We start from the raw sequence: 284,129 nt of genomic DNA, 5'->3' as shown, positions 1-284,129 counted from the left end.
TCATGTAGCCTCTAATAAACAAAACACATTTATAAAGTTTTTGTGGACTTCAGTTCAACTCAAGAAAATTGCCTCGTGTTTCTTTTTTGCCCGCTTCTATGCTAAAATGTCAATGTAGGTTTTTAAAAGAGGTCTTTATGCTTGTGGGCTTCCTGCTGGCATTTGGTTGGCCACTGTGAGAAGAGGATGCTGGACTATTCTGCCTTGGATGAGAGACTATTTTGCACTCTGTTCTGCCTTGGCCAGATCACATCTGGAATATGGTGTCTTGTTCTGGGCGCCACAATTTAAGAAGGGTGTTGACAAGCTGGAACGTGTGCAGAGGAGGGCAACAACATGATCAAAAGTCTGGAAACAAACTTTATGAGGAACGGTTGAAGGAGCTGGGTATGTTTAGCCTGGAAAAGAGGAGACTGAAGGAGATCTGATAGCTATCTTCAAATAACTTAACGGCTGTCATATGGAGGATGGAACAAACTTGTTTTCTCCTGCTCTGGAGGGTAGGACTCGAACCAGTGGATTCAAATTACAAGAAAGGAGATTGCAACCAAACATCAGAAAATATTTTCTGACAATGGAACGGTCTCCCTCAGGAGGTTGTGGAGTCTCCTTTCTTAGAGGTTTTTAAACAGCGGTTGGATGGCCTTCTGTCATGGATACTTTAGTTGAGATTTCTGCATTGCAGGGGGTTGGACTAGATGGCACTCAAGATCCCTTTCAACGCTACAATTCTATATATTCTATGACAAGAGTGGCCTTTGGCCTGACCCAGCAGGATTCTTCCTATGTTCTTATTATATTTCAATATATCTAAGGTTTTCATTAGATAACATTTCTTATGGTAAATATGTCTGGTTCTTTAAGTTTGTTTTGTGTGTAATTTCTTCTTTCTTTTCTAATAAAGTATTTATTTTTTAAAAACCTGAAATGTATTTGTCTCACAAGATTTATATACTATTTAATGAACAAAAACTTCCAGAATACAAAAATCATTAAAATAGCAATAAAATCAAAAGTTAAAAACCTATTGACATCATATTTATCAAAATATAAATAAAATGCATGCAAAATAATCACCATTCACAACAGCAGTGGGACATGGAACACCCATATATATGGTATTGTTTTTGTTGCAAAATCCTAATGGTCAAGCTACAAATGAGGTATGTTCACCCGGCCACTTTCATTTTAGAGAGAAAAACAGCCTGGGTGCCTAACATGGAGCCTGTTTCCAATTAGGATTGAGGGCCTGTGACATTTTTCTCTTGAAAAACCAGCCTGTCCCTGGTGCTATTTGCCCTGTGTTAATCATTGAATTGGAAGGGACCAAGAGGGTCAAATAGTTCAAACCTCGGCAAGGCAGGAACCTTTATCACAATTTGGGATGATCCTGAGATTAAGAGTCTCATGCTCTACCGACTGAGCTATCCAGTTACTATTTATGACAAGCAGTGCTTGGGGAGGGGTGGGTATGTCAAATAAAAGTCAGGGATGGGACCATTTCTGACAGAATACTGGTATGGGCCCTGAGCTTTCTCCAAAGGTTGCTTCCAAATGACCTGTTTTTTGAGCATTTATTCTGATTTGTTTGCGTGAAGGTTATATATCCTATATAGCAATGGTTGCCTCACACTTTTCCCCGCACAATTTCTTATAGAGTTCATACAGGAGAAGAGTCCTCTTTTTTTCTGGTGGGGGGGGGAGTGTGTTTGCTGCACAAGAGCACCAAATCCACTTCAGCTGCACAAGATGAATTTGCCAGGAGAGGACCGAACTGCACCCACGAAAAAGCAAAACAGCGATGATATGAGAGCCTACTTAAGAGATGCCCCTCTAGAGGTCCCAAAAAGTTGTGCCTTACCTGATTTGTGTCTTCCCAGCTCCTCTGCTTGCTTCTCTCTTTCTCAATTCCTTTTCTTTTCTGGAGGTTTTCAAAGAGGGCAGGCAAAGCAGGGGAGGAGGCAGCAAAAAGAAAAATAAAAATAAAAGAGGAACTTCAACTGCCCAATCGCATTGGTGGAGGGAAAACCTTTTGAGGGTGTGCTCACCTCTCTGGGGGCTGTTGTGAGATGAGTCATGGGTCATCTGATGTTGCTAAGGGAAAGCGAAACCTGTCCTGTAAAGTCCCTTCTGCAGCCTGTTTTATATTGTTTGCATTTGCCTGAATTGGCTCCCACCAAACTCTGGACTTTCCAGGCTTTGCTGGATACAAGAATATGTCTCCAGGCCTTATTGAAAGGTAAACAACTTGTAGCCAGGGCATAATTCTGCCATCTCTGTGTCAAAAACAGAAGTGAGGGGGTGGAATCCCAGCCTTCTAATCTTGAGATTCTGAAACAGGGATGGCTAATTTGTAGCCCTTCACCCTTGCTGGATTACAGCTCCTATTGTCCCCTGCTGGCTGGGGTGGATGGGAGTCAGATTCTGCAAGGCCACAGTGTCCCTATCTCTGTTCCATGCCAAAGAATTCTCTTACTTTCCCAATTTGTTGGGCACCTTTAGTTCTCTCGTCTACCCGCAATTCACTCCCTTTACCCAGGAAGTCGTAAGAACATGTTATAATAATTTTAAGGTCTCAAATATAGAATAAATATTCATAAATACACACAAATATTTGAACCATGTGTCTGAAATAGTATGGGAGAGCAATGCTGAAGCCATTTTTACTCTCCCAATGACTTCAAATATTCCTCTGCAGTAAGGGAGGCAAATGGGGAAAGCCTTCCCCTTGTCTTTTTGCTTGCAAATCCTGTCTTAAGGGCGTATTTGTGTATAACTGGGTGAGCCTGTGACCTGGATTCAGGAACTGAAGAATTGACCATCACAAAAGAATGGCCAGACTGCCCAGACAATGCAATCAGTAACCATGAACAGGTATCCTGGCAGGCAGGTTTTCTGCTGTAGACCGCCTCCTTCTGCGATGTATGTATGATGTTTTTTGGGGGGGTAGTCTTGGACTACAGGGTGGGCAATTTCAAAAGTCTATATATGGGCTTGTGCACCATTGTTCAGGGTTCTCCTCCCTCCTGTGTGTGGTGAGTGGGGACCCTGTTCCAACAGTTCCTTTAATAAAGATCAGGCTTACTAGCCGCTTTGTTTCTCAATATACCCTGGCTGGCCTCTGTTTTCTCCTACCGATAGGGAACCCACTTAAGGACTCTATATGGCAGGCTTCCTCAACCTCGGCCCTCCAGATGGTTTTGGCCTACAACTCCCATGATCCCTAGCTAGCAGGACCAGTGGTCAGGGATGCTGGGAATTGTAGTCTCAAAACATCTGGAGGGCCGAGGTTGAGGAAGCCTGCTATATGGGCTCTGGAATACCCCATAAGGGAAAGGGAGCAGTTTTTCTTATAACCTGCTGGATCAGGCCAATGGTCCATCTAGTCCAACATCCTGTTATCACCATGGCCAACCAGATAACGGGAAACTTGCAAACAGGACCTGAGTCCAAAAGCACCCCACCACCCCCAGCATTCGGAAACATTACTGCCTCCATCTGTGGGAAAGTCACGGTGTAAAAAGATGCGCAAAACAAGGGCAAGGATGGAGCAGATGATCTTAAAGCAGGGCTGAAATCCCCACTTCAGGGAGATGGAGGAGCTGGCCTTTTAGATTTTGCCATCGCATGAAAAGGCCATTGAAGGCTTGCCCAGAGGGGAAATAAATGCCTACAAGGACAGACGCTGCCAAGGAGATGTGTGACCAATGGAGTTGTGCTTGTGTGTGAGAGAGGTACTCAGCCTGCAAGCTGATGCACATGACAGCATTTCCTCAGTGGAAATCTGAAAGAGTCCCTCAGCGGAGCCTGGAAGCAAGCACTTAAGTGACTCATTTAGCATTTCCCTTCAGATGCAGCAATCAGCCGGCATTCTTCTGAGCAGCAGCGACAGAGCCGCTACCAACTCAGGGATTCCCAGTCCTCCCAGCTAGCTATGATTAAGTAACAAATACATGGGCAGCAGGCCTGGAGGGCCTGCCAAGCCTTTGGCCATGGTTTTCAAACTGTGTTCCAGGGAGCCCTAGAGTTCCTTGGAAGTTGATCTGGGGATCCCTGAACATCAGTCACGGTGGACTGGCTTCCCTGGGAGAGCACCTTCAGATGCTCAAATGGGGAATCTCGCTCACACCTGCCTAGCAGAGGTTATCTATATATCATCAGTGAGTGGAGCAAGGCTGATTTTGTCACATTGCTGTGTGTTAAGAGGGTATTTGCAATGCCAAGTGGGAGCTGCAACAAAAGGTTGCAGCATGGAGGGCTCCTTTTCAAGACATTCTGTTCTATCCTTCCTCCCCCCTGGTTTCTTTTGCCCCAGTAGTCAACAACAACATTTTTTTTATTGGTCAACCAAATACAGGTTATAGCCAAAAAGGAAAGAGTTAATCAAACAATCTCAGAAGCATATAAAAACATATGTGATAAAAACCTTATAATACATAGGACATGTATACGCAGGTGACACTTATCTCAGTGCACAAGGTTGGACTCAGGGGCTTTTGGGAGGCTTTTATTGCAAACTTTGCTGTATTGAGCATGACTGGTTCAACCGAGCAAGACAGCAGCTATTTAATTTTGTCAGTGTCACTGAGGGTTCAGTCATTCTCACTGAGCATGCTCTATATTAATTGGGCTGCTTTTGGGAGAGTCCCCCCCCCGTTGGTTTTTTCCCTTCCCCCCTCCATCTTGTGGACAGATGATGTAGTGTTGACTTTGAGAGGACCAGCACCCGTAGAATTAGGAACCTGGGAAGCTGCCTATTTAGCTCACTGATTGGCGGCAGCTTTCCAGGAGGGTCTCAGACAGGCAGTGATGGAGGGCAGTCTGCCCTGGGTGTCATCCTGAGGGAGGGGTGACATTCGGTGCGCCACCCGCCTGCGACTCCCAACCTTCCAAGCCTATGCCAGCTGTCAGGGCAAGGGGTGAGCTGCACCACTTTGCCGGCGGCCTTCAGCAAAGCGGCACAGCTCCCCCCTTCCCTCAAAGGCTCAGGGTAGGCTTGGGAAGTTGGGAGTCACGGGTGGGCAGTGCACCGTTGCCCCGTGCTCCCGGCTGGAGGAGGTAGGCTAGCTGGCTAGCAGGGGAGAGGACGGGAAAGAGGCAGGCGAGCAGACAATGGAGGAGGGTGGGAAGGGGAGAGGAAGGAAGCGAGATCGGTGGGTGCACCTTTCATTCTGCCTGGAAGACCAGCGCTTACAGCTGGACTATCAAGTGAATTTAAAGGGTCGGTGCTGCAAACGCAGAGGAGATCTTGGCAGGTGCTTAAAAAGGGAATAAAATGGTTACTGTCTTTCTCTCTATCTGAGCTGGCTCCCTGCCTGTTACATGATGTGTGGGGAAACGACATGAGGTTCCTCTCTGTGTAAAGTCTTCAAGCTCTGCCTGCACGTGCCTGACAAATCTGCCCCATTGCCTTTCCCTCGTCGAAATTCATATTTCTCCCCACCTCCAGTCTCCGTTGTGTGTCCTGGCTGAGGGGGAAAACAGAAGAAGGGGGGGTGGACTTGCGGTCCCATTAAAACCACTGGGGGCATGTTAGGCATGACTTGAGTTTTCGCTGAAATCAATGGAACTCCAGTGTGTTCCATTCCTTCATCTTTCCCCTGGAAACCACCAAGGGCCCACTTCCCTTTGAGCAAGAAAAAAGCCCAAGACAGTTCATTTGGAGCTTCTGCAAGCAAGCAAGCAAGCAAGCAAGCGCGCGCACACACACACACACACACAAAAACACACAATACACCACACAAAACCGGAAGCGTCATGCCGGTTGCTGCTAGACTTGGGTTTGACAGTAAGGTCTGCCTCTGCAGCTAAAGAACTTTACCACGCACCCCACCTCCTGCCAGTCCTAGACTAGATTCTCCGGTGGGTGATTGGGTGGTGTCTCTTAGGTTCTCCCCAGACAGGCTTCTCCTCCTTTCACAGTCACACCTGAATGCTGCCGGTTCAAAGTGTCTGTCGCCTTGGGTATCCCTTTGCTACTGGAAGGGAGGTCCTGGAGGGCACGGAGGGGAGGCGATGATGGCATGTGGAAGGAGGGGGCTGCGGTTTAAGGTTGGGGAGAGGGCGGATGCCATTGGACAACACCCCCCCCCCCGCCGCCGCCCTTGCCCCCTTGGCTTTTCTAGCAGCTGAGGCACTCCCTAGGGAGCTCCAGAACAAGGGGAACTCCCAAGGTCCCACCACTGCAGCTGTTGCTCGCTTGGCCGGACATTGCTGGCAAGGCACAAAGGTGCCTTCGGCGACTGGGGGAGTGAGAAAAAAAATCTGCACCAGGTACCACTTGACCTTGCTACGCCTCTGCAGACAGGGGACATTCCCAGCCCTACTCTGAGCTCCTATGGGACCATCAGCATGCAAAGCAGATGTTTTACAGCTTTTCCACTTCCCCAAACTGAGAACATTAGTAGTGTTATGACTCAGCTTGCCCATTACTACCAGTCTTTCTCTGCAAGGTGCAGCCACAGTAGAGTGGTTGTGTTTTTAAGTGCACTCTTGATTGACAGCCACCATAGCCAAAGCCCAGGGATGAAAAGTATTGTTGTTCAACATCTGGAGGGCCAGAGGTTTCCCACGCCAGACATACATAAGATAGTGTTGTGGAAGACTAGTTTTCTGCATGCTGAACTGACTAGGCACTTGGGAGTTTGCCCCCAGATTCTCCTGCAATGCCGAGGGGTTCTGAAGTGGATGAAAATAATATTTAAAATTTAAAAATTGAGTAATGATGTCTTCTTCAATCTGGTGCCTTCTGGAAGTTTTGGACTACAACTCAAATAATATTTGAGCATTAGCTGGGCTGCCTCAGGCTAGTGGGAGTTGGAGTCCAACAACATCTGGAGGAGGCTGGTGTAGCATTGCAAAGGGGACAAAGCATTTTGTGTGCATTATCTAGTAACCAAATGCAATAGATGAGGAAGTTCTTTCTCACACTAGACTTACATAATTTATGGGATTTGTTTCCACAAGATGTGGTGACTGTCCGCTGCTCAGGCAATTTTTTAAGCGGATAAAACAAATTCACATTAGAAATCTGGACAAATTGTTTTAGGGGTGCTTTGTAACGACATGGGACAGCAGTGCCTTCTGCTCATCCCTTCACCTGAGCTGCACATTTAAGCTGTCACATTCAGCCCTCATCTGTATTCTGCAAGTGTCTAATGGACTGAATTGGTGTACAGATATTCTTATGTACACCTGTGGTATAAAAGCCAATGGAAAGTCAAGGTGCAGAATCTCAGCCAGCTAAGCCCTCTGGCATTAACTTCTTACTTGGATTACAGTCCCTGCTGCTATTCCAGCCCCAGCGGCCTTATTCCGTTGAAGCAGATATCTTCTTTCCTGCACTGTGCTGTTTAATGGTGACTCAGCTTTTTATTGCTAGGCTGGAATCTGCAAACTGTGCAGTCGTTCTGCAAGTTGGAATTCTTGACAAAATGCCCTGGCACAACATTTTTGCTTGAAAGTCTAGGATCCAAATCCTGCAACTGTTCTACTTGGATTTAACACTGGGCCCATCATGGTGATCTGTATATAAATATATGTGAGTGTTCTCATGACCTCCAAAAGGGAAACTTTATAGTGCAATATTATGCATGCCTACTCATAAGTAAGCCCCACTGAGTTCAACAGTACTTAAAGGTAAAGGGGCCCTGAACATTGGGTCCAGTCATGACCGACTCTGGGGCTGCGGCGCTCATCTCACTTTATTGGCCGAGGGAGCCGGCGTACAGCTTCCAGGTCATGTGGCCAGGATGACTAAGCCACTTCAGGCGAACCAGAGCAGCGCACTGAAGCGTCGTTTATCTTCCCACCAGAGCGGTACCTATTTATCTACTTTATCTAACTGTGGGTCCCTTCCAAATCTGTGAGGTGAGAATCTATAAGATGAAACTGGATGAACTGGTCAGACCAGTTTCTTCATAAGCTAAAGTAAGGTTACCAGATTTTTTTCAATGAATCCGGGGACACTTTTCAACTTCAATGGATTTTGTATGGGGACTGATTTGTAAATCTGGGGACAGTCCCCGGGAAATGGGGATGTCTGGTAACCTTAAGCTAAAGGCCTCAGCTGACCAGTTACATACTGCCATTTACAGTACATGTTCAAAGAGGTTGCCCTAGAGACAATTGACTAAGCTTTTCCCCACCTCACCTGGCTGGATGCCGCCTCATCCTAGGATGGAGAACCACAGACCAAGGGCAGCTGTATGAATTTTTGGCTGCTGTTGGAGGCTGGAGATACAGAGGCTTGTCTTGCTCTGTGCTATACTCAAAGTTAAGGCCTGGGATCTCCCTGAAAATCTACTGGGGAGGAAGATCTGTGGAGTGTTAATGATGTGAGCTCCTCCATCCTATCCTCAGATGGCATATGTGTGTAAATAAAGCCATATAGCCTAAAGACACCACAGTCCCCAACGACCTTCATTCCATGGAAACCAGACTCTGTACCCCTGGAGTCTCTCACCCTGTGGAGCTCATGTTGTGCGCAACAGTATTTACATCAAACTGGGTTGCAAAAGGCATCCCATACGCCCTACACAGGGCAGAATTTGAGTTGGAGTCTGTGGCGGAAAACAACGTCTATAACTCAGCTTGACCTTCTCAGCATGGCATGACCGCAGACTTGGCTCCTGTCTCGTGTTCTAGCACATTATCACCGGGGGAAGGGCGAGTTGTGTGGCTGTTATATTACATTTTTAAGTGCTTCCCACAAGTCCACGAAACAATCAAACTGTTGTATGGCATCTAGCTTGTCTTTTGGAGCAGATAGGTTGTTTGGGTGAAAAATAACTCCCATGGCTTGACAGCATCTCGTTTCAGTGCTGAGCATAAGTTTTGTCTAAAGAGCCAATCTGGAAACAAATGCCTAATAGCTTGCCAGCATGGAACACAAAGGCAATTTGTTTCTGCCTTGTATAACCCATTAAAGCATTGGCTACATAAACCATGCCATTAGCCAGCTTTTTCCTACTGGAAAAATGGCATGTGTTTGGGTGTGTATATTTTCATTTTCATGTAAAGACAAGGGCAGCAACCCACCCAACCCCTTTGCGGTGTGATGCACCTTTTTGTGTATTAGATGACAACCAGTACTTGGGGTCAGCAGCACACTCTGGCAACTAGCTCAGCTGGTGCAGAATCAAATTTTATGCTCTGACCGCAGTTCCCCCTCAAGCAAGCAGAAGGCTGCATTCAACAGTAGCTGAAGCTTCCAGATCATCTCTGTCGGCAACCCCATGCAGAAGACATTACAATAGTCTAGTCTGGATGTAATTGTATCATGAATGCCTGGGGCAAGATCTGCTTTCCCCAGATGGGGCACAGCTGGTGAATCAGACAAAACAAATTTCAAAAATGCTCCTGGTCACCAATGTCACCTGCACTTTAGGCTGATAGTGCTGAGACCAGGAGAAGGTAAAGGTAAAGGACTCCTGGATGGCTAAGTCCATTCAAAGGTGACTATGGGGTGCAGTGCTCATCTCGCTTCAGGCGTTTGTCCACAGACAGCTTTCCGGGTCATGTGGCCAGCATGACTAAACTGCTTCTGGCACAACGGAACACTGTGACGGAAACCAGAGCACACGGAAACGCCATTTACCTTCCCGCCTAGCTTTCAAACTGCTAGGTTGCCAGGAGCTGGAACAGAGCAACGAGGGCTCACCCCCATTCATGCGGATTTGAACCACTGGCCTTCTAATCGGCAAGCCCAAGAGGCTTGGTGGATTAGACAACAGCGCCACCCACATCCTAAGACCAGGAGAAACCCCAGGCAGCACAACAAATCCTCCCAGAGAAGTGCAATACCATCTAGTACCAGTTTTACCTCTCCACCAGCTGTTTTCCTCATCCACAGTACCTCCATCTTATCAAAAACTACCTGTAGCCTCTCTGGGAATAGTAGTTGAGGGAGAGAGGTGTTTGAGATGTTTGGATGTTAGCTCAACCCTCTGGAATAATTCTTCCAATGACTTTATATAGATATTAAAGAGCATGGGGAGACAAAATGGAACCAGGAGGCATCTCACATAGGCCAAAGGCCATGGGTGGAACAGAAACTCCCCAGCACTACCTTCTGGGTTCATCCCTCCAGGAGGGACCAGAGCCATCATAACACTGTACCATTCCAGCCAGGCAACCCAGAAAGATACGCCAGCCAATGATACCAAAGGGACCAAGAGTCCAGGAGAACAAGGTTGCACTGCCTGCTTTTCCAATCAGTGCATGGCAAGGCTTCACTTATGGAATGAGCAGACTCTTCTGAAACTGCTTTCAGCAAGGAGACTTTGTGAAATACACTAGTCTGTGGAGGTAACGCTCCGCTTTGCGAAGGCAAACCTCGCACCAGACATGCAACAGTGTGTCAAGGAGCATTATGCTTGCTTTCCCTCACCTTTTGCCTTCTTGGCTAGAAAACAGGGTTTTCCCCCTGACCTTTTGTCCTTTCACAAATTGTTTGCTAGACATAAAGCTTGGCTGGAGCAGGGCAGGGAACGCAGATGTAATCAAGTATCGGCGGGGGGGGGGAGGGGACATTAAAGGGAAGCACCTGCTGACATGTGTATTTGCTAACGCTGGAAATGTGCTTAGATGGAAATATGCTAAAGTTCAGAGTGGTTTCACTACTGCTTTCCAGCTGTTGATTTTTGCCAATAAAAGAGGCTCTGCAAAGCTAGCCGATCAGCTTGCTCCTGCACAGCTCACTCACATCCAACCTTGTGTAGTCTCTCTACACTAGTCTCTCTCACTTTCTCCCCATCTGCACAACTGCAGCTGTATGAGTTAGATGTTCTTGCTTCGAAAGATCCAAGCCAGCAGTGTCACCAAAAGGAATACAATAACCTCAGCACATTAATGTATGAATCCTAATCGATTCCTAATCGAATCAATAACCTCAGCAGGTTAATGTATGAATCCTAATCGATGAGTTCATAGGACATCAGCAACACTTTTTAAAAAAAGTATTTTGTTGATTTTCAGTTACGAATGAATTCGATATAAAAAGGAGAAAATAAATGATATCAGCAAAAGCAACAACAGGTTGGAGTACAGAGCCCATGATGCCACTGCTCAGGTGGCTCCACAACTCTGCCCCACCACGTGCCCCAAAGGCTATAGCTACCATCTCACCTGCTGGAGGCAGTATGCCCCTGTACACCTGTTGCTGGGAACCAGGAATGGGGAGAGTGCTATTATACTCAAGTCCTCCTTCTGGGTTCCCACTAGTTGGCCGCTGTCAGAACAGGATTATGGACTAGATGGTCCTTTGACCCAGCAGGGCTCTTGTTATGTTCTCAAGCACAGCTGTCCTGGTTTCTCACCACTTCTAGTATCAATAAGATAGGGTTTAATTGAGTTCTCTTAATTCCCCTGCCCCTGAACAAAGACTTTTTTGTCTGGATTTCAGATTTATTTACAGGATAGCAAAGATAGGAAAACAAGCAAACAAAACAAATGCAGAACAGCAAATAGATGTTTTACAGCATCATCTACAGGCAGAAGTCGTGAAAAGCAAGCAACTTCTGTGTTTCCTATTCAACAAAACAGCTTTCCAGGGAATTGTTTGAGTAAAAAATCCATTGCTGCTGCCACTGTCCCTCAGGTTTGTGAAGATAAGATTCTCCTATTTTATTTGTAGCAGGTGATATCTAATGTTAGTAACAGAGCTGGTCCATTGGTTTCAATGGGTCTACTCTGGGCATGACTTTGTTGGGTGTCACCCAATGTCCTAAGTTCATGGAGGAAAGGTGTCATTCTAATGTGGTTAGCTTGTTCTTTCCTTAATTCTGTTCTAGAAGAGTATTAAATAAGCGTTGTAAATAAGGGCACGCAGGTTTGTTTCCTTCAACAATACATGAGATATCTTCCTCCCATTAGCACTTGGATTTTCTTCTTCATATTTGACTTATGCTTTTGTAGGACAGAGAATTAGAGGCGGGATCAGATGTTACAACAGCTCCAGGATCTGGAGCGCGGTAAACTAGAAATGACATCCAAAAAGCAAGTTCTTTGGGGAATCGCTCATCTCCTCGGCCCCTTCTTCTGCTGCGACCCGCGAAAGGCGGCGAGGTAACGGCAAACACTCCTTCCATTTAGCTGCGTTACAAGCCTAGACAAATCTCGCCCGATTTAGCACGGTCGCCTATGGCAAGGCGGGCTTAGGCAAATAGTAAAACGAGGACTTTCTGATTGCTTTTTCGGGATGACGACGCTCTTCCCCTTGGCATCGCAGCGTCTTCTTACCTTCTATCTTTTCCCCTCTGCTCACTGCCGTCTGTTACTATGTAAAATTCCAGCTTGGCTGGAAACCTCTAGCTTCGTAGGAACCTGCCCCCCTCACCGCATTGAGCGAAACGCACTGGGCGGGTTATGGGAAATCAAATGACGTGTTTTCGAATAGAACCGGGATCGCGCCCTGTAATCCAATAGGAACCTGCGATGCCCCAGTAACTCCCGCCCCTCTTCGACTTCCCGCTGCTTTCTGGGCGTTCTTGCCGCGAAATTTGAAACGGGGAGAAAAGGGCGCCGGCGGCTTCTTTCCCGCTCCTTGGGGTATCCACGTCCGGGGTATCCCTTTGACGTGAAAGGCACGGTCTCTCCTACACTCCCCTTGCCCGCGCGCGGTGGGTGGACTGGGAAGCTCGGGTAAGTACCAGTAAGTCCCTGCTGCTACAAGCGAGGCTTGGAGTCGCACCCCTCCCCCAACCCACTTTCTGGCCAAATCCCAGGAATCTGCTTGGATTGGGCTCAGGGCCGGATTTAGGTTTGATGAGGCCCTAAGAGCTACTGGGGCCCTTGATAAGTCCAGCTGTCCTTTGTCAACAACAAATTGTCGCTGTTTTTTGTGTTGAATATATGCTATATGGTAATTGATGGACCTAATAGGTATCTGAAGCCATTTGCACATGCAGAATGTAGGCACCTTGTATATATAGAAACGAACAAAGCAGTGATATTTTATGGAGCAGGCTAGCAGGCGGGGCCCATTACTTATATCATAGGAGCCTACACAACACAAAACACTGTTGCTGTATGTAGGTTTTATTTTATTTGTTTTTTATCTTATATTTCGGAAATGTACATCCAGTTGTTTTTTTCCTTTAATTTTTTGGGGGGGCCACTACCAAGAAGGCCCTCTGCCTGGTTCCCTGTAACCTCATTTCTCGCAGTGCAGGAACCGCCAGAAGGCCCTCGGAGCAGGACCACTGGCAGAGGAAGAGGCGGGGAGCGCACTGCCCCCCCGCAACACGATCCCAGTGGGGTGCCATCGTGTCTGCCCCCCCCCCGGGCTGGGCGCCATGCTCCCGCATGCAGCGCATCACATCCCCAGGATGCGTGACACACCCCTGTGGGTGGCGCACCACGCCCTCGGTGCACACGCCAGCCATGCCCCCGCCTGCTCTCCGCCCCCTCCCCTCAGTGCCGGAGCATGAAGCTCCACCACTGAGCCAGACCTCAGCGTCCAGGCTGAACGATGGGGGTGGAGACGCTCCTTCAGGTATACTGGGCCGAGGCCGTTTAGGGCTTTAAAGGTCAACACCAGCACTTTGAATTGTGCTTGGAAACGTATTGGGAGCCAATGTAGGTCTTTCAGAGCTGGTGTTATATGGTCTCGGCGGCCACTTGCAGTCACCAGTCTAGCTGCCACATTCTGGATTAGTTGTAGTTTCCGGGTCACGCTGCAAGTTTGTATTATATGGTAAACATCTGAGTAGTATGACCCAAACAGTTCTTTTTTTCTTGCTGCTGTTGCAGCTGTTGTTGATCATTGTTATGGTGCATGTATCATCCATTTATTTAAAAAAATTAAATAAAGTGTTAAAAAGAACAAATAACTGCCAATTCACTGATCTCTGAATCTGACAACTTCCCCCCTTAGCTGTATCTGCTTGAGTAAACATGGAGTCTCATATCAGGAAGAGTTCCGTTAAAAGAAAGAGTGATATCCGGCCTTATCTGAAGGTAAGCCTTATTCTGAAGAGGGATTACCTTACCTCAATCTTCCAAAGAACATAAGGGGTAGTTACTGAATATTTTTATTTGCTGTCTGTAGTAGTTATTGCTGGTTAAATACTGCCACTGTCTACTTCTGTTTAATAGCCTTTGTGTGCACAATTGAAATATCACCTCGCTTCCATCCAGCCCTTTTATGTTGGGTCCAGGGATTAAAGCAAAGCTACACCGTTGCACTGAGGAACAAAACCACACAGGGCCTGTTAGATGCTTACTATAAACTGGGGTATTAATATCCCAAGATTGCTCTCTTTTTGCCCTGCCCTTTTCATCCTACCCTTCCTTGTGTCCATTTGAGTGATTGCCATTTGAGTGATTGCCAGTGGCTGCTGGACTAGTAAGCAAATGTCAGCACCCACCCTATGCATTTCACCTGCATGACTCACTAACTAGCATAACAGTACTAACCAGGGCGGATCAGAACCTGCTTCTTTTACTTTTGAAGGCGGAGCAGGGCAGGGGAACATTGTTCAGCTGAAAGGCTACATGGTGGTGGTAGGCAGTTCTGGAGCCCCAAAGTAGGCAGAACATCAAATGTAAGTTTAACCTTTGCATAGCTGGCTAGTTCCTCCACAAACTCACACACCCCTCTATCCTCCATTGAGGCAAGCAAGAAACGTCAGTAATCAAGGGTGCAGATCAATCTAACCTGGACTGGAATAACATTTGTAATGTCCCCTGCTCTGGCACTGCTGAGAGTAGAGATAATCTCCACTCAGAGACTATCAAATGAAGATCTGTTAGCCTTTTTATTGACTGCTGCATGAATGGAAATTGCTAAGTGCTGGAAACTGAGGAAGGTTCTAGTATTGAATCTTGGTACTCCAGAGTTTGGTCAGTTGCATTAGCCAAAATACTGACTAATAATAATGATAGTAATAATTTATTTATTGGACTCTGACTGGGTTGCCCCAGCCACTCTGAGTGGCTTCCAACAGAATATAAACGAACACAACCAAACATTAAAAACTTCCCTAAACAGGGCTGCCTTCAGATGTCTTCTAAAAGTCAGATAGTTGTTTATTTCTTTGACATCTGATGGGAGGGCATTCCACAGGGCGGGCGCCACCACCGAAAAGGCCCTCTGCCTGGTTCCCTGTAACTTCACTTCTCGCAGTGAGGGAACTGCCAGAAGGCCCTCAGAGCTGGACCTCATTCCAGCCAGGCAAAAATACTAAAAGAAGATTTCAAAGCAGGCCTGGTGAGGGGATGTAGCCTGGTAAGGGCCAAACAGAAGGGCTTGGGGGGGCCTCATTTGATCCTTAGGCCTAAGATTCCCTATCCCTAAACTAGAGCTTAGCCATAGGTTTCCCTCCTACTGTGTGCAAGCAGAGAGGGGAAAATCCTTGTCTGACGAGTCTTGTTACCACAGAGAAACTAAAAAAAAAAAGCAGTGAAAGCTTCTGTTGGACAGCACTGATGATGAAATGAACGTTGAAAGCAACACAGAGGAATCGGGTTGTCAAACTATTTCAGACCCCCCCCCCCCAAGTGTCCCTATTTTCCAGGGACAGTCCTGGATTTACAGAAGCTGTCCCAGTTTCTGATTTGTTCCTGGAATGTCCGACTTTTCCTTAGGATGTCCCTATTTTCATCAGAGAAATGCTGGAGGGTATGGAGTTATGTGACCCCCTGAGCCAAGGAGATAAGAAACTATACAACCTTTAGAAGGCAGCCCTTTATAGGGAAGTTTTTAAAATGTTTAATGTTTTAATGTGTGTGGTAAGCTCCAGATGTTGTTGTTTTTGTTGTTGTTGTTGGTGTTAAATAGGTTGTCCCTATTTTCATGAAAGAAATGTTGGAGGGTATGCTATTTGTTTTCACAGTACCCCCTTTGTCTTTCAAAGCTGCATCGCAATAGAGTAATAAGAATAGCTTTCCTCACCACAATCCTGTGCTGATATGTTTACGCCACTTGCATTGTTTGTCTAGACGTTTTCAAAGACATGAGAGCCTTGCTCTATGGCAACCCCATACACGACCCCTTTCTGTTGGTCACGTCTGGAAAGCTTGCTGGCGTGGACCAGGAATGTAGTAACATTTGTTGCCTCTGGGCCAGATGAACTGTAGCATAACTGGCTGTGGACACAAAGGAAACATGGTGCTACTCATGAGTAGCAGCAAATGCAACAGAGTTACTGTGACTCATTAGGAATCAAGTCAGAGAAGGTGCCATGCCACAATATTTGTTGTTTCCGTATTCTGCCAGGAGCATGTCTGGCAGTAGTGCTGTGCCTATATTCTTCAGGCCTCAGCCTAGCTCCCAACTTTTCTCTTTGTGTGTGTTCACTGGTATTCCTGCTATGGTCTACATCAGGCATAGGCAAACTCGGCCCTCTAGATGTTTTGGGACTACAATTCCCATCATCCCTGACCACTGGTCCTGTTAGCTAGGGATGATGGGAGTTGTAGTCCCAAAACAACTGGAGGGCCAAGTTTTCCTATGCCTGGTCTACATGTAAGCAGCTACCATCTGCAAGCATGTTGTTTTTAAAAAAAGAAAAACACAAATAAAATATATTATTTGTTGACTTCCCCCTTTTTTTACAGTGCAAAAATGAGGCAAGCCCAAGTGTCAAAAGAGTGGGATCTACGAGTGCATCCACTCTTAAGACAGAAACTGGGAATCATCCTACAAGAAATACTCTTCCTAGCAGTGAGAAATCAACAGATGAAGAACGAGAATTCACTGTGAATTTAGCTGGTGATGGGAAGGATCACATGGTGAAAGGCAGTCTCCACGACAGTGTGCTTTCTGCCCTCAAGGCAACAAAAGATATTTGCACTCACATGGAGAAAAGCAAGGGCAAAGAGATCTACCTTATAGGGAAGAAGGGGATTGAGGGTTGCATTAATCTGGGAATGCCTCTGAAGTATATGCCGGATGGCTCCCATTGTGTAATGAAATGTTATAAGGTTCAGCAACTTGAGGACTCTGCTGGCTTAGGGTATCGCCAGCATGAGAACAGGGAGGAGGAATGTATTTTGTTCTTCATTGACCCCAAGCCAACACAAAACAGTAAGTTGATTAGATGCAGTCAGCTTCTTAAGGAATATTGCAAGCTGTGTGTCTGCGCACCAAAAGGAGAAACCATAAAAGATGCCCTGTGCAGTGATGGTCGTTTCACGCCTGAGCTAAAGGAAAAAGACTGGAGACTGATGGAGGGTAGCAAGGCCATAGCTAACACTCATTCAGTTAACAATTTATCTGACAAGACCTTTTATGTGGAAATGACGAAATCTGCTAAATCTGGTGGCGGTGCAAATAGCCGACAGATTCCCCAGGTGCCTCATGGGAGGCAGCTCCAAACCTGTCATTATTTTAAAATTGATCTCCTAAGCTTCTATCCTGGCTTAAAGGATCAAAAGGAGATCATGGATAACTTCTTTGCAAAAACCAAGGAGGCACAGGAGCATAAAAAAGAGGTCCTCAAAGTGTGCAGAGCAAACTATAGCAAGGAGATAAGCAATGCCATAACGGTTAAGATGTTAAAGAAGCAGGCAACTCTCAGTCAGTCAGTTGGGTACATAAAGTGGGGCATTTCCAGAAAGGAGGGTGAAGCTACTTGCTTTGTGTTGTGTAATAGCTACATACTAACTTGCCACCATGTGGTAAGATCGATCGTTGGAGAAGGGATTGAAGAAAAGGAGTGGGCATCCAAAATCAGCAAGGCAGCCCATGTAACATTCTCCTATGAAGGCGACCACCCCAAAGATGAAGACTTTTTTTCACTTGAGGAGTGGTTTGAAATATATGATGTTGTTCTTGATTTTGCCATCCTGAAACTGAAGGAAAATGGAAACAAAAGTAGACTTCCTGCAGGCTTGGTAAAGTTATGCTCCCCTCCACCATTTGATGGGCTTACTTACATCATTGGTCACCCAGGTGGAGAAACAAAGTCTCTGGATGCCTGTTCTGTTGTCACTGTGTGTAAGCGTCAGAAGGAATCTCTTGATCGTTGGCAGCAGGGTAATGAGGCAGAACACAGCAACACCAACTGTGGTTATGATCCCAAGAGCTGCATCCATATGTTCAATCCAGGAGTTTTCTTTCCTGTTTTCAACAACCCTGATGTACTCACCTATGATACATCTTTTTTCTGGGGGTCTTCAGGTTCCCCTGTGTTTGATAGAGATGGCCAACTTGTTGCAATGCATGCTGCTGGCTACGTTTATGGAAACAACTCCAAGCAGCGCAGCATAATTGAATTTGGCTATTTGATGACGTCAATCCTCTCAGTAATTGAAAAGAAGGATAAATCTTGGTATGACTCTGAAATTGGTCCTTTCCGACAGGCTTCTTATGCTACAGAAGAGGCCACCGTGTGTGTTGAGCCTATGGATGTGGATTAAAAGATCTATATTCTATGATGATCCTTCAGTCTGAAATTTGGAAGATATATAGGGCCTATTAATTGATTAAATTGCATTTTGCATTTTTAAAGATAGTTACGCTTCATTACATACAACGCTTTTAAAAACATGTATCATATATCATTTCAAAGCAGTGCCACCCACCGTAACTTGGACATCCAATTCAGAAGGATAACATGGTTGATGGTATTGAAAGCCTCTGAGAGATAAAAGAGGAAGAACAGAAAGTCAGTTTCTTCCAAGAGCACCTGGATCTGGTCCACAACCTAATGAAGAACCTTGCCTAAGAAGGGGAGATTGGCAACTTGCTGATAATTACTTAGATTTTCTGAATTCGGGGAGGGTTTTTTAATGAATGGCCTTGCCACTTCAAGAAGGCATTAATCACCTCCCTGACCCAGCCAGCTTTCTCTTCCCTGCTAGCTTTTATCAGCCCAGAGAGGCAAGGGTCTAGAGTGCAAGTGGTCACCCTGACAGATCCATGCACCTTGTACGCATCCTCAAGCCTTACGAACTGAAACTCATCCAACATAACAGGACTAGAGATTGCTCTGGACACCCCTTGAGATCCAACTGCTGTAACAGTGGAGTCAAGGTTCCAGCAGATTCAAGCGATTTTTATCCGCAAAATACTTCACAAACAAATCGCAGTGAGCTAGTGTCAGTTCTGCTAGCTCCTTTGTGCTAGACTGTAAAAGGCCCCATACTACCTGGAAAAGCTTTGTCAGACGGCATGATGAAGATTCAATGGAGTCAGCAAAGTATCAGTCGGCTAAATGATGAGCCTTCACCAGTGTTCAATTGCATTCAAGCCGTCTTCCCACTTGTCTCAGTGCTCCAAGCTCTGGAGAATACTAGGGAGTCAAGCGGACTCCACAAATTAATATATTTGATGTAGTAGCTATTATCTGACTGGCTTTCAACCATGCCTATATCCCACAGTTACCAGGGTTGTTGATAAGGGTGCAAAGAGTATGAGTGAGATTTAATGGTTGTGTGGATTTAGGAAAATCATTGTAGTAGAATTTGTGTTGTATTAATAAAGTAAGTAAGGAAATTACCCCATTTTCCTTGCCACAAAGTGTGTTGACAAAAGAAGTGAAATGAACTGAAATAAGGGGTGAATACCAGGCTACTACATGATTGCTTAGCCATGTATATTGGCTACACACTCATTAAAACCTCCCCTCACACTCTGCTTATATATCTCTTATCCAAAGGAAATAAAAATACCATTGAATTTCTTAACACTTGGGGAATTGGAATGTGCTGTTAATTATTTTATAATTTCTATATAGTGTTTAGAGTGCATGCATAATTAATTTGCATTTTTATGTCATAGTTTCACTTATGATTTACTGCGGTTCTTTCTGTCCTTTGCTTCAATCAATAAGACTCTGAATTCCTTGAACCAGTGTGTTCTCAATCAAGTTCAGTTGCTTTCAGTTTATTATCGGTAATAGGAACTTAAACAAGAAAACTTATTGAAGATGTACAATATGAGCAGCACAGATGCTATTAGCCCAGAGATGAAAAGAAGATAAAGTCCCTACCAGAGAAGAATGGCAAATCAAATTGTTGGACTATGTCGAAATAGCAAAATTGACCCAAAAGCTCAGGAACCAAGAAGACCAAAACTTTGACAAGGAATGGGAAAAGTTTATAATTTATCTTGGAGACCACTGTAAACAGATGTAAACATTAGCAGGATTGCAATAGCACTTGTAATGTCTTGGGTATTATGGAGAGAATGACATTTTATTTTGGTTTTTTTAAAATGGAGTATAAAAAAAGAGGCAGTAGAAAAAATTTAATAACAGAACCCAGAAATTCGATATGTTATTTCTATAATTTTATACTTGTAAAATCAAATAAAAATATGTTTAAAAAAGAAGACATACAATATGTACCCTAAGCTGTGTTCCATCTTCCTCTGGAACTAACTTTGATGTAACTAATGGTGCAGACATGGGTCTCTAGTCCAGGAAGAGTCACTGGATGCAGGACAAGTGCAGAGAAATCCTGCACAAATAGGTGTTTAAAACATGCCACTATATCCACCACACAAGCAGCACAAACAATTGGCAGTGACTGATGCCCTCCATTAATTTGTCTAATCCCATTTTGAAGTAGGTGGCCATTCCTATAACTTGTGATAACGAATTCCACTGTGTGAGGAAGTATTTCCATTAGTCTGCCCTGGATCTTCCAACATTATGTTTGTATGGTTCTCACATTACTGTGGCAGGGCTGGCGTTTATGCTACCCCATCTCTTAGGGGAAAGTCTCTCTGACTCTGGGGACGGAGAGTTATCTACATGGTCCCACACCCCATAGTGAAGTGGACTGTGCTTAGCAAAACTCCAATTCACAATAAACCAGTTCCATGGGATCCTGGCATGTGAGAAACGGGCGCCTTTGCATTTTAAAAAAAGTGCCACAGTGCTTTCTGAAGTCACCCAGTGTGTGCACCTTGGCTTTATTCTAGAAATCAAGCTCCCGAGACTAGCCATCAGCAGTCATGGCATGAAACACGTAACGTCCATTAACAGTAAATCACAGAGTTAAATGGCTGTCTTCTTTCATTAGTAGTTGCCTGAAATGACAAGTTTTTTTTCCCTTCAGTGGTTGGCCTCAAGCCTCTCAGGAGCAGAGTGTGTTTTGAATTCATCAATAGCTCACCTGGCAACATCACCACTCACAGAGCCATGCTTAGCGAAAGTAAATCAAAGAGCTTGTTTCCAGGACATTATTTCATTGCAGTGATTTTTACCGTTGGCATGTTGAATTAAAGTCCTGGCTTTGAAGTCCCCAACATGGGGTTCTGCCTTGCCTGTTTGAAGGCTCTCAGCTGTTCACATCAACTCTTGCTTTGAAGTGAACCACTGCAGTTTCTTACTGAGACCCCACCTGTGTTTTATTGACATATCCTGAGGATAATAATAGGTGGTGATATTATCTTTATAGAAAATGTTAAAGGAACTCATTCAGGGTAAAGCTGCCTTTTTATTGTAGCTTTATTCAGATTATTTATTAAATTTGTATACCACCCTTCATCCAAAGATCACAGGGAGGTTCACAACATAAAAATACAAAATGAGAACACAAAATACATAATAAAAACAAAAACCGATAATGCCCCTCCCACAAACACACATTTTATTATTTATTAAATTTTAAGCATTTCTTATACTTTAAACCTGCAGGAATTACAGAACTGGGGTTTATCAGTTGCTTATTTACTAGTACATAAGCCCTAGGCCACAGCAAACATCAAGATACAATAACACAACTTTATGTACAGTAGTTAAAAATGTTTCTAGCCGATACACTCAAAACTAAATGGCCAAATAAATCAGCGAGGTAATAAGAGAGAGAAAAAGTAATGCCAAATGATGTGATACATTTCAGGTTCATTACTATATGGATGAAGGATCTGAGGTCAGCAATCCTTAGTCAATGGGAGAATTTGTGACAATCTGCAGAGATGCACATATCTATGATGGTGAGTTTAGGGTTGGAGTAACTGTAACCTGAATGGCCTATGTTTAGAAAGAAGCATAAGAGATGTCCAAGCGTACTACAACTCTAGACTGACCTTTCTTTTAAGTTGACTGGAACAGCTGCCGCGCAGAATCTTGTATGAAACAGCTGTGGTACAGCGGGAAGGCTTTCCCCACCTCGCAGCTAAAAACAAGGGGGAAACACTTCATGGCTTTGATACTGGGGAGCCTTCGGATGCAATGCCAAGAACCATGGAAGCTCTGGTTGCCTTACCTTTCCACCCTGAAAAGGCCTCTTGTACTGTGCTTGCATGTTACATCAGCTTCAACCAAAGGAAGCTGATCCGTTAGAGCAATGGGGGAGTGTTATAAGAATTTTAAGGTCTCAAATACAGGATAAATATTCATAAATGCACACATATCTGAATATATGAACCATGTGCCTGAAATAGCAATCCTGAAGCCATTTTGACTCACCCAATGACCTCAAATATTCCTCTGCAGAGGGAGGGCAAGTGGGGAAAGCCTTCCCATTGTCTTTTTGCTTACAAATCCTGTATTAGGGGCATATTTGTGATTGAATAGGGTGAGCCTGTGATCTGGATTCAGGAACTGAAGTATTAACTGTTATGTAGTGTAGTTTCACCCTGGGCCAACAGGGGGATACTGTATATAGTTTTCACTCAGGTCTGTAGATAGTTTTCACTCAGGTCCGCGTCTGTTATTTTAGGCGGGAACTCTGGGCTGTTGTGGTTACAATGTTGACAGCCGGCTGCCTATAAATACAGGCCGGCTGAGCTGTTCGCAGTCAGTTCTATTCCAGCTTACCATAATAAAGAGCTACTTGAAGAAATCGCTGTGCCGGCTGCTATGTCAACCCACGACCTAACACTGGCGACGAGGATGGGATGGATGGACATCAGAGCACAGCCAGATGCGGCCAGCCTCTGAACTGAGCTGAATCACTGAGCTGAATCACAGAGCGAAATCACTGAGCGAAATCACTGGGCAGAACCAATTCAGAGCTGACTGTTCTGGCTAGAGCACTGTGTTCCATCCATCGCCCTTCACGCCGGCATCGGGATCATGGCTTCACTTGTGCCTCTACCGCTTTTTGCGCCAGCCTCTGAATCATGGGACTCCTACCTCGCTCGGTTCGACTGCTACCTCCAAGCCAACGAGCTGACAGAAGTATCACAGGAGCGGAAGCGGGGCCTATTCCTCAGCCTCTGTGGGCCTGAGGTGTTTGAGACGGCCCGAGCGTTGGTTGCGCCTGAAGCAGTCCAGGCAACACCATGGGACACGATCCAAGAGAAGCTCCGCAACCACTACGCACCAAAGCCGTCCAAGATTGCTGCCCGCCATGTGTTCTACCACCGGAACCAGGCAGAGGGGGAGTCAATCAACAACTACACCACCGCCCTGCGACAGGCTGCCATGCACTGTGAGTTCCGAGACTTAGACGATGCCCTGATGGATCGAATCGTCTGCGGGGTCCGGGACATCCATCTGCAACGGCGCCTCCTAGCCAAGCCAGACCTCACGCTACAGAAAGCCATTGAGGAGGCTGTGGCCTCAGAAGCTGCTGAACGCTCCGCCCAGGAGATCCGCAAGTCCAGCAGCCCGCGTCTTGCTAGGGAGCCAGTTCCGGTGCATCATGAAGAGGCCAGCAGTGAGGAGGCATCCTCCAGTGAAGACGATGACGTGCACCAGACAAAGCGGGAGCGCAGGAAGTTCCAACAGAAGTCCAAGGGCCAACCGGAATGTGCTGGCTGCGGAGGCAACCATTCCCGTGCCAAGTGTCGATTCAGAGACGCCATCTGTAGGAAGTGTTCCAGAAGGGGCCACATCGCTAAGGTCTGCCGATCGGCTCCGTCTGACACCCCCCCTTCATCGACTCGCAAGTCCAAGTCTTCACTCCAGTCTGCCAAGGAAAGTTGTTTCGCTCTCACCAACTGCCGCTGCCCGTCTGGAACCACGATTGGCCAAACCGACTCGCCTACGCGACGCAAGCTGAACGTCACGGTGCTCACTGAAGGAGCTCCATGTGACATGGAGATCGACACCGGGTCTGCCCTGTCCATCGTGTCATGGAGCACCATCAAAAGACTGGTACCCAGAGTGTCCAAAAGGCAACTCGACTCTCACCGCGTACACCTGAGAGACTACCAGGGAAACGACATTCCCGTGGTAGGCGTTGGCCGGTTCCGGATCGCCTTCAAGGATTTTTCGGGCCTGCTCCGGTTGGTGGTGGTCGAAGGTCAGCGGCCAAGCCTCCTAGGGCTAGACTGGTTTGATGCCCTCGGCCTGGAAGTCACCGGCATCAACTGCATCTCTAACGCAGAGACTGAGGGTCTGGTCAAAGACTTTGCCGAGGTTTTTGACGGCACCTTGGGCCAATATACAGGTACGCCCATCTCCTTTAGCCTTGATCCACAAGTCGCCCCCATCAAGCTAAAGCCACGCCGGGTTCCCTTTGCTCTCAAGGCTAAGGTGGACGAACAACTGGACAAACTGATCGCCCAAGGAGTTTTGGAGCCGGTTGACCACGCAAAGTGGGAAACCCCCATCGTCACGCCTGTCAAGCCAGATGGGTCGGTGAGAATCTGCGCTGACTACAAGTGCACGATCAACAAGGCACTTCAGCAGCACGCTTACCCGGTTCCTGTTGTCCAACACCTGCTGCATTCCCTGGGTGAGGGTAAGGTCTTCGCTAAGCTGGACCTTGCCCAAGCCTATCAACAACTGCCAGTCGATGATGCCACTGCTGAAGCCCAGACGATCGTCACCCACCGGGGGGCTTTCCGTTGCCGCCGGTTGCAGTTCGGGGTGAGTGTGGCTCCTGGCATCTTCCAAAGCCTTATGGAGCGTCTCCTGCAAGGGCTTCTGGGAGTGGTACCATATTTTGATGACGTCTTGGTGTCTGCAGACTCACACCAGCAGCTGTTCGAGCGCCTCCGTGCCGTGCTGACCAGGTTCCAGGAGGCCGGGCTCAAGGTAAAGAGGGACAAGTGCCAGATCGCCGTTCCACAGGTAGAGTTCCTGGGCTATCTTATCGATGCCTCCGGTCTTCATCCAACCACATCCAAGATCCGCGCTATCCAGCAGGCCCCCACCCCAAAGAACAAAACGGAGTTGCAGGCATTCCTGGGGCTGCTGAACTTTTATAACATGTTCCTGCCCCACAAAGCCACAGTGGCTGAGCCTCTTCACCGACTCCTTAGCACTAAGACGCCTTGGGCCTGGGGTCATCGGGAGACGGCGGCCTTCAACGCGGTCAAGGCTCTCCTTTCTTCAGACAGTGTGCTGGTACAGTACAGTGAATCCAGGCCGCTGGTCCTTGCCTGCGACGCCTCACCTTTTGGCATCGGTGCTGTCCTTAGTCACCGTTTTCCAGATGGAAGAGAAGCACCGCTCGCCTACTTTTCCAGGACACTATCTCCGACGGAACGGAATTACAGCCAGCTCGACAAGGAGGCATTAGCACTTGTGGCTGGAGTGAAGAGGTTCCATGAATACCTCTATGGCAGGACTTTTGACCTCATCACTGACCACAAGCCACTCCTGGGCCTCCTCGCCGGTGATCGTCCAACTCCACCGGTCCTCTCACCACGCATGCTGCGATGGACTGTTTTCCTGGCTGCCTACCACTACCGGCTCATCCATCGCCCGGGGAAATCGATGGGCCATGCCGACGCCCTCAGCCGTTGCCCTCTTCCAGCATTTGTGGAAGACCCGGCTCCAGCTTCATCGCTCCTTCTGATTGAGGATCTTCCGGCAGCGCCTGTATCGGCTGCCACTGTGGCCTCCGCATCTGCCCAGGATCGCACCATCAGCCGGGTGCTCAACTGGGTGTGGAGGGGGTGGCCACAAGGGCCTGTTGCATCGGAGTTCCAGCCCTTCGCAACCAGACAACATGAACTCTCAGCTCATCGCGGCTGCCTGCTGTGGGGAGACCGCGTCGTGATTCCCCAGGGACTCCGTCAGCGCGTCCTGGAGGCTCTGCACGTTGGCCACCCGGGAATTGTCAAAATGAAGGCGTTGGCTCGGTGTTACGTCTGGTGGCCTAATATGGACGATGCCATCACTGCCTGGGTGTCCGCCTGTCAAGCGTGCCAGGAGTCGAGGCCTGCACCACCGGCAGCTAAGGGACACACCTGGGAGACGCCAAAGACACCCTGGTCGAGGGTGCACATCGATCTGGCTGGCCCCTTTCACGGCCGGACCTTTATGGTAGTGGTGGACGCCTATTCCAAATGGCTGGAGGTCGCCCTGATGCCCTCCACCACTACCGAAGCTGTCATCCGGGTGCTGCGAGGCCTGTTTGCAACGCATGGGTGTCCTGATGTCCTTGTCTCTGACAACGGACCGCAGTTCACGTCAGGCACGTTTGAGCGGTATCTTTTGGGACTGGGCATCCGCCATGCCCTAACGGCACCCTTTCATCCATCCAGCAACGGGCAAGCGGAAAGAATGGTGCGCTCGACAAAAGAGGCACTGGCGCGCCTGGACCGGGGAGACTGGCATGAGCGGGTCGCCGAATACTTGTTCGTGCAACACATCACCCCTCATGCGGCCACAGGGAGGAGTCCTGCTGAACTGCTTATGGGCCGCCGCCTCAGGTCACCGCTCGACCGGCTACACCCAGACTTTGCCGTGGCTGAACCCCCAGGCTGTGCCAACGCACCACGGTCATTTGTCCCAGGAAACCAGGTCTTTGCCCGGAACTATGTGGGGGACATCCCTTGGGTGCCAGCCACAGTAGTGGGAGTCACTGGACCTCGCTCGTACCAGGTGGCACTCGAAGACGGACGCTTGTGGCGACGGCACATAGACCAGCTTAGGCGCAGGGTTGGGGACTTGGACACTACCGAGGTGCCCCCAACTGCGCTTGCGGCTCCAGAAGAGACACGTACAGATGGCGAGGCCCCACCTACACCTCCCTCGCAAGCTGCCAGCGTGGAGCCGAACCAAGCCGTTTCAGAACAGACTCAGACCACTCCACTTGCGGAGGCTCCACCCACAGCAGCGGATCCAGGGGAGTTGGTTCCAACGCCACCTAGGGTCGCACCACAGCCTCAGCGAGAACTGTGTGGCCCTCCGGACTTGGCTACCAGTCCCCGGCGGTCTGGCAGAGTTTCCAAGCGCCCAACTTATTTAAAGGACTATGTTGTTGGACAGGTATCACTGTTGGTCTAAGTATGGGAAATGTAACCGATATGCTTTTGTGCTTAATTGAACCATTACGCGTAGTGCTGTATATAAGGAAACCATTACGATTGTAACTAACGCCTTATCTCGGTGGGGAGGGGTGTTATGTAGTGTAGTTTCACCCTGGGCCAACAGGGGGATACTGTATATAGTTTTCACTCAGGTCTGTAGATAGTTTTCACTCAGGTCCGCGTCTGTTATTTTAGGCGGGAACTCTGGGCTGTTGTGGTTACAATGTTGACAGCCGGCTGCCTATAAATACAGGCCGGCTGAGCTGTTCGCAGTCAGTTCTATTCCAGCTTACCATAATAAAGAGCTACTTGAAGAAATCGCTGTGCCGGCTGCTATGTCAACCCACGACCTAACATTAACCATCACAAAAGAATGGCCAGACTGCCCAGGTAATGCAATCAGTGATCATTATCATTATCCTGGCAGGCAGGATTTCTGTTGTAGACCACCACCTTCTGTCATGTATGTATGATGTTTTTTGGGGGTGATCTTGAGCTATAGGGTGGACAATTTCAAAAGTCTATATAAGGGTTTGCACACCATTGTTCAGGGATCTCCCTCCAGCGTGTGGTGAGTAGGGACCCTGTTGCAACAGTTCCTTTAATAAAGATCAGGCTTACTAGCTGTTTTGCTTCTCTAACACCATCACCAGCTATCTAAATAGAGATTTTTAACCTGAAGTGCATTTGTTGAAACACCGTTAAAAATTGCATTATATAACACCAGTGTAAACTAAAATTCAGCCTTTCCCATACCTTAAGATTTCAGGGAATTAACAACTGCATCTAACAATCAGAACACCCACCCAGGAGAATTGGTGTGGAGGCCACAGATATACATATGTATGTGAAGAATCAATATGAACCTTGTTCAATATGTCTGGTTGTTAACCAGAAAGTTGGTGGTTCAAGCCTACCCAGGGATGGCTGTGGGCACAATTCCTGCATTGCAGGGGGTTAGACTAGATGACCCTTGGGGTCCCTTCCAACTCTACAATTCTACGAACAACAATAAAAGCAGGATTGCCATTCCTCCCGAAATACGTTTCTGCAATTAGATACTGTATAATGTACAGTGGTATCTCAGGTTACGAACTTAATTTGTTCGGGAAGTTCATTCTTAATCTGAAGCATTCTTAACCCGAGGTGTGCATTCCCTACATAGGCCTCCTGTGGCCCCGGAAGCGGATTGCATTCGTATCCTGGGGCAAAGTTCGCAACCCAGGACACCTACGTCCGGGTTTGTGGAGTTCATAACCTGAAGCATTTGTAAACAGAACTGTTCATAACCCGAGGTACCACTGTACATGAAACTCAGCAGTAGTAATGGCTGATTTTGTGCATTATGTGAAGAGTTGGCTCTGAACTCTCGGCATTGGAGAAGGATTCCTAATAAATAATTCTACTGTTTACGCTTTCTAGAGACATGCTATCTTTTAAAACTGTTAAGTGCTTGCAATATGTTATCCAAACATTTTCAGGTAAGATGCTGGATTATGGCTGTGATGGGAAAACACTTTCCTTCTCTTGTTTTTCCCCTCCTTTCCCTGTAGTTCGTGGTTTTGCCTACAACATGAAATCGTCAGATAATGAGTTCCCCTTCCCTCCTGCTCCATATTGACTACTGCTGGTGGGAAGCAGGGAAATATCTATAATAAAGAAACATGTGTTATAAGAATTCTAAGGTCCCAAATACAAAATAAACAAGGCGAACAGATACATAAGTACATAAACCACATGTCTGAAATAGTACAGGAGAGCAGTCTGAAGCCATTTTGACTCCCAAATTGACCTCAAATATTTCTCTGCAAGGAGGAAGGAAACAGGAAAGCCTCTCCATTGTCTTTTGCTTACCTGTCTTAAGGGCAGATAGGTAGCCGTGTTGGTCTGCCATAGTCAAAATAAAAGAAATCCTTCCAGTAGCACCTTTAAGACCAACTAAGTTAGTTCTTGGTATGAGCTCATACCAAGAACTAACTTAGTTGGTCTTAAAGGTGCTACTGGAAGGATTTCTTTTATTTTGACTGTCTTAAGGGCGTATTTGTGTTTGAATAGAGCGAGCCTGTGACCTGGTTTCAGGAATTAAAGTATTTACCCTCACAAAAGAATGGCCAGGCTGCTCAGGTAAAGCAATCAGTGACCATTAACAGATATCCTGGCCACATGTATAGATTAGATTCAGGCATGCACTGAATTCATACTTAATGATACAGTCATACCTCAGGTTAAAGTTGCTTCAGGTTGAGTACTTCCGGGTTGTGCTCCACGGTGACCTGGAAGTAACAGAACATGTTACTTCCGGGTTTCGCCACTTGCACATGCGCAGACGCTCAAAATGACGTCATGCGCATGTGCAGAAGCGGCGAATCGCGACCCGCAAACACACACAGATGCGGGTTGCGTTCTCTTCAGGATGCGAACGGGGCTCCAGAACGAATCCCATTCGCATCCAGAGGTACCACTGTACAGCCTAACTGACTTCAAACACTTGATGTGAAGTTAAAAATAGGATGTGTAAAGCACTTTGTACACGGAAAAGTGCTTTTGGCATAATTCCAAATAAAATATTTCTAGATCATACTAATATGGCCACTAGAATTTTTAGCTTCCTTGATTTGCTTTGATCCAGCCTCTAAGCAATGACCACAGGTGGTTGTTGTTTTTTTAAAAAATTGGAATTGGCTTCTACACTAGCAAGATAGATTGGAAAAAGGTAGAATTGTCATATTTAGAACGAACATTGTGGCATCCTTAAAAATTAACAAATTTATCATGGCATAAGCAAATGGACTACACTCCATTTCATCAGATGTGTGAATCCTGAGTTATAGCGTACATATGTCCCTGTAACTCAGGATAACACTTTTGAAGTATTGTCACAAGGAAGGCTTATGCCGCAATGGTCTTTAAGGTGCCACAGCTACGCCCCTGGAAAATATCAGAAAGCTGTGCTTTTTAGGAGAGAGGACTAACGTTGCATTTTAAAGTTACAAAATTATTTAACAGGGAATGACCCAAAGGAATGCTTCGTCGCCACTGCCTCCTCTGATCTCAGCTGTGAAGGAACTACTCTCACATCCAACTGCTTCACCTAATTTTCCTCTCTGCAAATGCTCGAGGGCACTAGAGGCTGCAGTGAGGAGCTGTGGCAAATCAGCGGGCCTGGCTGGAAAGCAATGGCACGGGCGATTCTGCAGACGGGCCTTTCCTCGCATGCACGTTCTCTTGCTTTTCCCTTCCTCTTCTGCTTGCTCGTGGTGGCAAGTGCCACCCCCCTGTTTTGCGTGCGATGGTTCAGTCCCTCCTGCCGCTGCTTCGTTTTCTACGGTCAGCAGATGGCGCCCTGATGCTGGCCAGAGGGGTGGGCTTAGGGGCGGGGGGCCGAGCATGAGGTAATGGTGGTGAGAGGAGGAGGAGGAGGAGGAGGAGGGAGCTCGCGCGCTCGAGACGTCGCGTTCCCGGGGAGCTCGTGCTGCGGCTCCTACTCCAAAACCTTGCTAAGGCAGGGAAGTTGTAGCGGGAGAGGCTGCGGGTTGCAATAGGCAGGAGTGAAGTGCCCGTGCCGTGCAATGGGTGATTGTTTCTCCGCTGTGGAAAGCGGGCATCGCGTCTGGTGGAGGCTTGCATTTCTCCTGCTGTGCCGAGAAAATCCCACTCACCCGGATTCCTCGTAGAAAGGAGGCAGGCAGAAAAGCAACAGGGAGGTGGAGCTGGAGCGATTGCTGCATCTAGTGCACGGGGAGGAGGAGGAGGGGGAAAACTAGAGCATGAAATTCCGAGAAGGGCTCGCTGAGAAGGATCCCCCGTGCAGCTGCAGAGAGGAAAACAGGAGGAGGAGATGCAACTGGTGTAACTGAGTCACCCTCCTTTCGCTGTAAAGATAGTGAGACATTCCCCTCGGAGCCACTTTACAGAGCAAATGACGGAACCTGCTTTTCCAGCTCGCTGAGTGGATGGATCCTTGTTATTTTTTAAATGCATGCATTTTTATAGGCAGTGAAGCAAGAGTCTTCAAGTGGGTGGGATGAGAGCTTTAGAAGCCTTTTTTAAAAAGGTGCATGAAGCGAGCAGAATCGAGGCGCTTGTGAACCCGCAAAGCCCAGCTCTTCGCTGCCAGGGAGAGAAAGGGAGAGATTTGACAAGAGCAAGATCTGGAACTGATCCAAGAAGCAGCCAGCCAGCTAGTGGCCGTGACGTTGCAGAGTTTAAAGGGGGTAGATGAGACCGATCGGACCCTGACCGGGCGAAAAGGGGCTCCTCCGGGCGCCGCTTGGGATCGGGAGAGCTTGCTTGCTTGCAGGAGACCGCCACCAATATGCTGCTGGCTTCGGCCGTGGTGGTTTGGGAATGGCTGAATGAGCACGGGCGCTGGAGACCCTACAGCCCCGCCGTGAGCCACCACATCGAGGCGGTGATCCGATCCGGGCCGAGAGTCGGGGGAAGCGTCGTCCTAGGCCAGGTGGACAACCGCCTGTCGCCTTATATCATCGACCTGCAGTCCATGCACCAGTTCCGCCAGGACACGGGTGAGTGTGCCCCGGCGTGGCCTGGAGCGCCCACCCCACCGCGTGGCCCGGTAGCCGGCCCTCGCCTTCCTTTCTCTTCCCCGGCCGGTCCCATCTCTCCCTCCCTTGCCTGACAAAAGGCCACACCGGGGATCGAACCCCTGGGATCGAGAGACGTGGTGTCCAAAGTAATCTAGGTGGAGATCCGTGGTGGGATCAGCCCCTCGATTGGCACGGGAGGGGAAGGCGGTGTAAGAGAGGAACCGATGGGGAGGCTGGAGAAGGAGTCGCCCGAGGTGGGTGCGCGCGGTACGCTGGCGTGGCACAGGTCCCTAACCCGCCTGGCGACTGCGAAGGCAGAAAATGAGACGAGGGAGCTCATCTAAGGGTTTCTCGGCCACCTGGATGTCTTCGGAGTTCCTCTTTAACCTGGGCAAACCTTGTACTTTGGATTAACGCGAGTGCAAGTTTGGGAACTGCCTGCGTAGTCCAGTCATATTCACAGCCGAAAGTGCCGTTGCTAGTTGTTCTCAGGTGCCTTGCTTAGCCTTCGTGAACTCCCAAGCGCTTGCATACCTGCAAAGGAAAAGCAAGTGTGCGACTGCGGGGTGGCAAGGGCTTTCTGGGCCACAGGCAGTATTGGGCGTTTACTTGGGAGTAAACTCCATTGGGCTCAGTGGGATTTAGTCCTGCGTAAAAATGCATAGAATTGGACTTGCGTATGCCTCAGAACAGAGAGGAAACATAGTTGGATCACCTAGGTCCAGGGAAGATTGTGTGAAGATTGGGGGAATAATATGGGATATATTGGAACTTTTTAGGTACTGGGTCAGAGCAAGACCGAGCAACAAGGAAAACCAGAATTTCATAATAGCCATTCCCCAGGAATCGTGAAGAAATATTATGTTCACTGTACTCAAAATCTTTGCACTGCATTTTAAGTGGTCTGGAGTCAGTTAACCCCCCCCCCCCTAAACTAATGCAGTTTAGAATATCCCACTTCCCCTGTAATTGTGGATTGACAGGCAGTGACAGATAGTGGTTTACTTACCCAGGATGATTAAAAGGTTGTTAAAGAGTAGCAACAAATCCGAGTGAAATGAAACTGTGTTTGCACCCTGAGGGTTCTCTACTCCTCCTTCACCCTGGAGTCTTGGAAAAAACAACAACCCATATGGCTCTGAGTGGATGGATGTTTACTACTGGTTCTGACCAAAATAAATGTTTAGGGACATTCATCAAGGATATATGCTAACCTTTAGAATTCGTGTGTGAAAAATGGAAGTTATTTCCATTTTCTGTCAGTTGTCTGCTTTCTTTCAGTTTTCTTCTGCCAGCTAGGGTTGGGGGGGGGGACCCACAAGGCTGGAATAGTAGTGTGATATTGAATAGCAAACCGAATAAAGTCCTGCTGATTGGCAGGGTTTGGAAACATTGGTTGAGATGTGGGTGGTGCTGCTGCTGCTCTTGCTCTCCGCCTCCCCCTCCCCCCCTTCATAAGCACCTTGATCAAAGGATTTACCGGAGGGGCTGAATGCCGCTAGTTAAAATGTTCTTGAAATACCTTCAGTGATGCAATTGCAGTCTCATGATTGAAGGGGGGGGAATCAATTGTAGGTGGAGAGAGAGAGAGACTGAGTGCTGTCTTTGCTGACAAGAGGAAAATACCCTGGGAAAGCCATCAGCCTCCTTGGCTGGGAATCCCGGTTTGCTACTGCCAGTGAGCTCACGTCAAGAAGAGGTAAAGCTATTGGATCAGGAGGAGAGCTGGGAGGAGATAACAGGTGAATCAGGCCACCACAGTGCATAGGAATGAGAGCCTCCCCTTCTGGTGCAGCAGACTGCATTTTGGATAGACTGAAGCTAGGTGAGGGAGGAAGAGATGTTGAAAGCAAGACAGGAATTGAACAGGAATATTTTAGGGGAGGATCCTCTAACTGAACAGAAGAAGGACGAGAGAAGGAGGCTTACAGCTCATCTGAGGGCAAGGGGGACACCGCAAGAGATCTACAGTCAGATTTCTAACTTTGGGTACTGAGAAGCTGGAAATATTTCTAAATATTCCATTCAAGAGAGCTCTGAAAATGTAATAAATCAGCAGCCGATCCTATGGCCATTTGATCTGCTCGCTCCAGGGCTGAAGTAAACCCTGTATCTGGTCTGTCATTTTGAAGGAGTGTTTCCCCCCCCCCCCCCCATCATCTCTAAGTATATTTTACCTTCAGTTTATTTTAAAATAAAAGTGAGATTTTTTTATTTAAAAAAATGACAGTATGAAGAGAATCAAAATCAGTGGAGTCCTCTAACACCTTAAAGCAACCTTTGCCAACCAGGTGCCCTCCAGATGTGTTGGACTGCCATCAGCTGCTAGGCATTGTAGTCCCAAACCTTTGGAGGGTGGCAGGTTGGTAAAGGCTGCCTTAACAAATGGCACATACTGTATATATTGTGGCCTAAGCTTTTGTAGTTCTTCGGACATACATTATTGCCTTTATCCCTCTTTCCTAGCAAAAATGGTTTCTAAAGCATCTTACAGATATAAAACATAGGAAAATACAATAAATGAATGAAAATCAGTTTAAACACAAAAACAAGTAGCTTAAGACTTAAATAACTTCACAGTCACTCTAAAGAGCAGGTACCCAAGTTATGAAAGGAGATTCTGACTAAACAGTTTCTGACGCTAAGAGTTGGTTGACACAGTGGCACAGACTCCCACAAGAGGTTGTAGACTCTCCTTCACATTGGAGGTTTTAAGTTGAGGCTGGATGACCACCTGTCTTGTATGCTTTGTACAATTCTGTGATTCTATCCTTTTGAACACAGGTAAGAAGCTGACGGCCCAGGCCTCCCTAGGACCACACAGAGGGTATCATTACAAATAGATACATATACAGTGGTGCCTCGCAAGACGAAATTAATCTGTTCCGCGAGTCTCTTCGTCTTGCAGTTTTTTCGTCTTGCGAAGCACGGCTATTAGCGGCTTAGCGGCTATTAACGGCTTAACGGCTTTAAGAAAAAGGAAAGAAACTTGTAAGAACTCGCAAGACGTTTCGTCTTGCGAAGCAAGCCCATAGGGAAATTCGTCTTGCGGAACGACTCAAAAAACGGAAAACTCTTTCGTCTAGCGAGTTTTTCGTCTTGCGAGGCATTCGTCTTGCGGGGCACCACTGTAGTCTTCATAGTAGGGACTCTCAAGCTGAGCTTTAATGCACTGTGGAGAATATACATCCCCAGTACATCCATGACTGTGATAATCATTCCTACAACAGCATCATTAGTAACTATCTGAAGGACTTCCACTCTGCCCTTTCTTTCTTGGTGTCCTGTATGCTAGGAACTGCCTTCCAGAACACTTGCATGATATCACTTCTCTTACTTCATTTAGACATGTGAATCCCAGGTGAGGAACTGGAAGCCCACATCCTCACTACAATTTGTGGGGCCTTCCTATCTAGCCCACAGACTACTCCAGCATCAGTTAGGCTTGAAAACAGTTTCCCACAGAAGGCTTTCAAGGCCAAATGCAGTGTATACGCTTGTGTGTGGGTTGGGGGACGGGTCGTAGCTGGAGAACGAAGGGTTAACACTTTCCCATCTGCAGTCTCCATGAAGATCAAAGCCCTCCCTCCTTTGCCAATTAGTCTTGGAAAAAGCTAGAATGCTTCCCCCCCCCCCCAGCCCAACTGCTGTGGGGGGTGGGGGTGAGAGCAAAAATTTGTGTATGTATGTATGCGTTTGTGTGCATATATGTATGTTCAAACAGTGTGTGTGTGCTGTGCTTGTGCCAACACTGACCTAGTGTGCTTTGGGGGCACACTGGCAATGCAAGTGTGCCCTCAAGGACCTACAAGTTTGGTCCTGAGAGAGCATAGCCTCAGGTGGAAAATGATTCCCCACCCCAGTACTAGATCAACCAATCCATTAACTTTCATGGATTAAGCTTTAGTTTATTATCCCCCATTCAGTCCACTATTAACTCCAGAGACAGTTTGAAGAATCAATTGCCTTCCTGGGCTACAAAAGAAGATTACTGGAGGTCATTAGCCTACTTCTTCCAATAGTTTGATTTTGAAAGGTGTGGCACTCCACAGGTTAATTCCCATAAGGTTAGAGCCACAATTTCCTGTCACCCCCTTCAGCTACCAGCCTATCTGTTAGAAGCAGATGCCTGTCAGGCAGTCTGGAAGGATACCATGGGAGATGGTTCTGAGAGCTGAAGAAAAGTCTGCAAGGTTCAACAGGGACACACTCCCTCCATTTGTCTCCTGCTGAAGGTTGTCAACTAGCATGACTAAAATGGTTCTAGATCTTATCTGGGCATCCTGCAAGTAACATTTCGCCTTCACACACCATCTGTATGGCTTGTTTCAGGTGCCCACGCTGCCCTGCCACAGAATTTACTGCCACAAATACTTTCCTGCCAGGGTTTGGGAGTGCTATGTAAATCATGCTCCTCCCAGCCCACCAAACAGTTGTGACACCCACCTACCTAAGCGTCCTCCCATTGCTATATGTACCCCCCACCCAGGGGCCAAAAATGCACCCATCCACCCAATAATGCTTTATTTCCCCTCTGGAATCATGAGAGTTGAGTATTCTGGGGCCTTTCCACGATAAGGCCTAGTTGCCTTGCTTCTGCTGTACCCTTTGAAGCCCGGCCTTGAAGGCAGGCTGTGAAGTGGAGGCATTCATCCCTGCAGAGCTGAAATTACCTCACAACTGTGAAATGAAATTCATCTCAGAGCCTTGATGCATGCTTTCTTCCTCTCTGCATGAAATATGGGCACCCACATAAAGAATGTTTGGTGTGTGGATAAAGTGTTAGGAGCACAGAAGACTTATGGGACTGTTTGTGTGCTGCTTGGAGCAGTGCAATAGCTGCCTGGAATGCATATGTTAGGAACCCCAGTCTGGAAATCTAGCTCTGCTATACTAGTGGTATAGCAAGTGGTAGAGCAAGTTAAGAGTGTGAACTATGGAGTGGGTATTCCTGATTCATATGTCAACGTCAGCCCAAGCTGGACAGTTTTAGTCCATCCAGGGCCTTTTTAGTTGTGGGACACTGGTTGTGGAACTCCTTCCAAAAAAGCTTTGTTCCTTCAGGCTTTTAGTATTCTTTATTTAGTCTTGCTAATTAATATGGCACGTAACAGGATTGTTAGAAGGAGTGTTAATATGGCCTGCCCAAGGATTAACAAGGTAATGAAGATGTACTGCCTTGGACACTCAGTAAAAGAGCTATTACCTGTCTTACATGCCTACTGCTTGCTGTGGCTCCCAGCACCCCTTCAGCTGCCATTTTGATGCAACATATTCACGCATATCAGCACACATATATCATGTCATAAGAAACTATCAGTGAGCAGCAGATGGATGCTGAGGCAAAGGCAGTAGCAAAGCAAGGCAACAGGCAAAGTCTTGATTGTGGCTTTCCACCTGTCGATTGTGAAACAGACTTGTAAGGTTAAACTTATTGCCTGACTTATCAGATATTCATCAACTGAAGGGATAGCTAACCTTCAGCATGCCAGATGTTTCTGAACTACAGTTCTCATCATCCCTGACTATTGGCCATGCTGGCTGGAGCTGTTGGGAGTTGGAGTCCAGCAACATCTGGAGAGCCACAGGCTAGCCACCCCTAATATCCTGGTTCAGGGGTTGCCGTGTTTGAGTGCCCAGAACCTGTAAAAACATGAGAATGGTCTGGCCTTGCAAGGCAAAAAATAATCTAGCTGAGCATTCTGTGCACTAGCCAGATGCTATGGGAAAGCTTACACTGTGAACTTGCGAGAGATTGCTATGTCTGTCAGGGGCAGTCCTACCGTTAAGCAGAGAGAGGCAGCTGCCCCAGGCAGCTGAATTTTAGTGTCATAAAAGGGACAGAAACTTGTTAAGTTATTCAATTTGAATCAACATATTTTTACTCTCAAGGAGTGGCACTTTTGGATTTTGTGTCTCTGGCACCAAAATAACATGGCAAGTATTTGATCCTAATCACGTTGACTTGAGAGAGGTGTGTGCGGTACCATTTGCCTATGGTGATCTTATCCTATCCTCCATGAATTCAACTCGCCCATTTAAAAAAGGAATTGGTGGTTGGTGACCATCCATAAACCATGTGGAAATGAACTTTGTAAGCTGAGTATGCATTGCGTGAAGAGATAGTTAGAGAGAGTTTGTCCTCCAGTTGTGACTGATCAATTTCATTGGGCACTTTAATGCCCAAGTTATAGTGTTTACACACACACACTGATAGGAATTTATAGGCAGAGCTTTTGCCATCCTGATAAAGGAAAATTGTGAAGGATGCAACAATTGCACTGATATTGATGGATCATCTGCAGAATTTGGTTGTGCATATCTGTACATTTGTATAGATGTGGATGGTGCCTCTAAAACTAGCATTCTGGCCACCCCATTCCTCAGCATGGCGGATGTGGGCCGAACATTGTGATGCAATTACTACTGAAGGAGTTAGCACTGCAGGGTGTGCTTTTGCTCCCGAGCCATTAGCATGCAGGCCACCTCTTGTCTGTGTGGTGGTGGCCTGGGCTCCCTCGCTCCCCACCCCTTCCCTGAACTCACTCCCTTCCTCTTGAATAAAAGCACTGTCCTTCTCCTCTTTGAGTGGTTGCCACGGTGATAAGAGCCATGTGTCTGCCTGTCCTTCCACCTCCCTCGCTGAATTTTGCTGAAGCAAAGTCAAACTAATTTTGAAGTCTAAGCTCGTCCCATCTTGGCGCTAGAGCCAGTGGGTCAGGAAAGAAAGTGGGCCAGGCAGGCTGCCGGCCTGTCTATAGGCCTTTGTCAGCTCTGAGACAGGCAGAGATTAATGTTTGCTTTGCTCTTGGAAAAGGAAAGGCTGAAGAAGAATACCAACAAATAAACAAAAGTTTCCTTCAAATCTAGCAGGGTCTCTGCAGTTAGGGGAGGCATTCATTTGCCTGAGGAAAGAACAGTAAAGGATTTCTGCCCATTATGTTTAGAATTTTATCTAGAGACTCATTCCTTTGTCCTTATATTTCACTTTTGATATTCAGGGTGTTTTGTAGGACTTCAACTCACTTGTGAATTTGTTATTCCTCCCATTTTACAGATGGGGGTTACAGTGGCCATGTCAACAGTGGATGGGAGGAGAATTAGTGCAGGCAGAATTTCCCACACATGACCGATTAAATGCATTGCATGAGTGAATCCAGCTGTAAGACCATGTCCTGAGGGACATATCAAAGACTTATATCTTATTAAAGGTACCTTATTTTATTCTCACAGTAGCCTTAGGTGAAGTCACCTATTACGTTTCATGACTGAGTGGGGACTTGAACCCACATCTCCTTGGTTAAGACAGACAAGTCTATCCACAGTGCCTTTCAGGTGTCCTATAAAGCCATGGTTGAGTTCATATTTGAACCCTGGTTGATTCAACACATTGCACTAGGTCTGATGAATTATATAGTACAGTTCATCATCTAGCTTGCTTTCCAGGTCTGAATAAAGAACATAACCCCTGCATCCTATACTTCAAAAAATATTTGAATTCAAAAAATATTTGAATAAGGAGGCAGCAAGAGACTTGGGTAAAACCATTAAAGAGCATGGTGGGTTTGTGTATGAGAAAGAGACTACAAGCTTTTAAGCACCAAGAGAAGTGTTTTAGCATTTCAGATACTTTTTTCTTTCTTTCTGGTTTGCTCTTTAGCTGTTTGGGTTTAATTTGTTTTTGTTTTCCAATATTTTGCTACATTTACATGTTGGATTTAAATTGTGTGTATATGTTTTGTGTGAATTATTTTTTATTCACACTCCTGTGCTCCATCGTGGCATCTTTTGATGAAGTGTGGGTAGCAAATATTTTGAATTTTTAAAGAAAGAAATATAAATCCCATAAATTCCAGTAAGCGTGGGCTCATAAGTTTGATGAGCGTCACGTGAAGACTGGTTGAAATAATTCTTACTGTGAATACTTGCCCAATAAGTTGCTGCTGTAAGGTGCAGCACTAGACATGTGAAGGCTTCTGGCGGGGTACAGAAAAATTGGAGGGGACCCCAATTTTCCACCTATTTTTCTATGCCCCCCCCCCCAGTTTGGGGGGAAATGAACAGGAGGAGAAAATTTCCCAGGCCTTCATATCTCTGTTAGCACTGCTCTCCCTTTCTCTGTTCCTCCTCATCTGACATGTCCCTGTTATAGCAGCAGTAGTACAGAATCCAGCCATGATGGGTAGTAAGTCATCATACAGAGGCCATTTCCAGCAGTCCACCTTATTCGAACTAAAGTCTTCTCAAGAGTGAGGTGGGAGCTGTAACAGCTTCATGGTCTGGTCCCCATCCCAACCACCCCAGTGCTTTTTGCTCTTTTCAGAGACTGTTCACAAGACAATACTAACATTAAGAAGAACCAAGTTGGATCAGGCCAAAGACCTCTCTAGTTCAGCTTTTTGTTCTCGCTGTTGCCAACAAGATGCCACTGCTTGAGTGGTAGGACATCTGCTTTGCATGCAGAAGGTCTTGTGTTTGATCCCTGGCATTTCCAGATAGCACAGGGCTAGATGAACCAATGAACGGATTCTGTATCAAGCAGCTTTTATGGGAAACCCAAAAAGGAGGATATGAACTCAACAGCACTGTCTTGCTCATGGTCCCCAGCACCTGAGTGTGTTACTAGAGGCAAAATTGCCACCAGGACTCATAGCCATTGATGGTTTTATCCTCCATGAATTGAATATATGTAATTACGGTACTCCAGACTTAGTCCGTTCTAAATTAATTACTGCAGAATAAATACAGTCACTAATACAAATTAGAATTCCTATTCCACACTTTAGGACTACTCTTCTCTATTTTACTAAGTGTGCATGCTGCCAGGACCTGGGGTTGGTTACCACTCCCTGCATCGTGTGCATACTGCATAGACACAGGGTGAAGAAATAAGGTTGCCTTTCACATATTTTGAGGAACACTGTGGGTATTCAGGTACAATCCCCCCCCCCCCCGTAATGTGTGAAGTCTTCATCATTTTTTGCCATGACTAATGGAAGGCACACTAAAATTTACCTGGACTGACACTTCAGGTGGGGGGGGGGAGGGAGGACATACTCTTTCAAGGACAAGGTGTAATTCTGTTCCCGGTGCTCTTTAAACTCCTCTGATTGAGAACAGATAGACACAAAAGTGCATTAAAAATCCATTAAAACTGGAGTATTTATGCATGTGAACATAGGCCAGATCCCATTAAATGTGAGTGGGGTTGTTCAGATCTTTTTTAAGGTTAGGATACCAGGCCGGTTTTTGGCAGCCAAAGATCTACTGGCTCCTTGAGAAAGGGGAATGCTGTCAATATCCTGTTGAGAAGCTGCCTCTGAGGAGGGTGGGCAGAAATCCCCTCACACCCCAGACTGAATGAGCGATTGTTCTGCCTGTCTCCCCTCCTCTCCCTCTCCAGTTGCTATGAATGTTGTTGTTTGGGGTCATTAAGGAGTTCTGATGGTAGAGGGGTTGTGACCCTGGCAAGGTCTTGAATAGCTATTGTCCCTTTTCTTCCCTTGTTGAATGGGAGGCTGAAGGCCTGATTCAGAATGACCCAGGGAGTGGCGGGAGGATTTTCCCACAAGGTTGATGGATGGAGCCAGATGCTGAAATTCCAGCAAACCCCCCCCTCCCCCCATGCTGGTTCCTTCCCCTTCTTGTGATGGATTATAATAAATTATAGGGTTTGCACTAGCGGTACTGCGGTTTAGCTTGTAACAGGCTTCTCCATTGTATTGCCTGATTATTTCTTAAGAGTCCACCTCCCCACATAATTTCTTCAGAAAATGCCCTTTCTGCCTGAAATACCTTGTTATGGTGTGTGTGGTCTTCCCTGATCCATGGTATTTACTTCGCTCAAGCCTAAGGAGGCAAGGAATTCTTAAGAGATCAAAACAGGGAGTGGGGGGAATATCCAGGTGTTAGCCATAGAAAGCTGGTTGCCTTTATTAATTCATGCCCACCTTCTTTCACCCCAGCAATAAATTCTTCAGACATTTTAATGGAACAAAATCCAATCACAGCAGCGCCTTTCTTTTGTGACGTGCTTGCTACAGTGCATTTGCTGCTAAATTATAAAGCATTTCATGTAATTCAGGCTTAAACTACAATCAACAGAATAAATGATCCAGGTTTATCCTTTCCTTTTCATTGTTTGATCACTTGCTAATCCATAGTGTTCAGCCATCTGTGCCAGGCACCTGTTCCTTGTGCAACTTTGCATGGTGCTGTTACTCTCAGAAGCAATTTCTGGAACTGCTCAGGGTGGTGGAGGCTGCTTTCCATAAATTGGAACCCCAAATCACCTTGGTGCCACACATCCACTTTTGTTTGGAGTTGCAGATTCTGGGAGTGATGTGGCACATCGTTTGATGATGAGTTATTCTCCTTTGGCATTTTAACCATTAACAAAAGGTAGCAAATCTGTTTTTTATATTTGATCCGCTTTTTTTTGAGCTGGTCTTCTTCTTCTTCTTCTTCTTCTTCTTCTTCTTCTTCTTCTTCTTCTTCTTCTTCTTCTTCTTCTTCTTCATTGGCATTTTAACCATTAACAAAAGGTAGCAAATCTGTTTTTTATATTTGATCCGCTTTTTTTTGAGCTGGTCTTCTTCTTCTTCTTCTTCTTCTTCTTCTTCTTCTTCTTCTCCTTCTCCTTCTCCTTCTCCTTCTTCTTTGGTATTCTTTTATATACCGCAGAATCAATAAACATATATCTACGTGGTATCTATACTTCAGTTAAAACCAAAACAATATGACTAATAAGATCAAAGCAAAGTACATTAAAGGAATGGAAGTGAACAAAATGGATCATCTGATATGAAGGTTATAAGAATAATAATTCATTTTCATATGAAGGCTTGCTGAGATAATGAAGCCTTAAGTTGACGCCTGAAACTCATTGTACAGACAACTGGCATTTGATTTCATTTGGTAGAGTTCGATAATCCTGGTGCCACCAAACAAGCACAGCTGCTTGTTGAGGACAGTCTTATACTGCCAGGAGCAGTCAGACTTGCCTCAGTGGCTGATCGCAAAGACAGGGCAAGGGTATAGGGGATGCGGTGATATTTTAAGTGCACTGACCTTGGGTTGTTCAGGGCTTTATTATGTACTAATAGTAAGTCCTTGAAGATAGCTTTGGTCGTTTACTGACAGTCAGTGCAAGTCCCTCATCACAGGTGTTATTGGGCGTGGGCAACTGACAATGTATAACATCCAGGCTGCAGAATCTACCTCACATAGATAGAGACAGGTATCCTCAAGGTTACCTGTGCTTTTGAACCACCATAGCTAATCTATCCCAATCCAGGAATGGTTGTGGTGGGGATACTGGCTGAAGCTGGTAAAAGGCATTCTTCACCACTGAACCTCAAGTGACTGAGCTGGAGCCAAGAGTACTGTGTACCTGCTCCTTCAAAACGAGTTCCACCCCAACTGGCTTATCTCCCTGATATGGGAACGTCTCATCCGTAGTGCTCCTGTCTTGCCAGGATTTAAATTTAGTTTATTGGCCCACATTGAGCCCAGCACTGCATCCAGGCACTGGGCCAGAACTTTCATGCACTCACTCAGCTCAGGTTCTTGCACCAATGTACCCTTACCTTTCTTTCAAGACGGCCTAGCCTCCTATTTCTGTGTGGAAGCAGGATTGGAATAAAAGAAGAAGTGAAAAGTCAGTCAACCCTGTTTTTGTGCAGGTATTTATTTGGAATCATGGGGCAAAGGTCATTTTGGCTCTGGCATTCCACCCCCCCCCCGCCACCCTTTTGAAAACATTTGGGCAGACACATTCAGTAGTCACTGTAGTTTGTCACTGCCCTAATTCAGACCTTGCAGTCTTCCTTATTCGCTTGGAGAAAGGCAATTTGCATCTGCTTCTCTCTCTCTCTCTCTCTCTCTGTGTGTGTGTGTGTGTGTGTGTCTGAAAATGTGAGCAGGATTGGGGAGCACCGCCTACATGTTAAAGTCCTCTACGAGAAAGGAATCACCAGATAAGAAGAAATGATCTCTTTGCTAACCAGCTCAACTAAGCAGTTGAGTCTCTAGAATTATCACAGCATTTGTCTCCTGGGGTTCTTCAATATTTGATCATCCTTTTCTCACTTTGCAATGCAAAGGTAATACTTGTTTAACAAGGAAGGAGGAGAAAAACACACTGATTTAGAAATATTTTGGGGTGCCAGCTAGCCCACCTTGAGCTTTTTTGTTTTGATTAGCTTACTCAAGTTTAAACTAAAATCTACACAATTGCTAAATTAAGTATACAACATTTACTTCGTTATAATAATAGTTTTTATTTTTCCCAGTTCCTTGTTCTGGGCAGAGCCCTGGTAAATATAGGTTGTAGTGGTGTATAAACTAGATCTTACTCAGTGTCCTCTTCTGAACTAGGTTTTTTTCTGGGGAAATTGCCAACTTTCCAATTTTGTACCACCCATGTATAAAACAAGTTGTTTAACTTGCTTCAGTAAATAGTCACCCTCTGTTTTGAATACTTTTTCTTTTAAAAGGAAATCCCCGGTCAGAAATATTTATTTGCCTGAGACTGTTGTTATAAACAGAGATAAGTGAGTTAAACATAATCCCTAAAAATGAATAGTTTGCATTCTTCACATAATCTCTATAGTGGCTTTATATCCTAGCCTGCAAATTACATGTATTTTAGCTAATTATCCTGTTTTCCAGTCATCTGTATCCTCAGTGTGTACAGCAGTTTTAGTGACCAATTAGCAAGCGATCCAGACCAGATCAGCACTATTGTCAATTTATGTTTCAGTTTTGTCATTCACTGTCCCATAATAAATCTTTCTGTTCTCCCCTTCCCCATACAGTAGGGTTGCCATATTTCAAGAAGTAAAAATCTGGACACCCCTAAAGTTGTTGAGTTTTTAAAAATTGTTGAGTTTAGTGTGTGTGTTTTTTAGGAAAACACACTTGCTTCTCTGCAATTGTAGGCTTAGCTTTTATACCCCTCCTTTTAGCATGTGCTGGATTAGTACAGGTGTACCTGCCAACAATTAGTTTTACCCAAATTATGTCAAAGTAGTCAGATTATGCTTCTGCTAAAAGACACCAGCTGATAAAGGGCATGAGTCAGCCAGAATTATGTGTGTTTAAACCCCATTTGTTTAAATGGGAGGGTGAAGCATTTAGGGTGAGGCTTATGCATTTAGGGTAAGTGATGAGAGAGATGCAGCCCCAAGCGCAGCCATACTGGTTTATTCTGCCCTGTTCACATTTAAATGGCGGGAGGGTCTGATTTTTACACCAGAAGGTGTGTGCTGAGAGCTGAACCTATTCCCTCCTCCACTTTAACTCTCCACACTCCATCCTTAAGGGCATTTTTCTCCTGGCCCAGTCCACTTCCAGTAATGATCTGGTTGGGAGAAAAGTTCCTGGGGTGGTGGACTGTGAGAAATTAAAGGGGAGGAGTGGGAAGTTCTTCTCACCTGTTGTTGTTTAGTCGTTCAGTCGTGTCCGACTCTTCGTGACCCCATGGACCAGAGCACACCAGGCACTCCTGTCTTCCACTGCCTCCCGCAGTTTGGTCAAACTCATGTTGGTAGCTTTGAGAACACTGTCCAACCATCTCGTCCTCTGTCGTCCCCTTCTCCTTGTGCCCTCCATCTTTCCCAACACCAGGGTCTTTTCCAGGGAGTCTTTGAAGACAAAGTGCCAATATCTGCCTGCTTCAGTGGGTGCTTGGATCTGAGAGTATCACTCGACAAGCAGATTGAACTTCTTCACCAGGCAAAAAGAAAAAGAAAAGAAACAAACCCTCTTCTGCCTAGCAAGGTGGAATGTCAGGACCATGTGTCCTGGCTTATCCACAGACCTGTTGCAGGTCAACGACTCGCAGAAAATGGCCATCATTGACCGTGAGCTGAAAATGCTCAATACTGACATTGCCTCTCTACAAAAAAAACAGAGTTACTTCAAATAGCAGCCTCCGAGATAATAACTGCACCTTTTTCTGGCATGGAGGGCATCCAGAAGAACCATGTATTGACAGCTTAGACTTTGCAGTGAGGAACTCTCTTTTGTCTGCTACAGAGGGCTCAAAACACTTGCTCTCTCTGCCTCTCAGCCACCTGCACTCCTGGTTTAAGGTGGGCAGTAGCTGACCAGTGAGATACAATTCGAAGACAACTCAGAGCGATCATACCTTAAGCCAGTCAGGTTGAGGTTAAGACTCGTAACTGCTGCCTCACCGAAGTTCTGCAACATATAATAAAAGCATTAATATGTGAGAATCCCTTAACACCTCTAACATTTCCTTCATAGAATAATCAACAACTGATTCTGTTCTTACACCCTTTGTTCTCTCATTTCTATCAATGATGTTGATTATAAGTGGAAAGTCCTCGTTTTTGTGCTAGTAAGTTTTACCAAAACTTTTGAATTAGGAAATTTTCCTATGCAAATCTGGCTAACTTGTATAGAGTAATTTGCATAAGAAAAATCTCAGTTTACACTGTAGGGCCTGCACAGTGATCTAATTTAGCATATTTAATTTACTCACATTCAAATTAACAAAACTAAACACTTTGAAACTGCCATGCTTGCCTAATACTGAATTTGCATTTGGCATCCATTCACTGTTACTAATAAGAACAGAAAAGTTTCCCTCAGAAAAATAAAGGAGTGGGAAACTTCCGCCCCACGTCACTACCTCCATTACAGTGGTCAGTGAATGTGGAGCCATATGCATTCTCTCCTGTTGTTCTACTTGCTTGCCCTGTCTTAATTCAACAGGGCTCATCATTTTTGAACCTGGTAAACTGAGTGAAAGAAGATTTGTGGTAACAGTTGGAACAGTCACAGTAATTGTGGTTGATGGGTGGCTTGCAATGATCTTTCACCTGTTCTGTCAAATAGTTTAGCAATGCATGCCTTTCCCACTGCCTTTTTAAAGGAGTAGTGAAAACAGCCTCTGAAGGAATTGCGATACCTTCTCTGTGCTCTTACGTTTGACAATCAGCTGCACAAGACCCTCTCATGATAATGTCCCTTACCTTGCAAATGAGTCCGCTCGCCAGAGTCACCTCTGATGATTGCCATTCTGTCACAGCATTTGATGACATAGCAGCTATTGACCACACAACTGCTTGCTTTCGAAGACTACACATGGGCTTGGAGGCCAGCCTCGGATGGGTGGGATTGATTGATTGATTGATTGATTATCTATCTAACTTGTGTTTCCTCTGCAAGGAAATTGAGGGCAGTGTACATAAGCTCTTCACACCATACATTTGTGAGGGGCACATGCCTCTCACCACTCAAGACTCCTGGGAACATTACCCTTTACAGAGCTACAATTCCCAGCAGCCTTAACAAACTACAATTCCCAGAAATATTTGGGCAAGGGAAAAGTCATGTGCTTTAAATGTATGGTGTATACACAACCATTGGTGGTCTCCCACCCAGGCACTGACCAGACTCAGACTTGCTTAATTTCAGTTGAATCATTTGCCTTCCAGCCTTTTGTTCCACCCCTATCCCACTGCCATTCCCTCCATATCTTGGCTTAATACCCCCACGATCCCCAGCCAGTGTGGCCATACTGGTTGGCGCTGATAGGAGTTGTAGTCCAAAACACCAGGAGGACAGTAAGGCTGCCGAAACCTGGTTATGCAGCAGAGAATTCACAAGCAGGAGAGGGGTTGAACAATACCTCCCTCTTCCTTCCTGTTCTCCCCTGCAAATGCCCCCAACACTTGCATTAGAACTATGAGGTAAAGATGGGGGTTGGTGACCCTGCGTTTTCCTCATGTACTTTGTTCAGAGTTGCACAGGAAAAACTGGTCTGTTGGTGATGTCAGGGAAGACGGGGGGGGGGCTTATATTTCCCCTCATATTTGCCTTCTGCTCCTTAGGGGGAGGCCCACCCCTCACACATGAGAACCATGGATTTAATGCTTCAGAATGTAGCTAATCAGATTATCTTTAAGCCCATTAACTCTACTGCCAAAGATGAAATAGTTCTGAAATCTTGTTAGCAAGTTCTGTGGGTGAAATAGGGCAGTATGTCAGAAATCTCCAGCTACCTCTTTGGCCTGAAATAGGGTGTGTGTTTGTTGGAGCATCCCATCAAATTGTAACCTTCCTGTTGGGATTCATACATTATCTGCAATGATAACCTGCAGTTTCATTGCTAGCAGTTCCAGCCATTATTGCAGCTCTCCCCCTCAGCATAGTTCAGAACAGAAAGAAATGGCAAGCTAGATATTTTTATATAAAGGAAACTGAAATAGTATAGAGCTAGGCCCATATATTTAGCAAAATGCCACAAGGAATAGCAACAGCCAGTGCTTTTTTTCCCCATAATTTTTTTTTAGGGATACTCTCATTTTCCTACTCAGATTGAAATACTGCCTCTCAATGAGGCCAAACTTAGATTCACAAAATGTTTAGGGGTATCCGTACCCCTGCGTCACCCCAGAAAAAAAAGCACTGGCAACAGCGATGCACATTTGTAGCTGCCTGTTTAAGTGCTGAATTGTTTTCTGCTTCCACATACAGTGGTACCTCGGGTTACAAACGCTTCGGGTTACGCGTTTTCAGGTTGCACACCGTGGGAAACCCGGAAGTACCGGAAAGGGTTACTTCCGGGTTTCGCCGCTTGCGCATGCACAGAAGTGCCAAATTGCATCACGCGCGTGCACAGACGCGGCGCTGCAGGTTACAAACGCTGTGGGTTGCAGACATGCCTCCGTCACAGATTACGTCTGCAACCCACAGTTCCACTGTATTGTGATACAGCTTTGGAGGTCTGCGGATTAATGCCAGCTGTGGAATAAGGGTGTGGTGGTTATTAACCTCTGGCGGTTGGATAAATATTCTGTCACTGGGTAAGAATCCCTTATCACCAGTCCTATAAGCTTGTGTGTCTTTTGTAGATGAAAACTCATGGGATCCTTGGTTACATCAATGGGCAGGAGTTAATGATGGTGTTATAATTAGTTAACACTAATGGCATTACAATTATTGTGAAATAATGGTTGTGTACTTGAGACCTCAGGTGATTTTACCCAGGAGGAGAAAGATGCATTTAGAAACCGGGTCAGCAGTGAAACCACAGAGATCAATTTCCTTTCCCCCACCAATGTTTATTATGTCTTATTTTTTCCAGCAGTGCTGGATTGTTATTTCAGCAGCACCTAAAATTCTGAGCTGTGGTAGCTTACACATGTGAAGAGACGGGAGCACAAAAGCAGGGCCGTAATGCAGATTGTGTACTCGAAATACTCTTGGGAATAAGCATATATTTCTTTGCTTTTGCATAATTTATTCTGCTTCCAAAGAGTCAAAGAAGTTGGAGGGTTTGGGTTTTTTAAAAAAAGAATGTGGTGATTAAGAGGAGAAGTGGAAAGAGCATGGAAGATTAAGGATTGGTAGGTCACATGTGTGCAAGGGACAGGGAACTAATAAATAACAAGTGGAATCTGCAACAAAATGTTGCAGTGTAGAGTGCTGCCATTCAGAATTCAAGGCATTCCACCTCCCACCTCTTCCCTTCTCTCCCCCTGCCATGCCCAGTCAAGCAGCATTTGATGGCCAGTGAGCATGCTTTTTTGTAATCAGCTTTTTTGTGGCAGCGGAGCTCAAGTTTTTTCTTCAAAAATGTTGCTCGCCTACAGACCTCTTCTGTATGGGTGGCAGTATTTTGGCTGTGCAAGCAATGACACCCAGAGCCTGGACATAATAAATACAGTGAATTATATGGGTGGAGTGGGTGTGGGGACAAGGAGCTGAAGACTCGCCCTCAAGGCCACTTCAGAAGTTACTAGCTGCTAAGCATATCCCAGCATTTATATCACTATGAAAACATGATGCAGGGAGAAGGGAGGCAGTTGCAGTTCTGAGTGGCTTCTTTTGCAGTGTACACATGGTTAAGTAAACACATCTAGCCGGCACATATATCAACAGGATCCCATAAAAACACACACAAATAAATGTCTTGTTTATTAATTAGTAACATGTGAAGCAGCCCACATATCAGTGGGAATCCTGTGTGGCCCCCCTTTCCTTTTGAAACTGCTCCAAGCACCACTCACGTCTTTCACCATTTTCACTGTAAGAATATGAATGTGGATCAAATAGGAATATGAATCAAAACAAAGAGTGGGGGAGGACATTAAAAAGAGGTCACATTATTTTTGCAAAACCACTAGTACTTAAATCAGGAGTAATCACTGTGTTGTGGAACTGTATGGAAAGCAGTGCCTTCAAGTTCATAATGCACAGTAATTGACAGTGTATTAGTAATGAATACTATGACTGATCTGTGCCAGTCTATTGGGTTGTATTCAGTTATGGTCCTTATGCAAATGGTAGCTCGCTCTTCCAGCATGGGCTTCCTTCAGAAGAATGAGTGAGAGGTGATTTTTGTCGTGCGTCCCTCCATGCATCCCCACTCCCAAATCTGCTCCAGGAGGTAATGGAGGAACCTTTGGGACAATGTGAGAGATCTGGGTGGGGTGTGTGTGTGTGTGTGTGTGTGTGTGTGTGTGTGTGTGTGTATACGTACACGCACGCGCGCGCGAAGGGGAGGGCAATTGGTGAAAATGGTCTCCCTCCCTCTGCTAGATCAAAGCACCTTCTGACAGCGTGAGGACCACCCCAGGGATTGCTTGGCATGACTGGGATTTGGGCAAAGTAGCAGTGACCCAGTGGATAGATCGTACAATACGATTCAGTGCATATCCTTAGAATATGAATGAGAGAATGTCAAACTTTCAATAGTGGCCTCGTAGTCTCTGAGATTCAACTGCAGTGCAGTTCTGTGGCAAAAGCCAAGCACAGAAGATGAGAGATGCCCTATAATCCACTTCGACTTTGCCTATTTAGACCGAGTTTGCTGAAAGGAAATTGAGTCAGTGAGCAAGGTGTGCATAATTTCCAGAGAAATCCATTTTGCTGATACTTGCCCCCCAAACTTACCCAGCTTCCCTCACATATCACTAACTGCAAATCAACATCCAATTACTACCCTCCTATTATGTCATGGAACTGTATAGATCCATCCCCTGCTTCCATAATGGGGGAAGATTTGGAATATATCAGACACAGCTTTCACAGACTGCCACACGCGAAGACGCTCCATTGCCCATTGGGTTTCTGTTTAATATATATAGGTGTCCAAAGTACTTAATGTACAGCAGCTTAGCAGTCCTTGCAACAACCCTGTGAGGTAGGCCAATAGTATCAACGTGACCCAGGGCCACTCAGTGAGTTGGTGATGGTTGCGAAATTTCAGCCAGAGACTTACAGGTTCGCCACTGTGCTACACCAGCTCTCTTGTCTACTAGTGCTTCTCAAAAAAAAACAAAAAACCATTTTCTGAGCATCATTCTCAAGTAGGCTTGTGTGACTTTGAGCTATAATAAACTCTTGGGGCCTTTCTGTTTACCCTCTTCCCGTTGCTCTTTCCCACAGGCACCATTCGCCCCGTGCGGCGTAGCTATTACGACCCCTCCTCAGCTCCGGGAAAGGGCGTGGTGTGGGAGTGGGAGAATGACAATGGCACCTGGACTCCCTACGACATGGAGGTGGGCATCACCATCCAGCATGCCTATGAGAAGCAGCACCCCTGGATTGACCTCACTGCCATCGGCTTCTGCTACATCATTGACTTCAGCACGATGGGGCAGATCAACCGCCAGACGCAGCGCAAGCGCCGTGTCCGCCGCCGCCTCGACATGGTCTACCCGTTGGTCACCGGCACCTTGCCCAAATCCCAGTCGTGGCCGGCGAGCCCTGGGGTGGCCAGCACGCCTCCTGCGCCAGCCTGCACTTGCCCCCAGTGCCTCCTTGTCATGAGCATCAAGGCGGCGGTGGCAGCCGGGAGCAACGGAGGGACTGGCGTTTCGGTCAGCCAGCAGCAGCTCTTGCAGCAGCAGCAGCCGCCCGCACAACCACCACCGCCTCCCCGTAAAGCTGTCTCTCTTTCTGGCAGCGCCAAGCTCCCCATGCCGGCATCTATCCACAAGCCCCAAGACGGAGCAGCTACCATGCGCAGTTCCTTGAAGACCCTGGCCTCTCAGGTGAGCCGGAGGCAGGCAGCCAGCACTCCAGCCCTCACCACAGCCAGCTCCCCCGCCAGCCCTACCAGCACCAACGGCAAGGTGACCCGCGCCAGCCTTAATACACTGAACCGTACCAACCTGCAGCGCCTAGCCATTGCGCAGTCCCGTGTGCTGATTGCCTCGGGGTAAGTACATTGCAGTTGTCTTGGACAGTGGGGTGTGTGACTGTGAGTGTTCCCAAACGGTGGTCCACGGCGCACCAGTGGTTCACGAGCCTCGTTCAGGTGTCTGTGGATTTGTGGTTGAGGATAGCAGACGGCACATCAATCACATCGAATGGTCATACTTATTTTTATTTATTGTGAGTCCTATTGATTTTTAATGGTGTTGTTATTTGCTTCTTTTATTTCTTGCATCAGACCAGATTCAACTCACTAGTGCAACAGGGGTTTCCCTTCCTCTCTTTTCCCACCCCAGATTGGCAGGGCAGGGGGCTGTCGGGAGAACCCTCAGAACAGTTCACCGGGGGGGGGGGGGGGAAGCATTCCGGCAAACTGAAATGTTTGCGCTGACAGAGCATAATTTTAAATTTTAAATTATTTTATTGTGCTACAATTTGAATTCAATGGAATACAACAAAGTGCAATAGAAAAGAACCAAAAGAAGCGATGGGAATACGGTTAAACATCATGCAGTATCTAGTGCAGCATATTACAATTGAAAAATCATTATGTGTTTCGCCAAGAGCCTTAGCAGTTTTCAACTGGTCCATGAGGAGAACAGTTTGGGAACCACTGGGGTAGGAAACCTGAGTTGTGAGTGAATCGAGCGCCTATGGACTGTACAGATTAGTGCCTCCTCCCCTTCTTTGCATATGGCGTCCACACTCTACAAGTAGATAAGGCTATATTGCAAACTCCCCTGTGATCTTCAGATGAAGGACGGTATAGAAATTTAATATTAATAATTCTGCCTCTGCTGATGGAAGGCACTATACCTCTGCTGCTAGGATTCGGAAATGGGGAGATGGCTATTGCACTCAGGGCCTGCTTGTTGATATCCTGTGGTTGGCCACTGAGAACATGATACTCAGTTGGATGCTCAGCAGGGCTCTTCTTAGAGGGTCCCTGCTGTTTTACCATGGTGCACCCTTGGGTCATTACGTGGGAGAAGCTCTTTTGAGCCCCCTCCCTCCAAATCTGTTGTCTCCGCTTGATGTGGTCTGCAGAGACAGACGCCCAACACCCATCTTAGTTAGTCGAGACAAATGATGAGTCAAACCAGATCTTGCCTCACATTGAAAATGATTACTGTTTTTCATAGCAAGCCAAGTTTCAGTGTTGTGAAAGGATTTTTCAGTAAGCAAAAAAGGCTTCCTAAAGCAAGGCTGGGCCATCTGAAGCTCCAGGCCGTATGTAGCCCTCAGCTCTCTTCTGCAGCTCAGTGGCTTTGCTAATGTAGAAGGTCTTCGGTTCAATCCCCAGCATCTCCAGGGAGGGGCTAAGAGAGAGCTCTGCCTGAAATCTGAGAGAGCCAGTCAGTGGAGACAGTTCTGAGCTAGATGGGCCAATGGTCTGACTCTGTATAAGGCAGCTCCTATGTTCCTACAAGTCCCTTGCAAACAACCAGGTGTGGTCTTTGGGAAGAGTAATCTGGGAAGGGAGAGAGAGAGAGAGAGAGAAGGGGCAGCCCCGCCCCATTTTTGGATCTGGGCCTCCCATCCCAGTGCTGACTTTGGCCCTGCCCACAGTCTGCATGTGGCCCTAAACAAATTATCCCCAAGGGAATATAGACCTGGACAGGAGAGAAAAGGTTGACATGAAGTCTAAGCTCAGAGGTTACAAACATTTTGAGTTTTTTTTTAGTTGAAAAGAATCTGACTTCTTAAGTGTTGACTTGTTCGTTAATTTCATATTTTGTTACTCTTCATTGTCATGGGCAGTGCTAGAGTAGGTTACAAAACATGGGAAACGGAACAATATGTTAAATAAACACAACAAAAATGTTGCAGTTGAGGCATCTCTAGAGATTCCAGCAGCATGAGCCAGTTGCAAGTCAGAGGGCCTGACTTGAGAATCTACAAGAACATGATGGGGCCAAGCTGTGGTGTTGCTTAATATATGCGAGCATGATAGAAAAATCCCTAATGAAGATCTAAGACTGCCTACAGCTGGCACTCCCCACCTCGGCCTCTCTCAGCTCCCGCGTTCCCCAACTTTTAGCAAATACCACAGACCCCTTTAACCATGAAAATGGGGGGGGGGGAGGCCTGCAAACCCCTTTTGAATACTAATGAGGAAGTGAAACATTCTTTTTCTCCCCCCTCCACATCTAGGGACCCTTCCTCTCAAAAGCCCTATTGAAAGCTTTTCACGCCACTGCCTGATCTGGAAGACACCCCACCCTCCCCTGACCAAAACACTCTTTCTTGGGCATCTAATTAGCGTGTTTCTCCCCTTTTGTCTGACTGCCATCGGCCTTCTGTCGCCCGGTGGCTCCCCCCCCCATCGCCCGTGACCCTTCCAAAAGACTTTCCCAAGGAAGAGAGCAAGGGAGGAAGGGGCCAAGGCGATGTTTGCTGGAACAAAAGGCCCTGTGAATAACTTGGAGACACGACCAAGGTTTCTAAAGAGCTGGAGAAAGGCGCAGTGAGAGGAGTGCTAGGGAATGGGAGAGGGGTGGTCTTTAGATTAGAGGATTCTCTGTCTCCAGTTAGGTCTTGGTCTGTCTCTACGGCAACTATTGTCCAGCTGGAAAGGTCCTTCGCTCTGTTTGTCATTCAGGCCTTGTTGCCTTCTCATGCATACTTCATCCGTCCCTGTCCCAGATGCCTCGACTTCCCGTGTGTGTGTGTGTGTGTGTGTGTAGCAATTTGAGGATTGTTCATTTCTAATGGGCATACAGTTTAGAATGGCCATCAAATGGTGATTTCTGATATGTGAAGCCACTGTTAGAATTTGGCCAGACAGCTCTCTGCGTCGTACAGACATAGGCAGGATTCGTCAGGCGAGGCTGGCTTCTTTTGGCCTTGCATGGCTGACAGGAACCAGTATAGATTGTACAATGGAACCTCGGTTGTCGAATATAATCCATTCCGGAAGACCGTTTGACTTCCAAAACGTTCGAAAACCGAGGCTCAATGGGCAGTCGGAGAATTCAATTGAAAAAATAGGGAAACGCAACTCGGAAGCCGTTCAACTTCCAAGGCGCGTTAAAAAAATGGAAGCATTCACTTCCAGGTTTTCGGCATTCAGCTTCCGAAATGTTTGGCAGCCAAGACATTAGAAAACTGAGGTTCCACTGTACTGTCCACCTGCTGGCTTCATGACTTAGGTCGAAGGGTACCCAAATATTTGTACCATAGGGGAGTGGGGTGGAGTTGCTGCTTTTGTAGGACACATCCTGCCCCACAGTGGCTAACCAGGAATGCATGAAGCAGACATGTGGACCTGTTCTAAGAAACTTGTGGGACTGCACTTTTTTTTTACTCCATAACCCTTTCACTTACACTATGTTCTCGGTGGTTTTTCCTCCATTCAGACACAGCACAATGAACTTTACCCTTCTCTTCATGAAGAAGAAGAAAAAAATCATGTTATTTTTTAAATCTTCAATAATAATAATAATAATAATAATAATAATAATAATTTTATTATTTATACCCCGCCCATCTGGCTGGGCTTCCCCAGCCACTCTGGGCGGCTTCCAAAAATATTAAAATAATGTAATACATCAAATATTAAAAGCTTCCCTAAAAAGGGCTGCCTTCAGATGTCTTCTAAAAGTCTGGTAGTTGTTGTTCTCTTTGACATCTAGTGGGAGGGCGTTCCACAGGGAGGGCGCCACTACCGAGAAGGCCCTCTGCCTGGTTCCCTGTAACTTGGCTTCTCTCAGTGAGGGAACCGCCAGAAGGCCCTCGGTGCTGGACCTCAGTGTCCAGGTAGAACGATGGGGGTGGAGACGCTCCTTCAGATATACTGGACCGAGGCCGTTTAGGGCTTTAAAGGTCAGCACCAACACTTTGAATTGTGCTCGGAAACGTACTGGGAGCCAATGTAGGTCTTTCAAGACTGGTGTTATGTGGTCTCGGCGGCCGCTCCCAGTCACCAGTCTGGCTGTCGCGTTTTGGATTAGTTGTAGTTTCCGGGTCACCTTCAAAGGTAGCCCCATGTAGAGCGCATTGCAGTAGTCCAAGCGGGAGATAACCAGAGCATGCACCACTCTGGCGAGGCAGTCCGCAGGCAGATAGGGTCTCAGCCTGCGTACCAGATGGAGCTGGTAAACAGCTGCCCTGGACACGGATTTGACCTGTGCCTCCATGGACAGCTGTGAGTCCAAAATGACTCCCAGGCTGCGCACCTGGTCCTTCAGGGGCACAATTACCCCATTCAGGACCAGGGAATCCCCCACACCTGCCCGCCTCCTGTCCCCCAAAAACAGTACTTCTGTCTTGTCAGGATTCAATCTCAATCTGTTAGCTGCCATCCATCCTCCAACCGCCTCCAGACACTCAAGTTTTCAAACTTCCCTCAATATCACTTTGCATTTTCAGACCGTCACTATTTGTGGGGTGGGAATCAGCCACATACATGTTATTTCAGTGCTTTAGGTCAAGATGGGCAAACCCATGGCTCTGCAGCGGCTGCTGGAATCTTGACTCCCACCAGCCTCCAGCCAGCATGGCCGGTGGTTAGGGATAATGGGAGCTGCAACTTCTGGAGGGCCACCGGTTCCCCACCCCTGTGAATAATAGCCTATTTCAGGGTACAAGTATTTCCAGGAAGTGGTCCTGGGAAAAGCAATAACGTTTTCTCTCTGGGGAATCCATCCCCACTGTTACTATGATCACTCACTGCCCAGTCCTATATAGTGGTACCTCGGGTTAAGAACTTAATTCGTTCTGGAGGTATGTTCTTAACCCGAAACTGTTCTTAACCTGAAGCAGCACTTTAGCTAATGGGGCCTCCTGCTGCTGCTGCTTGATTTCTGTTCTCATCCTGAAGCAAAGTTCTTAACCCGAGGTAATATTTCAGGGTTAGCGGAGTCTGGAACCTGAAGCGTATGTAACCTGAGGTACCACTGCAGTTGACCCTCTCTGCTATGCAGGAAGGCAGAAGATCATCATGGTTAGAAGACCACGGCTAGTGCACACCTGACCCTCTTCCCCAACCCCCTGCATACACACGCCTTTCAGGAGTCATGCTGATACAAAGGCTGTCACAACCACAGACCTGCCCTTCCGTCAAACCAGTCCTCCTGTCTCTGGCACACACCCTTATTTCAGATACCTATGGGTGCGCTTGCCTCTCCCAGGCCGCCTTGCTTTACTCAGCCAGGGATTGTGTTTGTGCCTCAGGCTACTAGCAGCCAAAGGCAGGCATGCAACCTGCCAGGCTAGTTTAGTGGGAACACGCTGCTTTTCGTCACTTTCAGGGTCTTAACAGAAACCAGTCTGGGGATCAGAGAAACGGCAGGGAACCTGCCACCCAGTGTAGCGTAGAGCGCCATTCCCCCCCCCCCCCCGCTCCCAGCCTCACAGAGTCTCCAGTTTCGTTCCTCAAAGGGATTCTAAAGCATCCTTTGAATTCTGTGCCTCATCTCCTTCCATGTTTGCTTGGTTCTTAAGAAAAGTAAAACATCTCGTGGCACTTTAAAGACTAATAAACTTGTTATAGCTTAAGCTTTCATGGACTACAGTCCGCTTCATCAGATGCATGAAGCGTTAGCCTGAATTTCTGCAGTCTGTGAAAGATTTTGCCGTGATAAACTTGTTAGTCTTTTAATGTGGCACAAGATTCTGCTGTTGTTTTTCCTCAAGAGACTAGTGCATCTGCCTCTCTGAGAATTGGTTATTGAGTATTCTGCTTTTCGTAATGATGCCGAATGTGTCCACAGCCACTTGTAAGCTGTGCCTCCTTTCTTTGCAGGGTCCCTACAGTTCCTGTGAAAAACCTCAATGGCTCAAGCCCAGTCAATCCAGCACTGGCAGGTAAGAGGGTTAGGGTCACTGTAGGAACAGAGCAGTCATCAGTGACTCATGGCTATTGCTTGGCCTAAATAAGGGATATCTGAGGAGCTGTAATAAGTTTGATGAGGGTTTGGCGTTAGTCTGTGCAGTATGTTTATTCAGTGAATGCAGAGGATATGCAGAGTTGACATATGGGTTAAAGACAGGAGTCACGCCTAAAGAAATATTAAAAGGGAGGTAATGGTGACATTCTTTGGTGAGGTAGAAAACCTGTGGCCCTCCAGATGTTTTTGAAATGCAACTTTAATCATTGCTGACCATTGGCCATGCTAGCTGAGTTGGGGGTCTAAACAATATTGGGGGTCCACAATGGAATAAACACTGCCATGGGCAGGAAGTGCAGCTTTAAAGAAGTGCAGCTTTGATTTCCATGATGGACTGCAGGATAGTTCAAGCTACCTTGTTGTCACTGTTGTTAGTAATTGCAGAATAATTACCACACAAGCTTTTAAGCTTTGAATTTTAATTTGCAGATAAAAAATAACAATTGCTTAGGTCTCCAAGGATTATCAGCCTTTACCTCTGACTTGCCTGCTACATTATGATATTGTAAGAGCTAGGAATGGCCGAAAGGCACCATCTTGCCACCCCACCCTCATAGATGAAGGTGAGATCCAACTCACAGGGTACCATAAGCAGAACACTTGTGGTCTCCTCTAGATAAGGGCTTGCAGAGAAAATGAATTTGGAGAGCACCATGTCCTTGCAACGTAATGCGGAGGGTGTTCCCTTTGTTAATGAATGGTTTTGGCCTAAGGAGGCAAATGGATGGAGAAATATGGAGCATTGGGGGAGCGGACAGGGATATGTTTTGGTTTTGGGGGAGCAAAGAGGAATCAACTTCTCAAATACCCCTCTGTCCCACCCAGGCATCACAGGGATCCTCATGAGTGCTGCTGGTCTGCCGGTCTGCCTCACTCGACCCCCAAAGCTGGTTTTGCATCCCCCTCCAGTCAGCAAGAGTGAAATCAAATCCATCCCTGGGATATCCAATACTTGCCGCAAGACCACCAAAAAGCAGACCAAGAAAGGTAAGAATGGATAACCTCTCTACCTTTTCTCCTCATGGGATTCTAAAACTGGAGTACCAGGGGACCACAGCAGGACCTTTACGGTGCCCAGAAGCCATCTGCCTTTCACTTGTCAATCTACACAGTTCAGACCACACAGAGCACTACAGAAAGTAACTCCATCCAGACATCACGCCAAACCATGGTTTACAGTAACTACAGTTAAAACCATGGTTTACAGTAACTACAGTTAAAAGTCAAGCCATGGTTTGAGACTCCATCTGCAACGGAAAATAAAGCCTTAGTTTTGCTGTGTAAAGCTCACACCACGTTCTTCGTTCAGCTCACTCTCCTCCTAACAGAGCCCCTAGACGCAGACCCAAGGTGTTCATGACTGATTCCCACCCCCATGTGCTGCTACATTATCACTGACTGACTCCTTCTGAAGGGTTTAGAACAGGACGGTGAGATAGCTAAGGACTTGCCCACTCAATAGCACTCATCTTTGCAGATCAGACAGTATGTTCCTGTCTTAACACTCATCAGTCTGTGGACCATTCCCCTTTCTCCGATTTCTTTCCTGGCCCTTTATAGCTGCCACCCAAACCTTGTTCCAATGCAAGGATAATTAGCGTAGTGCGCTCCAGATGTTGTAATACTGCAACTACCACCACCCTTCACTATTGCATGTGCCCCAGCAACATCTGGAGGGCACCACATTGGTTCTAAACCATCATTCTGCTTCCCTGTGCTGCTCTCGCTTCTCTGTCCCATACCAGTGTGTGGCTGCATCTGTTGATGGCCAGACAATGGCAGCTATCCAATCAGTGTTCTTCCAAAACATTATCCTGGACGGCTCCCAACTGCAGCATTACCTAACACATGTCCCCTGCTGTTGACTTGCACGCATCCTCCACCCCCTCATAATTTCCTGGCCCAGCTGTAGCAAGCATACTGTACTACACTCCCTGTCTTTCTCCAGAGTACTTCACATCTGCTTGACAGGTAGTAGTAATCCAGGAAGGGACTCCATAAGCCTAACCAGTTTCACTGGTGCCTGTTGCACATCTGTCAAGGAGGAAGGAGCAAAGAGCTGACAACAAAGGGGGCCTTGACATCGCATCCAGCACGCCTCATACAATGCTGACAAGGGCAGAAAGGCTTGCAGATAGGCTCAGAGATCCAGAGCAGAGCACTGAAATCGGTTATCAGTTCTAAGGATCAACCCTGGAGCATTTTAATTAAGAATATATTAAGATGCCCCAGAGCACGTAGACTGCATTTCCCTCATCAGGTTCCTACAGAATCCCACACATCAGGGATCAGCCTGAAGGGTTTCCTGATAAGGGGGTGGTGTTCTTGGACACTCTTTGAGTTCCAGCGTCTCTTTCTCTAGAAACAGAAAGGCTCTTGCTAACAGCACAACACTCCCTTACTGTCTTTTCCCAGATGGCCAGCTTAAGGCTGCAGTGCTATACACCCTTCCCCTCAAGTAAGATCAGTTGGTCTCAGTTGGGCTCATTTCTGAGTAGGATCCAGCTGCAATTGATCTGGCCCACAGGCAGCTGTTTAGTATTTTGCAATTAAATTCCTGTGAATGCAAACCTAGTGCACTCCACCCCCTTCCCACCTTACATTTTATAAAGTCATATGAAGACATCAAGTTCTTGGAAAGAGTTGAGTTTACATTCTTAGACGCACAAAATAGAAAGAAAAAGCTTCGCTGTGAACTCAGTAGAAAGTAGGGGAAAAAACATGGCAGATGTTTAATGATTTTTTTTTAACTCTCTGAAACAAAGAACTCTGGGAAAAAATTATCAACAGTGGATTGAACAAATGGGGCATGCAACAGAATGTTGCAGCGTGGGGTGCCCTTGTGGGGTGCTTGCAGACTGTCACTATTCTGCCAGAGGGATTGCAGCCGTCAGCAGAGAAAAGGTTCCCTATCTCTGGTCTTGAGCATGCTTGCTCCTTTGTCAATCTGCAAAGATCCCTTCAGTGTCCAATCACATCTCAGCTTGCTTACCTCTTGAGATGCTTGGGTGGAAGCAAGGGAGGCTGAAGGTTGCTGCCACAAACAAGAACCAGGTCTGCAGTGGACCTGGAGATAAGTTAGGAAAAGTTGCTTAGCCCAACACTGGACTGCAGCCGCAAACTGGGCAGAGTCTTTTTCAGGAACACTAAAGCACCCTGGGAGGGACAGACAACAGGCACATGACCCTTGCACACATGTGAGTTTGCAGGGGGCGGTAAGAGTGGAAATGTCAATTAAGGTTTCAAATTGGAGTCTTGCCATTCTTGCTCATGTTTCTTAATTTAAAAAAAATATGTACTGATGTTACTGGTCCTATTTTAATCTTGCATGGTGGAAAGATCCATCATTAGCACAAACTGGGCTAGGGGCAGATCAGAGGCAAAGAGTCATAACTGTAGTACATTGATCAGGACATTGTACCAAACTCTCCACTTCAACCCATGGCTTCTGATTCTGGTTTGCCAGCTAATTGCAGACTCTGGTTGGTCAGTTTGGATATCACGCATAAACCATGATTGAGGTACACAAACCTCAGTATAGTGGCATCTGGATTGAACGAGTATATGCAAAGTAAATAACTCCAGGTGACAGAGGAAGGGGGCAATATAGCCAAGTTGCACAAAGCCAGGGATGGCAACTTTGATTTCTCTTGTGCAGTCCTTGCCCTCCAAATTTCTCATTCCCCCTTTGTTTCCCTGCCTTTCACCTTGTTGTATGCCTTCAGCTTGCTGATCTTCTCTTGTTTCCTCCTCCTTGTCCAGGTAAAACCCCAGAGGAGGTGCTGAAGAAATACTTGCAGAAGGTGCGCCATCCCCCAGAAGAGGCAAGTCTGGTTTTTTACATACAGCATGTGTGTAGTGTAGTACAGCAGCTAACGTGTTGGACCCGGGCATAGGTTTTATTGGTGCAGGCTCCCCACCCCCCCACCCCACATGCAGAGTGTCGGTTGCTTTAACCTTACTGCAACGAACCATTTCTCTAGCACTGAGCATGTGCTGAGCATTGTTGAGAGCAGGCTTCTCCTGTAAGTATCATAATTTCTATCGCACCAATGACCTGGCTAAGGCAAGGGGACATGGACTGTCAAATAGCATGGGCTACAGGAAGCTGCTGCTGGGCCTCCTAGCTCCACCCTATCTGCACTCATTGACTGGCAGTGGCCCTCCAAGGTTTCAAGCAGGATCCTATCCCAGCCCTGCCTGGAGATACCAAAGATTGACCCTGGGGGCATCTGCATGTGATGCATGTGCTGATCCTGATGTAGATGTTTATTCCCCCTTATGTTCCTGATGTAGGTCTTCGCTCAAAACCCTTCTTCCCTGGCAGGGAGAGAGGCTCCATTTTGGGGTCCACCTCAGGTGCCAAAACATCCAGAAGTCAGGGGTGATGGGAGTTGTAGTCCCAATGACTTTGGGAGGTCACAGATTCCCCATTTGTGGCATGGAGTAATGGCAGCGGCAGGAGGTGGCAGGTGAACTTCACGCCGTTATCTCATTGCTGCCGAGAATGACATTAACGTGACACGCGTGCCAGCCATTAGCAGGCTGGGTTTCCTTCAGGCGAATGTTTCTATGTGTGCATATGTTTTGCTCTTGTGTTCAACGCCATTTCTCGCCCCTTTTCAGGACTGTACCATCTGCATGGAGCGCCTCTCCGCCCCTTCAGGGTACAAGGGCCCTCAGCCAGCCATCAAGCCAGATTTGGTGGGAAAGCTTTCCAAGTGCGGCCACATGTACCACCTCCACTGCCTCGTGGCCATGTACAACAACGGGAACAAGGTGCGTTCCTGGGGTGGGGAAGGCGGAGGCCTGCAGTCTCTCGAGTGGGTACCCATGAATTCTGCCCAGGACTGAACAGCTCTTTTGGTACTTGATAGTACTGACAGGCACCGATATTGCTGATATAGGAAAGTCACTGTGATGTGGCTTATATATTTATTATTTGGTTAGTTAATTTATATACCGCTGGGGCGGGGAAAATTTCTCAGCTTGAGGGCCACATTCCCTTCTGGGCAACCTTCCAGGGGCCACATGAGTCTGGCCAGATGGGTGGGTGGGGCTGCTCACCTATCAATCATCTGATATCACAATGATATCAGTAGATGGAACACTTTGAAGTTCAGAAGTCAGGACTTCAAAGCACCATGTGCAGCCAATCCAGGAGGCTTCAGCTAATGCTTTCCCTTGCCAGTGCATAAGCAAGAGAGCCCTTTACGGCTCCCGACTATGCGTCAGCAGTTGCATCCCTACCTGCCCCACATCTGACATCACATAGGGCATCAGGTTTGGGGCAGGTGGGCATGGTTTGGGGAACACTATCTCTTGGGGCATATTTGAACCCCTGGCAAACCAAACTTGGCCTGCGCTCTGAGGCTCCCCACCCCTATCATATAACAGACCTCTTTAATGCTTCTGTCTTTAATGAGTCAGAACCAAGGCTGCATGTTCTGCACTTCTGTGATGGCATGACACAAGCAACCTGAAAAGTGACCTTATATTAAAACAAAAAATACATTTCTGAGCCATTTGGCTATGGAGAAAAAAACATACAGAGGAACAGGGTATAGCTAGGAAATTGCTTAGAAGCTAAACAGTGATGGGACCTCAGTAATCTGCTAAACTCTTCGTCTTTCCTGCTTGGCTAGCAAAAAGCACTTTATATTGTGCAAATTAAGGGCAAGCGTGTCCCACTTATTAATGGCAAACACTGACTTTCCAAGGAATGTTGCTTTTTTTTTCTTTAAAAAGAGTGCATGCAAAGTACACTTAGTCCCAGTTGAAGCCCATGGTTTTGAGAGATTTAATTCTGGAATTCCATACTGCATTTTAAAAAGGCTGCAATAGCCCTAGTAACGTAACAGCTCTAACATGAAAACAAATTCTTCTGTGGGCAGACTTAAAACTCTTTCCTTTTGAGCTGAGCCCAAAACATTCCTGAACCCATCATCTTTCTGGAGATAACACTACTTCGCTCCCACTTTTCTTGGCTGCTTCTGCCGCAATCTGGCTTTTTTCCACTGGGGCTTAAAAATGTTTCACACATGTACATTTTTAAAAGATGACCTAAGATGTCTCAGCCGAATACCTAAAAGCACAAAAACGTGATGTGAAGGCCTTCCATTCAGTGGTGGCATGTATTTTGCACACAGATCTTTGCAGGTTCACTTGGGTAACAGTTGATGGGAAAAACTTTTCTTACCAAGACTTTGGAGATCTACTGCCAGTTGGAATAGCGACAGGCTAAATTGGGTGGGGAGCCTAGGGGCCAGTGAAGGCAAGATTCACAGGGCTTAGATGTAAGACTGGGACTTGGAACCTAACCTAACCTTGCTTTGTGTGTTTGTGTTTCTCTACTTGGGGATGGATGAGATTGCAAAGTGCTTCCTACTTTTCTGGAAGAGGAGATAATAGCCGTCCATTCTTCCACCACCACTGCTGGCTCTTTGTGGCCGTGTGATTATAATGTCAGCCTGGGGTCTTTTTATTCTGTGCTGTTCTAAAATTATTGCCCAGCATTACAGCTTCCCTACTGTGCTTTTAGGATGGGAGTTTGCAGTGTCCAACCTGCAAGACCATCTATGGAGTGAAGACTGGCACCCAACCTCCTGGGAAGATGGAATATCACCTTATTCCCCATTCCTTGCCTGGGCACCTCGACTGTAAAACCATCCGAATTATCTACAACATTCCACCAGGGGTCCAGGTGAGATTCTGGCTTGGCCCTCAGATAGATCCTACTGTCTTATCTCCCAACCAGCTTCAAGCTTAGAGACTAGTGGGGCCTTTCTCATCCTGTGAACTTCCTTCAAAGATATTTGAAAAGTCACATTCATTTTCATGTGCATCTCATTCTTTTTAGGGACCAGAGCATCCCAATCCTGGGAAGAGCTTCACTGCACGGGGCTTCCCTCGACACTGTTACCTCCCAGAGAGTGAAAGAGGCAGAAAGGTAAGTGGCATCTTCGTGCTGTAGGAATTTTAAGCACAACCATTCGTTGTGGTTATACCACTTAGCTTTACAGTAGCGTGTTGGTTCTGCTCCATGTTGGCTTTACCTTGATGCAGGGAGGACACTCTCGCCATGCAAACTCGCAAAGTGTATTTCTTACCTATAATATTAAGGGGGCTGTTAGGTTATTCTATTGTTTACCTTGGGCCACATTCTGCTACCCTGTTCTACTAGTAGAAGCCAGCACAAGGACTCCTGCTAGCACAATGATGGGGCTTCAACCCTCCTCCCCATTTATACCCTCAAATATACTCTGGAGGGTCACAAAGAACCCCTGTAACAGTTTGCAGGGGTGGTGTGAGGATCAGTGCGCACTGATGAAATTATCTCCTTAGCACTACATTGAATAGCATGCTTTGAAACCAATATTTTACCTAGGAGTTTTGGGGTTTCTGTCATCTTGTTCTTGATAGTTTCATGAGGATTGCCTAATTGGTGGGCTGTATCTTTACCCCAAATGACACATCACAGGTTTGCCCATACCAAACACGTAGACACTTGCTGCTTTCTGTACATACTTTGTTGTTTTTAACAAGAACGACAGTAACAAACTTTAATTTAAAATTTTACCGCAGCAGTTTTTGTGTGAGACTGTGTATCGAAATACCATATATTTATTTCCAGCTAGGACTTAAAAGGGATCTATTTGGCCCCAATAGCAGATTGAAACTGACAAAAGAAATGGTAGTGGAGAGTTAAAAGCAGTTTTTGAATGTTTGTGTCTTTTCAAACAAAGCATAACTTTGTTGCAGATTGACACTCAGTCCTTCAGCAGAAGCTCTCTGCCTCTGAAAACTGGGGGGTGGGGAATCTCCTGGTTTTGAAGCTGAGGTGGATAATTTTTCAAATGCCCACATATTATTGAATTGAAGCATGAAATCCTCTTTCCTGAGTTATGGTGCTGCAGAATGGCTTATTATAAATGGTATTAATGTGACATAGAAAAGATCATAGGAAGATGGGGGAAAGTTAAAACAGAGAGAATAGGAGGGGAGAGTTTGATACAGCAGGATAATAGGCTCATAATGGCTTCCTAATTCATTTTTCACAAAAGCCTGCTTCATGTTACAGATTTGGCCTGTACATGCTTACACTTCCAATGTGTGAGGCACTTCAGTTCATTAAATGAGTACTGTGGAAACACACCATGAAGAGCTACCACTGTTGCCAGCTCCCCTACATTATGGGGAGCATGCTAGAAGTACCCCAAAGGTTCACCAATGACAGTGTGAGGACAAGGTCTAGAAGATAAACCATAAAAAATGTCAATGTTCAGTGACGTTCTCCGTCTTCCCTGGTTGAAGCCCTGTTTGTTCATATATGCTAGGATGCCATCTTCTCTACTCTCACTTTTTTAAAGTGGATTAAATATCAGTGGGGAAAAGGTGACCCAGTTTGCCTGGAGAAGTTCTTCACTTTGCAAGATATTCCCCACAGTCTTTGGGGGGAAATGGTGCCTTACCTTTCTTTCTACATGCTTGAGGCTATAACAAGATTTCCCCTTTTGGAAGAAAAGGGGTCCTCTTGTCTTTCGAAGTTTAAGACATTTTGCACAAGGCCCTTGCATTGGGCACAGTCCCTTGCCTCCATTCCCTGTGCACTTGTAGTGTTAACACACCTTTGCTACAAGCATGAGATTGCGGAATCTTGTCTATACTTATTGAACGGATTCCTGCACTAATAGCATCAAGTGTTTGCAAGTGCATCAGACGCACATTGTGTGTATTTTAGGGAAGTTTTTAATGCTTGAAGTTTCATTCTGTTTCTAGTGTTCTGTTGGAAGCTGCCCAGAGTGGCTGGGGAAACCCAGCCAGGTGGGTGAGGTATTAATAATAATAATAATAATAATAATAATAATAATAGCACCTTTGTGTTGGAGGCCATATGAATACAAGTTGCCAGATATCATAAGTGGGGAAAGTGCTGTTATACGCAGGTCCTGCTTATGACCATCTGGTTGGCCACTGTGAAAACAGATGCTGGATTAGATGGGCCTTTGGGCCTGATCCAGCAAGGCTCTTCTTCTGCGAAGTACTCTGTGCTACGAGGCTCTAGGCTTTGGGAAAACCCCTCCCCATAACCCCCTTCCCCTCTTCTTCTTCCCACTGGCAGGTGCTGAAACTGCTTCTGGTAGCCTGGGACCGGCGTCTAATCTTTGCCATTGGCACCTCAAGCACCACGGGCGAGTCGGACACGGTGATCTGGAACGAGATCCACCACAAGACAGAGTTTGGCTCCAACCTCACGGGCCACGGCTACCCTGATCCCAACTACCTGGACAATGTGCTGGCTGAACTGGCTGCTCAGGGCATCACGGAGGAGAGTACGCTCCAGGAGAAGGATTGAGGGCATGGGGGGAGGGGAGGGGACAGGCTTTGCCCTGCCTGGGGCGGAGCTACGAAAAAGAGCCGGCGCCCTGTGGATCAAGCTCCCTCTCCCTTGTCCACTGTGCCTGCTCTGCCCTCTCTGCCTCTTGTTGCCACAGCCACCACCTGCCTCTTAAAAGGCCTGGTTCCACCTGCCCAGCAGTCCGCTTAGGGGCTCGCTCAGGTTGGAAGCCGCCAGTCCTACAGCATTTGGCTGCTGGGAGCAAACGAGCCTGGGAAAGTTCCCCCCACCCAGCTTGTCTTGGGCCTGGGCTGCAGTGTCCTGATGAGGCCTGAGGTTATATTAACCTCAGCACCCAAAGCTGCTTTTATAGTTAGCAGCTCAGATACCTGGCCTGGCATTTTTGTGGGGGGAGGGGCAAATAAAGACCCACTTTAAATTCTGTGAAAGCAACAGAAGGTATGCCTTGGGGGCAAGCAGGCGTCTCGGGTGGCAGCACTCGGGAGCCAAGAAAGGTGGCTGTCCGTCCCAAAGGCACTGAGGATTAAAATTGGCCCTGGTCTCTCTTTCTTGCCCAGCTAGGTGCCTGGTTCCATGTTGTCATGTCACTGCTTTCATGTCGTGGCTCAGTGTGAGTCAGAAATGTGCTGTTTGCTGGTCTGGTGCTCTCTGGCACTCTCATACGTTGTGAAGCTGCCTCTCCGTCCCTATTTTAAGATAGCTAAGAAGCAGGCCCACTTCCTGCTAGAGCCTGCCCCAGTTCCTTGAGGAAGCAGGCTGGGAATTCCTTCTCTTGGATGCATTCCAAACTGGGTCAGCTGTAGGCAAGCCCTTGCATCCGACTCAAAACTTGGATGAGCAAAATTAATGAATCACAGCCGGTATCTATACTGCATTAAGTGGATGCAGGAAACCCCTTGCTTCCCTGCAAGTTGGCATATTGGATCTGGCCCACACTTGCCTCTGGATAAAGTCGGTCCATTCCAGACTGAGGCTGGGAAAGTACACATTATATACCTTTAAAGCACATTTGCAGCCCTGTCTTTGGGGCCCTGTAGTTCACCCCTCACAGAGTGAACATTCCCAGCAACCTCTGACAAACTACAGTGCCCAGAATTCTTTGAGGGAAAGACTGTGCTTAGAATGTGCCTTGGAGGCGTGGTGTGCATGCAGCCCAAGTCTTGCTCCTGTGGCTGGATCTGCGCGATCCAGCTGGGCTCCTGGACTTAGCTAGGGTTTAGGTCAGGCCTCCCTGTCTCAATTGCATTTACTTCTCTCCAGACCAATACAGAGCCATGTGCCCCGATCTCTCTTTCTGTTTGTGAATTGCATCCCAGGGGGGTTGTTTTGTGTCCGATCTGTTTCTGTTGTGGGTTGGAGTGAGAGGCTTTACAGAAGTGGTGGAAGGCAAGACACTTTCAGGTTTTGCCTCCTCACACTCCTGAGGTGGGTTCTTTTGAACTGTTTGTATGGGGGAGTCCCCTGGATACTGATTTGAATTTATTTACCTCATGTTTGGGGGGTTTGTCGTATATATGTATATATTTATATATATATTTGTAATGTATGAGAAAGTCTTTGAGGCTAGGAAGTGTAATACAATGGTACTTAAGTTAGACCTGGAGGCTAAGCGCAGCTTGTGATAGAGTTTGCCATGGCACAGAGCAGGGGGCGTCCGTGTGGGGCCCTCCCAGAAGTTTTTTTCTGAACTACAACTCCCATCATCCCTGACTGTTGGCCATAGCAGCTGGGGTCGATGGGAGCTAGAGTCATGCGGCACCTGCAGGGCACCACATTGGCTCTCCCAGGAAGAGTGACAGCCCTTTTCAAACAGCTGTGCCATTTGGGTCCCTGCCCTTCCCTGCCCATCCCCGATAGTTGAATAAAATATTTTGACTTTTTTGTATGTGCGAAGACCTTAATAACCCGTGTGAAATCTCTGTGGGGCAGGCTCGGGTGAGAAAATAAAAGAGATGGAAAGTGTGAAAGAGAGCATGTGGGAATAGGAAGGAGCATGTCTGTAGAGATGTCTGACTGCATGCTTGTCTGGTTTGGTGGCGGCAGGGTGTGTGTGACTGTGGAGGAGCCCAGAGACATCACAAGGGTTGTTAAGTGTGCTGTGATTTTTTAAAGAGGCCCTTAATAAATCATCAGGGGCTCCTGGGTACATGTCACCTGGAGAATCTCCTCTTCCTTTCTCATCAGCACTCCTCTCAAGAACATGTTGGCATTCAGCTAGGTTTTACTTGGAATAGACGTATTGACATTAATGGTCCTAACTTAGTCATCGTCAATGGGTTTACTGTGTGTAAAACTTGGTTGAGTGCCAGTCTAAGCTTTTTAATTTTTAACTCCGTTACTACATCATCATCATCATAAAAAAAATTTAAATTTATATGCCGCTCATCTGACTGGGTTGCCATCATACATTATGTAGGGATGCCATTCTGAATAAATCTTGCCAGGCATTTCCTTCTTGGATTTCCCCCCTAATAGATTTGATTTGATTGAGTGGTTCAGTTGGCAGGGGGGAAAAACCCGTTTGGGAGTTTACCCAGCCGTGTTAAACTCTCTAAATGCAACCTCTCTGCCCCACCCTCAAATACACACACACACACCATGGCATTCCCTCAAATGTGATTTAGCCTCCAGGATAGAGGAGAGATTTTGAAGGGCAACCTTCCAGCCACGGTCATCTCCCAACTGAAGGGAGCCAGTTTGCCTTTTATTTTACTTTTGTTTTGGCTGAATTACTTCTTCCTTGAACTCTCCAGCCGTTGATAATTTTGTACTTCGTAGGAAATGACAAGCCTGATGTGACGCTGTTGTCGAGGGCGATGGGGGGAAGAGGGTCTCTCTTTTCCACTTTTTGTCCTCTTCAAGTCCCAAAGCAGGTTGTGGTGGGGATCTGGTAGTGGTATTGGGGATGGGGGGGAGGGCAGGGTGAGGGGGAAGCCATGATGTATATTGTTTGTTTGTTGTTTGTGAACGGTGCGTTTTGCCCGTCTCTAGTTTGTTGCATTGCGTCAGGATGGCACCCTTGGGGGGGCGGATACAATAAAAGGAAAACTCCACTGCCAATTTTGAAGAATGTCTCGTGTCTGTGTTTTCTGAGTCTGTGAGTCTGTCCTTTGTTCATTGTTGGTGCTTCCTGAGCAGGTGAATGTGTGCAGTTTACTTAGCTGGGAGAACATTGGCTTTCAAACAGCCACAAGGGGGAAGTTGCTTCAGGGAAAGCAAATACTTCAGCTTGAGATGAGAGTTGATGGAAAACCAACTCACTACAGTTAACACAACTTGAAGGAAAATGTTTAGATCCAGTGAAGGACTTCTAATTCTTGGATTTTGGACAGAATCAAAATCTTTCATTTGTAGGTGTCAGAAGGGAGGGAAAGAACTGAAGGAACAAAACAGGATCATCTTGCTAAACTTCTAATTTGAGTTGGATCTAATCTTGGAATCTGTTCATACTCGCTGTTCATACTTCAGATTGCCAACTTTTTTCTGAGATACTGTGCCATTAACAGCTGCATGGCCTGCAGGAATCAAACAGGTGCACCTTCTCTTTCTCCTCTCCCAATCCTTACGATGCCGTGCTGGAGAAATTTGGACATGCTGGAGAAATTGGGAATGCCTGCCTCTGATGCAGTGATGAAAGGTGCAAAGCCTGTCAGGAAGAGGGTTAGAAACCACAAGCTCATCCCTTAGGTGAGCTTGGACTGACGAGAGCTGTGGTCTAAGACATCTGGAGGCACCAGGTTGGCAAAGGCTGCCTTAAGATTACACTGGTGAAAGTAGACTGTTCTCTCATTCCAATAAAGAATGCACAGCCATTCTTGTCATATCTATTCCATGTGCTGCCCTGCCAAGCACAGAATTTGCCGTGTTGGTTACCATTTGCCATTTCAATATTTTGGTTTTAAACTTAAAAAAAAACCCAGCAGGTTTTGAGTCTCTGCCTCTGTGGTTGCCAGGAAGAACTGGAAATTTAGTGTGCGGTGTTTTATATTAAAAACTCGGAAACCAGGGTGGGGCTCGTCTAGGCCCCGAAGGTTGAGGGGGATGCCTCTTCACACCACTGCACAGCTACATGTGACTCTCCCACTGCCTTCTTGGCTAGCTAATTCCCATTCCTTATTATCACATGTTTCATTGCCAAATAATTCCACACTGTGAGATAGCTTGCCTAATTAGCCTCTATTTTCGCTATAAGTAAATATATACCAATATATTTCACACACCTCTAATGGCACAATTTCATTTTTCTGAGTGCAGAATCCAGAAATAGCACATAAAACACTGGTGAGTTCTAGCTGTACAAATTCTTTCCCACTGATCTACTACTTGTGTGTGGTTTCCTCTCTTTGTTTACATGAGATCTAAGTGCCTACATCCTTTCTTATGTCCTTTAAAACTGATTCCCTCCACCAGCTTGGAGAAATAAGCAATAAAGCAGAACCAAATGGGAGCAACTTTCTGAAAAAACAACAATATTCATTGATGGCTCCCTTAATACAAGACGTTCATTCCCTTCAGGCATGTTGCATTGCATGTTTATGAAAAAGCACTATATATATATACATATATTTTGCATTCAAGAGGGTTTTTAAAAAAATAAAATATATTGTTATATATGGATACATGCAGTTGCCTTTACTGGATCAAATAAAACCAAAAATTTAATATACTGTTAGTAACCTGCCTTGGTTTGCAGACAAATCAGTGGCTGACTCATTGACAGAGTCTGGAAGAAGCATTTCCTGCCATCCTTTTCCGGGAGGATATATGTTAATAGAGCATAAGCTGCTGATGGAGCACAGAGGAGCTGTTCTCAATAGAATAAAATCTTGCTAATGCACCAGGCCAGTGTGTTCAAAGATGCACTTGTGGGGGGGAGAAAATCCTTTTGCCGAAAGAGAAAAAGCCCTTGCAGCTCCTTTGCTGCAAGTCAGTGCTTTTTATAGCTGAACAAGGGCTGAATCTTGAAGTTACTTGCATTCTCTCTTCACATCCCCCTTTTCTATTCTGCCACTGCCCCGGGCTTTGTGTGCATGTGACAATATAAGCATGCTGCCTCTCCCATCTGAACAGCTCAAAGTGTTTCCCCAAAGTAGCTACGCAGCCCCTCTCTTCTACCTGGGAAGTAAAACTAGGACTTGCACAAGGTGTTACCCTGGTATTGTTTCTACAGCAGTGCTGGTAAAAAAAGTAAAGAAAGCAGAGTCTGCTCCGCCTGACAGTGTGTGTGGGGGGGGGGGGGAGTGTCCTTGTTAAGCTGCACCCTGTTAAACTTAAAATCCTGTTAAGCTTTTCAACTTCTTCACACTGGGGCCCGATCAGGGCGGGGAGCCTTTTTCAGCCTAAGGGTTTTCTCCTGTCCTGTCATCATCAACCCTTCATGACACCCCATGGGACCACCATCTTAACCTGTGCTTTATTTGCCGTATAAGCAGGTATCCTCAAGGAAGGTGAATTTAGGTGCTGTGTGTGGCTGTATATCCCATGGGCTGGACTCCAGCTCTGATCATCCCTGGCCATTGGCTGTGCCAGCTTGGGCTGATGGGATTGGGAGTTGGACAACATCTGGAAGGCCACACCTCTGTTGTAGTCTAACTCCCCAGGAAAAGGCATGTGCCCCTTATGCCCATAGATGAGGTTGGGGGGAAACTCCTATCAGAAATGCAACGCCACAAATGCCCACTCACACTATAAAGAGCTCACAACCCACCTACTCTCTGCAGTCAGAAACATCATAGCCAGACACTGGAGGAACCTGTCAAAAATAAACATGGGACGCTGGTATCAAGTAGTATGGGAAACGGCCTTATTAGAAAAGCTAACCAATAGACTGAAACTGACATGGGGAGAAATAGAAGAGGATGCCTTCACCCCAGTATGGCTCCCCTTTATCACAAACACAGCCCAACAAGACAACAACAAGAATGACAGCATGTGAATCAATACGGCTAACTTAACCCAACAATGCCCCCCCACGCACAAACAAATCCCACTGCAGCCAACCAAAGACAATCAGCCACACCATGCCACCCCCAACCTCTCTCACCACCAAGGAAACAACAAGCGAATAGAAAGAGAACCTATCCAAGTGACGCTGACACAAAAACCCCACACATGCACTAAGGAAAATAATATAAGATTTACCACCTCATCCCCTCTCACCCCCCTTTTCTTCCCAACCCTAAACTGCATATAACACCAATGACTCACAAAAAAATGTAACTGATCTGTAGAGAACACAGCCTGAAGAAAGAGACAATATGTGTGCTTTTGTAAACAAAGAAAATATTTAATAAAAATTATTTTAAAACAAAAAAGAATGCTGGAGAGCTGCTGCTTGTTGGAAGAGGCACTTCTGATCTAGGTGGACCAAAGGATTCAGCTAAGTATACGGCAGCTTCCCAATGCCCTGAACATAATGGAAAATGCCTATGGGAGCTGCTGTGCTTCTGCTTACTCAGAAAAGTTAGAGAAGAGGAACAAGAGACAGTAGGAGGAAGAAGCTCACAGCCATGCACTTGCAGCAAAGCACTAGCCTTCTTTGAACTACAGTTCCCACCAGCTCCTTCCAGTGTAGCCAACAGTCAGGACCATGGGTGTTCTAGTCCCAAACAGCTAGAGGGCAGCAGGTTGGGGGTGACTGACATACAGCAGCATTCAAGTGTCCCTCCAGATGTTGCTGGACTACTACTCCCATCATGCTGGCTGGAGCTGATGGGAGCTGGAGTCCAACATCATCTTCAGGGCCACAGGTCCCCATCCTGATGTAATTGATAGTAACACACACACACACACACACACACACACACACACACACTACACTGTTTGTCTTTCCTGCTCCTGCTCATCCTCTATTTCACCCATGAAATCACAGGCATTGTTGCATGAGGTCAAACTCCTCTCCTCTTCCCCGATGTTTTTGTACTCCCTTTTCTTATACCTCCTGCACCCATAGACCGACAGGCCAATCAGGATGGCCAAGCCAGTGGTGGCACCAACAGTGACCCCTGCTGTCTCTCCACCTGAGAAGCTCCCACCAGCAGCGTTCATGTTGTGCAGATTGGCAGGGCTACCTATCTTCCACATCTGGGTCTGAGTGTCCTTGATCCAAACCTGGTCACCATGGCTGTTCATCACCATGACGGTGTTGGTGGCAGTTAAGCTCATGACAGGTTTGCGAGTGAAGGGAGGGAGCCGGGCTTGGGGTAAAGCCCCTTCTGTGAAACGTCCAGCCTGGACACAGTATTGCACTTCACAGCCATCACTGATCAGAGCCAGGTGCTGGCCAAATCCTGCTGGGCACCTCTTGGAGTAGGGGTCATCATCTGTTCCACGGTGGTGTCCCGTCAGCGGGTTTCCTACCTGGCAACTGAAGAACCCCCCAAAAGGAATAGAGTTCCTCTGTGCCCGGGCATCGTTGCTGACGCAGATTATGAGCTGGTCCAAGAGCTTCAGCTGGTAATAGTTGGAGGGACAGGACTGGCTGTTGGTCATGGGGTTGGGGCTCTGGGCACTAAAGAGGCCTCCAAAAAGGAACCCTGACTGTTGAGGGACAGAGTTTCTTGCTGCACACCAATAGGAGCTGAACTGGACCATGGAAGGGGTGAAAACATCGTTGCAAACCTGTCTGCAGAATATCCACAGCGTGCAATCCTGGCGGCACTCCAAGTGGCTATAGCCTTCCTCAAGTAGCTGGGAGCGCAGTTTGATTGCGTCATAACCCTCAGGGCAAGAGAAGTCTCCAGTGAGTGGGTTCCTCTGCTCCAGGTCCTGGCAGAGCACAGCAGCATCAGGACCTTCCAGCTGAGCACACTCCTGGTAGACTCCACCAAAGGTGAAATTGGTCATTGTCCCTTCACAGCTCCCATCATCCATGTTGGCATAGAAGTTGAAGTTGGGCGAGGCAGGGTCGATGCAGCCAGGGTAGGTGTTGAATGTGTAGTAACGGGAGATGGCAGATGCCACAGTCCTGGACAATCTCTTCACGGTGGGGGTGGGCAATCCCGGCAGATTTCCTGGGGTGATGAAGAATGGCAGAGGCAAGCCTGAACGGTCAACAGCCACCAGCTGGTTGGTGGTGCTCTCCTGCCAAGTTTTCAGGGTAATGCCAGGGTAAAATGGTACCCCACCAATACTCTCCACCCTGGAGCTGGTGAGGTTGTCCTGATACTGCTGGGTGAAAGCGTTTTCTGTCGCCACTGAAGTGCTAATGTCAAAGTGGAGCATTTTGCGGAAAGAGGCCCCAGCCGCAGCTGTGACAGAAATTCTCGAGGACTTGCCATCTTTCACAAAGGAGGACTTCACTTGGTCCTCCTGGATGAGGCTGGCTCCAGCATCAACTCCTGTGATAACATGAGTGCCGTAGTTTAGGACCAAGATCTCTGCCAAGTAGTCAGCCATTCGTGTGTGGTTGTTCTCCAGATAGCTAGCAATGGTGACAAGCTGCTGCTGGAAGCCTTCATCTAACATTGCACCAGGGTTGAATTTCACAGTGTACATCAAATTCCTGACCTGAACCCTGGTGGTCACAGCCTGATCTCTCACTTGGTGGGTTTTCATCCTGCGGAAGTCAGTGGAAAACTTTCCGTTGATAGAAAGAAAGGACACCTCTGCATTGATGGAAACGGAGGTGGCACACTGGTAATCCATCCAAGACTCTATGATCTCTGAGTTCATCTCCAGGGAGCTCTGTTTACGGGCGATGGCAAAAAACTCATTGGGGATGAAATAAGCCCCATCTTCCGTAGTGCTGCACGAAGAGTAGTTTAGGCTGATCACTCTTGCCATATCCAGATTCCTCAGGTTATCCCAACCACCTCCAGGAAGAACTTCCAGTGCAGGAAGATTCAAGACCTGTTTGCATGCCTGAAATCCAGTGACAGAAGGACGGCACAAGGGTGATTCCTGTGCCCGACATACCCAAGTTATGAGCGTCAAGGAGAGAACGATCCCTGTCCAATTACTCATGGCTCGACCAGTGTAGAGGAAAAGCTAGCATCTGAATGGTCTCAATGTGCTTCTCTCTCTACTGCTTGTGGTAACCCCAGTAGAGGCTTCCTTCTTTTTATGCTAAGGTTGATCATTTAAAGAGGAAGCAAAACTATTCTGCTTTATACTTTCTCTTTCTCAGGCTGGACAAACTTTAGAGCAGCCTCTGATAGGCTTACAGCACAATAAGAAATATAACTGGGGCATATTTGCAGAAATCTGTTTCCTTATTGCTTTACTGAGTAGGTATTATGCAGGTTCAGAAATAGGCACCTAGAACCAGGCAGCAACAGTTTCAATACCTTGGTCCCCAAACAATAGCAGCTTTGCTGGAATCCAGAGGCAGATCCACTATGAAACTAATGAAATTTAAACTTCAGGGCCCCTAATCCCAGAGGGGCCCCAGAACCAACTTTAGTCCACATTGCTTAAAATGTTTGCGTCTAGCAGACCAAAGCTGAGTTGTGTGACCTGAAAACTATAAAGAATAGGATTTTTTTTTTATTCACACCAGTGACTTTGACCTGGGAGACAATCCAGTACAGAAATTTTAAACAAAATCTGAGATGTAGTACAGTAGTTGTTGTTTTTTTAATGTGATGGTTGAACAACCCCATTGAAGAAGATAACAGTGGTTACTCAGACCTTGTTGCTGGTTGCAAAGGGACTCCCATAACAGTTCAAACTACAGGGCCCCCAAAATGTCGGTCCACCACTGCTAGAACCCACCATTTCTTCTTCTCTCCAGAATTGTCTTAGCAACTTTTCTGGACAAATGGAAGTGGTTCCTTTAATAGCATAAGAAGAGCCTTGGCTGGATCAGGCCGATGGGCCACCAAGTCCACCATCCTGTTCTCTCAATAGCCTAAAGCAGGACCTGAGTGCAACAGCACTCTGCCCACTTGCAGTTCCCAGCAACTGGGAAACTTCCTTGGTGCCACGTCACATCACATGCTCATTCTCCACCAGCCACGTTCAGAACTTCCTCCCACACCAAAGCTGACCACCGATAATGGCCAAGGTGATCTGATGCGCTGATTCCTTGGCATCTGCTTTTAGTGCAACCAACACACAGCCAAGGAAGAATTTAAATAAAGGAAGAATTTAAATAAAAAGACAGAATGGCTCATAATTCTATGTGAGAGAATGGGCTTTGTGCCACGGGAAAAGAGAGAAAGAAGCTATGACTTCTTTCTTTCTTTGTAGTGACAGGAAGCAGCCATTTCTTATTTCTGCCTGGTGCCTTATAGTAAGAATTGCCAGGACAATGTTCAGAAGAATGGTTGTGGTAAGGGTTCGTTGACTGTGAATGGCTGCTTTCTGATCAGATTTCCTGACTATGCACCATGATAATACACAATACAGTATATCAGGGGTCAGCAAACTTTTTCAGCAGGGGGCCGGTCCAATGTCCCTCAGACCTAGTGGGGGGCCGGAATATATTTTGAAAATAATAACAGTGAATGAATTCCTATGCCCCACAAATAACTCAGAGATGCATTTAAAATAAAAGGACACATTCTACTCATGTAAAAACACGCTGATTCCCGGACCATCCGCGGGCCAGATTCAGAAGGTAATTGGGCTGGATCCAGCCCCAGGGCTTTAGTTTGCCTATCCATGCAGTATATTATGGCAAGAAACTTACAATGTTACATTCGTCTCTTTGGAATTACCCAACTGGGTTTTTGTTTCCTTGTTTGTTCTTTGCTGATGTGATTCGCTTCTGGGGTGGGGTTACAGTTCAGATTGCTGCACGTAACCTCTTCCCTGCAGCCATGTGAGTAAAAAAGTGGAACTGAATCTGTTGCCAGCAGAAATGAAAGTGCAAGTGTTCCATTCTCAGTTTGCAGCTGAAATATGTACAAGGTGGGGGGGGGGCAGACAACAAAAGAGGGAAAGAACAGTCTGAAGGGGAGGTGAGACTTGACATAAGTTGTTTTTATGTCATAATCTAATCATGCGATAGCCTTGATTTGAAATATTGCAACAGCACCATTCATTTAAAATCATTGTTTCCCTGTAGCAATTTGGTGCCACAAATAAAGGACAGGGGTTTTACTCGCTCCTGTATCGTTTTGTCTTATTATTTCTAACTTCCTCATTTCAGAACAGATTGGGACTGAGAAAGATTCAAAAGCAGAAACTGAAGCATGTGGTTAGTCCTCACAGCTGGCGACTTACTCATTTCTGTTACTGTGTTCTGACCTTTTCTAACAAGGTGGAAGTGAAATGATTCTTGAAATCTGAGGTAGCCAGCCTGGTGCTCTGCAGATGTTGTGGACGACACTACAATTCCCATGATCTATGCTCCTTTGTCATGCTGGCTGTGGCAGATAGGATTTCTAGTCCACCCCTGGTGGGCACCATATGGGCTGCTGCAGCTCTAGGTCAAACAGTTAGTTCATTTCATCCCTCTAAGTTTGATCTCGCTTGTGAGGTAGGCACAGGAGACTGGCACATGAGGGCAAATGGAGCACTGCCCACTAACCTCAGTCTGCCCTCCATCAGCCCCCACCTGCCTGCCTTCTTACAACTGCCTGTCAGCTTCCTCTACCAGTCTCAGTGTTACTCTTATGGAGTGCCACAGCAGAGCCGTCTTTCCCATAGGGCTTAATGGTGCATTGCGCCAGGGCGCCAACCTCTCAGGGGCGCCCCAGCAAGTGGGGGAGCTGCGCGGCTTTGCCGGCGGCCTCCCCTTTCCCTGCACGCTCGCCAGCTGTGCCCCTCCAACCATATGGCTAGCGGGCGGGCAGCTTTCCCCCAAGCCTCTGTGGGGATTGCTCTCCTCCTGAGGAACCTTGGGAGGGAAGCTGCGGTCTCCTCCCATGGAGGCTTGGGAGGGGCGCAACTTCACTCCCAAGCCTCTGCAAGGATCGCTCTCCCACAGCGCATGGGGGAGAGTTGCCCCCCCCGGATGGCTGGCAGTATGCAGCTATGGCCACCCCAACACTAGCCGTGGTAATTTGGGGCACTGGGCAGATATTTGCACCCCGGTGCTGCATCTGCTAAAGATGGCCCTGTGCCACAGCGTGTCTTCTTGGTTTCAGCAAGATCTCACAAGAGGTCCACAAGATCTCATGAGAGGTCTGTGAGATTTCACCAAAACCTAGAAGCCACAACTTCTCCTCCCTTCTCTGGCAGTGGCAGGTAGGGGGACATCCCCCAGTCTTGGGGAAAGGGAGGAGTGGCAGCTTTTGGCAAGATCTCATGAGAGCCCCACAATATCTTGCTGGCCGCAAATGTTCTCTTCAGTTTCCAGGCAGGGTGTGGGTGTGCCTACGACAGTGCTAGAGCAGCAAGGAGAAGGAGCGGCAGTTTCCCACGTGATCTCATGAGAATCCTGCGAGATATCACTTGGACCTGGAAGGGCACTGCCCCTTGGATTCTGCCACCGGGGGCAGCTGCCTCCATTTGTCTCACGGACAGGCTGGCCCTACATGGGAGAACTGATTTGGTACATTGTTGGGTCAATAGAAGTAACTCTAAAACATTTCAATGAATTATTTCTCTTCCTTCCCTGACCCCCAATTCATGGTGCAAAATCATACGAAACATCGGTTTGCACAAAACGATAAAGCAAAGCCAAAGTATGGCTTGCCAGGACCCCTTGAACATGACACTCACAGAGGGATGCTCACAGATACTTTGCTCCTCCTTAGTCCTTCTTGTTCTTGGTATATCACACATCCAAACCATACATTTAAAAGCACATTCCCCCCCAAAGAATGCTGGGAATTATAATTGTGTGAGGGGTAAACTACCCTTCACAGGGTTCTTTTGGGGAAGCTGTGTCCTTTAAATGTGCAAGGAATGTGCTTTCAATGTAGGGTGCTCACACTCAAAGCACTTTAGAGGGAATCTGTTTTTACAATGCTGATTTCACTCTTTTAGCTGCTATTGCTCCTTACTGATGCTTGAGCACTGTGCTTGGATGCGCTGCTGGACTAAATTTTATTTTTGATGAGTTGTCAAGCAGTCATGAGAAGTTTTTAAAACTGAGGGGTAGTATAGAAAGATTTCAAATAAATGAGTCAAAATCGGTTGCTGTCGTCTTCATCAGTAATCTCTTGGGGTAAGTTTTTGCTTCCTTCAGTCATGTGGTAAAACTATTTCTGGATTGCACAGGCAGAGCCACATGACTGCCGGCTTTCCCGTAAATTTATCTATGAAAAGTGTGCAGGGGAGGGGAGGGACCAACCAGGGAGTTGGAGTTGGAGTCATACAGAGACAGTTGAGCTTGGAGCTCTGAAAACACCTTTTAATTGCCGTGGGTGTATAGGGTTAGGATGCTCCCCACTGGCTTCTTCTGGTGGAGAGGAGGACCATTGATGGTGGTGGGGCTCTGCCATGAGAGAGGCCCCAGCTTCACTCTAGGGGGTGGAAAGCTATAGCAGGAGGTTCTTCTGCCAGCATTTTGGGGCAAGACACCAGGTAGACACCAAAGCCACATGGATCCTCTGAGGGGCTCAATTCTTGGGCTGCTCAGCTGTGCCAGTCTTGATCCTTGCATGTGCATATGATCCCAGCTGATCTGCCTATCTCTCTGTACATAGTTGCATTGGCCCAGCCCCAATGGAATGAGGTGGCCACCTCAAGCAGCTGGTTTGGGGGTCCAAAAAGGGCAGCAAATTGTGTTGTTGTTGCTGCTGCTGCTGCTGTTGTTACCTTCACAAGAAGTGCTTGTGGCTCAGGTGCCAAAACAATTTGGTCTGCCTTGAGTACAAAGCATTTTGACTTGTGGGGAGGTCCCCATTTTCTGCTGCATCACAGGCAACAAAATGTCTTGGGCTGGTCCTACATGGTCCTACACAGTGCCACTCTCTCTGAGATTGCTCTTTCTTCCTATGCACAAATACTACACGGGCCTCTGCTCATGTGGCAACGCTGTTCTTCGCAACCAGGTTTTCATCCAGTTTAGCTGCCATGGCTTCCTTGAAATAACCCTGGGAACTGCAGTATGGTGGGGATTCTCTGAGACGCCCTCACCCCCTCTGAGGTGGGCAGAATAAAGGAGAAAGTGCCTGGATAGCTCAGTTGGTTAGAGCGTGGCGCTGATAACACCAAGGTTGCAGGTTCGATCCCCGTTGCAGGGGTTTGGACTAGATCAGGCATAGGCAAACTCAGCCCTCCAGATGTTTTGGGACTACAATTCCCATCATCCCTGACCACTGGTCCTGCTAGCCAGGGATCATGGGAGTTGTAGGTCAAAAAATCTGGAGGGCTGAGTTTGCCTGTGCCTGGACTAGATGAACCTCAGGGTCCTTTCCAACTCTACAATTCTATGACTGGCCACACTGCTGTGCAGCACACTCACCACACGACTGCTTACACTGACCGGGGAAAAACAACTCAAATATTGCTCAAATATTGCTGCCGCCACACAGAGTCCCTGAAAGAGATGAATCAAAGGCTTGGCAGCAATTGCTGTGCAACCACAAAAAAACAGCCTTGTGAAGGAGCCCTCTGTGATTACTTCTCGCATATTTCATGGCTCAGAAAGACATCCAGAGGCTTAAACCCTGTCTCCAGTTAAACTCTACCCTCACCCCCAATGTGTGCTGGGTAAAACAAAAGCAGTGTGGAACAACAAAAAATGGCTGTTTTCCTTCTCACACCCTGCAGTCCCTCCAGCACTGAGCGTGGCATGCTGTGACCAGGTTGGATCTTCCCTCGGTCCGTTTTTGCACCCCTCCCCCAGCAGCCTTTGGACACACTCGCAGCCCCAGCTGTTCAATGGGCACACATAATTTCCATCAGCTACAGGAAACAGGTGCTCCCAGCAGGCAAAGAAGCAGTTGAGGACTGAAAATATTGTGGAAGGGAAAGGGGGCTGGCGGGACTCCCCCCGCCACAGCCCTGACCATAAAAAAGGAGGCCAGAATGAGGATATGGCAGCACACCGATTGTGCTGCTTTGCCACAGACTTCCACATATTGTTTCTGTCCCGTTCAGGTGATTGTCTGGTTTGGACTGCTTCTTTGAATCACTTCTTCTCAGGAGGATGAGAGGAGCTTTCCCCCACCCCTGGCCAGCACGGGCCCAACACCTGCCTGAAAGTTGCTGCACTTTTCTGACCGAAATGGCCGTTTTCAATTGCGGTATATGCTATGACTTATTTATAGACAGCTGGGTGGCCATAAATTAATCAAAACAGCAACATTGCAACGCACCCATCCATCATACTTGTTGTGTGCTGGGAGCATCAGTTAACCCCGTTGCAGAGAAACAGAAAAACCACCAATTAATCCAGCCACCATGCTCCTCTCCCATCTCTCCTGAGAGCAGGTTCTCTCTCTCTCTCTGCAGCAAAATAGCCAGCAGACAAAACGCTCATAAGCGCCACATTATAATAACCTCAGCATGCAACGCCAGTCCCCTTCTGCCTCTTACTCTGCGTGGGTGGGGAGCAAGGTCAACAACAGCTGGCCCTCACCCTGGAGCCGGAAACAGCTTCCCTCTCCCTTTGCTATGGCTGCACACACTCACCATACATTGAAGCAGGTTGAAGCACTGTCCCAGCCCACCCGCCTGCCCCCAAATCCAGGGGAAAATCTCACAGAACTATAATTAAAGTTATAGGGTGTACTCAGCCCATACGTAGAGAAGGCTGGTGTTTGGCGATGGCTACATACCCTCCAACATTCCTCAGGTGAAAATACGGACATTTCTCACTCCCCTCAACTGATGCTCCTTGACACCCCCATGTCCCCCCCCCACAGAGCTTTTCCACCAACGGGATACAACACATACACCCTTCACCTGAGAAAACTCCTTAATCCCTATTCTATTCATCATCGTCAAACCTTTATTGGCATCACATACAAACATTCAGAATAAACAGGCCAGTGTGATCTCGTCACCATTTCAACAGTACAGTCATTTGCCAAAGGGAAGAAGAGGCGAGCAATCTATTTCATCTCTGTGGGTCTCCAGCAAGGGCAGGATCCTGTAGCGTACTTCGGCGACAAAATATCAGTTAGAGGAACTTAGCACTGTCTTGGTGAGCTCCTGGATTCTATTCTATTCTATTCTATTCTATTCTATTCTATTCTATTCTATTCTATTCTATTCTATTCTATTCTATTTTTTGGTAGATTTACAAAAAGAAAAACACACACCCAATAAATAAATTTTAGAAAGGTGCAAGATTAGATGTGGATGTGGAAAGCATTTTTTTAAAAAATCAAGACTCCTTCCATACCCTCCAACATTTCTCCAATGAAAATAGGAACGTCTCATTCCATAATGATAATTTTACTATTTATACCCCACAATGGGTTGCCCCAGCCACTCTGGGCAGCTTCTAACATATATAAAAACATGATAAAACATTAAATTTTAAAAAAATATCACTATACAGGATTGCCTTCAGACTCAGGAGTCAAATAACTCCATACGCTCCAACATTTCTCTAATGAAAATAGGCACATCCTAAGGAAAAGTGGGACATTCCGATTCAATCAGAAACCGGGACGCCTTCTCTAAAGCAGGGGAAATAGGGACATTCTGGGGTCAAATTAGAAGCCAGCATCACTGTCATAATTCTGGGAGATATAATGCTAGGTTTACAACAGTGGAGCAACTGGGTCATGTGGGAGCGTTTCCAGAGGACCTGTATATTAATCCCAATTCGTTTGCAGGGAGATTAGATGGCACTGGCTGTTTAAGGAGCATTTATTCTGATTTGTTTGTGGGGAGGTTAGATTACAGTGGTACCTCGGGTTAAGTACTTAATTCGTTCCAGAGGTCCGTTCTTAACCTGAAACTGTTCTTAACCTGAAGCACCACTTTAGCTAATGGAGCCTTCTGCTGCCACCGCACCGCCAGAGCACGATTTCTGTTCTCATCCTGAAACAAAGTTCTTAACCCGAGGTACTATTTCTGGGTTAGCGGAGTCTGTAACCTGAAGCGTAGTTCTTAACCCGAGGTACTATTTCTGGGTTAGCGGAGTCTGTAACCTGAAGCGTAGTTCTTAACCCGAGGTACTATTTCTGGGTTAGCGGAGTCTGTAACCTGAAGCGTAGTTCTTAACCCGAGGTACTATTTCTGGGTTAGCAGAGTCTGTAACCTGAAGCGTATGTAACCTGAAGTGTATGTAACCCGAGGTACCACTGCACGTGGCAGTCAAAGCAAAATGAGGCCGTGGATATCTCCCCCAAAGTCCTATCCTGAAGGCACTGCTGCTTAGAAACTAGCCTGAAAGACCCTGAAAGTCACTGTTGGTGAATCCCACCTCCTCAGCTTCAGTTTATCATCTGCATTGTTTGTTTCATTAAACATTCATATTGATTTTTAATTGTATCTTTAATTGCTTTTTTATTTCTTATATTGCATTTTATTGTATTGCTATCTGAACCCTATGGAATCCAAATTGTAACATGATAACATACAAATTTACAAGAAAAGAAGAGGCAATAAAAATACAGTGAAAAATTATACAGCATTTAGTGCAGCACATTACAATTGCTACAACAGGTGAAAAAATCATGAAGGGGTCTGCCAAGATCCTCAGCAATTTTCAAGTGGTTTGTGTTGCTATGATGATCACTGATTTTAATTATTATTATCTGAATGTTTCAACTAGTTGTTTTAAAGCGTGTTTACTGTTTTTTATTATTTTCCTCTTTTTGTAAATCGCTTTGAAGTTTGTTTGGTTTTTTTTACAATCAAGCAGTATATAAATTGTATGAAGTAAATAAAATATGTTTGTGGCATATTTGAATCTTTTAGCTTCCTAAAACTTCTTGTACAGGGACGGTTTTTATAATTATTATTGGTGAAGGCCTTTTATTTAATTTTTAAATGCATTTTAAAAAAGACTACATACTTCTTTTTCACTCAATACACATAGACAGAACTTCAAATGTTCCGAAATAAAGTTAAAAATAATAAATATTTTTAATAATGGGTAGTATTAATTCCAAACAAAAGGAGTAACATTTACATTAATGATTTTGTTTTGTTTTTCTTACATAGGGCGTTGGCCTTCTGCTTTGACAGTCTGTTTCTCTTTAAAGAGCTTTTTAAGGAAGCAGCTAAGCATTCCAGATCCTAGCATACCATACTGGGATTGTATGGATATTGCTTTCAGAGTTTGTATTGAAAATACAGTACAGTAAAATACTGCCATGTATCAGGGGGGGGGGGAGTCCTCCTTTATTTGTTGGGGAGACGTGTTAGAAGAAAATGCAAAAACCCCTAATCCAAATGCTTCAGCTGAGGAGATTTCACCCCTCCCATACACAAGAATCTCCTGATCATCTCCTGATGGTCTCTGCTGACTCTCCAGAGAGAAGGAGGCGTGTCCTGCCTATCTACTTATTCTGCCCAGCAACATATCAGTCTGTGTGTGTGAGAGAGAGTCAGTCAGTCAGTGTATCGGAGAGAGTGAGAGTGTTGGAGATCCTAGAGATAAGATTGCTGTTAGAGCAGCTGCAGACTCTCAGTGTAGCATTGATTTATGCTTAGAATATTCAGCTCTGTATATAGCTTTGTATCATAGTTGTAGTTATAGAATAAAAGGAAGATATTCTACAGAGCTGCTCTCCGAGTGGTTTATACTCTGCAAGACTCTGCAAAACTCTGCTGCACAACGACTGTATTATTGAGACAGTGAATCCGGTGCTCTCAGCTCTGAGCTGTGAGTCCACAGCACTGTGACCGTTTCCTGTGAGAAGGAGGTCTCTGGCGGTGCTACCCAGCTCGCCTAGCCCAGTCGGGGTTGAGGTGCAAGAGTCCAGTTGGTGCACTGGCTCTAGGGCGATGCTGACATCAGCATGATGGTGTTTCCCAAGACAGCAGGATGGTAAGCTTGCAGAGTTTGTGATACTGTGCAGTTGCACCCTCTGGTGTCATTATGACAAAACCACAGATATTGTTGGGTGCAGATCCACATTTCATGACTTAACTGAGTGGATCACACTGGGACTGATGGAAGTTGCAGTCCAAAACATCTAAAGAACATCAGGTTGGCAAAAACTGATTTAACAGTAGAGTACCTATTTAGCAGATGAAATACACATTTTATTGAAATGTGTGAAGCCTACTAGAGCTTATCTACCAACAGTATCAGCAGTGACCCTTACAAGACAGTGCTAACTTGTGTCCTAGAACTTGCAACACCATTCACAGCGTCCACCGGATTTGGATAGTCTTCCCGGCATGTTTGTTTTATATTTTGAACAGACCCCTTCTTTGCAGTCTGAAGTGGTACAGCCCAGGCATAGGTGGTGGAGGATACAAAGGAAAAATGACTGGGAGGTCAAATACGCCATGTAGAAAAATTGGATGTGGGCCAGACTACCGGTACATATCTCTACAGTAGAGATCTACCTACAATTCTATGGGCAGGGGGGAGAGAACTCGGCAAACAGGTTTTCTAAATCAAGCCTTTTCTTCCTAAGCAAACACTGTGACAGGCACATTCAGGGTGAATGATAATAAGTCCCTATAAAGTTCTAAGAATTGTCATATGTTCAGATTACTTTTCACCACTCCCTGTCTCTGAACTCACTGTTGCAAGTTATATATACCCTGCAGTTCATCTTCATGTGCCCTAAGTGAATGAGAACTGCAAAAGACCTTGGGTTTTGCTTTGTTCTGTACTTGTGAAACTAATTTGTTATTGAAGACTAAGATCAAAGCCAAGGTTGTCAAAATTACAGGCATCAGCTATTACGATCAGCAGCGCAGGCTCACTTTTATAGCAGCCTTGAAACTGTCTAGACTTCAGCAAGGGGAGCCCTGAACTGAGGAGTTTATGGATTTCAGCTGTTAGGTACTATTGCCTGTGTGGTCACAAATTTTTCTCCATAATTTGGCACCAACATTTCACTCCCTCATAAGAACCTAAGAGGAATGTGCTGGATCAGGCCAAAGGTCCATTTAGTCCAGCATCTTGTTCTCAGAGTGGCCAACCAGATGTCTCCAACCTTCCTGCTGCTTTTAAACATAATTTTTCAAACAGATAATCAGCGGCCACAAGTCGGACCTATGATAAAATGTTGCAGCACAGTCTACGAGTCAGGCCACAAGTGTTGCAATCTACCCTGAGACCTGAGGATGAACGGTGGGCAATTAATAATAGTAATAATACTTTGTGGACATTTTCAGGAGGCTAGTTGATTGAGCATTTCTCCCAACTTGTTTCCAGGATGGTTGCAGGATCGCTTTCCTTACTGCAAAAAGAATTCTAAGCAGGTTTGTTGTGCAAGGACGCCAGACCCACTTTAATTGCTGTACCTGAATTTGCCAGTATGTGATCGAATCTCACCTGGAAAATGACAGTTCTCTGGAAGTACAACGTGGTTGAGGATTCCAGCCATTAAATGCCATTCCCTCTCCCAACAGGGGTCATTTGTTACATTTATCGTGTCTCTTGCAGCATCTGCTTCCCAGGTAGCCTCTCATGACATGTTGGGAACCTGAGAGCCAACCGCTTTGGCATGGATGTTGAAGTCCCCCAGAACCAGCAATCTGGAAGTCTTCAACACCACTGCTGAGACCAGCTCTGTCAGCTCAGGCAGGGAGCCTGCTGGGCAGCGAGGCGGGAGGTAAACCAGTAGAATCATTAATCTGTCCCAATTACCCCATGCCAGGGACATGCACTCTAGATCTCCCCTCAACTGGACAGAGAAAGTATTTCTTCACACAGTGCATAGTCAAACTATGAAACTCACTCACCCAGGAGACAGACCATTTCGTGGAGGAGAGGGCTACCAATCACTACTAGCCACGGTGGCTATGCTCTACCAGCAATGCTTCGGAGTACCAGTTTATGGAAACCACCGGAGGAGAGAGTTCTTTTGTGTTCATGGTCTGCTCCTTGGTTTCCCACAGGCATCTGGTTGGCCACTATGAGAACAGGATACTGGACCACTGGCCTGATCCAGCAAGCTATTCCTATGTTCCTAAAAATGCTTTAAAGGAAAAGTCCAAAAAGTCTAAAAAATAAAGGTAAGGTCCTTGCAGCATTTACTTTTTTCAGATGGCTTCCTTCTAGACCTCTTTTTGAAATGCTTTAAGGCTGCAGTCCTACATGCCAAGCCTACTGCCTATGAGCTGGCATGCAAAGGATTACAGTGTGAGAGATGGAGCCACTTTAGTTGTGAACCTTTTCTTACATAGAAAAGGTGTAGGAAAAAGCATGAAAGCCACTTTTGTGACAAACTCCTTTGTGTATGTTCTGTATTCGGGTTGTAGACGCAGTGGGAAGCCACAGGCTATGGCAGCTTCTCCGCACATTGTGACATGTAGTGTTATTACATGTGGAAATTTAGTGTAAGCTCTCCATTTTTTCTTATATAGAAGTGATTTTTGCAGGCTGGAAAATGTGTAGGAAAGCCCTCTCAGCGCCTGTATGCAGCACTGGCTGTGTTTATTTATTCATTTCACGACATTTTTATATCTCACTCGATTGTAATAAAACCTCAAAGCAGTTTGCAGTTACTCAGGAACCACAGAATGGTGTTTCTGCATATGCTTAGAAATATTATCTGCTTTACCATTACTTCACAACTTGTAGAACTGAGCTTCTTAGTTCATGGACATGCAGTAAAGTCATCACAAGTGTGTTCACTGCAGCCACGCAAGGTATCCAATTCTGGCCAGGTTGTGAACCAATGAGGTTCTGAGCAAGGTGTGAGGAGAGTCATCTTACAGGGATGCAGCAGGTAGACGTTAGTACAGTGGTATCTTGGTTCTCAAACTTACTCCATTCCAGAAGTCCTTTCCAAAACCAAGGCGTGCTTTCCCATAGAAAGTAATGCAAAATGGATTAATTCATTCCAGACTTTTAAAAACAACCCCGCAATTTAACATGACTTTTACTATCTAACGAGACCAATGATCCATAAAATGAAAGTAATAACCAATGTAATGTACTATAAAATAAAAAAGACAGTATTGTAAATGATAAAAATTAAAATTAAATTCTTTTTCTTACCTGCACTGATGATAGTCATTGTTTGAATGGGGGGCTTTTATCCATTTCCGCAGTCACACAATCAATCAATCAGTCAATCAATCAATCAATCAATCAATCAGTCAATCAATCAATCAATCAATCACTGAAGTGGGTTCCACACAGTCACAAAAACAAATTAACCGAAAAAGCCTCAAAAACAAAAACGCAAAATAAATAGCAAAAACAAAAGCGCCAAATACAGTGGTACCTTGGTTCTCGAACTTAATCCGTTCCGGAAGTCCGTTTGACTTCCAAAATGTTCAAAAACCAAGGCACGGCTTCTGATTGGTGCAGGCGCCCTGGAAACAATAGCTGACAGCTATATCAGACGTTCAGCTTCTGAAAAACGTTTGAAAACCGGAACACTTACTTTCAGTTTTCAGTGTTTGGGAACCAAGGCATTTGAGAACCAAGATACCACTGTAGATGCCAAGTAGCAAAACAAACTCAGGCACTGCAGGACTTAGGAGAGCTCCTAGGATAAATAAGGCTGGTGAGCAGGCACTACCTCTACCAGGGAAACAGAACCTGTGGCCCTCTAGATGCTGTTGGACTACAATTCCCATCATCCCCAGCGAGTTGGGTCAATAGTCAAGGATGATGGGAGTCATATTCCAACAACATCAAGGCGGGGGTGCAAAGGCTCCTCAGCCTGGATTTCTACAATGATCAGAGTCCAACTATGTGGCTGGCTTGGAGCCATGCCCTCTGGTGTCATTAGTTGGCTCCAGTGGTGTTCTCTCTTTAGAGATGTACAAGGGAGTGAAGGACCCTGAGTGAGCCAGTGATGTTGCAGAACTGCAGATTTCAGTTCTGCACTTGAGAAACTTTGCTTAAAGTCCAGCCCTCTCCCCCCGGCGTGGTCCACAGACTGTTCTCCCTTAACATTGTCCTCCGCAGTTACATTTGAGGATTGCTGAGCCCCAGAAGCTGGGTCCACATCTGTATGCAAAGTCTCCAAGGACTGGTCATGATGCCCCAGTTCTGACACCTTTCCTCCCCCACAGCCTTGATTTTTGCACTGGGAAAGAAAGCATAGTATTGGTTGTGGTCTTATATTTTACTATTCTAGGGTGAGCTGTGCCATCTCCTGTAATCTAGGGAGCTCCAAGCTGGTTTTAGTAGGTTTTGGTTGTTTCAGATGTTATCATAAATATTTTGCATTGCTTTTAATATCATTTTTATTACTATGGGGGTTTTTTGCTTCCAAATTACTGTTAATAAGCTTTTCATTCCTTGCCAGACTGGTTTACTCGCTAATGCTCCCTGTAATATGTTGGAAAGCATTTTAGTTAATTAGTGGGAATTAAGTCTGGAGGATTTTCACATAATTGATATGCACCAAGTATTCTGAGTCATAATGTGTTCTAAATCAGGATTGCTTTTGATGATCCTAATATGTAAGTAGTTCCCTTTAGCACTATAGCCTAAAGTTGTATTCTTCTGCTACTTTATTATTTGCTGCCTGGGGCTGCCTTGGGAGGAAGGGTAGGATAGAAATTTAGGAAAGGCAGACAGAAAGTTAATTGCAAGATGTAAAAATAGATTGACTATGCTATACAGCAGGGGTGGCTAATATTTATGAACCCAGGGGCCACAATCACCCTTGGCCAAATCTGGGCAGGGGTGTGTGTGTGTGTGTGTGTGTGCGCGCGTGCGCGCGCCCACAAGGGAGGCTACATGCAGGCAGTTAGAATGGCCAGGGCTTTTTCCAGGGGGAACTCCGGAACTCCGTTCCAGCACCTCTCAGATGGGCACCATTGCCATCCTAAGAGAATGAAGAAGGTGTTCATGGTGAGTTCCAGCACCACTTTTTCTAGAAAAATAGCACTGGTCTGGCTAACTCACCCTCTCACTTGCGTATTCCCTTTCTCACACAGAGAACACATGCAAGATTCACACTCATGCAGGTCTCAAACACACAGCGCCTACTATTCCCCACTCATCTCATTATATGAGTGGCAGAGTGGGAGGGTACTTTAGACATACCTAGCCCTCTCAAGGGCAGGAGGCAGTTCTGCCAGCTCATTACAATTCCCCCCCCCCCATGCATAGCATCAATTGGCTGATGGTTGCGACATCACAAACTCTGCTCGCTCTCCTACTTCTCAGAACAGTTTCGCAACTTTAGAAGAACTGGTTTCCTTTTTTAAAAAAGTTGGTGGCGCAAGAATGTTTAGATAATTTAGCAAGTATGCAGCTCTTTAAGAAATAAAAAGGTACACATTGTGCCCGAAGAATGGGGCAATATTGATGACTGTTGGAATCACTGGGGAAGTCCATTTTTTTGTGAGGACAATGAAAGATCTGTCTTGCCATGCTGGGGGGAAACACCACAGTTGTGTTCAACAAATGTTTGAATTCGGCTGTAGTATTTCGAAATGCAATTGCCAATTCCTACCTGTGCCCATCCGGCATAGTTCTTGTACCATGACTTTAAGAAAGTAGCTAAGCACTATGCGTATCTATTAAACTCCAGCTGCTTTCAGACAAGTGTGATTATGCCAATCTACAGACCAACGGGGATGATGCCAATCTACTGTTTGAGTCCTGCTAGCAACATGGGAAGCTCCTTGATTATGAGTCACACTATTGGTGCATCTAGCTCAGTACTGTCAACAATGACTGGCAGCAGCTCTCCAGGGTTTCAAGCAGGAGTCTTTTCCCCAGGCCCACCTAGAGATGTCAAGGGTTGAACCTGGGACCTTCTGCATGCAAAAGAGATGCTCTCCCTCTATCCTATGGCTCAACCCCAGACCCAGGGACTACATGTTCCAACATAAAATCTTCATGCTAGCTGGTGCCTCCTCAAACCCATAGCAAGAAACATTATGGTGGATAAAGGCTGCAAGCACGTGAGGGGAGCACCTTAAGTCAAAGAACAAGAATCTGTATCTTGAGCATAATTTAATGCCATCTTGTCAAGCCTTGTCAGGGAAATTCCCTTGGGTGTTCAAGTATGAAAGGTAAAGGTAAAGGGTAAAGGGACCCCTGACTATTAGGTCCAGTCGTGACCGACTCTGGGGTTGCGGCGCTCATCTCGCTTTACTGGCCAAGGGAGCAGGCGTACAGCCTCCAGGTCATGTGGCCAGCATGACTAAGCCACTTCTGGAGAACCAGAGCAGCACACGGAAACGCCGTTTACCTTCCTGCCAGAGCAGTAGCTATGTATCTACTTGCACTTTGACGGGCTTATGAACTGCTAGGTTGGCAGGAGCAGGGACTGAGCAATGGGAGCTCACCCCGTCACGGGGATTCGAACCACCGACCTTCTGATCAGCAAGTCCTAGGCTCTGTGGTTTAACCTACAGCGCGCCCGTGTCCTTTAGTATGAAAGTTCACACCCAATTCCCAGTCGGTCAGTTTTATTCAGCAATGCATTACAGAATAGAGTCCAAAGAGTTCATCCCAATCAACCCAATACCCAGGAGCATAATGTGGGGAGGGCCAGTGGGGCCCTGGCCCTGGGCGCAGATTTTTGAAGAGGTGCGAGGGGGCGCAAAAAGGTGCCCCAGTGACAAGATGCCTCATCAAGGCAGAGTCGTGAGGAGGCAAGTCAAGCTGCGCCCAGGCCGGGCCTTCAGGACTGGGGCACTAGAGGCGTCTCCTTCTCCTCATGGCTGGTGAAGGGACACCCTTGTTTGCCCCACCACTGGGACAGCTTGGATGGAGGGAGCCGCCAACCAAGGAGAGGTGAGAGCCTCCGGCAGCTGTCCCCTCTTTTGTGAACAGCCCTCAGGTCCACCCTCCTTGAGGGACAGCTTCAAGCCTCTTTCTCCCTCTCCTCACTTCACCTCACTCGCTGACAGCTCAGATCACCCTGGCTTGGTCAGTGGTGAGGGCTTGGGTTGGTGAGGCCACCCTCCACTCCTTGCTCCCCAGCACACGCACCCGAGGCGCCGACAACCCATGCTAGGGCACTGCCAACACCTCACCATTTCTCCTCCCACCACAGTCCTTGAAATGCAACTTACTCAACCTGTTTTTCACTGTACATATCAGGAGCTTCCTTGCACTTTCAATGGAGTTGTTTTTAATTTTTAACAGTCAACTGTTGATTTCCTCCTTCACTTGTTGCTACCAGTTTTGTGGTCAGGTTGCACTCTTGCAGCTGTGAAACTAGCCCCGCTGATAATGAGTTTAACAGAAATACCACCTCAGCCTTTAGGGGGAGATCTTTTATGGACCACACCAGAATGTCCTAAGGCTGGTTACAGCAATACCAAACACAGCATTAAAAAATAGTTTTAAACAAATTACCATCACAGTTAGAGACAACCACAACTAAAACACAAATTCTGTCTTCCAATAGCCATGATTCCCTGTTTTAGAAAAAAAAAGAGAGGGGTGAATCTGGTTTGGAACCGATTATTATTCTGCTAGTTTTGCAGAGGACAATTGGCCTTGCATAGCAGTACACAGGGCTGGCCCACCCATGAGGCAAGGTGAGGTGGCTGCCTCAGGAGGCAAGATCCACAAGGCAAGCAGATCGGCCCTCCAAGGAATACATTGCTCATTGCTGCTGCTGCCGCCGCCATGATAGCAGTGATAGCTGCAGCACACTCCTTGGAGGCCAGATCTGCCATCTTCTCTGCAGCTCTTCACCCACAATGAACTCTTGGCAAATAGGAGATGCTGCTGGTCTCCTCCCACTCTTGTTCCCAATGTAGATCTTTACCCCAATCCCTTCTTCCTGATGTAGCTCTTCACTCACCCCTTCTTCCCAGAAGCATAGGAAAGTCAGGTGGTACCCGGTGCGGAAATTTTTTTGTCAACCCCCCCCCCCATTGAAATCATTAAAAGAAGGTAAAATAAGATACTTACAGTTGCAAGTGTTATTTTCTGGTTTATTTACTTAACATTGTGAGCATAAGCACTTAAAAGCCTTGCAGACTCCGTGGCTTCAATATCAGCCAGAAACAAATTTCTTCTAACCCATCACCCCACTGCTCTGTTCACCATCTAGCCCGATGGTTGAACTTTGCACACTATTTTGCAATAGGTAGGCCAAATAATGGAATTGCCCTAATAAGGATGTGTGTTTTCCTTATCGTTCGCTGCCGCTCACTTTTCTTTTACAATGCCTTTTAAAATAGGTGGCTAATCTGTGTCCCTCCAGGTGTTTCTGGACTGCAACTCCCTTCATTCCTATTGCCCATACTAACTGGGACCAGTGGGGGACGTAGTCCAGCCACATCTGGAGGGACACAGGCTAGCCCCCCATTTTAAAGCTGACTGTGTAATGCACCATATCAGAAGCACAAATCCCTTTCAAGGGGCTATTTCCCTCTCCTCCCCCTCGTGTTTTTTCTTAGTATCTGCCCTGAACAACTCTGCAACTCAAATGCTTGCTCATTCTTTTGAGACATTTGAGTTAGTCCCAATAAAGCATTGTTCAACTATTGGGCTGTTGTTGTTTTAATTAAATGCACCATTTCAAAAAGAAACAGATGTTTTTAGGCTGCAATTCTACACCTGCTTTCCTGGGATGAATTCCTGTGGAACTCAGTGCAGCTTATTTCTAAGCAGACATGCAAAGAAGGGCACAGTTGTTTAAGCACCATCTCAGCAGCTCACTGAACAATGAGAAACAATTTTCATGCTAACGTGAATACATTCTTATATTAATTCTCTCCCGCAATGTTTATGTATGGATCTTAACTTGTGTTTCTTTGGGGTGTTAGGAGGCACTGATATATCTCTTGGCTTAATCAAACCGAGAACGCATCATCCAGCTTCTGTGTTTGAAAGACGTGTTTGTTTATTATTATTATTATTAGTAGTAGTAGTAGTAGTAGTAGTAGTTCCTGAATACCTGGCACACCTGGACTGCAATAATCATATGGATATAGAAAAGCAGGAGGAAATGTCTTGGTAGCTTTATTGTAAATATCCCTGCTACATAAGAATAGCCTTGCCTGATCAAACCAAAGGGTCCTGCTCTTCCCCCCTCTTGTCCATCTCCAGCTAAGGTAGGGTCTTCCCTGGCTGGGTGTGTGTGTACCATTTTGTGGTTTGCCTCAGTGGCAAAATGTCTTGGGCCAGCTCTGGAAGGGGTGAAGTGTACTAATTCCTGGATTACACAGACCCTCTGATGTGTTGACTCTGCTGGGATAGTGTGGTTGTGAGATTAGGTAAGGGGGGGGGGGACTGAACAAAAGACAAACATTCCCCTGATTTGCATAGATCTAAAAAACGATTAAGAACTTCCTGAATCCGGTTCACTTTTTTTAAACTGCTCTTCTTGAAATACAGCTGGCCAGCCTATAAAGCAGGTCCCATTCCTCTCCACAGTACAGAGCAACTTTGGACTTCCACGCCTTCGCTCCTTCTTGCAGAAATGGGAACTTGGACTGCTCTCTGTGCCTTCCTTCTGATTGCCTTCATCCATGGTGAGTTTAGACTGATTTAGTGTTTTGAATAGGGAAAATAAGAATTCAAGGACTTTTAATAAATTGACAAGCTTTTTTACACCATGTACAGCTATCCTTAGCAAGTGTTAAGCATACAGGCAAATTAGATTAAAACTTGAAGATGATGTCAGTAATGATTGATTGCCCAAGAAAGTAATTAGGTGTTCATTTTTCCTCTGGATCCTGTGCATGCCTATCTGAAAGGAAGCTCCACAGAGTTCAGCAGTGCAATTGATTGGGGATGCATCCTGAAAACCTCTTAACTGTTGAATGCTTCTTTCTAACAATGGCAGGCCTATTACTCCACTGGTGGGCAACCTATTTGTTTTGTATTTGCTCCAATGGGCTGGTATATTTGCTCTCACCTTTCGGGAGAAATGTTTCTGAGCCAAACAGCGGCTCATAGCCAGAACAATATACCTTGTTCTTGTTCCTTGGAGGAAATCCAACAAAGGCTGCTGTGGGATGCTCTAAAGTACAGAATATCATGTCATCAGGGAGTGAGCTGGGCTAGATGGCATATGGGATTCATTGGACTTGTGAATCAATAGCTCATAACTGACGTTTTTATACCATTTCTCTCCTGTGTGGAGCAATTCCTACAGTGCAAAGATTTTTAGCAGTTTGAGATAGCACTGACTTAGCACAGGGGCCTTCAGTCTCTCAGCATATAAGTCTCTATAACATGGGAAAGGATAATAGCAGACAGTGATCTATATTACAGCATTACCTCTAGTTCACACTCTCCCGCCCCCCCCCCCTTGTGCTCAGTTACTGTCCCATCCTGATTTGGGAAGCTTGCCCACTGTGTCCGAACTGGGGAAATTATGCTTGAAACCTCTCCAAAGCTGTGGTTTCTGATTATCCTTTGAAGGCAAATTATGATTTGTCCAAAGCAGCAAGGGAAACAACTGGAGCATGAGAGATTTGTAGGCTTAGCACATTGAAAAGGAAGAATGGGGGGGAGGGGTTGCCATGGGTATGTTTACAAACCAGGGAAAGTATGAATATTACATGCACAATGTGCACACATGCACACACACACGGCAACCAAGCACATGCAATGTAATCACACAAATGCACGCTCACCTCCTCCCCATCAGCAATGGCACATTTCAGACAGGCAAGAGCACTCAGAGGTGGTGCAGGGATGGTCAGGTAAGGGATGTGGTTTAAGGGGCAGAGATTGCCTGGAGAGTCTCTAGGACTAGAAAGACAACTGGAGGGCTGCATTTGGTCTCCAGGGCTGAAGTTTCCCATCATTTGGTTTACGGCCACCATGTTCATTAGTACCCGTGCCTCTTTGTAAACAAAGAGAATAGGATTCTAGGAGTGTGCAAGAGTTTGAAATGCAGGGTGACCAAATCATTTGACTTAACTTCTTAACTCCATCTTGGTTCCTTCTCTTTGCCTCAGGTACCTGTTCCCAAACATGCCTTTGTGCCCGTGGCTTTTGTGAGAGGGGCTGGGTGCAGTATCAGAATGCCTGCTATAAAGCTGTGACACAACCAATGACCTGGACTGATGCAGAGGCAAGTGATTGATGTGATGTCAAAGGGGACAGAAACAGACCGGTCACACATCCTTGACTAGACCAGATTTGTAGGAGAAGTGGAGGCTGCTCTGTGGAAAAACATATTGCAGAGGTCTTTGCTGTCCTTTTGGGGAAAATAAATAGTGATTACCTAGAAATACAATCGATTTGTCCACCAACCTTTTTATTTTTGGACATACTGTGGAAAACACAAAACTGAGGTCAGATTAAATGCCAACACTTATTTCCTGCCAGGCAGACACACAACTCTCTCTTTCCCCCTTGGCATATCATCTAGTGGCAATTACCTGTGTCATAATGATGCAATGTTCTGCCCCCCAGCTCTCCTTTGCCCCCCCCCCCGAAGAGGACAGCCACTGATGTTTATCAGGGAGCAGGGAAATATGTCACCACGTAGCCAAGCACTGCCACATATTAACAGAAATTAAGCAGGAGCAAAGCAGGTACCATTCTCAGCCATGGATGTGCTCTGATGCCTTCACCCAACACTTCTCAATGAGATTTTCCCCACTGCTTTCCAAACCACAAAAAGTCTGTTTCTTCTTTCAAAGTTAATATGCATTAGTGCATTTTAGTCCACTTTAATTGTGCACACCTCAATACAATGCAAATCTTTATTACGGTCATAGACCAGCATAAAAGGGTGGGATACAATCATTTAAAATCTGAAAAGTGTTTTGGAAAGCTAAAAGGTATTAAAACAGAAGGTGAATATAAAAGTCTGTAAGAATTTAAAAGAAGCTAAAAGAAGCTAAAAGAAGGGATTGGAGCACTGGGCAGGTGTGAAAGAGCATAAAAGGTTGATACATAAAAGACTTTAAGTATTAATTTACGGAGCACTCTGATATGTTCATTAAAACTGGTTTGTGGCATGGGTCATCCTCCGATGAATTTTGAGTGCTGCTGTGCAGAATCTAGCAACATTGTATGTTGTCACAGGATTGGTATCTGAGAGCAGCAGGGAGTTAGAGAATTGCCCTGTGAGCCCTGGGTACTTATGAAGTACTGGGGAAAGGCTATAGTAGGGAAATCTGGCTATATACCTCAATTTATGGCTTGCGCTTGAATCCCTCCAGCAGAAAGGTGACAGTCTCCAGAGGCAGTCCTGAACACACAAAGAGCACCTCAATGCACATATACAAAGTGCAGGATTCCCCACACACAAACACACGCAGTCACAGCACCCCTGCCTTTAAACCACCCACCCAACTACCCAACTGCTTCTGCTTTGCTGCCAGTTATTTTGCTCTGGGAGGAGCCTCCACTCGCTAAACAACCGAGTGCTGAATGATTTGCCCTTCACAAAAGCATCTGATTAAAAGGTGATAGTTGAAACCATGTGAATACATGACGGATCTGCACCAAAGCAGTGAAGGGCAAGCTTTTCTAACATCCTTAATTTTTTGGGCAAAATTAAAAATGGCAAAATGATAAATGGGAAGCATATTTTGATGAGAGCAAGAACAGTTGCAACCAGAGGAACTCTATACTTCATTACAAAACAGTTATACTAATGAAACACAGCTGTTCTACTTCATCAGATTGATCTGAAGTTTTTGTTGCTTCACCAGGTAACTTAGAGATCAGCGTGTAGTGATTTTAATATATTAAGTGGCTTATGAATGCCTATAAATAAATAACAAAAAACAACTTTCTATGTCCAGTTTCAAACTAGAAAGGAAAATCATCTTGGTTTTATAAATAATGGAATTTTTGAGCTTTCTAACGGTACTGTGTTGAGATACGCAGTTCTTATGGTTGTGGGGAAATATTTGAAAGTATTTAGACACCAATTGCATTGATTTTCAAACTCTACTTAAGAGGGAGGCATTGCACAGATATTTGGCTCTTGTGAAACAGACCTTTTTTGTAATTAAGCAGAAAGTGAATTATTTCCCTGTGTATTTTCCCCCAGATGGCTTGCCAGAGGTATGACAGGGACTCTCACCTAGCCTCCATCCACAGCCCAGAAGAGAATGACTTCATTTTTCACCTGATGGGCAAGCCACTGGATCACACCAAAGGAAAGGCCTACTGGATTGGTGCTCATGACACTTTCAAGGTACACTATGCTGACTTAGCCATTCAGAATAGCCAAAAGTTCAGCTTACTTATATATATTTATATATGCTGTTTGTGATCCACACTGGGAGGGCTTTGCCCTGAAAGGTGGCATATATCCCCCCCCCCCTATTTTTCCATGGCTTTTTATAGGCCTAGTACAACATGCAATGTGTGGGTTTTTTTCTTTTTTCTTTTTGACTTAGCAAGCCTTTCTTTCTGTGAATGTTTTAGCTCAAGATTCTGTTGATCTTTCCTTAGGAAGGAGACTTTGTCTGGACAGATGGTTCCAAATTTGATTACCGGACGTTTCCTCCTTCACAGCCTGATGGACTGGCAGGCGAACACTACTTGGGATCCTGGGTTTTGCAAAATGGTGAAAAACAAACACCTCTCCTCTACAAAGCGCTTTTTTGGGAGGGATCAGGGATTTGCTTAGGCATGTGTATGTCTCTCTGTGTGTGCTCATACACTGGGAACAAGGGTAATAAAAAAGGAAGTAGACCCTGGGGGGTGAAAGAATCCACAGAAGCTGAGCAGACAAAACATGAGAGGAGAATATTTTGTTAATGACATTGTGAAGATGCCCTATAAAAAGTGAGTGAACTGTTCTACAATAAATGTCCAGTATGGAAGCAGCCAAGATTTCTCAGTACTATCCTGTGGCTCCTTTGCTAGAAAACATGTGCTTCTTTTGGGGGGGGGGGAGCTCCTGTAAAGGAGTCTCATATTTTAACTGTTTCATGGCAGGCTAGCATGATGCAGCAGTATGGATAATCAGTTGGAACCTAATCAAGTTTCTCAGATCTTGGATCCATGCTTTGGAGTTGTTCGTGGCACTGACAACATTTGTGACTTGACCATTCCTCCTTCCCTCTGTCTCTCTCAGGATTTGTGACCTGGAATGACTATGCTGTTTCCTGGAAATTCCTATCAGTTTGCAAATACTCCTTGGAAAGTAGGTGAGAACTGGATTCAATCTCTTTGGAAGTTTTATCTACTCTTACTAGTCCAATGAACTTCTTGGGATGAGCACAGGGGAGCAAAACAGCTTCTAGCTAAAGTTCCTGCAGGGCTGTTTCTCCAGTTAGGACAAGGGTCCCCAAACTGTGCTTCATTCAGGTGGTCCATGACATGCAACCCACCCTAGAACCTTATGGTGAAGTCCATTAAATTAATCGTAACTAGCAAGAACAATAATTTTGGGGATTGTTTCTGTGTAAATATGTACAGGCTCTGGTTGCATACCAGGCTAAAGTCTGGTTGTCATGCTCTCATGTTTTGACCATCACATGTTCTTCTTCCCTAAGCCACGGATGCTGTGCATCGGAAGGATTCAGAAGGGGAGACTGATGTGAAATTGCTGGTGTGAAAAAAGGCAGAAGGTGGAATCCTGGGATGCTTCTTCTTCCTGTCACAACCTTAACTTGCTTCTTTGTTTCTTTGTCGAGCGTTGCAGCGTTATGCAAGGTCATTTCAAGATCAGAGCCCTGGCCAGTGGCTTCCATACAACAGGGAGAAATTGAGTTGTAGTAATTGGAGACCTCTAAAGAAGAAGAAAAGGTTGCGGTCCAAATGAGCTTTTCCATTTGAGCCATGATCAGGGACCTGTCAGTGTCCACATTTTGCTGGACTCAAAACTCCTATCATCCTTGATGCCTGCTGACTGAATCAGATGGGAGTTAAGAGTCCAGTAGAATTTGGGCGGCTACAGGTTGCCCATTGCTGTAGTAGCAGGAGCCTCAGTGTTAACGTAGCACAACAGGCATACCCAGTGCGTGATTTGGGCCAGTAGAAGTGTTGCACCCTGTCGACCCTGTCACATACTGTTTTGTTTCTGCCAATCCAAGAACATTTGGAAAGAACCAAATCCCCCACCTTGGAAAAAGAACCATTTATTTCACACTTCCTTGAAGAAGTGTGCATGCACACGAAAGCTCATACCAAGAACTAACTTAGTTGGTCTTTAAGGTGCTACTAGAAGGAATATTTTTTATTTTGACTATGGCAGACCAACACGGCTACCTATCTGTTTCCTTTCTCTGTTTGCTTTCCATCTTTTCCTCTTGCCATTTTGAAATGTTCATCTTTCATCCATGTGCTCCCATCAAAAATCAACACTGTATAATACCTGTTCATTAAAGACCAACTCTTTTAGCACTGCTTTCTCTGAAAAGTTGTTTTCTGTAAATATGTAAAGGGGGGGGAATGACAAAAGTGGAGTTGAGTTGAGCAACTTTGGGGGGAAGCAACTTTGGGGGGGAAGCATGGGCGTAGCCAGGGAGGTGCAGGGGGCAGCAGCCCCCCCTAAATCAAGTAAATAAATAAAAATACTTAACTGACCAACTGCATCACAGATAACTTGGTTCTGCCCCCCCCCCAATATAAAGCCTGTCCCCCCCCCAATAAATCCTGGCTACACCCATAGGGGGTCTAAAAAGCTTAAAAGGTGAAATTAGTGGATGTTGTAGCCTTTTTAAGGACAAAACTTGGCACAAGAGGGTTGATCCACATGCACACAAGATTTGGGTTTACCTGCAGGGTGTAAACATAATGTATCATATTACAGCCTTAGTCCTCTGCTATCTGTAGAGCCAATCTGCTTTTTGATTTCTTCACCTTGTATCCAAACTGATGTTCTTCACCACACAAGGCACTGAATGATTTTCTCAAAAAGGAGCAGTCCGGTGACTGATTGGGTCGGGGTGGGGAGTTGGCGAGCAATTTGAAGAGCAGCAGCAGCAGCTCCCATTGGCTTCCATAAGATCCAACATTCTCTCAGGGGACTTTAGGGAGTCGGTGCTATTTCAGGAAGAGGAGTCCACGAGTGTTCCTCAGATACGTGCGAAGGATCCTGCACGAAGGATCTACAACATCGCACATCACAGAGATGTGTAATTTTAAGTCGTTATCCACTGCCAGTGAGAATCCAGCCATGCAACGTTAATGAGAAATTTATTTTGTGGGTGTGGGTGAGCGAAACATGACGATCTCTGTAAGCATTTTCCTGGAACGAAGAATTAATATATTTTGTAAGCGCAGCGTAGTAGCACGGGGAGAAAGAAACCATTTCAGCTGCCCAAAGGAACACTCTCCGGCTTTTCGCCGGAGTAGCACAGACTCTTGCTATTTTATTTCCCCCCCCCCCCCCACGCTAAATAATCCCGCCCAGACTGCAGGCGAGGCTGTTGAGCCTATGAAACCTCCCATACTAGCAGACTGGGCGCCTAGTGTTCTGGATAGCCGAGGGGTTCGGGCGCGGGGCTGCGGAGCCGCAAGGCGCCTCTGTCGCCGAGTTCGAGGTTCGCCGATGACAGGATGCGGCCCGCGGACGCCTGGCTTGACAACAAACCTGTGCAACCGCCGCACAGCCCAAACTACGGGAGAGATGAACCGCTGCTGCAGCTTCATCACACTGTACCTTTCATAGGATCGAAGGGGGAGGGAAAGAACAAAGTGAGCTGGGAACCTCCCCCCCCCTCAAAAAAAAACCCCACAACCTTAGATCACGCGTAAAAGTGTCCGACAGGCGACTTCCTGTGCAAAGCGAGTGAATTGGCAAAAGCAGGAAAAGCTCCGGATTTAGTTCTTCCCTTCAGGGCGACTCGCTCTATTTCAGCAGGAGACACAGCAGAACGCGACGGGAAGTTCTCCAAGGGGTATTGGGATGGATCCGTGCGGGATTTGTTTTACGTCCTCAAAAGTGACTCTGGTGGGACTCGAACCCACAACCTTTGAATCGCTGCGCCACGCTAGAAGTCCAATGCGCTATCCATTGCGCCACAGAGCCGCGGGTCACGCTCTTCCCTCTGGCTCTTAAAAGGAGACTTACAGGTTATTTTAAGGCAATCCAGAACGTTTACATGGGGAGGCAGAAAGCACTTGCTTTGCGTTTGGAATTGCAGCCAAGCCTGGGGTGGCGAGTACTAGAAGAAGAAGAAAAAAAAAAAGAACCGACATGACTATTGGGGTTTTTAAAATGGACTAATAAGAGGAACAAAATCTGTGCACCAGAATTGGGGTTCGAGCCTAGGCAGGCTTATGTGTCGACTGGATCTCAAGTCCTACGCCTTAGCCATGGTTTACAGAATGGCCCAGTGGCTAACTTTTATCACTCCTCAAAATGAGGTGAATAAGTTCAGTGTTCGAAATACGGCTTACTATGAAAGCGTCTTTATTTAACAAAGTTCACCAGCTATTAGCCAATGCTGAAGTTCTGATGCCTTAGTGAACCAGAAGCAGCAGCTAACCTAAGTCAGGCAGACAGACGGGGGACTATTTCCTGCACCTGTCCATTTTTTATTTATTTTTGGATGTGTGTGCGCGTGCGTGTGTGTTCACACCGCTCAAATGTATGGATCCATTTCTTCCTATAATACGCAGCTAACTGAAAGTTTCACTTTGAGCTCCCCCGCCCCCCATGAAAACTTGGAAAGAGCTTTCCGGTGCTCCCTCGCGCGAAGCGGGGGGAACTTTCTCCGCCTCTTGCCGCGAGGAGACCTCCCTGAGTTTTCTCGCCGCTTTTGTTGCCTCCTGCCCTCCAGACCGCGGGATCAGATGCCGGGAGACTTGGAGGAGTTTCCGTCTTCCCGCCCGACCCGAGGCAGCAACAAATGCAAGTGAAAGAAAAAAAGCCTTTCCTCCTAGGAAAAAAAAATCCTTGCGCATGTATCCCCGGTAGCCGCTTTCCTGTGCTCGAGCCCGCCAGGGGGAGGCGATCATTCCCAGGTTCAGTCCCGGAAATCTCTGGGTAAAAGGATCAGAAAGAAAGCAGGGCGGAAGCCCTCTGGCCGTGACAAAGTAAAAAAGCATCCCTGCCTGGACTCCATGGCAGGCCTTAGAACAAGAGAAAAGGAAGCCCAGGGGACCTCGACTCTGAGATTCAACCAGGGCTAAGAAACCGGCCTTCCAGCTTCAGTCTGCGACCCATCGGGGAGCCACGTGGGCTCACATGCCGCAAGAAGCCACTCCAACAACATGCGGCAAGGATTTTTACGCCACCTCTCCAAGTTTTAACTGAGAACGGGCTGCCTAGGAAGGGTTTCCTCGCCCTCTTTGCCAGGACACCGCAGACCCCACGGGTCTCTAACCGCGGCCAACTTAGAGGCGCCACTCGAGCCGCGGAACTGGTCCCTCTGCTTCGGCTGCAAGGCACCACTTCCGGTGGGCGGACGACGACTGCGCGGAGGACTAGAAAGAAACACCTATAGGGATCCTGCCAGTCAGTTGCCCTCCGGCCTGGCGTTCTATTTGTAGGGTTTTTCCTCAACCTGTGGGTCCCCAGATGTTGTTGAACTACAACTCCCATCACCCCTAGCTAGCAAGGCCAAAGATCAGGGATGAGTAGTGCTCCCCTCCCCTTTAAAAATGTTTAGGGGTCCTCTCATTTTGACTCAAGAAAATCGCCATTTCAGTAGTTCTAATCGGGAAAAATAAATACAGTAAATGGACAAAAGTACAAAGATTCACAAAATGTTTGGAGGAATGCGCCCCCCCCAGGAAAAAAGCACTGAATAGAAGATAATAAATACAATCAATATGGGGAACATTCGAACATTGCTCTTCTGCAACTCTTTTAAGTGCAAAAGCAGAAGCAGCAGATCCTGCGTCCTGAGCCCAGACGGCGTCCCCCATCCCCAGAGTGTTGAAACGGGTTGCCTTCAGTCCTTTGCTCACCCCATCGCTGCTAATATATCGGAAAATGCCAGCTTCGTCCCAAAAAGGGATGCCCCCTGCCCAGCGCTAGGTTCTCCGGCGCGTGATTGATACTGTGACCCTTCCAACATTTAAACCCCTTTGCTTTGCCCCTTTTAACTGTTCGTAGGAACCCCCATTGCCAACCCCGGAGCATTTCCAGCCCTTACTGCCGCGAAGCAGCGGACTTTTAGTGCAATGCCCGCATATATAACCACCATAATGCACAAAATGTCTGGAATCAGCTCACTCGGAATATATATAATAGCACAACTTAATGCAAATTCCCCAGTGGGTATTGGGATCTTTGGCAAATTTGTTTTCATCCTCAAAAGAAACCTGTGACTCTGGTGGGACTCGAACCCACAACCTTTGAATCACTTCACTACGCTAGAAGTCCAATGCGCTATCCATTGCGCCACAGAGCCGCGCGTTAGGTTACCTCCTCTGCCTTAAAGGACACTTTTATGTTACCTAAACAGTGGCCTCCATATGCCGGAAGTTTTCTTGGGGAGGTATAAAGCAGTTGCTTTAGGTTGGAAATTGCAGCTCCATCCGGGGCGGAGAGCAAAAGAAAAAGAGTTAAAATGACTGGGGCGGGGAAGTTTAAAGCGGACTAGCAAACAAAAGCTCCCTCTCTTACCAGAAGTGGGGTTCGAACCCACGCAGACATATGTCTATTGGATCTTAAGTCCAACGCCTTAACCACTCGGCCATTCTGGTAATTATGGTCAACTTTGAAAACACCATGAAATAAGCTGAATAACTTCAGCCTTTTGACGCGCGATACATCCGCCCCCCTGCTGGACGAAGAGCGTCTCCATTCAACAAGCTGCATCGAGTAGTAGCAGAAGTTCAAAACCCATCTCCTAGCTACCCTGCCTGCCAGGATTAGTGCGTACGACAGAGTACTACTGGAAGGGGCACGTTTCACACGAACAAATGTAAGAGAATTCATTTAGCACTGACGACTATAGTTGGCTAACTAGTAATAAATCTTACACTTTCACCAGACATCAGAAGGGGCTGTTTGGTGGGGGGGAAACTCAGATATGTTCTATGGAAGCACGCCATTATTCTTGTTTGCTTTCATACTGGAACAATAGGAACAAAGTTTGATCTTTACGTGTAGATAGATGCGTGCTCTCCGTCCCCACTCGAAACATTAGTGCCATTCTCAAACGAGGCCGCAAGGTGGCAGCACAACGAGCTGCGTCAAAGGCAGCAGCGCGCTGCGGGCGATGCTTCCTGAACAGAACTTTATCAGAAGCGAAGACAAAAAACATTGGGAAGAGAGCAGGTAGGTTTTTCTTTCGCCCTCCACCTGAATTAGACTGAAATTCTAGACACACCTACCTAGGAGTAACTACCGCTGAACTCAGTGGGGCTTACTTCTCAATAGACTTGCATAGGATTGCAGTAGTTTTCTTCCAGAATCTTTTAAAACATAACTGATTGCATTGTGCTTAATCTACTTTCAGTTATGTGCTTATATTTATCATGCTTGACTCCTTCCTTTCTTCCAAAGAGCAGAAGCCAGATGATACAGAAGTAACCTTTTGTCCTGGTTGCCTACCATGCAGTCCTGGTTAATTCAGAAGCAAGCCCCATTGAGTGCAGTGGGATTTATTCCTGGGTAAATGTGCATACATAGCATTGCATCCTTGGTTAGCTTTGTTTGCAAGCAAGCATTATTCTACGGGGAGATTGCTAAGGTGCAGTGAAGGCACACCGGGAGAAATCATAAATGATTTCAATCTCATGCTCTTCAGCTTTCCTGTGCCTGATTCCGACACTCCCACCTGTATTATCACATATCAGGGCCTGAGGTGGAAAACTCAAAAGGCACCTAAGTTTCATTTGACATAAAAGGAACCACTGTGGTGTAGTGGACTAGAGCCTGGGAGACCAGGGCTATCCCCACTCGGCCACAAAGCCTCCTGGCAACCTAGCACCAGCCACTGCCTCCCAGCCTAACCTACCATACATGGTGGGAGGGTCTAGAGATAATCCATAAAAAGCAGGTCTGTAGGCACTAGTCCACAAGTCTTGTCGCCCCCATCACTAATGTTCTGTGCTCATTGCAAATGTTATTTGAGATTCCGCAAATGGCTCCTAGTCCAGGGTTAGTGTGCCTGTTTTTCTTGCAACAGAAAAGTTAGATGGAAGAGGGTGGCTGAAAGGAGGTACACGCCACTTTCACCATGTGATGCGTCAGTTTTCAATTTCCAGTGAAAACTTGCTTTGAAAGTTGTCCTTAGCATAAAATCTTCATGCTAGCTGGTGCCTCCTCAAACCCATAGCAAGAAACATTATGGTGGATAAGGGCTGCAAGCACGTGAGGGGAGCACCTTAAGTCAAAGAACAAGAATCTGTATCTTGAGCATAATTTAATGCCATCTTGTCAAGCCTTGTCAGGGAAATTCCCTTGGGTGTTCAAGTATGAAAGGTAAAAGTAAAGGGTAAAGGGACCCCTGACCATTAGGTCCAGTCATGACCGACTCTGGGGTTGCGGCGCTCATCTCACTTTATTGGCCGAAGGAGCAGGTGTACAGCTTCTGGGTCATGTGGCCAGCATGACTAAGCCGCTTCTGGCGAACCAGAGCAGCGCATGGAAATGCCCTTTACCTTCCTGCTGGAGCGGTACCTATTTATCTACTTGCACTTTGACGTGCTTTCGAACTGCTAGGTTGGCAGGAGCAGGGACCGAGCATCGGGAGCTCACCCCGTCACGGGGATTCCAACTGCCGACCTTCTGATTGGTAAGTCCTAGGCTCTGGGGTTTAACCTACAGCGCCACCTGCGTCCCTATTAAGCAGTATAAAATGTTAATGAACATATAGGTGGTACTGGCAAAGCCCTGGCTGTTCTCTATCCTTCCAAAGAGGGTAAATCTCTTCAGGTAGCAGCAGGACAGAAATAGAGTAGCCAATCTGCAACCTAGAGAAAATCTCCCATTATTAATCAGCCATCCAGTGGAAAAGGAGAAAGCAGTCTCAGCTTTCCATTTTTCAAGCCAGCCACTCTTTGCACTTGGCTGGAGCAAACAGGTCTCTGTTTTTGACCCCAAAGATGGAAGAGGCCATAGATATGGGGCCAAAGGAATAAACTGGACTCTGTCAAATATTATACACAAGGAACCCTGATCAGCTCCCCGGACAAGATGCTAGGCACTGGAAGTATATAGAGTAGGGGTGGGGAATCTCTCTTCAGTCTGGGGGCCGCAATCTCTTCTGGGCAAACTTATAGAGGCGACACTAACATAGCCTTCTCTATCCTTTATCAAGGCATCATCCAAGTTCGAGGACTGATTCCAGCCAGGCAAAAAACACTCAAGGAAGTTGTGAAGGTAAGGGAGTAGTGTGGACTGGGGAAGAGTGCTAGGGAGGGTGACTTCGAGAGTCCTGAGGCCAGTGACAAAGGCCTGACGTCCCACATCCCTGAGCTAGAAAGACACTCCATTTGTCATCCCTGTCATGCCATGGAATCAGTCACAACTGAAACAAGTGCTACAAGTTTGCTTTCTAGGTATACTCAGTTTAAAAGCCTACTTTACCCTTATCCAGTCTAGAGTCCTAGCCTAGGGAAACATAAATGGTGATCATCCCCAGTATTTTCTCCACGGTCACTGATACTGACACACAGCACTGGGACTGAAGGAATCCCAAGTCCAGGGAGATTGTTGGCAGGGTTCAACATTTAGCAGAAAGCAGGCGCTGTCTGTCTAGTAAGCAAACAAGGATTTTCTTGCCCCTGCAAAAAACAGGACACACGCCTGGTGAACCTTAGAGATTTCAGAAGAGCCTCATCAGAACAAAGGCCAAATGAAAAGGCAGACAAACACCTACTAAGGTGCCAAGACAGGAGGAGACAAAGGCTCAGAGGTATGTGTGCTCCCTTCTTAATCTTTGCCCCTTAAACCAGAATAAACTGACAAAACAGGGAAGTTGAAAAGGACAAAGAAGTCAGTTCAGGCCTGATAGTTGAAGTGATACACACAAAAAGCACTCTTGGATATTTCAGGTTTTATTATTTAATTTAGTTTTCTTGGAAAAAAGACAATAAGGCAAAAAAAAAAAAAATTTCCAAAAATAGAATTGCAGGAATATTCTTTTAACGCCTGCCAATATCCTATGCAAGGATGTGTCGGCCTCTACAAGCTGCAGAAAACAGGCTTCAGACAGGGACTGAGCAGCAAAGAGCGCAGAGACCCCACCCAAAACCCCTTTCCTTCCCACTGAGCAGCACTGTCCTTTGCTGCTGGGGATGGCAGGGTTCACGGCCTCATTTCTACCTGCCAGCAAGGTGATTCCATCCCACCCGCAAGCATCCCAGGGCAGGAACACCGCCACCTCTTACCCCTTCAGTGGCTAAAGTTTGGAAGTTGAAAGAAAAACACAGAAAAGAAAAAGAAAAAATGAGGATAGGAAACACAGAAGGAAGGCACCTCATTGTGTGATCCTTAGCCAAGGGCAGGGGCTGCCTTATAGTCCATACATACACATACACACACACGCACCCCCCCCCCCGAGCGTTGGCTTGGCTAGAGCAGCCTCTGTGCCCTTGTCCACTTCAACACAGCGGCAGCACCTCTGTCAACCTTAGGATCCAGCTTTGGCAGCTGAGAGCAGAGCTGTCCCAAGGCCAGTTTGGGGAGTTCTTGCAGCCTCCTTATTTCACAGCGGGATCCATGGACACCTGGCTTGTGCCTGCACAGTGAGGAGCCTGATGCCAGTGAGCTCCAGCTCTGCATCAGATAGTGTTTTTTAAAATTTTATTTTAAAGAAGGCAAGGCAAGCAAACCATTGTTGACTGTCACGCTTTCTGCAGAGTGTCTCCCTGGATCCGGTGGCAGTGGAGGGGGACAGCTGGGGGCAAGTGTTACAAAATGGGGTCTGCAGGATAGGAGGTATAGGAGGGGAAAAACCAGAACAAAAATTATATCTCTTTTTTTCTCACTCTCTTTCTCTCTCTACATATATATAATATACATATAAACAGGTGCGCATGAAGCCAGAGGTTGCTTTAGGCAGAGGGGAGGCTGTGTCCTGCATCGCCGCTTTCCACCCAAGTGTATGTGGGGAAAATCTGAAGCCTGCTATGGGGAAGGGAGAACAAGTAAGTTTTATTTCCTACCATCGTATGAACAGCTGGTGATGTCACAAAGGCGGGTTCCGCTGAAACCAGAGCTACCTGCACCCACCCACTGCCACCACCCTGTGCCCGCTTCTTTAGGGCACAATTAGTTGCTTTGCCACCTGTGTGAACAAAGAGACAGTGGCTCCTGGAGAGAACTGGCACCCAGCTATCATCCTCCTGCCCACCCGATGTTTCAGAAACTTCTCCTGTAGGTAGAGTGCCACACAGGGCTTGGGAAGGAGGAAAAAGAGAGCAACCCTTATGGTCAAAAGGTCCCTGTATCTTCCCCAGCTATTCTCTTGGTGCATACATTCAAGGTCTTGACTACGGGCCCCTATCTGGAAGTAGAAAGGGAGGGCAATCCATGTAAGCACGGTGTTGCTCCCCCTCTTCCTCCCCAAACGTGGGGGGCTGCGAGCAGAACAATACTCTCTTTTGGGTGGAGAAATGGAGGGCACAGTCCTCTATTTCTACTTGTCCCCAGCCATCCAGGAATCCAGACACCAACTTCAGTTTCAATCAGCTAAGGCAACCCAGCCAATCACCACTGCTGGATTCTGCTTTGGGTGATTGATTCAAAACAAGTGATTGGTTAAGACAGACAGATTCGGTGAGGAAAGCACTAGGCAGGAAGTCACATGATCAGCCGCTCCCCCTCCATCCTTCTTCCACTACCCTCTTCTTTCCCCTCCATCCTCGTTAATAGTCCTGCTGCTTCCAGCTCAGAAGATGTCAGGGCACATGCTCCAGTCCTGTTTGTCTTTGCTCTCCCAGTAGCCTCCCCTGTACACATGGGACACCTCCTTGGTGTCAGGATCCTTCTTCCGCTCAAACCACAATGCTTTGTAGGGATCATAAGGAGTTCCTGCAGGGGAGGAAGGAAGGGGCAGCAGGAGAGGGAGGGAGGAAGAGAGGGAGAATTCTCAAATTAACAACAACACTGTGTTTTTTACCCGGCTGTACACCCCCCTCCTGGGACCTTATGCAGAAGGGCTAGCAAGAATCCCAATAAATAATCCCAATCATAAATAACGGCTTTGCAATGCAAGGCCCCAGACTCAATCCCAGGCACCTCCAGCTAAAAAGGATCATAGGAAGCAGGGTCAGCAACATCCACTCTGCCCAATATGCTGGAGAGGCATTGCCAGCCAAGAACAAACAAGACTCGGCTAGGAGGACCAACCACCTCACTGTACTTAGGCTGCTTCATATGTTCCTGTTGCCTTATCAGTGCGGGGGCAAGTTGGGCAAGCGCTTACCGTCCTCTGTCGCCTTCACGGCCTCAGCTTCACGTTTTTTGCGGGAGATGCGCTGCTTCTCCTCCAGGCGCTGCTTCTCTGCGTTGGCTTCATCCCAGCGCCCGTTCTCCATGAGTCGCTGGTCAGGCCGAAGCCTGCTGTCTGTGGGAGCAGTGCCACTTTCTGGGGCATTGAGCGTCAAAGCCAGCTCAGAGAAATAGTACATGTTCTCAGCGTTCTTCCTGCACCAAGGAAGGGGGGGGGGGAGAGAGAGAACAAATTCAGATGGCAGAAAGGTGTAGAAAGCAAGCTTAATCTTCCTCTTAGGGTGGCAGGAAAGATACGCACACATTATCTAAGACCCTAGGTCACCAACTCCTTTTCAAAGGGTCAGTATACTTGCACCCAGGGCTGTGTATTTCTTGTGACCACGCCACACAAACACAGAAGTCTGCAACCTGGAGGACTGTTTCCATTTCCTCTTAAAATAGGCTTGCATGTGTGGACAATGCCTGATGGATAAGGGAGGAAAGGTGAGGCTGGATTTCCAGGCTCTTCAGTGTCCTCCATTCTTTAGCCCATGACTAGCAGAAAGCGTATTTCCCGCACCCCACAGGACCCGCACACTTGCCATAATTTATACAGGTCTCAACTCACTTTTTCTTCGGAGGAACACACACAGTACACAAAGGCATTGCTGATTACAAAGGCATGCTCTAAAAGCAACAACCATAACCATGTTCTGCCATCCACAAAAGCCAGTTGAGACGACAGTCATATTGGTTACGCAAAGGAGAGCATGGCCGTGCACCAGCTCCTCACGGGAGGAGTCAGGCTACCTCCCTTACTCACGGGAGTGGGTTCCTCTTCCACAGCATGACCCTGCTGTCCTCTGCTTCGTGCGCTCTCTGCCGGCTGTCGCCACCATTCTCCAAACTGGTTGTCACCCTGAAACAGTCCATCTTCTCGTCCCAGGTGCCCAGCAACACAAAGTGCACTCTTCCTGAGGGATCTAACACCTCTCCAGTAACCTGCCATAGAAAGGAGTTCAAGAAGGTCCAGCAAAGTTACGTACAAGCCCACCCAGGCGTCAGAATTGCATTATAGTCTCCCCATGGCTAACAAAGAAGCTGAAAAGCACCCAGAGCTGTTCTCAAGAGCTGGTCTGCTAGGACTCCAGAGTGCAGCTGCAATATTCAAAGAACATTCTCTAGAGGTACTGGCTTAGCTGCCTAGGTCACTGCTGTCCATGTGACCCTTCCTCTTATGTAAAAGGCCCCTCCTACCACTAAACAGGCCTTTCACCTCTCTCTGTTGTAGACGGCCTGACATTGTTCTTGACATCCCCACAGTAAAATGCTTTAGTACAACATCTCTTACCTTTCTGGCCACATCTCTTGAAAAGTAGCTATATGGGACAAACTTGAGAATACACTTCTCGCTAGTCTTATGGTTCAGAATTTCAATCTCACCAGACTGGAAAGAAAAAAAAGGGAGGAATAAAGTCAAGCAGGTTCAGGACCATTTATGCAGTCCACTAAAATGCTTCTGTAACAGCTGAGCAGATCATCAAGAGTAGCAACTCAATGGGAAATATGGAAAATGGACCTCTAAAGTCCTGGCTATCAGAACTACCCTCCAAGCACACTTTGGGCTGCAGTGCTGCCTTCACAGTCCCCACCACCACCACTTTTAACTCACCTGGTCTATCCATAATTTGCCGACTATGATGTTGTGCACTGTGGTGGTAACCTTCTTCCATGTGTAGTGATTGCCAGATGCATGAAAGATACAGTGGATGGTACCTAGAAATAAGAATGTGCTTAGGATGATTTCACATTGATGCAGAATCCTTGCTAGGATGAAAAATACATCGAAGTCTAGTGCACAACAGCATTTTGACTCGGCTCTGGTCGATCTAGGTACCAATCCCTGGTCAGCTAAGGATGACCTGATTGCCCCGTTCTCCACAAATGCCCATTTTATGAGCACCCAAGCTACGCATGTGTTCTTAATACCCCTAAGGGGCACACAGCAAGGGTGAATGTGCTAATGAATGCCCTAAAAGGTGCTGTGCATATGAGATGCCCATCGTAAGTGGCTCAGCTATGTCCCAGACAGCCTGACTCCAGGCTGGAGACCCTGGACTTTGGTAAAAGATGGGAAGCACAGATGGAATTCCGTCTGTCAATGGGCACCATTAGCTTTCCATGTCCCTTTAAAACAGCAGGCACCTCAAGGCAAAGACTCACCAAGGGGCATAATTGAGAGGTATTTGCCACGGAACTTGCTGGTGATTTTAATTTCCTGACGAAGGGTCCAGCCGTGCTTGGAATCAGCATGATGGGCAGCAGCTGGAGGATGGTGGCTCACCTAGAGGGCAGGACAGAGAGAAGTTAAGGAAGAAGAGTGTATTCAGCAGGCGAGTCGCCAGGAATATGTAGAAGCAGGAAGAGCTGACAGCAGACACCCCCAACAGATACATCACCTGAGCACACTGACTTGAAAGGAAGTGCTACTGAAACACAACAGAACTTAATTTGCTTAAGACTGAAATGTATCTTCCATGCATCTGGAATCAATCAAGTATTCCAGCTCAGAGTCAGACAAGGGATGTGCCCTGCTCATCACCTGCTCACAGATGGAACGGTAGCCGTTCTCCTCCAGCCGGTCTAGCTCAAATGTTTCCCCTAAGAGAGGGTTGAATGGCTTGCTAGTGCGGAAGACTGTGGTGGAGTAAGACGATACGGTAAATGCAGCCACATAGCAGAGCTGCTCCAGAGAGCTTTCACATTTGGCTGCCCGGTCCAACAGCTCGTGATATTCCAGGTCCTCTGTGAGGCGCTGCAGCATAGATAAGGGCTCGTTGAAGTTCACCTGGAAGAAGCAGCAGCAGATGTTAGGCAGGGCAGCCACTCTGGGGCAGAAGTATGCAAGGCAAGTCTGGATGCAGCAAGCACACTCCACGTTCCTACAGAGTCTCATTTCACAGAGCTTGTTGGGTTATAGAGTTGTGGCTTCCCACCCCTTTCCTCCACAGGACAGCAAGCCCCAGATCTTACTACTCAAGCTAGACTTAAGGGGACTCACTGGCATGGGAATCTTGGAGAGTTCCTTGCCAATACAGTTCTTCATGATGCTCCACAAGTTCAGGCTGTAATTTGGTTTGTGAGGAATTCGGGTTCTCTTCTCCTTCTTGGTGTCTTCCATAAACTGGTGTTTATACTTTGGGAGAGAAAGGAGGCTAGTCAAGACAGGTGGGAAGGCATAAGCTGGACAGTGAATTCTATAGAGTCTTGTAAAAGAGGTTCCCAATTTAACTATAAGCCTTGGGCAAAGTAAACAACTCTTCCATGACTTGAGCACCTTCATCTATGCAGAAAGAGGTTCTTAGCCATGCCCAGAATCACTAAGCTCAGTGCAGTAAGACCAGTCCCAAATGGACAGAAACGTGGAACAAGGCAGAGCCTGTAGCCAACATTACCCCTGCTTTTCCAAGCCTTCAATAAGCTCCATCATAAAGTATGCCTCAAAGTATATTGAGCACTTGCAGGCTTACAGGAGAAGGACTAATGAGACCCATCAACCCTCCAGGTGGTGCTCTGCATCCCATCGTCCATGCAGACTGTGGCTCATTTAGGGGATGCACTGCTGAGGTACTCCAGAAGCTTGCGAAGGACCCACTTGTTCCAGCTATCTCCCTCTGCAGGGTCCCAACAGCATCTGGTGAAAAATGTTGCTTCCCTCCCCCTCAGATCAAAGACATGGACTACCTGCTCATCGAGGCTGATTTCACTGCTAGCACCACTGATGTTGCTTCCTGTTCGTCTAAAGGAATTACAGAAAAACACACCATGAGAAAACTAGGATGTTCCAGTTGAAATAATGTGCTATCAGGAAAAAAATATGCACAGAGAACAGTGCTGCCAAACACCAAACAGAGTATGTAGTTTGTCAGAGTTTGACAGCAAGTATAACCAGGGCCACCAATCTATGGATCTATCGATCTTTATTTATTAAGTTAAAAGGCAAAATAAAATTACCGAATGGTGCCCATGGACTACTTTTAAGGAGTCAGTGTAGTGTTCTGATTTGCCAGGTCTCCTGTTCTACTTTCCTCATTACTATCCTGTCCCTTTATTAATTTAACCTGCAATTGGGGGTGGGGAATCACAGCAACTGTATGCTCTTACATCTGAATAACCTAGAAGCATGAGACTGTTGTCTGGTGACAGCTGTACATGTTGTTTGGGTATGCGACAGAAATCTATTATTTCCATTTCTCTCTCCTTTGAAGCTGTGCACCGCTTGCTTGAGCCTGAAGTCACTGGCAGCCATACCCAACTAAATTACTGCAACAATGTGTTCCAGAAACATAAGCTGGCATGGAGCACAGTTGCCTAATTGCTGACAATGTAAGGTTGTCTGATCATGTTTCACCCACTCTGGAAAACAATGTTGTCTAAGCTGTCCTTGGGTGCAATTTCAGGTGCTAGTCTGGACCTTTAAAGCACAAAGTCAGTGGCAACTAACCTGTTCCCCTCCAGATTTTGCTGGACTCCCATCAGCCCCAGCCAGCATGGTCAACGGCCAGGAATGATGTGAGCTGTAGTCCAGAAACATCTGTAGAGTCACAAGTTAAGACATCCCTGCACAAAGTAATCTGGATCCTGAATATCTCAGCGAGCTCTCAGTAAGAGTGGACAGCATTGACTTAGGTGGACTAATCACTTTTATTTTATATTCAAGGGATTTCCTCTCCACCTTTTCCTCCACCCCTCTCCATTCTCTCTTCCTTTTTCTCCTTTGAAGGCTGAGGCAGCAAGATGCCCCAGTTCTATAAAACACACTTAACAGGGGAGGAACACACAGAACCTGCTTTGGTATGTTGAATTTCACCCAGGCAGTTTGTCCCCCTCTAACCTATGGCACAGGCTATGGGAGTGGGAAAGCATCAAAGGTGAGGGAAACACCTCAGTAGTTTTACAAGTTTGCAGTGCCAAAGGCTGATGGGTGCTAAGCTGTCAGCTGAATGGGAGAGGGGCGTCACTTACTTATGGCCCATGCTTTCAGGCATGGTGATGATCTCAGGAGCATCAAAGAACTCATTATCATCGTCTTCATCACTCATATCTCCCTTTGATGGGCAACATCGATCTGTAAGAGGAACACATGCTGATGTTATCTTTCTTGGTTTCAGTTACTAGTACTTGATTCCAAATACTTTGGGACTTTGGGGCAAACATCCCACAACAGAAGCAATTTTGAGTAGGAACCCACAAAGGAAAGGGCAATGGAGACTAGCAGAAGAGCTAGAGCTTGGCTGATAGAAGAGATGGAGGCCAAAGCCCTCCATTCCTACCTTTAGAAGAATCCATGCTGCCGGGGGCATTGGCTGGTAGAACTGTCGCTCCACGGAAGGCCCTTTCCAGGTGGTTGTGCTGCTTCGCCAGCTGCTCCAGGGTCTCCTCTAAACGGATGCGCTGGTCTCGCTCATACTGAAGGGACTTCTGCCACTTCTTGCTGTGCGTCTGGGCCAACATCAGGAAGTCTCGGCAAGCCTGTGGGGAGCACCAAAGCGAGGCGGCACTCACCACTCTGGTCTGTGTGGGCCCCGGACACTCGGCTGGCCCAAATGTCACTCCAGCTGTGAGGCCAACACTTCTTGTCTTGCTGTGCTAGTCAAACGCCAACTCCTGCCTTCATATAGTTCCCCCCATGGTGCCACCGGGTGATCACTTTGCTCTGTAGCATTGTAGGGCTGGCCCCGATTCTGGCCCCGATCAAGCTGCACTGCAGCGCCTCTTGCTGCCCCTGCTCTTAAAGTGGTAAGTGGGTCCTCTTGTGGGTTAACAGGAACTGCTGGGGACAGGTGCCCTTTCAGGACACTTTGCTCTTAACTGCCCCTCCCACTCGGAGACCCAATAAGCATTCACCAGTCTCCTAGCAACTTCACCATGGACACTCACTGAACAGAGATGCTCAGAGAGACATGGGCAGGGACACTCGTCTGCCAGAAGCCCAAGCAAATATTCCATGCAAAAGGCTGCAAACACGCCCCCAGCAAATAAATCTGGGCAAATCACAAAATACTGAAAATGTGACTCCTGGACCTTCATGAATTAAACAGAAGCTGTTTAAATGTTACCCCTAGTTGATTAATTTGTCCTAAGTGCAAAATGGAGCAGTAGTTACACAATAAAAAGAAAGGAAGGAGGGGAACTTCAACAACCAGTACTCAGGGGCAGGAAAGCTGAGACTGTGGTCTGTAGAGGGGGCAAGGAAGGGTCAAAAGTGGGAAAACCTTCCCAGGCTCTGCTCTAAACTCAGAGACTTTAAGCGGACTGTTTTAGTTTGAGCATTTGGGATAAAATGCTGTAATTTAGTATCTGTCCAGAAGGTTTTGTGGAAAAGCACACACTTAAAAAGGCAAAATAAAAGAATGCTAGGAAATTTGCCTGTCTGATAAGATGCTCTGCATATCTGGCAATGGAAATGCATCAATACAAATCTTGCATCCTTGCTTAAGGCAGCAAAATGAACAGACATGTATGGAATACTGTATTTACTCGAATGTAACGAACACCTTTTTTGGCCATATTACATAGTGAAAATTAGGGTGCGCTTTAGATTTGATGGTGCATTTCTATTCGCCAGCAAATACTTTTCTCGTTTCAAGGTTTTGAAAACTGAGGTGCGCATTAGGTTCAATTGCACATTAGATGCGTGTAAATATGGTATTAATGTTGGTCAAAGAAAGGTAAGACTTTCAGACCAAGTAATCCTTTGCTCCTAAATATATACCAAAACAGGTCTTGCCTTCTTTTTGACTTCCTTTTGAACCCACCTAGAGGTTTGCTATATATCTGAGGGGCAAAGGTGGTTAACAACAGAATTTATAGAATGTAGTTCCTATTCAAATTCTTGAGTAATCCACAGTGGTAGGCTTTTGTGGTATAAAACTGTCCATGCTTAGTTAAAAACTTTCTGTTTAAAAGCTATTGTGATGTCATTCCATCTTCAAAGAAGTGTATTCCAGGTTTGTATTTAACAACTTCTGGTAGCCATAGGCAACCAGGAATTCCACACTGGCAAGGAAGTGCACAGAATTCCATGCAAACCAGTAAGTGGGCTGGTGGAAAAGGGATGGATTGTTCTGATCCTGGTATATACCCAGCAAGGAAGCATAGCCCACTAGCTTCTTAGCTGGCTAGTAAACAATTTTGCTAGTTGGTAATTCTTGTTGACATATGTCTAAGGCTGTCATATTCCCACTTTAAGGGAGGGCTTCACCTAGTGGTCAGCTTCATTGTTACAGTTCGCCAGTTGCTTCAAAAACACCAATGATAGCATCTACTTGCCTGAGCAGAACAAGCTATAGCTTTTCTAGGAATGACTTACAGAACTTTGGGACAATTTAGAGGTCTTCTCCATATTTCTGGAGTGTTTGCATAAATCTTTTGCTTTACAGTTTACAGTTGTACCATGCCCTGGTCAAAACAGAAATCCTTCCCTGACACTTGAACCATACAGTGGTTGACCTGCAAAGGTGGGAGGTGAATTAGACTGTCACCTGATTTAGGCAAGGAAGGTGCACACTTATGTAAATCCCAGGAACATGGGATGCAGAAGGAAGACATGCAATACTGGCAGCGACCAGAGTTGAGTCCAAAGATAAACCCGTCTGCAATAGTCTCTACTGCATTAAAGTCATCCCAGAGTACAGAGTTTGAGGAGCAACAGTAGACCGGAATTTACCAAGAGGACGCTCTCAGCTTTGATACTGTGAGACAGTAGACGGTACTTTGCTCAAGTGAGCTGGTAACTACTGGAAACTGGAGAGAGGAGCAAGTTTAAGGACCAAGAACAATACTACACAAAGTGCAACCGCATGTAGCTGTTTGTTCCACTGTGCCCAGTTGAGCTCTCCCCCACAGAATTGTAGCTCAGAGCCTTTCTGGGATTCTGACTGCTCAGGGATCTCTTGCCCTCTTAGAGACACTTCTGGATAGATTGCTGCCACTTGAGGCTCAGGTGGCCTCGGTGGCATGGAGTGCCTTCCATCAGCTTCAGCTGGTGGCCCAGCTATGCCTCCATAAGGAACAGCCTAACTTCTGTTGTCTATGCTGCTCCGGTAACCTCTAGGTTAGTGCAATGCACTACACATGGGGCTGTCTTTGAAGATGGTTTGGGAAATGCAGATGGTGCAGAATTCAATGGCCCAGTTGCTCACTGGGCAAGATGGTCTGAGCACATCACACCAATCCTGGCCTGACTGCACTGGCTACCAATTTAGTTTCCGACCCCAATTCAAAGTGCTGGTTTTGACTTATAAAGCCTTATGTAGCTCAGGACCTCAATGCCTCCAGGACCGCCTCTCCCTATATGAATGAACCCAGAACCTGCAATTGTCATCTGAGGAGGTTCTTCATGTGCCCAATCTGCAGGAGGTCTGGAGGGCAGCAACACAAAAATGGGCCTTTTCAGTGGTGGCTCCTTGCTTGTGGAATGCTCTCCCCTTCATTGTGTATCTTTAGGCAGTAGGCAAAAACATTCCTTTTTTGTCAGACCTATGGCTTTTTTTGCATAGGTGAGATATTTTAATTTAGTTTTTTTTAAGAATAGAATATTAAAAAGACTTTTTAAAAATGCTGGTTTAATGCGTGTATGTGTTTGCTCAAAATACTTTAAGTCACATTGAGTTGCTGTGGCAAAAAAGCAACTAATAAATAATATTTATAATATTTATAATAATAATAACCCCCTTGCAAAGTCCTCAAAGGCTGGCCTGATGGCAACCCCCAGTAGATGGGAAACAAAGCTACACCTGTGATGCCATGGGCCTGGGGATCAAGTCCGCAAAATCTCAGCATCCTACGGCCCTCAGCCCTTAATTCTTCTGAAGGCTTTCTCTTGACACTTCTCCTTTCTGGTTTGCTCCCCGATTGTAAAAATCTGATTTGATGTACTGTTTATGGATTACAATTCCCATCATGTCCTTTTCTTATACTGAGTCATGCCTTCAATGCAATTCTTTCGACTGGCCACAGTGTGGCCACACTGGGCTAAGAAAGCACAGCCAACTAACTACAGGGGATTCAGGACGAGCAGAAGCTTATATATTTTGCTAAAATGGGTGATGTCACAGACGGCTTATAAATCCAAAACCCACCAGATCATCTCTCTCTTCTCAAAAGAGGGAAATGCTGCAGTGGCTCTGAAAGTTCTACAATTAAAGCCTGCAGAGCCAATGATCTGGGAAGCACCCAGCGGCCCCCTTCCCGCCGGCCGGCTCAGAGCCAGAGCGTCTGGCAGCAGCACACTTACATTGATCATGGCATTGGACGTGATGCGGAAGAGGGTGGCGCGCTCGTTGACCTGCTTGATCTTCTCGTTGCTCTCGGCAGGCAGCTTGAGGGTCTCCAGTTCGCTGAGCGAGCGCTGCAAGGCCGTCCCGTGCTTGGCTATCAGGTCGTTGCAGGTGCTGAGATCCTCCACCTTGCTAGAGAGGGTGCGTAGGGTGTTCTGCAGTTCCGTCTTGTCTGTCTGAGACACTGATTCTTCATCACCCGACTCATCTGTAGGGAAAAGGCTGCAGCTTTTAACACCTTCAAGGCAAGGCTCACCCTAGAAGCAGATGCATTTCCAGGTCCTCCTTTATTCTCAGCACTGGCACCTAGCTTCAGGGAGCCTGTTTCCTCTCCCCACCCCCCACCATTATGTGATCCCTTTCCATAGTCCAGTGAAGATACTGGCCAATGTTGGGGCTACAGGTAGCTAACAGGGAAATCTCTCTTGCCAGTTCAATGGTTTGTTGAAGCAAAGGACAGGATTTCTAATCCCACCCCTCCATTTTAGCAAGGAACTAAGGTGTAAATTGTGGTACTACAGATATTATTGATTTCAGGGTTGGTGGTGTTTTGTTTTTAAAAATCCTTTTCTGAGTATATAGACACAAAGCAGTGGAATCAAAGCAGAAATCAAACTTGCAGTGATAAAAAACAATAATCCCAAAGCTAATTGGGAGCAATAAAGACAGTATAAATATTCAAAGGGTAAAGATCATTGGGAACCTCTGAAAAGTAGCAGCTTTAAGGTCTGATTTCACTATCTGTGCTCCTTAAAGCAGAAGTGAGAAATATATTGGCAAAACCAAGTATCCCACGCCTACTGTATGCAACACCTCCTAGTTGCAAGCCATGAGTCTATTTATAAGAGTTGTGATGTTTAAACACATTTCTCCACACTGCTAGATCATGCCATTTCTCTGGAAAGTCTTACATTGTTCGGAGCCCAATCTCTTGTGTAACTTTCCTCCCTCCAACAGTGGGTTTATAATGTTAGGAATGCTCTGGCGAGTGTGTGGGTATAGGTCTTTCTCTTGCAATACCAGAACTCAAGGTTACCCTGTGAAACCGATTGGTGGTAAGTTCAAGACAGGCAAAAGAAAAGCAGCTGTTTCTCTTGGAAGTAGTTAACATATGGAATTCAAACACCGTAAGCAACCATTAAATAAAAATGGCCCCTTGTTTTTCTTTGAAAAAGATTGGACAAAATGAATTTAGAATGTGTCTTTTAGGTATTATTAGCAATGATACTTAAATGGAACTCGCATGCTCAGTAGCAAGATGTTGGAGATAAACAACAGAAGACCCATCTCTCTCTCTCTCTTTTTTTTGGGGGGGGGGTACATTGGAGGAAGACCATCACTTTTCATGCCCTGTTTGTGAACTTTCAGAGGCATATGGCAGGCTGCTCTTTAAATGAGGAACTAGATGGACTTTTGGTCCAACTCAGCAAGACAGTCCTTACATTCTAGTGATTAAAAAACACACACAAATGGTTGGCTTACTCTTGTGCTTCGTCACTACCAACAAGTAATGAGTCCCAAAGTAGAATGATAAGGAACTTACAAAAAACTATCCGATCGGATGGGGGAATGTCTGCTGCAAGCAATCAAGAGAAATACTATTCAACAATGAGACATGAAATCGCTGAGGGGAAGAGTACATGAGAGCACAGTATCTAGAAGGCAACATTTTGAGTGTCAACATAGCAGATAAATTAGATAGACACGCAAACAGAGAGAGAGAGCAGGTATTAACATTTGGGAGTCGGAGTTTCAGTATCATGAGCTTGGAATATCATGCTGTGGATAATGACGATGCACACAAATAAATGCCTCTCTCTCCCATTATTTCTTTAGCTTTAGGTTTAAAAGGGGATGGGGGACCGGGATACTGAAAATTCAACAGAGCTAAGAAGGGCTAATATTTGAAACTCTGATGCCTAAGTCACAACACAATCTAATGTTACTGGGCAAAGGACATTTTGTTTTGAAAACACTGAAGAAATTCTTTCTGGTAAAGTTGCCAGATACCTCTTCTTTTTCTTTAGAATTCTATGAAAATAAAACAAAACCCCCATCAGTAGCTGGTGGCACATTTTCCACTTCTTTCCCCTTCTACACAGAGCAAATATGTCCTACAGAGAAGAGACAAACATGTTTGAGACACCAGGTGGGGGGACCCAGGAGTCGAGGGACCAAAACTCCTTCAATTCAATGCATGATTTATTCAATACAAAAATGGACATTGGGCACTTGCTTTTGACACTTATTTTACCTAATCAGATACATCAGCTACTGTCAGCTACTGACAGATGCTTTAGCTCAGGAGCCACCAGATTATAATGTGAGGCTCAGCTGATTGGGTAATGTGCAAAGCAGATTTGGTACTGACTGCTAAAATGCACTTTTGGTTTGGGAAACAGAAAGCTAACCATTCTGAAAAGCCTGATGCTTAAAAATATAGCCACATTTTCCAGAGGCCTCATGCTATAAACCACAATGGCCCCAAGTGGCCTGTTTCCTCGGTATGTCACACGCACAAGGCAAAGGACACCGAGCAATTTGTATGAGTAACAAACATTTGGTGTTTGGCAGAAAACCTTGCCCCAAGGAGTTGGAGCTCTAAATAGGATGGAACAGGACAAACTGGAAGAGATGCGCCCTCATGTTAACCCCATGGCCTAGAATAGACTAGGAATTGTTCTCTGCAGGTATTTTAGCCTATATGCGTTTCACAGGTGAGGCTACCTACCAAGGGTAGCCCAAAATCACAAACAAACAAGCAGGGTAGGATGAGGAGAACAGAAGACTCAGCTACTTCCTGTTTGCTCCAGTGCTATTAGCCAACACCAAATCTGCTCAGAAGATCTCATTTCTCCATTTGTCATATTGATTTTCCTGGGTGTCTCCCTCCACAATAAGCTCTCTTGAGTTTCTCAGTGCTCACCCACACCCACCTCCTGCTTCATTTGCACTGCCCTGAACACACCCTTTACCTGATTCTGCCAGCATCTTGACAGCTTTGGCCTTGGCCAGCTCTAGAGCTGTGACCCAGCGCTGCCTCTCAACCTCTGAGTTGGCCTTCAGGTGGTAGGTCTGTGCCCCTCCGTTGGAAATGATGAAGTTGCAGGAGTCCTCCACTGTGATGTTAGCCGTGGCCAGGTTGATGGTTCCACGGCAGGTGTGTCGCATCTCTGCCTTCGATCTGCCAGAAGGACAAAGTAGGAGGGCGGTCACCAGGGCATGAATAAGCACAAGCTTCAGAGGTCTAATCTCAAGACGCAGAATAATGAGACAAGGGCACCACATTTGGGAACAGGCAGCAAGTGAGAGTCCTAGGTATCTGTCATTTCCAGGGCAATAGGGAATGATGGGTCAACAGCTACAAGGAATAAACACCACTGTGTTTCCCTGACTGGTATGTAAACTGTCTGCTGCTATTCCCACATGTAGGTAGCTGTCTGAGAATGTCCACCACAGCAGATTGCTGAATGGGAGCCACCTGATGCCATGAGATTCAAATAATAAAAAAGGCAGATGTCTAGTTCTTGAAACAATGGAAGTCAGCTAGAGGGGAGGGGGCAGAAATGTGCAGGTGGGATTTTTTTCAAAATGAAAAGATTGAGAACAGGAAGGGGATTGGCTGGAAACTTAAGTGGACTGCGATAGTAGCAGAACTTCTTCTGTCTAGTGCAACTACGAATAAGAATTCTATTGCCTTGCATTTCTGATCCTTTCAACATACCTCTAGCTTACAGGCACACCCTAAACTTTAGACAACCACTAGTTATCCTTTGTGCAGCACTGTTTTGATTTGCAAACCTTTTGGATGTGCTTTAGCTCTCTTGACAACCTGGTGAGGCAGCAATTTCCAGAAGGGCAGCAAAGACAAATACTCCTTTTGGTGAGGCAGAATAATACTTTATGGATGGAAAAGAAACTAGCAACTTGGCTAATGAGTCCATGACGGAAATGGATTATGGAGACCTTAGTTTGACTCATTTAGGAGGCTTTTTAGATAAAAACAAACATGCGTGAAAACATGGCTGGATTATATACTACAGGTGATTGACATGGGAAGGATTCAGTCATATGATCTATGTATCTAGATATCTAGCCTTCCTGCTGCCATATTAGTTTTCTTTGTGTAGGACTTATTGATGGTCCATGGAGGAACATGAAAATCAAGTGCAGACCGAGGTACTAAAGTCCAGGAACAGTTTTACCAGAGGGCTATTTGTCCAGAGCTGCCTCCTGCTTTGGACCGTATTAGCTGGGCTTCCAAGTCCTACCCCGTTTCCCAAAATTATGCAGTGGTACCTTGGTTCTCAAACGCCTTGGTACTCAAACAGCTTGGAACCCAAACACTACAAACCCAGAAGTAAGTGTTCTGGTTTGTGAACTTTTTTCGGAAGTCAAACGTGCTCTGTTTTGAGTGTTACACTTCCAATTTGAGTGTTACGCTGAGGTCTGTCTGCTTTTGGTATTTATTTTGCGGTTTTGCTTCTGCGGCTCTTTTTTGTTTGTTTTTGCGACTGTGTGGAACCCAGTTCAGCTACTGACTGATTGATTGTGACTGCAGCACATTGTTTATTACTTTCATTTTATGGATCAATAGTCTTGTTAGATAGGAAAATTCATGTTAAATTGTTGTTTTAGGGTTTGTTTTCCAAAGTGTGGAATGGATTAATCCATTTTGCATTACTTTCTAAGGGAAGCGCGCCTTGGTTTTGGAATGCTTTAGTTTTGGAACGGACTTCCGAAACTGATTCAGTTTGAGAACCAAGGTACCACTGTATAACCAAACTGTCATCTGTCCAATGTATGGCAATCAGATACAGTCTGCACAAAGTTGTAGGCATCATGTCACTTGCGTTGACTAATCATTAAACTGACGTGCTGAAAGTTAGTGAGCAAGTTATTTACCACTCACTTTCTCAAATGCTTGGCAATACTGCACAACCCAAATAGAAGTTGTTTCCCCACTTTACAAAATATGTAAAGCGATTCCCTGGCTGGGATGACCCCCTTGAGTGGGGCAGAAGGGAAGGAAAAGTCTCCTCTCTGTTACTGTGATCACTAGTGGCAGGCATTTCTATTAATAGGGCAATCTCTTGAACTTTGCAGAGCGTCCTGATAATTTCAACAAGCTGGCCGTCCCAGCCACACACGCAAGAGCGGACAGGCCAGATGGTGGGGGATTTTACATTCAATATTGGGACTCGGCCAGACTTGTAGGAGTTTGGGGGCGTTAAAGCCAGAACTAGACGCAGACCAATGTGTCTAAACTCAGAGAAAATGCTGGATTCTCAAGAAGCACATTCACAAGATAAGGGTGTGCATGCATGCGTGCGTGCATTTGTGCACCACAGTCCTTCCCAAGCTACAAGACTCTTGTCTACATGCTCATTAATGCAATGCACATACACAAATATATGAATATTTATATTATGGTTTCATTCACTGATGAGTGTTTTAGATAAAGTGTAATGGTAATTCCACAACACAGGAAAATTGTCTGCGATTCCTTCAAATGTCCAGAAATTGGGCATTTTTACCCTCTCCCTCAAAACACAGGGAGAGATCTGTCTCAACACCAAACAATGAAATGAAATATTGGGCTGAAGGAATTACGGGGATAGACAGAATTTGCAGCAGCATCCAGAAAAACCAAGTTTGATATTGGGTCTACATGTAACCTATTGAACTTGAGCCACTATACAATGGAAAACAGTAATATATCTATTATAGATATTATTATAGGTACAATTATTAAAGATATCATTATCTTTTATAGATATTATTCAACAGAGCAGATGCACTGAAATTCATTTCAAGGGATCTACTCAGAGCAAAAGTTAAGTCAATTACCACCCAGCCGATTCATTTGCACATTTGTATACAGTATATGTGTATCACATATCCTCAAGACACAGGCCTACAGGGAATTCCAGAGCTTGCCAGGAAGTCTCATGGATGGGAGCCCAGTGTGGATAAGGCAGTTGGAATGCAAAAGGCCTCCAGACAGCCAGGCCACCATTCATTTCAGTCCCCAATTTTCTCAGCATTCCCTCTGCCCAAGGCTGCGCTTACAGCTTTCCCAGTTTTGCAGAAATGACTAAGTATACATTCCGCCTACCTTAAGGCTCGCCAAATCCCTCCCCACTCTCAGCCCAAGACAAGAACAAAGTTCCCTATGTATTGACCTGGTACAAGGCAGAGCCATCTCCTTTCCACTGCAAGGCTGAGTAGCACATAGGCAACAACAATGCACACACACAGCCTGCTTGGGGCTGGCACAGAGAAACTGCCAGAATGCTTCATCACAGAGGCCCCGGGTTTACTGCTTCCTCCTAAACCTTGGGCAGAGGGTAACTTGGCATTCCTTCCTTCCAGCAGGCTGAGTCCACTGGGGAAATATGAGCCTGGTTTGCCAGCTATTCTTATCCTCCAGAGTCCAGTTACTTTATGAATAATACAGACCAAACTACGGGAGAGGCGCTAACAAGTCAGCCATCTCTTCCTGAGTAAGGCATGGCTCCCTCAAAATATAGGCCTTTAAATTAAATGTTCGCTGACTAAAAACCAGGATGTCTACACAGGGGCAAATTCCCAAAGAAGTGGCACAGGGTGATTTTAATACCTTTGGCTAGATTTGGTGTGAGGAGAGCAAGGGTTTGCACTAACAATGCAGGCTTGATGTCATTCAAAGATGAGTAGACAACACACTGAGGGAGGCATTAATAAGAAGGGGCTGCAGACAGTCATCCATAGTATGTTTGTCTGGAGGCAGCAGACCCCGAATCTCAGCACCAAGAATCCCATGGCATTCCCCTGACAGTAGCCAGTACTCCTGGATACTGGCTATTTTAGTCTTCCTTGGATGTTTGTACAAAACATTCCTTCCTATAGGATCGCTAAAGCCACCCTCCTTGCCACCGTCACAAAATATGGATCAGGAGATAAGTAGAGCACAACAAATAGTCCAAGTGAACATCACTATTGCAAGTACTTTACCAAAACCTCATCAGAAGGGACTTAGTGTCTCATTAGCACATTCTTATAGTAGAGGGCAGATGAGACTCATAGGAAAAAGACAAAGGTCACCCTACTACCTGTGCCTACAGCACTGCACGGCTGATGTTGTGATACATTCAACCAATCAGTAAATATGTCATCTATCCAGGCACGTCAGAGAGAAATTGTATGTAAAGTAGGCCAGGATCTGGTGGGGTTGCAATAACTCTGGAAAAGGACATGTCTCCACTACAGATTTAAATTGGTTTAACTATCACAATTCCTAACCAAGGGTCCTGGAAGTTATAGTTGTGTCCAGAGGTGCCACCTTCCAAAGTACATTGAGGGGGCCTGACGCAACGTCCTGACATCGCTTGTGCCCAGCTCTGTGTTCAGCCTCAACAATGGGGGCCTCGGCCCCCTCAAAAAAGCTACAGTTCAAAATCCTTTGCAGGAAAACGTGAAAGCTAACTCAAATATTGCAGAGGTGCCTTGGCTCAAGTGTACCTGAAGGAGCATTTCCACCCTTATCATTCTGCCCGGACACTGAGGTCCAGCTCCAAGGGCCTTCTGGTGGTTCCCTCACTGCAAGAAGTGCGGTTACAGGGAACCAGGCAGAGGGCCTTCTCGGTAGTGGCGCCCACCCTGTGGAATGCCCTTCCACCAGATGTCAAGGAAATAAACAACTATCTGACTTTTAGAAGACATCTGAAGGCAGTCTTGTTTAGGGAAGTTTTTAATGTTTGATATTTTATTGTGTTTTTAATATCCTGTTGGAAGCTGCCCAGAGTGGCTGGGGGGGCCTGGCCGGATGGGCGTAGTATATGTAATAAATTATTATTATTATTACTAAGTTAGAGACTAACTCTCTTATGTTTCTGAGGAGCATACAATTCAAGGAAGACAAAACTGGCCATGTATTAGATATGCATAATTTACTGTTTACTATCAGTCAGAACCCAAAGCATCACCCTCATAATCCTTCTTAAACATGGAAGTGACAATAGGTTATGTATGGCCCATTAACACAGGACAACCCAAACCTGGCAAAAGCATAGGATATTAACTGCAACACCTTGATATATGTGTCACACCATCACATATATAAGCAAAAAGCACCATCTTTTCTTTTTCACCTACGGGTTTCTAAACCACCCCATGGATCTAATAAGACTAATAAGACCCCATTCCAAAGTCTATAACATCCAATTTAAATGATCAAGAATAAGAGCCTCAGTTTGGCTGTACTGATTTAAATCAGTATTGCCATTTTTAAATGTATGCATTTCCTGAACAAGCAAGTGTACTGATCTATTGGGTAGTAACTAAACAGAACCTTTGTACAACATAGGATCAACCAAAACCTTTGATCCCGAAGCCAACATGCCTTTTGCACTGCAGAATTATATCTGTTCAGAGAGAAAAAAAGATTTCTGCTTGGCTTTCTCTGTTCACATGCCAGATCACTTACCTGAAGACTAAAGGCTGCAATCTCTATGTAGATTTACTTGAGATTAAATTCCACTAAACACAATGGGCACTTACTTCTGAACAGACATACAGTGGTACCTTGGTTTAAGAACAGTCCGGTTTAAGAACAATTTGGTTTACAAACTCCGCAAAACCAGAAATAGTGTCTTGGTTTGAGAACTTTACCTCAGTCTAAGAACGGAATCTCAACGGTGGAAAGACACCGGTGGCGAGAGGCCTCATTAGGGAAAGCGCACCTTGGTTTAAGAATGGTTTTGGTTTAAGAACGGACTTCAGGAACGGATTAAGTTCGTAAACCGAGGTACCACTGTACATAGGTTTGGATATTAATGCTGTAATCCTACTCATGCTTATTTGGAAGCAGGTCCCATTGAATCAAGTGAGATTTCCTTCCAAATAAACATGCATACAGTTGAGCTATAATGGTGTCCGGAACTTTCCAGGAGCAAGAGCTGGTACTTAGCGGACAAAACAGTGTTTCTCCCTGCATTAGAAAGAAATAATATCCATGCTGCTTCCTTAGTAAAGCCCTAAACATCAACATTTAACTGAACATGTCACAGGACTCATGATGTTGGGAGGGTGCAAAACAGTACAATCCAACCAGTCAGGGTTCTGAGTATTTGTGGTGTTATACAGGATGACATTTCCTAGATCCTCATGCATTGGATAATTGGTCTCCAGTACCAACAGGAAGACACAGCAGTGTATCACATTTACTGCTTGATCTCTGATGTTGAATAATTTTATAACAGACCTTGTTTTTGCACAGAAAAGCAAGCTGCAAATCAGAGGGCTTAATAGATGGCCATGATGAAGTTTTAGAGATTATGTGTAAGCATTCACTTGCTTGTTCGTATGGGCGCCTCTCAACTTACACAGGGGTTACATTCTGGGAATAGTGCATAAAGCCAAAATCGCATATGGTCAAAACACATTGGGTTCAATGGTGGGTGGGATTGCCAAAGTATTTTTCCCAAAACACCTGCTCTTCTCTGCTATATATACACTAGCCATGTCCAACAGGTAGATCGTGATCTACCGGTAGACCACTGGATGTCTGCAGTAGATCACTGGCTCCCCCCAAAGAAGCTGAACAACTGTGGCTCCCCTTAAAAAAGCTCAACATTTTACCTCCTCCCTGAAAAAACTCAACAACTTTAACCTGAATCTCGAAAAAGGGGGTAGGTCACTGCCAGTTTTTAACTCTGTGAGTAGATCGTAGTCTCTTGGGAGTTGGCCACCCCTGATATATACAGTCATACATTAAAACATGAAGTCCGTTGGAAGTCCGTTCAACTTCCAAAACATTCAGAAACCAAAGTGTGGCTTCTGATTGGCTGCAGGAAGCACCTGCAGCCAATCAAAAGTCAAGGAATTTGCACCGGACATTCGGCTTCCAAAAATAGTTTGCAAACCGGAACAGTCACTTCTGGGTTTGCGGCGTTCAGGAGCCAAAACATTCGAGAACTAGGAAAACCAAGGTACAACTGTATATATATATGTATATATCATATAAACCTGCATGTACACAATTTAAATGTGTGTTCAGTTAAGATTTTCTTTAAAATTCAGTTGCTTTTAAAGAGAAACACTATAAATTAAATATTAAAAAGAAAAAAATGATTTGGCAATATCTAACAGTAGTCATATTTAAGAGAAGACCCATTGAAATCTTGGGTCTACTCAAAATTCAAAGCAGTTGGATTTTTCTTCTCCATTTTTAGCTGCTCTGAGCTTCAGGTTTCCAATTATGGGCTCTCTGATGTTCCTCAGCTGCCTGGTCTAAAGGCATTTATGACCTACTATGTGATACCAGAACAGATAAGCTAATGGCATCCAGAAAAGCCATAAACCCCAATGTGTGCATCAGAGCAGATCAACCAACAAGATGTCACTGGTTGAAGAGGACAATGAAATAAGTTGCAAGGTCAGAGGACAAGATTTATTGGGTGAATGAGTACACAGTCTATGAGTGAATGAGAACACAGTTCAGATGGGCCCTTAGCTAGTTATGAGTGAAAAACAAGCATTTTCCTAAACTTGGGCGAATAATCTTTCCTGTAACCCACTAGTGAAAAGGGGCTCTTTCTCTGTCAAACTGGTCACCACCATATTAGTCTGTTGTAACATACACATCAAAGTCTTGTGGCTACTTAAAGACTAATGGATTTATTACAACCTTGCATTTTGCAGCAAGGACTTCCATGCAGGTAAGTGAACAGGTTGGTGGAAGAAGGAAATGTGCTACTCCTTCTTCACTAACCTGCTGCATTTCATGCTGGCCACAAACGAAGGGATTTCTGTCCCTCTTGGTAGAAGGTTGTGTGTGTGTGTGTGTGTGTGTGTGTGTGTTTATGTACACACACACACACACACACACACTAACCTGCTAAGATGCTACTAGCCTATTTTTCCATGCTGGCCATGGAGGAAGAGCTTCTAGCCTCTTAGCAGGCATTTAACAGGCTGATTTATTATGGCAGAAGCTTTCAAGGTTGGAGTCCTGATGCATCTGACAAAGTGGACTCTGATCTACGAAACCTTATGCAACAATAAATTTGTTGCTTTTAAGGTGCCACAAGACTCCTTATTACTATTTGACCACACTCTTTATTCCCTTTACTACTGCACCTTCAAGGTCTGTTTCTGAAAATGCATACTTTTAGTTCAAAATGTTAAGTTAACAGAGGCCCCACAAAAAATGTGCAAGGGGAAAGATGTTCAAGGAGCCTCATTCGTACTCCAGACTTAACAGCAATGCAAAAGAACATCAGCAGAGAAGAAAAGATGCATATGGCATAGTAAGGCAACACCTGCTACACAGCTAATTATTACAGGACACTGGATTAGGCTCCACCCACCTGTCAACCTTGACCCACAAGAGGTGGGGAAAATAACAATCTGGCTCATTGGCCAAATCTAGCTCTCCACCCATGGATTAGGGCTGCTATCCTTGGATGCAAGTGTCATTGACTATAATGAGAGCAAACATGCGTAAGATTGGAAGCCCAGATTCCAGAAACACTTCTCATTATTCCATATCTCCATTCACCCTCCCACTACTTAGATTTCCCTTCTCTTTAGGAAATAACACAGCTGACGAGCAAAGCAGGGGCAAAAATGAGAACCTGAGCTCTCTCCCTAAAAATCTCAGAGGCATTCTGTTACGTTAGTTTCAACATACTTTTGATTAGCAAGGTAGCTGGAATAATAGTTTTTCTCCAGAAGTTCTGTTTGATATGCTGCTTGACAATCCTCCTGTTTTATGAGTGGAATACAATTAGTTGAAGTAAGCACAACAGGTGCAAGCTTGGGCAGTATGTATGGAGATCCTGGGCTGCCCAGACAACAAAACCCTCCTCTTAGCCTCACTGCTGTGGTCCAAAGGTAAGCAGAGCAGTATGTTTGGCACCAGCTGGGCTGCAATTGTTTGAAGTGATTTGTCTAATTCACAAATAAATGTTCATTTAACATGCAGAAGTAGCTGGAATAGGAATGCACATACAGTTTGGAAGAAAGTAGGTGAAAACTGCTGGGGCTTTACTATTCATCAGTGATATGGAGTAACATTTATGTGAAAACACAAGGGTGGCGCAGACATACAACACAGCACTGAAAGCTATGAAGGGTTGCTTAGAGAGACAGGCAACATATAATGCTAAGTATTTGTTTCTACATTTGCAGAAGACTCATGAAGAAACTGAATCATTTGAAGAAAGGTTTTGAAGCACGGATGGTTTGGGAACTCACAGTTTAAGTAAGTAACTCAAGGTAGGTTTTGTCATAAGTAAAAGGCCTCATTGTTTGGTTTCGTTACATTTGTAACACAGCCTTCCTTTATGGAGTACAGCAGCCCCCCCCCCAACTCGGCCCTCCATATGTTTTTTGGGACTACAACTCCCATCATCCCTAGTTAACAGGACCAGTGGTCAGGGATGATGGGAACTGTAGTCCCAAAACATATGAAGGGCCAAGTTTGGGGGTGCCTGGAGTACAGGGTTATCCTAATTTTTTTCACAATGAGGATGATTAAGTTGAGAGTTAAGTTACTTGCCCCAGGCTACTTGTTGAGCTCCACAGCCAAGCAGGAATTTGAACATAGCTCTCAATCCTAACAAGGGAAGGATGCATAGGGCAAATACAGTTTATGTGCAGCTTCTAACCTGCTGGGAAGAATTTCTCTCCTAACCAAGGAATGTTAGAAGCAGTGATTTCAGAAAAGCTATTTCTATTCCCAGCTTACATGGCCCCACAGCTAACATTGCCTGTGATAGTTACCTCTGCCAAATCCGCCACACCCAGAACACAGGTCTTTTGGAAAAATGGCTTGTGGCCATCATAGAATTATATCAACAGGCCTACATTTTTTGCATTTCTTTTTAAGTATCAAGTACTGTACACCAAAACACATCACAGAGGATGTATCTCTCAGACTATGTGTTGCCTGTGCCATTGGTTGCAACAGAGAATCAAAAAGATGTGGCCCAGTGATGCTGCCAAGGATGTGGAGGAGGAGGAGGAGGAGGAGGGTGTCTTAGAACACATTTGGCTTTTCTGCTGGCTGGCATAAAGGGAAGGAGAAAGCCGCAGAACGTCGCAGGTGTGGAGAAAGGGGAAATAATGTGGCTATCACCACCCTCATCTTCATGTCAGAATGCAGTACAGTGGTACCTCGGATTAAGAACCTAATTCGTTCTGGAGGTCCGTTCTTAACCTTGAGTACCACTTTAGCTAATGGGGCCTCCTGCTGGTGCTGCTGCCAGAGCACGATTTCTGTTCTCATCCTGAAGCAAATTTCTTAACCCGAGGTACTATTTCTAGGTTAGCGGAGTCTGTAACCCGGGGTACCACTGTACATGCCATGCATATCTGAGGTGGGGGTAGGAATGTAAGGCAGAATAGCTGAGGGGAGCCTCAGAGGTGTGGAAGCCCCCCTGATGCTTCTCAAGACGTGGCTAAGCCATGACACCCTCATGCCACGTGGCAGGGAAGTGGCTGCTCCACACAGAGGAGGCTGCTGCTGCTGCTCCTGCCACGCAGGCTTGGCCAGGGGGAGGAATGCCCAACCGGGTGCAGGCCGGCCAAAGGGAAAGAGGGTCACAGGCCTTGGGAGGCGCCCTGGGTGTGACCGGAGCAGGAAAGGGGCGTGGCCGGCCACCCTGGCAGGGCCGGCAGACGGGGCGTGGCCTCACCTGTAGTAGCTCAGGAGCCCGTTGCTCAGCACGAACCAGCGCCGCTGATACCCTTTGATGTAATTGGTCCATTTGAAAAGCCAGCCTTCGCGGGCTGACCCGGAAGTGGAGCTGGTGGACCCGGAAGCGGAAGTAGAGCTCCCCCCTGGAGTGCCTGTCACCCCCCCTGGGGCCGGTCCCCCAGGGCCCAGGGTGCCTCCTCCGCCGCCAGGCCCGGGAGAGGGTAGCGGGGGCGCTGGGCCGGGCCCACAGGTCGCTCCTGGGACGGAGGCGATGGGGCCGCCCGCTCCGCCAGGCGTCGTCGCTGGGCCGGGTCCCGCCGCTCGTAACTCCGACATGGCACCGCGCAGCACCGCCGCCGCCTTCGCGAGCCCCGAACTGCCTCGGCCAACGAGAGACCAGGAACCGCCGGAGGCTGAGCGCCTCCCTCCTTCTCGGCTTCTCCCTCCCCCCCAAACGATGCGCGTCGCGCCGTCACCCAACCCTCCCCATTAGCAGCGACGCCCACTCCAGGGGCCGGAGTCCCGCTTGGCACCGCCTCCGCGGCTGCTACTGGTCCAAATATGCCCAGGGGGCGTGGCTTGAAGCTGCATTGGCCGGTGAGGCGGCGTCGTTCGCTTCCCAATAGGCTTTCTTTCTCGCCGCTCCTATTGGTCTCTTCTCTTGTCCTTTGCAGGTAAAAACCAGTAAGCAGCTCATGGGGGGGGGGGGCGTTGCAAAGACGCTATCTCTGACGTCATCGTGGAACGGGAGCTCTGTTGGTTAGATGGCGAATGACATTTGAGAGCCAACGGTAATGGGCGCCTGTGAAGACGACGAGCCAGAGCTCCAGACCCAATGCCATTTGCACCCTAGCAGCCCAGTCCTGTGCCTGTTTACCAGGACACAGGTCTACCGAGTTCCAGGGGCGGGCATAAGATTCCAGCCTCACTTCAGGTTCCGGCCCCAAATTACCTGCCAACTCCGTTTTAAGAACTTAACTTTCAAGCAAATGTATTTAGGTCTTATTCCTCCAAAAATTGGCTTAGGTAGGAGCTCAAATATGTGGCTGCAAAAACTTATACCTTATGGGGATAATCCTGCCGTCATTGGGCTAACAGGACCAGCTCCCTTATGGATCAGTAGGAATAAAATGGTGAGTTTTTGGTAAAGGAAAGTGGGGGGCCCCAAGGATTTCTTGAGGTTGGTGCTTTTTACACAATCTAGAGTTAGGGATAACCACGATTGCTTAAGACATCAAATTATTCAGGGTGGTGGAACACAGATTGTGAAGAGTTCCAAACAGATTGCTCCAAACTCGGTGACTGGGTATTGAAATGGCCAGTGTGATGAACTCTTAAGCTGGCAGTGACAATTGTTGCGCTTTCTCCTCCTGAACAGATTGCCAAAACCTTGAGAGAGAAACTGCTGGGTTGCTCCATCTTTCCATTTTATTATTTGTTTTAAGTTATTTCAAATGGTTACCACCTCAAGTGCACACAGAAACGCAACATAAATGCAGTAATAAACAATTGTTCAAATGTATTTTTCTTACGGCCATTGTTGCCCTACCACAGTTAATAAATCCGCACCTGAATTTCTTACAAGAAAAACCATTTTAAATCCAACCTTGTTAATCTTAAATGGCAATCTCATTTGCTCTTTGCTGCAAGAGCTGGCTAACATGTTGTGGAAAAGGGCTGATTTCCCTTAAGCTTAGGTAACTGTTGCCCCTCACAGTAAAATGGCAGTATCTTAATCCTAACCTAGCAATGTAACATTTAGAAGGAGCTCAAGAAATGTTAAGATAGCTCTTTTGTTTTTTGTTAAAGGTAGCCAAGAACACAAACTGAAAAACACTAATGGGGCAATATGAAAAGCTAGCATTGTCTACATATAACTAGTCTTAGAGCAAGGCCTAATTTCATGCAGGTGGCAAAAGGAAAATCCTGAAAGCAGAAGAGGATGGTACAGGAGAAGGGGGGGGGGGAGTGTATTCTGACCACCCTGGCTCTCAGATTTCTCTCAAGGGAATGCAGCCCTCAACAGAAAAAAACCCTTTACATAGACCAGGGATAGGGAACATTTGGCTCTCCACAGTGCTACTTTTCTAGCAAAAGAGGTGCTGGAGCTCACCATGAACTTCTCCCTTGTTCTTTTAGAATGGCAGTGGCACCCACCTGAGATACTAGAGCTGAGCTCTGGCTGAAAAAAACCTCTGGTTTTCCAGATGTTAAACTACAGCTCATTGTCCCTGGCCATTGGCCATGCTTGCCAAGGCTGTTGGGAGTTGTAGTTCAGCAACATCTGGAGGGGGCAAAGGCTCCCCAGCCCTGACACAGACAGCTGTACAGTGGAACCTCGGGTTGCAAATGTGATCCATGCGGGAGGCATGTTGGCAACCCGCAGTGCCATGTCTGCACCCACACGGGTTGCAATTCAGCGCATGCGCAAAGCCCGATTTAGTGCTTCTGTGCATGTGCGAGCACCGAGACCCAGAAGTAACCTGAAGCATCTGTAACCCAAGGTACCACTGTACCTGAGTACAATTAAGCATAGTGGATAAGGCAATGGATAAAACCCTGAAGTGCAGCTCCAAGGGATATGACAAATTCCTGGGCCAAGGTGTGCTTTAATCCCTGCCAACAAGCCATTCCATGGCAGTGAGGAAAAATGAAGAGAACTGATGTGGGGTAGTACCACCTAAGCCAATGTACTTAACTGATTCATGCAAAATGTTTATTTTTTTCTTAGAGTCTTTATTCACACTTTACTACTATATTAGATTTGTCAAGCTTCAGCAGCCCATACGGAAACACCTGCTGTTTGGGTCTGAATGAGACAGCCCCCTCGTTTATAGAAAAGCAAAATCCATACACAGAACACTATGCACACTCCCCACAAGTATAGAATTTTTTTTTATTTACAATACCCTATAAAAATGTAAATTTAGAAATTTCATTAATCATAACCAAACCAAAAAGTAAAAGCACAATAATAATAATAATAATGGACCACTTGATCGTGTTTACGGAGAGGAGTAAAGAGTAGAGGAAAAGGATTAAGAAAGGTTGAAAGGCTGTAGGAAAAAGGAAGGTGTGAGAAAGTAAGTTAGAAATCTGGATTTAAGGGAGGTGTAAGGAGAATACTGTGGAGAGGCAGCCAGTTAGTAACAGGCGTTTACTGGTTGTAGAATACCTACATGTGCAAATTGTTTTTAAAAGCAAAGAAAGAATTAAAAAAAAAAACACCTCACCACATTCCAAAAAAAGGAGCAAGAAAACAGCAGGACCTAGCAGTGTATGATATTGAAACTCACTAAGATTAATCTGTTCCAGGAAAATTCATTCCTGGTACCTTATTGGTTACTCTACAAGGGCTCTTGGCCAGCTGGAGCTTGAAGCAAGGTGTAGGTCAGAGACAAAAAGCTCAGGTAGAAAGTGAGTCTCAGGAAGACTAGACAAATGTGCAAAGATGACATTGCTTCATCACAAGGTTCAGAAAAGGCGGAACAGTTTGCAGGACTGGGTGACGCCATTATGAGGCATGTGGCACTGGAAGAGGTGGGGAGACAGAGTCACCAGTGGGCCAATCAGAGGGACTTCCCGTCATTTAAAAACATTCCCAACAAAGGAGACACCAACAGGTCTCTCCATTTCCACAATAAATGTGGACTATTCTCTTCCTCCTACCCAGGCCGGTGTTCTTAGTGACAGGAGACAGGAAAGCGGAACTACTTTCCTTGCTAGTCCATCAGTAGTGCGCTGAGGAGAAAGCGGTCTGTGTAGGGAGGGAAAGCCATTGTGAAAGTGCTGAGGGAAAGGGGGGGGCTTGGGGTGATTCAATGCAGCAAGGACATGCAGAACTGCAAACTAGCAATGAGGGGCGGAGAAGGTAAGCACATCCCCAGCCAAGCTCAGAGCAAGAGAGCAATCTTCTGTGCTGGACCAGAGACACAATCCCACAAGGATTTATTCTGAGAAGGCACTGCCTCCTCTTCACCCACTAAAATACTCTGGAGGTGGCAGCAGTGATGGAGACCAGCGTGGCAGCAGTTTGAGGCCTTCTATCGTATTCCTTGAATTAACCTGAAACAGAAAAAAAGTAAGAACTGTCAAGAATGTGTACCCTTTCTAGCTACTGCAGCCAGATTCCTTTTCCCCCCAGCTCAATTTTGTTTCATATCCATATAAAAGGGGTGCAGAGCCTGTGGATCTCCAGGTACTGCTGGAATACACCTCATGATTCATGACAACTGGCTATATGCCAGCTTTTCTCAACCTTGCGTCCCCAGATGTTCTTGAACTACAATTGCTGTTATCCCTGATCACTAACCATTCTGGCTAGGAATGATGGGAGTTACAGCCCAGCAACATCCAAAGTTGAGAAAGCCTGGGCTATGCCGGCTGAAGCCGATAGGAGTTGGAATCCAGTAACATCTTAAGAACCACAGGGTCCCCACCCGTGCCAGACAGCTTCCTCAAAACTTAAATATTACAAAAAACTACTATAACAGTTGGAGAACTGACACGGAAGTCCAGCCAGTCCTTATTAGTGCACTTCCAACGATTAGCCCCTACTGTGGAACTATTGCAAGTGTGAGAATCACTGCCACAGCAATATCTTCTCCACTTTTCTCCATTTTTAAATATATTTTTATATATAATTATATATATATATTGGAGACACGATTTCTCCTTCCCGTTCTCCATTTCCACGCCTGACTTCTATTAATGTGTGGATAACATGACAATACTTACTGTAACTTTGTCTCTAGCACATTTAGTTTCTGCTGATCAACATAGCGAGAGAAGAGAGACAGGAGATTAGAGGGGGTGGACACTGGCTTGGCCAAGGCTGCCTGAGGGATCCGGAGAAGCTCTCTGGTTGCCATGAACATCAGTTCCGTCCTGCCAGAGACAAGGAAGTAATGGTCATTGTAAGAATGGCTTGCAGGGCTTGGAAGTGGAGGTTTGTCAAGAGAGGCGCTTGAGTTTACATGCCTACCACATCATAGGATTTAATCTGTAACCCACTCTAGAATTGTATTTGCAACGTAGAGCAGGTAAAATGTTTTTTACCGTAAACAGATTTACTACTGGGAGATAAGAGACAATTACCCCATGTTGACAGATATTTTAGGAAATAAGGATGGACACAGCAAGATTGACAGTACTTGACACCACATGACACTGTTCTAAAGTCAAACTTGATCAATTCAACAGGGGCACTGCTCTCAGAACAGTTGTTTTTGGCCACAACTTAAATTTGACTACCAATTGGTGAGGAAAAGGCAAACATGAGACCATTTCTGGAAAAGTTCTTTCCATTTGATATTAAAGGAGGCTGAAAGGGCAAAAAGGAATACGGTGATCCAAGTTTACGGAAGACAGCTGAGAGTCCTCTGGCGCTACAATTATAATCAGGAAGTAACCTTGACAGCTTTAGTAGACACTAAAAAAGCCATGATCAATATTCCAGCTGCTGATCTTTTGCAAGGATGAGACAGGAGGAGGAGAGAGGTCTTGAACCTACCAATGTGGGTATTTACAGTAAGTGGTTACAGTGCTAGACTTTCAGAAGAGGATGCTGCAGCTTTCTGCCTCCCCCTTCTACTCTTCCCAGCAATTTTAAGATAAAAATGTTCCTTCCCCTTGGGATCCTTCTCAAGGAAGGTTCATAAATGTAATAAACTATGGCTCTCACACGGTATATGGCCGAGATGAAGAGAACAGGTCCAAGTATACTTAGTCCTTAAGTTGTACAGTACAAGATCACCAGAGCTTCAAGCTTGCTGCCCTACTCCTAGGTGTAATTTGACAGGCTCTTAAGCACATGGTGAGCCATCTCTGTGCAAACTTCAAAGCAAGGACTACCAGCCTCAACTTATCAGCTAAAGAACCTGCTTTGAGTGTGAGTATATACAGAGTGCTTTTCCTTTACCAAGCAAACACAGCCAGCATGGTGGCAAAGACAAAATGTGCACTGAAAGAAGGCAATAAACAGATGAGCAATAAAATGTCTCCGCACTCCACCCCACATGCAGTACAGCAGTGGCAATTGTAACAGTATAGAATCAAGGGGGGAATTGTGCAAACCTCTAGAGCTAAGTAACTTGCTTCTCAGGTGCTACCAGCATGTACCAGAAACTATGCAAACTAGTCTTCACCTACTGTTGTGGATTAGCTGCATTAGTCTGAAAGTCAAACTCAAAATATTTTATTTTTGAAGAAATACATTTGAAAAGTAGACACGGCAAATGCCGGGCTGCTCAGACTCACCACTGGTTGTCTTGCAAGAGCTCTGTAGTAGAATCTGAACTCTGCAGTTCCTCCCCACGGCTCAAGACCAAGTACAGCAAAGAGAGGCCAAACTTAAGTGGAGGGGGAGAGAGAGAGAACAGAAAGGAAAATTAATGCTGCAACCCTGTGTACCCCTGCAGTAAAAAGTTATTCCCCAGTTAAGTCCATCTTACTTTAAAGAATGACTAAATTTCCATTTAGAATTAAAAGGGCCAATCTGATTTTTTTTAAAAAACGTAAAATGGTCAGCTGCACAGAAGAGACAGGGCAAAAGAAAAGTAACTGATATCAAAAATCAAGAGATGTGAGAACAGCTGCCTAGAAACAAGATAGTGACTCCAGAGCTTCATACAGGTGAGGGAGCAAGGGCACTCCTTGCATCCTAGCAAATCTTTGTAAGCAGCTGTGCCTTTAAAGCCACATCATTAACACCTCCTCTATCCTGAAGCAATGCCTAGCCATAAAAAAGTCTAGTGGTACACTAAGCACTGATAAAAGTGGAGTAAAGAGAAGAAACCTTGTTCTGGAGCACATTTGTGAGGTGCAGGTTGGCCGATGCTGTCGTCGTCGTGCTCTGAGGTAGGTTCATTAGCTGCTGCAGGATGCTGGCGACAGTTCCCAGCGGAAGATGATAGAGAACAAGGGAGAAGGGCCTCAATAGGCAGGGTAGCACCTGAGGAAAAGGTTTTTTAAAATGCCATGCTTTTGTCACAGGACAAGCATATTCCACACCAGAGACTGACATCCTAATTTCTGAGTCTACTCATTAATATATTGCAGTAAAACTCCTTTATGCTGAGTGCTGTGCATAGCATTGCTATAGCACTGACTTTGTTTTTGTTTTAAAATGCTGGTTTATTGTTCATTGTATTGTATCTGGTACTTTTTATATTTTATTATCAGGTGGAAATGGTTTTTATTGGAAACTAAGCTGCTTTCTGGAGGAAGCTCCTCAAACAGTGGGCTATAATGGATAAATAGAAGTTTAAAGTGGGAGAAACAGACTCTGCATCTTCATTTTCCTACCCTTTCAAGAAAGTCACTTTCTAACTGGTTTCTTGAACTTTTATCAGTCTTGATAAACACAGTACATTCTCAGGTTTATGCCTCTGGTACTTAAACATGTTATAAGCTTTCTTACAAATGCTAGTTAACACCTCACTTTAAAAGACTAGGAAGGAGATGGGACGACTGGAAGAAGAGATGTGCTCTATTTGTGGCTTCAGCCTCTCCAGATTATCAAGGGAGACTGCCAACAGGAGCTGGAACAGGATTTGGGCATTTTCCCCTTCAGGTTGTCTGTAAAACCATGGCTGTCATGGTTTATAGAGGATTCCTATGTTTAAGTCTGCACAGGAAGTATGCACAGGACTGTAGCTTTAGTTATTTTGTTGAAATACCCTTGTCAATTCCAAAAAAGACTAATCCTAACACACACAAACAGGACTATTGTATTTTCCTCTTACTCTAGTAAGAGAAGGCATTAGTTATGCAGGTGAACTCTTCCATTCCTGTAACACTCAAGACAACTCCTTAGTGGCCTCTCTTCAGCAGTGTTTACCTCATCCTGAGCATCCTTCTTAATTAGGAATGGCAAGTTCCTGGCTGTGGCCATAAGTATATCAGCGGCTTGCTCAGTGGACAAGAAAGGTAGGATCCGGGCAACCAGACGTTTTCCTTTCCGAATACACATGATCTGCACAAAAGCATCATCACACAGCCTGCCAGAAAAGAGCACACAAATCATTGTTAGGTGGCGCCAGAGCATGTGATTCTTCTCCCCCACCGAACTTCCTAAGTGGCATGCAGAGCTGGGGTAGCTTTGAAAGTCACAGCCTTGCTCACAGTCACAACATTCTTCATGAAGGTACAGCATCTAGCTACCTATGCAGAGTTCTTCCAAACACCAAGAAAGTCTTTGGAAAAGCAGAGACCATTTCATCGGGAGCAGTAACCTCATTAAGGTCAAATAATTATTTTGAGTCTAAACAGCTTTAAAATCATATTGGGTTGGCAACTAGGGGGCTCCCTGGGCCAGGAATGGCACTCTAAGGGGGAACATCCACTTCACAACCTAGAAGTGAGCGGTAATTATGGAGGAGGCTACAGTTGTGTCCCCACCACAGGCCAGCAGGCTGCTAAAACAAGAAGCCTAGGTGAGGAAGCGGGGAATGACAATAAGCTTATTACCAAATAGGCTGTCCTAATATCTTGGAAACAGTTTGTCAAGTATGGTTTGCCATCCCATTTCCCTCCAGAAGCAAATCTGTACCAACTAGTTTTTGAAACTTTATTCTCGCAGTGCTTATTCCATGAGCCCCAATACTGCCAATATCAGTAAGGAAACACATAATCCTGTCTATCTAGGCTTCTGCTAGTGGGGCATCCCGCTTAGCAGAGTTGTGTTCATGTGATGCTCCCCCGTCTGTGGAATCAGGGGAGAGGACAATTGTCACTAATTCCCCCCTACAGCCGCTTGTGCACCTGAGTATCTGCTCTGTCAAATTGGGAGGAACTATTTTCTTTTTGGAATTGTACAAGAATCTTACTCTTACCTTTCCTGGTTGGGCATTTTCCCCTTCAGGTTGTCATACATGTCACAGATCTTCTGCTTCCTCTCCTCCATCAAAGCCAGCCTGTCGCCCTCCAGGCTCAAAAGGTAGCGCCTCTCATAGTCTTCTACATCCAGGAGGAGGCTGTATGTCTAGTAATCAAGAAATGTGCTTTAGACATGCATCTATACTCAATGCCATATGTCACTCCTTATATGGTAAAAGGTAAAGGGACCCCTGACCATTAGGTCCAGTCGTGACCGACTCTGGGGTTGCGGCGCTCATCTCTCTGTATTGGCCGAGGGAGCCGCGTACAGCTTCCAGGTCATGTGGCCAGCATGACTAAGTCGCTTCTGGCGAACCAGAGCAGCGCATGGAAACGCCGTTTACCTTCCCGCCGGAGCGGTACCGATTTATCTACTTGCACTTGGATGTGCTTTCGAACTGCTAGGTTGGCAGGAGCAGGGACCGAGCAACGGGAGCTCACCCCGTCGTGGGGATTCGAACTGCCGACCTTCTGATCAGCAAGTTCTAGGCTTTGTGGTTTAACCCACAGCGCCACCCACGTCCCACCCATTCCTTATATGACTACAGTTCTAATGCCTGAATAACACTGCCGAATGGATAGGCTGTGCCACCCCCCCACCTTCCCCCAAAGCTTTAGACTAGACTGCCGCAGGCCAAGCCTGATAATTAGAATGATAGAATTGTAAGCTGGAAGGGACCCCGAGGGCCATCTAGTCCAACCCTCCGCAATGCAGGAATCTCAACCAAAGCATCCCAAACGGATGGCCATCCAACCTCACTTAAAAACCTCCAAGGAAGGAGAGTCCACCACCTTCTGAAGGAGTCTATTCCAGCTCAGTGTCAGAAAGTTCTCCATTAACTTCATTTAAAAGGAAACTATACTAAGTAGGGAACTGAGACAGCAAATAGAAGCAGTAATCATAGCTAAACCACCAAAAGGATGTACAAGTGATTCCAACAGTAGCCTCTCTATTCTAAATCCAAGATGGCATAACCCATCATGGTTAAACTGCACTGCCACCAGTTTAACCACTAAGGGCTGAGTTAGTAGCTCCCCTTTAACCTTGTACTGGATGATTCCCGCTTTCCAGGGAGAATGCACCAAAGTCTCACTTACCTTCTCAATAGTGAAGAGAGTCTGACGCCTTTTATCTCGAACCTGCTTCTCCTTTGTCTCCTAAGGAAGAGTGCAAGACATGCTAAGAAAAGTTCCCACTGAACAGGAAAGTTCCCCTGTGCAACCTCAGCAGGAGCAAGGTTTGACAACAGCAAGAACCCATATTTGAGAAGAAAGATGACAAACCCACAGCATTACACTATCTATGGAGGGAGCCCAAGTAATCCTAGCCAGAGAAACTTACATCTTCTTCCCCTCGTAACGTCACAACAGCATCAATCATCTTGCGGGGGTTATTCACACTGGAGACTGTGAGCTTCCCCAGTGAGCCTTCAAACTGCACTGCAAGCATAAAGAAAAGGCAATGCAGGTGAAATTGCATGAGCGAACCTACCTGCCCTAACATTTTGCTATTGCTACACAAAATTCTAATGTTCCCATCCCTTCCCGATTACATTTTTGCTCCATCAACCAAACTGTGCCTTCCTAATCAACCACCTAGGAAATGAGGCTATATTTTGGGCTCAAATACATGCAGGCCTACAAGGCAATCCGTTCCTTGTTGTGTCTAAGCTTGCCTTCCTTTACTCCCCAGCCCTGGAATGGTATATAGGGTGAAGTTTTCATATGCAGCAGAATGAGATGGTAGAATCCTGAGGGAGCAGAACAGGTTAAATCACTCCCAACAAGTAGCGGGAGGGAGGGGAGTATGTTTCTAATGCTCCTCCATATTAAAGACACCACGTGAATAGAAGCTTAGCACAAGGAACACATTTCCCCATGTGCTATTTTTCTATTTGAAGGCATTCTTTGCCCACCCCACCCCATGCAAGGCTGAAGTAGCACAGTCCACCCTTCCACATCTGGATTCTAGTTCCTCCTCCTGCTACATGCACTCAGATCAGTGCTTGGTGCACAAGGGTACTTACCTGGCTTGTAGGCATGCTCTAACTTGGCAACTTGTGGGGTGATTAGTTTGGTGCGCTCTTTTTTGGGACCATCACCATGCATTTCCTCAGCTGCAGATAGTTTTTCCAGCTTCTGAAAATAGTTCTAAAGTAAGAGAAAGCTGGTTAGAAACCTAGAGGCACAGAACCCTTCAACCCAAGACTGGAAACTTGTCCCCAACAAGGCAAGAAGCAGAGTGCTACAATGGGCCTCCATGAAGCACCAACCTGATAGTAGAAGTCATCCAGGTATGGATCAGTGCTTTGCAGTTGCATCATCTGGATCTTGGACACCCAGTCCTTTTCCCGCTGCAGCATGAGATTGGCGTAAGGGTCCTTCCTGATCTGCTCCTGGTGGCTATTCCGGTGGCTCCCTCTGTCCCCTGCTGACCCATTTAGGCTCCGGTGCTGACTGAAAGGGGTGCCACAAAAGTCAGGAAAACTACAGACCAATTACAGTGGAACCTTGCTTCCCAAACGGTTCATTTGCTGAACACATTGGCTCCCAAACACTGCAAACCTGGAAGTAAGTGTTCCAGTTTGCCAATGTTTTTTGGAAGCCGAATGTCCAACGCGGCTTCTGCTTGAGTGCAGGAAGCTCCTGCTATCAATCAGAAGCCGTGCCTTGGTTTTTGAATGGTTTCAGGAGTCGAACAGACTCCCAGAATGGATTAAGTTCGAGAACCAAGGTACCACTGTATACAGTAGGACACAGCATGCTAGTGCTCCAGGACAGCGGTCTGGGATGTATACGAAGTCTCTTGGCACAAGACAATTCTGAGAAGAACAGATGCACTCAAGCAAATTCCTTCAGCTGTATTTTTACATGTCCCAAGAAACAACCTGGGGTCAATCCAGCATGGAAGTTCATGGCGCTGAGCTTCCAAACTTAAGAGCAGGTAAAATAGAGGCTAAGTTTCTTCTGAATAAGCAAATTTCACCCCAGTCACCAGTTTGCTCTGTTTTGTGACAGGCCATGAAGTTACTTGCAGGATATTCCTTGAAGGGGTGACCAGAATAACCACAGGATGTTGAGAAATACCTCCACAGAGAGGCACAGTACTCAGGGGTATGATCACTGTGCCAAAGACCGCATCATAAAAACTGACAATAGCCCTCTTTAAAAAACAAAATTCTCATCCTGGTTACAGAGAGAAAGCCAATACACACAAGCAGATTTTGGTGAAGGCTTAAAAAAATAGAAAAGCAATAGATAGGGAGTTAGCTGCATAGGATACTGAGGCTTATCATCCTAAGAATTGTCTTGCAAAGTAAAGCTAAACATCTGTTGAGTTTGCTTCCAGTGGCTAACCAGATGTTCCCAAAGAGCTTAGTGGCGATAGGTATCCCTTTTTGGTCTCTGCACCTCCTCCCTGGAGATACACTGCCCCCAACATATGGAGGTTCAATTTCCAGCCATTTTGGCTGTATTGCTATCAATACAGACCCATGAACTGTCTAAATTCCCTTCCATCAATACTAGCAGCCATCTTCCACTTGAGGTAATTAATTTTGTTAAGATTATGAACCACCTGAATTAATCATTCCTTTTCCTACTTCTTTTTGCCACTCCAGCTCCATTCGGAAGTCCAGGATAATCTCCAAGTCCTTCACAGAATCAGAGTGGAAGGTGTGTCAGAAGGCCATCAAGCCCAACCTTCTGTTGGTGCAGGGAATCCACTTCTGTAGAATCAGTGGGAAATGAGGGCTCCAATGAACAGGAATGAGTTGGATGCCCACCAAATTATTCTTCCAAAAAAAATCTGATTTTATGTCGATTTTTTGCTGCAGACATACTGCAGAGGCACTTGATATATATTTATATACAGGTTACATCAGACGCAGAAATAGCTTTTCCTTGACACCAGGTATACACAACCTTGGTAGAACTTTGCTTCTTGTGCTGGGAAGGCATTTAAGCTTTCCCTCCCTCCACCAGCAGAAGCACACAGATGCACTCAACACTCACTTCCTGTTCTGCTGCTGCCTCTGGTGCAAGAGTCGCCGGTGCTGTGGGTGAAGGTGGGTTGTATCTGGCCGGAACATCTGCGGCTGAGGCCTAGGGAATAAAGTTCTCTCAGGAAAGGGCAATGGAGAACCCACACACAATTCAGCTTAGCTGTCTTACTGGAAGAAAGGTGGAGCAAATGGGATACCTTAAATTCTGCAGGTGGGCTCCAGGACACGGGGAATGGTGTTGCGATGAAGGGGCAGGCGGTGCCCCAAAGTAGGCACGAAATCCACTAGCTGGAGGCATCATCTGCCCAACTCGGCCCTGGAGTAGTTTGGGGTTCATGGACGCAAGAGGGTTGCTGACAAGTCCAGAGACACGTGCAAACTGGCTGGGAGACAGCCTCCCTGCCTGTAGGGAGAGGCAGGAGAAAACAGCATCATTACTGCAAGAACTTTATCTGCTAGGGTATGCAAGAGAGAGAAGCATACCAATGCAACATTGCTGATGGCTCCTCTGTTCCCTGAATATATGATCTGGCAAATGAAGCAAACACAAGAAGCAGGTATACGGAGGAAGAACTTGCATAGTAGAGCAAAAGCCCATAGGCCAGGAGTGAGGACCCTGTGGCCCTCCAGACGTTGCTGAACTCCAACTCCCATCATCCCTGAGGATTGATCATGCTGGCTAGGGCTGTTAAGAGTTTGAGTCCAGCAACATCTGGAGATTCACAGGTCCCCCACCCCCGCTGTAGAGGATGCAACCACAAAAATGCAAAGGAGAGCAAGACAGTAGTCAGATGCTTACCTGCGCTCCTCCTAGCAGCTGTGCTCTTTGAAGGTGGGTGAGAACAGGAGTAACATTGGGAGGGAATGGGTGGCCCAGGAGGGAGGAGTTCTGGAAAAAGGAAAATAGAACACACCGACTGTAGAAACAGTCTGACACAACATGAACATTCCTATGTTCCCCCTTCTGGATATTACTGAGATGACAGAAAACGGAAGGCAGGAGCAGTGCAGAAGCTAGAGTGTATGAAACAAGCAAGATGAGGCATTTAAATAACTGGTCATTCCTATCATACAGGACAAGACAAAATAATTCATTCTAGCATTAGGCAAACAGTATCATCATCACATCTCAACACTGGAGAGCCATACTGAGGATCTCTTCTGAAGTATATTACAAGCTGCAATACTGCTAAATTGCTTTATGATTAAAAGGGCACACCAGACCACTAAGGAGCAGGAGCACTAAATTTAAACTGTTGTATGTGCTGTCCTTTCAAGGGCAAAACCCAAGAATCTTAATACATGAAATTGGGTGTCATGAAAATTAAACAGAAGACAGGAGATTTGAGCTCTTTTTCCTTTTAATTAATTAATTTTATAATGAATGATTTTAGAATGTTGTTTATGCTGTACTTTTGTACTGTTTTATTGTTGTTAGCCGCCCTGAGCCCGGCTTCGGCTGGGGAGGGCGGGATATAAATAAAATTTATTATTATTATTATTATTTTAGGCTTTTTTGTTTTAGGCTTTCTTGTCTAACAATGAACAATTATACCAAAAGCCAAACTGAAGGTCAAGTAAACCTTACAAACATGCAAAAGTGCACTGGGAATCTCCTGTAGTTGACAGGCTCTGTGTTGCCCCCTAGGGATTCTGAATGTGTTCAAGGCCAGAAGGGGGTTTATTTCAGAACAAAGCAATACAGAAGAGAGACTGAAGGTTACATTGATGAGTAAAGACCTTCATGAACATTTTTAAATAGCGAGGAATGTTGGGGGAGAGTTAAGGGCAAGAACAGTTGTTAAACCACAAGCCAACACAGAGATTTGCTCAGTCAGAACTACCGTCATATTGCAGAGCTGGTTTGGAGACATTCTCTCACTGAAGGGGCTTGGGTAACGCTGCTGAATGGGGACTCTAATGTGAACAGGTTTTGGACATAGGATCTATTGAAAGAGAAGAAAAATGAAAGCAAAATAAGCAAATCAGTAGAGTTGAGATTAAACCTCACCACCAAATGCTTCCTTCAACTCCAGGTACCAGACTGCATCCTAACCATTAAGATATCATGCTTCTAGCAATCACCTTCATCGCATTTGAAAGAACGACAAAAGCAAACAAGAGCACTTCTTTCAATAGCAGATTAGACCCACATTTCACTGAACACTCAAAACGCCACTGGAGAGAAAGTCACATCCTTGAAAGGGCATCTATGTTACATTTTTATGAAAAGTTTCAGATATTTAATTAATGCTGTTTTCCCATTTTGTCAGAGACAGGCAGATGGAAGACAAGCTTCTATCATGGGAGAGTGACATCTAGAGTAGCAAAAGGGCAAGTAAGCAAGCATTCCAAGGGGACAAGGGAGCAGGTGGAAAATAGCATTAGTCTTTGCAGATGCTAAACTGAGACCTCTGTGGCAACCTCTGTGCTACACAACGCAGCAGAGTGCCTTTTGCTTTCATTCTGTTCTTCGCTGAAGCCCCCATCCCAGATCCACACACCCTCATTTCCAGAAGGAAGAAGCAATACCTGCTGGTTAAAGTTGGGCATGGTGGGCTGCTTAGGTGGCGTCCCAATAGGAACAGCACGGACAGGAGGGCTGCCAATAACTGGCGAGGATGACCGCCTGGGCAGCGCCCGCTCCGAAAGGTCCTGCTCCTCTTCTCGGGCCTGTGGAGGTCTTTGTGGTAGGGCATATTCCAGCACTGACACAGAGGGGACCTCCTGCGCAGAAGGGGAGAACACACCAGCAACTTACTTTTAATATTTATAAGTTGGGGAAGAGACACAGGCAAAACGTAGGCTATTGAACTTAAGTCTGCAAGTCTCCCATGCAAAGACAGTGTCATTATCTTCTGTACAATGCACCAGAGAAAACATTAGATAATGGAAGCCGGGGGGGGGGGGGCGAGAGGCAGGAGGAAGACAATCATCTTTATGGAAAAACCAAGATTCTCTTTAGATGAAACAAAGCACTGCACCTGATTAAGAAGTGGTCCCCTAATGCGCCTGAGAACTGAAGGCCCATCCCAGATGCTCGAGTTGAGCCCACCTTGTTGCTGGAAAGAAGGGAACACAGGGATTAAAAGTCACATGGAGGTCCCTCCAACCTATGCAACCTACCAAAGAGATGAGATTGCTCTTTCCCCACCACTATGTAACCCCACTATCATTTGCTGCACACCTGGACAGGAGGCCGAGTTTGCACAGCCTGCATGATGGCTGGATCTTCCAACTCATTATCAATCACCATCTTGCTGAGCCTCTCTGCCAGGTTCTCTTCGTGGTCCCCCAGCAGGTCCATCTCATCGGCAACTCCCGGATCCACTTGCTCTCCTCCTGGTGCAGGCTTCTCTTCCAGCTCTGCCAACCTTTCATGAGCTTCTTGCCAGTCATCATCTGCAAAGGAATGACAGGAAGGGTATTTATTATTATTACTGCTGTTGTTGTTGTTTTATTTTTATACTAAAATTTGTATACCGCCCTACACCTGCAGGTCTCAGGGCGGTTCACGGGATATATTTCTTTAAGATCCTGCCATTCTTGCCATATCACTCCCTCCTTGTTCTACAGCTGCAGCAGCATCTGCCTACAACTCCAGGGGCAAAAGATTGGAACATCAAAGGGATTTAACAAGCAGCCCAAATATCAGCAATGCAACTTTGGAAGAAATAAGGATGTTTCAGCACAGTTAGGATATTATATTAAAAGAAGTATATATAAAATAGCCTCTGGCATATGAATGAAAAGGCAGGGTACACTTGTTAGACAAACTCACCGATTGCACCAGCTCCAAATGTGTCATCATTAAACTGGTCGATATCTTCATCTTCCTCAGCCAAGTTATGAAAGCCTTCTTCATCCTCATCCAGAGGGCAGTCCTCAAGGGACTTAACAGAAAAGAAACCCACAGCATTGATTTCAGGAACTAGAAAGGCATCTCAACATCCTCTTGTAGTATTCCAAAGCATTTCCCCACAAACTCTTCCCCCTCCTCCCCAGGCATGAGTCATAATTTCAGTAGATGGGTCCCCATCTTCATCCTTCCAAGACATATGCAACCAATATCCCTTCCACCCACCACCGAAGCACCAATTCTGAATTAACTAGGCACAAAATCCCCACGAGAGAAGACAACATCCCCACACAAACCATCACAGCCTGCAGCTTTCTGAAAGCCACTTCCTATGTTACGAGGCAAAATTAAGTACTCATCCATTTGCAGCTTCAAATGCTACAGTGCAGCACTGTTATGGCAAAAAGCCTCTCAAAAAGATCAACTTGTGCCAGATCATACCAAAACTCACCACTTTTAATTTTACTACCCCCACAGCAACTTAACTCTTCAACAGTGATTTCCTCCCACTCCTTCCCGTATTGTAATATTGCTACATCAACTCCTTATTATGAATATAAAGTTCTGTAGGTGTTATGAGATTCAAAAAGGCAAAGGGGGCTGTTGACATGTGGGGGACACCTGGTCTTGAGCTGTGTGCAAAACTTAAGTGTCTTTCTATTCCTGTTTGGAACAAGCAGATAAGTAGTGTAGGCTGCAGCACACTCATAGTTCACTACCTGTATTTTCAGACAACTATGTGAATGTGAGAAGCCATTGTGCTATCCTACAAGAGGCTGCACCCACAATCATTTACTCTGCTTTAAAACTGCAGAGTTATGTGGCTCAAAGACCAAAGACTGACTATACCATGCTTTCCACATTGATCTTCCCTGTAACAAGAAGGGTAACACACCTTGTGCAAACGATTGCATAGTTTTGGTATTCTCATGCTCTCACTTCCTTTCTGGCATGCCAGAAAGAATTTCATCCAGGGAGTGGTTTTACTCATGAGTCAGTTCAAGCTAAATTTGGACCGGAGCACCTTTCAAAGCACAAACCAGACTTTGCTCTCTAGTTAGGTAAAACAATATGACCTGAATTGTGTCGGATACAGAAAGAAACTAAACAAAGTATCTGCACTGAGCAAAAAACAAAAGTAATAGGAAGAGGAACAGAAACCAGCCAAGAGTTTTTTCTGAATGAAGAATCATTTCACATGGTTTACTTTTTTACAGACAGATCCTCTGGCAAATAAGCCAATGTGTATGAAAATCCAGGATAAGAAAAGAAAATGTCTATCCAAATAAGCATTCCTCCAGGATTAAGCATTTGAAAGAGGCAAAACATATTTGGTCAACTCACCAGTCAAATATTCATTTAAATATTGTCAAGTAATGGTAAAATATCTTAAGAGTACTAAATTTATTAGAAAAGGAAATGGAACACTTTAAACAGATTTGATGCTTAATTACAAGAACAAAATAGTTAACTGTTTATGACCTGGTTCACACATCACAGCAAGCCATACATAGTCTGAAACACTCAACTGAGCTTACTGCAAATGGGCAAGTGTGCTAGTGGATGCTGCTCAGTTATGCTGCCAAGAGACAAGAACATGGAACTGACTTAGCAGGAGGTGCAAAGCAGGACTCATGATTTGTTTCTTTTCAAACAATCCATGAGACGAAGCCAAGTTTCGTTTTTGGCTTACTGCTCATAGTTTGTTAGGAAGAACAAACCACAACTGCTGGCTTGCCTGCAGCACAAAGCCATCCCCTCCCTGATCAGTTTCTCAGCTCCAAGCAGGGTAGAGCAAAGTGATCATGACTGAGCAGCATGCAGCAGCACACTGTTCATTCATGGTGAACTATTGCTTTGCTTTTATCTATGACTTAATGTTATGTGCAAACAGAGCCATGGTGAAAGGATGTAATAGCTTTTTAAAAAAACATCCACCGCCCTATTTTAACAACATTAAACAAGTTTGTAAAAATGTTAATATTCACATAATATCAGATATAGATTCTTTATACGCAGTCAAAGAACAAAATAAAGCCAACAACCGTACAAGTAAAACCTCGTAAACACATGCAATACATTAGAGAGTTTTGTAACACATAAATGATTATACATTATCAGGAATATTTAAAATATGCCCAATATTAGATAATAGATCTTCTCTGACTTTTATCCAGAACTTTAAAACCAGCACAGTTTTTTTGTTTTTGTTTTTCAAAAATGATCTTGCAAGAATGAAATTAAAACAGAAAGCGAAGTGAACTTTTAAAAAGCCATTGTAGAGGTAAGATGCCACTCAGACAGCAGCATTCCTGGTTTTAAATATCTTTACCATAGGGACCAATATTTGACTGGTCAACGGATCTGCATGGCAACCTACCAGAGCATACAAATACATTTGGGCTTAATGCACAGTAACTACAATTCTATCAGCCTTGTTCAAGCCCCTTGTTGCTCTATACCAGTCTATATCCTGTCTCCAAAGGTTACTGGGTTGGAAGAGCAATGGTCTGTTGCCAAAACAGCAGAGTCTGCTTGGAAGTGAGGGAAAACAGCAAGATAGGAAGTGCAATTTAATTTTTCTGGCCAAAAAAGAAACTATCAGTTTCACTTGCATCAGCAAAAGAGACTGAGAAACGAAAGTATGCTTTATTTTTTAAAAAATTGTTTGCAGCTTCCAGCTTAAGACTCTAGGAAAAGTCTGGAGAGCTTTTTGACAGTTATACCTTGTGTAGCCAACAGCCATTAAATCACATAAAAACTCACAGCATAACAGAGGAGGGTGGACAGTAGTGGTGTGTCCATTTAGTGGTGATAAGTTAAGAGAATATGGAAGAAATCTAATTTTCCCCATAGTCCGATTTAAAAATGAGACATCTGTCAAACAGTAGTGAAACCTCAAATGTAGATTTATGCAAATGAATAACAACTAAGCAGTTCTTCCACACACAAGAGCATGTGGAAAAGGCCTTTTCTGCACAGTAATAAAACAAGAACAGTTCCCTTGATTCCTGCATGGTGTTCAGAATGTGAAAAAGAATGCCTATCCAATGCTCCCAGTGTCCACGCAAGCTAGGAGCTTCTTTTCATTTTATTTCTAGTCACTTTCTTGTACCATACACAAGATGATACTCTTGCATTTCATGTTGACAAACTTAAAAGAATTAAACTCAGCCACCTAATTTCAAGCTTTCAATCACTTGTGTAAATTGGAATTGCTAGACCCTTGTTTTGAATCAAAAGTGAACTATTCCTGAAGCTCTGCAAACACCATCTTGGTAGTCAAGATAACCCCACAGTTAATTGATACCTGTAGTTGTTTTAGCAATGAGCTCATATGTTTATATTCACTTGTTTTGATTTAGGCTAATTGGCTGACTTTTATGTTATCCTTATCTGGGGGGGGGGGGCTTGGGGGGCTGGGCTCCAAGCCCAGAAAGGAGAACTATCTGTAAGATTTGGGTATTTGCCACCTATGCCATCATCTAGTCAGGTGGAATGATGGGGAGTCCTGGCCAGAGTGATGTATGCTGCTTTGTGTATAAAGAACATACGAATGTTTGCTTGGGTGTGGACAAGCCATCTCTTTGCTGCAGTGTCTGTCCTGTGTCTGTAAAGGCTGGAAGACCAGGCAGGCTGATTTGCTCTAAGTCTACACCTTTCTTTAATAAAGCAATAGAACTGATCACTCAAGCATTTTTTAGTCCTCCTTTGGACCTGCAGTTCACAACAACCCTGAAAAGAAAGGAGCTGTGCTTTTACCATCTTTGCCGCAAGACAAAGTACTAAAAGAAGATTAAGGGGGTAACTATCCCAAGTTTGGTACCTTGACTCTGCACTCTTAAACGACTATCCCAGGGGTGTTAAACTGCTGCTTAAGCCACTTAAATGTAACACAAGAAGAGCCTGCTGGATTAGGCCAATGGCTCATCTAACCCAGCAACCTGTTCTCACAGTGTCCAACCAGATGTTTGTGGGAAACCAGCAAGCAGGATTCAGGCACAAGGGCACTCTCCCCTCCTGTCCCACTGTACAAAGGATACAGTGGACAAAGGATACAAAGGACAACATCTGTTGTCCCGCCTGCTTTCAATTCTTGCCCTGCCCATCACTGGCATGCAGCCCCCAAAAGGTTTGCCATGAGAGAATGAGGCCCTCAGGCTGAAAAAGGTTCCTCACTCCTTGCTTAACTACTTCAGATTTTGTCATGGGAGGAGTTACACTGGTGGAAAGATGGAGAAGGAGCTCCAGTCTATTAAGTTCCCCATAGAAAAGAACGTAGCATACTTTAAAAAGGACGTGGAACAGACATGCCTGAATCACAGAACACAGTCCTCCAAATGAATGCTGCAGGCTACTGCCTCAATGCAATCCAGTATGCCTGTACACTAAATTACATGACATTTTTCACACTACTCTATCCTAAAAGTCTCACCGTGATCTGTTTCTCAGAACACAGTATTCTTCAGTTCCTATCAACAGCTCTATCACACGTTCTATCTACGAGCAGAATCCAAATGTAAACACTGCACAGAAAATATGCAAGAATTCTCTGTTTCTGCTGTTTTAGCTTCCTTTGTCAGTTTTTGCAGACAAAGGAGAACTCCTGTAACTTTGCAAGAATATCTTACTGAATAGATAATATGTGCCAGCCCAATTTGTTAAATCCCCCAAAGCACATGTCCATAAGCCAATCAGTTACATATATTATTCCTTAATACAATATAGTTTTGCACGCAGAGATGCGAACCTCCGTTGCAAGCGTCATCCTTCAACCCCGTTGCATCCCCGAATTTCCTTCTATAGTTCAAACCCCAATGTTTCACGGTGGCAAGTCATTCCACATTCACCTGGTACATTCCTCCCACATGACTTTCCTAAGGGATTCCCAGAATAGCAATGGATTTGTGGGTGCTCCATACACAAACTCCACCTATGTTGCAGATGACTGACCCCCTCCCATGTCTCTGGCATGGAAAGGGCCCTCAGGAACCGAAAACACAAATCAGCACCTCAGAGTAGACTCTTCCCCAAAGGCCACCCCACATGAAAGCAGCTAGTTATTCGCTTGTTTAGGGCATAGGCTAAAGAGTTGGGGAAAGGATGCCAGTCCCCTTCGCACATCCTAACAGGGCACCCAACTGGGAGACCCTCCCCCTTGAGCTGAGGGAACGGGAAAGGGCTGCTCCCCCCCCCAAACAGACTAGACCAGCCTCCACCGGGTTCACGGACAGGGGTCCTCCTGGGTCATTGTCCACAGACTCCTAGAGCGGTCCCTCTCTTCCAGCACGCGGCGCCGGACAGCTTGGGGGAGGGGGGAGAGAAGAGAGCCGAGAGTTCCAAATACGGGTCAAAGGTCACGGCAAGGGTGGCCCTGGGCGCTTCCGCCCGAGCGAGGGAGGGAGGCCCGGCAGCGCCCACACCCCGACAAAGCGTTTCCTCACCTGGTAGCGGAACATGGTTCGCGGGGCGCGGAGGCTCCCTGCCCCCCCACGCCCCACGCAGCGCCCGGGAGGCTCCGCGCGGATCCTTCTCCAGCTCCGGGACCCCGCCCCCTGATGCGTGCCCTGCGTCTTGACGTAGTCCCATGAAGTCCACCACACAGGTTTCCTCTTGCGTAGATCACTGAGGCGCGCATGCGTGCAGGGAGTCCCGTTCTATTCCCGGTCCCGCTATGAGGAGGAGGACGCTGCTTTTTCCCCTCCCCTGCGTAAGGAGGCGTTGCCCTCTTAAAGGGCCAGAGCGCGGTTATTCTTGCAGAGGAAGCTGGCACTGAGTTTTATTTCTTGTTTTTAATATGAAAGCAATTGGAAATGTTGCGAATCATTCCTGTCCATACCTTGTGCACATTTGAGGTTTTGCAAAATAAATAGAACCTCTGAGATGCTACGACCACAAGATTTATCAAATTTAACGATATAGGCATTTGTTTGCTTATTTTAACTGCTAACTTTTTATATTCTTTATTCAGTAAGCTGCCCCAAGAGCAGAGAAAGCTGGTGTTTGAAGTTCACTCCTCATTGATGTGCACTTAAAGTACCTTCCAGATTAAAAAAACACAAATCAGGAAGTAAACACAATAAAACACACAAACAACAGCACCACACAAGCTGTCCCAGTAAAGAGCACCTTAAAAAAAAAAATTAATTCAGAATACTGGAAGTTCAGTTTCTATTGCTCTGCAATTGCATTTAATTATTTCTTACATTTGTATCCTGCCCTTTCTCTCAAAGACATCCATGGGAGCAAAAATCAAAAAGTTAAAGCAATATAATTCAAAATTAAAACATTTAAAAACAAACTAAAAACAGCTAGAACCATTTAGAACATCTATAAGCAACAACATGATACCATCACAGTCACTAATCTCACAGTTGTGTTGGCCAGTGTCTTTCAGCCATCAAATGCCTGGGTAAACAGGAATGCTTTTAAATTTCAACTACAGTGCTACCTCGGGTTAAGTACTTAATTCGTTCCGGAGGTCCGTTCTTAACCTGAAACTGTTCTTAACCTGAAGCACCACTTTAGCTAATGGGGCATCCCGCTGCCGCCGCGCCACCAGAGCACGATTTCTGTTCTCATCCTGAAGCAAAGTTCTTAACCTGAGGTACTATTTCTGGGTTAGCGGAGTCTGTAACCTGAAGCATATGTAACCCGAGGTACCACTGTACAGTTAATGAGAGAGACTGATACACCCCAAGAGGAAGACCATTCCACGAACATTCCATGCCCCTTTCACAAGTCAAATCAGGCAGCAAATCATGCAAACTACAGATCATGTATATAAATAAGATTATAATATGATTTATGTCTATTATCTCTATTGGCTGCAGAATTTTGTTTCTCAGTGCCAAATATCTCATGGAGTTGCCACTGCCCCCTACATTACCCACAGGCCAACCATATCTATTTTACTTGACTTCAACCCTGTGAAGTCCATCATAAGTTTATAGCCAGTAACTAAAAAAGGAGCCTCTTTATGCAAAGTCTGGCCTCAGTAGGAGAGGGGAAAACATTAGTTCACCAAGAAGAACCCCCACCCCAGACAAACACTGACTTCCCAAATTTTGATTTGTGTAGTTTTTGGCGTATTAACATAAAGCCCTTAGCTAAATTTGGATGGACAATCTGACTCAATAATCTCATGTACACATTAACAATGGATAGAGTTTACATCCACTTCATTAACTGGAATGCTGACGAGAATAAAGCAAAAAGCATATGACGAGAATAAAGCTGCTATTTTTGTGCTACAATATTTGCTTGAAAGATCCACCATACTTTTCCGTGTATAAGATGAGGTTTTTTTATTCTAAAAGAATGTTTAAAATTGGGGGTCCTCTTATACATGGGTAGTGCATAGTGGGGATGTGGGATTGGTTGCTGCCGCGAGGAGATTGTCAGCGGCGATTGGGCAGTTTATTGGTGGCTGTGGCAAGGGCTTTTGTCGTTTTGCTGTTGCTGCGGCAATTGGGCGGGTGAATGATTTTCGGGAATCCCCCCAAATGCTCAACAACCCTGGGCAATTGCCTCCCATTTTCTTAATTAGGAGTCCCCCAAAATTGGGGGCGGCTTATACACGGGGGCCTGTTGGGCATGTTATACACGGAAAAATATGGTATGTCCCCTCCTTCAAAAATGGAGCACATGACAACTTACAGCAATGGCTGTGGCTCATTGGTAGGGCATCTGCTTTGCATGCACAAGGTCACAGGTTCAATCCTCAGCATCACCAGGCAAGGCTAGGAATGGCCCTTGGCTGGAAACTCTGGAGAGCTACTGCTGGTCAGTGCATACAATGCTGAGCTAGATGAACCAGCAGTCTGACTCAGCAAGGCAGCTTCCTATGTTCCTAATGATAAAAAACACAGTCATAATAATTCTTAAAGTCAACAAACAAAATTGAACGGCATCATTCAGAATAAATAGGCAACCCAGAGGAACCTATAATGGACCATTGTACCCCCCAAGAATCCTTGCACTATACAAATAAAGTTCTTCATCCATACAATAATTATGTACTTTTTACTACTTTCTGCCTACTAATCTACCAAAGACAGTTCCAGAATGGCAGGGAAGGGGGACAGTATATGTTGGAAGCATCACCAAGACCCATGTTCAGGAGTGAGGAGAAGGGCAGAAGCAGCACAGCGCATTATAGGGCTGTCAGTTACATGTTGCCAAATAAGAGGTAATGCATCAGGAAAAAAGGATGTAGAGTTGCATATGCTAAATGATATATATATAGACAAGCACATTTAGTAATAATTATGACTTAAATGGAAGCACAAATGCAGCTGCTGGTTGGGGCATGGAGAAAGAATAATTCCTTTTCAAGGCCAAGGAGAGTCCAGGGTGATATGGGAACATAGACAGGCTTGAAGAAACAGGATAGGCTCTGACTGTTGCTCTGAGATAGGATGTGTGTGGAAGAAACAGAAGAACCCTCCACTCTTAGCTCCTTGCCCCCCTTCAACAGCCATTGCCATGGTAGCAAGTTGAATGAGGTGGGACAAGGGAGTGAAGTAGGACAGTGGTGAGTAAGGGCTTGAACTTGCTATCCTTTCTTCCATCAACCTTACCAAGAGGCCTGTTGGATAACACCAGAGGCCCATCTAGCCAACATCCCATTTTCGCACAATGGCCAACTGGACATGCCTCTAGGAAGCCCCAAGAAGGAGAATCCTCTACTGCTATTGTCCTCCAGCAGCTGCTACTCAGAAGCAAATAGAGAAATAGGGTGGCCCATTATTTCCAGCTCAGTCTAGTGTCCTCTTCTTCTGCCATTTGTCCAGTATACTGAGAAGTGGACGACAGCCTTTTTTCTTCCTTTTACTGAGTGATGGCAGTTAACTGGGGTGGGGCAGCAGCATGGCCAAAGCACAGCCGAGGTCTCCCAATAACACTCTCTTTCCCAAAGCCAGCTCACCACCACTGCCTGCCCCTTCCCACTGCACAGCCAGATTTGGGTAGGCAGTAGAGAGGGACAATAAGCTGTGCTAACGAGGTTTGGGGAGGGTTTAAAGTAGCAAAATACACAGCATTTCATAAATAATTAAAAAAGAAACCCAAATTACAGCACTACTTGGAAGTCCGCTCCGCTGAACTCAGCAGTACCTACCTCTAAACAGACACAGAGAAGAGTATGCCATTGGGCATCAACCCAAATCCCCATCACTGCTGCATCTGCAGCCCTGAAACACACCCCACCCAGGGCAAAAAGCAAGCTAATGCCAGATCCCGTAGAGAAAGCTGGCCAGGCTTACAGAACCACAGACGGCTCTTGGTGAACAACTTACTCCAGTAAAGGTTAGGAGCAGACTGAGCCTATTTAAGCTCTGCACTCAATGCAACTTCTCTCAGACTCCACCCACTTGTGAGTAACTCTAGATTCTTAAAAGGGCCATGCCTCTGGCCTGAAGACGAGCACTCCTCCATCGCTCTCTCACCTCTAACTTGTATTGTGCTCCCTGTATTGCTGGACTGGTGAGGAGGTTCTGGGGGAGGCATTTGGTTCCTCAGGGGAAGGCGCCCATGAAGGTACCCTGCAGATACAGGAGATTCTTCTGGGGGCTCATATTCCTCAGTCTCAGTTGTTCCTCAGTCTCCAGCAGCTCTGTGCCTGATCTGAGCTGAACTGGAAAGTGTGCAGCCTCTTGGCTGCTGCTAGCCTGAAGCTGCCATATGACAGTGGTGGGGCCACCTTGGGATCCATCGGATTTGGGGCTGGCTCAGCCCCTTCCCACCGCTCTTCTGGAACACTCCTTTGGGACTTTCTGTGGACTGTCATTGCAAACTCAGCAGGTATAACATTGAATTCTGTGTTGGCAGAATGGCAGTGGTGTCCCATTGCAGGTAGAAGCCAGCAGGACTGGGCAGAGGGACCCTTCTACCCATTACACACACACCTGCATGCCCAGGACAAAGGGGGGTTGAACTGCAGAGTTGGACTGTTATCCAAAACATATTTACTAGGGAGTAAGCAAAGATGCTTAGGATTACATTGTAAGAAAGCACTGTGAAATTTGTGCTGAATGCACCCTATGCCTTTAAAGCACATTGAAGCACACATTACCCTTCTAAAAACCTTGGCCAGTGCAGTTTGTCAAGAGTTAATCCAAACTCTGGGAGAAGCAGGGCTAACTTTTTTTCCCCTCCATAGACCTAACTCTAGCCTCAAGTGAGGGGCAAATTAGACCAGAAAACAGCTTGAGGGAAAGGATTAAGCAATTCCTTCTTCAGCACCACTGCACAAATCAAATTTGAAGATTATTGCACTTATTTTAAAAGTTGTTTCAAAAAGTCAGGAATCCTGATCAGGGGCTGCATGCATCATGTATGGACTGGGGCTGAGAGAGAAGGAAATCAGTTTGTAAACAAAACAAGGATATTTGAAATAAGCCTTAGTGGCAAAGTGTCATGTTTGGGTAATCCTGAAGATATCATATTCATTCCCACTACATTGAAAATACAGTTTGCCTTAGGGATGAATCTGTCCTTACTTTAAACTTAGAGCAAGAGGTGGGCAGACTTTAATCACATAAATGGCTTGCAGGAAAGAAAATCTCCCTGCCATTTCTTGTATACTTGGCATCCAAATTGCAAGTGCTAGAAACTGTCATCTGGCACCAAAAATGTGTTACTGCATGCAGAACATGCCAAGTGACTGCAATGTAGGAGTTCTGTTTTTCAAGCATTTTCAAACCTGAGGGTTACCGCACTTTTGACCCTCCATCCAGCTATTCTTTTTTTTAAAAAAATACGATGACTGTCTATGTGGAAGAGAAATCAGAGGGTTGTTATTTGTTATTTGTAATACAGCCAAGCATTCTTTCTGACCAATACATTTCACAATCAAATTTCAAATGTGTCTGGAACAAGAGCAGCTTTAAGCTTCCCTTGTGTAAAAATAAATGCCGGCTTTTTATTTAATGATGTAGTACAGCAGAGCCAAAGTGCTATGACTGCCATCTGCTGGACAAGAAATACCCTTCAGAGAAATCTGCAACGCTGATGAAGACCAGACCTCTTTTTAAAACGAATCTCTGTGCTGTATTTAGCACAATCTGTAAGAGATGTATGTGATCTATCTTGTCCAGAGAGCACGAGTGGCAAAATCCAGACTCACATGATTTGAGAGCACAAAGCACACTACCCCCATGTCAGCATCCTAGGCAAGGCCAATTCATTGCCTCTGAAATGAATGGGAACTTTTTCTGCAATGCAAGTTGCTGGTATGCCTCTGCTGCACATAGATGCAGATTGGAGTCGCAGGAGGGTGAAAGAATTAAAGCCTCCAACCCCCATACTAGGGTCCTGATCTGGATCCCGCCTCCCTCCAGTATACAGTGGTACCTCGGGTTAAGTACTTAATTCGTTCCGGAGGTCCATTCTTAACCTGAAACTGTTCTTAACCTGAAGCACCACTTTAGCTAATGGGGTCTCCTGCTGCTGCCATGCCGCTGGAGCACAATTTCTGTTCTTATCCTGAAGCAAAGTTCTTAACCTGAATCACTATTTCTGGGTTAGTGGAGTCTGTAACCTGAAGTGTATGTAACCTGAAGCATATGTAACCTGAGGTACCACTGTACAGTTATTCTAGCAAAATACAGGACAGAACACAGTGGTGGGCAGGTGATGTTGTGGTGACCCCCCCTCCCCCGTGCTGAAATGACTTCAGAGAAATCCATTACAATCTATTGCTGCCTAACCAGATGACCCTTCTGGAATTTCTTTCTTTCTTTCTTTCTTTCTTTCTTTCTTTCTTTCTTTCTCACTCACACACCAAAATGCCACAAACATTTTAAGTTTTATTTTGTGTGTGCGCGTTCAATATGGGATGTTGCTATTTTAAATATAATGTAAGTCACCTTGAGCACCAGGACCCATCAAACATTTAGTTTTTATTTTCTTGATATTTTTATTATGGAATGTAACAGTTTTAAAAATGGCTATAAGTCTCCACAAGCATAGGATGTGGCTAGATGATCTATGTTAAAACACACTCTCTCTCTCTCAAATTCATAAGGGTTTTTTTCTGCCAACAATTCAAGATTGACATGGTAGCGGGATAAAAATAAAATAAACGCACCACTAGGGGGCAGTGAAGGATAAAGAAGAAAGGTGATGGATTATATCATCACAGTCGCTAGGTGCAGGGCAGGTAAAGAGACGGCTGAGCCAAAGGGAGTTTGCAGGCACTGCAGATCAGCTGATGCTCTGCAAGTCCCAGCAATCAGCTGATCACCAGGATTTGCATACTCTGCAAGCCCTAACAATGGGCTGATCATTGGTGCTTGCACAGCATTGCATCTGGCACTTTGCAATCCTGATAACCAGATAATAGTTGGGTCTTTTCAGGAGCTGCCAATCAGCTGATGGGTGGAGCCTGCAAACCCCTTTGGTTCAGCTGTATCTTCACCTGCCTCACCTCTGATGTCAGAGGGTGTGGCTTGGTCAAATGGCCCAAGTTTACAAAATGCCTGAAGCGAGGGTGTGTGAGGATATGTGCATCAAACAAAAGCTCTTCCTTCAAAGCTCTTGCAATTCGCTGGAAAAAAGGGCAAAGTGGTGTTAGTGACCAGCAGCCTATGGTCTAAAAATTGTCTCCAGCAGCTACGGTTATCAAATGACAATTTCCTGCTCAGCCCTTCACTAGAACTTAGGCCTTAGTTCTTTCTCGTTTACTCAATTATAACAATAGCCATGGCATAGGACAGGCCTTTGCTGTGTCACACTACAGTTTCCAGGATTCCTGGAGATTCATTCCTGTTTTCTGGTATTAGTTTTGTCCTTCACTTTATCCTGGAGAACTACGCCTTGAAGAAGACCAGTGGCGTAGCGTGGGTTGTCAGCACCTGGGGCAAGGCAAGTAATTTGCGCCCCCTAACCCGTGGATTTTAGCACTCGAGCAGAGAGCTGCGAGTGTGAGCGCGCCCCCCCCCAGATGTTGCGCCCAGTGCGACCGGCCCCCCTGCACCCCCCACGCTACGCCACTGAAGAAGACTCAAGTTACAGGACTAGACTTCTGGAAAGTTCAGTTCAAGAGAAGGCAGCATCTCAGAGAGAATCCTTGGCTGAGACAACGATTCCTTCTGCTACGTCCAACAGACTGACCTAGCTAGGCTCAGATGCACAAGGTCCTCAGACAAAGGGAAGGACAGGCAAATGTATTAATATTAATCAATATATTATGTTTTAATAAGTGTGTCCTGGACCTTATTCTAGACAGTGTTGTAACGCATGAGTTAGAGGCAACCAATACACAATTTTTGAGCAGCAATTTTGTGAAAATCTCCAGTAACCATGAGTAGACCATAACAGTGAATAAAATATTCAATATATTTTACAGGGATAATAGCCATTTTGTAACTGAGGGGAAATCCTAGTCACAAAAATAATTTGGAAAATGGGCTCAGCTTCATAGTTAATGCTTTGTGGGGGAATCTCGGTACCCATATGTAGGTTAAGGAAGGAAAATGATTTCTTCCCCTTGCTCTCCCATTGTTTCCAAGGCACATCCTTCTCCCTCACTGTCTATTTCATTTCCTGTGTTTCTGTATTTCTTTGTTAGTTTTTCTTCCTGTCTCTTCCTTCTTCCTCCTTTTAGGTTCAGGGGTGAGCAGTGTGCTGGCTTCTTGCACAATGTGGGGGGGGGGAGAGAATAATAGAACCGTACAGTTTGGAGGAATCCCAAGGGCCATCTAGCCCAACCCCCATTGATGCAGGAATCACAACTCAAATGTCCCTGACAAACAGCTGTCCAACCTCTGCTTTAAACCTCCATTGAAGGAGATATTGTCAGAAAGCGATTCCTAATTTTTAGTCAGAATCTCCTTTCTTGTGAAGCCTAGAATAAATCCTGATTCTTTCCATGTTTATTGTAAACTATGCTGTATGCTGTTCTTTAGCCCAGGAAATGTGGCATATGTTTGTCAATATTGTTGTAAAAGACTAGAAATTTGGGCACAAGGAGATCAGTAGAGGAGGAGGAGAAGAGGAGTTTGGATTTGATAGCCCGCTTTATCACTACCCCAAGGAGTCTCAAAGCGGCTACCAATCTCCTTTCCCCTTCCTCCCCCACAACAAACACTCTGTGAGGTGAGTGGGGCTGAGAGACTTCAGAGAAGGGTGACTGGCCCAAGGTCACCCAGCAGCTGCATGTGGAGGAGCAGGGAATCGAACCTGGTTCACCAGATTACGAGTCTACCGCTCTTAACCACTACACCACACTGGCTCTATAGGGGAGAGAATAACACACACAAAATTTTTGTATTTGTATGTGGCAAAGTTGCCAAACCCCTTTGATTACTGGCTATGTGGGTAGGACATATCTGAAGTGGGACATGCCTTACTCTTCTCACACTCGCAGCTGATTACAGAATCAAGTTTTGTGTTCATGAAAAAAATTAGAGACCACAGTTTTCAAATGGGATTGAAATAAATATGGAGCCGAGTTTGGGCTCCAATTAAGAGGATTATTGGAGCTCTGGTTGCCTCTATAGAGATCTCACGTGGGAGCAGTCAACTCTTGTAATATTTAAGTGGTCTGGCAAGATACCTATGCTCAACCTGTATATTTGTAAATATTATGAAATGCCTCCTGTGGCTTTCCCCCAAAGGTATCTAAACTCAGGTCACCACTGTATTCCCTAGAACTTCTTGCCACTCAGGAAAGTTATGTGAGTATAATAATGGTTAGAGTCTTACTTTTTTATCTCCAAGTACTTCACACTTCCTTCCATTCCTGTGTAAGAGCAGACACAAGAGAGTTCACTCTCTCATATAAATCCTAATGCCTGCACTTTAGGAAAGAAAATCTCTCTCCTCACTCTTGCTCCCTTAAGAGTCTTGGCATGCTTTCTAAAGGAAGAGCTTCAGAACCAGGAAACAAATGGATGAGCCAAAGAGCTGCTCTCTTAGCCCTTCATTCCCTGATTGTGAACTTTGCCACTATTCGTTGTGAAAGGAGCAGTTGTGAACTTTGCCACTGTTCGTGGTCCATCACCACCACTCACATTTCCCTTTCTAGTTGAAGAGCAACAGCAAATGTCTGTAGATTTCCCTTGGCAGTCCAGCAGCAGGAGTATCCAAGTAAGTCATTTCTGTGGATGTGGATTCTGTTCACTTGCCTACTTCATAAGCCTTTCATTCTCTATTCAACATGTTTTTTATTCAGCATGCATTCTCCTTTTCCCCCCTTCATCCTTGGTGTATGAGATTCCAGACTCTAGAATCAAAATGCATAGGTTGCATAGACATCATACATGTAAAAGGCATTTATAGCATGTTCCCTGCCATCCTAGAACTGCAGTTTAAGGGTGCTGGGAATTGTACCTGTGTGATGGATGGGTAAAATGTACAGTTCCAAGGATTCTTTTTTTCTGGGACATGGGGACATGGGTTGAATTGTATGGTATGTACAAAATCAGACTGTGCAGTGAAAAAGAAAAGGGAGAAGAAGTTCCAGGTTTTTTCAGATCATAGCCAAAATACTGTTGGGATTGTTCCTAATAAATGGAAAAGCAGATACTTGTTCATTCTTCAGCTAACTGCAATTTGTTTTCCAAATTTCTTTTCATTGTGAACCATGATTTAACCATAAACTCATTGAGATGGCAGTACTGAATTGGTGGCCCATGTCCTCCTGGCTTGCACACTTTATAAAGATTTGAGGAGTGAGGTTATCACCCCTCTACTATTGTCCATTCTGGGTCGTCCAACTACTGTTATAGTGTAGTTTCTTTTGGCAGATCAAGATGAGCAGATGACAGCAAAGGTTGCAAGGTTTTTAGCTGGGGCAATTAGAATAAGATCTGGTATTTGACTATTGATCCAAACCCACAAAATGTATTTTATATAATTGATTTTTTACCTTTATTCTCTGTATACCGCATTTTGTTTGTTTTATTGCTATGGCTGGTGGCTGATTCAAATAAAGATTCATTCAACCAACCAATCAATCAATCATAAACATATTAAATGGAGCAGGTGCTTTCACCCATCTGTTTCTGTTCATTAACTTTCAATGTTTTGATTGAATAAGATCCTTAACATATCCTAAACTTGACAAATGAATCCGTGTGGATTTCACATGCAGTGGTTTTCTGAATAGGGAACAGGTTTGGCTACTTTATTTTATTTTTTAAAGTGTGATCTACTTCCTCTACAATCAGATGCGTACTCCATTGGAACGGCCACATTATCAGAGCCAGAAGACTCCCCATTCCAGCTTAGATGAGCACTAGATGCCATGAACAGAATAGTCTGGAGATATTTTCTTAGAGTACATTGGTGCTTTGCTGTCACATCTAATGTGCCTCAAAATTACTTGAGCCAAGGTTCCAACCCAGTGTGCATTCCCCACTGAACTCGGTCAATTGGGCTACATGTAAAATGCCTATCTGCCTTTATCCACTAACTGGGCATTTTGCCTAAATTTTTCATCCTAGCATGAATGCTACGAACCTGAATGGTTATCTTTGTATGTTTGTATAGTTATAGTGGGATAAATAATTGCACTGTACTCCTCAGAGAAGGATAAAAAGATAGAGGGTTAAATTCAACTCCATAAATTTAGCTTGGAGTACTAACACCCACATCTATTGATAGAGCAGAGCTTCCTATGCAAAGTGTAACTTTCACAAGTGGAAACAATTAAAAAGAGTCCAGTTTGTCACATGGCATGTTGCCTTCAGTGCTGTGGATGAAGCATAGCAAGAAGCACACACAGAAGAAGCACAACACTCCAGATAGCATGTAAAGTCAGTTGCAGTTCCCCTTCTAACTTATAATGGCAAAAAATTGATTGGCTGATGCCAAGAACCATAGAAGTCTAAGTAGCTCATGTCACTGTCTTCCAATCATTATTGCACATATCTTCTCTTTTGGTCCAACTTGAATTTGTATTTCGAAATCAGCCATGATATGCACACTTAAGTAAAATACTATTTGGACATTTCATTGACAAGAGCAAATGACTCTTTTGGACAATAATGTGCATACTTATATTTCAATAATGTCTCCAAAAATTGAAGCAAATTTAATATATGAATTGTATCAGTACAGGAAGTCCAGTCCTCTGAGGAAAAATAAAATAGATTGCTGAAGGAATGCTCCCCATCTGAATGCTCTATATAACCTTGTAATAAGAACAGAAAAGAGTTGGTGCAGACACTTTATTTTAGTAAGCCAGGTTGTGCAGTATGAGCATATCCTCACTGCTGGGCTAAGGTAACTCATTGACTGAGATCTTTATTTTCCATTTAGGTCCTCTTTACCATCTTCATGGGATATGAAAACCATACTGAATTCTATTTCCGTCCCTTCTCAACCTTGCTTGAGACACAGCTGGTCATTTTCCTTCTCTTTCTGCTCCTCTACGTCCTCAGCCTCTGTGGGAACGCTGCTGTCGTGCTTATTGTCCATGTCGACCACTCTCTCCATAACCCCATGTATTTTTTCTTGGGCAACCTGGCAGGTCTGGAGATCTGCTACTCTTCTGCCATTGCTCCATTGGCTTTGGCCAACCTTCTGTCCAGGAAAAGTGCCACCAATTCCTTAAGTGGCTGTGGAACCCAAATGTTCTTCTTTGTCTTCCTGGGAGGAGCTGACTGTGTCCTACTGGCCATCATGGCATACGATAGATACGTGGCAATTTGTCATCCACTGCGCTACATGCTCATCATGAACAAAACAGTATGTACTTCCCTGGTAGCGGCATCCTGGCTTCTGGGATTTCTGTTGTCGCTACAGCTGACAATCCTTATTTTTCGCTTGCCATTCTGTGGCCAAAATGAAATCAATCACTTCTTTTGTGATATCCCAGTCATTCTGCAGTTGGCTTGTAGTGACACCCACATTCACCAAGCTGTTCTCTTCATAGTTAGTGTTGTAGTCCTCACCATACCCTTCCTTCTAATCTGTATCTCATATATCTTCATTGCAGTGGCCATTTTGCAAATCCGTTCTGCTGAAGGCCAGCAAAAAGCCTTCTCCACGTGCTCCTCCCACTTGATGGTTGTCCTCTTACAGTATGGCTGTTGCAGTTTCATATACTTACGGCCCAACTCTAGCTACTCACCACAGGAGGGTCGAGTGGTTTCTGTGTTCTACACCTTTGTCACTCCCCTACTGAACCCTCTGATCTATAGCATGAGAAACAAGGAACTGAAAGAGGCACTGAGGAGAGCCTTTCGAAGAAGAGTGTTTTCCCCCCAAAAGGTTTGACAGCTAGCAGTCTTCTTCAAAGTTAGACCATGGGGATGATAGCAACAGGCTAGGCAGCAGAGGTAGGTAATGTACAACCCCCAGGGCCAGATTTTGGTTTGATGAGGCCCCATAGCTACTGAAGGTAATGGGGCCTTTTATATGTCTAGCTGTCCTTTGTCAACAACAAATTTTTGCTGTTTTTTGTGCTGAATATATGCTAAATGGTAATTTATGGACCTACACAACACAACATAACACAACACAAAACAAAACATTGTTGCTGTATGTAGGTTTTATTTTCTTTGTTTTTTATCTTATATTTTGGAAATGTACATCCAGTTGTTTTTTCCTTTAATTTTTTTGGGGCCCCCCAAAAGAGTGGTGCCCTAAGCTATACCTTGTTTAGCTTATACATAAATCTGGCAATGGCAACCCCCATGCAGCGTCTGGCCCCATGGTCGTGCTTTTTTTTCTAAAAAAAATGTTTAGGGGTACTCTCATTTTCCTACTCATATTGAAATACTGCCCTTCAACGAGGCCAAACTTAGATTCACAAAATGTTTACTGGTATGTGTACCACTGTGTCCTCCCGGAAAAAAAGCACTGCCCATGGTAATACCTATAGGTAGGGGGTGTCACGCAAGATTGTAACAAGGGAGAGGAACTCAAAGCAATTCTACTCTCGTCATCATCATCATTCCTTTCATTTCTATATTGCTTTATATTTTCAAGCAAATAATCTCAAATGGTTTACAACACATTAAAATATCAGACAGAACAATCCAATGTTAAAGATTACCAATGAAAGCCACGTTTAAAATATACATTCAAAGCAACATAATTAACAGGAAACTAAGTCATTATCTTAAAGATTTCAAAATAGAACATTACGAAGGAGGTCAGAATGAATGTCTAATGCAGCAAAGTTAACAAAAACTGCCCTAAGCATTTCAAAATAAAATGTTACTAAAGGAAGTCAAATATAAACTGCTTAAACCAGTACAATGAACAAGAGAATAGAATATTATCTTAAGCATAGAATGTCTCTGCTGCAGTTTCTGCCAATCCTGTCCGTGCTGGGTCATGAAAGGCGGCGGCTGTGGAAGCTGAGGCTGTGTCTGCCAAGATGCCCATATCATTTAATGAACCCCACACCTTATGCAAAATGGTGAGAGAGGTATTTATACATTTTCTTACATAACTATACTAATACTGCATGCGTGGGGATCCACACACATTGAATCAGATTTATTCAAAAGCACCAAAAAATTCTAGAGATGTAACTGCCTCCAAGCAGACTGTCCAATAATTCAGTGTAAGGGGGCAGGGAATTATGGAATTTAATATTTGATTGGAAATTCAACATCACATAATCTCAAATGCCTCTTACTAGGATATTTGAAAAAACATAGCTCTGGAGGAAGATTTAGAAGTGGCACCAAACTATTCGGCCGCAAAAATATGCATTGCTGGGCAGGGGGCAGACCACAGCTCATTTAGTCTCTCACTGGTTTGAGAAAATCTGGGATGTACTGACTTCTAGATACTACAGATACTAAGAATGGTTAGTACAACCTTTAAAAGAAGTCTGTAATGAAATAATGGGTGGGAAAAGGGCACCAGAGTCGTGGAAAGAAGCGTATATTACACTTGTACCGAAAACAGAGACTGAAAAGACCCAGTTTAAGAACTACCGCCCCATATCACTGCTCAATGTGGATTACAAAATTTTTGCAGACATTTTGGCTAAAAGACTAAAAAGAGTGCTAGTGGAAGAGATACATAAAGACCAAGCAGGCTTTCTCCCGGGTAGACATCTATCTGATAATGTGAGAAATATAATCAATATTTTAGAAAAATTACAAGTGAATAAAAATACTAAGGCAGTTTTGATATTTGCGGACGCGGAGAAAGCGTTTGACAACATTTCTTGGAGTTTCATGAAGAAGAACCTACAGGGGATGGGGGTAGGCCAAGGCTTTGAAAACGGTATAAGTGCAATATATTCAGAACAAAAGGCTAAATTAATTGTAAATAATGTGTTGATGGAGGAATTCAAGATAGAAAAAGGGACACGACAAGGTTGCCCAATCTCCCCATTGCTTTTTATATCGGTCCTGGAGGTCCTGCTGAATATGATTAGAAGGGACCAATTGGTTAAAGGTATACAAGTCAGAGCAAAACAGTACAAATTGAGAGCATTTGCAGATGACTTAGTATTGACATTGCAGGAGCCAGAATCTAGTACTAAAAGGGTTTTGGAACTGATTCAAGAATTTGGTCAGGTAGCAGGATTTAAACTGAATAAGTTAAAAACAAAGGTTTTAGAGAAAAAATTAACTGTGATGGAGAGAGAGAGGTTTCAGAATGAGACAGGTTTAACTGTGGTTAAGAAAGTGAAATACCTGGGGATTAACATGACAGCTAAAAATGGGAATCTATTGAAAGACAATTATGAAAAATGTTGGGCTGAAGTGAAAAAAGATTTAGAAATTTGGTCAAATTTGAAGCTTTCACTGCTAGGCCGTATTGCTGCGATAAAAATGAATGTATTGCCTGGAATGTTGTTTTTGTTTCAAACATTGCAAATTTTGGACAAAATGGATTGCTTCAAGAAGTGGCAGAGAGATATCTCTAGATTTGTCTGGCAGGGCAAGAAGCCCAGAATAAAATTTAAAATATTAACGGATGTAAAGGAAAGAGGTGGATTTGCCCTGCCAGACCTTAAACTTTATTATGAATCAGCAGCTTTTTGCTGGCTGAAAGAATGGCTGCTTCTTGAAAACACAGACATTTTGGACTTAGAAGGTTTTAATAACATATTTGGATGGCATGCATATTTGTGGTATGACAAGGTCAAAGCACATAAAGCATTTAAGAATCATATTGTCAGGAAAGCATTGTTTAATGTCTGGATAAGATATAAGGATTTATTGGAAAATAAAACCCCAAGGTGGTTGTCACCGATGGAAGCGAAAGCACAGAAAAAGCTCAATATGGAGGCCAAATGGCCGAAATATTGGGAAATTCTGGAACAAGAGGGAGATAGATTGAAACTGCAGAGTTTTGAGAAACTAAAAAACAAAGTGCGAGATTGGCTTCATTATTATCAGATAATGGAGGCATATAACTCGGACAAGAAAATTGGCTTCCAGGTGGAAAAATCAAAATTAGAAACAGAACTGTTAGAACCCAAAACTAAGACTTTGTCAAAGATGTATAACTTGCTGTTGAAATGGAATACTCAGGATGAAACGGTGAAATCTGCTATGATTAAATGGGCACAAGATGTTGGACATAATATAATGATGGCTGACTGGGAACAGTTATGGACCATAGGTATGAAGTTTACAGCATGCAATGCCTTAAGAGAGAATATTATGAAAATGATATACAGGTGGTACATGACCCTAGTCAAGCTTGCAAAAATTTATCATTTGCCCGATAACAAATGTTGGAAATGTAAAGAAACTGAAGGTACATTCTTTCACCTTTGGTGGACGTGCCCAAGGATTAAGGCTTTCTGGGAGATGATCCATAATGAATTGAAAAATGTATTTAAATATACCTTCTTGAAGAAACCAGAGGCCTTTCTCCTGGGCATAGTCGGCCAATTGGTGTTAAAGAAGGATAGAACTTTCTTTATGTATGCCACAACAGCAGCAAGAATACTTATTGCAAAGTATTGGAAGACACAAGATCTACCCACCTTGGAAGAATGGCAGATGAAGGTGATGGACTACATGGAATTGGCGGAAATGACTGGCAGAATCCGAGACCAGGGAGAAGAGTCGGTGGAAGAAGATTGGAAGAAATTTAAAGACTATTTACAGAAATATTGTAAAATTAATGAATGTTAGAATGATGTCAGAATGAAGTTAAGTGGTTTTAGCAGCAATGTCATAAAGGTGTATGTAAAAATGGATTGTTAATAGAAAAAACAAAGAGGGAAAGGAATTGCTGAATTAACCAATTGAACTGGAATACAAAAAAGGGAGGTGAGAGGAGGTCAGGGAAGCAAGGAAATGAAATGTAAGATACGGAAGGACTAATTTGTTTTAAAGTTTTTTTTAATCTTTTTTACTGTACTTTGTATTTTGTATGTTTTTTCTCTTTTTTATATTTTCCCTTGTTTTTTTCTCTCTTTAACTATGTAATTTTTTGTTTCTGAAATTTTAATAAATATCATTTAAAAAAAAAAAAGAGAAAATCTGGGATGTAAACAATGATTAAATTGATATGTTTCAGAGTAACAAATAACAAACTATCACATAGATTTGTAGAAGGGTAGTCTCTTTTTCATTCTGGAACAATAAATTCCAGCATAATATGAATCCTTACAACCTTTTTGCTTTATTGTAAAATGTATCATATATGTAATTATTTTTGGTATTTACTTATTTTATTTTATTTACTTATTTCTGTAGTGTGTGTGTGAATAAACAATAATCTGCCTCTAAGATTCTGTATGTATGTATATATTAAATAAATTGAAATGTCTTGAAGCGCCATAATTCTCCTGTGAATTATTACCAAAGGCATCTAAACCCAGGTGAACACTGCATCTCCCAGAACTTCTCGCCACTCAGAGAAGTCATGTGAGTATACCAATAGTTAGAGTCTTACTTTTTTTATCATCAAGTACTTCACACTTCCTTCTGTTCCTTTGTAAGAGCAGCCACAAGAGAGTTCACTCTCTCATATAAAGCCTAATGTCTGCACTTCAGCAAATAAAATTTCTCTCCTGCCTTAAGGGTCTTGGCAGCGCTCTAAAGGAAGAGCTTTAGAACCAGGAAACAAGATGGATGAGCCAAAGAGCTGCTCTCTTAGCCCTTCCTTCCCTGGTTGTGAACTTTGCCACTATTCATTGTGAAAGGAGCAGTTGTGAACTTTGCCACTATTTGTGGTCCATCACCACCACTCGCATTTCCGTTTCTAGTTGAAGAGCAACAGCAAATGCCTTCAGATTTCCCTTGGCAGTCCAGCAGCAGGAGTATCCAAGTAAGTCATTTCTGTGGATGTGGATTCTGTTCACTTGCCTACTTCATAAGCCTTTCATTCTCTATTCAGCATGTTTTCTATTCAGCATGCATTCTCCTTTTTTTCATCCTTAGTGTATGAGATTCCAGACTCTAGAATCAAAATGCATAGGTTGCATAGACATCATACATGTAAATGGCATTTGTAGCATATCCCCCACCATGCTAGGAACTGCAGTTTAAGGGTGCTGGGAATTGTACCCCTGTGATGGGTAAAATGTACAGTTCCAAGGATTTTTTTTCTGGGACATGGGGAATGGGGTTGAATAGTATGGCATGTAGAAAACCAGACTATGTGCTGTGAAAAAGAAAAGGGAGAAGAAGCTTCAGATTTTTCCAGATCATAGTCAAAATAATGTTGGGATTGTTCCTAATAAATGGAAAAGCAGATACTTGTTCATTCTTCAGCTAACTGCAATTTGTTTTTTAAATTTAATTTTCCTCTGAACCATGATTTAACGATAAACTCATTAAATGGAGCAGGTGCTTTCAGCCATCAGTTCCCGTTCATTTACTTTCAGTGTTTTGATTGAATAAGATCCTTAACATTTCCTAAACTTGACAAATGAATCCATGTGGATTTCACATCCAGTGGTTTTCTGAATAGGTTTGGCTACTTTATTTTATTTTTTAAAGTGTGATCTACTTCCCCTACAATCAGATGCATACTCCATTGGAACGGCCACATTATCAGAGCCAGAAGACTCCCCATTCCAGCTTAGATGAGCACTAGATGCCATGAACAGAATAGTCTGGAGATATTTTCTTAGAGTACATTGGTGCTTTGCTGTCACATCTAATGTGCTTCAAAATTACTTGAGCCAAGGTTCCAACCCAGTGTGCATTCCCCACTGAACTCGGTCAATTGGGCTACATGTAAAATGCCTATCTGCCTTTATCCACAAACTGGGCATTTTGCCTAAATTTTTCATCCTAGCATGAATGCTACGAACCTGAATGGTTATCTTTGTATGTTTGTATAGTTATAGTGGGATAAATAATCATACTGTACTCCTCAGAGAAGGATAAAAAGATAGAGGGTTAAATTCAACTCCATAAATTTAGCTTGGAGTACTAACACCCACATCTATTGATAGAGCAGAGCTTCCTATGCAAAGTGTAACTTTCACAAGTGGAAACAATTAAAAAGAGTCCAGTTTGTCACATGGTATGTTGCCTTCAGTGCTGTGGATGAAACATAGCAAGAAGCACACACAGATGAAGCACAACACTCCAGATAGCATATAAAGTCAATTGCAGTTCCCCTTCTAACTTATAATGGCAAAAAATTGATTGGCTGATGCCAAGAACCATACAAGTATAAGTAGCTCATGTCACTGTCTTCCAGTCATTATTACACATATCTTCTGATTTGGTCCAACTTGAATTTTGAAATCAGCCATGATATGCAAACGTAAGTAAAATACTATTTTGACATTTCATTGACAAGAGCAAATGACTCTTTTGGGCAATAATGTGCAAAACATAAACCAAGCATACTTATATTTCAATAATGTCTCCAAAAAGAGAAGCAAATTTATTGTATGAATTGTACCAGTACAGGAAGTCCAGTCCTCTGAGGAAAAATAAAATAGATTGCTGAAGGAATGCTCCCCATCTGAATGCTCTATATAACCTTGTAATAAGAACAGAAAAGAGTTGGTGCAGACACTTTATTTTAGTAAGCCAGGTTGTGCAGTATGAGCATATCCTCACTGCTGGGCTAAGGTAACTCATTGACTGAGATCTTTATTTTCCGTTTAGGTCCTCTTTACCATCTTCATGGGATATGAAAACCATACTGAATTCTATTTCCGTCCCTTCTCAACCTTGCTTGAGACACAGCTGGTCATTTTCCTTCTCTTTCTGCTCCTCTACGTCCTCAGCCTCTGTGGGAACGCTGCTGTCGTGCTTATTGTCCATGTCGACCACTCTCTCCATAACCCCATGTATTTTTTCTTGGGCAACCTGGCAGCTCTGGAGATCTGCTACACTTCTGCCATTGCTCCATTGGCTTTGGCCAACCTTCTGTCCAGGAAAAGTGCCACCATTTCCTTAAGTGGCTGTGGAACCCAAATGTTCTTCTTTGTCTTCCTGGGAGGAGCTGACTGTGTCCTATTGGCCATCATGGCATACGATAGATACGTGGCAATTTGTCATCCACTGCGCTACATGCTCATCATGAACAAAACAGTATGTACTTCCCTTGTCGTGGTATCCTGGCTACTGGGCTTTCTGTTGTCTCTAAAACTGACCATCCTTATTTTCCGCTTGCCATTCTGTGGCCAAAATGAAATCAATCACTTCTTTTGTGATGTCCCAGTCATTCTGCAGTTGGGTTGTAGTGACATCCAAATCCACCAAGCTGCTATTTTCATAGTTAGTGTTGTAGTCATCACAATACCCTTCCTTCTAATCTGTATCTCATATGGCTTCATTGCGGTGGCCATTTTGCAAATCCGTTCTGCTGAAGGCCAGCAAAAAGCTTTCTCCACATGCTCCTCCCACTTGATGGTTGTCCTCTTACAGTACGGCTGTTGCAGTTTCATATACTTACGGCCCAACTCTAGCTACTCACCACAAGAGGGTCGAGTGGTTTCTGTGTTCTACACCTTTGTCACTCCCCTCCTGAACCCACTGATCTATAGCATGAGAAACAAGGAACTGAAAGAGGCACTGAGGAGAGCCTTTCGAAGAAGAGTGTTTCCCCCAAAAAAGTTTGACAGCTAGCAGTCTTCTTCAAAGTTAGACCATAGGGATGATAGCAACAGGTTGATAGCAGGAGAAGTAGTGAATGTACGACCCCCATGCAGCATCTTGCCCCATGGTAATACCTATAGGTAGAGGGTGTCATGCAAGTTTGTAACAAGGGAGAGGAACTCAATGCAATTCTACGGTCGTCATCATTATCATCATTCCTTTCATTTCTATATTGCTTTATATTTTCAAGCAAATAATCTCAAATGTTTTACAACACATTAAAATATCAGACAGAACAATCCAATATAAAAGATTACCAATGAAAGCCATGTATAAAATATACATTCAAAGCAACATAATTAACAGGAAACTAAGACATTATCTTAAAGATTTCAAAATAGAACATTACGCAGGAGGTCAGAATGAATGTCTAATGCAGCAAAGTTAACAAAAAATGCCCTAAGCATTTCAAAATAAAATGTTACTAAAGGAAGTCAAGTATAAACCGCTTAAACCAGTACAATGAACAAGAGAATAGAATATTATCTTAAGCATAGAATGTCTCTGCTGCAGTTTCTGCCAATCCTGTCCGTGGTGGGTCAAGACAGGCGGCGACTGTGGAAGCTGAGGCTGTGTCTGCCAAGATGCCCATATCATTTAATGAACCCCACACCTTATGCAAAATGGTGAGAGAGGTATTTATACATTTTCTTACATAACTATACTAATACTGCATGTGTGGGGATCCACACACATTGAATCAGATTTATTCAAAAGCACCAAAAAATTCTAGAGATGTAACTGCCTCCAAGCAGACTGTCCAATAATTCAGTGTAAGGGGGCAGGCAATTATGGAATTTAATATTTGATTGGAAATTCAACATCACATAATCTCAAATGCCTCTTACTAGGATATTTGAAAAAACATAGCTCTGGAGGAAGATTTAGAAGTGGCACCAAACTATTCGGCCGCAAAAATATGCATTGCTGGGCAGGGGGCAGACCACAGCTCATTTAGTCTCTCACTGGTTTGAGAAAATCTGGGATGTAAACAATGATTAAATTGATATGTTTCAGAGTAACAAATAACAAACTATCACATAGATTTGTAGAAGGGTAGTCTCTTTTTCATTCTGGAACAATAAATTCCAGCATAATATGAATCCTTACAACCTTTTTGTTTTATTGTAAAATGTATCATATATGTAATTATTTTTGGTATTTACTTATTTTATTTTATTTACTTATTCTGTATTTACTTATTTCTGTATTTGTGTGTGTGTGTGAATAAACAATAATCTGCCTCTAGTCTAAGATTCTGTATATGCATATATTAAATAAATAAACTGAAATGTCATGAAGCGCCATAATTCTCCTGTGAATTATTACCAAAGGCATCTAAACCCAGGTGAACACAGCACCTCCCAGAACTTCTCACCACTCAGAGAAGTCATGTGATTATACCAATAGTTAGAGTCTTACATTTTTATCTCCAAGTACTTCACACTTCCATTCCTGTGTAAGAACAAAGAGAGTTCACACTCTCACATAAATCCTAATGCCTGCACTTTAGGAAAGAAAATTTCTCTCCTCACTCTCGCTCCCTTAAGGGTCTTGGCATGCTTTCTGAAGGAAGAGCTTCAGAACCAGGAAACAAGATGGATGTGCCAAAGAGCTGCTCTCTTAGCCCTTCATTCCCTGGTTGTGAACTTTGCCACTATTTGTGGTCCATCACCACCACTCGCATTCTCATACTCTTAAGTTGTGGGTGAACATATCAGACGACACAGCGATTCTTCAAACAGCTCTTGTTTATTCACAGGCCAGAACAGAACTGAAGGGTTCAGTCAGCCTGCTTATATAGAGCTCCAGTACGACGTAACTGTAAAAAATTTATAAAACTATCCAATCACTGAAAGTCACTTTCGATCCCTTATTTGCATAACTATCTATAGTATTCCCCTGCTGGCCCAGGGTGAGAACTTCAGTGCATAACACATACAAAAGCCAGGCTCCTACACTTAGGGAAAGAAGAAATTTGTAATCCTGTCTCTCATTCCCCATAGCGATCATTAAGAGTAAAGAAGGCCAAAACTTTAAAGATCAGAGAGCAGCAAGTCTCAAGCTGCTTTCATACTGTGGTGCATGTGCTTCAGATGGTGTTTGAAACACTGGAAGGAGAAATGTTGCAAGTAAAAGCACTTAATTTTAAGGTGTTATAAAATATACTTCTATGCAATAATATTAAATGCTAACCTTCGCAAAAGACCAAGTTTCTGCTGGATTATTATTGGAAAATTTTAGAATAATGAAACCATAGCAATAACCCTTCCCTGGTTTTGTTGTGTATTCGGAACCTGATAGTTCCCATATTTTCTCTGCATTTTCAGGAGTCATAAAATTTTGCATGAAAGAGACCACATCACATATAGAACTCATACATCTCAGGCAGGGCAATCCAAACAAGAAGGTGCAGGAAGCAGAAAACCAGGTGCCCTATATAAAGGTGCCCTCAGAGGAATATGTGGTCCAGGGGGGAAAAGAGAAGACAGTATCATGTTTAACTTCCCCTGTATATTATATGATGCATGGTCTTCATATAGTATTAAGGATCTATATTGGCCAAGAGAAATAAATAATCGGAAAGGGGCAGGGTATGTGTTGAGAAACTTTGGAGCACTAGGTAAATATTTGGCAATATAGTCCAGAAATAAGAACTGTAATTGTTACTAAAACAATGATGCACTACAAACTGAGAGTCTTTAGCAGTCCCTCTTATTAGGGAATAGACAGTCATTGGTTGAAAAAGAGCTTTATATCATGAGGATATTAGGAGGAGTCCTCAGTCACAGCAAAAATAAGTTTGATAAAATTCACAGGTGGAACAATACAAAGATTATTTTACAACAGAATGATTTGAATAATTTTAATAAATTACTTTTCTAGAAAGAGCATTGTTGTGAATATGGCTATGGAATCAAAGGTTTAGAGAGTGATAGTGCTTTTGGGAGAGGCTTGGTTATAATGTAGGTTTAGAATCATGCCTGTTGAATTTTGCTCGTTTGTGCTAATGTACTTCTGACTTGTGGAAAAGAATGAAAACTTCTCAATAAACAAATCAAATAATTAAAACACCACAGTAAAACCACGCAGCAGACCAAGTGTGTGGATGACTAGGTCACTAATGTGTTGCTGACCCTCTCACAGAATTATGCTGCTTCCCAATATTTCAGTTTATTTATTTAATATATACATACATACAAAATCTTAGTCTAGAGCAGTGGTGGCGAAGCCGTCGCCCCAGCAGGGCCATGGCTTCAGTGGTGGGGGTGGGGGTGGAGGAGGAGAGGAGGGCTCTTGTGCAAGCAGGAGTGGCTGCGGGGATCCCTCAGAAGTGGAGTAGAGGCTTCACGATGAGAGATCCCTGCCTCCACTCCTGCCTGCACGCAAGTAGGAGCAGATCAGGCAGCTCAGCTGAGGAGTGCCTGGCTGCCTTCAGGTGATGCAGGGGCTCTCACATGCAGCTTCCGGGCTGCCTCCACCTTCCCCAATCCCAGCAACTATTCAGTCTGGCTGCCTTGATGGTGTTGCACAAAAAATATAAAATAAAAACCATTTAAAACGCCACAGATAAAAAATAAAAACCATTTAAAGAGGCGCCCTCTCTGCTGAGCAGCAGCCAGAGTCCTTCTGAAGCCTGTCAGGCCCCGCCCCAAGCCAGGTGGAGAGAGGCAGAGCAGGGCCCTCAGGCTTCCAGCAGGCAGTCCTCCATAACCATAATCATCAGTCCAATTCATCAGTGGAAGTTGTCTCCAGATGAATATGAGGTCCAAAATCCCCATGCAGGTCCCACCAGGCATTTCTGGCTAGTCTGGTTTGAGGTTGATGTCTGCCTCATTTGCTACCCTCCTTTGATGACATCATTCCAGCCTCTTCTTGGGGTATTTTTCTTCTGTTACCTCACAATATCTTCAGGCTTCTGAATGAAATGTATTAGTTCTCTCTGTGGCTGGAAACTTGTCCAGGTTCTCCTGCCCATCAAAACAGAACTCAATGTCACTAGTGTAGCTGTTGTTCTGCTTGCTTTCAATCGGGCATTTGATTCATTTTCTTCAAGAATACCTATACTGAATTCAGGTCAATTGGCCACACAATGCACTGGTGCAACTTCTGCTACAAGCAAAGAACATTCCTTTTGAGGCACAATTGCAGCTTAGACATAGAGCCTACCTATGCATCCTTCCTGTGGTTTCAGTTCCACCATACCATTACAACAGATGGCAGTAGACGGTGTACCATTCCCTGGCTGTGATTCAATGCTGTCATTTCTTCTGGGGCAGCACAGCTCTTTTTAAGGCTCTGATAAGTGCATCCTTTAACTCTTTGTTCCTCATGCTATAGATCAAGGGGTTCAGCACAGGAGTGACAAAGGTGTAGACCACAGACACCACTCGACCTTCCTCTGGTGAGTAGCTGGAGCTTGGGCGAAGGTATATCAAACTGCCACAGCCAAACTGCAGAAGGACGACCATTAAGTGGGAAGAACAGGTGGAGAAAGCCCTTTGCCTGCCTGCGGCAGAGCTGATCCTCAAGACGGCAGCCACAATGAAGGCATAGGAGATACAGATTAGGAGGGAAGGGATGGTGATGATGATAACACTGGTAATAAAAAGGGCAGTTTGGTGGAAATGGGTATCGCCACATGCCAGTTTCATGACAACAGGGAAATCACAGAAAAAATTGTTGATTTCCTTATTGGCACAGAAAGGCAAAGTCAATATCAAGACAGAAAGCTGAATGCCAAAGAAGCAACTCATGACCATGGTCCCAACAACAATTTTCACACACACTCTCCAGTTCATGATGACAGTGTAGCTGAGCGGGTGACAGATTGCCACATAGCGGTCATAAGCCATGATTGCTAGCAGGACACAGTCAGAGCTTCCCAGGAAGGTAAAGAAGAACATTTGGGTCCCACAGCCAGCCAAGGTGATGGAGACCTTTCTTGCAGAAGCTACGTGGGCCAGAGTGAGGGGTGCAATGGTACAAGAATAAGCAATTTCCAGACATGCCAGGTTAGCCAAGAAATAATACATTGGGGTGTGAAGAGAATGTGTGGTGTAGATGATGAGACCAATGGTAGCATTCCCAAACAGGCTGAGCAAGTAGAGAATCAGAAAAGTCCAGAAAATCAGCTGCCTCATGCCTGGGTGCGTTGTGAATGGCTGGAAGTGGAACTGTATTATTGCAGTTTGGTTTTCAGTCTCCATATAAACCTGCACATCAGCTTGCTATGGGTTAAGAGGAGAGAGGACAACATTACTGAGAAGGCTGCATTGGGCAACCAGGAAATTAGGTAACAGAAATAAATTGAATTGCAACAAACAGGGAAGATGTTGCAAACTTGGCTGATAGTGAATGTGCAGTTGATCAACATATTCTTTAATACTGAAGTTCAGAGTTCTGTAGGCAGCTATTAACAAGAATGAGACCAGGTTCTTAGAGTAGGTTGTTCATTGATGTGTCTACATCCATTAAAACTGAGCGACTATTACACTGCTTATAAATGGCTAGGTTGATATTGAAATGTTTTACCATTTTTTGTGCTCTGTAAGCCACCCAGAGTGGCTGGGGAAACCCAGCCAGATGGGCAGGATATAAATAATAAAATTATTATTATTATTATTATTATTATTATTATTATTATTATTAACATTACTTTTCTATACTATTTTCCATCTCTGGCTCCATCTTCTACAGACACCAGACAATGTTAATGCACTGGAGCTGTAGTCCTACACTATGGGCACTTTTTTGCAAGTAGGTTTCAGCCACATATCAACAAATTCAGGTTGTGCAATAAAAGTCGGTTTGGAGCTCTTACTCAACAAATCCTCCCTCCCCTGCTGAACCTTTTGTGTTAAGGGATTGACAAGAAAGTAGTAGGAAGTATGCATAGCACACATTTGCCAAGGAATAACCTATGAAGTAGCTTTAAGGAAGCCATTGGTAGCAATCCAATGCTGCAGTTTGCAATTTGTGCAGCAGCCCTTAATAGACTCAAAAGGAGATTTCTTTCACATAGGAAAGTGATACAACAAACAATAGATTATTCTATTATGTGGTGACATTTTAAAACTGCTTATTGCAAAGTGTTCCAAAATTTGGGACTGGATTGGGGGCTGAAAAGAGATGTGTTTTGTATCTAGAAGGGCATGGAAGTCAATCTGGGAGGGCAACAATCTAGGTTATTCTGATTATATATGTTGTGCTCTTTTCTGTGAACTGCCCCGAGACCCCTGGGTATAGGGCGGTATATACATACAATAAGTAACAACAACAACAATTTAACACAAACCTACCTAATCTACCCTTCCCAAAATGATACACAAACTGAAACACATCCTTCATTTGAAATTTGCACTTCTCCCAATTTTCTGATGCAATTCTCCAACCCAAAATAATGTGTACATTCGTAGAAGCATACATAAAATTGCTTATATTCGTGGAAATGACACACAGAAATGTTTTCTAAAGAACCCTGAAGCTTATTTTTTACCCCCTCTCCCTAACTCTCACTGTATAGTGTTTGTGTGCATTTGACATATCAGTACATATTTTATTAGTTTTGTTTGTACTTTCTTGGATGGATAGTCATTTATTAAAGCATTTTAAAAAATATCTGCCCACTTTCCTACCCTGGTACAGTCAAGAAAACTTGCTAAATGAAATATTTTTTCCCCTTCACCTCTCTTCTTCTGTTGGCTTAACAGCAGCCTATCCAGCAACCTGGATATGAATATTTCTTTCCTATTGTTGCTGTTAAATTCAAAATTATTCCTTCCTTCCCTTATTTCCTTTGTAAAACACTCTCATTGGGGTCAACACATGCAGCCATTTTAGAAGATCTGTGCTTCCATGTGTGTGTCTTTCTTACCTGTATTGACATCAGCAGCTGCTATCTGTTCTTCACACCTCCCGGCATTTTGAGACTTTTTAACCTATCTTCTATAGCCCCCTGGGAGTGAACTGCTGATGCAGCCTCTCACCACAGCTCCTATCAGCAAGAGGTTTAGTGAACATTCAGCCTGATTTACTTGCCCCAAAATTGGGAGCTTAGACGTTATTGACTGTTTATTGAGAATTCATTCTGATTGGTTTGCAGAGAGGTTATATGACCTTGCATCAGGTGTCATCCCATACTTTCCTTTGCATTTTCCTGACATTTTCCCTATTGCCAAACACAAAAAAAGGTTGGGGATGAGGAGACGAACCAGCTTTATTGCACAGACTTTGGCTGAATGGCCTAAATTTGCCAATATATGACTGAATCCCACTGAAAATAGCAACAGTCTGAAAGCACTGTGTATGATGTAGAATATTTTTCAAAGTTCATGGTTGCATTGAGAGCAGTGCTTGGAATGAACTAGTTGAGCTCTATGAAGTTTCCTGAACTAGTTCAAAAATCTCTGATCTACACCTGAAAGTAGATCCCATAATTGGCAGGTGAACAGCAAGAGGCCCAGACTCCTGCCTTTCATTAAAAAAGTCCACCAGACATCTACAAAGAAAGTTAGAAAGCAAACTGTGGAAGCAATGTCCGAAGTCTTATTAGGTGGATACAGAGGTGCTGCTGTTGCTAAGGATGCTTAGTTACTTAACCACATTTGCTAAGCAACCAGGATAAAGGATTGCATGGCATTTCCTGTATCTTCTCTACTGAAGAGAGTCACTCTTTTCCAACAGGAGCAGCTTGCAGCAGAAAGCACAAATTAAGCAAAGGAACAAAGCAAATGATGTTCTGTTGGCGCAATTTAAGCAGAGTAAGCCATTTCTAGTATGGAAATACAATTATGTGGCAAAGTTCATCTGTTGACATTCTCTCTGTTAGGCATCTTGTGTGTGGTCCCTGATTTCCCAGGAGCTTCTAACTTTCTGAATGCTGAAGGTTTTTGTTCTTTTGCAGAAGATGAACACTTTATGAACTAAAAAGTTTGTTTGAATGAATGTGGGCAGAACTAGTTTGTCTTATGAAAGGATGAACTTGAAATGAAATGAATTTTCCCAACTCCTCAAAGTGGCAGCTCCTCTTCAGTGGCTACCAATATTTTGTGATGGGCCAGGTGTTGGGTTGGGGGCTCGGAGGGAGAATACCTGAACATGGTAATACCCTGTCGCACCATGCAGTGACAGCTCTGTGTTGCAAAGAAGAAAAAATGTAAGATGAGAGAAGATGACAAATGCAAAGTAAAATAATAAATGTAAGGAGGAGGAGCATCTGAAAAGAAGCAAATCAAATGAAAGCAGGGTTGAGGATGGAAGGTGAGTGCAAATGAAAGGAATAAAATTTAAAATAAATGCAAGGGTTTTTGGGGAGCATCTCCTTCTGTATCATCTCCATACTATTTGGGAGCCTGGGGCTTAATGCTGACCTTAATGCTGCCTCTAATACTACTGTGTATATCAAAGGGGAAGTTCGAAGTAGGTTGGGAGGTGATTTTGAAAGCTGCTTCAATTCTTGACCTGCTTTTATCTGAACCTGACCACTTTTTGTGCTTCTGGCCGCACCTGCAGCAGTTTCCCCAGCACCAAATGCTGCCCACAGCCTGAATAGGGCTGGCAATGGCCCTCCAGCATTTGAAACAGGGATCCTTCCCAGCTGCAGAAGCCAGAGAGGGACCAAACCTGTCTGCATGCTAAGTATGTGCTCTGCCTCTGCCCCTAAGCTATGGCCTATCTGAATCGCATATATAGTGATCATTAAGCCTAAAGAGGATCAGAGAGCAGCAAGTCTCAAGCTGCTTTCATACTGCAGTGCATGTGCTTCAGATGGTGGCTGAAACACTGGAAGGAGAAAAGGTGCAAGTAAAAGCATTTGCTTTTAAGGTGTTATAAAATATTCTTCTATGCAATAATAATAATTGTCAACCTTCACAAAAGACCAGGTTTCTGCTGGATTATTATTGGAAAATGGGTTGCTGGCCCTGTGCATTGGACACCAACCTTTGTTTGGGGGAGTGCTTTTTGAGGGGCGTGACTGCTATTTATCCATCAGAATGTTTAGTATAGACTGTCCCTCTTCCTCGATTATAAGACAGTAATTAGTTCTTTCAAATTCTAATATATTACATCTCTAGAGAAAGTGATGCTAACAAATGCTGCAACAGCTACTGTTTTCTTTAAGGATGAGAAATAACCTTGAAATTAAATTGCCCCTCTCTTCGGACCTTGAGATTCTTTCTCTTATTTTGGGAAGTTCTGTAGAACTTTCTTAAATATAAATAAGTAACATCCTATTGGGATTTATGGATAAAATGATGAGAAAAGTTGTTAAGGAGGCAAAAGTTCTTTCTCCGCACCCCCCTCCCTCTGTTCAGACAAATAATTTCAAGACAGAATGCCTTAGAGGCTTGTTAAAACAAAGAGATCTCTTATGAGACATACACAAATTAACATAATTCTCTGACGGCCATAAAAGATGCTTTAGGACATTACAAGTTCATGCATCAGAGAAAGATACTTGGTTCCCCAAAGATAAAGTTGTCCCTTAAGAGGAGGCAATTGTTGATCTGGGCCAAGAGTCTTGCACATATATGCTTCAATTCTCAAGGCGTGTTCACCCTCAGAGAACTGGCTGTAAGTTTATAAAGTTTCAATTCTCCAAGGACAATTCTGGTGTAAGTAAATATTTACACTGCCACTTTCAGACTCAACTCCATATCTAAGTGTAGTTCAATGGAGAAAATGGTTGGCTTGCATATGGAACACCTAGGTTGAAAGCTCAGATTGCGTAGTATTGGAAAGTCATTGTTAACTTCAATACCTCATAAGGAAAATACATATAAATGCATATATAGCACATACCAAGTCATGCCGTTAGTCCATTTAGCTCATAAGTGACCAACTTGTAGCCTGTGGGACATGTAACTCTTGCCCTTACGGCCAACTGATTGCTCCCCCACTGCTGCTATTGTCCTTGAACTTAACTCCACTTCCAAAACTGCCACCAAATTTGCTCAGGCTATGCAGAAATTCCACCACCCAAAATCTTAATTTTCAATTGGTTTTTATCTTTCTCCACTGCAGCACCGAACTCATCAATGATTGCTTTCTCTTGCTGCTGCTTTTCTTTTTCCACCCATAGACACGCCAGGTGGACAATCTACTCATCAGCGAAACTCTACCTTGCACACTCCAGGGTCACCTCTTGCCACTACTGCTCTCAGTACTGATCTGCACTGAATTGAGAATAACAAGATTTTTCTCATAAAGGTTCTTATTTCTGGCCTACATATGAACCTAGAGCTCCAAAGTTTCTCAACACATATCCTGCCCCTTTCTTGTTATTTATTTCTCTCAGCCTCTATGGATCCCTAATACTATTTGAAGACCATTTTGCAGTGTCATACATCTTATAAAAAGATTCTTTTCGTTCATTAACATGGAACAGTACCTTTACTTTTTGCATATTTTAACTGTATTAAAATCCGGAAACTTCTTCAAAGATGGTGACAATGAGGGCAAAAATTGATTTAAAAGGATGGATTCCTCTTGGCCAATCCAGAATGAAGGTGATACACAGGAAGAGGAGATGTAGAAGTTATTACTGGATAATTAAGAGCTGTTTCGTCTTCAGGAAAGAGCCCCAACAGCAACCAATAACTAAACTATGAAAAAATACAACAAATACAACTGCTGGATTCACAGGTGGTCTATATGTGCAGCAAATCCAAACCCTTGGTAAACTTTCAACCAGTGCTTAGAAAGTTCATTTCAGTTCAAGTTCATCCTTTTATAAGACAAACTAGTTCTGCCCACATTCATTCAAACAAACTTTTTAGTTCATAAAGTGTTCATCTTCTGCAAAAGAACAAAAACCTTCAGCATTCAGAATGTTAGAAGCTCCTGGGCTGAACTACAGGGTAATCAGGGACCACACACAAGATGCCTAATAGAGAGAATGTTAAAAGATGAACCTTTCCACATAATTGTATTTCCATACTAGAAATGGCTTACTCTGATTTGTGCCAACAAAACATCATTTGCTTTGTTCCTTTCTTTATTTGTGCTTTCTGCTGCAAGCTGCTCCTGTTGGAAGAGAGTGACTCTCTTCAGCAGAGAAGATACAGGAAATGCCATGCAATCCTTTATTCTGGTTGCTTAGCAAAAGTGGTTAAGTGACCAAGCATCCTTAGCAACAGCAGCACCTCTCTATCTACCTAATAAGACTTCGGACATTGCTTCCACAGTTTGCTTTCTAACCTTCTTTGTAGATGTCTGATGGACTTTTTTAATGACAGCTAGGAGTCTGGGCCTATTCCTGGAGAAGAGGAGGGAATAGACAGGAAGATGAACTAGAAATCATTTGGAGTTGAACCCCCAAATGAACTTAATCCACCTAAGTTCACCTGCCAATTATGGGATCTACTTTCAGTTGTAGTTCAGGGATTTTTGAACTAGTTCAGTAAACTTCATAGAGCTCAACTAGTTCATTCCAAGCACTGCTCTCAGTGCAACCACGAGCTTAGAAAAATATTCTGCATCATCCCCAGCTTTCAGACTGTTGCTATTTTCATTTTTTTTATAAGATATTTATTAAGATTTTTTTAAATATTACAATAACAAATGAAAAAGAAAAAGAAATACAAAATAAAAATGATTAAAAACCACTCAATTTTTCCATTGCTTATTTTTTCTTAGCTTGTTTCCCAGACCTCCTCATACCTCCCTTTTTTGTATTCCAGTTCAGTTTGTTGGTTCAGCAAATCCTTACCCTCTTTATTTGTCCTAATCTTTGGTCTTAAAATAGTAATGTTAGATTTTTACCTCTTAACAACCCATTTTTCATATTCCCTTAAAGCATTACAGCTGGAAACCACTTAATTTCTATCCAACATCGTTCTAACATTCATTAATTTTACAATATTTCTGTAGATAATCTTTAAACTTCTTCCAATCTTCTTCCACCGACTCTTCTCCCTGGTCTCGGATTCTGCCAGTCATTTCTGCCAGCAGACTGTTGCTATTTTCAGTGGGATTCAGTCATATATTGGCAAATTTAGGCAGCTCAAAGTCTGTGCAATAAAGCTGGTTCATCTCCTCTTCCCCAACCTTTTGTGTGTGTGGCAATAGGGAAAGTGTCAAGAAAATGCAAAGAAAAGTATGGGATGATACCTGGTCATATAACCTCTCTGCAAACCAATCAGAATGAATTCTCAATAAACAGTCAATAACGTCTAACCTCCCAATTTTGGGGCAAGTAAATCAGGCTGAATGTTCACTAAACCTCTTGCTGATAGGAGCTGTGGTGAGAGGCTGCATCAGCAGTTCACTCCCAGGGGGCTATAGAAGATAGGTTAAAAAGTCTCAAAATGCCAGGAGGTGTGAAGAACAGATAGCAGCTGCTGATGTCAATACAGGTAAGAAAGACACACACATGGAAGCACAGATCTTCTAAAATGGCTGCATGTGTTGACCCCAATGAGAATGTTTTACAAAGGAAATAAGGGAAGGAAGGAATAATTTTGAATTTAACAGCAACAATAGGAAAGAAATATTCATATCCAGGTTGCTGCTCATATGTTAAGCCAACAGAAGAAGAGAGGTGAGAAAAAGATACTTCATTTAGCAAGTTTTCTTGACTGTACCAGGATAGGAAAGTAGGTAGATTTTTTTTAATGCATTAATAAATGACTATCCGTCCAAGAAAGTACAAACAAAACAAATAAAATATGTACTGATATGTCAAATGCACACAAACACCATACAGTGAGAGTTAGGGAGAGGGGGTAAAAAATAAGCTTCAAGCTTCTTTGGGGGGGGGGGGGAATGGAGACAGACTATCACGTGCCAAAAATCAAAAACAAAAACCTCACCCTAGATCCAGAATGCAGGAATTGCATAAAGAACACCCTAACTGCTGAGATAAACCATGATATGCTGTACTTTTCCATGTATAACACGTCCCTGTGTATAAGACGCCCCCTATTTTTGGGGACTCCAAATTAGGGAAATGGGGGGAAATTGTCCAGAGTTGTTGAGCTTTTTTCTTTGGTTGAGCTTTATTATTTTATTATTTATACCCTGCCCATCTATCTGGGTTTTCACAATCACTCTAGGCGGCTTACAGCACATAAAAAATGGTAAAACATTTCAGCCATTTAGAGGCAGTGTAATAGTTGCTCGGTTTTAATGGATGTAGACACCTCAGTGAACAACCTACTCTAAGAACCTGGTCTCATTCTTGTTAATAGCTGCCTACAGAAGTCTGAACTTCAGTATTAAAGAATATGTTGATCAATTGCACATTCACTATCAGCCAAGTTTGCAACATCTTCCCTGTTTGTTGCAATTCAATTTATTTGTGTTACCTAATTTCCTGGTTGCCCAATGCAGCCTTCTCAGTAATGTTGTCCTCTCTCCTCTTAACCCATAGCAAGCTGATGTGCAGGTTTATATGGAGACTGAAAACCAAACTGCAATAATACAGTTCCACTTCCAGCCATTCACAACGCACCCAGGCATGAGGCAGCTGATTTTCTGGACTTTTCTGATTCTCTACTTGCTCAGCCTGTTTGGGAATGCTACCATTGGTCTCATCATCTACACCACACATTCTCTTCACACCCCAATGTATTATTTCTTGGCTAACCTGGCATGTCTGGAAATTGCTTATTCTTGTACCATTGCACCCCTCACTCTGGCCCACGTAGCTTCTGCAAGAAAGGTCTCCATCACCTTGGCTGGCTGTGGGACCCAAATGTTCTTCTTTACCTTCCTGGGAAGCTCTGACTGTGTCCTGCTAGCAATCATGGCTTATGACCGCTATGTGGCAATCTGTCACCCGCTCAGCTACACTGTCATCATGAACTGGAGAGTGTGTGTGAAAATTGTTGTTGGGACCTTGGCCATGACTTGCTTCTTTGGCATTCAGCTTTCTATCTTGATATTGACTTTGCCTTTCTGTGTCAAGAAGGAAATCAATAATATTTTCTGCGATGTCCCTGTTGTCATGAAACTGGCATGTGGCGATACCCATTTCCACCAAACTGCCTTTTTTATTGTCAGCATTACTGTCATCACCATCCCTTTCCTCCTAATCTGTATCTCCTGTGCCTTCATTGTGGCTGCCGTCTTGAGGATCAGCTCTGCCACAGGCAGGCAAAGGGCTTTCTCCACCTGTTCTTCCCACTTAATGGTCGTCCTTCTGCAGTTTGGCTGCGGCAGTTTGATATACCTGCATCCCAGCTCCAGCTACTCACCAGAGGAAGGTCGGGCGGTCTGTGGTCTACACCTTTGTCACTCCTGTGCTGAACCCCTTGATCTATAGCATGAGGAACAAAGAGTTAAAGGATGCACTTATCAGAGCCTTAAAAAGAGCTGTGCTGCCCCAGAAGAAATGACAGTGTTGAATCGCAGGCAGGGAATGGTACACCGTCTACTGCCATCTGTTGTAATGGTATGGTGGAACTGAAACCACAGGAAGGATGCATAGGTAGGCTCTATGTCTAAGCTGCAATTGTGCCTCAAAAGGAATGTTCTTTGCTTGTAGCAGAAGTTGCACCAGTGCATTGTGTGGCCAATTGACCTGAATTCAGTATAGGTATTCTTGAAGGAAATGAATCAAATGCCCGATTGAAAGCAAGCAGAACAACAGCTACACTAGTGACACTGAGTTCTGTTTTGATGGGCAGGAGAACCTGGACAGGTTTCCAGCCACAGAGAGAACTAATACATTTCATTCAGGAGCCTGAAGATATTGTGAGGTAACAGAATAAAAAATACCCCAAGAAGAGGCTGGAATGATGTCATCAAAGGAGGGTAGCAAATGAGGCAGACATCAACCTCAAACCAGACTAGCCAGAAATGCCTGGTGGGACCTGCATGGGGATTTTGGACCTCGTATTCATCTGGAGACAACTTCCACTGATGAATTGGACTGATGATTCTGTTTTTTGTTAATAAATGCACAAACAGGCATGCACCCAAAGAGAGTCTATGATGTTGTCGTTGTTGTTTTAACCTCTGAGCAGAAAATTATTGATTGCCACAAAAATTACCACAAAAATTATTGATTGCTGTTCTAGTATACAATACACAATGTTATAGTAACACAAAATTCCCTAGTATTTTGGGCGAAAGTAGGGTGCACTTTCAGCAGAGACACGGAATACTTCACACTGCACACAATTTTCCCTACAGAAGATGTGATATGAGCACCAATTTTAATGCCATTAGACATATTCATGGATAAGGCAGCAGTGGTGGTGATGACATGTGGATGAACCAGAAACATCATTGTTGGTCCATTTAGATGTACCTCCACTGCCCTCCTGTTGAAGTGATTTTCTGCCCACCCAATATGACACTAGCAGGCTTTAGCCTCATAGAACATGATCCCATAGAACAGAGGTGGCTAAGCTGTAGCCCTCCAATGGTCTTGGACTCCAACAACCAACAAACCCATCAAGCACTGCCAACAGTCAGTGTCGAAGGATGGGAGGGGTCATCCAGCAACGACCAGATGTCCACAGGCTTCCTGGCCCTGCCGTAGGACTAGCACTGATATACTAACATTCCTTGGGTGAGTGAGGCTGGGGATCATACCTAGTAAGGTGTAAACAAGGTCCTATATATGCAGATTAAAACAAAACATGAAAGCAAACTCTCATGTATAGATCTAAGCTGTGGCTGAAAGTGCTGTGTGTTTCTAATGGGCAGACAACATTCTGCTTGAGATCTGCTGCAGAGGCCCTGCTGGTAGTTCCAGTTTTGAGCAAAACGTCAGGGTCAATTACCTATTGGCCTTTATAGTGCCATACCTACTAATTACCGATGTGATGGGATATTTTCATGGTTTTTTTATGTATATGCTTGCCGTAACCTGGTCTAGGTCCTGCAATGAATGATGGGGTGTACACTTTTAAAATAAATAAATCATGTTCATGTCAGAGAATGTTCCATGTGTACAACGTCAGTGCCCCTGGATATGCACTAGAACCATTCGACAAGGAAAATGAAGAGGGGGTCTTGGGGGGAGGGAAGGGGAACCAATGGACAAAATGTCTTTATAACTGGCCTATAAATCTAATTTAATTTTTCAAAGGCAAAAATGTAGACCTGCAAAAATGTGTAGCTTGTGTGTGTGTGTTCTGCGTCAGTTCCTCACTCACATCTTCACTCCCTCCCTCCTCATCAATTCAAATTCACACCACCATTCCCAATGCTGCTAGTGAAGTCATCCCATTGCTATCTTGCTTATAACTGTATTTATTTATACAAGAATCAATTCCCACGAGGCATCCTGACGCATATTTAAAAAAAATTAAAACACACACACATATAAAAACTGTTAAAACTGTTGCATATATTAAAAAACAACCATACTTTTCTGTGTATAACATGCCCCCATGTATAAGACTTGCATTTTTGGGGACTCAAATTTAAGAAAATGGGGGGGGGGAGATGACCCAGAGTTGTTGAGCTTTTGGGGGGGGGGGCATTGCCCAGGCTGGTTGAGCTTTCTTCAGGGGGAAATCAGAAAATCACTATCACTAACCTAAATCACACGTCGATTGGTGCAACCAATCACACGTTGTCCCCCCAATGCACTATCCGTGTATAAGATGTGCCCCCCTTTGACATTATTTTATGGTAAAAGACCCTCATCTTATACACAGAGAAGCACGGTACTTCTAAAGCCATTATATGTCAAAATCACTACAGGTACCAATTGGTACCTGCATGCACTAAGAATATGAGACACCATTTATATTCTTACTAACTTGCGATTCTGGTGTGAGGTGAAATTATTATTATTTCAATTTACATCTCACACTTCCTCTCTAAGGAGCCCAGGGTGGCAAACGCATAAATCCACAAATAATTAAAACATCTAAAAACAATTCCAGCATAGATGCAGACTAAGGCCTGAGCACACACAGCACTGTATAGTTCGCGAGGCTAGATCCCCAACACAGGCTATCAAAATCCATGCTCTCATGGCCCTAACACTCTCCCCCTCCTTGTCACTGATCTTCTGGTTTACACCTGCCTTGGGACAGGAGAGAAAATGGCTAGAGCACAAGTGGTGAAAAACCTGAGCTACACTGGGGCAAACGTGGCAGAAAGGCTCCTTGGTTGGTGGAGATGGCCACGATGAAGTATTTTTGCATGCTGAGAGAGCAATTGGTATTGAATGTCCTCCCCTCTAATGGAGCAGTGAGTTGACTCCTTGTCTCCCTCCCTCTCTGCTGGCCTTTGTCCTCAGAGAGCAGGGACCTCTACTCTTGTTGGCTGCTTGTATGTGATTTACTTTTATGGGGACTTTGATACATCACTGAGGGATTGGGATTACCTTGCTCCTCTAAGGATCTTGCAAGGTTTATAAAGCCCTCAGAGCTAGAGTTCTCTTGTGGAAAGGGCAGCGGCATCCAATATCAGCTCGGACAACAGGTTAGTAAGATTATCCCAGCCAGTCAGCCATTAAAAACTGTTCTACCCTTCTCACAATAAAAACAGTTGGGCATACAGTTGAAGTAAATCAGGGCCAGAATGGTACTGCTTGCAATTGTCAGAAGAGTTTAGACAATGTGTCGGCTGCGGACATTGAATTAGTTGTGAGCAAGAATAATGACCACAACGTTGAGCATTGTTCCAGGCAAATGCTTTCCTAGGAGTGGTGTGAGGTTCTTAATGGGAAATATTCTGGAACATTTCCTTCTACAGAAACGTTGCAGTTCCCCTTTGTGTATCAAGAGGTTAAGCCTAAATGGAAGTTGCTTTTGCCATCTCTTTGTATCACTTTCATTGCCTCTTAATGAAGCCAACACTGGAATAATAAATAATACTCAGTTATTTACATTTGACATTCCTATTTGCAGGTGATGTGGAAAGTGTTTCTAGACTACGGCTGTGCCATAGCATACAATTTCACAGGCACTAAAACAGGAATAGACAACACAATGCCCTCTAGATGTTGTGAGACTCCAGCTCCCATCTGTCCCAGCCAGCATGGCCAGTGATGAAGGGCAACAGCATCTGAAGGGCACCACGTTGGCTATGCTGTCTTTTAAGGTGACATCTAAATCTTATTTTGCAAAGAGGGAGGCTTCCACCTTCCAGTGGAAATGTAGTTTTCTTGGCCATTAAAATGAAAAATGCATGCATACTCGCCACCTGCACTCCAAAATAGTGAGTAGAAGAGGATGGTGTGGCAAATTCTGCATTGTCATACTAACAATAGCTTAAACAATAGCAGCAAACACAAAAGTAGTAAGACAGTAGGATTAAAAACAGAAACAATTAAAAACATCAAAACACATAGAGAACATCTAAAAACATAAGAAAAATATATCACATTAGTGGGCATGATTCAGCAAAAGTTAGTCAATCCTTTTCCTGATGAGAGACGGCATGAGAGATGGTGCTTACATTTCCAAAATGACACCATATCCACACAGGAAGGTGGAGGTATCAGGGACCTTGTGGGGACAGAAAGATTTTTATTTTAAAAGTAAGACTTTATTAAAGCTGCTTCATAATACAGTAAGATAAAATAAAGTAACCCAAACAAAAACAAAAACAGAGAAAGAAAGGGAAGGGGGACCACAAGATTTTGCAGAGGGGAACTAAGGGGAGAACCTTCCCCAACAGTCCAGTGAATACTGGTAGACACAGAATGCTGATTGTTGTGGGTGGCAAACAGAAAACCAGGGTGGGACTGGAACACATTATCCTAGAAGACAGCATTGCTGGCTGGCTGGAAACCGGAGGAGGACCACTCTACACTGCAACATTTTGTCATGGGTTTCACTTGTCACAACCACTTCCATTCAATAAAAAACAAAATAGGATTTGAGTACTTTTGGATGGAGTGTCTATTTAATTTTAATGGAGTAAAACCACAGAAACTCTGACATGCAATTGTTTTGCAATCCCTAGCTCAGTAAAGCAAGAGCAATGTAGGGTGCCAGTGTAACGGCTATTTATTGTTTATCTAATTTTGTACTGGAAGCAAATACAAAATACACAAGTGACACAGCTTGCAATCTAAGCATCTGATTCTAACCGCATTTCTCTGGAAATTCCATTGATTTCAATGGAACTTCCTTCTACAGAAAGTCTGCAAATAAAATTAACAAGGCAACAGCATAGGGAGAGATGGGTTTCGTAAAAGATTTAGTGAAGATAGTTCAGGGAACCATTAACTGATAGCAGAAGGAGCAGGAAAAGTGGAGCTACAGTGGTCTATGAAAGGATTGCCAAAAGATGTGCTTGCAGCATGTGAAATGCTTTACAGTCCTGAAGTTTAAACTTACTCACTATTTGCAGAAGCATGAACTGAAATGCCTTCTAGATTATGCCTGTGCTGTACAATTTCACACAAGCCAGAAAAGAGGATATTGAGAAGCTGGAATGTGTGCAGAGGAGGGCAACCAAGATGATCAGAAACCAAGTCTTATGAGGAATGGTTGAGGGAATTGGGAATGCTTAGCCTGGAAAAGAGGAGACTGAGAGGAGATATAATAGCTATCTTCAAATATCTAAAGGGCTGCCACGTGGAAGATGGAGCAAGCTTGTTTCCTCCTGCTCTGGAGACTAGGACCCAAACCAATGGTTTCAAGTTACAAGAAAAGAGATCTGGTGAAACATCAGGAAGAACTTTCTGATGGTAAGAGCTGTTCAACAGTAGAATGGATTCTGTCAGAAGGTGGTCTTTAAGCAGAGATTGGATGGCCCTTTGTCCTGGATGCTTTAGCTGAGATCACTGCATTGCAGGAAGTGGGACTAGATGACTCTTAACGTCCCTTCCAATTCTATGACTCCATGATTCTAAGACAGCTGTTGTCTTGCGAGACAGAGATCTTTATTGCAAAAGGGGGAGTCTGCCCTCCAGTGGCTGCTTGGTTTATTGTACTGTACATGTTTAGAAATGGATGTGGCCTGTTGACATCTTGGTGGTGATATCACTTTCTCCGTCATCAGTCTCTCTTTTTATCTCGTGCCAGGTCATATGTACCAATTCCTATGGAGAGTGAAAACCACACTAGCCTGCCCCGTTTCTACTTCCACCCCTTCTCAACAGTCCCAGAGATGCAGCTGTTGCTTTTCTGGACTTTTTTGGTCTTGTACCTACTCAGCCTTTTGGGAAACTCTGTGGTTGTGTTCATTGTCCGTACAGAGCGCTCCCTCCACACTCCCATGTATTTCTTCTTGGCTAACCTGGCAGCCCTGGAGATTGCTTACTCCTGCGTCATTGCCCCACTCACCCTAGCCAACCTCCTCTCTGCGCAAAAAGTCTCCATCTCTTTGGCAGGATGTGGCACACAGATGTTCTTCTTTATCTTCTTGGGAGGTGGCGACTGCGTCCTGCTATCTGTTATGGCATATGATCGCTATGTGGCAATCTGCCACCCACTGCGCTACACTACCATAATGAGCTGGAGGGTGTGTGTGAGTCTTGTAGCTGGGACGCTAGGCATGAGCGGCGTGTTTGGCATTCAGCTTTCCATCCTGATACTGCGCCTTCCGTTCTGTGGCAATAAGGAGATTGACCATTTCTTCTGCGACTTCCCTGCTGTCCTGAAGCTCGCATGCAGCGACACCCATATCCATCAGACTGCCCTCTTTATTATCAGCGCCGTAATACTGACTGCCCCTTTCCTCCTAGTTTGTGTCTCCTATGCCTTCATTGTGGCAGCCATCTTGCGCATCCGCTCTGCCTCAGGTAGGCAGCGGGCTTTCTCCACCTGCTCGTCCCATTTAATGGTTGTTCTTCTGCAGTATGGCTGTGGCAGTTTGATATATCTGCGTCCCAGCTCCAGCTACTCGCCGGAGGAAGGTCGAGTGGTGTCTGTGGTCTACACCTTTGTCACTCCTGTACTGAACCCCTTGATCTATAGCATGAGAAACAAAGAGTTAAAGAACGCACTCAGTAGGACACTAAGGAAGGAAGTGCTGTCCCAGTGAGAGCCTGGGATATTCTAATGTGTTTTGCACTGTGGTAGGAATTCACAATACAAGCAGCCAAACACACATCGGTTTTTATGTGGCTGAGGACTTATTTGCACATGCACACGAATCACTAAATGTTTTGTTTATTGAACATTCGTCCTAGTTTGTTTTCAGGGACATTAGACAACCTTAGCTGTTAAATAAGCATTTGTGGTGATTTTTTTGTGGGGAAGTTAGATGAAGTTGCATCCAAGCAAGTGTTCTCCCCACATTTCACTTCCCTTATCACAAAAAAAGGCTGATCTTTTGGGGAAGCAGGTTTGTTGTGCACGACCTCGCAATCCGTTATAATTGCATGACCTGAGTTTGCCAGTATGTGATGGAATCCCACCCCAAACTAGCAAGAGCCTGGAAATACCCTCAGTCACAGGTTGAACCACGGGCACTGGTGCAAATTAGTGCATTTGAGGTGTCATGATAGTTCTGTCTACAGAGGCTGACCTTTGATTTCTGGACTCTGTTCTTCATATTGCCGTCATCAACATGGTAAATATGAAAAAACTTTTCTATTTGTAGCAGAAAGTGGACTGCTTCTCCTCTTTGTTTGCCATCACATAATGGAACTGAAACATAAAATTGGAGAAGAAACTAAGCACATGCTTGAAAACCAGCCATCTAAGAGTGAAACAGATATTGTTGCCTAATGTTGTAAGAAGGTCCATTGCATATACTTCCTTTAACTAGCATAAAGAATGTTAATGTCTGCTGAAAGGAGTGGTCTTAATCTTACTGATTTACAAGAGAATTAGGGGTAATTCCTACCGTTGTGCAGTGATATAAACTGAGATTTCTATTTTTTTAAGTTCAAAATTCTTTCAAAACTTGACATGATCTACTTTTGACACATACATCCCCCATGGGTAAGATGGATAAAATCTGAGCCCAGAGAAAGACAACCGACTCTCTCTCAGCCCTGGACACAGCAGTGGGCCTTTCTTTCTTTCCTGCCCTAAGGGCATCCTCATGGAAAAGTGGCATTAGGTAGCTGATATTGAAAGTGACATTAAATGGAAGGAAATTATTGTCTGATTTACTGTGTTATTCATGTGCTACTATATGCCCCCCCCCCTTTCTTTTCTTTTTGCTGCTCTACATCAGGCAGTAAAATGTATTGGGCTGGCTTTGGAGTCAGATGGCAACTCTGCCCCTTCCTCTAGCACACCATACATTTAAAGCAGCACCCCCCCACACAAAAGAATAATGGGAACTTCAATTTATCCCTCACCATGCTACATCCCCCAGCACCCATAACAAACTACAGCTCCCAGGATTCTCTGGGTGAGTGGGTGTGCTTTAAATGTATGTTGTATACATTGCCTAAGTAAAATGGTTAAAGTAAAACCTACCTAAGTGTAGTGTGTATGCAGCCTTACAAAATGCATCAATACCAGAAGGAAGCTGTGAAGCCACCTGAAAGATCCTATATGGAGTCACCAGCCTTTTTGTGTCTATGGACACACTTGGAATTTTGAGAGGGTGCTGTGGGCAACATCCTCTTGTGGTTTTTTCTCTCCTCCCCCCCCCCCGTCAGTTTTCCTTTCTCTCCCCACCCCACCACACAAAGAGAAAGAGAGAGAGCGCATATGCACATACACTTTGTTTTTCCAAAGCTGAGGAAAAGTCAGCTCCGATCGAATTGCAATGGGTTATCTTGGATTTGTATGATTTTATACAGAGCCCTGCCCCCAAAACCACCATCAAACGAAAGCTCACCGTAAAAATCAGGTTTGGTGCTTGCCAGCAATGAAAAGCTTTTATGCAAGGCACAGGTCATCCAAGATGTTTCACAAAATCACCAACAAGAACACATATGTATGCAGGGGTGAGCTATGACTTGATGGCAGTTTTGAGGGAGTCCCTTGTAAAAACTATGATCCACCCCTTAGATCTATGTTTTTGTGCCATGGGGCTCTCTCTCTCCCCCTCTCTTTCTCTCTCTTGCCACCTCATGACATAAGGCGAAGTGAGGGCAGAAAGGCAGTGCTCAGCAGCTTCATGGGCCCCATGGGAAGTCCTCAGTGGCATCTTTGGGTCCACTGGCATCACATTAGCAACCAGAACTTCCTAGGCTCTGATGGATCCTGTTCTTCCTAGCTTCATGCCCATAATTGGTACACCAAACAGCAAATTTTATATTTAAGTCTGTTAAAACATTCATTTTGAGTTGATTATGCACACTCGCCCAAAACTTTCTTGTTGCCTGCTAATGTCAGGTTTGCTGTTTCTCCACATCTTAAATATTGGGATGACTGCAGATTTTTTAAACTGTACGTGTGGCATTCAATTAGGCATTGTCCAAGTTAGAATATATTGTAGATCTCAGTAGCTCAAGAGAACTGGCTCAGTTGGTACCTGGAAAGGGGTGGGGAACACCTTTCAGTACAGGAATAAGCACACATGAGGTGGGATGGAGGTTAGAATTATCCACTTTCCCCCTGGCAAGTCTATTGACCATTTTAACACCTTTCAGATAAATCCAGCAGGTGGAGCTTTTCATGATATGCAGATACAAGGATGAGGGGGAACTTCACCTGATGAATATGTCTTCATATGAATGTTCAAAAGGTGGTGTTTGATAGTGGCTATAAACATGAGCTGGGGAGACTATTGTTAAAATCTCACCTTAATAGCAAACATTAGGTAGCCCCAGGAAGCCTCCAGCCCACATGTTCATTATGAGAACTCTGGCATGCCTGACAAGATTGTCATAAAGATTACTGAGATTTAGGGCAGAAAGCATTCTGAAATCTCTAAAAAAATGCAGTATACATGTTTCCTATTAATACTCTTACAAAAAGCTACGGGGAAGATGGCAATATCGCTGCTAAAATGATCAGCAGTGAAATAGTTAGCCTCTCAGACAGCTAAAATGGCATCTTTACTCAAAAGTTATACAAAGTATTTGTCAGCCAGCGATGGAATGTTGAGCTTCTGGATTCCACGATTCTTTCTTAGCTCTGTGAAAGGAGTGCCATTCTAACACAATGGCTCTCTTCTTTATACAAACTTTATAGACTTCCAAGGATTCTATATGGCTTCTTTTCTTAAAAGCTAGGTCGGTACTCCCTCATCCTGGTTGAAAATATAAGAGATTGTGAAATACAAACCAGGAAATGTTTGTTCAGAGAATTCAGAACACAATGTGCTTCAAATAAAATTCTCTTCAAACGTAGAAAACTTTTCAACAATGTAGGCCATTATTTTAATGGTGAGATTGATAGCTTTAATCAAACAGTCCTTGAAGTGAGCACATCTTTGAATAAAAGCCCATCTGGTGATCCCACACATCGACCTCCAAAATCATAGTTTCCTTACTACTGGTGACTTTTACTCAAGGAAGAGCTAATTGTGTAAGAGAGTGAGGTAGCCCATAAAAGTTAACTATTTGTTGTCTGGCACAGGGATTGCCAGCTGAAAGTGTGTGAATCTGCCTCCCAAAGTGCATTTGCCTGTCTTCTTGACCAAATTTTAATCAAGGTGTGGTTAAAAAGAATGGCCTCATAAGAATGATTTGATCCCTGATTACACCACTGTCCATTCCTGCTGTAAGGAATAGGAATATCAGTGTGGGAAGTTCCGAGGAGGCTCTCAGCCTCAAATGGGAAGTTACCAGACAGGATGTTATGCAGAAATTCTGCACTGGGTTGCTATTTATAGCCTTATCCACATGAAGCAATTTATGTTCCCGCTTAGCCATGCAAAAGCTCCATAACGTGCATCCTTATTATCCCCATTTTACAGGAAAAGTACAGTACTGAACCTTTAGAATTTACCTTACAGACATCTGGATACCCAAGTTTCCCAAGTTTGTTGACATCTTTACACTGGCCATAGTGTGGCAACTTCTAGATGTTTCGGGAATAGAACTCGCATCAAATCCACTGGGCAAGGGATATTGGTTATAATATTGAAATGGCTGCGTGGGAAAAGTTGTGGAATGTAGATTTAAAATTCACAGCATGTTTTGCAGCAGTCATAGGCAAACTCGGCCCTCCAGATGTTTTGGGACTACAATTCTCATCATCCCTGACCACTGGTCCTGTTAGCTAGGGATCATGGGAGTTGTAGTCCCAAAACATCTGGAGGGCTGAGTTTGCCTGTGCCTGTTTTACAGCATGTTACACATAGAAAGAAAACTTTATGAGTATTTAACTCCTAGTAGACTTGCAAAAATGTGTAAATCAAAATCAAATTCATGCTGGAAATGTAAAGAAAAGGAAGGTAATTTCTATCATATGTGGTGGACCTGTAAAAGAACAAAATTTTTCTGGGAAATGATTTATAATGAACTGAAGATAATGTTTAAGTTAACCAGACAGGTAAAAAGAAACCAAGAGGGGGGATTATTAAAGAAAGGGGAAAATTTGTAGAATATCTGAAAAGTTCTGTCATGCAAGTAAGTTCATTAGTAGGACTACAGTAATTTAAATCAAGCAGTTAAAAATATTACTAAGATAAAAGCAACAATAACTTTAAAATGGAGTAAATTGGAATATGCAGTGTTAAAAATCTAAAGTAGAAAAGGAACCACAAGGGGGGGGAGAAGTAAAATATGGAATTGTATTCAAAATTTGTGTTTGCAAGGTGTGTATTTGTTATATTGTAAAAACTAGAAAATAACATTTATACATATATAAAAGAACTCTCATCAGCCCCTGCCAACCTGGCTAATTCTCATGAATGATAGGAGCTGCAGTCCAGCAACACTTGGAAGCCCTGCACTGCTTACCCCTTGTTTACAGTATCCATAAATATGCCCCCTCCCTCCCTACTGCTGGAGAGCGTTGTTCACACTGCTTGTTTTATTTCATATACAGTGGTACCTCGGGTTACAGACGCTTCAGGTTACAGACTCCGCTAACCCAGAAATATTATCTCGGGTTAAGAACTTTGCTTCAGGATGAGAACAGAAATCGTGCAGCGGCGGTGCAGCAGCAGCAGGAGGCCCCATTAGCTAAAGTGGTGCTTCAGGTTAAGAACAGACCTCCAGAACGAATTAAGTTCTTAACCCAAGGTACCACTGTACTGCCATTTACATATTCTTTTTTGCAACTTATTACACAGTATGGCTTCATCAGAGGAACAGTCTACCAGGTGCAAGCCCCATTGCCTATATTCTTTTATCTTTCTGCATTTCCCCAAGATCAATACAACTCCGTTCCATCCCACCTTTTCTGTGAATGGGGATCAGCACAAAATGCTTATGTGATTATCTCCATTTACACCTAAGCTAAAACTTAAATCTTGTCAGGTCGACCCTGTGTCTACCAAATCACATATTAAAAAATGAAAATGCTTTTCAGAGGTATCTGCAGAGGAATCTTGATGCCTGATTTCTACATAGTTATTTCGCATCATCATATAATTACAGTAATTTGCACGTTTCCTGAGACTTGTAAGCGTCCTGATTTTTTATCAAGGCCTCAAGGCAAATTATTTGCATACTATGTAATTGTTTGTCTAAGAATTTTCAGCTTTCTAACAATTTCCCCAGCTTGGCAGTCCCAACGGAGTTTAATTTGCAGTGTGGAGAATGGGTGAGTGAATAATGAATTTTGTAACAGTAGATTTGCAGCAGTGCAATAGCAACATAACACGGGATCATAGTGATCTCAGCAGAGGAATAAACTTTAAGGAACGCTGGTCTGCACCTGGACCTTGTCTGCTAGCATCTCTGTGAATTGTGATTACCACCAGGGCAAGTTTACATGATCTGTTGTATTACAATAACAAGGATTCTTCTCCCTTGCCTCTATTTTAGTTTATACACTTAAAAGGCTGAAGAAAGCCAAAATGTATTATATCTCATTTCTCTACCAAAGAGCGCCATTTCATTATTACAGCAACCCTGTAAGGTAGGGAATGCGAAAGATTAGTGTGTTGTGGAAGGCAAACCAGGGAGCCTTCTGACTTGTATTTCCAAATCCAATACTCCCTTTAACTGGGAATGGGCCTCCAACTTCCACTATCCCTGACCACTGTCCTTGCAGGCTGGGACTGATGGGAGATGGAATTGAGGATGTTTGGAGTGCCACAAGTTTGCCACTCTGCCTTCAACGACCCCATCGATTCTCCCCTGCTATTCTTTACGCCTGGACTGGAGCTCTCTTTCCAAAAGTGCCTTATACCCATCAATGCATGTGAAACAAAACAAACGTTGCTGCTGCGTTTTTGCACCCTTTTCTTCTTCTTCCTCTGGTCTCAGTCCTTTTGGACAGCTAGCTCTACAACGGGGTTTCCCAAACTTGGGTCTCCAGCTATTTTTGGACTACAGTTCCCATCATCCCTGAACACTGGTCCTGCTAGCTAGGGCTGATGGGAGCCCCAAAACAGCTGGAGACCCAAGTTTGAGAAACTCTGCTCTACCAGGAAGGGCCCTTCTTATGCTACTTTGGTAAAATAAAATAAAAACCGGAGGAAGCAAACAGCAGTCCGAGAAGACTTTTGCTGAACGATCTCCCAGCTGAAGCCATGCATTTTTTTACACTTTCCTTAGATGCAAATCACGGTTCCTGGGTGGTGGTGGGAATAGTGGGGAAACCTATAAGCTCCCTGATACAGGCTCGACTGAGAAAACCAAATCCATCGTTAGAACACAAGACTCTTAATCTCAGGGTCATGGGTTCAAGCTCTGCGTTGGACCAAAGATCCCTGCATTGCAGGGGGTAGACTAGATGACCCTCGTGGTCCCTTCCAACTACAGTTCTGTTGTTCTAAGAAAATGAGGGTGTGCTCCACAGGCACATACCTCCGCATGTGGCGGGAATGCCCCCAAATCCAACTATTCTGGACAACAATCATACAAGAAATATGCAAAATAGCTAAGTAAGTATTAGAAGTCACCCCAGAACTGGCCCTACTAAATATCTTCCAAAATAATAATGCCCACTCACATCATAAAGAGCTCATAACCCACCTACTCTCAGCAGCCAGAAACATCATAGCCAGACACTGGAGAGACCTGTCAGGAGTAAGCATGGACCAATGGTACCAAATAGTATGGGAAACAGCCTTATTAGAAAAACTAACCAATAAACTGAAACTGACATGGGGACAAATAGAAGAAGACACCTTCACCCTGGTATGGCTCCCCTTTATCACATACACAGCTCAACAAGACAACGACAAGAATCCACCAACAGCATATAAATCAATATGGTTAACCTTATTCAAAAATGCCCACCCCACCCCCCACTCACACATGAAAACAAAGATGACCACAGCCAATCACAAACAACCACACCCTAGGCCAACCCCAACCTCTCTCACCACCAAAGGAACACAAGCGAATAGTAAGATGCTGACACAAAATCCCACACATACATTAAGTAGAATAGAAGCATCACCACCCCACCCCCACTCACCATGGCCCCTCCACCTCTTTCCCCCTTTTTTTCCTAATGTAACACTAATGTCTCAACAAATAATAATAATAATAATAATAATAATAATAATAATTTAGTTATTTATACTTGCCAATCTGGCTGGATTTCCCCAGCCACTTTGGGCGGCTTCCAACAAAATATTAAAATACAATAATTCATCAAATATTAAAAGCTTTCCTAAACAGGGCTGCCTTCAGATGTCTTCTAAAAGTCAGATACTGTAGTTGTTTATTTCCTTGACATCTGGTGGGAGGGCGTTCCATGGGGCAGGCACCACTACCGAGTAGGCCCTCTGCCTGGTTCCCTGTAACTTTGCTTCTCACAGTGAGGGAACCACCAGAAGGCCCTTGGCGCTGGACCTCAGTGTCCGGGCAGAATGATGGAGGTGGAGACGCTCCTTCAGGTATACTGGGCTGAGGCCGTTTAGGGCTTTAAAGGTCAGCACCAACACTTTGAATTGTGCTCGAAAACATACTCAGAGCCAACATAGGTCTTTCAAGACCGATGTTATGTGGTCTCGGCGGCCACTCCCAGTCCCCAGTGTAGTTGCCGCATTCTGGATTAGTTGTAGTTTCCGGGTCACCTTCAAAGGTAGCCCCACGTAGAGCGCATTGCAGTAGTCCAAGCGGGAGATAACCAGAGCATGCACCACTCTGGAGAGACAATCTGCAGGCAGGTAGGGTCCATAGCTGTCAACTTTTTCCTTTTTTTAAGGGAAATCCCCTTATTCCGAATAGGATTCCTCGCAAGAAAAGGGAAAAGTTGACAGCTATGGTAGGGTCTCAGTTGCGTACCAAATGAAACTGATATGGAGAAAATGTCACTTGAAAAAAGAGACATTGCACATACTTTTGTAAACCAAGAAATCTTCAATTAAAAATATGTTTAAAAAACAAAGAAAGGAGGGTGTGCGACGATGTCTCTTTAAGAGCGATTTCTGCCCAGGTAAAAGTGGGCGGCGCCTGTGCTCCCGTCCCCTCCCCTCTTGCCTCCCCTCCGCGGATGTCGCGGCGGATTAGCAGCTGCGGCCAGCTCAGCGCCTGAGGATCAGACACACACACGGGGGGCGGGGGAGAGACAGATTTAGCTTCGCGGGAGGAAGGGATGTGAGCGTGCGTGGTGTGTGTCCCTCCCAGCCTTTGCACGGATGAAACTCGCGCGTCCCTGCTAGCGATCGGGGCGAGGAGGAGGAAGAGGAACCTTCCCTCTGGGCTGGGACTCCACTTCCTGGAGAAGCCCTCCTCCCCGTGCGGAGTTTCGGCGGGGATCCCGGCTTCACCTGGAGAGAACAGCAGAAGGAGGAGGAGCCACAGCAGCACCTGTCCAAAATGAAGGACCGGCTGGAGCAACTGAAGTCGGTGAGTGGGGAGCCTCCTTTCCTTCTCCTCCTCGCAGGGTGTAATGCTTGGGCTCCATTGAGCGCCGCCGAGCTTACTCCCGAGTAAACAGGGAGGGGATCGAGCTTCGGGAAGGTATTAGCAGCGTAAAAGGAAAGGGCGAAGCTCCACCAGGGGGGCTAAACCAACGAGGCCAGGTCTATTTTGAAGATGGGGGGGGGGCTGTATAGTGAGGGATCCTGTTAGTGGGTACAGCGTTGGACTTTGACCCAGATTCAGATCCCCATTTGCCCATGAGACTCACTGGGTGACCTTGGGCCAGTCACTGTTTTTAAGCCTAGCCTACCTCTCAGGGTTGTTGTGAGGATTAAAATGGAGAGAGGGGTTAGCCGGTTTGTGACCCTATAATAAATGGTTCGTGGAGGAGCCATATGTGCTTCCTTGAGTTCCTTGGAGGAAATGCAGGATATAAATGTAGCTCACCATGATATAATTCAGCTGCACCTGCTGTCCCACCCCTTGTTGGTTGTATTCCCCACAAGCAGAAGTAGGTTGAGTGGATCTGCTGTCCACACTGTGGGAGCAGAAGTGCTTAAACTTATTTTGAAGTAAAAATGAAGTTTTTCAAAAGTGTGTGGGGGGGTGAGGTTTGGTGGGGAGAGAGGAGGCTTACAGTCCAATAGCAGCAGCAGGTTATAAGCTTTACCTGACAGAGGGACCAGAAAGGTGAATTTGCTTCCACCTGACAGCAGAAGCAAAGGGTTGTGAGACTAGGCACTGTTGTAAATACTACACAGCAGCAAATATGTTTATTGCAGCTTGCACAGGCACAGCGGCACATTTGGGAGCTACAGCAACTGTCAAATCCTTGGCACATGTACTTGTAAGGTGGGGCAGTTGAATATGCATTTGTGTGTGCACAGTTTCGATGTGCGTGTTAAAAACAACAGAGCAATGTGAAAAGCTGGCTGGGAGGAATGGGAAAGGAGTCGTTTCCTGAGGTTTGAAGAGAATTAATGGAGGGGCAGATTTGAGAAGATGATTCTTGGAAGGAGTTGGGGGTCTCCTTTTCCTCTACTCCCCCCACATGTTGCATGAAGAAAACTGGAGTTAGTCACTTCCTCCTTTTGGTTTCCCTCCATGTGACACTCCTCTCTCTCTTTCCCCACCCATGCACACAGACTTTCCACTAAAACATGTGCCCCAGGACATGGCTGTGCAAGATGTCTTGAAAGGGATCGGCACTTTGGGCTTCGGTACTAAATTCATATAACCTGAAACATAACCCTCAGGGACTTATAGCTGCTGTGGAGGAGCCCTTATTCGAAAAAGAGTGTTCCTCCATTCATACTTTTGGGTCACTGTAGGCAGAACATAATGCACATTCTCTCAGAACGTGACTTTTTCTTAGACAAGTAAGCCAGTTTCCTAAATTAACCTTTCAGCTGTATATAAAATACACAAAGCTAGCTTGCAATGAGAGTTTCACTGCGATTCTCGCAAAGTGCACCATCCTTGCAGAGTTGCTTGTACCTGTGAAGGGGCTGCACATAGTGTGATCTTAACAAGGTGGGACCCTCACAGATTTTATTGCCAGAAGGTGTTAACTAGTTCAATGTGTGCCAGGCTAAGTAAAGGCCTAGACATGCGCCTCCTTTCACAGCTGATGGAAAGGCCTGGTTCAAAACCCGTTGGTTTCTCTTACACCATGTAAATGACAATAATGGAAAGGGGCACTTACGTTTGTGCTTGCTTTGGGTGCAGAGTTTGATTCTATTTCATCTCCCACTTTCCAGCGCAACAAAAGCTCCTTGCCTGTTGGGACTAACCAGTTGCCTAATTGTCGAGGAAGGATGCTGTGGAAATTGTAGCTGTGCCACCATGCCCCTTCTCCTTGCTCTTGCAGAGTTATGAAATGTAGAGCTTAGCCAGAAAGAAGGCTGGCAAGATGCCAAAAGTGGGCTAGTGCCACAGGCATGGCTTGACTAGGAGAGAGAGAGAGGTGCTCAGCTCTGCCTGGAGAAACACTGCCAGTGCCCCTGAATTTGAAATGTACGAAGGGCTGGCTGCTGCAACTTGGTCATGAGAAAATGGTGTTTGCCCATATTCTACAAACTCGTGTCAGATTCATTTTTTATTTTTGTTTTAAGCCAGAAAAAGAGGTTTGAGGGATTGTGACAAGTTCAGTTGAAATATTGCCAAAGCTTGTAGTGCAAAAGTCATTCGACCACGTAAATATTCTGAGGGGTATATATACTGTGTCCCCCTTGAATGAGGAATAACTCCTAGATACATCTTGCCCATTTTTCTGTAAACTAATCTGGTGGAGGGAAGTAGCAAGTGGCACCAAAAGTTACTTTGTTTATTTATTGTTTCATAAAATTTATATATTGCTAGACTGTATACAATATATTGCTAGATTGTTTCATAAAATTTATATATTGCTAGACTGTAAAAAATAAAATAAAAATACCTCAAAGTGGTTTACAAATAGGTTCTGCTTATGAGCAGGCAGTAATGATTTCACACTTCATATGACCTGGGATTGAGCTGTGGCCATGTGATTGGAGATAAGTGGCAGCAGACAGAACCGGGAAAAGAGAAACTCAGTCGGGAAGATAAGGCTGACAATCCAGTGAGGGGGGTTATGGCAAGAGTCTTCAATGGGTGGGGCTGGTCCTAGCTTGGGACCTTTGTTATGCCTCCGATAAGAGAGAATATAGAACGCTTATCTGGCTTATTTTTCCAGTTCAAGTGACACAGGTTAAATAGAAATGTCAAACAGATGAAGTCAAACTTCAGGTTTCACAGGCATACCTTGCTTTCCACACACACACACACACACACACACACACACCCAACACTGCTGAGGGGCAGTAGCACTGCTGAGCTGAAATATCTGAACGACTTTGAAACTGAACTAGAACTTGTCTAATGCTAGAAACTAATACCAGACTGCAGCATAAGGAAATGAGGGGCCTGTGGCCTTGTCATATCAGAAGAGATGTCACTACCCTTTTCTGTTGTGAATTCCAGAACAATAACTATGCGAGTCTATTGTGGCAAAAACAATGAAGGGCGGGAGTCTTGGGATATCAGAAAGGATAACATGGCTACTGTTTTTGGTGGGTGCAGGTCCATGAGGTGTTACACTCAGAGGTGCAACAGCAGGGGGCAGGAATGGGACCTTGAGAGAGATTGCAAGCCTGTGGCATCTGTATGTGAAGTTCAAACTGATACAAAATAGTCTATTACCAGTGGTAGTAATTGGTATGCTATTTCCCAGCTCTGCTGTGGTAGCGTAATGTCCATAATGGGAGAAAAACCCATGGTCTTGATGAAGACCTAAATCAGTGGAATCAAATTTGCTGATGAACCTTGGTGGATCAGTTTCATGCTGGTGCTTTCTGCTGTCTTCCTTTGTACAATGGTTTTCAAATAATGGTGACTTCTGGGTCAGCATCAAAATGTCCTGCAGTAAAATATTCCTCTATTTTTGAGTTTTTAAATATATTGAGTTGTTTAATGCCAGGGTTTTGCCCATTCATTCTTTTGTGTAAATTCGTCCTGTTCGTCCTGTGTAGACCATATAAAGACATTGTTGGCGCTTGTTCCACCCTCCAGCATATTATGCCATCACCTACTAACAAAGCCTTCTGCTGTGCCACAATAAATCTATTCCTGTATGAGGTGCCACGAGAGCCCTTGGAGGCTGCTAACTGTGATGTCCCCCTGCTTGTAAAATTGGGGAAAAAATTGTATCCAGAGGGGAGCTCTCTGGATTGTGTGTGCTCTTCGTTAATTAAAAAAAAAAAAAAAAAGTGCACTGAAGCAACCTGGATTCTGTAACTTGCGCAAATTATGCAAACTTGCACCTATTATCTCAGTTCGCATAATTTTTTATGCTTTTGCAAGTCAAGGGAGAATGCAGTGAACTCTGCAATGTACTGATGTCCCATTCCCTGGCTGCTAACAGAACCTTTTCCTGGCTTTTGAAAACTTTACTGGACATTACACACGCACATGCGCGCGCGCACACACACACACACACACACACAGTTTGTTACTTAAAGATGAAAAACATTCTTTTAAAAAAGAAAGGGGGAAAGCTGACATTGTCAGGATGCTGAATTATCTTCTTTTCTGTGTGTGAATGGAATTGGGGGAGATGACACAACCTTGACAGTAATCTCTGGATTTCCGGGAGTGTAGGTTTCTGTTCTTGGTCTGTGATTGCTCCAGGCTGGGAAGTAGCAATACTATGAACCAGAGAGAACTGAGCTTTCGTTCCTTACTTTACAACAAAGGGGAATATGTTCCATAAGTCCTCCTTGCTTTACCTTGGAGAGAAGTGGTGGTGAATGTTATGCTCTTTTTCTATTTCATTGGGAGACAGGTTTTTAAAGGTGAACTTAAGCATCAGCCAGTTTGTCAATAATACAATAGAAGAAATACTGCTATGATGACGGATCCCCCTTGAAAGGTGCCAGGTAGTCAGTAAGGAAAGGCTCTGTAATAGAAACTTCCTTTTTTATCAATGACACCATTATGGCTTTGGACTGGGGATAGCAGAATGAGCTGCAAAACTGCTTTTACTCTTTTTTCTGTGTTGTGCTATATATAAAGAGACAGAAGATGCCTTTTCCCATCTGGGCCAGTCTATTAGACTTCTTACCTGCAGAGCTAGAGCTTTGAAGTGAGATCTTTGTCAATAAGTTGTGCTCCTGGGCCTCAGTTTCCATTGCCAATACTGGATGCGTGTGTGGTTATTAGGCTGTTAGAACAAAGTCAGATTTAATACATCTCTGACTGGTTGTCTTTCCTAATCCAGATATGCTTTGCCAGAGAACCGGATATTAAGTTTTGCTTTATTTTATTATTACATTTCTATACTAAAGCTCTTTTTGCCCCCAAAACCAAGAGGGCTTCCTTAGCTCTGTGATGGTTTTCCCCGAAATGATATGTTCATTTCTGAGAGATAAGGCATTGTTTCCGATTTTCAGTTGGAATCAAATGTTGCAGCAGCTGCTTCTCGTGCCTCTTTTCCTGCCATGTGTATGTTTTTAAATAAAAATCATTGTATGCTATGGCCCAGTTCTGAAAGAATGAAGTGGGGTTTTTTTTAATAAAGATTTGAGCAATTGCTAGGGACCTCACCCCCCAAAAAAACATCTCTTGTTTGTGTCTATTGTGACCAAGTTGGGAAATGCAGAGTATAGGCCTGCATTTGCTATATTCTAGTGTAAATCTAAGGTGGGTTTTTTGGAACTGGTGGGTCACAAAGGTTATATAATGATTTCCCAGTATTTTTTTAAGGGGAGGTATTCCTTTAAGGCCCACCTCTCCTTCAAAAGACCCAATGTGACCTTGTCCCTAGGGAAGTGAGGTCTGTGAGGTGAATCACCTGCGTTTCACCTAACTAGAGCAGGGTTACTCTTCCTTGTCCCATGACTTTTGGGACAGTGTGGGCTGTCCCCTTCCCCATCTTTAAGGAAAGAGCCATGTTTCCCGCCTGTGAGAGAGACTTGGTTGTTTCTCCGCCCATGATTCAAAAGAAATGGGGGCAGGGCAAAGGGAGCAAGGGAGAGGGAGTGACAGGGATTTAGTCAGGATTATAAAGCCATCAGCCAGGGCCAGAGGAGATAAAACGCTTGGGAGAGAGAAGGGGATTAATTTTATTTTTATTCCTCAGCAGACTCAAGTCCCAAACGGACAGGGGGAGATCTTAACCGAGGGGAGGGGGAGCGTTTCCAGAGAACAGCTTGCAGATTCTTTTCCTGAAGGAAGAGCTCTTCCCAGGAGGCGGATGTGTTGAGGAGGGACTCTCAGCACGTAGGTTCTCCCTGTTAGAGACATAAGCCCCATTCAAGAGCTGTGCTCACAGGTAAAACCTACATACCCAAGTGGGGGACAAGCCTCTGAATCTCGCCCTCCCCACCATTACCTTGCTGTTCATGGAGGGCAAAGGTCTCAAGTGGGATTTTAGCTACCTTCAACACCATATCTAGCTTCCTCTCCCCACCCCCAAATCGTCAGAACTGTAGTTTACCCCTCACAGAGCTACAAATCCCCAAACCCTTAGCAAACGACAGTTTCCAGGATTTTTCATGGGAAAGCCATGCACTTTGAATGTGCGGTGTGAATGTGACAGTAGTGTGCTGTATGACCAGGTTTCTGGGAAGTAGGGAAGGGCATCAGAGCTTTCACCTTCTCAAGTTGGAAGGTGACAAGTCCGGCAACAGGGAAGCAGAGCTTGGTGGGATCAATTTTACACACAAGCAGAATGCCTGAATAGGGTCTTAGTTGCATTTCATTCTGGCTTGGTAATGGCCTAGTTCAGCTGTGGGCAACTGTAGTAGAAGCTGTCCCTTGAAAGTTCCCCATATGGCAGCTTTTGACTGTGCTCAAACTATGTGTGTGTCGGCTTGTTCTGTGATGCTCACCCAGTGCCACAAATTTTATTGCACTCCAGTGGGGCTATAGCATAGCAAAAGCAGGAGAAGAATAAACCAGAACATTTGTGGTGTTAAAAAGCCATGGAGTTTCTGCAGAAAGTTATGGGATATGCGCACTGATTTGGAATGAAGGAGTGTGAGCACCCCCAGAACTTTTGCAGGCTCAAACAGTATTGCAGTTGGAATCACATGTGACTGGTCTGATAGCAGCATGTGCACAAATGATTATAAATATGAAATATAAAGGCCATCTGAAGGGGTCTTAAGTTCCCTTCGTAAAGTGTGCTGTGCTTCTTGTCCCATTGTGAGAGCTGACAACTCTCCTCTCCTCTAATAGCAACCAAAAGGAATCAATGGGCCTGGCAGCTATCATGATATTATTGCAGATGTTGTGGTTTAGGGCTTTCCCTGGCTTTGTTAATCCTAAAATCAGGAGGATCTCGGCTTTTATTTGAAAAGAAACAAAACTCCCAAGCTTATATTTGCATGCATGGAGAAAGATTGCCACCCGGAATGTAATTGGTTCAAAAGAGCTGTGCTCAGTGTTTATCTCAATTTGCAGCTATTTAGTATAATTATTTTTACATGCTGATGTCACGGCTCATAACTTTTGAATATGTGGGGTTGGTAGTCCTTTGGATCTGTTTGTTAAAAGCATCTAGGTCCCAAAGTGGGAAGCAGTGTGTGTGTGTGTGTGTGTGTGTGTGTGTGTGTGTGATATCTTTAGGGTGACTTGGTGACCTGTGTATGCTTTCTCTCTCCCTTCTCTGTAGGCTTGCCAACTTCAACAAAAAACGGCATCAACAAATCCTAGCCTCTGGTAAACTGTTCTAACCTGCCCCACCTATCTTGGTGGTTGTTTCCTTTAAGGAAATCAGAGAAGCTCTTCACCTCTGATCATCAGTACTTGTTTGTCCTTCTTATCCTTTTGTTCTTCTAAAACTCATGTTGTCCACTGAGAACACTGTGGTCCATCTGTGACAGCAGTGGCTTCTGTTCTATTCCATGAATTTCCAACTCTATTCTGTCCCAGGTTTGCTGCATGAAGACCCTTTGACAAGTCACACCCACACCATACATTTACCCCCCTCAAAGGAATAATGGGAACTGTAATTGACCCCCCACAGATCTCCAATTCCCAGCACCCTGAACAAACTACAGTTCCCAGGATTCTTTGGGGGAAGCTGTGTGCTTGAATTGTGGATTATTTCCATTGTTGATCAAGCATATTAGTTTCACAGAAAGCTATAGAATATTTTTTTTAAAAAATGCCAGCCTGAATTAAGGAACTTGGGGACTTACAGTTCTTAAGAGATCATGGTCACATACACTGCATACATTTAAAACACTATTATACCACTGGGAACTGTAGTTTAAGAGTGCTGACCTAACACAGCCACAATTCCTAGCACCCTCAAAACAAGCCAGGCTTTCCATGACTGTTAAAGTGGTTTAAATATATGGTGTGGATCTGACCCTTTTCTCATAGAAGATACACTACTCTCTGTCTCTCAAACAAGAAGCTCTAGAGTTTTTATTATATGGAATTACAATGTTCCTTTAAGTCATAGAGTGGTCTGTGTCAGATAAAACTCTGGGAAAGCTGTGTTTCAGCTTATACAAAACTTTTAAACTTATACTTTGAAAATCATTTTTAGAACAGTTTATATGGTAATTAAAAAAAAGTTTTTAAAAGTTAACTAGTGGAAGCTGACAGCTAAAAAGCCAACTACTGAGATGTTAGCTATTTCTTTAACTTTCCAGCCAATTATGGTACCAGCTAAAGTTCTATGGCTGCTTGGAAAAAAGACTGAAGTCCTAACCTTACTCACCTGGGAGTCAGCTTCACTTAATTTAATAGGACTTACTTCTGCGTAGACATGGTTAAGATTCTGCTGCCCTTCCCTCTGAGCTAAGTTGAACTTGTTCTCTGCTAAGTGTGGCTTGGCTTGCAGCCTTAGTTGTTTTTAAATGTTGTAAGTTTTTGAACTTGTGGCTCCAGAAGCATGCCTTATGAAGTTTAAATAATAGCTCTTCTTACATGTCCAGGCAAATGACTGTTTGTATGGGCAAGTGCCCTGCCCTTTAGAACAAAGGAAAATAGTGGGATAGCCCACATGGTACCTTCCAGATGTTGTGAACTACATCCCTGACCATTGGCCATGCTGGCAGGAGCTGGTGGAAGTTGGAAGCCAACAACATCTGGATGGCCACAGGTTCTCCATTCTGGCCTTAGGCCTTACACTGAACTGAAGGGCTTCATTTCTTTGGCTAGCAAACAGAAGTGACTTTAGGGAAGGCACTACGTTAGTATTTCTTCATTTCTTTTCTCTAGAATTTCTCCTTTTTGAATTTGAATGGCAGAACAAAGGCAGCCTCAGCCAAAGGGGAAGCCCGAGTCAGAAGGATAGGCAGTCGCTTCTTAGGAAAAGACATTTTGTTTTTGTGTACATATAGCAGATGTCTGCCCTACCCTTCAGCAAGAGCTTTCAGGGCAGCTCGCGGCCAAGTGAAGCCAATTAAAAGAGTAAAGCAGCATGGCAGCCAAACCTACAAACTGAAACAGTAGCAGAAGAAAAATGTGTAAGCTGACATTTAAAAAGGTCTGGGAGGATAAAAAGGTCTCTGCCTAACACTGAGAAGACCTAAGAGTAAATGCCAGGCAATGCTTGTGTTCCAAAGCTGGGGTACTACAGCCAGCTGCCTCACCTCGGAAGGCAAGGGCTCCAAAGGTGGTTAACAAACAGGCAGATTCTTGTGGTCAAAGGTAGGGCTTTACATTGTGCACTTTGAATTGTGCTTGGAAATGGGCTGGCAGTCAGGGAAGTTGTTTCAAAACTGGCAAGAGGGGCTTTCCAAGGCTACTCTTAGTTAATAGTCAAGCAGCTGTGTTCTGAGGTTTTTAGTAAGTCTTCAAAGGCAGCTCCACATATAATGTGTTGCAATTATGTGCTTCTGGTAGCATGCTAAGATCTATTAGGGCACTTGAAGAGAAACTAAAGGTTCCTGTTTCAGTGGCTGGTGAAGTCATGGCATGCCGAGGGGTACCTCGGGTTAAGAACTTAATTCGTTCCAGAGGTCCGTTCTTAACCTGAAACTGTTCTTAACCTGAAGCACCACTTTAGCTAATGGGGCCTTGCGCTGCCGGAGCACGATTTCTGTTTTCATCCTGAAGCAAAGTTCTTAACCTGAAGCACTATTTCTGGGTTAGCGGAGTCTGTAACCTGAAGCGTCTGTAACCCGAGGTACGACTGTACTTCACCAGTGGTGAAAGGTAGGCATGAAGTCTCAGCATATTGTTGTGGAGTGGTAATAGTCACTGTAAGCTTCTGCTTTTTAATTTGAGGTGTGTGGGGACCAGCACTCTGCCCCCACCCCCAGGGTAAAGTACTCTACATTCTTGGAGGTACTTTTCTTGATATAACATCATTTGACATCAATTTCTTTTAAGGGATTGTGGTGGCGAATGGGTGTGATTAAAGCAGGTCGGGTTAGCACAAAGCAAGCAGTACATGCAATATCTCTCCACAATACTTCTGCAGTTCATAAATGGTGCTGTGTGCTGACAAGCATCATCCACACATAAACACATCAGAGGGCTGTGTAGTAATGCACGGCTGTGAATCTACTCTAAGGAACAATCTAATCCTAGGCAGTGTTCATTGGACAATCCTGCAGTGTACAGAATTTTCTGTGCAGTTATGGCGGCTGGTAGTCAGCAGAATATATGGAAATCCTGTAAGTCTAAGGTTAGAATGTAACATAAGAAAACAAGGCTATTTTTGCCTTGTGTGAGTGTGTATGTTGGGCCATTTTGTTTTTTCCAGGGCCAGGCTGCCAATATGTACAACAAATGGTAGACTTGTTTTGCATCCTGGTTCTGCAGGAGGTGCTACATGATGCTTTGAGGAGATTTCAGAACCAATTGTGGCATGCTATCTGTACTTTGGGCTGGTTTCTGTGCAAGGAAATCGGACTCTTAGGATTAGTTGACACACTTACCTAAAATTTATTTTCCTGAACGTGATGGAGCAATTTCTTTGCAAGTCAGGTGTAAGTGTGTATATCACACAATGCATATATAACAAGGAAAATAGAGGTGGTGGCCTATTATTTTTATAGTGGTTTTGTATGCAAAGTGCATTATAATTATCTCTATATAACAACTCTTTGAGATAGCCGTTTGTTCTAGACCACCCAGCAGTCTTCAGTGACTTGAGCAGGACTTTGAAGTTTGGACACCCACTGTCAAGTTGTGTGCTCAAATGACAAAAATGCAGATGACTACTGTTGGTAAAGCAGCTGAATCTGCTATCAGTTCTGAAATCAAAACTCTGGCTGATATGTGATTATTTGCTTGGCTTACAAATCCCTAACAGATGACCAACATGCATCCTGTTCTCAGCGGTTTCCTGAGTAGAAACTTCAAATTTAGTTCTTTGTAAAAAGGGTGGGCTGGCTCTCTGAGCATGTGACGGTCAGAGTTGGAATGAAACTTATTGCTCCATGAACTGGATGATGAAATCGGCAGCCAGCCTTCTTCTGCTCTTCTCCCCTGCAAGGAGAGGAAGAAGGAGGGCAGCTGCATCAGCACTTGTGCTTAGCTGAGTGTAGTGAGAGTAAAGTTCAGCAGAATTGTTTGTGAGGACAGAATGCAGCTGTGAAAAATGTGCTCAGAGCCTACATACCTTGACCTTGGATCCTTTGAGGAGTAGAAGTAGCCAGTGCCATGGGAGTCATACCTCATGAGAACATCAGGTGATAAGTTGTTCCAGTTTTCTAGTCTTTTGCCACTGGTCATGTATTACCTTTCCACCTAGTTTCCTGTTGACATTGGTTTTAGCAAAAGCAGTTATTGCTTTGGGCTTGTTTGGATGTTATCCCTTTGAGGTATAAACTTCCTTGAAGATGCGGTTGTAACAGGTGTCTCCATTGCTTTTCAGACAGAAAAAAGGCCATTCCCTGGTCTCAAATCAGCTTTCTGCTATCCTGTCTGAGGTCTCATACATACTTCTGCTTGTTCTGTGCCTAGAAAGAACAGGTCTGAGTGGTTTTGCCTTTGCCCTGCCACGTTCCCCCAGATATCCTACTCTTTAGAGCTAAACTGGAGCAACCATCAATCCGGAGAGACCCAATAGACCTTTTTCTCTGATTCAGTGGTTTTCCCAGGTGAAAGCAGTGAAGCAAGTGGAAGCTATATCTCCTTGAAAAATAAGGATACAAATCACATGATATGTTAGTTGTACCATGTTTGGTCCTTCCTGAAAGTGTGGCCTAGAACCTCAGCATAGACTAGTGGTTTGGGTTAACCACTTGAATCATAGAATTGTAGAGTTGGAAGCGACCCTTGAGCTCCATGTATGTGCAGCACAAAGCTAATTGGGCCACCATACACAGTTACCTGGGGATAAGCACCATTAAACTTCAGGGCTGTAATGCCTTAATATACCCCTTCTCTCATCTGCAAGGGATATGTAAGTTGCATCAAGGCTTCATATTTCCAGGATCAAGCTCCTCTGCACAATACATTAATGTGATATTTCCTATAACACTTACATCATACAGTGGTACCTCGGGTTACAGACGCTTCAGGTTACAGAACCCAGAAATAGTACCTCTGGTTAAGAACTTTGCTTCAGGATGAGAACAGAAATTGTGGCGGCGGCAGGAGGCCCCATTAGCTAAAGTGGTATCTCAGGTTAAGAACAGACCTCCAGAACTAATTAAGTTCTTAACCTGAGATACCACTGTATTATGGAGCACTTCTGTGTAAGCCTGAAAACTGATTTCTGTTGGTGGACTTGACTGCTTTTGACAAAATGTTCTCAGTTCTTAATAGTATGATGGAACAACTGATGTGGTGCAGCTATTTCTGCTGAGACTGGACATGAGACACAGGAAAGGAATCCCAGCAGCACATCAGTGTGCAGTTTTTGAATTGTGCACTTTTATTTTAATTCCATGCCATTTAGCTTAGTTTTATTTAAAAGACTTTTAACCCACCTTTCAAGGTGCAGTGGCCTCATGAGGTGGTGTGCAAGACTCTAAAACACCTTAAAATAGAATAGCTACAATTTCAACATTTAAACCACAAACTAAGATGAGAGAGCAAGAGAGAGAGCGCACACACACTGGCAGCATTTGCCGCCCCATATGCAGCACAATTCAATCCAACATAGAAAATAATTAAAATGCATTTATAGTTCTTCTTTTTTTAAGCAACAAAGCCCTATGGCCTATGTATTTCTCCAGGGAGGGAGTTCCAAAGCTGTGCAGCCACCACTGAGAGAGCCTCATTATCACTAATAGTAGCTCTCTCTGGCGTGGACTCGTTATATTAAACAAAATCATTACAGCTGTATGGCAAGTGTGGCTAACCTGTGGCTTTCCAGAGGTTGCTAGACTCCAGTGCCCATAATCCCTGACCATTGGCCATACTGTCTGAGGCTGGTGGGAGTTAGAGTCCAGCAACTTCTGGAGGGCCTCAGATGTTTGCTGGGATAGCAGTGGATTGGAGGAAGAATTGGCCTACTGTGAAAATTGGGATTTAATGTTTACATTAGCTGCTTCAAGCTGTGGAGAGGCAGGTAAAATGGGTTAAATGAATTCTAGGAAGTTGGGACCGACATATAGCTGTGTGTAAGGTATCTGCCAAGGCAACATGGCTTAGCTTGAAGGTTTGAGAACTACTCCCATAGTGGAGTACCCAGTCAGAATACTGCCGAAAGGCTTCTCCGGCAGATTGCGTGGCATCTCCTTTCCGCTTTGAAGGAGATCGTTTTTAGGCAGCACTGTATTATTTCTCCCTGCCTGCTGTAGGTTCTGCTGCTCAAGCAAAGGAATGTGTTGAGTTCAAGCTCCTGTATACACAGCAATGGAGTTGGGTATTCCTTAGAGGTTCTGTGACAAGGGAGAAGACCAAGCAGAGGAAGATGATGTCGCATGAGAACGTTGCGTGTGAGGAGGCAGAGATAAAAAGAGCAGATGTCGCCAGAGCCCATGTCTATCTCTAATTTCCATAACTCTGTAAATAGAGCAGAGAATACTGTTAAAGGCTGGGGAAAGGAACACTGTGCGCGTTAAATGAATGATTCCCGCCAGTTGCGCAATAGGGCTTCTCCTCCCCCTGCACACACCCCAAAATTGACTTTAGGGGAGTTGGGAGAAGCCCTGGTACAGCTCACAGGGGGGCGGGGAGGAGAGGTGGAATCATTCCATCTGGCAAGCAGAAATGGTTGCTTGGCTGGGGGGGGGGGGATTACCTTAACGCGATGTTGAATTCTTCCCACTGAGTAGTACAGAATTCAAACTGAGCTGTGACTAGAGTTCCTGGGCCTCCCCCCCCCCCTTTGGCTTTTTGCATATTTATGACCCATAAGGAGCCCATCACCACACCTTTCAACGAGTTCTGTGAAGCACTACATCCCCAAATGAATCCAAGCCAAGGCAGCATACATAAATAAAAAGCATGGACTCAAATTCACCCACTGCCATTTTGAGGAATTCCTCATTTTCACCAATGGTAGCAAATGTGATCTGTTCATATCTTTAAATTGCCTGTGGACATGTGAATGCCTGCCAGAACATTCTGGGAGGTGTTTTCTGCTTCTTGGAATGTTACAATTCTGCAAGTAGCTTTGTAATTCTTTTCCTACACCCCTAACTTTCTCCTTGTTCAGTCCATTGTGTTGCCAGTGGGAATGGTTATGTTTCTAAGGCAGCTCCCTTTGAGTCCATCCTAATTACTGGCAACATAAACTAAGAGCACTGTTTTCTGACATCTCCTTTTAGTCATTTTTCTCCTTCCATTCCGTTGACTCTTCCAGATTCAAATGTATTTTATTTGCTAATTATCCCAAAGTGTGCTGACAATATTCTTCACTTCAGACGCTAAAATATGAGAAACAGTAATTTTAAAACCCATCAGCCACAACCCTAAGTAGGCCTACTGAAATGGGCCTGGGGAAAATGTGGAGAAGTACTGTTTAAGTATTTAGAAGTTCCTGTCTAGACTAGGTCTATGCGGTTCCCCCCACAAAGGCAGAAACATTACTTCACCTGCAAATGGAGCTTAAGGTTTAAACAACAAACTTTCAGGAACTCCCATTTTGTGAGTTGCCTTGCTAGATACTTTACAGAGCAAACAAGGGGAAAGTGCTCGCTTCCCCCTTGCTGTTTGCGCTTGGTGTGACCCAAAGATGCAATTTAATCTAAGCAGCAAGCATAGCTGCTGAGTCTGTGCATCAATAAAAGTAAACTCTGTAATTTCCCTCAGAGGACTGCTTAATAAATAGTTAGAAAAAATGATTTATGAGAAACGTGAAGGGCTTTTGAAGGGCTTGCCACTGCTTTTCTTCACAGGGGTTTAGGAAGGGGGGCAGATGCCCCGGGTCCCCTCACAGAGGGGGGTGACATATGACGCACCGCCTGCCCGCGACTCCCAAGCCTACCCCGAGCCACTGGGGGAAGGGGGGAGCTGCGCCACTTTGCCAGTGGCATTCCCCCCTTATCTCTTCATTTTGACAGCTTGGGGGAGGCTTGGGAGTTGTGGGCAGGCCACACACCGAATGTCCGCCATGGGTGGCTCGCTCCGCCCCCAGATGTAGGGCGTGCATGCCGCTCCGGGCACCTAAGCGGCTATCTCGCACCTGGGAGGGCACCCTCCGCACCACACACCCCTTAGGAGTGCACCCGCACTGAGCAGCGCGGACATATGCTCCGCCACTGTTTTTTCATTACCCCATTTTTAAAAAGTCAAATAACCCAGTATATGTCCTGGATGCCAATGTAAGGAGTGGACTAGCCCTATGAATGCATCCTTTCCAAAAGCCTTATTGCCTTCAATTCATATTCTGCCGTCCAGCCTGTTGAAGTTCCTTGTTCCAGCATTGTGCATGAATCCTAAATATGACTGCTGCTGAATTCTCCTTTGACTCCCATGTGTTCCTAGCCAGTGGCAGGGCTGTGTAGTCTGTGCCATGGAGACTAACTTATATAACTGAAATATACAGTTTTTATATAGATAAGCTTCTCTAAAAATCAGGTGCTGATGACTTACAATTTCTCAGACTCTTCTTTTTCCTTCCCTACATTTAGCTCAGAGGTGGGGAAATTTCTGACTTTGTGGGCTAGATCTTTCTCCCCATTGGTCAACTTCAACATGTGGGCAGGACCACTCACCTGTCAATCATCTGATGTCCCAATGATGTGAGTTATCCTGTCCACCTGTCAAAGGTGGCCTGCTGGGGTGGCAGGAGTTAGCAACCAAGCAGGTATGAACTCCTTGTTTCAGCTGATGTGCAGGGAATCCTACCTGCCCCACACCTGGCATCACTTATGCTGTCAGGCATGGGGCAGGTGGGCATGGTTTGGGGAAAACAGCCTCACAGGCCAGATTTAGCCCACAAGCTGGAGGTTCATCGACACTGATTTAGCTGATGCCAAGGAAGTGAACGCGGGTGGCGCTGTGGGTTAGACCACAGAGCCTAGGGACAGAGTCATGGGATGCGGGTGGCACTGTGGGTTAGACCACAGAGCCTAGGGCTTGCTGATCAGAAGGTTGGCGGCTCGAATCCCCGCAATGGGGTGAGCTCCCGTTGCTCGGTCCCTGCTCCTGCCAACCTAGCAGTTCGAAAGCACATCAAAGTGCAAGTAGATAAATAGGTACCGCTCTGGCGGGAAGGTAAACGGCGTTTCTGTGCACTGCTCTGGTTCGCCAGAAGCGGCTTAGTCATGCTGGCCACATGACCCAGAAGCTGTATGCCGGCTCCCTCAGCCAATAAAGCGAGATGAGCGCCACAACCCCAGAGTCGGCCATGACTGGACCTAATTGTCAGGGGTCCCTTTACCTTTACCTAAGGAAGTGAAACCCTCTTTTTGCTCCGAAATTAGTTGATGTCTTTGTGCAGTTTCTTTTAGAAAATTGGTATAAACATTTTTAAAGAAAATAAAATAGATATTGCATATTGCAATTGCATGCTTGTCTTCGCAGAATTCTTCTTCTAAGATCAAACTGTCCAAATAATGTGGTGTGTGTGCTGGAACTGTTATGGCTGTTGGGGAGGTTTGAAAGAAAGCAGGTGAAGAATAAGAGATAAGGGATTGGTGAGCTATAAAGATATGGGATAAAAATGAGATGAAAATTCATTTTTGTAAATTCTAATAATTTAATAGACTGTCTTATTTAGGACAACTCATTGTTCTATTTTGCTAATTATCCTGTGGAGTTGTGATACACTTGGGTGTGGTTGCACTTTGTTCTTTTAAGGCTTATTGTCCCCCAAACCATAACATTATTTGATTTAAAAAATTCTTTCCTGTAGCACCTTAAAGACCAACTAAGTTAGTTCTTGGTATAAGCTTTCGTGTGCATGCACACTTCTTCAGATACACAGATATTATTTGATTTGATCAGTTTGATCAAGTGATTGCTGGATATTATAGTTACTGTTGCAGTTCACTCACTCTTTGTGGACCATGGTAGATTATGATCACTGTGTGGAAGCCTGCCCAAAAGTATTCTGGGTTAAAAAAAAATCTTGCCTTGTGCTGTGGTAACACTGAATGAACGAGGAAGGTAGCAGATAAGTATTGCTAGGTTTGTTCATGCTTTGTGGCGTTAAAGGCATCTGTCCATTCATGATGGTGCTGTTTAGGGCTCCTGAACATGAGAGTATTTAGTAATGCTTTTCCTTCAACTTGCAGATTCAGTACAATAACACTGAAGTATAGTTTAACCTGAATTCAGTATCCACAATAGTTTGCTCTGAGATAGGCCTTCACTGTCTTCCTCTATTTATTTAGTTGTAATCTTACAGACTGCTCTTTTAGGGAATCATTGATCCTAGCCTGAAGAAGCATATATTTATTCGGTGTGAGCTCTGCTGAATTAATTGGCAATTACTTCCTGGAAAGTATGTTTAAGATAGCAAGTGAAATATCAAAGTAGTATGAAAATGGATCAGTTCTCCTCACCACACAAATTGGCAAAGTTAGGTTTGAATAAGGGCACTTAATGTGCTTGTGTTTCCTTCCTTATTGTTGAGTCTTAACATTGCATGGCACAAGGGTAGCCAACATGGTGCCCTTGTGGAATACAAAGTCCATCGGCCGCAGCCAGCATGGCTAGTGTCAGAGATGAGAGGAGTTGTAATCCAAACTACATCTTGAGGGTCACAGGCTCCCCATTTCTGAGATAAGCCAGTGTCATTGTCCCCCTTATGGCTGATGAGGAACTGAGGTTGAGAGAGCATGGCTGCCACGTAGTGGGTCCATGGTAGAGGTAAGATTTGAACCAGGGTCTTCCTTATTCACAGCTCACAGATTAATTCTAACTATGTCTACTCAGAAGTAAATCCTATTTAGTTAAATAGGGCTTACTCTCAGGTTAATGGGGTTGAGATTGCAGACTCAGCCTCTTAGGCACTGTGCTGTATTGGCATTTAGTCATGTTCTTTAATCCCTTGAAATTTTGAAAACCTATATTTTACTCGCTTCATCTCCGCTCTTCAGAATCACTCCATTTGTTCACTGAAAACTGAAAGTCCCCTCCATATGTTTTAAAAGTTTGTCATGACGGAAGGTCATAAAAATGGCACTTCTTTAGAGCTAACCATTAAGGAAGGTGAGACTGAATCTGTTTTTAGAATGTGTGCGGTTTTTGTCTAACAGATGACAGTGCTTTATTTTTAAAAAGGGCCTCTTTTTGCAATTAACAGAAGGTGTTTGTTCAGCATGTGGTGTGTCATAAATCAAGTAAGACCTTTGGTCATCAATCACTGTTTTGTATTTATTTAAGGTAATTATATCCTACACTTCATAATATTTACCCCAGGCTGGTTTACAAACACCAGCGGGATTGGCAGCTTATGTGATGGAGGGTGCTGAAATTTGTAAATATTTTCCTTCAGTCAGTGCACATTAATCACTAATGGGCCTTCCTTCTGACTATATCCTTGAACTATATCCATCAAAGGGAAAACTTTGTACCCTTGAGGAAATAAGTAGCTGAATAGTCTTTTGCAGGTTCTCTTACTGCCCTAACCTTTGTCTCACAAACAAACCTACACACACACACACACACAGAGAGAGAGAGAGAGAGAGAGACTGAGACTGTATAGGAAGTACCTCCTGATGAACTGTAGCCCAAGTATCTGTTTGCTGAGACACACTGAGCAACTGCAACCTATCCCTTCCCCAACCTGGTGACCTCCATATGTTTTGGACTACAACTTCCTTCAGCCCCAGACAGAACATGCTGGAGCTGATTGTTAGTTGTCGTCCATGACTTAGGGAGCAAACCAGGCATGGCAAGGCAAGGCTGCCTTAGAGCAAAAGGGACTGGCTGTGATAGCAACGCAGCTTATATTTGTGCCCCTGTAATGTTGCTGAGTTTTACACCAAAGCGTACCTACTTGCTTTCACTGGGAGATGTTTGTTCTTAAAATTAATCCAGGTCAAACAGTCCAAATTCTGTTTTGAGCTTATGCAGTACAGTATAACTAGTCTGAAAAGTTTGTATGAAGTTCTTTTTTTTTTTTTGTATTTAAAAAATACTTTGTATGACTTGCATACAAGCCAAAAAAAGATCAATTTCTGTTCTAATACTTATTGCCTATTGAATTTTTATTGTTGTGACCTGCCCTCAGGTCATTTGATGATGAAGGCAGGATTTCAGCAATATAAATAATATTATTTTTTAGAAGACTCATAGTGGAACAAATTCCCTTTGTGATATTCAACTTAGGCCGCAAGCTAAACCTACTTACCTGGGAATAAGATCCACTTAATTTAATCAGACTTACTTCTGACTGAATAGACATGGTTAAGATTGTTCTGTCAGTCTTACTTGAGGTAGCCCCACTGAAGTCAATGGATTTAATTTCAGTGAGTCTGCTTTGAGTATGATTAAGCTGGATATCACCCTTTTTTATTTTTAACAGGGGCCCCCAGTTGCAAAGTGCCTTCCTACCAGCCTTTGTTTAATTACTGCCCCACCCCAAATGTCCCCCCTCTCTGCCATCCACCCGTTCCATGTTTGCTGCTCTGACTGTTCGCTGTCATCCCACACCCCCTCAAGATGCACTGGACTGAAGGACAGAGGGTTTTTGTAGAGCATGCTGTGAGGGTGTAATGCAATTAAACAAGGATGCTAGCCATCTGTCCTGGTTTTCATCAGGCTGAGGAATGAATCATGTGTTCCTGTGGAGGCAGAGTTGGGGCACACTCATCTTTGGACCTCCATGCCTAGACAAGAAGAAGTGCTGTTGTCTGCATGTGGGATGTTACATGCATATTACCCTTTAATTTAGAGGGAGGTGAATTGGAAGCAAAAAATGCATGACAAGAAGGTACGACCAGTGCTTTTTTTCTAGGAGGACGCAGAGGTCCGCATACCCCTAAACATTTTGTGAATCTAAGTTTGGCCTCATTGAAGGGCAGTATTTCAATATGAGTAGGAAAATGAGAGCACCCCTAAACATTTTTTTAAGAAAAAAAGCACTGGTACGACGCAGAGACCTGAGTGCACAGTCAAGTAAATTTGCTGCTGAAGAAGGAAAGGGAACGGTGCAAGTGTAAGCAATTTCTGATTGCCTGGAAGTGATGGAGTGCATCACAGGGAAGGCTGGAATGTGGGGAACGTCTGCGGGGGGGGGGGGGAACGTGTCTCTGTGCATGCAGATCAGACTGTCTCCGTGTGTGAGAGCAGGACGCCCCCGCCCTTCTGCAGGCAGCAATCCGTTAATACCTCTTGCGGTGTGTGTGTTCAGGACCAGATGTGAGATTAGATGCACTCCTTGTGAATGCAGATGGCTCAGTCACCTTTCCACTAACATAACCTCTGACCTCCATTTTGTGAGACTGAAGAGCACTTAACTGTAGTCGCTTTAGTTACTGAGCCAAGTAGCAGCACCTTGGAGGGACTGTCTGTGCTACTTAGAGAACCAAAGTCCGCTTTTTGCTGCCTGAACCACGAGACTTTTCTCTCTGAGGAAGCTGTAGAAAGGAGACGTTGTGCTTGCTTATCCTCTGGTGTGTAACATTTCCTGCTAAACTGCCCATAAATGGTCTTTGGAGTAATAGTCTCCATGGCAAGGAAGTCTTTTTGCTGTCTCCTATTGTTTCTAAATTATTGTACATTGTGTCTTTAATAGTGTAAGCCATCTCGGAAGTGTTTTTTTTTTATTGATGGGCGGAAGCTATATAAATGTAGTCAATAAACAGCAGTGATACTGGCTGTGGGAAGCCGTAAGCCGTGAGAGCATTTCAGTTTAATTCTATTTATCTAATTGAAAGCATTTCTAAACTGCTGAATGCTTTAAGATCTCTTCACAAAAATGCCATATAAAAACAGAAATTTGGTAATAACAGGGTCCGGTGAAACCTAGACAAAAATATGTCTTTACAAGACATCTGAAACAACTGGTGGATGATGTGTCATGTATGGAAGACGGAAGGACTTTCCAGAGGCAATGCTTTGTTTGTTTTTGGTTCAGTGCCCTGCAATATTCTGTAGGGTGTGATTCTGTGAGTAAAATTTCCTCAGATGATCTTACAGCACACGATACAGGGGGAAGCAGTCTTTCAGGTAACCTGGTCTTTAAGTCATTCAGGGCTTTTTATCTTAGCAACAAGACCTTGAACATGACCTGATAGCTAACTGACAGCCAATGAAGCTGCCTCAGAACAGGTGTACTATGTATATCTCCAGGTGTCCCACTCAACAGCCTGGGGCAGCGTTATGTGGAGGGAGCCCCACATAAAGCATATTACAGTTGATGAGTTGTGAGGAACTCATGACTCATGGTGGTCACAGGAAATGGCATAGTTGGTGCACCAAAATCAGTTGATAATAGGTGCTCACTGAAGTTGCTTGGGCCTACAGTGACAAAGGTGGTTCTAGAGTCGCCCCCCCAAAAAAACAACAACAACAACAGTGTGCCTATTTCGTCAGAGGGAGTGCAACTCTGTCCAGAACTGCTAAAACTCCCCAATCCTGTATCTGGGAACAAATTGTTTCATCTTCCCTCAACATTTCTCATGATGATTTGCCTGAGTCTTTGCCTGATTTTTTCTTTTACTAAGGAAGTGAATTTGGGTGGCAGCTCTCATTTGATTTTTTTACTGTTGAATCTTGTTTTAGCAGGTGCAGAGGGTAGCTTGAGGGGGGTGCAAGTGAAAGATGGAAATCGTCTAATTCTAGGTCACTGGCTCCAGTCCAGCTTCAGATTCAGAACTGAAATTGCTTGCATCCAATAAATTACAGCTGGGAACTGTTTCCTCCCCTTCTTCGCAGTGTTCTTTTCTGCAGGGCTCGGACCTTCTGTACATTTCTCTGCTCAAGCTGCTTCACATACAATGCTTTTTTCTGTTTAGAGTCAAGAAAAAATGTGTACACGATCATATATTAAAAGCCTGTCCCTGGCTGTTTTGTCACAAATACATGCATTTGGAAGCTATTCTATTAACTTGAAAATAAATTCATGGAGAAAGCTCATCTGCATTCTCTGTCCAGCTCAATTTGACCTGTGGAAGAAAGGAAAAACTCAGAATTGAAAGCTGGAAGAAGCATTCTTCTTTTGAATTGATATTTCTCTGACTGCATAGCAGTAGCATATTCCATTCCTCCATACCAGCCTTCCTCAAGCTGTCTTCCTTCCAGATGTTTTGTACTATATCTTCCCCACTGACCATGCTGGGAGCTGTGATCCAAAATATCTGGAGGGACAGAAGGTTGGAGAAGGCTCCTCAGTACCCTTGGACAACTTTTGGGCAAACATAGATTTTTTTGCTCGTTTCTGCTTGTTTCTCTATTGCTCCTGTCCAAGTTTGGGTCACACAGAATAGATGTAGATGTTGTTGGGCAGCAAGACAATGTGTTTTATTGATTTCTCCTTGCTCTTCTAACCGCAGATAACTGAAGTGGCTCACAAAGTGTTAAAACAACAGTAATTAAATCTGAAATAAAAGTTTTTGTTTTTGTTTATATTGCATAGTTTGAGTTCTCATTTTGTATTTTTATGTTGCGAACTGCCCTGTAATCTTCGGGTGAAGGGTGGTAAGCAAATTTAATAAATAGTAATGATAATGATAATTAACTCAGGCATTCTAGACTTTTGTTGAAGGGCAATATGGACATACCTGTAATTCATTATTGAGTCTTTGCTCCAGCTCGACCTGTCAGACCTATGTTATATGTTATGGCTTGTTGTGGCTGGATCCCATGCTACTCCAGAATGCTTGAATAGCAGGGAGGGTGGGAGGTGTGTGGCTCACATGGGAAGCTTCCATATTAGCTAGCCACAAAGACTCCTGCAGAGGCATGGGGTCCAGGCAACCAACCATTTTGCATCAGTAACAATAAGAATTTGCTCATTGTATGGAAGGTAAAGGTAAAGTGACCCCGACTATCAGGTCCAGTCGTGGACGACTCTGGGGTTGCAGTGATCATCTCGCTTTACTGCCCGAGGGAGCCGAAGTACGGCTTCCGGGTCATGTGGCCAGCATGACTAAGCCGCTTTCTGGCAAACCAGAGCAGTGCACGGAAACGCCATTTACCTTCCCACTGGAGCGGTACCTATTTATCTACTTGCACTTTCATGTGCTTTCAAACTGCTAGGTTGGCAGGAGCAGGGACCGAGCAACGGGAGCTCACCCTGTCGCAGGGATTCGAACCTCCAACCTTCTGATCAGCAAGCCCTAGGCTCTGTCCAACCAACAGTGCCACCCACGGCCCTCTTAGATGTATGGTATACAGCTTTTTTTAGACAGCAATTTTTATTATATAGTCACAGACCCAGTATTTCATTAAGAAGCTGTGTCTGACCTGTACCTTGTATTTTCTTCCAACATTCGATCAACTCACGTTCTACAAGAAGGCTATATTTCCTTCTCATGGCTCACATGGTCTACGGCAACAGTCCTCGCAGCCATCCAAGTCAACCATCTGTAATAATTTATTAGAATCTTAAAAGCCATTGTGTGCTTCACAACTGACAGCCTCTAAGGTTACTGAATCTGTCACTAGATCTTCCAGTCTTTTTAAGGATTTTTGTTTTCATTTTCTCCTCGTTATCTTGGGAGTAGCTGGAACATTGAGATAAGATGACTGCTCTTCCTCAATTTTGTAAATACAGTAAGCCCACTATTTAAGTAAATTAATTTGTGCACATTCAGCTTTACGTGCTTGGCAATTTAAAATAAAAATAAAAGGGGGTGGGCATCCAGGAAAGAAGACTGGCAGTCCCACCCACCATTGAACCCAATGTGTTTTGACTATACACAATTTTGGCTTTAGGTGCTATCTCCAGAACCTAACTCCCATGTAAGTTGCAGGTTTAGTGTACTGTATATATTTACCTCAAAAACAAAGCATCTAAATCTCTCTCCCACACCTGAAACAAAGAATGCAATATCATAATCAAAGAAACTTATATTTTGGGTATCTCTGAAAGCCAGACTCTGGAAACTCTGTGATAACATTGATGGTACCCAATTCCCCCCCCCCTCCTTTTAGTTTTTATTCTCTGCACTCTGTTCTCTTGCCTCTCCATCTGAGACCTGTGATGCACAACCAACATCAGTGCTAAGTCCTGCCCTTGAAAGGCCTTGGCCTTGACTGTGCAGCATGACTTCTAGTCAGTCAGCTTTACTGTATGCAGTTTGTTGACCTTTGGGCCTGGTTATCCTTTTGTCACCTTTCCACCCAAGGCAGAACGAGTCCCTAAGAGGGTGTAGTTTGTAGAGGGTGTAGTTTGTTTGGTTTTTGTTGCTCAGCAAGTAATGACGAATGATGTGCTATTTTTAAGAGCAGGCGTTGGAAGCCTGGAGTCAATATTGTAGAGGTGCATAGTTAAATAAAGGCAGACATTTCATTTCAGGAAGAGCAAAGCAGACTAAGGAGCAGAGGGAGGGGGATCCAGCTTTGGGGGAGAGGCTAAAGACCCTTGGTTCCCTTTCTACTTAATCTGCACAAAGGAAAAGTATCTCCAACTCTTCACTAGTTTGGAGAAGGCTACCAGCATTAGGTGTGGTCTGCCTCCATACCTTTTCTTGAGCCCTTTCTTCTAATGGAATAGAACCACCCTCTTCTTCCACATCCTGGTATTTCCCTTGCTGTTGCAGTTTCTGTGCGTAGGAAAAATGGACACAAACCACAGAACATACAGTGGAAGCAGCCGTCTTTGACCAGGTGGAGATCCTGCTCTTGCTGTTACTGTAGATCTACCTTCCCTAGATTTCTGACAGCTGGTGATGGTGGCAGCAAGGCTGGACTTCATGAGCTTAGGATACAGGAGGCAAATCCTTCTGCATTTGCACCATTTTTTAAAGTGATCAAGTGGTTTGTGGTGGTTGGTTTCCATCACAAGGTTTGACATGGTCTCACTTTTCATGTGTTTCATGTGTTTCAGTGGCTTACAGGGATTTATACAGTCGTACCTTGGCTCCCGGACGCCTTGGGAGTTGAACATTCCGACTCCTGAATGATCGAAAACCGGAAGTGAGTGTTCCGGTTTTCGAACATTCTTTTGGAAGCCAAACGTCCGGTGCTGCTTCCGTGGCTTCCAATTGGCTGCAGGAAGCTCCTGCAGCCAATCGGAAGCTGTGCCTTGGAAGTTGAATGTTTTGGAAGCCGAACGAACTTCCGGAATGGATTCCGTTTGGCTTCCAAGGTATGTGTATTACCCAAAGTTGTTGAGCTTTTTTGAGAAACAAAAGAGGATTTTATGATCTATTTTTAAGGAAAAAACACTACCAACATGAGCTACCATACATGCAGATTTCCCTGGACATTTAAGCAATTTCCGCAAGGTCACAATTTTCGACGGCTGAATCCCAGCTATGTCCTGTATAGCAACCCTAATTTATATTATTGATAGTGTGTGAGGATTTTTTCTTCTTAATGTTCTATTTAGTATTCTGAGAGGTTTTTTTACATAACGGTATCTGGAGTAATCTTTGTAACTTAAAGACAATGCAGAATGATTTTTGCCAATTAAAAAGAGAAAAGATGCAACTCCAGCCTATAATATTAAGATGTTTCCTTTACCACCAAACTGGACTAAGGAGGTTGGACTTGGTGTAAAATATGGTTGTGTGGTTCTTCTCCTTTAATTCTTGCCATCTTGTCCCTTTACAGAAACAGGACCAGGATGATGCCGATGATGACTTGGAAATCGCTATTGACAACACAGCTTTCATGGATGAATTCTTTGCAGAGGTAAGGAGAGTCCGGGAGAGAGAAAATGTAGACCTGAAATTAAAACTAAGTCCAAGAATCAGGGCACATGGATAGGCTGGGTTTTAATGAGGTTTGGTTTATTTGTTTCCCTTGTGACAAGTACTCACTTTCTTGGGAAGCAGGTACAGGCAGAAGCTAGACTATGCTTTGCATTCATAATTGTGTTCTAAAAGTGCCAAGTGAAGTTTTCTGCTTATCATTATTTGACTTTCCTGTCTCATATTCAACAGTGCTTAGCCGTGCTGTCTCCTCTGGAGCCTTAACAGTTTGCATTTCCTCCATGTGGAGTAGTAGTCAAGTGACATACAATTACATAGATAGGAGAGTACCATACATTGACAGCATCCAAAGCTGTGACGGTTGCAGCTGTTCCTAAATATGATTGTATGACCTGGGGAGGGAGACAGCTAAAGTGAGGTATGCATAAATGAGCTTGGTGCTGACTCTGTAGAGATTAGGCTCTTGATTTCCCCACACCTACCCTCCCAGCGGTGTCAGTGTAATGGTAAGATTCCTCTTCATTTTGTTCCATAACTTTGCAGATTGAAGAAACCCGGCAGAATATTGACAAAATTTCCGAAAATGTAGAAGAGGCAAAAAAGCTGTATAGCATCATCCTGTCAGCCCCAATCCCTGAACCAAGTGAGTAAGACACAAACCCCCTTGAGAGAAATTTTTGGCAATGATTCTTATGGACTTTCCCCTACTCTGAGAACACAGAACCAAACCTGCTAAACCTTTCTTGTCTCCCTGCCTCTTGATATACTGTGTAAGAGAGTGAGGGGCTACTTGGAAGTAAACAGCCTGAAGAGTCTTCCTCTGCTCTCCTCTCAGGTTTCAGAAGGCTGTGGACAAAGTTCCCTCTTGTGCAGGCCCTCTTCCAGTTTAATTTCCCACAATGCCCCAAAGTGATACTATGATAGCGGCATGGTGAGAAATTAAATGGCCACCTCCCACTGATGCCACCAGGTAAATGCTGGGAGCCAAATTGTTGGTGGGCCCTGCGGTCCCAGCAGCTCTTTCTCTTTCCCCTGCTCTGTCGTGACTTCAAAACTGGATTCTTTCCAAGAGGATGCTTGCTGCTGTTCTCATGCTGCTCAGCACTGATGTCTATTCTTGTGTTCTGCAGAGACTAAGGATGACCTGGAGCAGCTCACAGCAGATATCAAGAAAATGGCTAACAGTGTCCGAAACAAACTTAAGAGTAAGTAACATGTCCCTCGGGCAGACTGGTCTTGGAAGTTCTAATTTATAGTGCTCAGCTCTCATTTAGGGGATGCCTAAAGCAGGGATGGGCAACCAAATCTGGCTCCCCAGCTCACCTTCTACTCATCAGCTGTTCAATACAGAGCAGATGAGAGGAGAAAGGGCTTTGTTGTGCAAAGTGTGCAGTTGCAACTCTGATCTCTGCAAAGACATCAAGCAGAAGAGAAAATGTCTCAGAAGAGACGTAGACTTACGTTCCTTGAAAATATGCAAGAAGTCAGTCAAGAATTCTGCAATTGTGTGCATGCAGTTTTTGGAATGCAATTGCTTTTTGAAGTTTGAGGTCTTGAATTGCTGTAAGTTAGGGGTTTCAACCTAGCTATATTTTGATGTCATTTGCATTATTCCATGGGGATTAATGACTTTTTTGCTTTTTGAACAGTTAGGACAGAGAAATGTATTGTAGAGCGTTTTAGGTTTTTTTATAACCTTTGTTTAAAAAGAATCAGAGGAGAAAATGGAAGTTTAAGTAGAATGGGTATGGGAGTCTGAGAGAGAGAGAGACATTTTGTGTGGGTCTGGCCTTGCCCACTTTGGAGTTTGCTCCATCCACTACTGGGAAAAGATTCCCATTCAGCATAAAGTGTAAGCAATATACAGTGGTACCTCGGGTTAAGAACTTAATTCGTTCTGGAGGTCTGTTCTTAACCTGAAACTGTTCTTAACCTGAGGTACCACTTTCGCTAATGGGGCCTCCCGCTGCCGCCGCCACGCGATTTCTGTTCTCATCCTGAAGCAAAGTTCTTAACCTGAGGTACTATTTCTGGGTTAGCGGAGTCTGTAACCTGAAGCGTCTGTAACCCGAGGTACCACTGTACTAGCGTCTCTCTCTTCTGTGGCTGCAGGCTAAGCACCCTGGCCCAGTCTTCTTGTTGCCCCCCTCTGCATGTTCCTCTCTCATCATCAAAGTAATTAAATTATGCAGACTCTTAAGAAAAGGACTTGTTCCTACAAACCATGGCAATATGCTAGTACGCACACTAATGTAGTAGGAGGGAGGGAGAATGGTCAGAGGCACCAGCTTCTCCAGTGGACAGGGTGACATGATGTTGTACAACATCCTCTGAAAATGCCTCGGCCCCTAGTAGTTGGCACCTATGCGAGTGGTATAGGCATTTGCCTAGGCAAAGGGACACCAGACGTCTTCACTGTGCAGGATAGAAGCAGAGCATCTTTCCATCAACTCCTTTCCCTGCATTCACAGGTATGGAGAGGAATATTGAACAGGATGAGGTTCGATCCTCAGCTGACCTGCGGATACGGAAGTCCCAGGTAAGCAGAGCTCTGTGGCAATTCCATACTGTTGGACGCCTTTGCCCGCTGTTAGCCAGTGGTCAGAAAAGAAAGGAGAAAAACTTTTCTGAAAGCAACAAGAGGCTAACTGCTGCAGGGGGTGGTGGGGAAAGTGGGGAATAATCTGGAACTCAAATCCTCTTGGGAGCCACATTCTCAGGCCTGCATCTGAATCCCAGTTGTGCGGGAACTAGCTGTAGTTTTTCCCAAGTCCAATTTAAAGTACTGGTTCTACCCAGTAAAGCCTTGCACAACTCAAGCTCTAATACCTCACACACCGCCTTTCCCCGTGCAAACTTACCTGGCCCCAAAGATCAGGATCTGAGGCCCTTCTCTCCATTTCCCCCCAAGAGACATTTTCATATATTTGGTGCCAGGCAAAGGTGTTTTTATTCTACCAGGCAGTTGGACTCTAATAACATTGTGCTTTTGTGATATTTTGTTTATTTCTGTGTTTATCCAAGAGCAAGTGAGGCTACTTTTGTATTTCAGGGTGGATTTTTTTTTATTAACATTATTAGCTGTTGTATTGCTTTTAAATGATGTATTTATGAGCCATGAGATATTGTTGTAAGTCATTTCAGCACTGTTTTTGTAATGAAGCATTGACTAAATTAATAATGATGAGACTTTTTTCACATGCTCAGAGGGACTGCTTGCTTTTCATGGTGGAACAAAACTGGTTCCAAGTTGAACCCTCTAGTTCGAATTAGGCCCTGATAGCTAGCTTTAAAAAAGGAGAGAGTGAGAAAGAAGCTGATGGTTTCTGATCCATAGCTTGGAAGGGTGAGGAATGAACTCTGCATCTTTTGCAGTTTGTTTCACACAAGCTGCTTAACTGTAATTTTTAAATATTTAAAATGCTTTTGCTTATGCAAATGATTTTCAGTTTCTTAAAGATAACACTTAAACACGCGCACATTTGAAAACTTTAAGGTATTAAGTCTCTTTTTAATGCAGACTCAGAGACTTATGGGTTTTCCAAAAACCCCAAAATCTTTCAGTTTCCAGCTTCCAAAAAATAATGCCAGTAGATAATTGGCAGATCAGCCAGGGTCCCTTGAGTTATCACTTCTTCCTGTCTCCAGCATTCAGTCCTTTCCCGAAAATTTGTCGATGTGATGACGAAGTACAACGAAGCACAGGTCGACTTCCGGGAACGGAGCAAAGGAAGGATTCAGCGACAGCTTGAGATCAGTATGTCTGCTTTATGCCTTGGCCTTTACCTTTGGGTAGAGCATGATCCTGAATGCTAGAGCTGGGTTCTTCTGCCTAGAAGCATTTGCACCCCTTCCTGCCCTGCTAGTATTTGTAGCTCCCAAGGAAGTGTTTGTTCTTGTTGCAGTACCTGAAGCTCTTGTTCTCTCCCTGTTTCTTTCCCTGGGATGCAGCTGGGAAGAATACAACAGATGAGGAGCTGGAGGAAATGCTAGAGAGCGGGAATCCATCAATATTCACATCTGGGGTGAGTGTGTTTGAAGGTAGTTTGTGTGAAGGTGACTGCTAGGCTGTTGAAGGTTGAGAAGAGGAGAATAATAATAATAATAATAATAAATAAATAAATAAATAAATAAATAAAAATTATTATTTATACCCCGCCCATCTGGCTGAGTTTCCCCAGCCACTCTGGGCGGCTTCCAATCAAGTGTTAAAAACAATACAGCATTAAGAAGAATGCAAAAGAATATCTGTGGATTGCAGGAGCACCAAGTCTTGTTGGTTGGAGTTGCAAGATGGCTGAGTTTGGGCATGTTGTGAAATGGAAGAGTATATCCAGTGAGAAGAGCTGGGATAGATTGAAGGGGAGCATATGAAAACCGCAGTGCAGAACTTTTGGAAGCAATGTTCTGCAGAGCATGGTTACTATGGGACATTTGCAAATGACAAATCTTGGGCCTTTCCTAGATTATGGATTCCCAGATTTCAAAGCAAGCATTGAGTGAGATTGAGGGACGGCATAAGGACATTTTGCGGCTTGAAAGCAGCATCAAGGAGCTTCACGACATGTTTGTGGATATTGCCATGCTAGTGGAAAATCAGGTAACTGAGCTATGGGGCAGGGGGTGGAGAGAAAAATGGATCACCAAATGGAGACCTTGATAAAAAGCAAAGGTGGCAATGAAAAGCAGAGCGCCCAGAGGTGGTTATCTGTTTAACCATGGGAAATGAGGTTGACAACCTGTAAAGGCAGCTTCCTGAGGGGCATCAAGTTGCCCAATGAGTAAAAGGAAAATTGGACTAGATGGACCTTTGGTCTGATCCAACAGCATGCTGCTTTTGTCCATATAGTCAGAGTGCAGATGTTTGTGGCATGGGAAACAAGAGAAAATGGGGGTTGAGCAGAGAGATGGGGTTGCAGAGGGGATGCTAAAGGGAAGAGAAATAAGTTAACAGGGAGCATTTGCAAAAATGCTTTCCAACCAGTTAATGTAACAGCGCTTCTGAGTTAACAAGCATGCACCCCAGCATAATTTGCAGCCCTTGTCTAGGGGTTGACAGAGTACTGTGCATGTGGCTGACTGAACCTAAATAATGGTAGGCTAGGGTAGTCTGATGAAGTCCATTATTAAGGTAATTTGGGTACTAGTTGAGAGTAACTTCATTTGCTAATAGTTTCCTGTCTGACTAGTCTGGAGCGTGGCTTGCTACCCTGTTACATTCCTGGGGATAGAGCCCTGTCTCCTGGACTAAAGAGGCTGTGTCACCATCTTCTCAACTAGTCACTATTCCACTATGCTATCCAAAAACTAAAGAAGGTGTTTTCACAACTGTGCTTATTAACACCTATCAGTTATGAGGCAGAAATGGTCTGCTTAGAGATTAGCATGGAAGCCTGAATACTACTAAGGCCCCATTTCTTGTTTTCTGCTCACAATGCAATGCGGAGGAAATGACGGTCAGGTCAAACTATGGTGAGTGTTTTGTTTTCAGAATTTAAAAAGTGTTTGGGTGGGAGGAGGGAGGGAATATGGGCAAGTTGATGGTCGATGGAAACCATATGCCTGGAAGAGTCATTCATTCAGAGGGAGGGTAACAGCTGTGAGGCGAACTTCTGGCTTGTATGAGGAGAGGGCAAGCATTCAAGAGAGCACAGGAATTACATGGCAGGAAATCCATGTTGCAGGGGGGAAGTAAGCTGAAGGTTTCATAGAATTAGGTGGGGGAAACTGGGGGTATTAGCCATGGCAGTAGGCATTTTGCAGCATGATAACATTATTTCTCTTTGCTTTTCTACCCCCTTCCCTTAAACTTTCCCACAGGGAGAAATTGTAGATAACATAGAACTCAACCTGAGGCACACCTTAGATCACGTAGAGAAAGCTCGCGAGGAGACCAAAAAGGCCCTGAAATATAAGAGTAAGGCACGCAAGGTGAGCCTCTCCTGTGGACTACAAGCTCTGTGCTGCCGGACGCCTTGCTGGCTGACACTTTCTGTTTCTGCCTCTCTGTTTCGCTTTCGGCTTTCCTCTTCCTCTGCAAGGGAGGCATGATTGACCGCATAGAGAACAACATGGACCAATCAGTAGGCTTTGTGGAACGGGCTGTGGCTGACACCAAAAAGGCCGTAAAGTATCAGAGCGAAGCGCGAAGGGTGAGGAAGAAGTGAATGTAGTCCACCCCTCCCTTCCCTCCTCATAGACCAGGGGTGGGGAGCCCTTTTCATTCCGGGGGCATGCCACTCATGCAAAAGTCAAAGGTTTCTACACACCCACCCACTCACCCACACATCCCTCCACCTCCCACCCAGGCAAGCGAGATGAATTATTATCCAGCCAGATGACAAAAGCACTCAGAAGGGCCTGGAGGAGAGGGGCGTGGCCTGGGAAGAAAGGGTGTGGCCAGGGAAGGGGCATGACCTGCTGGAGAGAATCCCAAGGGTCACATAGAGAGTCTTTGAGGGGGATTATTGTCCATACGCCCTTTGAGTTCTACTTCTGAACTCATATCCTGCAACCGGAGCACCTCTTGCCCTTCTCTTCCTCATCTACCAAAACCCCTGTTCAGTCTTATTAGATGAAGACCCATTTCCCCACCCCCTATCCTGTCTACTTGCAGTTCCTCCAACTTCCCTGCAGCCTGTTCACAAATTCATCCCGCTATGCAATGAACTATATGATATGAACAGCTAGCAATGTTTTGTTAAGCATTGTTTTGCTCTCCCAGTAGTGCTTAGACTATATCCCCCCTCCAGAATAAGGAAGGTCTCTTCTTTCACAGCTCCTAAACTCTCTCAACAGGGGCTCAAGAACTTGAGGGCTGAACTTTCTTTAGTTTGCTTGTCATCAACTCTGCAGTCTTCTGCTTTGGGCTGTCCATCTAGTCTTTTATCGCTTTTCTGTGCTACATTCTGTGCATGCTGACCTGGAAGAAATCCTACAAAATTCTTTGGGACTTGACATCTGAATAAATGCATAGAACTGGATTCTTAAGTCTCATTTAAGGGTTTTGTGCCGAACTTTAAAAAAAGAACAAGGACTTCTGCCCTTGCTTTACAAAGAGCAGAATTCTTGGATGCTTGATCTTTCTTACTTTATTTTTAATGTTTGAGGCAAAATGTAAGCATGACAATCATGGTCAAATTAGGCATAATATTTGCCACATGCCTAATATTAGCCCTCACATGCAGGGTTTTTTGTTGTTGTTTTTTTGAGGTGGGAGCTGTGTCAAGACCATGGCACGAGTGTGTGTATTTTTAAAGTATTTGCCCCCAATGCAGTTCTGATTGGAATCGAGGGTCATGCCTCATATTTGCAATAGGAAAAAAATCCCCCTTAGGGACAATGTGTGCTTTCCATCCATTGTGAATGGGGGTGGTGTCAAATCAGGACTGCATCAGGGCAAATGGTTAGAGCCTTCCTCTAGCCATGCCATGGTCCTGGTCCAGCTCAGCCCCCCTGCCCTGGCCCATTATTGCCACAACCCATTTTAAGTCAAAGTCATTGGATGCAAACTTATTTAAACAGTGTACCTAATGGGGTATTCACACATGCACATCCATCGCTCCATAAGGTATTGTGTGATGACTTGCACCTGCATGTTTGAATTGCTTCCACTTGAGTACTGTCTGGCAGTACAAATGCTTTGTTGTGTTTGTGTCTTTGACTGGTTCACACTTACAAGCCATCACTTGCTGTAGCATTCCTTTGAGTGATGACTGTGCAAGTGTCCATTTGTCTTAAATGGTATCGATCTAAGTGCTTTAGCTTAACCCGAAGCTTCCTTCTAGGTGTGTGCACAGCATTTCCCCCGTTGTTATTATGTAATTACTTATAATGACTTAATCTACCTTTTCTTTTACCCTTCTAGAAAACAATAATTATCATTGTGATAGTGGTTTCCTTGCTGGGAATTTTAGCTCTCATTATTGGACTTTCAGTAGGGCTCAAAACATGAAGGGCTGCTGGCTCTGAACTGTAAGTAGCTTGTGGAAGCAGAAGGATTACTTCAACCTCTCTTGCCATCTCCTCTCCTGCTTGGTTTTCGGATGGGCTTCTGAATCTCTCCTCCTCTCTCTGTGTGAACGTTCTTCCTACAATGTGCAGGGTAGGTTAGAGGGCAGCTAGAGCTCTGTATTAGGCCTCTCAACCTTTGTGACCTGTGGGTGCAAGAAGTGATTCTACAGAAATTGGGCTGTACTGCAAAAATCTATTCCATCTTTTCTGGTTGAGCACATAGGGTATAAGGGAAGGACATAGATAAAGTGTCAGGGTATTGGTGATTTGGGGCTTGTGAGAAGCGATAGGATCATATAGAATAACTTGACTTGAACAATAGGGAAGCTTTTGCCAGGCTTAGTTTTATTCCTGTGTTTTAGTATATAAAGCTGATATAGACAATCAGCAACTACGGGGACTAGCAACATTATATAATAAACTAAGATTCTAAAGATGTCACCAGATTCTAAAATTTTGAGGCGTAATAGTAGTAATAGAGCTTCATGTAGTTCTCTGGTTTCACAGCAGGTATGTTTATTTGGGTCTCTGTTTTCTGTGCTGTAAATTTCACCAGTACATATGAGCTCATTTCTTGAGTGTGCGGTTCTCAACTCCTAGCGTTTGGGATGTGGTGGGAGTGTCTGATCAGCCTGACAGGCTGAGGTCTGCTAGATGCACAAGGTATGGTTTCTGAAGTTTCTTACCCCTTCAGAGAAGTGACAGCTCTGCGGCTGGAGCAGTGATCTTCCCCACCGCTGATGGTTTCCGTGTTAGCTCTTCTTCCTCAAATGAGCACTTATTTTGTTTCTCAGTGCTTGTGGATCACTTGAACACGCACCTGCCATTCTGTGCATATGGTATACAAGCCCATTCTGTGTTGGCCAAGGAGTTGCCTGGTCCTCTTAACATCATTTCTCAGATCTGATGGTGTTTCAAGGCTGTATTGTACAGTTGAGGATGCCTAAGTGCAACACATCTGAGGGTATCCTTAGCTGATCTGTGAGACTTTCCTTTGACACCAAAGTTCCTAGAGGGCAGCTCAAGGACAGCTGTTTCTCCCACAGCCCCCATATATATGTGTGTTTTGCTCCTGCTCCCCGCTCTGGTCCTCACTCAGATTGTGAACCTTTGCTGTTCCTCAAACTCCATGGTTTTCTTTCCACCCTCTCAATCTTTTATGTACAGATTATGGCAGCTGAGCTCACAGGACAATAGGTAGAGGGTTATTGAAGGAGACACTTCTATTTCCCCTAAGAACTCTAGAGAGCTGGTGGGGGGGTATATTTATTTCCTTTCCCGGTGATTCTGTAGAGGAGGGATGGAGAACCTGTGATCTTCCAAGTGTTGAACTCAGTGCCCATCAGCTCCAGCCTGCAGAGCCACTAGGGATGATGGGAATTATACGTCAGTTGAAGGGCCACAGGTTCCCCACTCCTGCTATTAGAGGTTTGATGAACCCCTCTGGCGATAGTGAGTTGGTTGTTCATCCCTACATGAGAATAACTTTCCCTCCCATTTTGTTCCTTTCCTTTCCTCCAGACACTCCCAAGCTCTTCCTGGTTTGATAGCAAGACTCCCCCTCCTGATCCTCACCACCATGATGTGACCTTCCCCTGCCTACCCTCCTGCCTTTGGCCTCTTGGATTTAGTATGAATGGCTTCCTGCAGGATGAGTTCACTTGCACCAGTGCTTCCTGTGAGAGCTACATTCTGTTCCAGTTCCCTCCTCGGATAAAGCTCTGCAGCCAGAAGAGTCTGATGTACCTTGCTGAATCCAGGATGTACAGCAATCTCATGGCACTCCAGAGAGAACCTCCCAACATATCTAGTCCTTACCCTTCCTTCCCTTCCTTCCCACAACACCTGCTGCCTCCAGGTCAAGCATTTCCTATGTTTAATCCCCCATCCTTCAAAAATATTCTCTAATACGGTGGAATGAACCTTGAGCGGAATTTTGGACACACCTTTGCCTACCTCAGTGCCTTCATTCTTTTCAGCTGTGCCTTTTTCTTTTCTTTTAACAATGGAGATGTCTTTACTAAAGATGTCAGACATTACATTGCTAGTCAAAATTGCCCAGGTTAAGGGCCAAGACTTGAACTGGATCTGCTACGTAACTGCTGACCACCATCCCATTGTATACTGAGGCTAGCATTCTGCTTTTTTTTTTAAGTTTAGAGCAGATTTTGCGACTCATAAATATTTTGCAGGACACAAATCTTAGCCTATTGTATGTCACAGTGTATCTTGCCCTTCTATCCCCAAAGAGAGATTGACTTCTTAATAGTGACAGAGTTTGCAGTCAATCAAGGCAATCTTGGAAGAGGGATAGTGGGTTAGGACCACAGGCATAAATGCAGCCATCGAGGCATGAAAACAGCTGGGTAATTGAGCCAGTTTCCCTAAATTAGGCTGTGACAACTGCATGCTACATAGGTGGGATATAGCCGCTAGTACTCAGGCCCTCCAAATCTGAGCTGCTTGTGTACTAATTTCTTGACTCAAAGCAGCCAGCATTGCAGTAGAGGTGTGATGTTTTGGGTACTTAGAACTGGTCTGTGTTTGAACAGAAAGATGTCCTCAGATGCCTATGGAGGAAAGCATTCCTTGGGAATATGTGTGGTCTACAAAACGGGTAGCCAACCTTATTTGTTTGGAATGCATTCAGATTTCTGAAAGGAGTAGAATGCAATTCCTTCCTGCTTTAAAATATTTGTTTTCCTTGGGCGAGTGTGCCTGTCTGCTGAAGGCATGGTTGTGTGTGCCCTCTCTCCCCCAGTCCTGTGTGTACATGTTTGTCTGATGACATACTAATTGGGAAGAAATGAAAGGCTTTGTTTGCTTGGAAGTGTTTTTCTACTGAGGGTTTCTACCTTGTTTGAATGGTCACATTGCCTCCATTAAATTGCTGTTCATCACTCAGCCAGTTTGGTTTGCACAGCCAGGAAAAACTAGTGTGGACAAAGGCAGTGAGTTGGTTCATAAGACATACAGATAAGTCATGTGTTTTCATGATACTATAACTTCTTCCAGGGAAGACTTTACTTTCCCATTTAAAAGACCCCGAGCTTGTTAAAAGAGTAGATTTATGTGTTTTTTTCCTCAAGGGTGGTCCTAGCAGTTGTTACGCTTTTGTGGTTTTGTGGAGTTTTTTTTAAAGTAAAATCCCGCTCAAGTCTTGCTGCTTCCAAACATGAGTTTTAGGGTTTTTGTCTGAGAAACCCTTTGCTATTATTTTTCCTATTCAAAAGTTATTCAGCTGCCTCACTGCTTCATTTTCAGTCATATCTGTGACCTCCTCCTGCGGGTGTCACTCGCAGAAGCGAAGGGATGTGACTGTGAATTAGGCAGAGAAATTAATTTGGCTAGGAAAGCCTCGTGATCTAGCTTAGCAAAAATGTGCAGAAGGCTGGTTCAGGCTAGCCACGGTATGGGAGCAAGTCTCAGGCCCTTCTCTGAGAAGCAAGCGCCTATGCTTCAGTTCCTTTCACCTTCAGCACCAATACGTTCACTGCACGGAAGCCTACCTCACAGACTAAATGAACCACATTCCCTTCTTCAAAGGTGGGGAATCGTCCTGGAACTAAGGGTTGTTAGAGAGACATTAATACAGCAAGAAAGCTTTAGGCCCTGGCAGTTACGTTTCTGTTGAAATTTAAGGGGCAGATGCACACAAAAGTGTTCTATATTTATACGAATTCTTCACCGGAAAGCCTGCTGTGGCTGTTATCTCCCATGGGAGAGAAAGCCCCTTTGACTGGAATTGAGGATTTGCTTCCTGGGGGAGATGACCGTCTCCTGGACACTAGGAAAATCTGGCCGGTTACCCATTGTTCCACCATTCAATTCCACCCAGAATCTAGCCTGTCTAGTGTTGATGTTGCAGTAACCATACACTTTCCTGCCAACTGGCAGTGACCTCTTTGAGTGCACAGATGGAGTGAAGAGGAAAGTCTTTCTAGAGATGTCCTTTCCTTTAGGCCTTGATGTCTGTACATTGTTAAGTGGTGCTTAAAAAGTTGGTGGACTGATCCCCCGTGAGAGCCATCTGCAAAGCGGGGAAGACTGAATTTCAAAATACTGTGCTGCCTATGGACAGCAGAGATGATAGGAATTTGGTTTTGTCAGTGCTTTTTTTAATGAGCATTTTTTTGTTTTTGTTTTTAATAAATGAGTTTGATGTTCAAATAATCTGTAAACTCTGTGCTTGTGTATTGAACTTCTGGACAGGGTATAGCCATACAAGCCATTATTATTGTTTTGAGGGGTGGTGTGTACTTTCTTGGTCTTGTATGGCTTTTGCCCATATCCAAATATGCTTCAGCAACACACCTTGCAGTGTGGGTCTTGGGGAAGAAGGTTTGCTATTCTTAACACAGAAGAATTGAGGAATTGCCTCTTAAATACACCTGGAACATAAAGTGGCTGAATTCCACCACCGCTCCCCATTATCATTATGCCAAATCTTTCAGGTAAGACGATTCTGTCCTGTAAACCTTCCTCAATCCTTGGTCCCCAGATAGTCTATGACTCCCATTATCTCTGACCAATTGGCCATATTGGCTAGGGATGATGGGGGCTATAGTCCAATGACATCTGGGAACCCAAGGATGAGGGAGGCTGCCGTTAAGAGTATCAGTACCCATATGCTTTCCATCTAAACTACTTAAGGGTTGTACAGGACCCCAAAATGGAATGGAGTGCTTCTGTATTATGTAAAAATACGGTTGGTATATAAAAAAAGATAACGGAAGTCTCAGTGCTATCTGCATCTGTGAAAGAACAGCCCTGTCCATAAGACCCTCCTTAACTGGTGTGTTTATGTCCCTAGTTTCCCGTCTTCCTTAATTCTATCCTCCGCTTGTCACCCACAAAACATAAGCCCCCTCCTCTGTCCCCTTGTTCCTGCTACCATCCCCCTACCAGTGAGATGTCTGGGTATATTGCTATTCATGTTTCCTCTCGCTGAGCAGAAGAAGATCATGATCATGATATGCTGCATCATTCTTGCCATCATCCTGGCCTCTACTGTCGGCAGCTTCTTTACCTGAGCGCCCATATCCTGTCCCTCACCACTTGTCTAAGGTGAGTTGCATGCAGAAGCTTGATCCAGAGGTTTGTTTAATCAAGGTAATGCTCATTTTTATGGACATTGCAGTCTACTCTTATTTCCCAAACTGCCTTATAGTTCTACCCATTGCTATGGTGCAGAATACCTTAGGAGAAAATACCCCCCTCCGAAAAAAAAGCTTAAAAAAAAAAAGGTAGAGCCATCAACCTGGAGATAAGTCTGTGCAGTCCAGCTGGGTGAGTGGAGTAGAATATCAGAATTCACAAATGCATATGTACTGAAAGGCTCTAAATCGGAGCGTTAGGAGCATCCTGCTTATGAAAGGAGGGCGATAACTTCCTGTGCATTTCCAGGGTAGTATGATCTCATAATTTTTGCTGGTTGTTAGGCTACAATACTACTTGTCATCTGTTTCCTTTTACCTTCAACCATCTCAGCTCCTTGCTGTTTCCTTTCTTCCAGGATGGATTTGCAAGATGGCTTCCCCACTCCACACACGCTTCCCCGGTCCTACAATTTCCAGTGCTTCCTCTCTTTATGGAGATGTCACAGCCAACCATTTACCCTTCAAAATCTTTTGCTGGATTTCAGATTAAAGAAAGGGCAGGAGGAGCTAGAGCAGGACCCAAGTGTTAGTACACCAGCATAAAGCCAAGTGAGACAGCGAGGGGGAACAGTTTGAGCACAGGGGCCTTCTGGCTACTACAACCAAGCTTGTTGGTTGCTGTTGATACTTAACCAGCTCTATAATTGGAACTTTACTCCCCCTTATACTTGCTGCTCCTGCCTAGATTTCTCCAGTGAAACCAAGTACTTTTGTTATTTTACTCATGTATGAATCTCCTCTTACATGCATCTCAAGGTGATTTATATACCATTGAAAACACACTAGGGGAAAACCCCTAACGGCTCATGTTATTTATGGAAGAAAATCCAAAGGTTTACCTCCCTTTATGACAATCCACAGTAGGCAAGCAGGTGCCTGTGGGTTTTCAGACCTGTGATTTTGTTTGTTTGTTTGCTTTCTTCTGCTTCTGCTTTGTTGAAAGGGATACAACTTCTTACAGTAGCCTCAAAAGGTGTGTGACTGAACATCTGGATGATGGCATGGACTGAGCCAGATTGTTTCCTCGCCTGCTGAATAATCTTGCTTACGCAGACTCCTGCCATCCTTGTGGTCCTAGTCCCAGTCCGTTTATTCTGTTGTATGAATGGGCATTCTTGAAGCGCAATCTGCAAACGCCCCTAGGGGAGCCACACACCCCTTGTAAATCATTGTGTTCTGTCCGATTTGACACTGGTTGTATTAACATGTATACTTGTATATAGAACTATCCCACAATTTCTCACGTACTTGAAGAAAGGTTGTCATTTATTTAAACAACTTAAGCTGTATTTACTCAACTATATGTTGTTTCCTCCCTTCCGTCACCTCTCTGGTAGGGGGCATGTAGCTGGAACACTTTTAATTCCTTTAATCCTGGCCAACGGTGTAGCTCCTTCTCCAGCTGGGGCAACTCCTCAGGTTGTTTTCCCCCCTTTAAATGATAAACCAGTCACTAGGAAGAAGGGAGATATATGCAACTGCCTGACGACCCATCCTTTGAATTATAAAAATTAGTAGTCCCGTGCGCAAGAGGGGCCACTGGATGCTTTGGACTTGGAAGGGAAAATGCTTTTTCAGTTTCCCATAACTGTGACTTAATGAAAGCTACTCTCTTACTGTTCAAAAGGCGTGGATGTTCAGAAATCCTCTGGAATAAAGAGTTTTGTTTGATCTGCTGTTATGTGTGAAAGACTAAATGAACTAAAACTACAAAACCAACCTATTTTCCTAGTATAGGGAAGGGGACTGGGTGGTTCTCCAGATGCTGCTGGCCTGTAACTCCCATCATCCCTGAGCACTGCCCATGCTGGCTAGGGCTGATGGGAGTTGGTGTCCAAACAATATCCAGAGGGGAGGGGCTCCTCACCCTAATCTACTGCAAGGACTCCCAAGAGTTGACAGCTAAGAAGTCTAGGGCTTTTGTCTGGTTCACTTCAAAAGTACAGAAGCAGCTCTTTTGGGGACCCCTAAAATCTTACTACCACTCTGTTTAGACTTACAAGAATAGGCACAGGCCCAAGCTATTACCCTACACAGCTGATCAAGCTGCACTGGCAACATGCCAGAATTCAGCACCAACGTATATAAAAATTAAGCCACCTCAGGACTACGTATGCCTCTTCTCACAAGAACTTTGAAATGTTCCGGTTTTAAAATGAGCTATACAAAAGGTTAGAAGATGCAAACTATAGGATTTAGACATTAAAACTTTTAAACTTGGCTTTGAATATACTTTTATCAATTATCACTCTTCCAAATTCTATGTGCATTGCAAACCAACAAGTCCTCCTCAAAGGCCCTGCATCCGTGTGGGAGTAATGAAAATGAACAAGAAAATGGCAAATTTATTCACCCAAGCTCTGTGTATTTACAGCCACTCCATCACCCTCCACATCTACTTGATTTCCAAGTATAGAACATGTGGGAAAGGATCCATAACACATTATCCAGAAAAAGTCAAAAATACAGGAAAAGTCTGCGGAAGAATTGATGCTTCGGAGCAGAATACTGCCCGTCCCATGACTTCCTGTTTATACTCTGTCAGGCAGAAAGAACTTTCCCCAATACCGACCCTTCAGTTTCAAGTCATAGGGACTCAAATATTTCCTTATCCCTAGCATGTTGGCTGTGATTATGCGTTCAAATGTCCATGGATTCTGGTTGTTGCGCCTCCTCTCCTCTTCCTTGTCCCGCATCTCTTGCAGGGATTGCCGGCTGACAGCTATAGCAGGGAAAGGCAACTTCTTGGCCACCTGTGTTAGGAAGCGTTCCACCTCACCAAATTCACAGAACCCACCTACTTCCACAATGAGGCGGCCAGCCTTCACTGCTGACACGTAGTGGTCTATTGCACCTTTGCCACCACCCATGCGCTGCCCTAGACCTTTGCGTGTGATGGGCTTGTAAGGAGCACGGACTCTCCACACTGCAAACATTTTCTTGGGATGCAGGTGCCGATTGATCGTCAGACGTATCATTTCAAAATGACCCCAGCGGAGATAGCCACCACCAAGAGCCTGCAGGCAAGGGGAGGAAAAAGTATTTTCACCATTCAGAAATAGGAAAATATGTCAGGCACACAAACTCCTTCTGAAATCACAGGGTAACAGATATCTCCCTTTTCCAAGCTTCATGACTTATCTCTTCATATTCTTTCTCTATACAACTGAGAAGCCACATCAAGGTTACTAATGCTCACACTCACCAGAATACCATACTGTCCTTCTGTGAATTCTGTGGCTTCTTTAGATGGACCACGGATATCACGTAAATTCTTGAACTCTCTCCTGACCTTTGGTACAGCTGGCATTCTCTCAACAAATTTCAATCTGTTTTTCTCGGGAATAGTGATACCTAGAAGAATAAAACTGGGTTCAGTATTTCTTGTAACAGTCTCCCACCTAGACTACCAAAGAGTTTTGTCCAGGTCCAGAAATCTCAGCTCATCATCCATAGCTGTGCTTCCTGATTAGCTACCTATTGTAAACTATATAGGAACACTAGAGCCAGTAATGTTAACACACGTTTAGGAGATGGTACGTCAAAGTTAACATTTGAGCTGATAACAGGCTATATTCGGATGACTTTGGATTAATGACCCTCATGGTCCCTTCCAACTCTACAATTCTATGATTCTAAATATCACTTTGCCTTCCCCAGCTAAAGTAAACAGGCCAGCTGATACTATTTTTGTGTGTGTTTTTTTCAAATACCTTCCCCCACCTCAAAAAAAAAATACAGCTTTCTGTGTCCTTTAAGTTCATTTTACATAGGGTCTTTATTTGTAAAGAGCCTTCTGAGGAAGATAGTAGATGCCACCAGCAAGTTAGTGCAATACCAAAAATTGTGGTGGATTTAAAAGCTACTGGTAACACCTGCTAAAAACCAGGACTCTCCTGCACCAAAAGCAGATTCCTCCTTGCCCTTATGGTCCTGGTGAAGAGAAAAATGAGTCTTAGCGGTGCTCTTGAGAACTGCTTCCCTGTTTAGGTCTCCCCTCGTTCTTGTACCCTTAATACAGACAAGAGTCTGTGTATGTGCCCACACTTTGCTAAGCTAACATAAACTGGCCTTCAGTTGGGCACCAATTTCCCAGATACCAATGGAACTACTTGTATAGGACTGCAGCATTAAGATTTACTACCACTATGTTGGTTCATGAAGTTAATTTGAAGCTATATTTGCTGTAGTAAGGCAGCAGTTTGAAATGGAATGAAAATTCCTTCTGTTAAATGGGAGAGACGTAAGCAGCCGAAAGGGCTATTGCATAAAAGAGCCAAACCTTAGCAAAAAGTATAGCTGCTCTATTTGCTTTTTTAACAACAACAACGCGGGGAGTTGGGTCCCCTGCTCTTCAGCACATGTTTGATTCTACAGTATTCCAGCACTAAGTGTTTTTGCTTCCACTTACTACACAGGGAAGCATATTTGACATATTTCATGTGATCACTGTCTGCCTAGTACAAAATATAATATATTTAAGGAAATAATGTACACTAAGTGCACTTGTTGACCAGAACAAAGTGGGCATTTTATGAGTATCTGTTCTGGTATCAGAAAGCAACAGTCACTATATGCCCCAACCACCTCAATCAAGGTTGTTCTTCTTCCTAATCAGAAGGTGGGGGTCTAGATTTAACCCCCTCTCAACTCCTTCAAACAGTACTGCCAAAGGTAGCCAAGCTAACCTGTATGATTTCAAGACTGCATTTCAGTGCCTATGCGCTGTTGCTGGATGAAGAAAGCCAGCAGTGGGATCTTCAAATGCTTGGCATTTCCTAGCTAGCTGAGGCTGCATACCTGGAAGGCTACTTCTTTGTGCACAGTGTCTTTGCTGTATTGGGGAGGAGATGGGCGAGTTCTCCAGGTGTAATGGCTACATGTTCTGGCAACAGCTCTCTAGAGAAGAGAATCTTTTTTTTGGGAACAATGCTACCCCAGTGTTTCATTCCATGATATTTCATGTAAAGGTAAAGGTACTCTGGGGTTGCACACTCATCTCGCTCTATAGGCCGAGGGAGCCGGTGTTTGTCCGCTGACAGCTTCCGGATCATGTGGCCAGCATGACTAAGTCGCTTCCGGCGAACCAGAGCAGCGCACGAAAACGCCGTTTAGCTCCCCGCTGGAGTGGTACCTATTTATCTACTTGCACTTTGACGTGCTTTCAAACTGCTAGGTGGACAGGAGTTGAAACAAAACAACAGGAGCTCACCCCGTTGTGGGGATTTGAACCGCCAACCTTCTGATCAGCAAGCCCTAGGCTCTGTGGTTTAGACCACAGCGCCACCTACGTTAATTCCTGATTTATTCTTCCAATGTAGAACATCTCCGAGTGAATACCAATTATGCTTACCACACTTCATCCTGCCATGAAACACTCATTATCAAACATCCATTTCATACTTTTATTAACACTCTCCCTTATTTCTCAACATACCACTGTAATCTGGTGGAAGTTTATACTGCTTCAAGCCAGCGGTCAAAATTTTGGTTCCACTGGAATCTAGAAGAAACAGAAGGCATAGTGCTTAAATTTATTGTCAAGCAGAAACACACATCCACTCTAACACATCAAATCATGGTATCTGATAACGTCACAGAAATGTATACTTTGAAGAGAAGCTGCCAAAAATGGGGGTATCTAAGTGCTGCAGAGGCAATCGGAGTTATAATTTGTTATGGTTTCTTCAAAGACATCATGTTGTGGACCATCTAGCTCTGGCGTGAATAACCTTTGGACCTCCAGATGCTGAACTACAACTCCCAAAAGCCCCAGCAACTGATGATGGGAGATGTAGTTCAGCAACATCAGGAGCCAAAGGTCTCCTATACTTGATAGCCAAAGGTCTCCTATACTTGATAGCCTTTTGGTTGCTAATTTCCCTTTGATTTCAGAGAAGATGCACCACACCTCAACATTCTTAATCAATTGGTCCATACATGGGAAGGGGTACAATTTCACATTACAAACAACAGCAGCCCAAAGAATGCTCAGAGACAAAAAAAAAATGACTTCTCTTTCCACATTCAACTGAATGCCACACCAATTCAGGGTTTCTACTAGAGCTTAGAAATGATGACACTATGGACACAAAGGAAGGGTGGGTGCGTTAGAAGAATCCTGCTGGATTTGACTGAAGGCTTATCTCATTTCAGTATCCTCTAGTTCAGTGATCTTGTGCAGTTATTCCCCTGTGACTAGAATTCAGAGGTATGGTGTCTCCAATTCCAAAAGTGGTGCATAGTCCTTTTTACTAACTGCCATGGATAGCTCCATCCTCTATGAACGTGTCTAACTAGGATTGTTATATTTTGAAGAGCAAGACTTCTACTTTTAGCTGTGAACTCTCATTTTACATACCCAGGAAAAGATGGGGGGGGGGGAGGGAGAGGACATATGGCTAACCCTAGCACTCTAAACCCCTTCTACAGCCATCGAAGCTGGTGTTCATCACCAGCGTTGCTGACCTCCTAGTGGCAAGATGAGGAGGACCAGATTCAGAGAACAGGGGCCCCCAAACGCTCTGTCATTAGACAGGTACAGGTATGTTTGCAGTCTTGCGTGACACAAACTTCACCTTCTCGAAGTTTCCCCTTTTGCATGATTGCTACAAGAGCTCTGCCTTCTGCATCTCTGGTCACTAGAGGCAGGATCTTCGCTTTATTATCCCCATAGCGGGAACTACGAGCAACGCGGCCCCTCTCCCTCGACTTCCTACCGCAGAAAATTCCGGGGTGATCCTTGCTCCTCCTCCTGCGAGAGAGGCTGCTAAGAGCACAGCCAAGAGCGGGGCCGGATCAAGCCCGAAGCCCACCCGACCCAGCCTCCTGCTCCCGCCGCGCCCAGCCAGCCGCCTAGGGGGGGACGGCGAAGCGAGGGCACCGGCGAGCCGCGCGCGTTTCCCCGGCTGCTCCGCCCCGGCTGCTCGGCCCCTCCGAAACAGGCCGCCTCACCTGCCAGGGTCCCGCGGAGGCCGAGCAAAGGGCGCCCCAGCTGCTTCCACATCGTGCGACGCTGCCGTGAGGACCAGAAGGGTGGGCGCGGGTGGCTCTCCCGCAGAGAAGCTCCGCCTGACCTCGAGCCTCTGATCCCAAAGCGCGACGGAAGTGTACGGCTCCACTTCTGGTAGGGAGGGTGTTAGTGAGAAGGGGACGTACGGAAACGAGCGGCCACACGGTTTAGTTCCGGCGAATAAATGATCCCAGGGGTTCTTTCTGGCTCTTCCCTGGGACAAGGTTGGTTCCTGGCTGCCCAGTGGCTAGAAAAAGCCGGGGAGAGTTTACGGGGCACAGCTTAGCTTGCGGCCTCCGTCGCAGCAAAGAACCTGGTGGCACATTAAAAGTCACCGGGAGCAGCTTCGTTTTAAGTAGGGGACCCTTATCCTCTTCAAACATTTTTCTTCTTTCTTTTTCTTGAAATAGTTTTTGGGTTCTAGATTCAGGTCACCAACTCATGGGCGTAGCCAGGATTTGGGGGGGGGGGCAAGCCTTTTGTTTGGGGGTAGAACCTCAGTTTGTTATGTATTTTTATTGATTTGGGGGGGCAGCTACGCCCATGCACCAAGTTGATCTTTAGTAATATTCATCTAAGACCTCAGAAACCAGAATGGTAGCTATGATCTCCTCTCACATGGAAATGCCCTGCATTCAGGACAGGACAGCTGCGATTATGTAGTAAAATGCTAATTAGAGCACTGGTGGAATTTAGGTGTGCTAGGGTAGGGTACAGCAATGTCTGTAGTTAATTTAAGTCCTGCGTATTGTAATCCTTGCAAGTAATAATAGCCCCTTTGTGGCTTTTTATGTATTTTTATTCCCCAATATTCATTTCTGTACAATGTGCTCTTTGGGCATTACCCTGTTTCCCACTGGAAGAAAAAAGAACTTCACATCCAACATGAGATGGGCAGGAATTTGGAGCAGGCCCTTTTCAGATCTTGAGCTAACTCTTTGGAGCTCCCTTGTCTAGGGAAATGTGCCTTATGGCCATCCAGATACTTTTCTGCCAAATCATTAAAACTTGACAGTTTGAGAGAGCGTACCTTGGTGTAGTTAGCTCATTAGTTTTCATATTACTGCTGCTTCAGAGTTATGACAAGAGTTACTCTTGTTGGTTGTATCTTTGTTATTATTCAACTTTTTTGTATTTTGAATAGAAAAGCATTTCCTACTCTAACGGAAGCATTCCATGGCAGCTTTTCTTCATTGATTTTGGTGTCTATCTATTGGTTACAAATTGACAGGTAGAGTAGTTTTTCCATATCTGCATACTATCTTGTCCAATATAGAAGGAAGCAAAAGACAGAAATCATATTTACTCCTATTTTTGTCTGGCATAGACCATTCTTACTTTGTGAATATAAATGAAATCAGTGCTTAACTGAAATTGATAACAAGGTGTAGAACAATCTGAAATATGCACAGTATGATACACAGGAATCCAACTGCTTTATTTATAACTTGTCAGAACTACAAGATAGTGCATATGTTCTTATGTAGCATGCAGCATGGCTGAATGTTGCATCTTCAAATAAGCTGACACATCTCTTTAACCTGGAGCAGGAACTATACTTTGGTAAATATTTATTTGAAGTAGTTCTTCCTATTGGCAGCTGGTTGCTCAGTATGTACTGAATTTGGCCACAATATGTTCATTGTCCGTGGGCTTGTAGCTGCCAACACCTGGAGACACAAAGCGGTGATGTTGAAAAGTAAGTAGTGCTCTACAGCTTGGAAATACAGCTTTTTCATAAAACCATAGAATTGGAAGGGACCCCAAGGGTCTTCTAGCCCAACCCCCTGAAATGCAGGAATCTGCAGGCATAGGAGTCAGTTTCCCATCAGATACATTTGTTGACTACTGCCTTCAACATTGTAGCTAGCACATGCTTGTTTTATGCTGGATGTGTACCATCAGCTGAATATGAAAAACAGAGAACCTGCCACTGCGGGGAGAGCACATGAAAGGTGAACTACATAAATAAATTTATTATCCCAGTTCTGCTTCACAGCCTTCTCTATGTCATATCCTTTTTGCCTTGCTACTGTACCTCAAGCCTCAGCTTAGTATTCATATCTGACTTTGACTCCCATTGGATATCAGATGTCCTCTTTAATCAAGTCTTCTAATCTCTTTATACAAGTTGGTATCTGTTCTAGATCTGAATTGTATTGTTATTTGTATGTACTGTTGTTATATTAAACTTTCTAGTAATTATTTTTTATATCTGTTATCAATTTTATCTCTTTTTACATCACACATAACATGTTATGATTTTGTAAATCACTTCACAGTGACTCATGGGAAGCAATTTATAAATGAAATAAATAATAATAAAAGTTATCTCGGATATCATTCAAATCCAGCTCCTGAGCAACGCCAGCTTTTGAGCTGGTAACCTCACTAAAGCATCTGTCTCCCTAACCTCCTTCTTTAGCCTGTACCCATGGACTCCAGTCACTGCCAAGGCAACTCCCTCGATCTTGTCTTGTGTCTCACCATTTATTAATAGGTGAGATTTGAATATTAATGGTCCCCCTTGCTCCTTGCCACTTTAATTGTATATATGAACAACACAGGTATAGCCCTGCTGCTGGTTTTGCTCTCTGTCCTACTAACAATTCAAACATAATAGAGGAAATACTGCCATTAATTGCAGAAGTTATCTGGAGAACATGCTCCCTTGTGACTGCAAACGGCCATTTTGTATTTCTTTAGAGTCAAAAGATTTCTTCATCAGACACTCCACCTTGGTCAAGGGGTTTGTCGCCACTCAAGAACTGCCAGTAGGTCTTGTCATCGGTGCTGCCATTGACACCATGGATAGAAATAACCATGGGCCCCCAGGAAGTTGATTCTGTTTGAAAGCTGTAAGTTAAAAGGGGAAATCTATCATTTAAGGGGGAATAAATTTCCGAAATAAATTTTTAAGGGAAGAAAAAAGGGAAGTGTCCCAAAAGTTTCAGAAATGTGGGAAACAATTCACCAAAATCTAGTGTTTAAAAATGATATTCAGTGTCCCTCAAATCATGGTATTAGCTTATTTTTACAGAATAAATTTTCACAATTTTGCATCCTGGGTTTCACCGCCCCCATGAAATGTTAGAGTTGACACACTCGCTCACACACCCCTGCCAGGCCTCCCTTCTTTACCTGAATATAGTGGGATTAACACGCTGAGCAGCTTCCAAGGCAGCAAGCAGTATGGAGCCCTTGGGCACCTTCACTGTTATGGAGTAGTTGAAATAGGGTCCTATTAGCTGATTGATTACAGTGTAGTGCACTGTAATGTTAGGATCTGTGCAAAAAGACAGGAGAAAGCAGATACCTCATGATGCCCTTAATACCTAAAGCCAGTCCTGTAGTCCCAGAGCTAGAGGGGAGCCCATGACATGATCTAAGCCTTGTTGGGAAAATGAGCTGAAGCTTTACCACTGCACTATTAGTGCCTTTTCTTGTCATAAGCTCTGCCCATGCATTCAAGCGAACAGGTGCAGGAGGGGCGTGCATGAAAGGACCATCCCCAATGCCACTTCCAACATTTGCATATCAAACATACTTATTGTGTAGTAGTAAAAGTAATTTTATTATTTATATGCCACCTATCTGACTGGTTTGCCCCAGCCACTCTGGGCGGCTCCCAACAGAATATTAAAAACATCAAACATTAAAAAAAGCTCCCTGAACAGGGTTGCCTATTTGACTTTTAGAAGACAATGATGGGAGGGCATTCCACCAGGGCAGACAACACTGCCAAGAAGGCCCTCTGCCTGGTTCCCTGTAACTTCACTTCTCACAGTGCCTTTATTCATTGCTCGACAGATACAGTGCAAGTTTTTCTATCAAGGAAATTTAGTGATGATAGGGAAACTAGATTTGCCATGCAGCTGTTAGAGGTGCAGGAGATATGTCAAGGAAAAAAGCTGACAACCCCACTTGGCTTTTTTCATAGCAGCATGAAAAGGTTATGTTGGAAAACAGAAAACAGATTAATTTAGGCCTTGCCTTTCCTATATGCCTTTCCTATATGCAGTTCAAGACCTTTCGGAACTTGTATGCTGCTCTTGCATTGGCTCAGGTCAACACTCAGCGAGGTGCAGCCTTACCTGAGAAGCAATTCAGAGTCGCAACATCCAAGTATGTTTTGCCCACTAGAGAAGGCAGGATTTGAGAACCCGCCTCAGGATTAGTAAAGGCTCCCTCATACATCTTCCTCAGCACTTCGTTGATGGTCTTGGTGCATTTCCATGCCCCAGCAGGATAGAACTCAGTGGTAACACTGAGTGCCTGGAAAGCAAGCAAGAGAGAGAAGCTTGCAGTGGAGAGAAGGCAATGGGACACACACACACTCCTTGCTTCATCTTCTGATGCACGGCAAGAGACATACCTGCATTGCCAGCCCAGTGCTATAGATGTTTCCAATGATGCCACTCTCCTGTTGTGAGTCAAGGATTTGTGCTGTGATCACATGTAGCGTCTCAGTAATGGCTCCCTCCATCTTGCTCCCCTTGCTCATTCCGTCATGCACACAAGTCAGTGCCAAAGCCACCATGGCGGCAGTATCTGCAAATCACACGTCATCATTGCCTACCGACAGCTTTTATTCAACCGGAACTTGCCAGAACTCAGTCCTGGCACCTCTCAGGTGGGCACCATTGCCATTCTAAGAGAACGAAGTAGGTGTTCACGGCAAGTTCCGTCACCTCTTTTTTCTAGGCAAATAGCCCTGCCTACTGAGACTATAGGGAGCACCAGGGCAAACCTCTCTTTCTGATGTCCTGCTCAGCAAAGGATGACCCACGGAAGGAACACTAGGCAAGGTGAAGGAGGTCAGCCCTGCAGCTGTTGAGCATGAAGGCTGCTGAAAAGCAGGTGCTGGGAGGAAGCAGGTCAAATTGCACCGCACGGCAGGATTTTGCACTAGGAGTCCCTGACTCTCAAACCCCACTAAGCCATGAAACTCCCCATGTGTGACCTTGGGCAAGTCACCATCTCACCCCACTGTGGCTTACTTATTGCAAGGATAAGTGTGTACACTGTCCTGACTAAACGTCTTGGAGAAAGGGCAAAATAAATGTAAAACTGAAAATTACTTTTTTAAAAAAATATGTACAAGTGTGGTAATCTTACCCACGTCGAAGCAGCCCTTGCTCTGGCAGCCTTTTACGATCTTAATGAGGGTGGCGGCAGCATTTTTGGCATCCGGACTCTTTTCCACACACAGGGCCAGGATATCTAGAGCCAGTTGATAGTTGGTAGTCTTGGGGGTTCCAGTGTCATCTGCAACAAACATAGCTGTGTATTATCCATTGCAGCTGCTTCCTGACCACAGCAGGCTGTCATGCTCAGCCCAATGCTCTTTGGGGTCCTTATAATGTCTAGGGATGTGGCTATCCTCAAATGGCAAAGATGGGTGCTAGCTTCAGTCACACTAGGTCAGTGGTTTCCAATTAGCTAAGTACAGTGGGCCCCCTGTTTTCCAAAAGCCAAGCCATGGACCCCCTGCTTTTGAAAATGTTGATACCTCTGTGGTAATTGTTGTTCTGTGAATGGTGCCATGGACCCCTGGGTGGGTTACACGGACCCCCCTGGCATCTGTGGACCACCCATTGGGAGCCACTGCACTAGGTTGTTGTAAGTAGCCAGTGTTTTGGGAGCACATCCAAGGGCATTTTATTGGTAGCATATCAGGGAGACATTCCTGAAGGATTCGGGCATCTCAAACTCAGTCAGCTGAGAGCCACCATCCATGCAAGAGCTGGGAGAGGACACAGCCTAACATTGGAAGGATGGGAGGAGTTCAGCAGGTATTGTCTTCTTACAGTAATGTTTGATCTCTTCATTGGTTTTTTCTTCCAAGGCACTGACCACGTTGACATGTCCCCCTGCTGTGGGGACATCCTTCGGATCCACACAGGATGATTGGAGAGATAGGACATAAAGCGCCACTTTGCCAGAGGTCATCTCTGCAGAAAGAGATGGGGAAAGACAGATAATGTGTCTCCAAACAAACATGGCTTGGTTCACAAACCTCTAGTGCTCCAGTTGGACAACTAGGGGAAGCTGACACCTCTCATTCTCGACATCCTACCTTTTATGCCCTTGATATCCTGGATCAACCACTTTGTTGCTGTGGAATCTCGACCCCCAGCCAGGTTCAAAGCCATCACGACGCTTGGACTGGGTGAACTCTGCTGCTTCACGCCATTTTCTAGCTGTGTCTGGAGACCTGTAACCAGCCACTGCTGAGCACTGGGGACAGCTGGAACCGAGAAAAACAGATGTTCATCAAGAAGCAACAACTGTCCCCAGAGCACTTACCTAATTTTTCAACTTATGACAACACGCATTTTATTTTTTTTAATGTTATTTAAACATTTATAAACTGCAATCTCATGGAAAATATAAAAGTACAATACTACTATAATAGCTTCAGTAAAAACATCAGGAGCATGCTAATAAACTGGCTAATGAAAATAAATCATGTTCCCTAGTAGATTGAACACTAGTGTTTTTGTAAAGGTACCCCTGCCCGTAAGGGCCAGTCGTGTCCGACTCTAGGGTTGCGTGCTCATCTCGCTCAAGAGGCCGTGAGCCGGTGCTGTCCGAAGACACTTCCGGGTCACGTGGCCAGCGTGACGAAGCTGCAGCTGGTGAGCCAGCACCAGCGCAGCACACAGAAACACCGTTTACCTTCCCGCTATAAAGCGGTACCTATTTATCTACTTGCACTTAAGGGTGCTTTCGAACTGCTAGGTGGGCAGGAGCTGGGACCGAACGATGGGAGCTCACCCCACCGCGGGGATTCGAACCGCCGACCATACGATCAGCAAGTCCTAGGCACTGAGGTTTTACCCACAGCGCCACCCGCGTCCCCAGTGTTTTGAGATACATCTAAAAGAATGCAGGAATGACTTCTGCCACTTCTATCAGCACTATAAGTATTGTGGAAGCACCTTTTAAATCCTACCCACATTGAATGGGGCTCTGTGGTAACTAAGGGTGCTTACAGACAGGTATATATCATGGGACAAGTGCTCCTCATTGATTCAAGGTTTTTTGCAGCATCCTTGCAACACTGTTATCATAAAATGCTAGCCCACCCATGTCACACACACACACACACACCATTTAGTCCAGATTTACCCTTCCCAGTAGGAAATCCATTTGGTTTCTGAAGACCTTGTCTCCAACAACCTGCTTGTGAAACCTCAACAACCCATTGGCTTCCCTCTGGAAGCACCCTAAGCTTTTTAATACTCACCGCAAGCCTCACTGGTCACGGTGCAGGACATGCACAAAAGGACAACAGCCAAGAGGGACATTTTGGACTGGAGTGAGTCTGTCTTTCTTTGACGTTTCCAAGAACACCAGAAGTTGGCGCAGGTCGAAAGCCTGTTTGGGCTTCCTTTATATAACCTGCAAGTGCAGCTCCGGTTCCCTCCCTCCCAACCTTTTGCTTTTCAATTGCCACCTCATCTCTGTGACTTCCACAAGGTGATACCAGTGAAAGTGAAGGTTAATCACCATTCATGGGGAAATGGTCATTTGTTTGTGAAGTGTGACACGCTCCTTACAGAGACCAGGTAGTGCTGCCTGCATTCAGCATTGGGCATGACATCTGGGAAGTGGCTGAAATTAAGCCCACTGGCACCTCTCCCACAGAACCTTCTCAGCCTTCTGTTTGTTAGGAAGGAAATACTGTCCTGCAAAATTGTCTCCTGGGCCAAATTCCATGATTTCTTATTTACTTGTTAATCTTTAAAACAAATTTATAAACCACTTCACAGCATGAAATGATCCAAGTGGACAAAAGTAGAATAAAACACAAGCTCTAAAAGCAAGAAGAACCATATCCACAGATTATTTTAAAAACCAATAAATACATTTCTGCAGATACACAATTAATATTCCATAAATGCCTGGGTCACCTTTCAGTGAAAGCTTTGTTAAGTAAAAAATATATATTTAAAAATGCCTTCAGTAGATACCTAATCATCATGACACAAGGCACCTGCCCAAGTTTGGCTGGTAATTGATTCCAGAGGACTGGAGCTGCAGCACTAAAAGCCCACTTTCTAGGACAAGCTAAGTGTACCTCTGAGGCATGCAGTACTTGCGGCAGGGCCCCATTTGTGGAGTGCAGTTGCAGGGCAGAGATAGGTGGAGTGAGTTAGGGATGAATAAAATATTAGGAGCTCTCAACAGTGAAAGAAATGGCAAACATATGCTTAGTTGGAGAATTGGGAGAGGGCTGCGGAAACAGGCACCTTTAAAAAAGCAGCAGAGTAGTTCTGCAAGCTCACCTGGAAAGATGGAGCTACTGTTCACTTAAGGGTTTTTTTGTGTGTTTTTTAAGATGGATCATTTGCAGTCTGAAAGAAGGATGGGTGGCTGGATAAATAATTTGTGTGTATGCTCCGTAAAAGGTGTGTGATCCAAGCGTGGCAATTCCACGCTAAACACTTAGTATGGAATGCTCTGGACTGCTTGCCCCAGTAAACAGCACCAGCTCTCCTGAGTAACAGGCAGGGGCATTTCCTGTGCCTAGTTATTGGCAGTCTTTAACCGGAAACATCAGGGATTGCACATAATTTTGAAACAATGACTGTGGTTACTGGAGATGTACAAATATGTCAATTTCAGTGTCTTTATTTCTCCTTTTTCTAGTCTTAAGTTCAGTTCCTTACATTTCTGAATCATTTTTGCAATTAAATAAAGTCCCCGTGAAGATCCATCAACATGTCATGAGATTACATTCACATGTGGTGGATTTGTGATAGGCTGTGGCTGAATGCATCATCTTATTCAGTAGATCAGTCACCAGGAGGAGCCATTCCTCACTCACAGCTAATGGGGGACCAATAATCACACGAGGAGCCTTTTCCCCACTCTCCCAATACTTATCCTGAAGAGAAAATGGGAGGGATGGACCATAGTATAGTCCTTCAGTAGCTCTATACTTTGGAATGATGCAGACAAGACAACCCACAGTTCACTCTGGGCCCTGCTTCCTTGACTGTCGAGCTGAACTTCATTTCCCTTTAAATCAATGGGATAAGTTAGTGCTGAATCATAATATAGCTAAAGTCTCATTACATACTCACCCCTAACCCTCATCTGTAATTCATGTTTATTTTAATTGAGTTGTAAGCCACTTTGAAAGAGCAGATCTTCAAAACCTGTATGTCCATTGGTCCTATGTGGAATGCAAGTTGACATTAATCCTTGCCTTACTCACCTCTGATTCTGCCTCAGCTTTAATAAATTAATTGTAATTATTTTGCGCCATACTGTGCCCTTTTTTCCTTTTGTATTTCTCCTTTGAATGCAATCATGACCTATTAATATTATTAGAGGCATGAAATACATGCCTTTGCATTTTTAAATTTCTGGTAGGGGCCTGGATACCTCCAGAAAATGACAGTCTGGGTTGTGTCTGGATAGTTTGTTTTGCCCTGACACAATACTTGGACCTGACAAAGGAGTATCAATAGTATCTGTAAGTATCTGTTAATGTCTGTAAGTACCTTGTAGGCTGAATCTGGACTCTATAAACTAACAGTATTTGTGGTGCTGTCTATTGGATGCTGAACCTCAATGGCCTATGTCAACCTGGGTATTTTTAAAAAATACACAAATAGTACAAAATATCAAAAAGCCTTCAGAGGCCTTCTTCCAAAGGGAACCAAACCTGGGTACCACAGGAGTCAACTCCTAGGGGCCTTGGGGGCTTCAGACCCCACAATAAAATATTTGAGGTGGCCGGGTTCCCACAAAGTTGATGGACATTCTGATTCAAATGGTGTGCATGCACTGTGTCATGTGATCAGATATGCAGGGTGGGGCATACCTGCCCCCCCCCCCAATATTTTATTTGTGTTGGCACCCCTCTTGGGTAATCACTGCACTCCTGGAATTTTCCATCATGTGGAGAGCTGGGGTGAATATAACAATAATAAAGCAAGCAGGAAGATACATTATGCTCTCTCTAAGCCAAGAGAAGCTGTGTGATGACCTTTAGTAATAGCTATTTTGTTGCGTTTTACTTCCTTGTAAATAGTAGCAGCTAGGATTGCCAGCTGATCTGAAAAAAATCCAGTCTGGCCTCCTGTTACTTATTAAACAGCAACTTGGTTTGCACAAGTCCACATGTAAAACTAAGAATGGAAAAGAGGTGGCCATTAGCATCACCTTGCTAAGGTCTGCAGATTAAGTTGCTGTAAAACACTGACATTTTGGATTTAGAAGGTTTTAACAATGTATTTGGATGGCATGCATATTTGTGGTATGATAAGGTCAAAGCACATAAAGCATTTAAAAATCTTATTCTCAGGAAAGCTTTGTTTAATGTCTGGATAAGATATAAGGACTTATTGGAAAATAAAACCCCAAGGTGGCTGTCACCGATGGAAGCGAAAGCCTTGAAAAAGCTCAATATGGAGGTCAAATGGCCGAAATATTGGGAAATTTTAGAACAAGATGGAGATAGATTGAAACTGCAGAGTTTTGAAAAACTAAAAAATAAAGTGCGAGACTGGCTTCATTATTATCAGATAATGGAGGCATACAATTTGGACAAGAAAATTGGCTTCCAGGTGGAAAAATCAAAATTAGAAACAGAACTCTTAGAACCCAAAACTAAGAATTTGTCAAGAATGTATAACTTGCTGCTGAAATGGAATACTCAGGATGAAACGGTAAAATCTGCTATGATTAAATGGGCACAAGATGTCGGACATAATATTATGTTTGCTGACTGGGAACAGTTATGGACCACAGGTATGAAGTTTACGGCATGTAATGCCCTAAGAGAGAATATTATGAAAATGATATACAGGTGGTACATAACCCCAGTCAAGCTTGCAAAGATCTACCATTTGCCCGATAATAAATGTTGGAAATGTAAAGAAACTGAAGGCACATTTTTTCACCTTTGGTGGACGTGCCCAAGGATTAAGGTTTTCTTGGAGATGATTTATAATGAATTAAAAAAGGTATTTAAATATACCTGCTTGAAGAAACCAGAGGCCTTTCTCCTGGGCATAGTCGACCAATCGGTGTTAAAGAAGGATAGAACTTTCTTTATGTACGCTACAACAGCAGCAAGAATACTTATCGCAAAGTATTGGAAGACACAAGAGCTACCCACACTGGAGGAATGGCAGATGAAAATGATGGACTATATGGAATTGGCGGAAATGACTGGCAGAATCCGTGACCAGGGAGAAGAGTCGGTGGAAGAAGATTGGAAGAAATTTAAAGACTATTTACAGAAATACTGCAAAATCAATGAATGTTAGAGTGATGTTGGATTGAAGTTAAGTGGCTTCTAGCTGAACAGGTTTTAAAGCTATAAATGTATCAAGATTAAGGATTAGGACCAAAAAGACTAAGAGAAATGGAAAAATAGGTTCAAATAGGTAAAAATCTAATGGCATAATATATCAAGATTTAGGACTGGAATTAAAAAGGAGGGTAAGAAATTGCTGGGTTTACAAACTGAATTGGAATACAAAAGAGGGAGGTATGAGGAAGTCCGGGAAATTAGTAAATTTAAAAGAGGTTATGAAAGGACGGAACTATTTTTAACTGTTTTTTCTTTTCTTTCTTTTTTTCTTTTTTTTCTTTTTTCTATTCTGTATTTTGTATTTTGTATGGGGTATTTTTCTCTGTTTTTGTCAGAATTTTTGTGTTTATTAATGTGATTTTACTCTTTCTGAAACTTTAATAAATATTAATTTAAAAAAAAAAGATTAAGTTGCTGTAAAAATTACAGGAGTAGGAATCAGTTTGTTTTTTTAAAAAAAGTTGGCAACTCTGGAAGCAGCAGGATGCCACTTACCAAGGCAGAGTTCTCTCTCCCAAGATACATAGCGATTGTCAGCTCATTTTATCAATTCTGAGGGAGAGGTCTGCTTCTTAACCCATGTTCTGCATTGGGTTCTGGAGAACAGATATTTAACCCTAATAAGAAGCTGATAATTCGAAACCATCATCCTTGCCTCTGTAGGAGTAGCTTTCTTTGAAAACTCAGAACTAATGCCATCTTCCCCAGGGATAACTTCTAAAACACACATGCCACTGACTGACTGCATACCACTAATTAAGAGCAACACAACTATGTCCATAGAAAGATGTGGAAAACCCAACCCAGCATATTTCAAAACAAAGAAATCTTCCTCTTCATCCCTCTACAGACTTTTTTTGTGCTGCTCTCATTTTAGGAGCTTCCCTTTCGCTGGACCATTTGCATTATTCACCTAACAGCAAGATGCTAATGTGAAAAGCACAAGTGATGTTGTCTATATACAGTGGTACAGGGGTACCTCGGGTTGCAGATGCTTAAGGTTACAAACGCTTCAGGTTACAGACTCTGCTAACCCAGAAATAGTACCTTGGGTTAAGAACTTTGCTTCAGGATGAGAACAGAAATCATGCAGCAGCAGCAGGAGGCCCCATTAGCTAAAGTGGTACCTTAGGTTAAGAACAGCTTCAGGTTAAGAACAGACCTCCTGAACAAATTAAGTTCTTAATCCGAGGTACCACTGTCCATCGGTTTTCAAATGTAATCCTTTCCAGAAGACCGTTCGAGTTCTGAAATGTTTGAAAACCAAAAACTCAATAGCTGACAGCTAGGCCTCAGGATCTTGCACTCAGTGGAAGCTGCTTGGCATGTTTGATTTCTGAGTCATGTTCGAAAACCGAAGCATTTACTTCTGGGTTTACGGTGTTCAAAAACTGAAATGTTTGACAATGGAGACGTTTGAAAACTGAGGTACCACTGTATATATTTCCAAGAATAAGAGGCACAGAGGAATGATTGTGCTATGGAGTTTAACAAGCTGTTATTGTAAACTGCCCTGAAGTAATTGGATAAAAGGACTGTGTATAAATATTTAAAACAAATAAATACAAAAATAAAACTCATCCATTTTATATTGCTGTTGTGCCAACCTGTGTGTTACCTGAAGAAGTATCATACAATTACAACCTCACCCTGAGGCCATGTGATCTGCGATAGGGCAGGGATTGGGAGCCTGTGGCTTTCTAGATGTTGTTGGACTCCAGCTCCCATCAGCCCCATCCAGCATGGCCAATGGTCAAGGATGATAGGAGTTGAAGTCTAGCAGCAGCAGTTTCCCCATTCCGATAGCAGAATGACAAGATGGGGCAGCAGTGCAGCAAGGGAATGGTGCAGGGACTGGTGCAGGGTTCTGGAGAGCTCAAAAGCTTGCATACTATTTTGTGACACTTTGATTGGCTAATATGGATTTTGGATTTTTCTTAGGGGCCAACACAGCTTCTTTTATCTTTTATATCCCCTGGTATTTGCTGCTGGACCAGTACAAAAGCCAGCAACCTGATTTCAAAGATGAAGCAGTGCAAAGCAGAGACAAAGAAAAGGACTAAAAGGGAGGCAAAAGAAGAGACACAAGAGGGAGACCAATGAAATACTTAAGCTGATGTGAAGTGTTATAGGGAAGCTGCAAATTTCTGCCATTCTGGGACATAAAAAAAAAATATCCCTGAAAATAAATGAGATTTGGAAGCACTGTATCATTATGACCTAAAGAGAGTGAAATTCAGTTGACAGGCTTTTCCTACTTACTACAGTCCAGGCAGCATTGTCCTTGGATGAGAAGCAGAAACACCAATCCCAGCAGAGGTCCCATCATCATTACTCAGATGCAGTATGTGCCTCTTGGTTGCTCTTGGGGTGTGAGCACTACAACCAGGAACCAAGCAGTGACAAAGAGGTAGGTACAAGGGACTCCTCCCTTATCATGTTGCTTCCCCATAGCAAGAAAGAGATATTGAGCAATGCTAAGTAACGTGCGTAGATGTGTGTCCCTGCCCTGCAGGAAAGTACAGATTGACAGAATGACAGTTCTTAATAAAGTAGAAACAGGTAGAAACTTCCCTGTTTAGGGAAGTTTTTAATGTTTGATGTTTTATCATGTTTTAATATTCTGTTGGGAGCTACCCAGAGTGGCTGGGGAGACCCAGCCAGATGGGTGGGGTATAAATATTATTATTATTATTATTATTATTATTATTATTATTATTCCATTGAACAAGCAAGGGTGAGAACATTTGCATAGGCACAGGCTGTCAGTTATTCCAGGATAGAAGGGCATCCCCCACACACATAGCCACAAGTCACAATCATAAACATACTTACTTGGAAGGAAGGTTTATTGAAACCAATATGGCTTAATCCAAGTGAACGTTTAAGATTAGGGTACTGGGCTTTGTATGCTTATTGGTCACATTTCTACTGGAATACAAGGCTGTGGCTGTGGGAGAAGCAGGACCTTCTTCAGGTGCTAATGATGTGAACCCCTCCATCGTAGACACAGCTTGCAAATATGTGTAAATGGTTGTTGGCATCTATCTGTCTCTAGAGACAATGAAGTGCACTTCCATGAGTGAAGTCAAACTGATGTGTTAGCAGCACTGAAATGACCTCCCCGAAGTGCAAGCCTGGGCAGTGTATGTGGAGGTCCTGGGCCACCCAGACCACAAGACACCCCTCTCAGCCTCGCTGATGTGGTCCAAAGGAAAGCAGAGCAATACATTTGGCACTAGCATGGCTGCAGGAGTTACTGGAAGGAGGCATGCAAGATGCCATCCAACCACCTGAGGCACTCAAGATTTGTGTAGAGCATTTGTTGTTGTTTAGTCGTTTAGTGTCCGACTCTTCGTGACCCTATGGACCAGAGCACGCCAGGCACTCCTGTCTTGTGTAGGGCTTATATATTTTTAAATAAACCACATATTATAAAGACACCACAGTGTCCATTGTGCCTCATTCCAAAAGGAAACACGAACTCTGGGTAAGTGCCCGGAACCCCTGGAATCTCTCACCGCTCAGAGATTGGAGTAGCGTTCAACAATATATTTGTGGCCTCTTTCAGTGGATGGAATGTGTTACACCTGGCTTTCACATGTTTTAATATGTTTTTAGGTTTTTATTCAGTTTTAGCTTCAAACATGTTTTAATCTTTGTACTATTTTGTATGCGGCTTTCAGTTACTTTTTGTTTTTAAAAGGTGACTAATAAGTGAAATAAGTAAATAAAATACAGTATTTTAGGATGTAAAAGGGAATGGTGAAGTATTATTTCATGCTACTAAAGTAAGCTGAAATTTCTGGATATAAGATAATGACAGCAGAGAAATACAAATTCAACCTGACTATAACTCTTGATTTACACAATATTCTATGACTTGAGTACTCAAGAGCAAGAAGCAAAAGTGGTGAAAAAAACTGAAAAGGAACATCAGAATAATCTTACACACATTTGACTTCTCAACAGCTGTCCATGATTAAGACTGTAATCCCATTCACACACCTGGGCTGAAGCCTTAATTAACTCAGTGGGCCTTACTTCTAAGTAGACATGCTTAGGCTTGTGCTGCACAGCTTCAATTACTACCATTTACTAGGGAGTAAGCCCCACTGAACACAGTTAGACTTGGACTGCAATCCCAACCATGCATCTAGTCCTATTGGACTCAATGGAGCATACTCCCAGATAAGTACATTTAGGATTGCATCTGCCCCTCTCCATTGCTGTAAACAACCAAGTGGTTGTATATGTATGTGCCATGATTCAACATGATCCCCCATTTGGTCCTCAAGCCTGAGAATGAAGGACTCACCAAGTCTTCCATATACAAATTATCAATGATAAACTTTCACAGGCGGTTTGCATAGAACAACGCCTCTGAGGTTATTATAATTGTTTCATAATGAATTGCTAGGAAATGGCTACCCAGTTTAGAAAGGGAAATAGAACCATGAATGAGCAGGTTCCATTGGAGGATGCAGAGACACCTGAGCAATGCATGGACTATAAATGGAGCCAATGGGAGAGGAGGACACTTTCTTTCCCACCTGGCTGGTTGTAGCTGTGAAGGATGGAGAACCACCTATGGCTGTGGGCTTTATTTCTTTTAGCTGCTGCTGTTTCTGCCCAAAATAACTCTGGTAAATGCTGGGGGAAGAAGGGGAAATTGAAATTCTCTTGTGTGGAAGGGTTAACTAGGAACTGTTGAAACTTTTTTTTTTGGTAATGGTATGCTAACTCTCATGGGGTTGGTTTTAATAGGTGTTGACTTTGTCTTTGCTGTTAGATGCTTTGTGTTGTTCTTAAAGGAAATTCCTCCTGTTATGAAACCAGCCAAGGTATAACGTCATTAAAAAACTAGTCTGGGCAGTGGTTGGTGGTAAATGTTTACTGCCTGGTACTGGCCTGGATTGATTGATTGATTGATTGATTGATTGATGTAAGTGGAGATAGCTGGACAACTTTCTTTAACTTGCATTGAATTCATGGGGTGGGGGCTGTTTCATGCTAGCAGGCTAGCTTTACTAGCTAGGGCTAACTAAAATGGGTGAGGGGAAACATTTGAATCTTCCAGAACTCCTCTTCAGACAGGCTGTTATTCAAAATGGGGGGGTGGATGTGGATTGAGGAAGAGAAAAGCCCTTTATGATAGAAATACCATAATGTTATTGGATGGAGTAACCAGGGTGTGATGAGTTACCACATTTTTCCATGTATAAGACTAGATTTCCCCCCCAAAAAATTAGGTTAAATTTGGGGCCCATCTTATACATGGGGGCATCTTATACACGTAAAACTATGGTATGTTTCACAAAATGAGAAGTGGGGAAACTGGCCATGAAGAAAGAGCCCAAAGGTCACTGAAAGGTGGGGCAGCAGCAGCTTTCTGTTGAATCAGGCTTGGGTAAGGGCTGTGACCTCTGTGGGGCTTCCTCTCTGAGGAAGCATACAAAGAGGAAGCCCATTAATTAGACTGGACTGCACCAGGTTTCCAGTTGCACACTGGACAACTTGGACAAAGCAACAAAAGGAGCCATTCCCCACAATCATTTTGAAAACTTAAATGCCAGAAGTTACTTAGGTTCTAGTCCAGCCAGAAGCAGAATCCATTGAATTGCTGTGAGGCAGACCTCAAGAGAAATATGTGGTAGCCTTTATATTAATAAAGCTGAAGATAGATTTTAGGTGGTGCACTAGGTAGATAGAAGCTAAATCGGGTATTATTGGCTAGTGCTTGGAGGGTGTGAAGAAAACCCATTCCTTTGGGTAGTTTTGCCTAGTGGCTGGAGGGCCCACCCGAAGGTGGCAGGTGATAATCCTCTGCTTCTAGCATACTTCTCTTCAGTGTTTTCTTTTCTGGGGGTACTCAAAGGTATGCAGCACCAGTAACTTCCCCCCCAAATGTTAAAAGTGTAGCACTTGTTATTGTTAATTAATAATATTTTATTATTTATACCCCACCCATCTGGCTGGGTTTCCCCAGCCACTCAGCCTTTATTGGCATAAGTTTAAACAATGAAATCATACAAAGTCATCCAAATACATTAATAATCCAAACACATACAATATATAAAAGACTAGATAGCCACCACTGAGAAAATCAATGATGTGGCACTTATTGTAACAACTTCATAGTGAGTACCAGCGCCTTTTTTCTTCTTCAAACACACACACACACACACACACACACACACACTGCTTCTCTTGATAGGCTAAACTTTCCATTCTCCAAAACACGCACAAATTGTAGGCCCATCTGGGGTGGGGGAGTCAAAATGTTACCATAGGATGTTATTAAATATAATGTCAAAAGTAATTAACAAATGTCTGAGTCCTTAAAGTTGACTTTGTGACTTTCTGGGAAACTTCTTTCAGCCTGATGGGCCAAGTTCCCCTCAGGTTTTTGTGTGTGTTTTTTTTAAGCAATTCTCTGAACATGTGCAGTTTCATGTTTTAAGCTGAAACTTGCTTGATGAATGATAGCACTACCAAGAGCACAGGAATACACTGGGGTTTGCTTCTGCTGACCTGATGCTGAACCCATTTACTTGGCAACAGGTCTGTTTTATTTTAGAAAAAGAGAACTTTTTTAAAGTAAAAAACAAACAAAAGAAGCATCTATAACTGTGTACGTATCTCTCCAACTGTTCCCTAACTACAAATTCTTAAAATTAAGAAGGAAGGGAGGATGGTGTGACAACCCCAGTGTGTCATAGCATGGCCATACTAGGCCAACCAAGGTGGTGATGTTTGCTGCTTCCCCCATCACCTGCTACTCTCTCTGGCATCCTATTTCAGGGATTTCAATAGGCGTCTGGTTAGCCACTGTGGAAAGCAAGATGCAGGGCTGAGAGGGTGCTCGGCCTACTAGCTGCCATATTCTTTACAGTAACATATTGGTTCCGTTCATGACTGTAAAATGATGTGTGTCAGTGTTCAGTAAATGACCCGTCCCTGTGCTTTCTGCAGTGTCTGTGTCATGCGGCAGCTCGCACGTATTGATCACAGTGCCGGTGGATCTCTTTGGGACGGGCGTGGCTGTTGGCGTTCATGAACTGACCCTGGGATCTGGCTGTTCCGTGACTGCTGTTTATCAAGATGTGCTGCAGCTGGAATACCCTCTCCATGCATGTGGAGCCATCAGAGAAGTAAGAAAAGCCTGCACAGAATTGAGGAAGCTGGACTAGATGGATCTCAAAGATCCCTTCCAAATCTAGGATTCCAGGATCCTTTGTGACTTGTCTGGGTTGTATACAGAGCTGTAGCTAAGGGGTGGTGAGGTGAGCCCCCACCAGGGGCGCAGGCGAGGGGGGCGCAAAATTGGCTAAAAATATATCCATAAATATGTCTATAAATAAAATATTGATTATTGCCTCATAAGAAAAGGTTTTAAATAGAGGATGAGTTGAATGGGGTTTTAAATAGAGGATGAACTGAATGGGGGGGGGGGGGCAAAGGGTGATGAGCAGAATTTCTTTAAATGCTCTTTCATGAAATCTAACCTGATTGTGTCATAGCAGTTTGACACCAAAATATAAATTTAACATTCTAGCATTATGCTGTGTAGATGACAGCTTCAGTGGACTTTGGGGGGGTTGCACTTGCCTCTGTACTGCATAGCTTTGATTTCTGCTTTGAACAGCTGGGTGGTAAGAAGACTGGGAGTTTATATAGGCTCGATAACATTGGGTTTTCCTGAAATGCTATCTCTTTCACAGTCTTGTAAAAGATCCTAAAGACTTACAACTTATATCTGGCTCCTAGTTCCTCCCAGACAGTATCCACTATAGAAATGTTCTCTACTACATGCCTTCCGCTGCAAATGGTGTGATCCGGACCAGTCAGTTCTCACATCCCATAGATTGTTTCTACCTAAGGTAAGTCTTGGTTCTGGAAGGAATATTGTGCAAGTGAGAGATGCTGGACTATCCCATTAATGTAAGAAAAGAAGGTGGGGCCTCCTCCTCCTCCTCCTCCTCTTCCTCTTCTTCTCCTTCAGATTTGCAAAAGACAATAAGCAAAGCAGCAAACTAAAATACATTTTTAAAATAAAAAAACCCCAGTCATAATGGTAAGGAGAATCAGTGCTGGTTTTCTAGAAAAGGAGGTGCTGGAACTCCCCATGAACACCTCGCTCGTTCTCTTAGAATGGCCATGGCACCCACCTGAGAGGTGCCAGAACTGAGTTCCAGAGAGTTCTGGCTGAAAAAAAAGCCCCGAGGAGAATAAAAATAAAAGAGCTAGAAAAAGAATGAGTAGCATAAATGTGTAGCATATATTCAGTCATAGGATACAAGGTTCATATGTATACAAAATATATCCAGGACTCATAAATGTCTCCAGATAAAATCATGTTTAGTAGGAATGTGCCAACCATTAAATTGTTTTGTCATATGAATCACAAACAGCCCCAAAACAGATGCAAAGTCTGAGGGGTCTGCAACGCCTCCGGCAGCATGCCTCTTACGCTTTTGATCACATCTAGTCTCCAAATACTTAAATGTGTGGATCTAGCTTCTCCCATTGGCTATCTGGCCAAGGTAGCATCTTTCATTCTAGGAAGAATGTTTTAATGGATGGATTGTGTTAAGGAGATGTTGAGATGTCTTGGTGTCTATCCCTGAGGTTTGATCCTTAGCAAAGTGTGGCAATTTAGTCTGCAGCTGCTAAAACACCATGTACTTTGGGGGCCTACAAGGATAATAACAGCATGCAAAAAGAAAGAAGAGGCATGTGATGCATAAGATCTGTCCTACAGAAAGAGCAATAAGCCTTCTGAATTATATAAGAAGGAAGTAGATGAAACCTGGTTTCTCTTCTAGGTCATGGAATGTCTCCTCACTTGGAATACAGCCCACATGGATCCCTTTCAAATCCACCGTGATGGAAAATCAGCGCTTGGAGTTTGCCCTTGAAGTCTATGACAGTGAGTGCTCTTAATCAGCTGGCTAGCATGCCTCTCTCCAATTTACAGTAAGCTGCAATATTAGTTAAACCTAGGAACAGAGTTGCCCACTTGATTAAACATTGGTTGGAGAGAGGTGACAATAGTTTATTTGGGAAACAAAAGGTGTTTTCTTATAGGGTTGTTTGCTTCTGGTGGACACGTGTTCCATTTGCACCTCTGCAAGGTTTTGGGGGGGGGGTGTAAGCTTTTATACAGTAATGGCTGGTGGTCTTTGGCTCACAGGCTGCATTCACCCTTGGCCAGTTCCCTTGGCCTCGGCCCAGTATACCTGAAGGAGCGTCTTCACCCCCATTGTTCTGCCTGGACACTGAGGTCCAGTGCCGAGGGCCTTTTGGCGGTTCCCTCACTGTGAGAAGCAAAGTTACAGGGAACCAGGCAGAGGGCCTTCTCGGTAGTGGCATCCGCCCTGTGGAATGCCCTCCCACCAGATGTCAAAGAAATAAACAACTATCTGACTTTTAGAAGACATCTGAAGGCAGCCCTGTTTAGGGAAGCTTTTAATATTCAATGAATTATTGTATTTTAATATTTTGTTGGAAGCCGCCCAAAGTGGCTGGGGAAACCTAGCCAGATGGGCGGGGTATAAATAAATCATCATGACCATCATTTATTAATATTTCAACCTTTTTGAGTCCATGGCTCCCTTGACCAACTACCTTCTTTCTGTGGCACCCCTGTGGCACTCAGGAGCCCAGTAATGTCACCCCTTGCCTTCAGAGCTGGCAGCCTCTCACTCTTTTTCGAAAACCCTCCCTCGTGGAATGTTCCCTCTCCTCTCCACTCTCCTTGGGAGTCCTCTGGGCAGCCACTGCTGCTGCTCCTGGTCTCTGAGCCAACCCCCCACCCCAAAGAAAGGTGCCTCCTCATGCCACCCCACAGGAGCCTGGGAAGAGGATGCCTCAAGCCTTAGCAGTGCAATGGAGACTGGCTGAAGGTGAATGTGAGGCCACCATCTTTCTCATCTTGGGAGGCAGCGGTGGGTGCCACCAGGCCAGCATGGTGGAAAGGCTCCCCTTCAGCACCCGGCACTCAGCTCACAGGCAGGCCTTACACAGCAAACACAAGGCCAGTGCAATGCTTGTCTGCCTACCTGCCTGTCCGGCCTCCCACTTGTCTGTCCATTCCCAACAGCAAGGGATGGTGGACTGGCTGGCTGGACTCCCTCGCCCACTTGCTTACTCCAAGGCCACTTCAGCTCCTGGCAACCAGTACCCCCTGGCCAGCCCCAGAGGCCCCATTCACCTGGGGAGCTTGTGGCCAGGGCTGGTGCAATAAACAGCTGTGCAAGCCTTTGAGAAGCAGAGACTTGAGAAGGCATCAGAGGAGGGAGGGGAGGAAAGAGAGGGCTGGAGGCCACTGTGGCCCCCCTGGCCATCATTCAAGGCACCCCAGGGTGCCACCGTACACTGGTTGAAAACCACTGCACTAGGGGCTAATTGCCAGGGCTGGGCATGGGCACCTCATGCTCCTGCAGAACACATACATGCACAGACACATAGGCCCCTCCTCAGCTGATCAGTCAGTGGAGAGGTTACATTATGCAGTATATTTGAATGTTGAATGTGTAAGTGTATGACTAGAGACAGCGGATAAAACAAACACCATTAGATGTGCTGCTTGCTAAGTGTTTAATGGTTATTGTATTTGTTTAAAAACCAATAGAAATTTGTTTTAAAATGGAGAAGGGACAGCAGCAAGGAGGAAATGGCTTACACAGAAGGGGCCCATTAAAGAAATCTTACCCAAGTCCTTCCAAATAACCTGGAAGTAATACTGGCAGGTGAAGTGCTGTGTTCTAGCAAGGGAGCTTGTAGTTATGTGGCTCTTGGCTTGCTTCTTACTGACGTGTATGTAATGATTCTATGTTCTTCCTTCCAGGTACCTGGTCAGCACCTAGGTCTGACCCCACTTACTATCTTGGGGATCTAATCAACATCCAAGCATCAGTAAGGAAGGGCAGCCACGTTCCTCTGAAGATCTACATTGATGAGTGTGTTGCCCGGCCAAACGCTGAGTCCTCTGTGAAATACGAAGTCATCACAAATCATGGGTAGGAGATGGGGAGTGGCAGGCCCAGGCATGGGGGAATGGCAACAGGGGAAAAGAAAACTGGAATCGGTTCTATGGCTGTGACCACATTCAACACTGAAGTTAATTGAAAATGGGACTTGAGCTAGGGGTGGCAAAGCTCTTCTAAGCTAGGGGTGGCAAAGCTGTGGGCCCTCCAGATGATTTTGGAGGGCAGCTCCCTTCAGCGCTGACCAGCAGAGCCATGTGCTGCCGCCGCCATTGTGTTTAGCTGGATCCAGAGTTTGCTACAAATTGTTGTTGTGCAAAAGAAAGGAAGAGATATTAAACACTATATGCCTGTTGAAATAAGAGTACATTCACTTCTTTTTTCTTGAAAGATAGATGTTTAGCTTGTTTAGAAATTGACCAGCTCTGCCATGAGTGTGGCACTCATGTTAATAATAGGACGGAGGAAATTGGATCATTCATGCCTGCTTCTGTCTGTATTGCAGGTGCCTTGTAGATGGGCAGCAAAGCAACTCCCGTTTTCTCCCCACGCAGGAAGATGGAATCAGCCGCCTCCAGCTGGACACATTCACCTTCATTGGGGCCTCCAACCACCAGGTTGAGGGGGAAGGGGGGGGGAGGGAACTGAACCTCCGATATGGGACTAGTACTACACTAGTTTTATGGTCAACTGCTGTTTGGGGGGACAGTGGAGTTAGTAAGCATGTGGAAAATCGAATGTCAACTTTATGGATGAGACATTGCCTCACGTCAATGAGTCTGCGTGAGTGATGAGGGCATCCTTCTGTTAGCATTCCAGTTTTCCCATCCTGTGAGGGCCCATGGGCCGTGTTGTTTCCCCTCCCATTTATCTCACAAGGGGCTTGAATGGCACATCCACAATATCAGATGCACCTTAGTTTTGGCGGTGCTAGTGAGAGTCTGAGTCTCCATGCCAGGCATTTGCACTCTGCCACTGGGTTGATGAACCTGCCCTTGTGTGTGTCAGATTTAGTTTTGCAAGGTCCTCCCTAGCCTACAAATGCTAGGAACAGAGTGACAACCTAATGTACAACCTAATTTGATTGTCTAGATCTACCTCATATGTCACTTGAAGGCGGTGCCTCTTGGCTCTGCGGACCCTCGCAACAAGGCATGCTCCTATGACCTCACTACTGCATCATGGAGTTCCTATGAAGGAGGAGATTGCTCCTGTTGTGGTTCTCCTAGTGGGTGTGAGAGCAAGAAGAGGAAGAGAAGGCAACAGCAGAAGAAAGGTGAAATCCTCTCCCTAAAACCTATTTTGTATCATTGACTTTATGTACCTGCTAATCAAAAGGTTCAAAAGAATGACTGCCTACTGCAGAGATGCAGTTGGACTCCAACTTCCAGTATTCCCAAGTCACAATGGTCAGTGGTCAGGGATGGATGGAAATTGTAGTCTACGTCTGAAGGACACCATGTTGACTTCCGCTGGTCAACTGGCTCCATTTGGCGCCCAAACAGAAGCAGCCACTTATTTGTAACTTGTATGGCTTCACTCGCTCGTTTCACCATAAATGCTGGGAACAACATTTCCAACCATGACCTATATTTGGAGGAGAGTTAAAACAGCTTGCCCTGTTCATTTCTATACAAGAGCTGTATAGAGAAGGCTGAAAATACTGTGTGACAACAAATGGGCGAGTAGGTCTGTATTCGTGAGCCTTTGATTTGTGCTTCCTCCTTGCAGGATTGTCTGGAGAAGCCAACCTCAAGCTTGGTCCCCTTGCACTGAAAGAAAAGCCAACAAACAGCTCCTCCACACTGAATGACATCAGCACTTCTGAGACGATGTCTGTGGTGACCAGCTATGCCACACTCAAGGCTCCCCAGGCTGCTGAGTTGCCTGCTAACCAGAGGGTGACTATTATCGTGAGGGAGAGAGTGAAGGAAGGATCTGGTAAGAGCTTCAGAATTGATAGAGAATGGTCCAAACACAATGATAAATTTTTCAGCACAGCAATGACTTAAACTGACAAGACTAATTATGTATGTTAACATGAAACAACCAAATTGAGCTGCACAAAATCCTGGCATGGTTTTGGCCATAATATTTAGGAGTGAAATAAGATGGAATAAAAAAATAGTCCTCTTGCATTTTATAGCAGGGGGACAGGCCCTTCAGTTTGTCACCTAGGAATTCCATGAGATTTGAACAAGGTTCTGTCACTTGGGCCATATGGGATGGCATTGTTTTGTGTAGACATGGTGCAAGACAACTAGGTGTGAACAGCACCAACTCCGCAATAAACTGCTGTGTGGAGAAGGGTCTGTTGTCGATGGAGTAGATGACGTCCCCTATCTGTAAGGCTTGATTTGAGCCTGGGCTCAGATCCGAAACCTGTATTTGCCCCAGCAAAAGTGCCTTTTGGCATCGGCAGAGTATACTTTCCTTGCCACTGAAAAGCAACAACCAGTTACTTTGAGACTGGAGGCCTGTAGGTCTGAAAGCCTTGACACCCAGTAAGCTCTGTATTTTATTGCACAGTGCCTTTCTAAATTTTGAAGTACAAATAGTTCTGTGATGTGGATGAAGTAAGGAACAACCAGCTTTATAACATCTCTGTGAACTGCCTCTGTTGACACTCCTCTTTTCCCTCCCTTCCGCCAATAGGGTTCTTCCTCCATTTCCCCTTCTCCATTGCCACCATGGTCATAATAACTACCTGTGCCTTCATTATATTTCTGTCGATTATGGGCTGTTACTGCTCCAGCAGACGGTCCCGTCGTGGATATCGCATGAAGACCATCCGTGCAGCTTTGGTGGAAGTTAGTGCCGTTGCCATGGCACCTGCAGCAACTGGCTCAGTAGCTGTTGTTTCCTCTGGGAAATCCAGAGCTATCTCCAAGAGACCTGACAGGAGAGTAGCCAGCAGCTAGTGGGCAAATGGCTTCTCTCCGAAGATTCAGCTGTTTAACAAATAAATGATTGACAGTGCAAAAACACAAAAGTGTGGTGGTATTTTATTAAAAACTGTACACAAGGGTTTTAAGTGGAGAGTTAAAAACAAAAATGGAAGGGCAGGCCCATGGATGTATTCCTTTGCTCTCTAGAAATTGCTTGACTAGTGGTGCCTGTGAAAGACCTTAGGACCGTTTCGAAATTGGAAAGTACCGTAATGAGGGAGAAATGTGATTCAGTTTGCATTTAAAGGTGAACCTACCAAATTCACACTTCCTGAAATTATACGAGTTCTAAAGCAGCGCCATCCTTTGAAATTCATTCTTGTCCAAATTTTGCAATGCGGTTCTCCAGTGAAGTAATTTGTGCATAATAGTGCATATATGAGTGAAAATAACATGCAAAAAAAGTATATTGGGGGAAATTGTGCTATGAAAACTGTGTCTAGATGGGAAAATTGCATACAAATCTGTGTATATTAGGAGAAATTTGCACTAACATGCTGATGGGTTTTCATGGGGACTTTTTTTTTTTTTTTTTGCATGCTGATTTAAATACAGTGGTACCTTGGGTTAGACGCTTCAGGTTACAGACTCTGCTAACACAGAAATAGTACCTTGGGTTAAGAACTTTGCTTCAGGATGAGAACAGAAATCACGTGGTGGCAGTTTCAGGTTAAGAACGGACTTCCAGAACGAATTAAGTTCTTAACCCAAGGTACCACTGTATTTGGAAAAAGTGAAATGGAAAGAAATCAAAATTGACAGATTTGCCCACCCATTTTTGGAGGTCATTATGAATTTTACACCACCCACTCATATTTCTATGTGATCATGTATATGCTTCTTTAGATATGCAAGCTGGAAGATAGGCAGACCCACGGGATCTTTGCCACAAGAAACAAACATGGCTGCTTTCTCTTGTAAACTGTTTTAAGTTCCTAACTTGCTGCTCTCTTCCACCGAGTCAGCTAATCAGGACACAATAACTAAAAATTAGGGGGACTAATAAGAGGAGTTCCCAACCTGCCTTTGTCATGTAACACTAATGTGGGGTAGCAGTCAGGAGATATTGGTAGGGTGGGAATGCTGTTCCTCTGCAGTCCTTTCTCACTTTAAAATGAGCCTTCCCCCAATGAAGACCAGCTGAGGAAAACCAACAACATGCTAATGCTTTGAGGAGCCTCAGGAATAGAAGTTACTGGTGCTAAAGGAGAGGATTTGCAAATCACTCCTCACCCATCCCTTTCTCCCTGCCTGTTGCTATCTCACTTCTTTCTCTTGTTCAAATGTCTGTCATAATAAATAAAGCAAACCCCCCTACTTTCTCTATCATTGTAAATAAAACAAAACCACTTTGAGTAAGCAGTTTAATTTTATGCTTCCAAACCACAAAATGTGTCATCTGAGGTTACTTTGGATAAACAGCTTGAGGAACAGGTGGCAGCAGAGAGGCACAGAATAATAACAGCAGGATTGCCTGTGACAAGGAAGTTCCTTGTCCCAGCTTATTCTGCTTTTGATGTGCATATGCAATGACTATCTCAAAGGTGTACTCTTCTGCTTAATTGTGACACGAATGTGCCTTACCTTTGGATGGAAGCTAATTTGAGGGGAAGAAGGCATCCAATAGCAGTATTTCTCAAGGAACTATAGGGTAGGTAAAGGCAAAAGGTAAAGGACCTGTGGACGGTTAAGTCCAGTCAAAGGTGACTATGGGATGTAGCGCTCATCTTGCTTTCAGGCCGAGGGAGCCGGTGTTTGTCCACAGACAGCTTTCCAGGTCATGTGGTTACAGGGTAGATATGGATTGTGACTAATGTCATGCTTCAAATACCAGCAATGGGAGAATACCGAGCCAGAACAAATGGTAATGTGTACACAGCTTAAATCCCCCAGGCCACTTACCAGACAGCCTACCTATGTAGTTCTGCAGCCCCACCCACCAATTGGTCAGTGTGAGGTCTCCATCAAACTTGCCTTGTGTTCTTCCTCCATCACCCATCATCACAGCTAGCAGGTACAAAGCTGCTATGCCACCAGCAGCCAAATATGCTCTATTGCTTGATCTATGTCTGGTGGGCTGGGCCCCACTACCAGGTTGCAGCCTGATTTGAAGTGGATTTGCAACAGCAGCATTACCACCATACAAATATTTGGTAACACAGGAGTGGACTTGGGTAATCTTTCATAATATGGTGCACTGTGTGAGGCCAAAATTTGGTGCCCCCAAATGGATCCTCAATTTTGTGCCCCCGTAGCTTGGCACCCCAATCAGCAGAACCAACCACACCATCCTAGATCTGGCACTGGGTAACAAATTAACCCAAATTACCCAAACACATGCTTTGTTTTAAAGGGAGATCACACATAGAGGCAGGTCACTTTCCCCTGCTCAATTCCTAACTGAACATGCAGGATTGAAAATTATTATTATTATTTATTAAGTTTATATACCGTCCTTCACCCAAAGATCTCCTTGACGTGATGCGCCAAAGGTGAAATGCCCTTTGGTGTTGCTCCTCTGGGGCTGACCCACCACCCATGGTGGAACCTCTTTTTACGCTGGGCAGAAAAGCACCGGTGCTGGGAACACGCCCTGTGCCAGCAGCAGAAATCCCTGCCTGCGCTTCCTTCTTGGCTTGCTCAGCACCAGCATTGCCACTGTGTGGCAGTACTGCTTCACTCAGGCCACACATAGGTCTGGTGGGGGTGGGCGGGAGTCAATAATGTTCTTGGGTAACCATATTCCTAGAAGTGGCACCATTCGCCCTTCTCTTTCAGGTGAGAGCCTGTCTTGTCATCTACATTACCTGCACAATTGTGGTGGCTGTGATCAATGTTTTCTACTTGGAAGACATACCGTTCAGTCCCCGTTATGGGAACTTGAGGTGCAGTAGAATTGAGGAGTACTGTGAAATGGGGCATCAGGTTGCAGTGAGTACTTCCAGGGTCCAAGCCAGGTCTCTGTTTCCTCCATGAAAACTACTTTAGAATAAACAGTGCTACTGACATACAGATGTGGAAGCTGCATCGGAGGGGTGGTGGGTAGGGAGTTATTAATTGCCAGTATAATGCTGGGCACCCTCTCTTGTTTAGATGCATACAATAAATAGCATGCGCGCACCCACAAGTTACATTCTACAAGAAGAAAATTCATTTTCTGGGGTCAAAGCATCTAGGTGCAAATGCACTACAGTGGTCCTTGAACGTAATCCGTTCCAGAAGTCTGTTCCAAAACCAAAGCGTTCCAAAACCAAGGCGCACTTTCCCATAGAAATGAATGCAACATGGATTCATCCATTCCAGACTTTTAAAAACAACCCCTAAAACGACAAGTTAACATGAAAGTAAAATTGGGAAATGGGGGGATAATGGGGATTATGTACTTTTGTTAAAATTGTCATGTTGGAATTCCTAATAAAAAAAATTATTTAAAAAACAACAACAATGAACATGTGCTGAGCTGCAAATGTCCCACCCATAGCAGATATGTCATACTGCGCCTACTGGTGTGAACATAAAAAAGCAGGATGCACATCTAGAAAAAACTCAGTGCTCCTGATGCTGTCATCTGCTGGTAGCTTACAATGGAAAAGCAATAGGGTAGCACTAGGAACCACCCACCGGGAAGCAGCCATACTCTGATGAAAGTCCTAGGAATTCTTCTATAGAGATGCCTAGCTCCCCTCCAGAATTGCACTTTTCAGCTTCCCTGGAATTGTACTGTTTAAGTCTGCACTGTACAAATATCTTCAGCCACAGAAGCAGCATGTGCCTCAGCTACTGTGCCATATGTTTTTTTGTTTCTTTTGCCTTTTCTGGCTGCAATATGCTTCTGTGTGATTTTCCCCCTACATTGAAACCCTGGAGTGACTCTGCCAGTCAATGTAAACAATATTAAACTAGATGAACCATGGTTTCCTATGTTGTTCCTATGATCTAGAATTGCAAGGCTTGCAGACCTGTGTTTCCAGTACCTTAAAATCAATGGGACTCACATCTAAGTAAATGTACTGTACCTCAGAGTCAGCTGTCAATAAGTCTCTCCTTTGAGCAGAGGGTAACAGAACGACCATCTCATTCACTGTCTCATGCTCTATTTTGAAGGAGTGTTGTACAGTCATGCGTAACAATCTCCTGGTTTTAACTTCCCTAGGATTCTTTATTTGCATTTCCATGGCAGCCTTTGGATGCAAAGCTGTGTGTCGTAGATAGACCACCGCTGATTAGGATGCGGTAAGTTTGCTAGTCTTCTATTATGGGAGGAAGCGGGTGCCAAGTGATGTAGGAAATAGCAAGGTCAGAGATTCGTGAGTTGGAGAAGAGGAGGCTGGAGACAGTGATAGAGGCACATGCTATTTTGGTCACTAATGCCCTGCACCAAACACCATCACATCCCAGACTCATACAAGTGATGGATAAAATATGATTAACTGTGAACACAGGTAGGGGACTGCACTGTACTGCTGCATTTCTGTAGGGGGGGGGACCCTACAGAGATTGAATAAGAAAAACACTCCAGGCTGGCCTATCTGACTTAGAAGGTTAAGGCTTGCCTGCACATTTTCCTTTATAACTTTCTTTATAAGAGTCCAATTGACTTACTAGGAAGGAAGGAAGGAAGGAAGGAAGGAAGGAAGGAAGGAAGGAAGGAAGATGTAAATGTGTATCCCCCTCTCAGTACAATGGCCCTGTTTGGGAAGTAAATATGCTTAAAGGTTACACTCATGGTGTGGTGGCCACAGATAAGGCATTTTTAGGCAGGCTCTAGCATTTAAATCAGACATGAAGGGGGAAGGGAGGAGGAGATGCAAAAAGGCTGGTGCTGACTGCTTATGAGAAGAACCTGAGTTTCTGTTTTCCTTCACAGCCTATTTCCTCTTGAGGCATGAATGGAATGGAATGGTTGCCCGGCATTTCCTCAGTTCCATTGAAGTCAAACAGAAAGCTGCAACTAGACTTTTTTGCCCTGAGCCTAAATCCTTAGTACCTGAAGGAACTTCAGTTCCTTCAGGTACTAACTCCACAAACTCCCTTTGTGGAGACTAGTGACTTCCCACCCACCCACTTAAGAGCACACACTGTGATTTTGCCCTTCCCCCCTCAGTTGTTTATTATGCTCACCAAACTCTTGGATATTAACTTCAGACTGTGTACTATTTCATCACTCTCACTTGCCTTTCGAGGACAAGGGTTCTCCCTCAGAATACTAAAACCCGGGGCCAATCCAATGAAGTTGAATGTAGGACGAAATTTGTTGCCACAAGATGTAGTGGTGACAACCAGCTTGGATGGCTTTAAAAGAGAATGAGACAAATTCATGGAAGAGAAAGTTATCAATGACTACCAGTCATGATAGTTATATTCTACTTTCTCTGTCAGAGGTTGTATGCCTGTGAGCACCAGCTGCTGGGAACTGCAGACAGGGAAAGTGCTGTTGCACTCTGGTTGGCCACTGTCAGAAAAGGATGCTGGATTATATGGGACTTTTTGTGATCCAGCAGGACTATTTTTTTATATTCTCCATAAGTTGTTGGACTAGAGCTCCCATCATCCCTGACCACTGGCCATGTTGGTAGAGTTGGTGGGAAGTGGAGTCCCACAACATCTGGACAAGTTCCCCATCTTATCCTAGGATAAAAATGCACTATGTTGCATTGAAACCAATGTACTACAAAGATTATGGCACAGTGGCCAGAGATTTAGATAGGTCTAAATGTCATATTTAGGGATACGGGTGGCACTGTGGTCTAAACCACTGAGTCTCTTGGGCTTGCCGATCAGAAGGTCGGCGGTTTGAATCCCCGTGACAGGGTGAGCTCCCGTTGCTCGGTCCCAGCTCCTGCACACCTAGCAGTTCGAAAGCACATCAAAATTCAAGTAGATACCTTCCAGCGGGAAGGTAAACGGCGTTTCTGTGCACTGCTCTGGTTTCGCCAGAAGTGGCTTAATCATGCTGGCCACATGACCCGGAAAAACTGTCCGCGGACAAACGTCGGCTCCCTAGGCCAGTAAAGCGAGATGAGCGCCACAACCCCAGAGTCGTTCGAGACTGAACTTAACTGTCAGGGGTCCTTTACCTTTACCTTTAAATGTCATATATAATTTCCATTATCTAATTGCTTCTTTTGCATTTCCAATGACAAATCCCAGCATAGCTCTGTGTAGTCCTTGCTCTTTTGCTCAGAATACCATTCTAAACTTTTTTGTTGTAATAACGTATGTCATTACTCTCTTAATCTTGATACAAACAGCAGGCACTATGTTCTCACCAAGAAATATCATCCTTTTAAAAAAATCTCTTTATTAAGTTTAGTTTCAAACACCAGCCTAAGGAAGAGTTC

The 284,129-nt window shown here is 44.6% G+C and overlaps 15 protein-coding genes, 3 long non-coding RNA genes and 2 pseudogenes across 26 annotated transcripts in view; 12 read left to right on the top strand and 8 right to left on the bottom strand.

Annotated features, from left to right (window-relative positions):
- Positions 1-2,243, bottom strand: part of LOC308470839 (macrophage-expressed gene 1 protein pseudogene) — a 5,130-nt pseudogene extending 2,887 nt beyond the window's left edge. The window contains exon 1 of the transcript XR_013991523.1: positions 1,862-2,243. The product of XR_013991523.1 is annotated as a macrophage-expressed gene 1 protein pseudogene (transcript). The remainder of the gene's footprint in view (positions 1-1,861) is intronic.
- Positions 2,244-12,508: 10,265 nt separating this feature from the next.
- On the top strand, positions 12,509-19,634 carry FAM111A (FAM111 trypsin like peptidase A). 2 transcript variants are annotated; one of them, XM_080994713.1, is made up of 3 exons: positions 12,509-12,642; positions 13,877-13,959; positions 16,561-19,634. In XM_080994713.1, the coding sequence occupies exons 2-3, from the start codon at positions 13,897-13,899 to the stop codon at positions 18,361-18,363; spliced, it is 1,866 nt and encodes a 621-aa protein (XP_080850839.1). In that variant the 5' UTR covers positions 12,509-12,642; positions 13,877-13,896; the 3' UTR covers positions 18,364-19,634. The 2 variants fall into 2 exon arrangements, with proteins under 2 accessions (XP_080850839.1, XP_080850840.1); XM_080994714.1 differs by having other exon boundaries at positions 12,530-12,652.
- Positions 19,635-30,358: 10,724 nt separating this feature from the next.
- DTX4 (deltex E3 ubiquitin ligase 4) lies at positions 30,359-70,171 on the top strand. Its single transcript, XM_080994700.1, has 9 exons — positions 30,359-31,635; positions 51,082-51,856; positions 57,599-57,660; positions 58,569-58,730; positions 61,506-61,567; positions 62,370-62,522; positions 64,285-64,446; positions 64,603-64,692; positions 66,865-70,171. Exons 1-9 carry the CDS (start codon positions 31,425-31,427, stop codon positions 67,096-67,098), a joined length of 1,911 nt encoding a protein of 636 aa, XP_080850826.1. The 5' UTR covers positions 30,359-31,424; the 3' UTR covers positions 67,099-70,171.
- A 3,195-nt stretch (positions 70,172-73,366) lies between these two features.
- Positions 73,367-76,147, bottom strand: LOC308470843 (macrophage-expressed gene 1 protein-like). Its single transcript, XM_080994370.1, has one exon. The coding sequence runs from the start codon at positions 76,063-76,065 to the stop codon at positions 73,915-73,917; it is 2,151 nt and encodes a 716-aa protein (XP_080850496.1). The 5' UTR covers positions 76,066-76,147; the 3' UTR covers positions 73,367-73,914.
- Positions 76,148-95,288: 19,141 nt separating this feature from the next.
- Positions 95,289-100,979, top strand: LOC308471612 (C-type lectin Cal-like). Its single transcript, XM_080995837.1, has 6 exons — positions 95,289-95,445; positions 96,883-96,998; positions 98,937-99,083; positions 99,344-99,458; positions 99,972-100,044; positions 100,393-100,979. The coding sequence occupies exons 1-6, from the start codon at positions 95,394-95,396 to the stop codon at positions 100,433-100,435; spliced, it is 546 nt and encodes a 181-aa protein (XP_080851963.1). The 5' UTR covers positions 95,289-95,393; the 3' UTR covers positions 100,436-100,979.
- A 140-nt stretch (positions 100,980-101,119) lies between these two features.
- On the bottom strand, positions 101,120-105,777 carry LOC308471720. The gene is made up of 4 exons (XR_013983119.1): positions 105,219-105,777; positions 102,295-103,008; positions 101,618-102,089; positions 101,120-101,266 (listed from the first exon to the last, which is right to left on the bottom strand). It is a non-coding gene; the product is annotated as an uncharacterized lncRNA (long non-coding RNA).
- LOC308471689 lies at positions 105,586-109,706 on the top strand. The gene is made up of 4 exons (XR_013983086.1): positions 105,586-105,720; positions 105,909-106,076; positions 108,064-108,125; positions 108,543-109,706. It is a non-coding gene; the product is annotated as an uncharacterized lncRNA (long non-coding RNA).
- On the bottom strand, positions 108,787-134,705 carry OSBP (oxysterol binding protein). The gene is made up of 14 exons (XM_080994316.1): positions 134,206-134,705; positions 123,499-123,707; positions 120,481-120,731; positions 116,516-116,714; positions 116,208-116,310; positions 114,927-114,981; positions 114,244-114,378; positions 113,785-114,030; positions 113,406-113,526; positions 112,855-112,958; positions 112,534-112,629; positions 112,006-112,184; positions 111,175-111,395; positions 108,787-110,780 (listed from the first exon to the last, which is right to left on the bottom strand). The coding sequence occupies exons 1-14, from the start codon at positions 134,541-134,543 to the stop codon at positions 110,638-110,640; spliced, it is 2,400 nt and encodes a 799-aa protein (XP_080850442.1). The 5' UTR covers positions 134,544-134,705; the 3' UTR covers positions 108,787-110,637.
- Positions 131,613-137,498, top strand: LOC308471740. Its single transcript, XR_013983136.1, has 2 exons — positions 131,613-132,770; positions 134,882-137,498. It is a non-coding gene; the product is annotated as an uncharacterized lncRNA (long non-coding RNA).
- Positions 137,086-156,548, bottom strand: PATL1 (PAT1 homolog 1, processing body mRNA decay factor). Its single transcript, XM_080994334.1, has 19 exons — positions 156,392-156,548; positions 150,870-150,981; positions 150,276-150,490; positions 150,073-150,150; positions 149,621-149,815; positions 148,933-149,034; positions 147,888-147,977; positions 147,286-147,491; positions 147,099-147,188; positions 145,358-145,541; positions 145,112-145,235; positions 144,427-144,524; positions 144,183-144,242; positions 143,042-143,190; positions 142,048-142,207; positions 141,004-141,159; positions 140,466-140,557; positions 138,945-139,094; positions 137,086-138,272 (listed from the first exon to the last, which is right to left on the bottom strand). Exons 1-19 carry the CDS (start codon positions 156,404-156,406, stop codon positions 138,251-138,253), a joined length of 2,298 nt encoding a protein of 765 aa, XP_080850460.1. The 5' UTR covers positions 156,407-156,548; the 3' UTR covers positions 137,086-138,250.
- Positions 156,549-168,233: 11,685 nt separating this feature from the next.
- On the top strand, positions 168,234-169,175 carry LOC308463529 (olfactory receptor 10V1-like; the record flags this gene model as incomplete). The annotated part of the gene is made up of 1 exon (XM_080982006.1): positions 168,234-169,175. One exon carries the CDS (start codon positions 168,234-168,236, stop codon positions 169,173-169,175), a length of 942 nt encoding a protein of 313 aa, XP_080838132.1.
- Positions 169,176-174,081: 4,906 nt separating this feature from the next.
- LOC308463527 (olfactory receptor 10V1-like) lies at positions 174,082-176,926 on the top strand (the record flags this gene model as incomplete). The annotated part of the gene is made up of 2 exons (XM_080982004.1): positions 174,082-174,158; positions 175,961-176,926. Exons 1-2 carry the CDS (start codon positions 174,114-174,116, stop codon positions 176,924-176,926), a joined length of 1,011 nt encoding a protein of 336 aa, XP_080838130.1. The 5' UTR covers positions 174,082-174,113.
- Positions 176,927-181,218: 4,292 nt separating this feature from the next.
- Positions 181,219-182,166, bottom strand: LOC308473117 (olfactory receptor 10V1-like; the record flags this gene model as incomplete). Its single annotated transcript, XM_080998427.1, has 1 exon — positions 181,219-182,166. The coding sequence occupies one exon, from the start codon at positions 182,164-182,166 to the stop codon at positions 181,219-181,221; it is 948 nt and encodes a 315-aa protein (XP_080854553.1).
- An 8,186-nt stretch (positions 182,167-190,352) lies between these two features.
- Positions 190,353-191,298, top strand: LOC308474521 (olfactory receptor 10V1-like; annotated as a pseudogene). The gene has a single exon. The product of its transcript is annotated as an olfactory receptor 10V1-like (transcript).
- Positions 191,299-196,924: 5,626 nt separating this feature from the next.
- LOC308474525 (olfactory receptor 10V1-like) lies at positions 196,925-197,866 on the top strand (the record flags this gene model as incomplete). Its single annotated transcript, XM_081000937.1, has 1 exon — positions 196,925-197,866. The coding sequence occupies one exon, from the start codon at positions 196,925-196,927 to the stop codon at positions 197,864-197,866; it is 942 nt and encodes a 313-aa protein (XP_080857063.1).
- An 8,418-nt stretch (positions 197,867-206,284) lies between these two features.
- Positions 206,285-247,175, top strand: STX3 (syntaxin 3). 5 transcript variants are annotated; one of them, XM_080977136.1, is made up of 11 exons: positions 206,285-206,654; positions 232,227-232,307; positions 232,871-232,970; positions 233,458-233,532; positions 234,799-234,866; positions 235,976-236,084; positions 236,279-236,352; positions 236,793-236,927; positions 238,148-238,258; positions 238,369-238,479; positions 245,296-247,175. In XM_080977136.1, the coding sequence occupies exons 1-11, from the start codon at positions 206,625-206,627 to the stop codon at positions 245,371-245,373; spliced, it is 972 nt and encodes a 323-aa protein (XP_080833262.1). In that variant the 5' UTR covers positions 206,285-206,624; the 3' UTR covers positions 245,374-247,175. The 5 variants fall into 5 exon arrangements, with proteins under 5 accessions (XP_080833262.1, XP_080833261.1, XP_080833259.1 ...); XM_080977135.1 differs by lacking the exons at positions 238,369-238,479; positions 245,296-247,175 and adding exons at positions 240,195-240,301; positions 241,862-242,002 and having other exon boundaries at positions 206,286-206,654; XM_080977133.1 differs by lacking the exon at positions 238,369-238,479 and having other exon boundaries at positions 206,286-206,654; positions 241,862-247,175.
- A 649-nt stretch (positions 247,176-247,824) lies between these two features.
- Positions 247,825-252,622, bottom strand: MRPL16 (mitochondrial ribosomal protein L16). The gene is made up of 4 exons (XM_080977175.1): positions 252,454-252,622; positions 250,937-251,002; positions 248,705-248,853; positions 247,825-248,516 (listed from the first exon to the last, which is right to left on the bottom strand). Exons 1-4 carry the CDS (start codon positions 252,503-252,505, stop codon positions 248,031-248,033), a joined length of 753 nt encoding a protein of 250 aa, XP_080833301.1. The 5' UTR covers positions 252,506-252,622; the 3' UTR covers positions 247,825-248,030.
- Positions 252,623-253,928: 1,306 nt separating this feature from the next.
- On the bottom strand, positions 253,929-266,236 carry CBLIF (cobalamin binding intrinsic factor). Of its 2 annotated transcripts, none has more exons than XM_080977113.1 (9): positions 266,112-266,236; positions 258,591-258,761; positions 258,322-258,465; positions 257,630-257,779; positions 256,887-257,062; positions 256,606-256,786; positions 255,653-255,797; positions 255,249-255,367; positions 253,929-254,181 (listed from the first exon to the last, which is right to left on the bottom strand). In XM_080977113.1, the coding sequence occupies exons 1-9, from the start codon at positions 266,179-266,181 to the stop codon at positions 254,120-254,122; spliced, it is 1,218 nt and encodes a 405-aa protein (XP_080833239.1). In that variant the 5' UTR covers positions 266,182-266,236; the 3' UTR covers positions 253,929-254,119. The 2 variants fall into 2 exon arrangements, with proteins under 2 accessions (XP_080833239.1, XP_080833240.1); XM_080977114.1 differs by lacking the exon at positions 266,112-266,236 and adding an exon at positions 259,764-259,902.
- Positions 266,237-268,898: 2,662 nt separating this feature from the next.
- On the top strand, positions 268,899-277,832 carry LOC308463520 (zona pellucida sperm-binding protein 3-like; the record flags this gene model as incomplete). Its single annotated transcript, XM_080981975.1, has 9 exons — positions 268,899-268,902; positions 270,825-271,003; positions 271,620-271,732; positions 272,678-272,781; positions 274,702-274,873; positions 275,346-275,457; positions 275,933-276,116; positions 276,572-276,781; positions 277,496-277,832. 9 exons carry the CDS (start codon positions 268,899-268,901, stop codon positions 277,759-277,761), a joined length of 1,344 nt encoding a protein of 447 aa, XP_080838101.1. The 3' UTR covers positions 277,762-277,832.
- A 1,769-nt stretch (positions 277,833-279,601) lies between these two features.
- On the top strand, positions 279,602-282,741 carry LOC308463514 (uncharacterized protein; the record flags this gene model as incomplete). The annotated part of the gene is made up of 4 exons (XM_080981962.1): positions 279,602-279,652; positions 280,567-280,719; positions 281,893-282,021; positions 282,656-282,741. 3 exons carry the CDS (start codon positions 279,602-279,604, stop codon positions 281,998-282,000), a joined length of 312 nt encoding a protein of 103 aa, XP_080838088.1. The 3' UTR covers positions 282,001-282,021; positions 282,656-282,741.
- Positions 282,742-284,129: the final 1,388 nt, after the last annotated feature.

Source organism: Podarcis pityusensis (assembly GCF_964106645.2).
Source record: "Podarcis pityusensis genome assembly, chromosome: 1".
Taxonomy (NCBI): domain Eukaryota; kingdom Metazoa; phylum Chordata; class Lepidosauria; order Squamata; family Lacertidae; genus Podarcis; species Podarcis pityusensis.
Note: the sequence above shows the minus strand (reverse complement) of the source record. Positions and strands in the feature narration are given on the sequence as shown.

Excerpts from the sequence above, each read along its gene's own strand:
- FAM111A (XM_080994713.1), top strand. The coding sequence starts at position 13,897 with ATGGAGTCTCATATCAGGAAGAGTTCCGTTAAAAGAAAGAGTGATATC. Across the intron at positions 13,960-16,560 it reads ATATCCGGCCTTATCTGAAG|TGCAAAAATGAGGCAAGCCC; the intron begins GTAAGCCTTATT and ends CTTTTTTTACAG.
- DTX4 (XM_080994700.1), top strand. The coding sequence starts at position 31,425 with ATGCTGCTGGCTTCGGCCGTGGTGGTTTGGGAATGGCTGAATGAGCAC. Across the intron at positions 64,447-64,602 it reads ACATTCCACCAGGGGTCCAG|GGACCAGAGCATCCCAATCC; the intron begins GTGAGATTCTGG and ends CATTCTTTTTAG. Across the intron at positions 64,693-66,864 it reads AGAGTGAAAGAGGCAGAAAG|GTGCTGAAACTGCTTCTGGT; the intron begins GTAAGTGGCATC and ends TCCCACTGGCAG.
- LOC308470843 (XM_080994370.1), bottom strand. The coding sequence starts at position 76,065 with ATGAGTAATTGGACAGGGATCGTTCTCTCCTTGACGCTCATAACTTGG.
- LOC308471612 (XM_080995837.1), top strand. The coding sequence starts at position 95,394 with ATGGGAACTTGGACTGCTCTCTGTGCCTTCCTTCTGATTGCCTTCATC. Across the intron at positions 95,446-96,882 it reads TCTGATTGCCTTCATCCATG|GTACCTGTTCCCAAACATGC; the intron begins GTGAGTTTAGAC and ends TCTTTGCCTCAG. Across the intron at positions 99,459-99,971 it reads ATCCTGGGTTTTGCAAAATG|GATTTGTGACCTGGAATGAC; the intron begins GTGAAAAACAAA and ends TGTCTCTCTCAG.
- OSBP (XM_080994316.1), bottom strand. The coding sequence starts at position 134,543 with ATGTCGGAGTTACGAGCGGCGGGACCCGGCCCAGCGACGACGCCTGGC. Across the intron at positions 116,715-120,480 it reads CGTCCAATGCCATGATCAAT|GCTTGCCGAGACTTCCTGAT; the intron begins GTAAGTGTGCTG and ends TGCTCCCCACAG. Across the intron at positions 112,630-112,854 it reads GCAAATTATGGATAGACCAG|TCTGGTGAGATTGAAATTCT; the intron begins GTGAGTTAAAAG and ends TTTTCTTTCCAG.
- PATL1 (XM_080994334.1), bottom strand. Across the intron at positions 150,491-150,869 it reads ATTTGGAGCTGGTGCAATCG|ATGATGACTGGCAAGAAGCT; the intron begins GTGAGTTTGTCT and ends ATTCCTTTGCAG. Across the intron at positions 141,160-142,047 it reads AGAAGGATGCTCAGGATGAG|GTGCTACCCTGCCTATTGAG; the intron begins GTAAACACTGCT and ends CCTTTTCCTCAG.
- STX3 (XM_080977132.1), top strand. The coding sequence starts at position 227,634 with ATGATCTTACAGCACACGATACAGGGGGAAGCAGTCTTTCAG. Across the intron at positions 233,533-234,798 it reads TGTCCGAAACAAACTTAAGA|GTATGGAGAGGAATATTGAA; the intron begins GTAAGTAACATG and ends CTGCATTCACAG. Across the intron at positions 238,259-241,861 it reads ATAAGAGTAAGGCACGCAAG|ACACTCCCAAGCTCTTCCTG; the intron begins GTGAGCCTCTCC and ends CCTTTCCTCCAG.
- MRPL16 (XM_080977175.1), bottom strand. The coding sequence starts at position 252,505 with ATGTGGAAGCAGCTGGGGCGCCCTTTGCTCGGCCTCCGCGGGACCCTG. Across the intron at positions 248,854-250,936 it reads ACTTCCACCAGATTACAGTG|GTATCACTATTCCCGAGAAA; the intron begins GTATGTTGAGAA and ends TTATTCTTCTAG. Across the intron at positions 248,517-248,704 it reads AAGGACAGTATGGTATTCTG|GCTCTTGGTGGTGGCTATCT; the intron begins GTGAGTGTGAGC and ends CCTTGCCTGCAG.
- CBLIF (XM_080977113.1), bottom strand. The coding sequence starts at position 266,181 with ATGATGATGGGACCTCTGCTGGGATTGGTGTTTCTGCTTCTCATCCAA. Across the intron at positions 256,787-256,886 it reads GCACTGGGCTGGCAATGCAG|GCACTCAGTGTTACCACTGA; the intron begins GTATGTCTCTTG and ends CTTGCTTTCCAG. Across the intron at positions 255,368-255,652 it reads GTTAATCCCACTATATTCAG|CTTTCAAACAGAATCAACTT; the intron begins GTAAAGAAGGGA and ends TTTAACTTACAG.